Source organism: Loxodonta africana, chromosome 6 (assembly GCF_030014295.1).
Source record: "Loxodonta africana isolate mLoxAfr1 chromosome 6, mLoxAfr1.hap2, whole genome shotgun sequence".
Taxonomy (NCBI): Eukaryota; Metazoa; Chordata; class Mammalia; order Proboscidea; family Elephantidae; genus Loxodonta; species Loxodonta africana.
In genome coordinates this window covers 22,478,661-22,767,018 of record NC_087347.1, presented here as the reverse complement: position 1 = coordinate 22,767,018, position 288,358 = coordinate 22,478,661, and the positions used below count along the sequence as shown (strand labels likewise).

General features: G+C 39.6%; 1 protein-coding gene across 1 annotated transcript; it reads right to left on the bottom strand.

The window, feature by feature from the left end:
• Positions 1-250,516: 250,516 nt before the first annotated feature.
• Positions 250,517-252,495, bottom strand: SCG2 (secretogranin II). Its single transcript, XM_003406039.3, has one exon. The coding sequence runs from the start codon at positions 252,493-252,495 to the stop codon at positions 250,636-250,638; it is 1,860 nt and encodes a 619-aa protein (XP_003406087.2). The 3' UTR covers positions 250,517-250,635.
• Between the last annotated feature and the right edge of the window lie 35,863 nt (positions 252,496-288,358).

The window sequence follows — 288,358 nt, the reverse complement described above, 5'->3', positions numbered from 1 at the left end:
TTGAAACACACCGACTGGGATGGTTAATTTTATGTGTCAACTTGGCTAGGCCGTGGTTTCCAGTGGTTTGGCCATACACTAATCTAGTTGCCGTTATGGATTTAATCAGCCAACCTAAGGAAGAGCAGATTACCTTCCATAATGTAATCTAATGTGATGTAATGTATTCACTGTTCATAATGCAATCTAATGTTATGAAATCAATAGATCAGTCAAGGTCTTACCAGTGTAGGGTGGATCCTAAACCTAATTGCTTTTGAATGTAAAAGACCAGGATAGACCCAGAGAGACACACAGGGGGAAGATAGACACTAAAGAACTTCAAGGAACACAAAAAATTGCCAGCAGACACCAGAAACTAGAAGAGAGGCTCTCAGAAGGACTCAACACGGCCAAGACCCCAATTTGGACTTGGAACCTCCAGAATTATGAGAAAATGAATTTCTGTTCTTTAAAACCACCCATCTGTGGTATTTCTGTAACAGCAGCTCTAAGTAACTTAAAAAAACCAAAACCAAACCCGTTGCTTTCAAGTCAATTCCGACTCGTAGCAACCCTATAGGAGAGAGTAGAACTGCCCATAGAGTTTCCAAGGCGTGCCTGGAGGATTTGAACTGCTGATCTTTAGGCTACCAGCCATAGTACTTAACCACTGCACCACCAGGGTTTCCAGGTAACTTAAACACCATCTTATAATGCATTGCCTTATATCGCCAGTTATGACTATGTGTACGTTTTAATCTCCCCCTACCAGTTAATAAACTCTTTGATGGTAAGATTGATTCTAAAGATCTTGGTTTCCCTGAGAACTTGTAAATGTCTTGATCCTAAGTGTTAGTTATTAAGTATGTGAACTGATTAGAAAGATAAACTGGATAAAAATACCCTGGTTTTCTTACAGTGATACCATCACAGTCAGCCAACGCTTATTGATCATCCATTTGTGCTAAGGCGCTGGTTGGGTATTGGGATGCAGGTGCTGGGTGTACAATGGTGAATAAACAGAAAAGGAGAAAAAAATTAATATCCTCCCAAGATTTCTGATAATCTCTCACAGCAGCCATAGAAAACTAATATACTTACTCATAGGATTGTTAAGAGGATTCAATTCACTAACATATATTTAAAATACTTGAAAATGCATCCATTGTTTGTCATTAGGTGTCATCGAGTTGGTTTCGACTCATAGCAATCCTATGTACAACAGAACGAAAGGCTGCCTGGTCCTGCACCATCCTCACAATAGTTGCTGTAATTTCAGCCCATTATTGCAGTCATTGTGTCAATCCATCTTGTTAAGGGTCTTCTTCTTTTTTGCTGACCCTCTATGGGGTCACCCAAGGACACCCAAGCATGATGTCCTTCTCCAGGGACTAGTACCTCCTGGTAACATGTCGAAAGTATGCGAGATGAAGTCTCTCCGTTCTCACGTCTAAGGAGCGTTCTGGCTGTACTTCTTCCAAAAGAGATTTGTTCGTTCTTCTGACAGTCCGTGGTATATTAAATATTCTTCACCAAACCATAATTCAAAGGCATCGATTCTTCTTCAGTCTTCTTTAATTCATAGTCCAGCTTTTGCATGCTTATGAGATGATGGAAAATACCATGGCTTGGTTCAGGCACATACCAGTCCTGAGTCTTTTCTACCCGATTTGCCTAATGCAATGTGTCATTTGATTTCTTGGCTGCTGCTTCCATGGGCATTGATTGTGGAGTCAATTAAAATGAAATCCTTGACAACTTCAATCTTTTCTTCACTTATCATGATTTTTATCATGATGTTGTTTATTGGTCCAGTTGTGAGGATTTTTGTTTTCTTTATGTTGAGCTTATGTACTCAAGGCTGTAGTCTTTGATCTTCGTCAGTAAGTGCTCCAAGTCCTCTTTGTTTTCAGCAAGCAAGGTTGTGTAATCTGCATGTCGCAGGTTGTTAACGAGTTTTCCTCCAATCCCGTTGCCACATTCTTCTTCATATAGTCCAGCTTCTCGGATTACTTGCAGAGCATACAGATTGAATAAGTATGGTGAAAGGATACAACACTTACACACACCTTTCCTGATATTAAACCATGCAGTATCCTCTTGTTCTGCGTTTACTTTGTGCATTTGACACATAGCTATAACCCTACAACCCAGGAGTTCTTGGTTTTAAATAAGTATATATGAAATAGATTTGTTCAGGGGGTTGACATATGGTCCAAATCTTATTTCAGTGCTAAAGGCATTAGACTAAATCCAGAAGGAAATTACTTTACCAGAATGAAAAAGTAGGATGTCAGATCTTAAAAGGTCAGTGAACGCTTTATTCAGTTTACTGAATAGTGCTAAAAATATTGTCCATTGGTTACCTTCCATTGGGGTTCTGGCATCAGGGACCTGCAGCTTATTACGTGACAACATGCAATCATTAAAAAGGACTTATTTGGAAATACACAGTATGTGGAGACATTCCTCAAGCCACTTTTCAGCTGGGCAGTGTTGCTCTGTCTATAAACTAAGAACTCCTGGGTTGCAGGGTCACAATAATAGCAAACACATGTGCAGTGCTTACTGTGTGCCAGATGCATTTCCAAGTACTTTAAATATATTCCTATTGCTGTGGAATCACTTCTGACTCAGGGTGACCTTGTGTGTTGCTGAGTAGAACTGCTCCATAGGGTTTTCTTGGCCATAATCTTTACAGGGAAACCCTGGTGGCATAGCGGTTAAGTGCTATGGCTGTTAACCAAAAGGTCGGCAGTTTGAATCTGCCAGGCACTCCTTGGAAACTGTATGGGGCAGTTCTACTCTGTCTTATAGGGTCGCTACGAGTTGGAATCAACTCAACGGCCCTGGGTTTGGTTTTTTAATCTTTACAGAAGCAACTTGTCAGGTCTTCTGAGGAGAAGCTGGGTAGGTTTGAACCACTAGTCTTTAGGTTAGCAAACCTCTTGCACCACTTGGGCTCATTTAAAAATACATATTAATGAATTCAATCTTTATAACAACTCCATGAGTAAGTAAATTGGTTTCCATGACTGTTGGGACAAGTTACCAAGTTTACAACAAAACAAATGTATTGTCTTATAGTTCTGTAGGCCAGAAGTCCAACACAGGTCTCACTGGGCTGAAATCAGTGTTGGCAGGGCTGAGTTCCCAGCTGGAGGTGCTAAGGGAGCATCCACTTCCTTGCTTGTTCAGGTTTTGGCAGAATTCGGATTCTTGTAGTTGAAGTTTCCATACTTGCTGGCTGTCAGCTGAGGGCCATTCCAGCCTTCTAGAGCCCACCCATATCCCTTGGCTCTTGGCCTTCTCCATCTTCATGCTTCATGAGTCAAACCTCTCCCACCTCTTTTTCTGTCCTTGCATCTCTCTGACCTACTCTTATGCCTTCCTCTTCCACTTTTAAGGACTCATGTGATTAGATTGGACCTACCCAGGTAACCCAAGATAATGTTTGAGTCCACCAGTCTCTCTGAGGGGGAAAAGACCTGGTGATCTGCTCCCGTAAAGATTATAGCCTAGGAAGCCCTAGGGGCAGTTCTCTGTTCTATAGGGTCGCTATGAGTCAGAATTGACTTGATGACAATGTTTTTTTTTTTGTCTCAAGGCCCTTAACTTTAATCACATCTATGGAGTCTCATTTGCCACGGTAGGTAACAATTTCACTGGTTCTGTGGATAAGGGTGTGGGTATCTTTGGGGGGACATTATCCTACTGACCACAGTAAAGTACTATTATACTTTTAGTATAATAATAGTATAAAGTCCTATTATACTCCTCTTTTGTGAGCAGGAGCTACTTTCTGAAATAACGAAGAAATGTTAACGCTTCGATTTACCCTAGTTCTTTTTCCCCACCCACGGCAGCATGCTCCCCTGTCAAATTTGTTTTCATGAAGAATCTTACGTACAGGTTTTTTCACCTTCCATTGCCTTCGATTCTGACTCAAGATCCCTGGATGATGCAAACAGTTTGCATTTGACTACTAACCTAGATGTTGGTGGTTTGAACTCATCCAGTGACTCCACAGGAAGAAAGACTTGGCTCTGGCTATCTGCTTCCATAAAGATTACAGCCAAGAAAACCCTATGGAGAAGTTCTACTCTCTAACACATAGGATCAGCATAATGACTTTTGCACCTTAGTGTGGACATAAAACAGGATATGACCTGTTCCCGATGAATTGGCATTAATATGTATCTGTAATTAACAAATTAAAGGTATTCTTCCCTTGTAAAGAGATTTGAGGTATTGGTTTTATTGGGAGAGTTATTTTTGCTTTTTAATTACTTAGCCACATACTCCCTCTAAATTGGGAGTTGCTCTACTGAATACTAGAGGACTTTTCATCTCTCCTTCTCTCGTTCATCCAAATTGAGAGAGACTCAATACTTACTTGAGGAATGACTGAATAAAAAAGACTAAGTAGGAGTATTTACTTATTTGTCGTTCATTTGTCTGGCTGCCATCAAGTCAATTCCAACTCAAAGTGATCCTATACAACAGAGTGGAATTGCCCCATAGGTTTTCCAAGGAGCTGCTGGTGGATTTGAACTGCTGACATTTTGGTTGGCAGCTGAGCCCTTAACCACTTCACCACCATAAGGTTCATAATGGCCATGACAAGTCTGGATTTCAAGAGGTTGAATAACACTGCAGTTGACTATAGCCAACCTACTGGTACAATTCAAATTTACAGCGTGCTTTTATTGCATACCTTGGGAAAATTCTAGCAAGGAAGCCTAGAAGATGCTCTACAGCTTAAATCCTCTCTCCAGTGCTTAAAGTAGAGCATTCGCCATAGAAGGGCTTGAAATCAGATCCAGTTTTTCACAGCCAGCTGCTGCCACATCCTCTGGCTGTCCTCAGATATATATTTTTTGGGAAAGGCTGTGCGCGCAGGAGAACTGCTATTCCATCTTCTTGACCATGGTCAGAGTTGCCTGCTTGGTTGTTTGGTGTCTTTATTTCCCCTGCCATGAATCTGTTCATTACCCCCCCTTTCCTCATGTGATTAGCCAGATGATGTTAGCAAAGACTAATAGATGGAGAGATATGACTCTTTTTTTTTAAACAATATGTATAATGGCTGTCCTTAAGAGAAGGTTGGTGCATTGAAAACATCATTCCCAACAGGAGCACTGACTTGAAGCCAGGTCTGCGGGACATAGCTAAGAAGGAGAAATATCAGCTCTAGTACTTATCAAGACAGTTCTTGAAATAGAGCGTGTAGTGTATGAGGGGTCCAGTTGGATTTTAACTGAGGATTTCTTTCCCATTTGGTTTAGTTCCAAATGGTCAAACAATTTGACACAATAAAGCAGTTGAAGGACTAGTTGGAGAAGTGGATGGGTGTCCATGCCCCATGTGAAGATCTAAGGACACATATGCAAAATTTACAAAAACCAACCAAGTGGTTTTGCAGGCTGCAAATGCTCCAGTGGAAGCATGCATCTAATGGAGATGTGCTCATTAGACAATTCCTCCAACAATATGACACGTTACACAGTTTGTTCCAAGACCCTTGACCCTCTTGCAAGCTTTCCCCATCAGTCCAAAACTCATCAACTTTCCCTTCAGCATCCATTCCAGGTCATGGATGTGGAGAGAAGAAACAGGGTACTGAAATTTGGAGGGGGACACTTATCAAAATCTCTAAAAATACTGGACACTCTCAAATGAGAAGTGTTGTTGTAATGGATTGAATTGTGTGCCCCCAAAATGTGTGTCAACTTGGTTAGGCCATGGGTAGTTGTCCTCCATTTTGTGATTTTCCTATGTGTTATAAATCATAGTCTCTGCCCGTGGTTAAAAGGATTACTCAGGTCACCTCCTTGATCCAAAAGGGAGTTTTCCTGGGGTGTTGGACCTGCACCACCTTTTATCTCTCAAGAGGTAAAAGGAAAGGGAAGCAAGCAGAGAGTGGGGGACCTTATACCACCAAGAAAGAAGCACCAGGAGTAGAGCCCATCCTTTAGACTTGGGGTCCCTGCATGAAGAAGCTCCTCATCTGGTGGAACATTGATGAGAAGGCCAACAGAGAGAGAAAGCCTTCCCCTGGAGCTGACACCTCAAATTTGGACTTGTAACCTACTAGGCTGTGAGAAAATAAATTTCTCTTTGTTAAAGCCATCCACTTGTGGTATTTCTGTTATGGCAGCACTAGATGACTAAGACAGTTGTTGTCTGAATTTTTAAAATAACTGTTTTTCACATGAGTCATCTCACAGTAATCAGGAAACAATAAGAGGATGAAAGACATTGTTTTTCCTTTAAGAACATTTTTATCCGTGTTTAATTTTTTCATCCTTATGCCTCATCTTTCTTGCAGTTTACCTAGGAAAGCAGATATGAGAGCCTGTGTAAAGTCCCTTTAGTAAAGGTGGAAAGACAGCTGTGCCTCCAGGTTCCTGAGATGTGAGTTGAAATGGGTAAGAAGAAGACATCTGGTGGCTGGCCCTTCAGTCATAGTCCAGCAATACCGGGACTGAGTGAGGGTCGTGACTTAGATCTTTGTTAATATTTTTATTTGGTGCAGTCTACCTCCTTTCAATGCTGAGGCCACAGCCACATGCCTGGAGAACATACTAGAACTGTAAGGAACTGAGAGACGGAATATGTAACTGGTAGAGCAGGACTCCCTTGGCAGGTATCTCTGCCTTCACCAGGGCAGTGGGTGTTGCAACAGATTTCTCCTTCCAAGCCCTTTGCACCTGGGGGGCTGATTTCTTTCTTCCAAGGTGCTTCTGGGTGGACTTGAGCCTCCAACCTTTGGGTTTAGCAGCTGAGTGCATTAACCATTTGCAGAACCCTGGGGCTGGTTTCATTCCATCATAGTATTTCTTTTCCCTCTGGTTAGCCAGTTGTATAATAGAGATATTGCTAATTTTCCCTGCAAATTCGTGAGGAATTTATGGGAAGTAATTTTGGCCAAGTCTAGTTACTCATCACAATTTCTGTATTACAGGCTCTAACGGTCACTTCACTCCCACCTGCATTGTCATACCCCAAAGCACTTCGAACCCGTTAGCTCCTTTGATCACAAACGTCCTCTGTAGTGAAGAGGGGATTTTATGCTTATTATATAGATAAGAAAACAAGGCAAGTAGTTTGCACAAGTACACATAGCTATACTGGAGAATTAGAATGAAACCCAGGCCATCCAACAACCCTGAGCGAGGTTCAGGGCTAGGGCTAGGGCTAGGGTGAGGCGAGTGAGGCATTAACCTAGCTAAATCCATTGCTCTCGAGTTGATTCTGAAACAACTACCTTGTAGGATAAATTCGAACTGCACCATAGGGCTTTCAAAGCTGTGACCTTTCAGAAGCAGATTGCCAATCCTGTCTTCCTAGACACCTCTGGGTGGGTTTGACCCACTAACCTTTTGGTTAGTAGTCAGGCACTTAACTGTTTGTGCCACCCAGGGACTCCATCTATATCCTCACCTACCTAGAGAAGCTGATATGAAGAATACTACATGTGACGTGTTTAGGACCATGCCTGGCATATAGCATTCAATAAATTTTTAACACTTATCATCATCATTATTTAATTTTATACTCATGATGAGTCAATGAGTTGGATGTATTATTTTCATTTTACAGATGTAGTAAATTGAAGTAACCCATTAAAGGTAGGTAATTCTATAATGGAAGGAGACAACATTTGAATACTCCTTTTCACAGAAACACAGAAAGCATTTGTTTCTTGGAAGGGAAAACGTGCTTTTAACGCAGCTCGGTTTCAGTTTTCTGTGTTATTGGAAATTAAGACAGGAGCCAGAGCTTGAGGTAAGGCCAAGACATTCTTATTTTTGTTTTGTTTTTTATTTGAAGACTGTGTTCAGGCTTTTTAAATATTGTGTTCATTCACTCATTGATTTTTAATTATCCTTACCTAATAATCCAGAACAAAAGGTTATTTTATCTTCAACAATCTGAATTGCTTCTGGTTCTAACCTGTCTGTTGGAGAGTATTGTTTTTAGTCTTCTCCAGGTTGTGTGCTTTTAGGATTGCCAGTGCTTAAGGCAGTGCCCTTTCTTTCCTTGCCTTTCACTGGAACCCTGGGCTGATTTTGCATAATGTACACACACCTCTCACCTGCTCCACAAATCATCGGAAAGAGCTGTTGAGTATCTCAGCATACAGCCTAGAGGCCGTGCGTGGCAACAGACAAGCATTTCTTCTGTTTTCTGTTTCCCTTGATAGACTCTACACTGCCTAAAAGTCACGTAAATTAAAAGCATGCATTAAAGAACTCAAGGAAGAATTACAAAAATAAAAAGAATTGCTTAAATAAAACCCAAGGAAAGATTACATTAGAAGTCTATGGTCTAGGAGCTGGAGGGAGGAGAGGTGCTTCACAGAAAGGACAAGCAAATCTGCTTCTAACAGGGAAGCGTCAATATAAATTACCTTCACCTCAAAGGGGAGAAAGATTGATTTGATATGCCCTCTGGTAACAGGCAGTTAAACGTCCATTTATCTTCCTGTGACATTCTGTTATTCCCTGTAGCGATAAAATTTGGATAATTCAAGTCTCACTCTTTGTTTGTTTCCTTGTTAAAGGCAATGCTGCTTTTAACACGAGTGCCATTTTAAAAGTACCACAGAGTATAATGTGCTCTTCTGATACCTGAGTGGGAAGAGAAAGGGTTGAGATGTCTAGCAAGTTTTCTTGTTGAGTTCTTAAAAACTGTGGTGAAACACACACCACATAAAATTTATCAGTTTAATAATTTTTAAAGTGTACAAGTCAATGACACTTAGTACCTTCACAGTGTTGGGCAACCGTCACGACTTTCTAATTCCAGGTCATTTTCATCACCCCAAAGGAAACCTCATATGTATCAAGCAGTCATTCTCCATTTTTCTTTCCTTGCAACCCCTAGGAATCACTAAACTGATATCTGTCTCTACTGACTTGGCTCTTCTGGCTATTGCATATAAATGGAGTCATATAATATGTGGCTTTTTGTGTCTGGCTTTTTTCACTTAGCACAGTGTGTTTCTGGCTCATCCATGTTGTAGCATGTATCGGTACTAAGGTTCACCGAGATCGTAGGCCAGGAATAGAATAGCCCAAAACTGGCTGCCATTAAATTATCTCCAACTCATGGCAACCTCATGTGTGTCAGAGTAGAACCGTGCTCCGTAAGGTTTTCAACAGCTGATTTTTCCAAAGATGATCCCCAGGCCTTTCTTTTGAGGTAGATACTAGATGGACCTGAACCTCCAACCTTTCAGTAATCGGCCAAACACTTAAACCATTTGCACCACCCAAGGGGTCTGGAATAGCCTTATACTGACCTGATCTATCATATGGATTATTCGCAAAGATTTGTTACCCACCTCTCACCCCTTCACACACACATTCTCTTTCTTCCCTATCCTCAGCCACCCCCCATATTTGTCACCTGGCTAATTAATTTAATCATCTTTTAAGACTCTCCTTCCCTGTTGTTTTCTAACTGAGCCAAGTGCACAACCTATAGATCCCACAGCATCCCATACATGTTTCTGTCTGATCCAAAATAAAAGGAGGCCCATATTATTATCAGTAGTAGTATTTTTCTTGTGCTTTAAGTGAAAGTTCACAATTTATGTCAGTTTCTCATACAAAAGCTTATACACATATTGTTATGTGACCCTAACTGCTCTCCCTACAATATGATGGCACGCTCCTTCTCTCTACCCTGTATTTCCTGTGTCCTTCCAACCAGCTTCTGTCCTTTTCTGCCTTCTTATCTCGCCTCCGGACAGGAGCTGCCCACATAGTCTCATGTGTCTACTTGAGCTAAGAAGGACACTCTTCACCAGTATCATTTTATTTCTTATAGTTCAGTCTCATCTTTGTCAGAAGAACTGGCTTTGGGAATGGTTTTAGTTTTGAGCTAACAGAGAGTCTGGAAGCCATGACCTCTGGGTCCTGCCACTCTCAGTCAGACCATTAAGTCTGGTCTATTTACTAGAATTTGAAGTCTGCAACCCACTTTTCTCCTGCTCTATCAGGAATTCTCTGTTGTGTTCCCTGTCAGGGCAGTCATCAGTGGTAGCCGGGTACCATCTAGGTCTTCCGGTCTCAAGATGGTGGAGTCTCTGGCTTCTGCGGAGGAGGCCCATATTATTACTAGAGTTTCCATAGAGTTTTCTTCTATTGCATACCTAAAGTCTACCTCTCCACTCTGCCAGCACCCTCCCTGAAAACAATTCACAGCACCAGCCAACTGACTGTAGGTCGTCAGTAGAAATCTGTATGAGCAGAGTAGGGCTACTTTGGCTTTCACAGCCTTTGACAGAATTTATTAACTCCAATTTTCAAGGTATGATTAGACCATCTAAAATGACCTAGATCTTGGCAGAAGCATGACTCAAAAGAGGAAAAGTCTAAAAAAAACTTCTAGTTTAGCAGCCTCCAAACCTGGGCCCATGTAAGTCTAGAGGTATATGCATACTTCAGAAGGGGTACCTGAGCATAAATGGTTTTGCTGGAATTAATTTCCAGATCCTTAACTTGACTGTATATTCCTTTTCTCAAATAGGCCTGCCTGAGAACAAGTTAGCAGTCAAAACATCTAATAAAAAAAAAAAAAATAGTTTATCCTTTTTCACCTTCCTTTTCATAGTCCTGCTTCCTGCCACTTGGCGTAAGGAAGATATACTCCCTGTGCATCCAGCACTTTTCTATGATGCATTGTTCTATTGGGTGTACAAATCTCCAGGGCAAAAACAAGTGGACAACTTGAAATATTGGAACCCAGCTTTGTGTTTTTCCTTGTCTTGTATTTCATTCTTTTAAGGACAAAGCGTGGAGTTAGAAATGGGGCATTTTGGTTCACGCTGGAATGTAAAGAATTCAGATACACTGAAAAAGGAGATGGTAGGAGTGCTGATTATTTTCTTTAATAACCTCTCCTTTCCCTTCCCCTGGCTGTTGTTTCAGAATGTGTCCCTCCAGGGATGGGCTCCCTTGAGAGTGAAGCAACAACAATGCTATTGGTGAGAAGTACTGAAGGCCACTGTTACTTAATTCACCATGGCTGCATGCCTTGTTTTATCCATCTACCCTAGATTGGCATTAAGAAGTGAGATGGTTGTCATGGGGATGCATCTCAGCACAGTTAATTTAAATTGAAAAGAGAAGGTTAGACTTCCTCACATAAATCTAGTCTGAATTTGATACTGGTTTGATAATGAGGACTGGCTTTTTCAATTAGGTTAAATGGTGGATGTTTCCTCTAAATTGAATGAGCTAAATCAGCAGGTTCAAAGTTATATGAAAATACATTTAAAGTACCAACTAAGATAAAAAGCATTTTTATAAAAAATATTGCATTGGCCAAGGTGAATTGAAGCATTTCAATTTCTCTTACTCTCTCCGAGTATATTGTAATAAACAATTTGCCTCTGGGTGAAACAAGTAGTTACTTCTTTGTTAAAAATATTAATATACTTTTGTTCTGGCTGATAAATATTAATCTTTCTAAACTAGAGTGGCTCTCCCTCTGTCCTGGCCCCTGCCCTGGGACCTCAGACCTGTCAAACTTCACAATCCAGCAACTCTATGGTTAATACCTTTTAGAACAGAGGTCTGCAGGGCCCTACCCATTGCCTCCAACTCATAGCGACCTAAGAGGACGGGGTAGAACTGGCCCACAGGATTTCCAAGTCTGTAATCTTTACAGAAACAGACTGCCATGTCTTTCTCCCATGGAGCACCTGGTAAGTTCGAACCATGGACCTTTTGGAAAGCAGCCAAGCACTTAACCACTGTGCAACCAGGGCTCCTTTGCAGGGCCCTGCTCCAGCAAAAAGAACAACTTCCATTCTGATTGGATTGGTTGAGTCTTTGTCTGACCACAGGCTGTCATTCCTTGACTCCTGTACAATGGGCATTTTATAAGTCTTAGTAAAACTTCAACGGTAAACAGACGAAATAACTCTAAAGATGGGTAACAAATCATTTTGCAAGTCAGCTTGTTCCTTTTTTTTTTTTCCAACAAATTGAAGGACAGCCTGAGATGCCAGTTGATTGAGCATGAAGTTTTTGATGAGATATCACTGTGTGATTTTAGCTTTTAGCTTAGAATTATGACAAGGTTTAAAGAATTGAGTGAAATTGCTCAAGTAATACTTCCATTCCTGCTACATATTTATAAGAAAAACATTTCTCAGGGATTGTATTAAAAAAAAGATGAAAGAAATAATATTGAAATTGAACCGCAATTCATTCTATGATTAAGCAATTCTTGTCCACAAATATATGAACTAATTAAAAAATTAAAAACATGTCCATCTATACCATTAGGAAATGTTTTTAGAGTACAATTTTACTTTATATGTTTAAAAATGAACACATTTTATAATGTGATTATGTTATTTTGGTCAGTAGTGTATTTCTAATAGTTGAAATGACAACTCAATCCAAAAGGAAAAAAAAAATAATGCAGAAAGCCTTATGTCAAATTGGAAAAATAATTTTCAATTTATATACATACTTTCATCACAGAGCAAAATTATACAATGATTGATGAAAGGCTAATGAGTATAAAAATATATTTCTTTGTGATAAAATTATAGGAAGTAGATTGGAAATAAGTTCAAAGAGAAAAATGAATCACATAATATTTCTGATTTTTTAAAAAGAGCTTCTTTATGTATTTAAAAATAGACAATGAAGAGTACTAAATTAATATGAAATTTATATTCTATTGGATACATTTAGAAGACTGGTATAATAAATTTATATTTGTCCATCTACCATTGCACTGGCCTTTCTGATGTTATGATGAGTATTGGATTTCCTAAAAGTCATTTCTTGGCTTCTTGAGGCACTGAAGTAGCTTCTACTGTAGATACAGAAATATATCAGGGTCACCTAGCTTTTGGAAGGTCTCTTGGCATTGTCCATTTCCTCATTTTGAAAACCCTAAACTAACATTTCACAAAAACCCGTCCCCATCGAGTCAATTCAGACTCATAACAACCCTAAAGGACAGAGTAGAACTGCCCCATAGGGTTCCCAAGGAGCACCTAGTGGATTTGAACTGCCGACCTTTTGGTTAGCAGCCGTAGGTCTTAATGACTATGCCACTGGGGTTTCCAGACTAAGGTTTGGGGAAGCTAATTGCTCATCTAGTGTTGCACAGGTTGCATGTGGTAGACTGGGCTCTAGAATGCAGGTCTTCAATTCTCTATCCAGTGCCCTTTCTCTTAAACTACCATCAACACACTGAACCATTAATGAGGCTGAGCATTACTTTGTAAAAGAACGAATTATGAAGCAAACCTAGCTGAGGTTTTCAAGAATCTAATTCAGAATAAAATCAAGCATTTTTATTTTCAGTTAACTATTAGAAAATTTTTTTTTTTTTTTAATTTATTGAACCAGATAATAATATTCTCTGATATGAAACCAGTATTTGATTTGTTTGGAGTCTCTAGAAATAATAGCAATGCCTGTGGGAAGTCACAGGGTATCGTGGGAAGAATAGAGGCTTTAGGATATAGGCCAGGGTTCAATTTCTAGTTCCTTACTTACCAGTTGTGGGTTTTGGGCTTTGGACTCAACTCCTCTGCGATTGTTCCCTCGTCTGGAAAATGGAGATAAAATTCTCAGCCTGATGGGATTAATGTTAAGATTAAATGAGATCATGGGTATAAGATGTGTAGCAGAATGCCTGGCCTATGTTAGTAATGCAAAAACTCTAGCTTTCTTTTGAATATTTCTATTTTCTATCTCTACTTCCTAATGCATTTGTCTCTTGTACATAGCTTTTAGTCCTTGATATCCTCTTGGATAATATGTGTAGCCAGGGGTTTAAAGGCTTAATGAAGTGATTTTCAAACTGTGAGCCATAGGGGCTATGGGTCAAAAGGGTATGGGTATGGGTCAAAAGGTGGGGGCTTGGAAGGAAAAGAGGTCAAGGGAATCCAGTCCCTTTATTAGCATGTGAAGGTTTGTTTATTAACGGTTTGTTTGGGGGGGAATGTTTCTCATGTTTTTGTGGGGCATTTGAATCAGGAATCTTTGGGTGGTGCAAACAGTTTACACTTACAACTAAACAAAAAAGTTCGAACCCACCCAATGGCTCTGTGGAAGAAAGGCCTGGCCATCTGCTTTTGTAAAGATTACAGTCAAGAAAACCCTATGGAACAGTTCTATTCTGTAACATATTGGAGTTGCCATGAGTTAGAATCGACTCGACAGCAATGGGTTTGGTTTTTTTTTTTTTGGTTTTATTTGGAGATAGAGTACTTAATCCAAGCCCATCAGTGTTTGAAGGTGAAAATAGCCTTCAGCTTCAGGCAAATAGCTTTTGTATTTGGGGACATATTTTGAGTTGGGTTTGGGAGTGAGGATCTTAGGCTGAATTCAATAATAAGCAATGTCCTGAGAGTAAGCCTTAATGAAAGTACAATGCACAGTGCAGTGATCCATGTAATATGAAACAACCTGGGATGCCTACGAGCAGGAACAACTCAAGTGTTTTGAAAACATTCATAATGAGTTTCACAATTAGCTTTAAATTTTGATTATGTAAAGGTCTCATTCTCAATCACCCTGCCATTTTATATGAGGTCTGTTTGGTTGTTGGGCTTTTTCCTGTTTCGGTAGTTGCAACATCATTTCAGTCATCATCCCTATTTACTAGTTGAAAGCGGAGAGATTGAAGGTAATCAGTCTTGTATTCTTATGTTAACTGAGAAAATGATGTCCTGGAGTTGTTTTTTTTTTTTTGTCCTGGAGTTTTAATAGAACAATTTAAACTCCTTGTTAACTTATTTTCTCTCTGCCTTTAAAAATATTTCAGTCTTGTCCTTTTCATAATCTTGTTAGACATTCTGCATACCCTTGGCCTTTTAAAAAAGATGAACTTTTTGCTCTTTGAAAATATAATGAAAACATAAAATAGCAATAGGCTCAACATTAAATCAGCCATGAAAATAAGTCTGACCAAAGTACCCTAAAAGAAATTCATTAGTGGGCTTTGGAGAAAACACACGCCCTTCCCTCCTTCACCAAAACATAACTCTGAAAAAGTCCTTGGCCTATTTCAGTACCTGTCAAGGAACAATTTTCCCTGCCTCTTTTATAAAGGCTCTTTAGTACCAAAGGGGTCATGAATATTCTGTTCTTCTCTCTTGCCCTCATCATTTTTCCTCTACCATTTCAAAGTTACGTAACTCATGTTTTCCCAGTTCTTTGGAAAGATATTTTTATAGCTTTTCTCTTGTCCAGAAAACACTTCCACTTTGGCAGAAAATCCAGATCCCTAAAAAACAAAATATCTCTAGTTATTTCTGAGAATTTCTAGGTGGTGTTTCAAGTATAGCCACAAATATGTGGAACCCAGCACTTTCCTTCTGTCTAAACCTCCGTATACTCTAGGCCGTGTATTTGCACACCAGGCAGGAGGACCTCATCTCCTTCTTCCTTGAGCACTCGGAAGGACTGACTGGGAAGCAGTCATGTTTATTTCTTGCAAACCAAGATTCCAGCTTAGTGAGGCCACCATCCTGGGCCTGTAACCTACTTTGAACCAGGTGTGTATGTGTGTGTACTAGTGATAATAGAAATCGGAACACAATGGGAGGGGAATTGTTATCTGTCTTTTGGGAGACACTTTTAATTATTAACATTTGTGTAATATTTCATATTTGGGGCACTTTCTTCATAGCTTTTCCCTTATATACTGCTGTGTAATAAGGAAGAAAAGTGTAAGCTTCCTCATCACAAAATGAGTAGAAAATTGTCTTCTTTAGAAACCTTAATAACAAAAACTAGAACACTCTCTGGAAAGCAATGTAAACTCTGATTAAAGGAAGTAATGATGAAAGATGAAGGGAGCAAAAACAGGTGGAGACATAAATGTGTTGAGGGATGAGACCTGGACCAGACAGGGTTTGGGTAGGAAAACAGATGGCACATTCAAATGGAGTAACTTGAAGAGAGTTTAGTGAAGGCACTATTTCCAAACGTACGGGCAAGCTTTAAGGAAACAAGATACCGTGCAGTGCCTCAGAGCTGGTAAGGCTGAGGAGCAGGGATCACTAGTAGGCCTGATAAGTACATAGAGGGAGCAGTGACTGGAAGCTGGAAGGAATAGATCTAGAGCAGCGAAAAGTACCCATCTGTCAGTTTGTCATACTGTGGTGGCGTGGGTGTTGCTATGATACTGCAAGCTATGCCACCAGTATTTCAAGTATCAACAGGGTCACCTATGGTGGACAGGTTTCAGCAGAGCTTCCCGACTAAGGCAAACTAGGAAGAAAGACCTGGCAATCTATTTCCAAAAGTAAGCCAATGAATACTCCACGGATCACAACAGAATATTGTCCGATACAGTGCTGGGAGACGAGCCCCTCAGGTTGGAAGGCACTCAAAATACACAGTGGCCACAACAATGGACTCGAGCACATTAACAATCCTGAAGATGGTGTAGGACTGAGCAATGTTTCATTCTGTTACACATGGGATCGTCATGAGCAGAAGCCAACTTGACAGCAGTTAATAACAACAATAACAGCTGAAAGATCGACGGAAAGAGCCCTCAGACAGAAGCTGTCCTCTGATGAAGAGGCACAGCCAGCCCACATGACCAGGCCGGGAGGAAACCAGGAAATAAACACCATCACTTCACTTTCCTCCCACCCTCTGATCTTCTGCCAGGGCCTCCAGAGAATCAGAGAAATTAAAGAGAAGCCTAACAATTCAGTCTAAATGGGTCAACCTGCCTGGGCATGAAGCAGAGTGGAGAAGGTTGAGTGTGGATTGGGGTGGGAGTGGCGGAGGCTGCTGGGGGTGTGCAACAAAGTATTTAGCCAAGATTTTTTATTTCTCATTTCTGGTCCAGTTTATAAGAGTGGCGGACCTTAACTATCAGAGAAGGAAAGAAATCCCAATTGGGAAATGCTAACAGAAAGTCTTCATTGTAAACAATTACAAACATTCATACTAAAGTGGCATTCAATAGTCTATAAAGCAATTAAAAATGTTTTCTCATTGAACACTCACCAAAGAAGCCAGGTAACGCAAGGCTCCAAGATTATTTTTCCCATGGTACAGATGATGAACCAGAAGCCAAAAGAGTTTAAGTGATAGGCCCAAATAAAGACACTGGCTTTTTAATTTTCCAACTTCTCATTCAGTGCTTTTTACTTTTGATTTGTATTTATACTTTGCTGCACCATGCCCAGAGGACAGAATTACACATTTACTGAAAATCTCAGTTCTCTGAATTCCAGTAAGTGCGTGGAAGTGAAGAACACATGCCCTTGCATCACGGTTAGACTCAGTGCATTGATGCGTCCGTAAGAACAGTCTGAATCCGAACCGTTTGAAGAGTTATGTAGATCTTTACAGAAGGTCTGCTTGATGTGGGTGGCGAAGTGAAAGGCAATACACAACAAAGCCTCACTGAAATCCTCGTTGCCAAACGCCCCTGAAAACTCAACCCCAGTCTCTCCATTACCCTTGTAGCCAAATAAAACCCCAGAACTCATTGCCATCGAGTCAATTCTGACTCATAGCTATCATAAGACAGAGTAGAACTGCCCCATAGAGTTTCCAAGGAGCGCCTGGTGGATTTGAACTGTCGACCTTTTGGTTAGCAGCTGTAGCACTTAACCACTATGCCAACATGGCTTCCACTGTAGCCAAACAGGCAAGCAATAATCCTCCCCAGAAGTAGCAGGAAGAGGTGAAGGCTGTGAAGTAAACTTCCAATAATTGGAAGTAAAACTTCCAATAATTTATCTGTGTCACATATAAAATGATCGTTAATGTCAGGCTTTAGTGAACACCTCTAGGCAGAAAAAATCACATTGGTCTTTATTCCTTAAAGGTCTCCCTGAGTTAATTCTTGTTGTCTATGACATATAAAAAAATGTATTTATATGTATACACACACACGTACATATATTTCTCCTATTCTCAGGATCATAAATTATTTTCCTTTTTTTCTTTTCCTCTCTTATACAAGTATTTGCAGGCAGCTAAAGCTCGATATGAAATGGTAGAAATTCCCGGCATTTTTAGCCTAACTCAGATCTCTGTCTAAAGCCCATTTAAAAATGTCGGCCCACCATCCAATAGCAGCTGTGTAAAGACATTGCAAGAAGCTTACTTTCTTTCTACTTTTGTATTTGTTTCTTAGAGCCAGAGCTGGCAAAACCTTCTGTATAAACTTTATCAGCAGAAAAGACATTTAGTCACTAGGCAGTATAGGCAGATTTTAAGATGCCGCTATATTGGTTTCCATATATATTCAGGTCCTGTTTTAAGGATGATGCTGATTTATCAATATTCACACTGCCAGCAAGAATATGCTGAAGAAGAACATGGAGCCATTTCTTTGCTCAAGAGAACGAATGTGAAAACAGCTTGAAAATTAGTATGTAATTTCTAGGAAGGAATACTATGCAGCCATTAAATATCACATATTTTCTATATAATCCAAATTTAAAATATGAAGTGCACACACACACACACACACAGGAAAAACATTAGAAGGAAATAAGAAAGATATATAAATAGTGTTTAATACTGGCTGTTGATCTTTTATTACTGTACTTTCTAAATTTCCTATAATGTGCATGTGTTCGATAATTACAAAAATGGGCATTATTTATTCTTTAAACAAAAAGTATAAAGCACTATTCTGAAAATGAACTCCAAACCCAGTAAATGATCCCTGGGCTCACAGAAGCTGACAAGTCTACACTAAGGGACAGTGTCTAAAATAAGCCCCGCCCAAAGGAAAGGAGTGAACAATTCCTGATTCTGGAAGGAACGTAACAATTGAAATGGTTTGAAAAGGAAAGGTGAGTGAACACAAAATAAGAACATTAAAATGCTACGTTTTATGGGTTGCTTGATGTAGAACAGATGGCTTTATGTAGATCAAAATATTCTGATGGTTTTAACTTCAAACATCAAACCTGTACCCTTGAGCACGTAAATGCTATTTTTAGATATCATATAATTAAGGCTGCATTGTCTATCTAGGGCTATATTCTCTTAGAAACCTTTTGGGTTTAATGACTTCTGTGTCAATCACAGCTTTTATCTACAAAGGCAAATAATTCCTTATTTTATGGGGAAAAAACACTAATTTTATAGAGTTTTAATCAATAGTATGAATAGCAGTGCTTAAAATCTGGGATCAAGGCAACTAATGACTTAGGATATAAAATGTTTACTCTAAACTACACTATAGGAAGCCAAGCACTTATGGTTAAGGATATATAGATATGATATGGAATAATAGATAGCAATAATTTTCACATCAATCTATTTAGTATATTCATACTGTAGATGAACACGTAGAAACTCTTAAGGGTCGTACTCATGATCACATAACTAGTTAGTAATAAACTAATCACTATATGACACATGTGATGTTTTCATTCCTTTCAAATTTGGATATTTCTTCCAATTGCCATTGATTAACACATTTTCTGGAGCCTTGGTGGTGCAGTGGTTAAGAGCTTGGTTGCTAACCAAAAGGTTGTTAGCTTGAATCCACAAGCTGCTCCTTAGAAACCCTATGTGGCAGTTATACTCTGTCCTATAGGGTCATTATGAGTCAGAATAGGCTCAACAGCAACAGGTTTTTTTTAAATTTTTTAATGCACCTTCTAAAAATATGTCTTAGGTATATAGGATTTTGGGGACTTAATGGAAAAAAAATCAAGGAATATGAGAGCTTTAAGGGATCTGAGAGTTCTTCTAGTGCAGATTCCTTGTTTTAGATGAGGAAACTGAGGTTCAGCATGGTTTTGGGGAGTCTACTGTCCCCTTCACCCTTTTTTGGAAACTAGAAGATGTAGAGGGATGTCAGTCAGAAGTCCTACATGCTCAACCCTAGGCCTAAGTGAGATTAAAGAGACTCTCTCTTCCAGGGTGAGAGGAAGGTGAAGTTGGTTATGACCAAGCCCTTCCACCATCAGGTTCTAGAGAGACTTTTCTTAAATTCCTCTCCTTGACCCTGGCAGCTGCCACTGGGTCCTCTTCCTCCTAAGTTCTGCCTGCTCAATCTTTTCCTGAATTCTAGATGTTGATTACCCTCCCATTAAATTTCTTTTTTTCCTTAAGTGACTCCAGAGTTGCCTTATATGGCTCACAGCACAGAACCTGACTACCACCCAGAACAATATACCCAGAACAAGTAATTGGAGTTTGTCCAGTGTTCCACAGGAAGTCAGTAGATGGAACCAGCCAGTCTCTTGATTCTCAAGGAACAACAATAAACACTTCTTGAAAAAAGCTTTGCATATTTTTCACAATAGCAAAAGACAACCTAGATGTCCATCAACAGATGAATGGCTAAACTATGGTACATACACACAATGGAGTACTACACAACAATAAAGAACAATGATGAATCTGTGAAGCATCTCACGACACGGGTGAATATGGAAGGCATTATGCTGGGTGAAATAAGTCAATCACAAAAGGACAAATATTGTATGAGACCGCTACTATAAAAAACCATGAAAAGATTTATACACAAAAGAGAAAATCCTCGATGGTTACAAGGGGAGAGGAAGGGTGAGGATGGAAAAACACTAAACACACAATACATAAGTGGTAACTTCCGTGAAGATAGTACACGATACTGGGGAAGACAGCACAACTTGTCCAAGACAAGGTTATGGAAGCTCCACAGACACATCCAAACTCCCTGAGGGACCAAATTACCCGGTTGAGGGCTGTGGGGACCATGGTCTCAGGGAACATCTAGTTCAATTGGCATAAAATAGTTTATAAAGAAAATGTTCTACATTCTACTTTGGTGAGTAGAGTCTGAGGTCTTAAAAGCTTGTGATCGGCCATCTTAGATACTCCACTGATCTCACCCAGTCTGGAGCAAAGGAGAATGAGGAAAACCAAAGATACAAGGGAAAGATTAGTCCAAAGGACTAATGGGCCACAACTACCACAGCCTCCACCAGACTGAGTCCAGCACAACTAGATGGTGCCCAGCTACCTCCACCAACTGCTCTGACAGGGATCACAATATAGGGTTCCAGGTAGAGCTGGAGAAAAATGTAGAACAAAATTCTGACTCACAAAAAAAGGCCAGACTTACTGGTCTGACAGAGACTGGAGAAACCCTGACAGTATGGTCCCCAGACACACTTTTAGCTCAGTAATGAAGTCACTCCTGAGGTTCACCCTTTAGCCAATAAAACAAAATGAGACTAAAGGGGTACGCCAACCCAGGGGCAAGGACTAAAAGGCAGGAGGGGACAGGAAAGTGGGTAAGAAAAGAGGGAACCTAAATTTGAGAAAGGAGAGTGTTGACATGTCTTGGGATAGATAACCCATGTCACAAAAGAATATGTGTACTAATAGTTTAATGAGAAGCTAGTTTGTTTTATAAACCTTCATCTAAAGTACAATTAAAAAAAAACTTAAAAACGAAAATAAAAGTTTGCAGACATACTTCATAATCAATCCTTTAAAGGTCTTGCCTTATGCTAATATCTTAAATTTGCTGACTCATCCCTGGGATAACAGGTCAAATTGACACTTCAGTATGAAGAGCTCTATCCTTAACAGAGAATGTGACCCAATTAACTTCTATGGACCTTGTGTTCTCATCTCTCCCAGCGGAAATTTCTCATCACCTCAAAAATTGTTTATCAGGTTATTTTATGTGCTTTTCTTCAAGGGCTGGTTATTCTCCAATGCTTTTTAATTGTCTGCAGTCAATGTTCTTGCACAGACTTAACACAGCAAGTGCTCTATAAATATTTGTTGGTTGATTGATCTTTTATTACAGCTAAATAAATTCTGGGCCATTCAAAATAGATGAATGTTTACAGCTATAGCACTGGATGACTGAATTGGCATGTCACAAATTCTATTATATTCTGCCCTGAATCACGCCCAGCACTCCTTAACTCTGGGAATAAGGCAGAAATGAATGCAGTCAATCTCACTCGGGCCATTTAAGAGGCCATCACATATACAGTTTACTTACATAGGGATCTCAATCAAGCTGGAGAGTGATTTGATTGCTTTCACCATCTCTTGGTCATTGTCTAATTCTACCCTTTGCTATCTAATTATGTACATGGCCCTTAAGTGATAATCATAATGAGGATTGTTAGTCAAATCCTAAAGAAAGATTTTTGAAATGTAGAGTTGCATGAGTTTGGTATTATGCAAAATTTATAATGTCGAATATTTTTATATCTAAAATTGTGATAGTTATGTAATTCCCTTGGTTTTGTTGACTATAAATGGCGGCCTAGAAAAGAAATAAACCCCAAACCAAACTCACTGACATCAAGTCAATTCTGAGTCATAGCGAGCTCACAGGGTTTCCGAGGCTGTAAATTTCTATGGAAGCAGACTACCACATCTTTCTCCCGAGGAGCTGTTGGTGGTTTCGAACTGCCCACCTTTCAGTTAGTAGTCCACAGCTTTAACCAGTGAGCAACTGGGGCTCCTATAAAAGAAATATATGTTTTTTTAATTTGCTGAGATTATAACAGCTTTGTCTGAATAAAATATGTGTTCTCCTTCCCTTTCTCCCAAATATATTGTTTACAATTGGAGAAATATTTATTAAGTGTCTACTACTCATGCACTATTGATACAGTAGACACTAAATCACTGACGTGTAGCTTAGTGTCCCCCAAGTGATAGGCATTCAATAAAAAGTAATAAAGAGGGAGTCCCTTGATCAATAGGGGCTTATTAGTACAGAGGATTAGACAACTAAATAAGCATTATACAAGGAATAAAGCATGTCATAAGAAAATTCTAAACAAATTTCTGGTTCTAAAGGAGAGAGAAATTACATTTGGGAAAACTCATTGCTTTTGAGTCAATTCTGACTCACAGAGACTCTACAGGATAGAGTAGAACTGCCCACATAGGGTTTCTAAGGAGCATCTGGTAGATTTGAACTGCCCATCTTTTGATTAGCAGCTGTAGCTCTTCACCACTGCACCACCAGGGCACCTTGAGTAGGTTACGGAACATTTAATATGTTTCTTGAAAAAAGAATGTGTATTTGGATATTCAGGCAAGGAACAGAGAGGGGACTGGAGTGTATATACTCTGGAAATTATAGTCAACCTTCATTATAATATGGGATAAGTAGGTACAGGGTAATGCCAGTGATCAGAATGGACGTGTAGGCTCAGAAGTATTGCGGAGGACTCGGTATCTAGAGTGACACATGTGTACCAGGTTTAGTTGGCCATGGTAGTAACTGGACCCACGTGTCAGCAAGGATTCTTTAGCACCAGTATGTAGGATAAACTGGAATAAGGAGAGATAAGAAATAACGAAAGCATTTGGAAGATATTAACCCAATATTACCCAATATTAGAGCAGTTAAATAGCAAGTCCCTAAGAATCTGAAAAGGAATGGAAAAGAAAGGAAAAATTGTAGAGATATGGTGGTAGAAATAGCATTTATATGACTTAGCACGTGCCTGAATCTAGAGCAGGTGAGGAGAAAGAGTCAAAGATAACTTCAGGGTTGGAACTCCAGGAGCCTGGAATTGGTGATACCAGTAATAGAAACAGGTCAATTATGGGCGTGTGTTAAGGTATATGTAACATATGTAGGAGAAAGACAATATCACATGGTGGTTAAGAGGGAGGATGCTGGTGTCAAACATCTTGAATTTAAGATTCCAACTCTGCCATTTTCTGGTTATATACATGACTTAGCCTCTAAACTTCAGTGTCTTCATCTGAAAAATAAGGATAATAATACCAACTTCTCTATAGCATTGTTGTAAGGAGGAAATCAGTTACTCTGTAAAATTCTTGGCATACAGGAGGTGCACAATAATTGCCAGCTAAAAAAATAGAAAGGCTAAAACTAAAGTTTATCTTACTGGAGGAAGTTGTGATGATTATATTATGTCTGGCCCATAATGGATTCTCTTTAAATGCCTATGGTGGGATGAGAAGTCATCAAGAAAGTACAGCATACTTTGTTGAGATCTCAGTTTGTGAATGCTCTGCCTGTATTTCCTGCCCCACCTCCTGTTTCAGCAAATTGACATACTATAACGCCTCTTTGCCTCTGAGATTTTTTGAAGGACTGAACTAAGATATTGCTTGAATATTACTACTTGTTCTTTATAAAAAAGCCCAAGTTTACTGAAGAGATAATATTGATTATCCTAGAAGAAGAACAAATGGAAGGGTTAAGTGTCTTTGAAGTCAAGGAGAGAATAAGATGAATGATTTTGTTCCCAAGATATGGAAGTTAAAGATTTATGGGCCCTGCAGAAGCTGGGGATCCAGAGTTTCTACCTGTCATCACTTTGGGGTGAAAGGAAGGACTTTGCAGGATTTGTCTGAAGAAGTAGGACCTAGACTTGAGGTATGGAAACTTATTAAATATTACTTTTCCCCAAGTGTGATCTAGAAACTGCAGTGGGGACCAGCTTGATGAGACCTCTGAACTGAGACAGGACATGCTAATGGTGTCTACCACTGACTGAAGACAGATGACTGGCGAGGCTTCCCAGATGATTTTGAATTTTGTCATCTCCTCATGAAGCAAGAAATGACAGTAATGACAGATTGATTTCTCACAAGCCTGGGTGCCCAGAGTAAGCTGTAGGTTGCTTTTAAAAAAAAAAAAAATCTAGAAATGTGATCATTTCCTCCATACACGGTTTTTTAATGTAAAGTCTATACCCCCAACACAGCCAAATGGGGATAGTGAACTTAAAGCTCAAGAAGAAGATTGGACCTATGTGTAAAATTGAACATTAGTTGCATAAAGGTAGAGTGGAAGGCATAAGGATGTGTAAGTTCTTTGAGGAGAAGTCCATAGGAAGAAGAATTCCAAGGAGAAAACTATGGGCTGAGAAATCATGAAGTAGAGAGAAATGTCAGTTTAGAGATGATAGATAGCATTGTGTTTGAAAACCATGATGGTGGTGAGTGTCCAAGGAAACGATGCTTCCATGTGCCAAATGCTGCAGAGTTTGATGCGGGCAGAGAAAAGGCCATTAGAACTGGAATTTAAGAGACTGTGTCTCCCCTTATGCCAGGACATGCATACTGACTGTGCAGGCCCGAGGAAGTTGCATTTTCTAATTTATAAAGAACATCCAAATGGAATGGAGTGTCTCATAAGAAAATAAAGGATTAAAGAGCATGGGCTCACTGATTGGCTGGAGAAGTGTCCAAACAAGCAAAATAGGAGTAACCAGAGAGTAAATTTAAACTGTACAAATAAAAGTGGGAAAAATGTATATGAATGGTGGCTAAAAACTCTGGTCAAGGTACATGCATTTTAATTTCATTGTGATGAATTAGAGAATAATCGCTACATGATTTCAATATCTTTAAATGTGATGATACTTATATACGGTCCAGCAGATGGTATGTTGTTTTTACGTGCCATCCAGTCAGTTCCGATTCATAGCAACCCTATGTACAACAGAATGAAACACTGCCTGGTCTTGTGCCATCCTCATAATCATTGTTATGCTTGAGCCCATTGTTGCAGCCACTATGTCAGTCCATCTCATTGAGGGTCTTCCTCTTTTTCATTGACCCTCTACTTTACCAAGCATGGTGTCCTTCTCCAGGGACTGATCCCTCCCGATAACATGTCCAAAGTGTATGAGACATAGTCTCCCCATCCTCACTCCTAAGGAGCATTCTGTTTGTACTTCTTCCAAGACAGATTTTCTGCTCTTTTGGCAGTCCATGGTATATTCAATGTTCTTCACCAACACCATAATTCAAAGGCATCAATTCTTCTTTGGTATCCTATATTCATTGTCCAGCTTTTACATGCATATGAGGCAATCAAAAACACCATGGTTTGGGTCAGACACAGCTTAGTCTTCAAGGTGATAGCTTTGCTTTTTAATACTTTAAAGAGGTCTTTTGTAGCAGATTTGTTCAATGCAATAAGTAGTTTGATTTCTTTTTTTTCAAGATAAAATTTTTATATGAAGCTTCCAAATTTTAAACATTGGCAACTAACAATAAATAAAACCATTGTAGTAGATTGCAAAAAAAAAAAAAAAATTCACAATTTCCTCCCATTCTTTTATGCATGAGCCTTTACAATACGACTTTGCTGCTCCTTCCAACAAAAGATGGTGTCTACTTCTCACTTCCTAGAATTTTACTTTGGCTAATGGGACATTAGCAAGCATGACACAAGTAGAGGCTTGAAAAGTGCTTGTGCCTTAGAACTTATCCATTTCTTGCTGCGTGAGACCATCATCTGAAGAAGCTGGGCTAGCCTTTGGGAATGAGAGACCACGTGGATGGAAAGGCCTAGTCAGCAGCCAGTGCTAGCTGTCAGACACGTGACTGAGGCAATCTGGAACCATTCAGCACCATTTGAGCTGCCAGACCACAGAAATATAAGTGATCTCTGGTGAGACCAGCAGAATATCAGTTAAACTCAACCCAAATTGATGACCAGTTGAATTGTAAGCAAATAAAATGACTGTGTTTTATATTGCTAAATTTTGGGGTGATTGGGTAAGTAGTGATAGAACAAACCCACCCATTGCCATCGAGTCGATTCCAACTCACAGCAACCCCATAGGACAGAGTAGAACTGCCCCACAGAGTTTCCAAGGAGCACCTGGTGGATTCGGACTGCCAACTTTTTGGTTAGCAGCCGTAGCTCTTAACCACTATGCCACCAGGGTTTCCAGTGATAGAATACTGATAGAACTTTGAAGCCCAAAAAACCTGTAGGCACAGTTCTGCTCTGCTTCACAGGGGGTTGCCATTAGTTGAAGTCAACTTGGTGGTAATTTTTTTTTTTAATTTTTATTGTGCTTTAAGTGAAAGTTTACAAATCAAGTCAGTCTCTCATACAAAAATTTATATACACCTTGCTATATATACTCCTAGCTGCTCTCCCCCTACTGAGACAGCACACTCTTTCCCTCCACTCTTTATTTCTGTGTCCATTCGGCCAGCTTCTGGTCCCTTCTGCCTTCTCATCTCCCCTCCAGACAGGAGCTGCCCACAAAGTCTCATGTGTCGGCTTGATCCAAGAAGCTCACTCTTCACAGTATCATTTTCTATCCCATAATCCTCTCCAATCCCTGTCTGAAGAGTTGGCTTTGGGAATGGTTCCTGTCTTGGGCTGACAGAAGGACTGGGGACCATGACCTCTGGGGTCCTTCTAGTCTCAGTCAGAACATTAAGTCTGGTCTTTTTACGAGAATTTGGGGTCTGCATCCCACTGCTCTCCTGCTCCCTCATGGATTCTGTGCTGTGTTCTCTGTCAGGGGAGTCATTGGTTGTAGCCGGGCACCATCTAGTTCTTCTGGTCTCAGGCTGAGGTAGTCTCTGGTTTACGTGGCCCTTTCTGTCTCTTGGGCTCATAATTACATTGTGTCTTTGGTGTTCTTCATTCTCCTTTGCTCCAGATGGGTTGAGACAAGTTGATGCATCTTAGATGGCTGCTTGCTAACATTTAAGTAGTTTGGTTTCTTAATTGCTGCTTCCATGAGTGTTGATTGTGGATTCAAGTAAAATGAAATTTTTGACAACTTCAACTTGCTTAGTGGTCCAGGTGTGAGGGTTTTTGTTTTCTTAATATTGAGGTGTAATCTATACTGAAGGCTGGAGTCCTTAATCTTCATCAGTAAGTGCTTCAAGTCTTCTTTCAGCAAACGAGGTCGCGTCATCTGCATATTGCTCGTTGTTAACGAGTCTTTCTCCAATCCTGATGCCCCGTTCTTCTTCATATAGTCCAGCTTCTCGGATTATTTGCTCAGCATACAGATTGAATAAGTATGGTGAAAGAATACAACCCTGGTATACACCTTTTCTGACTTGAAACCATGCAGTATCCCCTTGTTCTATCCGAATGACTGCTTCTTGATGTATGTACAGATTCCTCATGAGCACAATTAAGTGTTCTGGAATTCCCATTCTTTGCAATGCTGTCTATAATTCATTATGATCCACACAGTTGAATGCCTTCGTATAGTCAGTAAAACATAGGTAAACATTTTTCTGGTATTCTCTGCTTTCAGCCAGGATCCATCAGGCCTCAGCAGTGATATCCCTGGTTCCACATCCTCTTCTGAATCTGGCTTGAATTTCTGGAAGTTCCCTGTCAATGTACCGCTGCAGCCACTTTTGAATGATCTTCAGCAAAATTTTACTTGCAAGTGATATTAACGATGTTATTCGATAATTTGTGCATTGTGTTGTATAATATATGGCATATATTAGTGAAAATACAAAGAATGTGCACTCTGCTTTTGTTGGTTATAGTGTTCTATAAATGTCAATTTTGTCTACATCTACATTTTTTTTTTGACTAGTAATTTTATCAGTTACTGGGAGATTAAAGTCTGCTATAATTAATTGCAGAATTGATTCTTCTGCCCTTTAATTTGTTCATTTTTGATGCATATATTTTAAGACTTTGCTTTTAGGTGCATACACATTTAAGATTTTTAAATTAATTAGAGAATTAATGCTTTTATTATGAAATATTCCTCTTTATCACTGATATTACTGTTTGTCTTAAAGACTTTTTTCTGATACTAATATAGCTTCTCTGACTTCCTATGCTTACTGTTTGCATGGTATACAACCCTCCATCCATTTATTTAACCTACCTGTGTCTTTATATTTAAAGGTCAACTCTATTGTAAAAAAATAGACAACATATATTCAGGTCTTACATTTTTTAAATTCATTCTGAGAATTTGTACCTTTTAATTAGAGATTTTAGCCATTAACATGTAATGTAGTTATTAATATGGTTGGATTCAGGTCTCCTAATTTCATTTTATGATTTTCAGGTGTTTTACTACTTGTTTTTTTGTTCTGCTCTTTCCCTATTCCTGAAATTTTTTGGATTATTTAAATATATGTTAGGATTTTACTTTATCTATTAAAATTTAGCTGTATTGGCCACTGCATTTTAATATATCTTATGTACTCAGAATAATATATTTGATGATAAACATTATATAATCAAAGCAATATTTATGATTATATTTACTATTTAGGTCTTATTAGAATATTAAATTTCATTTCACTCCATCGTTTTAGAAATGTGGAAAATATGTAAGATGCCAGAAAAGAATTACAAAAATTATGTAAGGATTGGAACTAGAACCAAAGAATAACCATAAACAGACATAATTTAGCCTGAAAAAAGAAAAGATCAGAGATAACATTTGTCTTTAAATAGATGAAGTATTTTCATGTGGTGACCAGCTGATTTCGTCTCTACCCCAAAAAGAAGAAAATCACATTAATTATAACAATGTAAAATTTTATGCTTGCCATGGAGAAAAAAAAAAAAAAATTAATGTCTACTAATTCTGTAAATGTGCCATGATGCTAAAGCTACTGAGAAATGCCGAATAATATATTTATCTAAATATCTTTAGGAGAGAGTTATGTATGTCCTTGATATCTATCTGCCTGCTCTCATTGCTATAGAAAGTCCATAATCAATGTGCCCTTGATTGTTTTTAATTAGATACGGATTACCTAGATACAGGGGGAAGGATTAAATGAGGTGATTTAGTAAAATAACCATTACCAGATGCAAAAGTTATTCTCTATTTGCTTGCATGTCAAAGCCTAAAATAAAATCACAGTATTATTCAAGAATAGGGCTGTAGATTTAGTAAATTAAAATACAGGGTTTCCAGTTAAATTTGAATTTAAAATAAACAGTAAATTATTTTTAGTATAAGCATGTTCCATGCAATAATTGGGACTTATACTAAAATATTTTCTATTGCTTATTTGAAATTCAGCTTAAAGTTGGCATCTTGAATTTTAGCTGGTGCCCTACTCAGGGATAAATAAATTATGACAACACCCAATGTTTAAGGTATTTTTCTATGTAGGGGCAAGTAATGAACTATGTTTGCCACATATTTGGCTGTTTTTCTTTGAAATAGTAAGAAGTGTTTCTAACTCTGGTCAGAGGTGTGGGAGATAAGCTCCTAATGTAGTGAGCAGCTTTATTAGTATTTGCACCTTTGTTTAACTCTCAATGGAAGATCCACAATCATTTACCAAAAGGAATATGGTTTTAGAATACTTTCCATCACGTTGTATGGATATAAACAATCAAGGGCACATTGATTATGGACTTTCTATAGCAATGAGAGCAGGCAGATAGATATCAAGGACATACATAACTCTCTCCTAAAGATATTTAGATAAACTGCTCAAACTTTCTCTCCCTTCGGTTTATGGAGCTGCCAGATATTTATGTTTTAAAAGTCAATGGATATTGTACAACTTAAAGCATGGGTGTTATGATAGTCTCCAGAGAATGACTGCCATCAACTCCTTCCCTTTGCACCTCATATGAAGAGATACAGTCTATAGGGTCGCTATGAGTTGGAATTGACTCAACAGCAATGGATTTCAGTCTAGGCTGGTCTTACTTACCTGTTGACCATAAAATGCAGTGGAAGTGACATTCTAAGACCTCTGAGGCCAGGCCATAAGACTCCTTACAGTTTTCAGCCAAGTATCTTGGAATTCTCACTCTTGGGATGCATGCACCCTTTCCAAACCAGCTACCACATCCCGAGAAGCTCAAACCACAGGGAGGGGCCACATTTGGTGATCTAACTGCCCTCATGGACCCACAGCTCACAGCCACCACCAACTAACAGTCTCTCAAGTGGTCCTCCCTGGACATCCAACCCTGTCAAGCCTTTAGATGACTTAGCGCCAACTGACTACAGCAGCATGAGATACCCAAAGTGGAAACCTCCCAACTGAGATAGTCAATCTACAGAACTGTGAAAATAAAGTGCTGTTTTAAGACACTAAGTTTTAGGTTTCTTTTTTTCTTTTTGTAATGCATAGCTGAGATATTTGTTGATTGAAAATTTTCATGTAGGTGACAGATTTTCTTTAACAATGTACATTACTGGATAAGTAAAGAGATAGTATGTACTTTTCTGACCAATGTTAAATACAATTTTTAAAATATAAAAATTATTTTCTAATTGGTCAATAAATAATATATGATAACGGGCAACACTTATAATCAGGTTAAAATTAATAGAAACAATACTATTGTATCTTTATTCTTCAACTCAAAAAAAGAAGACAGAAAAGTAGCATCATTACTATCAATAGCAGATTCTATTTGTTTAACATTTTTTCTCCCTTGTTTTTCCTATTAGTACTTTCACCATGTTGCCTAGTTTAATCCTTTTAATAAATATATGGTGCTGGTGTTATTATTCCTATTTTACTAAAGAGGAAACTGAGGTCTAAAGTAGTTAAGTAATTTAATCAGTATTTCACAGTCTGAATTTAAATCAGTGTCTCCTCATTTTAAATTCCTAACTGTTCATCAGGAAACTCAGGCCAGACTCAAATAATAAACCAAAATCTAAAGTGGAAAGTGTCATCCCCAGTTTCTGAATTTTGAGGCCATTACCATCCTGAGGAGTGAGTACTGGTTTATGTTTGCAGAATTCAGGTGAAAACTTGGTGTTTTCAGAGGTAATCACACAAATGAAGAGCTCACTTAGATTGAGTTTCAATCTAGAGATTACAGTTTCGGTTTTTTTCAAGCTTCTGTTTTGAATTTTATTTTGATGACAATAAAATGCGCCTTGAAAGAAGGAAATAAGAGGCTCAGAGAGGAAAGTGACTGGATCTAAGTCTTAGGATAGACAAGGGCAGGGAAGCTTCTAGAACCCTCATCTTCTGACTCCCGCTCCAGAGGCCTTCCTACTCTAATAGTCTCAGTCCAGGGACTGTAACTTGTGCACATGAAGAATTATTTTTGCAAAATTTGAGTCTCTTCAATGATTACTTCCTTCTCTGATTTTAATTCACACTAGGTAATGTGTTAATGGTTGGCAGTTTGAATCCACCAGCTGCTCTTTGGAAACTCTATGGGCAGTTCTGCTCTGTCCTATAGGGTCACTATGAGCCAGAATCCACTCGATGGCAATGGGTTTGGTTTCGGTTTTAATGTGTTAATATATATGCAAGTTCTTAAGGAAAGCTCAGTTAAAATGCTCCTAATGTGTGTTGTTAAATAAATCAAGACAGCGCTTTGTAACTAGGGGAGATAAAGGCAAATCCCAAGAAGAGGTACCAGGTGCAGCTCAATGGCAATGTCCCCTCCTTGGGAAATCCCAGTAACTCAGTGTTTAACACCCAATTTAGCACTTCTGTCCTCATAATCAGGTGTTCGTAAGATAGATGATCTAGAGCAATGCCATCCAATAGGATGTTATTCATTAGTGGAAATATTTTATAACATGCACTATCTAATATGGTACCATTAGCCACATGTGGCTTAAAATATGGTAAGTGCAATTAAGGAACTAAATGTTTAATTTTTTTTTTTCATAAATTTAAATTTAAATGGTCACGTGTGGTAAATGGCTACCATATTGGACAGTGTATGCATAGGTCACAAGGGGATCTTACCCATCTATGAAAAGGGGGAAAAAGGAGAAAGAGTACTCTTCCCTTTCTGAGCTAGGGGTTTCTTCTGCTTTGGTCTTGATAGTGGATGGATGTTCCATTGGATTTGATTTTCAAAACCCAATTCAAGTGTTGATAAAGAATATTGAATATACTATGGACTGCCAGAAAAACAAAAAAATCAGGCTTGGAGGAAGTACAGCCAGAATGCTCCTTAGAAGCTAGGATAGTGAGACTTCATCTCACTTTGGACACATCATCAGGAAGGACTAATCACTGAAGAAGAACATCCTGCTTGATAAAGTAGAGGGAAAATGAGGGAGAACCTCAATGAGATGTATTGACATAGTGGCTCCAACAATGGGCTCATACATATAGCATTGATTGTGAGGATGGTGCAGGACTGGACAGTGCTTCATTCTGTTATACATAAAATCACTATGAGTTGGAGCTGACCTGAGAGCAAACACATTCTTTTAAACTAATGTTTAAGCCAATAGAATGGAAAGCTGAAAAAAAAAAAAAAAAAGTGATAGTAGTTTCTGATTCCTGTAGCAACTAGTCTATTTCTCCTCCCTCTTTGCCCCAGCTCTCCCAATCCAAAGAATTAAAGGGCATGCAGTGGGAGTAGGAATGTCAGATAAAACACAGGATGCCCAATTAAATTTGATTTCAGATAAACACCAAATAATTTTTTAATATAATAGTGTCCCTCATAAAAGTTTGAGATGCATTATGCTAAAATGTTTTTGTCATTTATTTGAAAAGCAAAGCTGATTGCGAATGTCGCATTTTTATTTGCTAAATTTGGCAGCCATAGCTTGGAGTGGGGCACAAGACCAGCTTTTTGGAGATGGTTTTTACTCTCTAAGTAATGGCAAAAGGAGTAGTGCCTGTGAGTAGCAGGGAAAATCTGAGAGGCTCTGAGCTCGGGGCAAGCACACAGGCCATTCACTTAAGACAGCAAGGTGGAAGCTTTGCACCCAGCCCCTTTAAGTAGGAGTGGTTTGCTGGAAGCTTCTTCTACTCAACTGGATGGACTCTTGGTGGTAAGAGTGAAACCTGGATTCTCAGTCTCATGTAACCACTACCTGGTCCAAGAAATAGAAAATCATCAGCTTCACGGAAACACCTTCCATTACCTCTCCCAATCATTACCCCTTGCCCCTCCCCAAAGGTAATTGCTGTGCTGACTTCCTACGTCATAGATGAGTTTTGCTTGTTTTTGAACTTCCTAAAACAGAATCCCACACTGTGTCTTCTGTGGTGTAAGTTGGTTTCTAGAAGGAACAGAGAGGCATTGGCAAATCCCTAATCACCTTGATCCAATTAGGGATGGAAATCATTCCAATCTGGTTTTCAATCTCTGTGGACTATTCTGCTTATGATTCTCCCTTATTCCTGGGGAATAGCCTTTTGTGGTCCTACCTCCAACCTGGGCATTCCTTCCAGGCCTCCACTCCTTGGTGGAAACTGAACTTCAATTTTTGATCCACCAGCCCTGTGTTTCTAAGGCTCTGATCATCATCTCAGTCTCCAAGATATCAGCAGATACCTCTAAGTGAAAGCTGCCCTGTCTCTGACTCTCCTTTCTGGGTTTCCTTCTTCTGCAGGCTCTTGGAGTTATAATTCTTCCCTGGTTTAGTAGCTCTTGGATGCCTTCAAGTGGATTTTTTGCTGCTGTTTGTTCAGCTTTGCTAGTTGTTTTCAGCAGGAGAGGCAGTCCAGATTACATAGTCTGCCTTTTTTGGAAATAGATTGCTAAAACTGTTATTCTAGATCTTGATGCACTGCACTCATTACAGAGAGAACTTGAGAGCCAACCCACTTCAGATCTAGCTGTACTTTTGTCAGAAACCAGTTGCTGTCAAGTTGACTCAAACCAATTGCTGTGAAGTTGATTCCAATTCATGGCAACCTCACGTATGTCAGAGTAGAATTGCACTCCATAGAGTTTTCAGTGGCTGATTTTTCACAAGTAGATCATGAGGCCACCACTCAGTCTGCCATGCTGTGGTGGCTTGCATATTGCTGTGATGCTGAAAGTTATGGGCACTACTCCTTTCATCATTGCTTAGAGAGTAGAAACCATCTGTCTTGGAAGAAGTACAGCCAGAATGCTTCTTAGAAGGGAGGATGGCAAAACTTCATCTTACATACTTTGGATATGTTATCAGGAGGGATCAGTCCTTGAAGAAGGATATCATGCTTGGTAAAGTAGAGAGAGTCAGCAAAAAAGAGGAAGGCCCTCAACGAGATGGATTGGCACAGTGGCTGCAACAATGGACTCAACATAGCAATGATTGTGAGGATGGCGAAGGACTGGGCAGTGTCTTGTCCTGTTGGACATATGGTCACTATGAGTCTAAACTGACTCAAAGGCACCTAACAATAACAACAGGTCATGAGGCCTTTCTTCTTAGATGTTTCCAGGTGGACTCAAACCTCCAAACCTTTCAGATAGCAGCCACGCATATTAGCCATTTGTACCACGTTTTTGCCAAAGAAGGGTTAATTTCTGAGCAGGAGGAAAGTTATTTAGGACTCAGGGGATGAGATGAGTTTTCATTGGGACATGTAACAAGGAAATGGAAGCAGTTTTTGTGTTGGTACTCATGCTCTCCTCTGCTGCAATTAGGGGGAAGAAAACAAATAATACCTTGAAATCACCGTAACAATCTTCCTAGGTCTGATTTGTGAGTTGAGGTTCTGAGTTTTTATCTTTTCTCTAAAAAAGGAGTTAACTTTTATTTTGTGGTTGTTGTTGTTAGGTGGCATCTTGTTGGTTATGACTCATAGCCACCCTATGTACAACACTATGAGACACTGCCCAGTCCTTTGCCATCTTCACAGTCAACTTTTATACTGAATCACACTTAAAAACCATCATGTCAAAAACCTCAGTTGTAATTTAACATTCATCTAGATTGAATGGTTAAATATTTGTAATACACAAAGACCCCTTCCCTCAAAATATTCTCTTGGCTTTTCCTAATGTTGTAATCAGCTAGCTTGCACAAGTAGGGTCGGCAATAGAATTCAAAACGGATATGCAGCAGTTGGAGCCCTGGTGGGGCAGTGGTTAAAAGCTTGGCTGCTAACCAAAAGATCAGCAGTTTGAATCCACCAGCTGTTCCTTGGAAATCCTATAAGAAAATCCAAACAAAACCCATTGCAGTCAAGTCGATTCCAACTCATAGCGATCCTATAGTACATGACAGAGCTGCCTTATAGGGTTTCCAAGGAGTGCCTGGTGGATTTGAACTGCTAAACTTTTGATTACCAGCTGTAGCTCTTAACCACTATGCTACCAGGGTTTCCAATGGGGGCAGTTCTATTTTGTTCCATAGGGTCGTTATGAGTCAGAATTGATTTGACGGCAACAGGTTTGCTTGTTTGTTTTTATGCAACACTTAAAGTGACAGTCTCATGGTAAGTTTTCTACTTACCTTCCCTACCCCATTACAACAACAGAAATGAAAAATGTAATATTGAGGTAAATATGAGACGAGCTGAAATACTCTTTATTTGTTGCCATATCTGGTGTTATGATCTTGGTTTTAATAACTTTCTCGCTGAATCACTGAGAAGAGTATTGATGTGTTTTCAGTCCAAATTTCCGAAAGTTTACTTTATTTTCTCCCTCTGGCCCTTAATTTTCTTCCTGGCCTTCATCAGTAAGGGAAGATTGTCAATAATTTTATTAGCTCTCATAAACAAAAGAGAGAAAGAATATCTTACTGGCCGTATAGCATGTGGAAGGTATGATATGGCCTAATAAACTATTTGTCAGGTTACTTTTAGGATATGGTATATTTACCTGGCATTCTCAATATGATGTTCCTCTGCTTTGAAGCAGTATCATGGAATGTTAAAGTTACTTGACAATGAAAAAAGCATCTCTTAGGCTGGTTAAATTCATACTTCATTGCTTTTTCTTATAATGAAGAGAACTTTAAACCCACTAGCTGTTAATTCCACAAAGGTGAGGAGTATTGACCGTTTTCTTTACTGATGTATCCCATATGCTTGGAGGAGCAGCTGGCACACAATAGCATTCAGCACATATATGTAAATGAATGAGTGCATAAAGTCTATAGAATTGTAAGATATTAGAGATTGAATGGTACCCCTTGAAATGGTTGAACATCGACTAATTCTTTTTGGTATAATAACTCCATATTCCTTCCATCTTATTTTGATGCTTCCGGCATCATTCAATATTTCCTCCATAGAATCCTTCACTATTGCAACTCAAGGCTTGAATTTTTTCTTCAGTTCTTTCAACTTCAGAAATGCCAAGCATATTCTTCCCTTTTGGTTTTCCATCTCCAGCTCTTTGCACATGTCATTATAATACTTTTCTTTGTCTTCTCGAGCCACCCTTTGAAATCTTCTGTTCAGTTCTTTTAGTTCATCAATTCTTCCTCTTGCTTTAGCTGCTCGACGCTCAGGAGCAAGTTTCAGAGTCTCCTCTGACATCCATCTTGGTCTTTTCTTTCCTTCCTGTCTTTTCAGTGACCTCTTGCTTTCTTCATATATGATGTCATTCCACAACTCATCTGGTCTTTGGTCACTAGTGTTCAATGAGTCAAATCTATTCTTGAGATAGTCTCTAAATTCAGGTGGGATATACTTAAGGTCATATTTTGGCTCTTGTGGACTTACTCTGATTTTCTTCAGTTTCAGCTTGAACTTGCATATGAGCAATTGATGGTCTGTTCCATGCTCAGTCCCTGGCCTTGTTCTGACTGAGGATATTGAGCTTTTCCATCGTCTCTTTCCACAGATGTAGTCAATTTGATTTCTGTGTGTTCCATCTGGTGATGTCCATGTGAATAGTCACCGTTTAAGTTGGTGAAAGAAGGTATTTGCAATGAAGTTGTTGGTCTTGCAAAATTCTATCATTCGATCTCCGGCATTGTTTCTGTCACCAAGGCCAGGTTTTCCAACTACTGATCCTTCTTCTTTGTTTCCAACTTTCACATTCCAATCGCCACTAATTATCAATGCATCTTGATTGCATGTTCGATCAATTTCAGAATGCAGCAGCTGATACAAATCTTCTATTTCTTCATCTTTGGCCCTAATGGTTGGTGCATAAATTTGAATAATAGTCGTATTAACTGGTCTTCCTTGTAGGTGTATGGATATTATCCTATCACTGACAGCGTTGTACTTCAGGATAGATCTTGAAATGTTCTTTTTGATGATGAATGCAACACTGTTCCTCTTCAAGTTGTCATTCCCAGCATGGTAGACTACAGATTGTCTGATTCAAAATGGCAATACCAGTCCATTTCAGCTCACTAATGCCTAGGATACTGATGTTTATGCATTCCATTTCATTTTGGATGATTTCCAATTTTCCTAGATTCATACTTCATACATTCCAGGTTCCGATTATTAATGGATGTTTGCAGCTGTTTCTTCTCATTTTGAGTCGTGCCACATCAGCAAATGAAGGTCCCAAAAGCTTTACTCCATCCACATCATTAAGGTTGACTCCACTTTGAGGAGGCAGGTCTTCCTCAGTCAACTTTTGAGTGCCTTCCAACCTGGGGGATCATCTTCCAGCACTATATCACACTAATGTTCTGCTGCTATTCATAAGGTTTTCACTGGTTAACGCTTTTCATAAGTAGACTGCTGGCCCATCTTCCTAGTCTGTCTTAGTCTGGAAGCTCAGCTGAAACCCCTCCTCCATGGGTGACTCTGCTAGTGTCTGAGTACTAGTGGCATAGCTTCCAGCATCACGGCAACACGCAAGCCCCCACAATATGACAAACTTACACATAGCACATGATCAGGAACTGAAGGTAGTGAAGGAAGAAGTCCAAGCTTCTCTGAAGGCATTGGCAAAAAACAAGGCTCCAGGAATTGATGGAATATCAATTGAGATGTTTCAACAAACAGATGCATTGCTGGAGGTGCTCACTCATCTATGCCAAGAAAAATGGAAGACAGCTTCCTGGCCAACTGACTGGAAGAGATCCATATTTATGCCTATTCCCAAGAAAGGTGATCCAACTGAATGTGGAAATTATAGAACAATATCATTCATATCACACACAAGCAAAATTTCCTGAAGATCATTCAAAAACGGCTGCAGCAGTATATCGACAGGGAACTGCCAGAAATTCAGGCCGGTTTCCGAAGAGGACGTGGAACCAGGGATATCATTGCTGATGTCAGATGGATCCTGGCTGAAAGCAGAGAATACCAGAAGGACATTTACTTGTGTTTTATTGACTATGCAAAGGCATTCGACTGTGTGGATCATAACAAATTATGGATAACATTACAAAGAACGGGAATTCCAGAACACATAATTGTGTTCATGAGGAAGCTTTACATAGATCAAAAGGCAGTTGTTTGGACAGAACAAGGGGATACTGACTGGTTTAAAGTCAGGAAAGGTGTGCGTCAGGGTTGTATTTTTTCACCATACCTATTCAAGCTGTATGCTGAGCAAATAATACAAGAAGCTGGACTATATGAAGAAGAACAGGGCATCAGGATTGGAGGAAAACACATTAACAACCTGTGTTATGCAAATGGCACAACCTTGCTTGCTGAAAGTGAAGAGGACTTGAAGCACTTACTAATGAAGATCAAAGACCACAGCCTTCAGTGTGGATTACACCTCAACATAAAGAAAACAAAAATCCTCACAAGTGGACCAATGACCGACATCATGATAAGTGGAGAAAAGATTGAAGTTGTCAAGGATTTCCTTTTACTCGGATCCACCATCAACACCCATGGAAGCAGCAGTCAAGAAACCAAAAGACGTATTGCATTGGGTAAATCTGCTGCAAAGGATCTCTTTAAAGTGTTGAAGATCAAAGCTGTCACCTTGAAGACTAAGGTGTGCCTGACCCAAGCCATGGTATTTTCAATCACATCATTTGCATGTGAAAGCTGGGCAATGAATAAGGAAGACCGAAGAAGAATTGATGCCTTTGAATCGTGGTGTTGGCAAAAAAAAAAAAAGAATATTGAATATACCATGGACTGCCAAAAGAACAAACAAATCTTTCTTGGAAGAAGTAAAACCAGAATGCTCTTTAGAAGCAAGGATGGAGAGACTGCGTTTACATACTTTGGACTTGTCAGGAGGGATCAGTCCTTGGAGAAGGACATCATGCTTAGCAGAGTACAGGGTCAGCGGAAAAGAGGAAGACCCTCAACGAAGTGGATTGACACAGTGGCTGGAACGATGAGCTCAAGCACAGCAACGATTGTAAAGATGGCGCAGGACTGGGTAGTGTTTTGTTCTGTTGTGCATAGGGTCGGTTTGAGTTGGAACCGACTTGACGGCACCTAACAACAACAACAATTGAATGGATTTCAGAGATCATGGAAGCCAAATCCCTGTACCATAGTTAGGGAAACTGTCAAGGTACAGATTGTCAAGTGATGCATTCAAGGTCAGAGATGGCATAATGATAGAGTGGTCTAGAACTCAGATCTCATCTCATGATCCTAGCTCAGTGCTCTTCACCTCCTGATTTCATAAGTCCTAAATCCAATATGGTCCTGGGGTTGACACTGATTTACACCACCCAGATCCCACTCCAAGCAGGATTTGCTGCAATTAGCAGGCAGCCATTAGCAATCAGCTTTTTCAAGGTTGGTAGAGAACCACATCAACCAAGGTACTACACTTCCTAGAATTGCTTTCATGTGGTGACTGAGTGTGGGTAGGGGTATAAAGACCTGGTCACTTCTGCTCAATATGGGACAATCTGACAAACTGTAATTGTTGGCTTGGCCAAGGCTTTGGATCCTGTTGAACCCACTTCAAGGTTCAAATTCTCTCTCGACTCAATCTTGCGTCTCTCCCCTGTCTTTCACTAGCATTGATTCCTAATAAATAGTTTGCACCCCAAACTCTGCTTGCTTCTGGAGAACCTAAACTTCACTAGATCCCTAAGTCTGTCTCCTCTAAAGAATATTATAAGGTCAGTATTTACTTACAGTCTTTCAAAACCAATGCCTTCCCAGGCCACAGGGTCACCATCACCTTTATGCTGCCCCCAGGTACTTCCACACTATGTACTTTATACTGCAGTTCATATCCTGAGTTCGCATACTGGCTCCCCCACTCATTAATTCCCAAAGCTATTCTCTTTCCATTATACCACATTGGCCCAATAAAATTCATCTATCCCAAGTCCCATTCCTTAGACCTCATTTAAATCATAAGGAAAGTTGACAATTTAATCCAATAAATAAATTTCTGCTATGTTGGCTTTCCTAATTAGTCATTTTAACTGGATTACAAACTCTGTAAATGTTGGCTCTATGTCTACCCCTCTCTTTTCCCCTTGAAGTGATGAGTACACAACTCAAGCAATATTTATAGAGCACCTCCTATGTTCCAGGTCTTTAACAGTAATTTATCCTCTTTAATTCTATCAACAACCCTATAAAGTATAAACTAGTGTAATCTTTCTTAGCTAATCCTCACTATACAGATGATGACACTGAGGCTCAGTCTCACAGATCTGGTAAGTGGCAAATCAAGTCAAGATTCTTAACTGTATCTTCTTACTCCAATCCCAGTGCTGCTTTAAGGCCCTTAAAGAGAAACGGCAAATACCCAGAAAATCAGGTAGCTGGGGGACTCTCACAGGACCTGTGAGTAAAGCAGAGAAGTATCCTGAAAAGAATTTTGCCTTTGGAGACCTGTGCATTTGAGGTTGATCCTAACATTGGACAGGCTACATAACTTTTCTGACTTCAGTTTCTTCGACTGTAAAATGGGCATTACTATGCCTTTGTCATATGTTTGCTTCCAGCACTAAAAAGAATGGATTCACCTACCTTGCACAATATCCAGCACATCAAAATCATGGTCAGTGAAAGATGGTACTGTGGATTGAATTGTGTCCCTTCAAAATATGTGTTAGAATCTTAATCCCAGCATCTGTGGACAGAGCCCTGGTGGCGTAGTAGTTTGAGCTCAGCTGCTAACGAAAAGGTTGGCAGTTCGAATCCACCAGGCGCTGCTGCTTGGAAACACTATGGGGCAGTTCTACTCTGTCCTATAGGGTTACCATGAGTCAGAACTGACTCAATGGCACTTAACAACAAACACGTATCTGTGGATGTGATCACCTTTTGGAATAGAATTTTCTTTGCTATGTTAATGGGATGATATTGGTGGAAATGTGGGTCCTAAATCTAATCACTTCTGAGTCATAAAAAGAGCAGATTAGACACAGACATAAGCACATACAGGGAAAGACAGATGCCATGTGAAGATCACAAGGAACTGACAAACACCACAGATACAGAAGTTGAAAGAGACAAAGATTTTCCCTGAGAGTTGAGAGAGAGCCCTCCCTAGAGATGGTGCCCTGAATTCAGACTTCTCACATCCTAAACTGTGAGAAAATAAATCTGTTCTTTAAAGACATCCCTTTGTGAAATTTCTGTTACAGCAGATGAGGAAACTAAGACAGATGGTTATAATCATTATTAACAGTAGTGTCAGTCTTTACCTGAGTGCACTACTTTTAAATTGGATGTAGATCATAATAAGGGAGTTGTTCACTTGAAGGAACAAGGGGTCCAGATACCATAAGTACTCCATTACCCTCTTCTTCTACTGTGCTTTTATCCCTACTGAAACATGACAGGTGCATTTTAACAACGGGTCACACATACCAAGTACCCTTATAATTAAAGCGGCTCTATTCAAGGCCCCCTAGTTAGGTGTTGAAATGGCACAAACTCATGGACTGCAGCTTTTAGCGAATTCACTTGTCTTTCACAGAAGGGCAGGGAACATTCTTGTTTTAGAGAGTATATTTGAAGGAAGTGGAACTAACTTAGCCACAAAGAAATAGTGTCCCTGGAATAGCACTTCTGTTCAATAAAATAATAAACATAATCAATAATAGACTAATAAAATGCTTTTATTGTCCCATCAAATATATAATTTAAAATAATTTACATGCTTAATTATAATTTTTGTTTAGCTTAGTGATCCGTTGCGTTCCTTAAAGAATACAACTATAAATGTAAAAAAAAAAAAATTAATAAATTAGTAGTGAAAAATAATTTAGTTACTTTAAGTCTGTTTTCAGGTTATAATGTTAAGTGGCTATCTTATTTCTAGAAACCACTATTTTAGTCATTTATAGATTCATGCAAATTCCTTTAGTTTACCTGGAGTTACCTGCAGTTCTTTATGGTAGGATTATAGTTACATCTCATTGACGTTGTGTACGTAGATTTCAATAAGGCATTTGACAAATAGAGATTTCATGTGGAGGAACTAGCACAACTAGGGGCTAGGCATGGTCACCTTTTTAGGGGAGAATGTCAGGTTAAGGTGGCTAGTTGCTTACCCAATGTCTAATTTTCCCTTCTTTCTAATTACATTATTAATTATTGGGAGAAGAGTGGTTACAATGTGTCCAGCTTAAAAAATACATTCTCCTCAGTGAGCTGTTAACTGGAGAATTTTTGGTTAAAAGGGTGCTGACTCGGTTGGCATTCTCCTTTTGTCCCTTGCTCTCTTCTTTCTTCCTACCTAGGTTAAGAGCCTAGATCAGCCCCTGATAACCAGGAGAAGGCATGTACAGACAAAGTTTGCTGAGTTGAAAGAGAGAAAGAGCCTAGGGCTCTGATTATATCATGGAACTGTTATAAAGGCCCTGCATTGCCTCTTCCAGACTTCTGGTTACATGAGAAAAATAAAATGTTTCACTACTTTTAAGTCAATGTTTTTCTGGTTTCTGTAACCTTCAGCTGGATGTAATTTCTAAGTGGTTAAGGGAGGTATCCTTTCAAAAAAGAAAATGCTGAACATATCTATTTTTTTCCTAATATAAACTACAGAAAGTAAACCTTAATCAGTCTTCTTGGTTGTCAGGGAAAAGTTGAACATAAAAGGAAATCTGAAGTTAAGACTATTTGAGAGGCTCTAGGCTGTAAGATCCTTGAGAGACCATGCCTTATTTTCAGTTGTTTCTTTCATGCCCAAGACAAAGAAAGGCATATTGGCAGTCAGGGTGGCCAATGTACCCAGTTTGCCCTGGACTGTCCCAGTATTATTACTGAGAGTTCCACATCTCAAGAAATCCCTTAGCCTCAGGTAAACCAGATGGTTGGCCACCCTACTGGAGGTACTCTCTGAATTTTGTGGAATGGGTGAATGGAGTTAGAGGGGAGTCTCCAGGGCGTGCCACAGTACTGTGCCCTCATGCTTGCCCTCTTCCAGGTCTTTATTAACTACCTGAGGATATTGATGTATCAAAAGTCAAATTTATAGGAAACATAAAGTTGGAAGAGAAAGCTAATACTTTTTGAATCCAAATCTTAAAATATCTTTACACGCTAGAATAATGGACAAAATATCACAAGAGAATTGGATATGATATTTTGCAGCAGTACTTGTGGAAACTAAAATGTGTATGTGTATGGGTGAGAAAGGGGTTGCTTAGCTGTGAGCTCTGTTCAATTATGGGATGTGGCCCCCAAAAGCTAAAACATTCTCAGTCTTCATAGATGGAAATAATGTAAGATCCAGGCAAGAGAAGATACACCGCTCAGTTCTCACAGATGGACCTTTGTGTCCCATGCTAGGTGGCATGCCTTAAGTGTCATAAGAAAGCTATAAACAAGAGGTATAAGTACAAATTAGACCTGTATGGTTTATAGGTTATATGGACACAAGCTAACATTTATGTTACTATGAACTAGAGACCATATCAGATTCTCTCCTCTTGATTCTCAAAACCACTCCATGAGGTGGGTACCATGACTATCCAAGTTATGTATGTATGGACACAAAGAGATTTAGAAGCATGAATGTACTCACTCAAGGAAGAATATCTGCTTCAGTTACTATTGCTGTGTAGCAGTTACCCCAAAACATAAAACAACCAATTTATTTTGATCATGATTTTGTGTGTCAGGAATCTAAGAAGGATGCAGCTTAGTAATTCTTGCTTGAGGTTTCTCATGTCTTTGCAGGTAGATATTGGATGGAATTGGAGTCATCTCAAGGCTTCATTAAGTTGGATGCTCAAGGTGGTGTCCAAGATGGTGGTTGGAAGCAGAAGCTGGCTGGAAGTTGAAGCTGGCTGTAGGCTGGGAGCTTAGCTGGAGCCGTAGGCTGGAGAACCTGTGAATGATCTTTCCAGCATTTAGTTTCAGGGTGTGAGATTTCTTACATGGTAGCTAATTTTCCTCCAAGCAAGTTTCCCAAGAAAACCAGGTGGAGGCTGTGCCTAGCCTCGGAAGTTATAATAACTACAAGTTACTACCACCGACAGTATTTTTCACAAATGAGTCATTAAGGTTAGTCAAAATTCACAGGGAAGGGACCTAGACTTTGTCTCTTAATGAGAAAGATGTCAAATAAATTACAGACATGTTTTAAAACTACCATGACATTTAATAAGTGGAATTTGAACCCAGGCATTCTAACTCCTATGCCAACACTCTTAAGACTGTACATGGTAAATTTTACATAGCTTTTTTTTAGAGAAAGCAAAGTTATCCCTCTGCATTTTCTCTAGATATTTTAAAGAAAATGAGAAAAACCAATCAGACTTTTTAATTCCATACAACAATATTAGTTAGGAAGTTCTTACAAAAATTTATAGTAATCACCATAGTCAGTCCTATGGAAGACATGAAGAACATATGGTGTTTCTGGCTGCTGCTTCTTAGTTGTGACTGTGCCACATTCAGACTTCCATCTGTTTCTCTTCTCTTTTTGGTGTCTTCTTCCATTTTTGCACTTGTCTTTGCCCCAAATTGTTGGTGGCTTATTCCACAAATCCTATTCTCTTTCCTGAATGTTTCATTAAATACTCACCTCCGAATTATAAAAATTGCAGATGTGATCCCACCTAAGTAAGCACACCTGTATTCTAATGAGGACCAAAAGAAAGAATGTAGAGGTGAATGGCCAGATGCTGGTGGCTTGATAGGGAAAATATTTTCGCGTTAATTTTGTATCCTTGAGCAACTTTCTTAACTTCTTATTTCTCTCATCTACAAAACGAGAAAATTGGAAAAGAATGTTTTTCTTGACTCAAATATTACAATTCCAGACTAGAATACTTTGTATAAGTAGAGATATCATATTCTCTAAAGAAGTCCAAAGAGGTTCTAAACTCCCCTAGTCCCTATCATTGCATCATGAAAAGCCACAGCAGAGATAAAAATTATTCAAATGCAAGGAGCCAAATGGGTACTTTCCTCATGATTCACTTTTGATAACCAAGCTCTTAGTGACTGTTCAGCCCAGGAGTCTCTTCTCTGCCTAATGAACAGCTACATTACGGTCCTAATAGCTACTGCTATTTAGAATAAAATAAGAGAAAAAATCCATCATCCGACTGGATACCCATCTTTCTAATGTTCTTTCAACTTCAGATGAAAGGCACCTTCTCTTTCATTATTTTAATGTTGGAGTGCAGAGAGTTAAGGTCTGATTAAATGTGGTTCTTCATTTAATGGCAGAAAAAGCACATTTCATTTTCATAAAACGAGTTTTGAGTCTCATTTCCAAAAGATGTTCATGCTACAGAACTTAGCTTTCTCTGTGGTATATGTTATGTATACAGGACCAAAACCCACTGCGTCGAGTTGATTCTGACTCATAGTGACCCTACAGGACAGAGTAGAACTGCCCCATAGAGTTTCCAGGGAGTGCCTGGGGGATTCAAACTGCTGGCCTCTTGGGTAGCAGCCATAGCACTTAACCACTATGCCACCAGGGTTTCCATATGCAGGACACATACATGTTAATATTAAAGGTGGCCATGGTTATCATTTATTAAGCACCTGTCAGGACCTAGATACTGACGTATATACTTCTTGTACAAGCCTCTGAAAAGCAAATAGTAAGCTGTGAGATCAGGATTTGCTCTCAGGTGGGTCTGACCCTACATCCCATGGTTGCACAGAGAACATACCCTTTTCAAGTTGACAGTGGAAATAAAACAACAGATTACGAGTTGTGAGTTATTTACACTATTTTAGAGGCACTGGTGACATGGCCATTCATCAAAGCATCAAATTGCTTTTGCATCAAGGGCAATGGAATGCTTTTTCTTTGGTCTGCCTTTTGATCATTATTTTTAAACATGTACCCAAAGTGTCTTGGTACTGGTGAATTCTAATGAAAGAATCCAGATCCTCTGAGGGTAGAAGGTATAAGAACTGATAACCTGATCCTGACACTGGTTAATGAATTCATTTCCTCTGTAAATAAACTGATATTCTTCAGATATTCTGCAGATAGGAAACAGTATTTTAGAGAGAAGGCTAGAAATGAATGAAAGTTTGAAAATGGAAGGGAATAGGAGACAGCAAGGAGACAGACCTCATTCCTAAAGCCTTTTGGGTAGAAAAAGTGACTGCTATAAGGTCTACATGGCAACCAGAAGAACCAAACCTAGGCACTTGCTTAGAACAATAGCTGAAAATGAAAGTATAAGCACCACCATAAAAACAAACAAAATGAACTTGCCATTCAGTCAACTCTGACTCATGGCAACCCCATGTGTTGCAGAGTAAAACTCCATAGTATTTTCAAGGTTGTGACCTTTCAGAAGCAGATTACCAGGCCTTTCTTCCAAGGTGCCTTTGAACCACTAATCTTTCAGTTAGTAGTTGAAGGCTTAACCATTTTGTGCCACCTAGGGACTCAGCAAAACCATAAGATACGACTGAAGCAGCAAACTGGTAGAAGCCAACTTTCAATTTCTTTACTATCAAAGAAGAAAATACATGCATTAATTTTCAGCCTAAGACACAACAGGCATCTCCAAGTTAGCATGTAACTTCTCAGAGTCTGAGCCCTAACCCGTGTAAGTAGTAAATCAAGTAAAGGTAAAATCTCCAGGAAAATTAATCTTTAACAAGTTTATTATTCAATGGTTTGGTGCAATATTGAGAAGACATGGGATCATCCTTATGCCAGGTTTTGGATAAATTTTCTTAACAATACGAAATAAAACAATTGAGAGGAAAATAGAAAGTTTGAAATAATGCTAAAAATTAATATGAAAATTAAAAGATTGATAATAACTTCAAAATATTAGTTATTCGAAACCAGCATGAAAGATAAACCCCACGAAGCTCTAATCAAGGGGAGAAACTATAGGAACTGAAAAGATAAACAGTGACTATGAAAAAAATGCAGAAGTATGAAATGTAAGCATCAGATTGAATACTAATTAATCCAAAACTTCAATAAAACAATGCTTTTCTGCAAATCTATGAAAAACCTAAACTGACAAATTTGAGATCTCAAATATCTGAGTGCCTAATAATTAAAGAATGTAAAGATTACATAAGAAATAATACCTAGCCTGAGGTTTTTGAACTTAATCTTAAACATGATGCTTCTGTTCTCATAGCTGGGAAACGTCACAGAGTTAAAACAGCATGCTGTCCTACAAAACAAATGGCTTTTGGTAGGTGGCTTTTCCATATAATTATGTGTATTTTTCATATAAAGGAATACTATATAGCCATTATAATTCATGTTGTAGAAGAATATTGAATGATATGGATCATATGTAAAGTGGATTTCATTTTGTGGAAAAATATATATTATATGCAATGAAAAAGACTAGATAAGCATCCATTAACAAACTTTCAGTGATTATCTCTGGACAGTGAAATTACGCATGGTTTTAATTTTTTTCTTGTTTTCATTTTTAGTGTTTTCAAAATGTTCTAATGACTATGCATTACCTTTATAATAAAAAAAATAGAAAATAACATTACGTTAGTGAGAGCATTATCTGACCCCAAGGGGCATATGATTAGGAAGCATTTTTCTCTGGGACTCAGTTGGAAAGGGACTTCACCCTGGGGCTGATTCAGCAGCTACTGGGCCTCCTTCAGGCTCAAAGCTGAGTAAATTTGGAGTTATTCCTGACTAGATTATTCCCTGAACAGTGGGGGTGGGAGATTTGGGAGTTCTGAACAGGCAAGAAACCCTCAAAGCAATATTGTGAGTGCTAAGTAAACAGTGGGACAACTATTGCATGCATAACATAAGATTTTATAATGCCATCTGTAAGGATTTTCCAAATGTAACAAAAATGAAAGCTTTGAAAATCGGAGACTAGAAGTTTTGCAAAAGAAAACACCAAAGATAAATGAAAAGTGTGGGGAATAATATGATTCCAAATGACTTCAGTAGGCTCTAGAACATAGACCAGAAACAGTAGCAAATATTTGGAATCTGCCAATCTAGTATAACGGCTACCCTACACTGGTGTTGCCTTAATGAACAAACATAAATAGACATCTAGCAGAGAGGGTTCCTCTTATTTTTTGCCCTTCCTTCACAAGCTCTTTCTCACACTGCCACTCCTTGTCCTTTCTGTTGATAATTAAACTTATGCCTGAAATTTATCTAAGATGACATTGAAGTGTTTTCTGACTTCATCTAGAAGGAAGTTCTGAAGGTCATTTATACGATCCTTTCTAAGAACATCAGCAAATGTCATCCTATTATGGATCAATGGTTACATGTCTTTCTCAGTAGCAGCTTCCCTCTGGTACATCAACTACAAAAGCATAAAAAATATACCATTAAGATTTCTAAATTTCCTTAAGAATCCATTTTGGACATATCTTTCAGAAAATTATTCGTACAGTGTTTGCACATAATTATGTTGCTAGGGTGAGCCATTGTTTGGTATAATGAGTTTCTGAAAGTAGTCAATGCCGTAGAATGAATTACACGCTGAATTACTTAAACCAAGTGTCTTAGTTATCTAGTGCTGCTATAACAGAAATACACAGGTGGATAAAGAGAACTTTATTTCTTCACAGTAAAGTAGACTAAAAGTCCAAATTCAGGGCATCAGCTCAAGGGAAAAGCTTTCATTCTCTCTGTCAGCCTTCTCTTCAATGTTCCCCATACTAGGAGCTTCTCCATGCAGGGACCCCCAGTCCAAAGGATGCACTCTGCTCCTGGCACTGCTTTCTTGGTGATATGAATCTCCCTGTCTCTCTGCTCTCTTATCTCTTTTATATCTCAAGAGATTGCCTCAAGGCACAATCCAATCTCATAGATTGAGTCTTGCTTCACTAACACAACTGCCACCCATCCTCCCTCAATAACATCATAGTGGAAGGATTTATAACCTATAGGAAAAACCACACAATACTGAGAATCATGGCCCAGCCAAATTGATACACACATTTTTTGGGGGAAATGATCCAATCCATGACACAAAGTTTTAAACTTTTTCTACTCCACTATGTCCTAGTGAAAGTACTAGACCAATATTTTGATAGAAATTAAAAGAAAAATTTCATTGAAGGAATAATTTCATTTTGTGGAATGGAGAATATGAGGCTTGAGCACATGTTCTGCTTTGCAGGTAAATCCAAACTGTTTCACATCAAAGTGAGTTCAGAGGAAGGAAGGGAAATTTACAAGGGGTGGTTAAACTACACACTTTCTTAACATCAATTTCAAGTCTAACACATATCTTTTATTCTTGATACAATTTGATTAAAGCAATATTTCTAAAGTGAAATGTATAAACATTCATGGTGTGAGAATTTAGTGATGGTAAAAAAAAAATCTTTTTTTTTTTTTATAGTTTGAGTCAAACTTAATTGGAGTTCTTGAAATGTAAAGAGTGAAGATTAATTAAACCTAAAGTCTTTCAAAAGGTAAATATTGCCCATCCAGCTAAGGGGGAGTGAGATAGGGCCCAGGAATTCACTGGGTGAGTTCCCTGAAAACAGTTAAGACAGCAAGCTTATTCGCATAAGTTAAAGCCCAAATCTCTGTACTGTTTGTGCTACAGTCAAGACTTTTACAGCCGCCATATGCTTCCTTATTTTAACAAACTTAGTTTCTACCTAGTGACCAATTTACAAAGACTTCACAGATTGCAGTCAAAAAATCCCAATGAGTGAAAATTAATTTGGGAGTCAGAATGGGGATTATATATATATATATATACACACACACATACCCATCTTGGCTTGAAGTTATTTGCAGTTTCTAACTTCATTTAACATTTACAATAAGACACCTTCTCTGGGGCCATCTGTGTAAACATTCTTAACAGACACTGGGCTTTTGCTTTTCAAGCAATAAAACTTTGACAAAATGCTGAATGGCTTATTAAAAGAATAGAAATGAAAATCTTAGTTTAATTCAGAATGGAATTTTTTAAATTTAGGTCTGAAGTACCTAAATCAGATATGCCAGCACCTCAGATTCCAAAATTCACATACACAACAATTAGGTTAGCCAAGTCTTTTAACCTCTCTAAATCTCTATTATCTCCTTCCTAAATGGGAAGAAATAATAACTAACAACTCTTAGGGATGTTGCATAATTAAATGAGAAATTACATGACACATTTAAAAGATATCAAACCTCTCTCTCCATTTATTACCCACTTTTTTTTTTTGTATTTTTTCTGAGACTATTTTTTCAAACTTAATGGAAGTACATCATCAAGTTCCGTTCCTCAGAGAATTGGTGAAGAAGTTACCTTGTCCATTAACTTTTATAATTTTAAGTATTTTGACAATATCCTGTATTATCTTTAACTTCTCAGGTCATCATTCTATTATAATAGTTGATATTCATGTAGAGATTCTTCTATTCCTTACTATAAATTCAGAAGCATTTGGGGAAGCAAATGGGGAGGATTTTCCAACTATAACAATACCTATAGGTTCACAATAAAATTTCCAAAATTTTAACTTCAGTATATGAAAAACTTAAAATGAGGACTCAGAGATAAGGCTTAATTTTTTTTTTTGTTAAAAAATGTATCGTGTCATACTTGACTGCCTGTAATCATGTCTTGGGTATCTACAATGTTACCTATACTGCTCAGGATAAGACGTTACTAAATAACACAGATAGTGTCCCTATCCTTAAAGCTTATAATTTGGATGGGAATATCTATTATACATAAGAGACATAAAAGGAATATTTTAAAATCCTGAAAAGTTTTGTCAATCAAGGGATAGCCATCATTCCCACCTTTCTACTGGCATAGCATAGTGATCTTCTAGTGTTGACAAGATTAAGTTGGTGAAGAATACAAAGTCCCTGCAGACTTATACCAGTGCCAGTGGCCACTGAGTCAACTCCAAATCATGGTGACCGCATGTGTGTTGGAGTAGAGCTTTCCTCCATAGGATTTTCAATGACTGATTTTTCATAACTAGATTGCTAGGCCTTTCTTCTGAGGTGCCTCTGTGTAGACTCGAACTTCCAACCTTTCAGTTAGCATGTTAACTGTTACTGAACACATTAACTGTTTATACAACCTAGGGACTCCCTACAGACTTATAAACTTTAGAATTTTTATATTAGAGAAGATTTCCTCTTCATTATAACCCTCTCCCCTTTATATAATGACCCATATTTTATAATTTTTTTTTAATAGAGTTCATTTCCAGGAGAAAGAGAAAAGGGAGCTTTGGTGTTTTCTTTGTTGACCTTATCTGGGCGCCTCAAGGACCCCTGATAAGTGAAGATCTGTATGTTGGCTAATCAGATTTGAGAAACCCTCACCTGAAGCAGGGTACTGCTAACACCTTCGTGCCAGGGATACTGCTTGAAGACATAGCTCCCTTCCCCACAGCCAGCATCAGGACACAAGACAAACACTTTAGATAGGTGTGACCAAGCAAATAAGAAGATCAGAAATTTCATCTCTGGCTATATGCTTAGCATGCATAAGACTATTTTCCAATTTTAAATAGGATACAGAATTTCACCAAGAATATAGGATGTTAGTGTTTTAAGCTTCCTAAAAATATTTCTCGAGAGAACTAAAGGGGAAAGGAATGCAATCCCAGCTGAGAGTGGGAAAGGGGTAGGATTGAGGAAGGTTTGAAATATTCTGAGTTCTTTTACTCCCATATGTTGAGTGCCCTCATACTGTATCTTTAGCCCTCCCAACTCAAAGTGTGGTGTAATGAATGCTGCCTCAGGTTGTGTAAACAGGTTGTGTAGTCTGTGTATATTGCTGGTGTGTAGAGAGAAAAGGCCACAGGTGGGATGGTGAATTGGGAAAAGTTTCATGGAATATGTGGGATTACAGCCTGCTGGCTATAGTAAAAGATTTCAAAAGGCATGGAGAAGTGAGGAAAATGTTCTTCCGTATAGAAGATGTAAAGTTAATTCACATTAAAGGAAATTAGTGTTCACTATTTATCCTTCATTCTAATCTTTCCATAAGATTTGTTGCCCCTGTACTCCCTAATCCGGAAGGAGAGCCTAAATACAGAAATGATTAACTTAGTAAACTGAGTTCTTAACTCCTAACTGCAGGCTCTTTGTTCAGCTGAGAAAATAAGTTTCAAGTTGTTAATTTACATGTCTCTTCTATAAACCACACAGTTTGTAAAGTCTTTGTGGGGGGGAAAAATCCATGTAATAGGTACTTTACCTGGCAACTTTTAAAATGAATCACTATATTCAAAGAAAAGAGACAAAACCAGAATCTCATGTCAAGATTGTAACATATTATTCCCTCTCCTGCAATCAGCTGCTGTGGGTTTACCTTTTTTCAGAATTTATTTTTTTATATTTCAGTGTTGCTATGGTTTTCCCAGTTTCTTTCTTTGATCTGTTAATGATGAGTATTTTAGATATCTTGTACTTTATACTTTTACTGATTTTTTTTTACTTCATGATATGAAGGTAGAATCAATATCTTTTTCTTTCCACTTCAGTTATTTATGAGAATATAAGCTCACTGACGCAAAGCCTGAAAGAAATCATTTTGTGGATAAATCGGGATTTTAATGCAGATGGGAGTGGGGGTCTTCAGAAACGAGTCCCACTGGTGTGGTAGATGATGTTGGTCTTTGGTGCCCCCCAACTGCCCTTAGATGACGATCTGGCCTTTAGCTCTTCCCAGTTTGAACCTCTCACCCTTCTCTTCTTTCATTTCTCTCTGCCCGGGAACAATGACTCTCATTTCTCCAGGGTGACATTGTAAATGGAAGGAAAAAAAAAAACTCACGATTTTTTTGTCTGACAGTGGGGGGACTCAAGGGGACCGTGCTCAACCCATGTGAATGAATCAAAAGCTATAAATTGTCAGGCACCCAGAGGCACCTCAGAAGAAAGGCCTGGTGATTTACCTCCAAAAAATCAGCCATTGAAAACCCTACAGAGCATAGTTCTACTCTGACATACGTGGGGTCAACAAGAGTTGGAACTGATTCAATAGCAAATCGTTTAAGAAGTCCCTCTACCAACCAAAAGGTTGATAGTTGGAAAACAGTGGCACCTCAGAAAAAAGGTCTAGCAGTCTACTTCTGAAAGATCACAGTCATTGAAAACCCTATGGAACACAGTTCTACTCTGACACACACGGGGTTGCCATGAATTGGAATCAACTCAATGGCAACCGTTTTTTGGTGTTACTGTTGTTTTTGTAGAGAGATAAGGAAGAAGGTATACAGAGGCCTTCCTCCTACTTGTTGAATCACTATTGGCTTCTTAAATTGAATCCAAGTAAGACAATGCTCTGAGCTATTGTTATAGCAATCAATGCTCAGACCAAAGTGGGTGGTATAAAGAAATAAACACTGGAAGTTGTGGTAAATGTTGTGAGCCTATGCTCCCTTTCATGATTTTGCAGGTTCAGTTTGCAAGACTGCATTTCAAACTATTTCTTCCTAGGTTCTCTGGTGCCCGGGTATGTATGACCTTTGTGGTTTGAAGAGAAAGTTTTCTCAAGGACAGAGAGAGCTGAGTTCAGAAGGCTACAACTCTTGTTTGCCTACATATGTTTGGCTTAAAAAATAGACAAATAAGTGTATATTCTTTCTCTAACTAACCATTTCAAAATGTACTAACAAATCTAGGTTTCTAAAAAATGTTTAAACATTTACTTTTTTTCATGAGTGATAAAATGCTTTTAAACTTTCTTGACCTAACTTTACCATTTAGCAAGGACTTTCCACTCATTATATCACCCGTCCTTGCTAACAACCAAGCTGAGATGTGGTCTGGAGGGCATGTCTTCTCCTCCATAGTATGTGATTTCATTTAAGGCTGGAGCAACATCTCAGATCAGTAACGCCAGCACCAGTACCTGGACCAGTGCCTGGCAAAATCCAAGTGCTCAATAAATGCGCTTGAATTGAAAATGACCATGTCACCCTCTTGGATGGCTTGAAAGACAAGGCAGAGATGTCATCTGATTACAGACCCTTAGTGAGGTCCCTGTGGCCCAAGGTCTGTTGTGCAGCTTTGAAGATACAAACATGAAGACCAGTGTGAAGTCGTTTGCCTGTACCTTAATTCCCAAGACAAGGATTGTCTATTGATTCATTTATAAATTAGAAGCATTATTTTCTCCAGTCAATATTCATGGCCATTATCAGCAGTCCATTCCTCCTGTCAATGTTCCTAAAAAGCATGATTAGTAAATTAGACCATTGATGTTAATTGTTTATGACCCATCTTGTTCCCAAGAGGACATGAAGTGACTTACAGAAATATTTACACTACCACAGTCTATGTTCAAGAAAGAATCATGAAAGGAAAAATGGGGAACAACTGGAGGGAAGGACTCCTGGGCAGAGGAGGAGGATGGGCAAAGACAAGAGGCTTGGAATGGCCTGGCCTATTATGGTAGTTTTTAGTGGTTCAGCATAGTCCCGGGATTGACACAGTGGCTGCAACAATGAGCTCAAACACACCTACTATTGTGAGGATGCCACAGGACCAAGAACATCTCATTCTGTTATACATAAGGTCGCCATGAGTAGGAACCCACTAGACACCATCTAACAACAGCATAGTCTCTGAGTGGTGCAAGGGTTAATGTGCTCTGCTAGTAACCGAAAGGTTGGAGATTCGAATCCACCCACAGGCTCCTCGTAAGAAACAATCTACTTCTGAAAAATCAGATAATTGAAAATCACTCAGAAGGGATTAGAATTAGGACCCACCGTATTCTAGTCTGGCTTCATTAACCTATCTGATAACATCTGCAAAGAAAACACCTACTTGCCCAAACAAGGTCACATTCACTAGTGCAGGCGTTAGGACTTCAACCTATCATTTTGAGGGGACACTATTCAATCGATAACAACCACTATGCCCCCCAAAAATGTTCTCAGGTTTTACTGTGCAAAAGAATCATCTGGGAAGCTTGCTAATCATGTGGATTGTCAAACTCCACTCCCAGAGAATCTGACTGAGGAGATGCACGGGAACATTCAGGAATCTATGTTTTAAACAGGAGACTCAGATGACCCCAAAGTGGGAGAGGAATAAACCCTAAAAGAACAAACCAAAACTCAAACCAAACCTGCTGATGTGGAGTCGAGCCGATTCTAAATCATGGAGATTCCCTGTGTGTCAGAATAGAACTGTGCACCATAGGATTTTCTTTTATTTATTTTGTTGTTGTTGAGAATATACATGGAAAAACATACATCAACAGTTTCTACCTGTACAATTCAGTGTCATTTATTACATTCTTCGAGTTGTGCAATCATTCTCACCCTCTTTTCGAGTTGTTCCTCCCTGCTACTAACATGAACTCACTGCCCCCTAAGTTTTCTGTCCAATCTTTCAAGGTCCTGTTGTCCATTTGATCCCGTATGTATAGATCCTGAAAGAGCACGATGCTCAAGGCACGCGTTCTTTACTAGTTAAGCTTAACTATTGTTTGGTTTTAAGGAGATTTCAGGGGCTATTTTTGGTTTAAGGTTTAAAGATTATCTCAGGGCAATAGTTTCAGGGGTTCATGCAGCCTCCATGGCTCCAAGAAGTCTGCATTTTATAAAAATTTGCAATTCTGTTCTGCATTTTCTCCCTTTTGATCAGGAGTCTTCTACAGAATCTAGGGGTTTCAATGGCTGGGTTTTCAGAAGTAGGTTACCAAGACTTTCTTCCAAGGTGCCTCTGGGTGGGTTCAAACCGGCAACCTTTCAGTTAGCAGTCTAGCCGTTAACTGTTTGGGAAACTCAGAACTCCCCCTAAAGGATTGGCCCCCCAAAATCAGACATTCCATTGTGTAACTCCTTCAAATTAGACCTCAAAACATCTACCAGATCCTGGGATTCTGGGCTCTAGAGAGTTATTTTCAGCATATGAGTCTTTTCCAGGGAAAATTTGATCAAATTTCCAGTCACAGGCATGAAACCCCCTTGTCATATATTTAATGATTTTTACACAGTCCCTTGTAGGGGAAAAAAAAAAAGATGGATACAATGAATTGTTACAGTTAGGTATTGTTCTTAATTTAGTCACGCCAAGAACTCTTCAGCTCTTATTTCCATGGGTGGAATCTTCAGTATTTTAAAGCTCTTGTATTTTTGCCCCCAAATTATGTCAGCTCACTTTTTAGATGTTGTTATTGAGTAACCGGAGAGGGATCTACTTAAAGAACCCTTCTCAAAAATGCCAGTAAAGCTGTGATTGAGCGTCATCAATGCCAGTCATTTAGGTGGAGGTTGGAAGAAACTCATTAAAGGGGAGATCAGAACGTGACCCTTCTTTGAAGCAAATGCCTAGCTGAGGATAAGTCTTCATTTTAACTCCTTTAAAAGATAAGGCATGTGTGTTGGTGTTTGGCTCTTCGTGTTGCAGGGCAAGGCTTCCCAGCTTGGGACTAAGGCCTGCCTAGGTTCTTACTTTCTACTCACCAAGAACGATCAGGAGAGGCTTAGAGGCTCCACATGAACAAAGGTTTATTAGCGACAGAAAGGCTCGCAAGCCGGGAACAGAGAGGGACTAACAAACGCAAGCCTTCATTCCCCTGAACAGAGATTTTTCTGGGGCTTATATGGGTTTGGCAAGGATAACAGAGTAATGAATATTTAGTAGGTTTCTTTCAAAAGGGGGGTACTTCTCAGAATGGCGGTGCATACTAAATTAGGCTGCGCATGCATCTGGAATCCAAGATGGAACCCGTAGCAAAGGCTCCTGGGACTAGGTGTCAGGACTTATTATGGGGTGTTGCACCTGCACAGTTCCCCTGTGATGCTGGTTCAATTCCTGTCTCAGGTACTTGCATCAGGCGGCAGTCATCCATCAGCCACCTTGCTGATGTCTGCTCATGCTCCAGGGACAAGATCGGGCTGGTCCTTCAGAAAAACATCTTACAAGTGAGTACATTGTTCTTTCCTCATCACACATTCCAGGATGGGGGTTTTATGTCATTAGCCAAGCTTGCAGGTATTTCAGAATTCCTTGCCTAGGGGCTCGGTCCCCTTTTCTTCCCTATCTCATTTGCTAACAAGAAAAAAAAAAAATGCTTTTTACAAGCAAGCCAACAGCTAAAGTCTATATGGTAGTAATTAAGATATAATGCTTTTTTTAATAGAGAATAAAGGGACAGCAGATCTCTTGATCTCTACGTCTCTTGGGGCCTTGAAACTTCTGCCTCATTGGCTTCCTTGAGACAACTGAAATTAAGTGCAATCTGGAGAATAAAAGTCACTGAAATGTTACTGGATACCCAAGAAGATAGAAAGTGCTTTTGGAGGACTGAGGAAAGTAGCATCCAATTTAGAAAATAAACCAGGCTGGAAGGAACGGATTCTAGTTTATAGGCCTGAGGCAACCTCCTGGGCTATCAGAGATCAGAGTTGTCAACCTGTCCTGTATAGGTTGTTGTTAAGAGTGTCGGCTATGAGACACACTGCTGATGTTTTCATTTCCCCTCTGCTACTTATGACTTTAACCTTAGGCAAGTTATTCCATTTCTGTAAGCCTGTGTTTTTATCTGTTAATGGAGATAACAATAACACATGTAGTACCACCTCGATGGTTGACATAATCCATCGCGATACTCCATGTGAAGCCCTTATCAATGGCTGTGTCTCATATGAGAAAAGCCAACTCAGTGTTAGAACCCAATCAACGACATTGTAGGGGAGAGGTCTTAGTCATTGCAAAGGATGCCCCAGAGAATCTACCAGACCAAAAATATTACAATCATGAATTTCTCATGATTAAATAAATTCTAGTTAATATAACATACATATTCTTCTGTAGCTTAACACCAGCTAAACCCATACTTGCCTTTTGAGCGGCCAAATTAACCCAAGCAAAAGTGGAGCATGTCTACCAGCTTCTCAAAAGCTAGACTGACTAGATCAGGCACACACAAAGGATAAGGTTCTTTGGTTAGTCAGCCAGGCGAAGAAAGTCCTCACAGATCACTCTTGGGAAATGAAAGGGTCAGGCAAAGGTTTCAGTCAGGAAGGGCCTGAGGCAGGGCCACTTAGTGAGTAGGGGTGGGAAATCTCATCTCTCACGCTGTGAAGTTGAGAAGATAAAGTCATCGAAGGGGAAAGAAACAGAAGACACTTTCCCCAAATTAAAAAGACATAAAAACAGCTGTGACAGGGTAAAAATGACTCACTTCCGAGTGTTCACAGCCTCCCACCTCTGCTCTCCCTTCAGCTAGCCAAAAGAGAGTCATAATTGCCAGCCCACGTCTACCACCTCCTTAAAAGTGACATATACCTTTCCATATCAAAAAGGAATGAAGGTGTGTGAATGCAAGTGGGGTGTGTAGCAAGGAGATATTGAGCAACCATGAGGAAAAGTTGCTTCAAGTAGCCACAGGGTAGATAGGGATGGAAAAGAGGAGAAAATCAAAAGTACAGCTGTGTTGCTGTTAATCATGTATTTGATTTTCCTTGTATCTTATATAAAATGTAAGTGAATGATTTTAAGGAGAGCTGGTTGCTCAATGTTTAAGCATCCAGCTGCTAACCAAAAGGTCTGGGTTAGAACCCACAAGCAGTTCCACCAGAGAAAAGATCTGGAGGTCTGGTCCCATAAAGATTAGAGTTTAGGAAACCCTATGGGGCAGTTCTACTTTATAGGGTCACTGTGAGTTGGAATTGACTCAGTGGCACACAATGACAACAAAGATTTTAGCTACTTTAAAAAATAACCTTGGTTGTGGATGTGTTTTCTTGACTATAACATAACTCTTGAACTAAAACCATGTGTCATTAATTATGAAGGTTACACCACTATAATGCCCTAAATCCTGAAGACTAAGTTTACCTTCATAGATTTTAATCATCCCCAAATGCCACATTTTTCCCCATTATGAAGAAAGACAACGTATAGAGAAGCCCATCTCAGCCACTGTGCTGAGTTCTGAGATATTTTCCAGGGGTGGCAAACACTACGAAGATCATTCTCTTCTCCTTGGACTCCAACTATATAACCAGGCCTAGAATTTCCACTAAGGGATTTTTCTGGAATGATGAGAATCACATTCTAGCAGAAGTACAGCTGGATCCACATAAAACCATACTTTATTGGTGGCAACCTCAGCTCTAACTAGATTTCTAGATATATCAATATTAAAAAACAAAAACCCAAACCCACTGCCATCAAATTGATTCCGACTCATAGCAACCCTATAGGACAGAGTAGAGCTGCCCCATAGAGTTCCCAAGGAGCACCTGGTGGATTCACACTGCTGACTTTTTGGTTAGCAGCTGTAGCACTTCACCACTATGGGTTTCCATATCAATATTAGGGGATGGAAATGAGAAAACCCACACACCAGAACACTTCTCTTATAATTGCATAAATAAAGAATAATAACCAACCCAGATACATATTAAAGGCAGGTGAATACAGAGGAGGGGCTAGAAACCTGATACTATTCTTCTCTGGTGAAATTTTCCAGTAGAAAGGCTCTGTGAAAGCTGGGCCATACTTTGCCTAGGGGTTCTTACTGGCATGCAATCAAACTGCTGCCTCTCCCCCCTTCTGTTACGTAGCATGCCTTCTCCCAAGTTCAGTAGTCTTATGTATTGAGACTATACATCCCGAAAAGACTGGTTAATATATGATGTCATATAAAGCATCATTTTAATACTTTGTGGACTCATCAAACCCCCTTATATATTTAATTGTAATTTCCATGAGTAACTGTATCCCCATGACTGTCCTGAGTAACTAAGTGTAGGATATTTTCTAGAACTAACATTGAACCAGGTGGGAAATCTATAAAGGGGAGATGAAATAACATCCACAGTAAAGATTTTCGCTGTTGTCTGTGGTCTTAAAACTTGTGAGCGGCCATCTAAGATACTCCACAGGGAGAGTGAAGAAAATCAAAGACACAAGGGAAAGATTAGTCCAAAGGACTAATGGACCACAACTATATCAGCCTCCACCAGACTGAGTCCAGCACAACTAGATGGTGCCTGGCAACCACCACTGACTGCTCTGACAGGGATCACAATAGAGGCTCCCTGACAGACCTGGAGAAAAATGTAGAACAAAACTCTAACTCACAAGAAAGACCAGACTTACTGGCCTGACAGAGACTGGAGAAACCCTGAGAGTATAGCCCCCGGACATCCTTTTAGCTGAGTAATGAAGTAACTCCTGAAGTTCACCCTTCAGCCAAAGATTAGACAGGCCCATAAGACAAAATGAGACTAAAGGGGCACACCAGTCCAGGGACAAGGACTAGAAGGCAGGAAGGGACAGGAAATCTGGAAACGGAACCCAAGATGGAGAAGGGGAGAGTGTTGACATGACATGGGGTTGGTAACCAATGTCACAAAACAATATGTGTAGCTATTTTGTTCTGTAAACCTTCATTGAAAGTACAATAATAAAATAAAATAAAAAGATTTTTGCTGTTTTCATGGATATGGGCTGGGTGTGTATCACTATTCTTTTTTCTATGGCTGGTTATCACCTACAATTATACAGACAAATCATAAATAAAAAAATTAAAACAGAAAACTCAATTTAAAAAGAAAATAATTAAAAATAAAATGATAAAAATTAAAATAGAGTTGCAAAATAAAGAATAGAAATCCATGCAATAAAGGATTAAGGAACTAAGAGCTTAATTCCTTAAAAAAAAAAAAAAAAAAGCAAGTATTGAAATTTAAAATGATAGAGAGGAAACAAAACTTTAATGAAAAGGGAGACAGAGAGCTAAACGCAGAGATGCTAAAATTTGAGGGGCCCAAGACAAACAATGAATGTATAAAATTTTAAAGTATGCAAAGAAAATAAGAAAACTAGAATATTAGAAAGTAGAAGGTTGTAAAGGAATTTAAAACAAGATATAATAAATATTAAATGTCCTAAGAAATGAATAAATAATAAAAATGAGACATTTCAAATCAAGTAACTTGGGAAATGAAAAAGGGAGTAGATGATAAAATACAGGAGAAATGATTAAAGAAAAATCAAAGCAAAATAAAGCTGAACACCAAAATGTGCTGAAATAATGCAGAGATCCCTTAATACTATCACTTTTATGGTTTTAGTTTAGTTTTAAATGAATAAAGAAACTCTTCATAAAACTAAGGAATAAAAACATTTGCACCTGAAACACTGCTGAGTGCAGACAAGTGGCATAAAACCAAAAACCAAACCCAGTGCCGTCAAGTCAATTCCGACTCATAGCTACCCTATAGGACAGAGTAGAACTACCCCATAGAGTTTCCAAAGAGTGCCTGGTGGATTCGAACTGCCAACCCTTTGGGTAGCAGCTGTAGCACTTAACCACTACGCCACCAGGGTTTCCTGACAAGTAGCATAAGACCTCATTAATAAGAGATTCTCACCAAGTCCTCAAAGCATAAGCGCTTTTAGGGGAGCAGAGGCAAAAATAAGGACAAGACTGAGAACCACAAGGTCTCAACACAGGTTGTATATTGGACTTACCATGGTACTTTAAAAAAACTGTCATATGAAGCCTCAGCCAACACCAAATTATTCAGAATCTCTAGCAATGGGGCCCCAGGTGCAGCCAGGACTGCGAACTAGTGCCTTAAACTCTTCCCCTTTCACAGGTGCCCAAGTACCCAAGCTCCCAGCATAGACATGTTTTTTCAAACTCTGTATGTAATGAAAAAAGGTCAACAATACCTTGAGCAGATAAAAGAGTGTTTCAAGTTCAATGACATGCTTGCTGGCCATGCAAATTCCATGTCGTTGTTGTTGTTAGGTGCCACTGAGTTGCTTCTGACTCAGAGTGACCCTATGCACAACAGAACAAAACACTGCCTGGTCCTGTACCATCGTCACAATCATTGTTATACTTAAGCCTGTTGTTTTGGACACTGTGTCAACCCACCTTGTTGAGGATCTTCCTCTTTTTTGCTGACCCTCTGCCTTACCAAGCATGATGTCCTTCTCCAGGGACTGATCCCTCCCAGTAATGTGTCCAAAGTATATTAAGACAAAGTCTCACCATCCTTGCTTCTAAGGAGTATTCTGGCTGTATTCCTTCCAACACAGATTTGTTCATTCTTTTGGCAGTTTATGGTATATTCAACATTCTTTGTCAACACCATAATTCAAAGGTGACCATTCTTCTTCAGCCTTGCTTATGCATTGCCTAGCTTTTGCATGCATATGACATGATTGAAAACACCATGGATTGGTTCAGGAACACCTTAGTCTTCAAGGTGACATCTTTGCTTTTTAACACTTTAAAGAGCTCTCTTGCAGCAGATTTGCACAATGCAACATGTTGTTTGATTTCCTGACCGCTGTTTCCCATGCATCTGTAAGTTTGTTGTACTGTGGGGGCTTTGTGTGTTGCTGTGATGCTGGAAGCTATACCACCCGTATGCAAATACCAGCTGGGTCACCCATGGCAGACAGGTTTCAGCTGAGCTTCCAGACTAAGGCAGACTAGGAAGGAAGACCTGGTGGTCTACTACTGAAAAAAGTTAGCCAGCAAAAACCTTATGAATAGCAGCGGAACACTATCTGATACAGTGCCAGAAAATGAGCCCCTCAGGTTGGAAGGCACTCAAAAGATAACTGGGAAAGAGCTGCCTCCTCATAGTAGAGTCGACCTTAATGATGTGGATGGAGTCAAGCTTTCGGGACCTTCATTTCCTGATGCAGCATGACTCAAAAGGAGAAGAAACATGGGAGCAAGGGAAAAATGAAGAAAACCAAAGACACAAGGGAAAAGTTAGTTCAATGGACCACGACTACCACAGCCTCTACCAGACTGAGTCCAGCACAGCTAGACAGTGCCTGGCTACCACAGCCAACTGCTCCGACAGGGATCACAATAGAGGATCCCTGACAGACCTGGAGAAAATGTAGAACAAAATTCTAACTTACAAAAAAAAGATCAGACTTACTGGCCTGACAGAGACTGGAGAAACCCTGAGAATATGGCCCAGGACACCATTTTAGCTGAGTAATGAAGTCACTCCTGAGGTTCATCCTTCATCTAAAGATTACACAGGCCCATAAAACAAAATGAGACTAAAGGGGCACATCAGCCCGGTGGCAAGGACCAGAGGCAGGAAGGAACAGGAAAACTGGTACTAGGAAACCCAAGATCAAGAAGGCGAGAGTGTTGGCATGTCGTGGGGTTGGTAATCAATGTCAAAAAACAATATGTGTACTAATTGTTTAATGAGAAGCTAGTTTGTTCTATAAACCTTCATGTAAAGTATAATAAAATAAATGAGAAGAAACAGCTGCAAACATCCATTAATAATTGAAACATAAAATGTATGAAGTATGAATCAGAAATCATCAAAAATGAAATGGAAAGCATAAATGTCGATATCCTAGGCATTAGTGAGCTGAAATGGACTGGCATTGTTCTTTTTGAGTCAGACAATCATATGGTCTATTAGGCCAGGAATGACAACTTCAAGAGGGATGGGGTTGCATTCATCACCAAAAGAACGTTTCAAGATCTATCCTGAAGTACAACACTGTCAGGGATAGGACAATATCCATATACCTACAAGGAAGACCAGGTAATGTGACTATTATTTAAATTTACGTACCAATCACTGAGGCCAAAGATGAAGAAAAATTTTTACCAACTTCTGCAGTATGAATTTGATTGAACATGCAATCAGGATGCATTGATACTTACTGGTGATTGGAATGCAAAAGTTGGAAACGAAGAAGGATCGGTAGTTGGAAAATAAGCCCTTGATAGAAATGATGTCAGAGATCACATGGTGGAGTTCTGTAAGACCAATGACTCCTTCATAGAAAATACCTTTTTTCAACAACATAAATGGTGACTATACATATGGACATTGCCAGATGGAACACACAGGAATCAAATTGACTACATCTGTGAAAAGAGATGATGGAAAAGCTCAATATTATCACTCAGAACAAGGCCAAGGGTTGACTGTGGAATAGATCATCAAATGCTCATATGCAAGTTCAAGTTGAAGCTGAAGAAAATTAGAACAAGCCCATAAGAGCCAAAGTACCACTTTGAGCACGTCCCACCTGAACTGAGAGACCATCTCAAGAATAGGTTTGACACATTGAACACTAATGAGCAGACAAGTTGTGGAACGACATCAAGGACATCATACATGAAGAAAGCAAGAGGAAAAAGACAAGAAAGAAAGAAAAGACCAAAATGGACATCAGAAGAAACTCTGAAACTTGCTCTTGAACCTCGAGTTGTTAAAGCAAACTGAAGAAATCATGAAGTAAAAGAGCTGAAGAGAAGATTTCAAAGGGAATCTTGAGAAGACAAACTAAAGCATTATAATGATATGTGCAAAGACCTGGAGGTAGAAAATCAAAAGAGAAGAACATGCTCAGCATTTCTCAAGCTGAAAGAACTGAAGAAAAAAGTCAAGCCTCGAGTTGCAATATAGAAGGATTCTATGGCCAAAACACTGTACAACACAGGAAGCATCAAAAGAAGAAGGAAGAAATCCACAGAGCCACAATACCAAAAAGAATTGGTCAATATTCAACCATTTCAGGAGGCAGCATATGATCAAGAACCAATGGTACTGAAGGAAGAAGTCCAGTGAAGACATTGGCAAAAAAACAAGGCTCCAGGAATTGACAGACACCAATTGAGATGTTTCAACAGAGACAGAGCTAGAATTGCTCACTCATCTATGCCAACAAATTTGGAAGACAGCAACCTGGCCAACTGACTGGAACAGATCCATATTTACATCTATTCCAAAGAAAAGTGATCCAACTGAATGCAGAAATTATAGAACAATATTTTTAATATCACATGCAAGTAAAATTTTGCTGAAAATAATTCAAAAGTGGCTCTAGCAGTATATGGCCAGGTGACTGCCAGAAATTCAAGCTGGATTCAGAAGGGGACATGGAACAAGGGATATCATTGCTGATGTTAGATGCACTCTGGCCGAAAGCAGAGAATACCAGAAAGATGTTTACCTGTGTTTTATTGACCATGATAAGGCATTTGACTGTGTGGACTCTAACAAAGTATGGATAACATTGTGAAGAATGGGAATTCCAGAACACTTAACTGTACATAGATCAAGAGGCAGTCATTTGAACAGAACAAAGGGATGCTGCATGATTTAAAGTCAGGAAAGCTATGCATCAGGGTTGTATCTATTTACCATACTTAATCTGTATGCTGAGCACATAATCTGAGAAGCTGGAAAATATGAAGTAGAATGTGGCATCAGGATCGGAGGACAACTTATTAACAACCTGCTATATGCAGACGACACAACCTTGCTTGCTGAAAATGAAGAGGACTTGAAGCAGTTCCTGATGAATATCAAAGACTACAGCTTCCAGTATGGATTACACCTCAACATAGAGAAAACAAGAATGCTCACAACTGGACCAATAAGCAACATCATGATAACCTACTGGAGAAAATATTGAAGTTGTCAAGGACTTCATTTTACTTGGATCCACAAATTCCATGAGACCCTCCTTTTTCAGTGTCCACAAGTGTTTTTCAAATTTTAGTTGCAATTTGAAAATGGAGATCTTTGGAACAGTTTGCATTACTCCAAACTGCCTTCACACGGCTCTTAATCACAGACAATGTGTAAGCATGGAATGAGTTCAAAATCTTTTAATAGAGCATACCACCCTGGTGATTATGTTGGAGGTCACCAAATCCATAGCTCTCATTTCTTAATAACATCATTAAGGGTCTCAACAATGGCTACATATCAGAGCCACCTGTTAGGTGCCGTCAAGTCTATACACAACAGAACAAAACACTGCTGAGTTCTGCGCCATCCTCACAATGGTTGCTATGCTTGAGCCCATTGCAGCAGCCACTGTGTCAATCCATCTTGTTGAGGGTCTCCTTCTTTTTCGCTGACCTTCTGCCTTACCAAGCATGATGTCCTTCTCCACGGACAGCTTCCTCCTGATAACATGTCCAAATTATGTGAGATGTAGTCTCCCCATCCTTGTTTCTAAGGAGCATTATGGTTGTACTTCTTCCAAGGCAGATTTGTTTGTTCTTCTGGTAGTTCATGGTATATCAATATTCTTTGCCAACACCACAATTCAAATGACACCTTTGAATTGTGTCATTGACACCTTCAGAATCAGTTAAGGAACTTTGAAACTATCAATGCCCACTCACCTTGACTCACTCCCAGAGATACTGATTTAATTGATCTGGGGTAGAACATCAATGTCAATATTTCCCTACCCAACCCCGTGCTGTCAAGTCGATTCCGACTCATAGCAACCCTATAGGACAGGGTAGAACTGCCCCGTAGAGTTTCCAAGGAGTGCCTGGCAGATTTGAACTGCCAACCTTTTGGTTAGCAGTTCAAATCCACCAGTTGTAATTTGCAGCTATGGTTGGGGAAGTCTGCACTATGAAAATACCAACAAATTCTACCTGGAGGCTGTTTTTATCCTGTCTTTCAAAATGACCACCCTTTTTCATACCCTTTCCCTGTACCTGAGTACAGAAGCAGGAAATCAGTGACTCACTATGAAAATGATTGTCTCTTGAGAAACGGGGTTGTAGAGAAGCTATTTTCTCCTCGTTAAAAGCATTTCTCAAACAGTGGGATGCAGACCCCAAATTCTCATAAAAAAAGACTAGACTTAATGGTCTGACTGAGACTAGAAGAATCCCAGCAGTCATGGTCCCCAAACCTTCTGTCGGCCCAGGACAGGAAACATTCCCGAAGACAACTCAGCAGACATGGATTGGACTGGACAATGGGTTGGAGAGAGATGCTGATGAAGAGTGCGCTACTTGTATCAGGTGGACACTTGAGACTGGGTTGGCATCTCCTGTCTGGAGAGGAGATGGGAGGGTAGAGAGGGTTAGAAACTGGCAAAACGGTCACAAAAGGAGAGTTTGGAAGGAGGGAGCGGGCTGACTCATTAGGGGGAGAGTAAATGGGAGTATGTAGTAAGGTGTATATAAGCTTATATGTGACAGACTGACTTGATTTGTAAAGTTTCGCTTAAAGCACAATAAAAATTATAAAAAAAAAATGCCAGAAGGAGTTGCTAAGACTTGGCTTGGAAGAAATGTCCTAAACTGTTTGTAACATCTATTAAGTTTATTCTTCTTCCTGTAATGTGAATTGTGGAAAGAAAAAAGTGTTGCAAATATAGGGATCCTTCCCTATGATCTAAATGTACATGTTTTAGCTGCATATTTGCTTCCCATAGAGTTTCTCCAGTCTTCAGTCAGTCAATGATCATTAACAGTGCGTTCGGTATGTTTCTACAGGTTGACTTCACATAATTTTTACTTTCAGAATTCCTTTTTTCTTTTGAGAGTGGAATTACCTCTCCTACTTGCTGTGTAACTCTCCCTAGTGTTCTGCACAAGGTCTTTACTGATAAATCAGATACAGTACTTTATACAACCTTTCCTGCTAACTCACACTTTAAAAAAAATCAGCACTGCTGCTTATTTCATTTATGGGAAACTATGTAATTTGAAGACAGCATGGTTTAGTTGAAATAAAAAATGATCGTATTTGCAGAACAGAAAAAAAAAAACCTTTTTCAATATTGAGTTCGTGATACTATATCTGAGTCAATTTAATTGGAGTTGTGGATTTTCTCAAAATTCTTTGGTCTCAAATTTAATGACAATCATTTGAGTTTCTTCTGCATGTGGCTACTCCCATTTATTAATTCATTTCACAAGCATTTACTGGGCAAGTACAATTTGCCAGGCATTGTGCTCAGGTGCTGACAATAAGGAGAGAAGATAGAAAATGACATAAACAGTAATTATAAGCATCTGGGTTAAGTTATAATAAAGGAAGTTCAAGATGCCATAAAGGTGCCCAGAAATGGAAGGCAATGAAGGTCTTTTACTATGATTGAAAGTTTTCTAAACAAAGAAGGGGGCAGGGACATTCCAGATACAAGGAATAGCATATTTGAAGACTTAGAAGAGAATGGTACCTTTGGAGTAGTTCTATACAGTCGAAATGAAGGCTGAGGAGCATAGGGAACGTGGAGGGATGAAATTGGAGAAAGAGGCTACAGCCAGATCATGGATGACCTTGGTTTTGGATTTTACATTCACGATAATGAGGACTGTGCAGAAATTCAACATGTGTTTTGTTTTAGAACAGTGACTTTAGGAACAATATAAAGAGTAGATTAGAGGAAGTATAAGAGCTTGAGTCAAGTAGGTGACAGTGGGAATGGAGATGAATGCCACATAAGATCAATTAAAGAGATACAACTTACAGGACTTTTCATTCCTAAGGGGTATATGGAAAGTAGAAACAGTGAAGAGCTGAGAATAACCTCAGCCTAGGGTCACTATGTGAACTAGTTTTGAAATGTGGATTCATGGATAACCAATGGTAGTGAATGTGGGCATTCAGGCCACATGGAAGAAATGGAATCCTTGGGAGCATTAATATACAAAGACAGGGCAAAAGAAGAGCTTGCAGTGGAAAATCAGAACATATTTCATAATACATATATTTTACTAGTTTGACTCTGGATTCCTCAGGAGGCATGAAATTTTTAAAAAAATTAAAGTGTAGAAGGTAGAAAATAAAAAAAGGAGACTAAAATTTTAAAGGAGATGATAAAGTAAAAGATAAAGTCACAAAGATAAGTCATCTCATGGTTAAAACAATAGCATTAGAAAGAAAAAGAGAATGAAAATAGTTTAAATAATAAAAACAAAATAAGGGAATGAGTCATATAGAAATGCTAACAGTACTTAAAGGCAAAATGTTTCCCCACTACTGGCACATTGTTTTCTATCACTTATTGGCAATCTTTTAAATCTCAGCTTGACTAATTTTCTTTCCAGTCTCATTTCTCGAATTATATTCTAAGGTTGCTACAAGCCAGAATTGACTCGACAGCAATGGGAGAGACAGCGGAGAGCCTTCATCTATTAGGCACACATAGTGTAGTTTCTTTAGCTTTCAGCTTTGGACCCTGTGATGTTAGGATGAAGGCTTGGCTAATCTCTTGTCGACTGTCATATTTCAATCATAGGATCAAAGTATTTTAGAACTGAAAGAGAGTCTCAGAATCCATTTGGTCAAACTCCTTGAGTTTACAATTGAGAAGATGGGCCAGAGAAGCTGGAAAGCATGGCCAGGCAGTTGGCATGAGAGTCATCAACTCTGGAACCTGGGCCCATGCTTCTTGGGTTGGTGATGTTCTCACTGTGTTACACTTCACCTTCATGCAGCGACTGCCAGTCAAGCTGTGTGCTTCCTTTAAGGTAAAACCCAGTGCCATCGAGTCGATTACGACTCATAGCGACCCTATAGGACAGAGTAGAACTGCCCCATAGAGTTTCCAAGGAGCACCTTGGTGGATTTGAACTGCAGACCCTCTACCATCTACCTCCTTTAAGGTAGATGACCAGTAATTTGGAAATGCACCCAAAATTCAATTAGAGCAGAGTTCCCAAATGTATTTGGGTATAGAGCACATTTAAAATTGTAATTGTTGCAGTAGTAACCAGAACTCACAGAGTAAAAAAAGCACTTGGATTAAGGGAAGCAGAATAAATGCTCTCACAGGCTAAACAAATAGCAGGGGAAATCACCAAATGTAATTCATACGCTTATGACAGAAGTAACCAACAATATAATCAAGTAAATACTTTTAAAAAATAAAAAGGGCTAAATATCACAAACGTTTAACTTTACATCAAAAGATAAGATGTACAGTCGTAGACTGTTGTTGTTAGGTGCTGTCGAGTCACTTCCGACTCATAGCAACCTTATGCACAACAGAATGAAACACTGCCCAGTCCTGTGCCACCCACTCAATTGTTGTCATGCTTGAGCCCATTGTTGCAGCCATTGTATCATTCCACCTTGTTGAGGGTCTTGCTCTTTTTGCTGACCCTCTACTTACTAAGCATGATGTCCTTCTCCAGGGACCAATCCCTCCTGATAACATGTCCAAAGTATGTGAGACATAGTCTCTCCATCCTTACTTCTAAGGAGCATTCTGGTTGCACTTCTTCCAAGACGTATTTGTTCTTCTCTTGGCAGTCCATGGTATACTCAATATTCTTTGCCAATACCATAATTCAAAGGCATCAATTCTTCTTTTGTCTTCCTCATTCGTTGTCCAGCTTTTGCATGCATATGAGATGATTGAAAATATCATGACTTGGGTTAGGATAACCGTAGTCCTTAAAATGACATCTTTGCTTTTCAACATTTTGAAGGGGTATTTTGCAGCACATTTGCCCAATGCAATGCGTCTTTTGATTTCTTGGACTGCTGCTTCCATGGGTGTTGATTGTGGATTCAAGTAAAATGAAACCCTTTACAACTTCAATCTTTTCTCCATTTATCATGATGCTGCTTATTGAATATACTGTGTACTGCCAGAAGAACAAACAAATCTGTTTTGGAAGACGTACAGCCAGAATGCTCCTTAGAAGCAGGAATGGCAAGACTTGGTCTCACATACTTTGTACATGTTATCAGGAGGGATCAGTCCCTGGAGAAGGATGTCATGCTTGGTAAAGTAGAGGGTGAGTGAAAAAGAGGAAGACCCTCAATAAGATGGATTGACACAGTGGCTGCAACAATGGGCTCAAGCATAATAACAATTGTGAAGATGGTGCAGGACCAGGCAGTGTTTATTTCTGTTGTATATAGGGTTACTCTGAGTTGGAACTGATTCGATGGCACCTAACAACAACAATAATCAGAAGCTTCTATGACTTTGCCTTGGTCAAGTTTTGCTGCCTTCCCCTATATTGTGTGTTGTCTTTTCCATCAGCAAAGTTAATTTGTCTACTATCTAGTTTGGAATTAGCAATTTTGATACCAGCTATTAGGACATGTTACAAAGCTAAAAAGTAAAGCCAGCAAGCAAACAAACATTATGGTACTTAATGTCAGAACAGACAATCAGACCATTAGATCAGACTAGATAGTTAAGAATCATATACAAGCAAAATTGACACCAAAATCTGTTTGGAAAGTATGTATTATTAGAAATTAAAGTAGGAAAAATTGGCTTAATACATGAAAAAAAATTAAATTGGATCCCCAATTTATTCTGTTTACAAATGTGGACTCCAGAGAGATTATAAATCTAAATGTGAAAGAAAAACTATAAAGCTAATATGTATCATTGTTAACTAAAGATACAGATTTTTAAAAAATTTTTTGTTCTCCAGACACTTGAATTTTTCATCTTACTTCAGCTAGTCTAGGGGCAGATCATCTTAAATTAATCAAGGATTGAGGTGATTCAAAGCTGGACTTCAGTGTATGTGACTGCTATTTTCTGCTCATCTGTTTTCTTCTTGGAAAACCTGGTGGTATAGTGGTTAAGAGCTACGGCTGCTAACCAAAAGGTCGGCAGTTCGAATCCACCAGGCAGTCCTTGGAAACCGTATGGGGCAGTTCTACTCTGTCCTGTAGGGCTGCTACGAGTCGGCATTGACTCGACAGCAACAGGTTTGGTTGGTTTTTTTTGGTCCTTCTGTGGTGTAGCCCTTTGTGTTCCCAGAGAATAGTCTGGGATGTTTATCCAGGCCCCATCTCTTTGGTTTACATCAATTTTCAATTCCTGCCCCTTGCTCCTTTTTAGATGTCAGAAAACTCAGTTTAGCTTCTCACTCTCCCAACTTCAGCTTCTCATGGAGAAGAGTAATATCAATTGCCAGGCCCACCTCTTTGGATTTTCTCTCCTATGGGTCTAAAAATTCTTCATGTATTGGTAGCTTTCACTCTCTCTCATTTTCCATGTATATTCCCAAATATCTAGCTTGTTTGGTCCAAAACAACCTAGTTCATTGAATTTTTGAGCATGTAATCTTTTGAAGCCTTTCTCTCTTTATCTATCTGCCTATCTCTCTCTCTGTGTATATGTGTGTGTGTATATATATGTACACACACACACACACACACACACTATATCCATCACCAGTTGCCACTGAGTCAGCTCCAATTCATGGTGACCCCATCTGTGTCAAAGTAGAATTGTGCTCCACAGAGTTTTCAATGGCTGATTTTCAGAAGTATATTGCCAAGTCACCTCTGGGTAGACCCTGACCATCAACCTTTTATTGGCAGCCAAACACATTAACTGTTTGCACCACCCAGGGACTTCATATATATATAATTTATAAATCATATTTATATGACAATATCAAAATGCATGTTATATTCATTATACATCATATACAAAAATATATTTAGTAAAGAGTACATAAAGTTTAAATGAAAGATATTTATATTAAATTATATTATAAAATAGTTTTACTCTAACTAAAATAACATTATTAAGTATATTTAAGTGAAAGCAACAAGATCGAATGTGTCTTTTTTTAAATCTTGGATTTACATTTTGTGATACAACAATTTGAAATTCTGGCAGTTTATCTGATAATTATTTTAATGAGTGGTATAGGTGAAAAGTAATTTCATGAAGAAATTTAAATACAGATGGAAAAAATGACATTACTGGCTGTGCTTCCTGAATAATGATGTTGTTGTTAGGTGCCATCGAGTCAGTTCCAACTCACAGTGGCCCTGTGTACCACAGAAGGAAACACTGTGTCATCCTCATGATCATCGTTATGCTTGACCCCATTGTTGCAGCCACTGTGTCAATCCATCTCATCAAGGCCCTTGCTCTTTCTCTGACCCTCTCCCAACATGATGTCCTTCTCCAGGGACTGGTCCCTCCTGATACCACGTCCGAAGTATGTGAGACACAAGCAGTGTCACCATCCTTGTCCCTAAGGAGCATCCTGGCTGATCTTCTTCCAAAATAAATTTTTTTCGTTCCCCTGGCAGTCCATGGTATATTCCATATTCTTCGCCAACAGCATAATTCAAAGGTGTCAATTTTTTGGTCTATCTTATTCATTGTCCAGGTTTCCTATGCTTTTGAGGTGATTGAAAACTGAATAATGATACTCATTTCAATTCTCACATTCAATTATGTAAAGTGTGTTTGTTTTTAATTCTGGAATAAATTTTCTTCTTCCATGATTGCAAGCAATTATTGTTGAAAGCTAATCAGAAGTAATTACATTCTTGTATTTTAAAAATTGAATTAAGAAGCCCCTGAATCTCCTTGAAAAATTGTTAAATAGAAAATTCTATTCCAAACTGGTAAGAATTCAGATGTGAATTTTTCATTGAGTGACACTTTGTATTACTTTCAATATAATGATAAAGGTATTTCAAGTATCCTTTTTCAAAATGATGTTTTTGTCACATGAATTTTTCCTTTTTTGTTAAAATATCATCTTTACCTTGAAGGGGCAGATTAAATACGTTTATATTTTTCAGAACTATCTACAAGGTAACATACTGCTGGAAGCCATTTGTTATCACAGGAAAGGTCAGCAAATTTGAAATACTAATCATGTCTAGCAAAAGAAATTCATGGCTCATATTTAAGCTCAATAACTTTTAAGTGCTTTGTGATAAAATAAGTAGTTAACATTTTGTGAGTGCTAGCTTTGTGCCAGATAGTGCACTATATGCCTTACATATTTTATCTCATATTATTCCTCATAGCAATCCCATCATCACCTCTACTTTACAAGTGAGGAAACTGGGTTTAACAGAGTAGTTAAGTTGCTTGCCCAAGGTCACGCAGATAGTGTTTTAGGTCAGATTTCTCTGAAGAAGATCCCAAGATGAGTATTTTGTGTGTGTGTGTGTGTGTGTGTGAGTGATTTATTAAGAAAACTCTCCCAGGAATAATGGATAGGAGAGTAGGGCAAGCAAGAAAGAGAAAACTGAGGCATGAAGAAGTAAAGTAACTTATCCAAGGACACACAGCTTGTAAAAAAGTAAATCTGGAATGTGACTGTGATTGTTCACCATTTTGTCATCTGATGTGATTTTCCCATGTGTTATAAATCCTACCCCTATGATGTTGATGAGGTGGGATTATCAGCAGTTATGTTAATAAGGCAGGACTCAATCTACAAGACTAGGTTGTGTCATAAGTCAATCTCTTTTGAGATATAAAAGAGAGAAGGGAGCAGAGAGATGGGGGACCTCATACCACGGAGAAAGTAGTGCCAAGAGAAGAGTACCACCTTTGGTCCCTGTACTGAGAAGCTCCTAGTCCAGGGAAAGGTTGATGAAAAGGACCTTCCTCTAGAGCCGACAAAGAGAAAGCAAGCCTTCCCCTGGCACCGATGCCCTGAATCTGGACGTCTAGCCTACTAGACTGTGAAAGGATAAACTTCTGTTTGTTAAAGCCATCCACTCATGGTATTTCTGTTATAGCAGCACTAGATAACTAAGACAGACCTTAACAATTCTACATCCTTAACTACCAAGGTATATGGTGCCTAAGGTGGGAGAAGGGAAGCAGAAAATTAGATTGGGAAGAGGTAAAATAGAAAAAATAGAGGGCAGCTTTATCTACACTTGTAATGTTTTATTTCTTCGTAATAAAATTCACTGCCATCAAGTTGGTTCTGACTCACAGCATCCCATAGGACAGGTAGAACTGCCCTATCGGGTTTCTAAGGCTGTAATCTTTAGGGAAGCTGACTGCCACATTATTCTCCCTTGAAGCTGCTGGTAGATTCCAACAACAAAGCTTTAGTTAGCAGCCGAGTGCTTACCCACTGTGCCACCAGGGCTCCTTGAGTGTTAAATGAGCTGATAATACTCTTCATATTTTTTGCTTATCTGTCTTAGTTATCTAGTGCTGCTATAACAGAAATACCACAAGCGAATGACTTTCACAAAGAGAAACTTATTCTCTCACAGTCTAGTAGGCTACAAGTCTGAATTCAGGGTCCCAGCTCCAGGGGAAGGTTTTCTATCTCTGTGCGCTCTGGGGGAAAGTCTTTGTCATCAATCTTCCCCTGGTCTAGGAGCTTCTCCACACAGGGATTCTGGGTCCAAAGGACGTACTCTGTTCCCAAAACTACTTTCTTGGTGATATGAGGTCTCCTGTCTCTCTAATCCTGCCTCATTAACATCATAGAGGTTAGAATTTACAATACATAGGAAAATCACATCAGATGACAAAATGGTGGACAATCACACAACACTGGGAATCATGGCCTAGCCAAGTTGACATACATTTTTGAGGGACACAATTCAGTCCATAACATTATCTAAAATAATTCATAGTTTATAGAAGATTGAAATTATGCTTTCTTTTACTCTGTATGAATATAAATTATAAATAATGCTACGCTTAAAAAAAAAGCTTGAAAATCTAATAAAGTCTTTCCCCTGTGATGACTTAACACATTTTATTTAAAATGTAAAAATTTTAAACTACTTTTCTTTCTCTCTCTCTCTCTCTTTTTTTTTTTTTTTTTCTTTTGGCACCACCCACTTGGACTGACAAGGACAAACAGAGGTGAAAATGAAAAATGTCTTCAGGTCCTCAAACTTTTTATGGGCAGGAAGAAGGCTGAGAAAACTATTCAACTGAAAATAGACTTTTCTTATCAAAATGGGAGGACAGCTCAAAAAGCTAGAGCCAAGAGACCAGAGACCAAAGCCAAGAGATACAAAGAATACCTCCCAGATAGAAGAACTGAGCCTTAATCAAAGGCATGGCATACGGACCTAGCTAGATTTTAGAATTACTGTGGGCCAGTGGAAGGTCCCAGGGTAGCACAAACAGTTTGTACTCAACTGCTAAAAGAAAGGTTGGTGGTTCGAACCCATCCCATGGCTCCAAGGAAGAAAGGCTTAGAGATCTTCTTCCATAGAGATTACAACCTAGAAAACCCTATGGAACTCAGTTCTACTCTGTAACACACGGGCTCACCGTGAGTCACAATCGACTCAGTGGCAACAGGCTTGCTTTTTTATTTTTTGGTTTATGAGCCATCGAGCTATGTGCCTTTGGTCTTCCTCTTCTCTTCTGAATAGAAGTGTCCATTGAAGTTTCAGTGTGTTTCAGCACTTATGTGTTGAAGGTATGGAGAGCAACTAACATCTCTTTACTTCTCAGATCTGCAGATCGGTGGAAAGGAACTGTACTGAAGAGCTGTGCTCGAAGAACTACATCTGAAGAGTCTCATCTACAGCTGAACTGATTTAAATAAGATTCTGAGCTTCAAGCATCGGTCTGATACTGTAATGAGATTGGAGGGCCTTGGGAGGGGAGTGAGAGTATTTTGCATGTGGGAGAGATAATGAATCATTGTGGCCAGAGAGTAGACTCTGACTGTCAGTTGAGACACTTGAATATTCTTTATTGAGCTCTTTTAATCTTTATACACACTGACCAGAGGAAAAATTACCCCTATGATAAGAAATACCAGCTGACAAGGCTGAAAATGTAATTAAGGTTTCATCATGGACTCTAACAACTGTATGCATCCACTTGTCTGGGTGCACATGTTGCCAGTTTTGAACTGAAAGCTTCCCGAAGTCAGACTGAATTAGAAATGGGTATCCAATTCCCATCAATATGATGATTATGCAGCTATCTTCTAATGACATAGAAAGAAAGTTTTTCTTGGAAAATCCAGGTAAGATGTACTGAAGGTAGGTAACTGTTCACAAGATTTATGTTTTCAAAAAATTAGTCACTGTGTGTATTCAACCCATAAGGAGAGGAAACTCGTACAGATTTCTTTCTTAAATATGTGTCTATTAAATTAATTGCTACATTTCTCTTCAATAAAATGCTAAATTACAAATAATAAACTTACCAGTTTCTTTAGAACATACATCCCTCAGGAAGAGAATTACAAGAGCAAGATGTTTTTGACAATGTTGTTTTCTCTTTGTTCTGCCAACGATGTGGACAATTAATATCCAGCACATTAAATGATAAGCAGTCTATGGAAGGATTGGATCAGTAACAGACACATTTTGAAGCATACTATTGAGGGATATTTTTTTTTTTTTTTATTGAGGGATATTTATGTAAAAAGTCCTTAGTGGAGAATCCTGAAAAAGTAGTAGGGAGGTGGATTAAGGAAGACAGTGAAAATGCGGTTCGATCTTCTGCAATGCACTCAGCAGTCAGCGAACAGAGAAGAAAAATAACATGTAGTCCTTGTCTCCAGTGACAGAGTTCCTGGCACTGTTTGGCTTACGTAGGTGAAGAAACTCAGTGAATCCTTTAAGTTACAATGCTAGGCAGTAGATGATCAAAGGAAAGAATAATTTGTTCCTTCAATAAGTGCTGTAGTAGTTCTGGGGAGGACATAGGGCTGCATGCTCTAGAAAAGCTGTGTGAGGGTGAAGAACACTTTTATCACTTCCTTGCATGTAAGTCTTGCATTAAAGTAAGCAAAGAGCTTGATGACTTTCAAGGTCAAAAATGTCAAAAGAGGTAACATTTGTGAAAATATAAATTACCAGATCCCATATAAAAGTTTAGTGTTGCTCCATTATTAACAGTGGTCCTTATAATTAAATGAGTATTTAGTAGTACCATCAGAATTACAGTAGAGAACTGCAGAGTCTATTTGAGCTGGTGAAACAAATTCAAAAGTTGAAAAGATTGTAGAGTTTTTAAATGGGCAAAGGCTCTGATCTTAAAGATCCTTTGTTTTCATGATAAATTTGTTAACGAAATGGACAGGTCATGGCTTGAAGACCATTTTTTCCTGGTTAGAGATTTTTTTTTTTTTTAGATGTTCTTATGTCTATTGTGATGATTCTTGGCTTGTATTATTTGATGATAGGCCAGACTGTTTAGCTTTAACATAATCACTTCCATATTCATCACGGTGAACCAGAAAAGACACATGAGACTCCTAGCAGAAATAATACATTGCTTTGGAGTGCTATTTGGAAAGAGGTCTTTACAAAAATATGTGCATTGTAACTAAAAAACGTTCATATTTTCCTTTGAAGTGCTGGCATTTTAGATGTTTGACTGAAACATCATATGTTGATGATCGTGACAGATCTGTGTTTCTAATCATCATTAAAAAGATACAGCCATGGTGTGAATAATAGTTTGTTTCACATCACACTGTACAGTAATAACGAGTGTCAGTTGTACTATCCCATATGCTTTACCTTTTCCAGGGTTCTTACACAGAAAAATTAGAATTGACTTACTAGACAGATACCATACCATCAAATATGTGTAGGCTGACATACAGAAAGTGCTATGGGGCATACTAAACTGCCTCTTTTTCGTGGAATTTCATTTAACGTACCTGGTATTAGAAATTACAAGTGTTATCTGTGTGTGCTGCGTTGGCCAGGTGGTTTAGAGAATTCATGCATGTTGCAGTTGGGTTTAATGGAAGCAGATGCTGAGATGGAGTTTGGAGTTAAAAATACTAATTAGGGATCAAAACTTGAGAAAGGGAAGAAGAAGTAGGATTGGGCAGACAATGAAGCTGAAGAGTGGTGCAGGCCTGACAAAGTCAGAGCCAACCTAACAGGGAGCTCTGGAGTGAATATTGACCATCAGAGTGTCCTGCATTGGGCCATGTGCAGATTGCTCTGGGAGGGAACATGGTCTTATGCAAAGAGGCTCACAGAAGTGAGGCAGAGCCCAAAGGAGCTGATTGCTAGAAACTGTCTACTAGCTGCAAGCCTCTTAGCTGGGCAGTGAGTCCATTCTTGGAGGAGGATCTGAGACTGAGGAGCATATCTCCACGCCAACCACAAGCTTGGATGACTAAATGGGGATGCAGAATATATGGGTTCCCCCCAACTTCCTACACCTAATGTTGTACTATATGTGTGTGGTGTATTAACTTGTTTACAATGGGCAGAGGGATACCGTTGACAAGTTGATTCGTTGAGGGGACTGGACGGAACTTTCTATTTCTTGGATATAGAGAACAATGAAATCAAGGATGAATCAGGAACCTGGGCTAACAGGCAGAAAGAAAATTTGGAAAAGGTTTGCAAGTAGAATATCTGCGAACAAGTAGATATTTGAGGGGACTCAACAAAGGTTAAGTCCAATGTGGAACTCGGAATATATAAGTAAATTAGATTCTGAAAATAAATCCAAAATGATGTTAGATAGGAAGAGTAGCTGCCCAGGTTGGGGGTCTAGGTATAATCCTATGTAACTAAGTCTTGGAAGACACTACCGTCATGGATTGAATTGTGTCCCCCGAAATATGTGTCAACTCGGTTATGCCATGCTTCCCAGTATTGTGTGGTTGTCCTCCATGTTGTGATTGTAATTTTATGTTAAAGGGGATTACAGTGGGATTGTTACACCACCCTAACCCAGGTCACATCCCTGATCCAATGCAAAGGGAATTTCCCAGGCATGTGGGCTGTACCACCTTTTATCTCTCAACAGATAAGAAAGGGAAGCGAGCAGAGAGGGGGACTTCATACCACCAAGAAAGGAGCACTGGGAGCAGAGTGCATCGTTTAGACCTGGGGTACCTGTACAGAGAGGCTCCTAGTCTGGGGGAAGATTGATTAGAAGGCCAAAAGAGTGAGAAAGCCTTCCCTGGGAGCTGACACCCTGAATTTGGACTTTTAGCATATTTACTGTGGAGAAATAAATTTCTCTTTGTTAAAGTCCTCCACTTGTGGTATTTCTGTTATAGCAGCACCAGATGACTAAGACAACTACCAAAAGAAAGAAGACTAAAAATGTAAAAAGAAAGTGTTATTAGTTCTGATGATTTACCACTAGGGGAGGATGCACAGTGCAGCCTCAATATAAGAATTAGTAGTGAGCACTATCTATGTTCCTGAGACCATCCCTGTCAGAAAGAGACCCCACGGGCACAGGTGGTGGTAGCAAAGCCACAATTTATAGCCAGCTCTGCCCGTGATGTCATAAAGGCTAATCCCTCACTGAGAGCATATTATGAAAACTCTAGCTTCGTGGAAGAAGGAACTAAGACTTATTGAGTCCTTACTTAGCTTTTTATAAATTATCACAGCTCATCTCAGACTTCTTTAGCCCTAGTTTTCTCCTGCTGTGGAAGATGGCCAGAGTGACATCATTATGTTATGTTCATTATGGAAGGTGCTTGCATTAGAGAAGAAAGTTGTTAAAGGAACTTGCTGTAGCCTGACTCATTAATGTTCATCAGGGCTGGACTCTGCTCAGGACCTGGTTCATACCTCAAATGAGAGATGGGACTTCAGGAATAAAAGCACTGCATCAGGAAAAGGAGGAAGGCCATGCTCTCCCTCCAAAACCACACCAAACCCATTGCCATGGAGTTGATTCTGACTCATAGTGACCCTGTGGGAAAGAGTAGAGCTGCCCCCCAGAGTTTCCAGGGAGCAGCTGGTGGATTTGAACTGCTGATCTTTTTTTTTTTTTTTTAATTTTTATTGTGCTTTAAGTGAAAGTTTACAAATCAAGCCAGTCTCTCACACAAAAACTTATATACACCTTGCTACATACTCCCAATTGCCCCCTAATGAGACACCCCACTCCCTCCCTCCACTCTCTTTTTGTGTCCATTTCGCCAGCTTCTAACCCCCTCTACCCTCTCATCTCCCCTCCAGGCAGGAGATGCCAACAGTCTCAAGTGTCCACCTGATCCAAGAAGCTCCCTCCTCACCAACATCCCTCTCCAACCCATCGTCCAGTCCAATCCATGTCTGAAGAGTTGGCTTTGGGAATGGTTCCAGTCCTGGGCCAACAGAAGGTCTGGGGGCCATTACCACCGGGGCCCTTCTAGTCTCAGTCAGACCACTAAGTCTGGTCTTTTTAGGAGAATCTGGGGACTGCATCCCACTGCTCTCCTGCTCCCCCAGGGGTTCTCTGTTGTGTTCCCTGTCGGGGCAGTCATCGATTATAGCCAGGCACCATTTAATTCTTCTGGTCTCAGGCCGATGTAGTCTCTGGTTTATGTGGCCCTTTCTGTCTCTTGGGCTCGTAATTATCTTGTGTACTTAGTTGAACCGCATCTTTTGGTTAGCAGCCATACTTCTTAACCAGTATGCCACCAGGGCTCCATGCTCTTCCTACCAAGTTCAAAACATCCTTCTTCTACTGGAGTCTGGCTTTACGGAAACTGCAGTGTGCTTTTGGGCTCTGGAAACTTCACAGTGAAATAATTTACTTATTCAAATATTTATTGACTATCTCATGGGTACAGCCCTGGTGATGCAGGGTTAATCACTTGGCTGATAACTGAAGGGTCAGCAGTTCAAACCCACCAGCTCTTTCTGGGGAGAAAGATGTGGCAGTCTGCTTCCGTAAAGGTTAGAGCCTTGGAAACCCTGTGGGGCAGTTTTACTCTGTCATGGGTCAGAATCAACTCGATGGGTTTGGCTTTGGATTTATATCATGGGTAAATAATAATAAAAAAAAGATATAATAATACATATTCCTTTTCCCTGAAACTAACCCCAATTCCAAAAGATCAGATGTATATGGAATCCCTTGAAGTGATCATTGACTATTCCTACTTGGCCAGCATCCTTTTCCCATTCTTCTGATACTTGAATCGTTCCCCCTCCCCCTTTCTTTTTCTTTGTGGCATCCATTCTATGTGATTTTGGTGAGGACACCACTACCATTTTTTACTACTACCATTAGAAACTTATTTGTTGATAAAAATCATTTACCACGGGTGGATGAAGTGCAAAGGGGTGGCTACTGATCAGCATCTTCTCCAAGGTCTGGAAATGCAGATATTGAAGGGGCCCCAATTACAATCTTGGCTTTTCTGCTGGAGCAATCATAAAAGAATCCTCATGTGGAATGAGCGTATTTGAGAGATGGACAGCAGAAGAGCCTTGAACCCCTCGACTGGGCTATGCTCAAAGGAAAGTATTCTCTTCTGATTTTTCAGTTACATGAACCAATGAAGTTTTCATTTCGCTTGATCTAGTTTGAGTTATCTGTTCTTTTTTTTTTAACCAAATGAGTCCTAACTATTGCATACACTTTCCCCCAAAAGGGACATAAAAGAAGAAAAAAGAAGTAATATTGCTCTGGTACCTCTTGCATGTGCTGGACATAAAACTAAAAAAAAATTTTTTTTTTTTTTTTTTTTTTAGTTTAGGTACTATCATTTCATTAATTAATATATGCTCTTTATTTCTGAGGGGAGAGGAGACAGAGACAAAAGGAGGTTATGTGATTTGCCTAATAGCCCACTGTCAGGCTCAAATCCAAGTGTAACTCCATATCCATGATCTTTCCATTACATCAGTGATCTCCCCCATGTATACCTATATATATATACCTATATGTATCTATCTATCATCATCTATCTACCTATCTATATCTACACAAATAATACATACTTTGGACATATTGTCCAAATACATACATACAATAGATACATACTTAGATACTTTGGACATGTTGTCAGGAGGAATCAGTCCCTAGAGAAGGACATTATGCTTGGTAAAGAAGAGGATCAGCGAAAAAGAGGAAGACACTCAAGGAGATGGATTGACACGGTGACTGCAACGACGGGCTCAAGCATAACAACAATAAGAGCAACACATATAATATGAGAAGAATACAAGCAATATAGAGAGCTGTTGCTATAAAAGTAACAGAATAGAATGAGCCAGAGAGAACATGGTGTCAGAAAGAAACTTCAAATCAGTCCAGAGCTGTCCAGAGCCCTGACCTCTGCTCAGCCATCTCTGATCCTCAGGCCTTGACTAGATTCATTCTTCCCACATGTAGCCTTCTTCACTTTCACCCATATAATATTTACTTCTGTACCTCTTCCAATGAAAGTTGTGAACTCTGGTAGGCTGGCTTTTACAAAATGCTTTGGAGTCCTCTAGACCTGTGTTCAATTTTCAGGGCTTCTGCTGAGGAGTCATATGACCTTGAACAAGTCACATAACTAACCTGAGACTCAACTTTCTTATTTGTCTAGGAGTTGCTGTGCTTGAAATATAGAAGAAGTTCAAAAAATATTATTCCTTTATCATCTTCCTCTCTTACGAAACTCTAGGCCAATGGAACATGGGACATTTTCAACCCCATAATAGAATTTTCCATTTTCATTTTTAAAAACTTCATCTTCATGGAGTGAACACATGGGCAGCCTCCTATGTAGAGTGAGCTGTCGACTTCCATTGAATTATAGAAGGAAATAAGTTAGCTAGTATTTCTGTAACACAAATACTACAAGTGTGTGGCTTTAAAGAACAGAAATTTATTTGCTCAGAGTTCTGGAGGCTGAAAGCTCGAATCTGAATCTCAGCCTTGTGAATTCCTTCCTTGTCAGTAGCTCTGGGTGTTCCTTGGTTCCTTGGCCTGTAGGTGATCTTCACCTAGTATCTGCCTCCTCCAGTTTTGTGTGCTGTCTGTGTCTAATCTGCTCTTTTTATAATTCAGAAGTGATTAGATTTAGGACATGCCCTGTATTGGTATGGCCTATTAACATAAAAAAAAAACCCTGTTTCCAAACATAATAACATCCACAGGCATGTTGTTGTTAGGTACCATGGAGTTGGTTCTGACTCATAGCAACCCCAGGTACAACAGAACAAAACACTGCCCAGTCCTGTGTCATTCTCACAATCATTGCTATATTTGCACCCATTGCTATAGCCACTGTGTCAATCCATTTCATTGAAGGTCCTCCTCTTTTGCTGTCTACCAAGTGTGATGTCCTTCTCCAGGGACTGGTCCCTCCTGATAATATGTCCACAGGTATAGGGGTTTGGATTCCAGCACATGTTTTGGGGGGTAAGGAGGACACGATCCAATCCATAATGATTAAAAAAAAAAAAAAAATTTTTTTTTTTTTTATAGCATATGGCAAATCTTCCTTCTTATTGTGTCTTGTCCTTGGTAGTTTTTACATATGCAAAAACAGGAGCAAAGCAAAATGGATTATTCCTGATGATATATCTTTTCTTCCACCGAGGATGGCAGCACTTGGCAGCTGGGATAAATGGACGGATAATTCCCCCTAATTTAAACCATAGATATAGTCAGGTAGAGAATGCAGACAATAATTTTAGCTTTCAAAATATATGTTCACATCAGACATCAGCTTGACAATGTGATTTGCACTTTTCAGATTTTACATAAAGTAGCTAAATATAAAACCCAATTTCTATATGCTTGAGAAGAAAATCAGACTCAGAAAGGACACAGAGACATGTGAAATAAATATGTACTTGAGCTCCAACTTACTAGTTTACTTGTCCTTTTAAATCCTCCATTTTTTAAAATCAGGGAGACAATTTAGTCTCTTCACAGTGTTGTTCATCAATACTTACAGCTGCCCTTTTATTTTTTTTTCCAGCTCTCCTTCTTACATTGGTTCATTGACAATATTTCTGACCCCTAAGATTTCATTATGGAATAAAATTGGTACAACATAAGCCACTAAAGTTACCTTGCTAAGCTCATCAAGGGCTGTATTTTTTTTTAAGGAGCCCCAGTAGTAAAATGGTTTAAGCACGCCACTGCTAACCGAAAGGTTCAAACCCATCTAGCAGCTTTGTGAGAGAAACACCTGGAGATCTGCTCCTGTAAAGATTACACCCAAGAAAACCCTATCGAGCAGTTCTACTTTGTCACATGGGGTCATCATGAGTAGGAATTGATTTGGCAACACCTAAGAACAACAACACAACTAGTACAGGGGAAGCTAGAATTCGAGTCAGGAAGTTTGGTTCCAGATCCTGTTCTTTTAACCACTATCTAAGGCTGAATTAAAGAATGAAACTTGCCACCTACCAGGCAATGATAATCACGTCAATTCCACATCTCTAAATGTCAATGAAAAATAAATAGGAGTGCCAAACTTTCAGCCAGGAGTCGACTGGTAAACTGTTTTGCACAACCCAGGGGCTTCCTGGCCATTTTTAATAGTTTCCTATTATTTGCGATGCCATCATTTTATTTTTATAAATTATTTCATACTTTTTTTGTGTGTGTTAACTAAGCTTTCCATTTCATTTTGAGATAATTTTAAATTCTCAAGCAGTTGTAAGAAATAATCCGAAGATCTCATTTACTCTTTACCCAGTTTCCTCCAATGATAACATCTTGCAGGACTGTAATACGTCACAACAAGAGCATGAACGTTGATACGGTCAAGACACAGAACATGATTACAAAGACCTTTCTTGCTGTCTTTTTATAGCCACACATATAGTCATACGTGACCTTTTCTGTCTGGGTTCTTTCACTTCATGTAATGTTTTTGAGATTCACCCAATTATAATATATATCTGTGCTTCATTCCTTTTTTATGGTTGAATGGTGTTCCATTGCATAATTGGTTTATCCATCCATCCATTGGTGGACGTTTGGGCTGTTTCCACCTTTTGGCTATTGTTAATATGGCTGCTATGAATATATGTGTACATATGTTTGTATGAGTACAGTTCTTTGGGGTATATACCTAGGAATGTCCAGTTGCTGTTCTAGCATTATTTGTTGAAAAAGCTACTTTTTCTCTATCAAATCACTTCTTAACCTTTGTCAGTAAATAGGAGCTACAACTACTGTTCTCCACTCATCCAGAATTAAGAGATAGAAAGAAGCCCAAGCCACAAAGAAGAAAATAGTCTATAGGACTAACTGCCTACACAAACATGGCCTCACCTACCCTGAGACCAGAAGAACTAGGATGGTGCCCATCTATAATTACCGACTGTTCTGATCAGGGCCACAATAGATAGATCCTGATAGAATGGGAGCAAAATGTGGAACAGAACCTCAAATTCTTAAAAAATCCAGAATTACGGGACCAGTTGAGACTAGAGGACACCCAGAGACTATTGTACTGAGATGCTTTAAATCTTGTGTGGAAACTGTCCCTTGAGGTCACCTTTCAGCTATATAACAGATCAGCTCACAAAATAAAGACTATAACCTATGAGTACTGTACTCCTCTAAAAAATCATCTATATGAGACTATCCAGACCCAGTGCCCTCAAGTCGATTCCGACTCACCTATGAGTGATATGAGACTAAAGGTCAATAATTACTTTAAAAAAAAAGTTTGAGAAGGTAAGGGGATAGGGAAACTAGACTACTGGAAACAGAACATCCAGAATGGAAATAATCAGAATGTTCACGCATTGTGAAGAATGTCACCAACGTCACTGAATAATTTGTGTAGAAATTGTTGAAAGGAAAGCTAATCTGTTGTGTAAAGCTTCACCAAAAACACAATAACATATTACCTAAAAAATGGAAATAAGTAGGAGATGCTTGATGCATACTATTGTGCTGGGGTTCAGTGGCTAAGATGGAGTCTAAAGGCACCCAACCTATGCTTTAAAGGCCCCTCGGAAACTCTGTGGGGCACTTCTACTCTGTCCTTTAGGGTTGCTATGAGTTGGAATCAACTTGATGGCAACGAGTTTTTTTTGGGGGGGTGGTTTTATATAGACAAACACTGATTGATCTGTGAAAATAAAGCATATTTATCTTATATAGTTATATTTTTCTTAAAAACAAAATGCCAATACGTTACATAATGACTGACTTTCCGCCTCAATTTGCTTGACTCTTATCACATCATGTGAGAAAACCCATGAATCTTACCAGATGCCTCCTTGTCATGCCATGGTGGGTAATTTTTTTTTTTTCACTCCAAACTCAGAATTGTTTTGAAAGAGTGAGAAAACACCATCTGTAACAACTGAAATCATATGAACATTTCTTTTCTGTTCTCAAAGCATATCAGTGTTATGTAAAGAAGGGAAAAATGATTAGTCCCAGGCTGAGCATGACCATGCCAAATAAGTATGCTAATTCTGTTGGCTTGGTTTAAAAAAAAAAAAAAAAAACTCCTGAAACCAGAGACTTCTGCAGGGATTAGTAAATGGCAGGCTATTTGTGTATATCCATAGACTTCAATCACCAGTGTTTTTAAGATGGGAAAACTGTTGTATTCTAGAGAAGAAATGAGAATGAAGAAAGAGTCGGTAGAGAGATAAAGTGAGACTTGAGGGCAAATATTGAGTCTATATTTGAATTAAGTTTAGCTGGATTTTTACATGAGCCTATAAAATTATTATTGTTATAGTCATAATTGAAAGCTATCCTGCATCAAATGTGGGCCAAAGATGTGTGATTTTTTCCCCCACCAGATGTAAAGTCCCAGAATAGGGCTGGCCTGGGGACATCCTAAAATGGGCCTCTCCTAAGAAGAGGGCCTGAAAGGATGTGACCCCAACAGAGGAGTGTGGAATGAGAGGGGAGCATTGCCTGCATTAAGGGAACAGTAATCAGAGGTCTCCTGGCTCAAGTGCCCACCCTGCTAGTGAAGGTGGAAAAAGAAAGAGCAGAAAGCAATGAGAAAAGGGGCCAATGATGCCTTCCCCCCGAAAATTCCTTTTTCATTTTAGGAAATTTTTGTTCAGTTTTATCCTTGACCAATACAATGTGACCTGCAACTTACTGCTGATTGATGTCATTAATCGATTGTGGCCATTGTAATCCCCAACCCCTCTTTGAATTACACCAGTTTTGCTTACTAGAATTAATTAATATCTTCCAAAGAGAAAAACAGGGTAGTCTAATGCAAACCAAAAACTAAAGCACACCAGTTGTCAACGAGTTGACTCCATGGAAAACTAGGTGCTACAGAGCAGAACTGCTCCCTGTAGGGTTTTCCATGGCTACAATCTTTCAGAAGTAAATAGCCAGGACTTTCTTCCAAAGAACCTCTGGGTAGATTCAAACAGCCAACCTTTTAGTTAGCAGCTGAGTGCTCTACCATTCGTGCCACTCAGGAACTATCTAATGAAACCAAACCAAAATCTGTTGCTGTCCAGTCAATTCTGACTCATAGGACAGCGTAGAACTGCCCATACTGTTTACAAGGAGCAGCTGGTGGATTCGAACTGCCGACCCTTTGGTTAGCAGCCAAACTCTTAACCACTATGCCACCAGGGTGCCATCTAATGAAAAGTAGGCTCAAATTCTGTGGTAGTGACCCTACCACTAATTGTTAAAAAGTTGAAGGCAGTTGGGGTTATGGTTTTAAGTTTCTTTATTTATGAAATGAGGATTTTGAGGGTAAATGGTCTCTAAGATCTCTTCCAGCTCTAACTACAGGATTTGGAGAGAAACCTCAAGAATTAGCATGCCATGTACATAGTTCGTGAAAATTTACCCAAGCTACTGCCTGATAATTTTTCTGCTGCTTCAATGATGGAAAAAAAAAAAAAGAAAGGAATTTACTAAGTAAAGCTCTCATGTAAACAAGAATTTAAAGAAAATAAAGTGAGTTTAAATATTTTAAAAGTACTAGCATATGTACAAAATGGTTATGTTAATTGAATATTCTATTCAAAGCCTAGTTAGAGTGAAATATAAAATAAATAAACCAATTTTCTCTCTGAGATTCTGTAATGTAGACTATGTGTCAGTTCTGGTTAGTAGCTTTCTTGAAGTCCAAGTAAAATTTCAATGTATTTTTTTTTCCCAGTTCTTATACATATCAAAGTAAAACAAGTTTAAGCCCTGTCTTCGTTATCTAGTGCTGCTATAACAGAAATACCATGAGTGGATGGTTTTAACAAACAAATTTGTCTTCTCACAGTTTAGGAGGCTGGAAGTTCAAATTCAGGGCACTGGCTCTAGGGGAAGGCTTTTTCTGTCAGCTCTGGAGGAAGGTTCTTGTCTCTTTTCTGCTCCTGTTCCTTGGCTCCTTCGTGATCTTCATGTGGTGTGGCTTCTATCTTCCTCCATCTCTGCTTGCTTGCTTTTTAAATCTGCTTTTATACCTCAAAAGAGATTTTTTTAAGACACATATATACAAATACTGTCTCATTGACATAACAAAGAAAACTCATTCCCAAATGGGATTATAGCCACAGGTATAGGGATTAGAATTTACAACACATATTTTGGCAGGATGCAATTAAATCTATAACAAGCCATTTCCAAAATGAAAGGAAAATATTTCTTCTTATTTGAAGGAGAACATCAGAAAGGGGAAAGTCATAGGTACTGAAGCAGTATATATTTCTAAGAAATTGATAGAAACTTTAAACATCCTTAGGGAATAAGGACTGGTATTTTTCCACTTCTTTGTAGGAAAACACATGCTCATAGAGTTTGACTTTCTCAAGATCAAACAATAACTTTACCTCAAAGCACCGGCTGGAACCCAGATCTTGGCTTCCCCACAATAGTTCACTTTCTTTGCCACTTGCTCCTTTGGCAGATGGTGATACATCTTGTTTTCAGCTGAATTCCTTGCTTCTAGAAAGCACAGTAGGAAGCACTCTGTCAAATAGCACCAGGTTTCCTTGAATTCAGTTGAGGCTCTGGGCTCCCAGTTAAAACAGCAGTCCTGTGTCAAACTACATGAAATAAGCCCCTTTCTTAAATAAAGGTGAACTCTACATTTTGTTACAGGGAGAACTATTCAAGATACCAAATGAAAATAGCAAATTCTCTTGGGAAGAAGGAGGAAGTTGGTATTCTCTTCAAAAGCAAAATTGGGCCATTTCACTGAGCAGAACATCAGACGTGAGAAGGCAATTAGGTCTGCATTGAGCAACATCATTGCATGGGTCACTGTCTTCTAACAGCCCTTGTCTCTACGGGTTTGGAGGTATGTTTCTAATGCAGAAGTAGGAGCGAGGATGGAAGAACATAAATGGCTGCACTCTTTACTCCCCATCTACCTGAATATCCTTCTAGCTCTCCATCCTCCTCCCCCTGCCTTTCCATTTTAGTGCCTGCCTGCCTGCCTGCCTGCGTCCCTGCCTTCCTGCCTGCCTGCCTGCCTGCCTCCCTGCCTGCCTGCCTGCTGCCTCCCTGCCTCCCTGCCTGCCTGCCTGCTGCCTCCCTGCCTCCCTGCCTGCCTGCCTGCTGCCTCCCTGCCTGCCTGCCTCCCTGCCTCCCTGCCTGCCTGCCTGCCTCCCTGCCTCCCTGCCTGCCTGCCTCCCTCCCTGCCTGCCTGCCTGCCTGCCTGCCTCCCTGCCTGCCTGCCTGCCTGCCTCCCTGCCTGCCTGCCTGCCTGCTTGCTGCCTCCCTGCCTGCCTGCCTCCCTGCCTCCCTGCATGCCTGCCTGCCTGCCTGTCTGCCTCCCTGCCTGCCTGCCTGCCTGCCTTTTTTAATGGCAATTATGCATTCCTGAGCAAGGAAAACATCTCTAGGATGCTTTGACTACTCTTTCCTTCTCTTTCTATCCCTCTTTCATCTCCTATCATTCTCCTCTACTAATGCTCACCTCTTTCCCCAAAGATCGATTCCCTGGCTTTTTCTCTGCCATCAGAGATAAAGCTTTTTAACAGGATAAAAACACAAAGAGTTGTGCTAGTGATGCGCTGTTTACCGAATACTCTGAGGAGAAAACAAGCAGACGTGGATAACAGATTTAGCCCGTCAACAAGAAACACTCCTGGCTCCAAGACCTGGGGCATCCTACAGCAATGGTAACTGCAAAATCCTGAAATCTTAGAACCTGAGAATTGGTGGGATCTTGGAGATTGACTTGTCAAACCCTCACCTTTGAGAGATGGGAATTGAGACCCAGAGAAGTTTAATGTCAAGTGAAGAGCCATGAGCAACCTGGAGTTTCCTGAGTCCCAGACCAAGGCTCTTTGCACATCAGACTGGCCATTTTAGTTGTATTTTAAGGATATAAGAGGAGAAATGTGGAACGGACTGACACAAAAAGAGGGAGATAGACTGTAGGGCTTTGTTCATTTGTCTCTGGACCTGTCATCCACAGCAATTTATTGCTATGAGTAACTTTCAGGTGTTCTTTTGTATTAGGTTCACCCAAATGCAATCTTATCCTTGGGGCAATTTCACCTCCAAGAAATGTTTTGTGGTTTTCATTTTGTTCAGGTTCATACCATCCACCAGGAAACAGCATTTATTTCCTTTTCCTAAGGAACTGTGCCTCCTGGAGGCCTCTCTCTGATGACGTCAAGATCCCTTCTCACTTTGCGTGGCTATCTCAGAGGCTGATATTTTGCCTCTTAATCTTTGTATCCAATTTTTGTTTGTTGGTTTGTTTCCTTGTGTAATGACATGGACAGGTATTTCAGTCCTTTGGCTAGATTTTAACTTTTGAAACTCTGTGTCTATCTACTTTTGGCTTTCTTGTGCCTCTGCGGGTGCTCCGGGGCGGGGGGTGGTGGGGGGAGGAGAGGACCATTCCAAACAGGCAGCATTGTACAGCATTGTGGGATCTGGACTGCACCCCGCTGCTGGCCCCCAGAGCAACCCCTCAGGAATGTGCACAGCCAGAACCAAGACAGATGGAGCAGATAATGGAATTATTGGTTAAGGTTAAAGGCATTTTTGTAGCATAGGAAAATGTTGAGACAAATAACATATACACAAATCATTTTTTCCAAACCGTGGACCAGAACACATGGCCTGACACACTGATAGTCTGATGAAAGGAAGAAAAATTTGAAATTAGGACTGTCCCAGAGACTCCCCCTTGGATAGTCATAGTACGTACAGGTTACAGGAAAGGGGGAGTGGAACTGGCAGGCAGTGAATTGGGTGTGGACTGTGCAGTGCTTCTTAAATTTTAATGTGTGCAGGAATCACTGAGGATGGTGTTAAAATGCAGATTCTGATTCTGTAGGCCTGGGATGATGCCCAAGCTTGTGCATTTATTTTTAATAAGCTTCCAAGTAATGCTAGGGCTGCAGCTTTGAAGACCACACTTGGGAACCAAGGCCCTAGGGGGCGTGTCTTACTTGCCTTTGTATCCCCAGCATCTAGCAGGGGATACTTGTTGTACACAAATGTTTGGTTAACTAAACTCCAGGCACTTGCTCTACAAACTAAGGTTTAACCTTCCCAGAAACATCACAACATAGGTGTTATTATCCTATTCTACCAATGGGTAAACATGTACCCAAGCGTTTAGTTATCCAGATATGTATGAGTGATTCTAAAGATAATTAGGTATCTTTGGCTTTCAGGACTCAAAACTCTTCAGAGCAGTTTTCTTCCCAGCCTGAATTTCACAAACTGTCAGCATGACATTGGGGAGGTTTAGGCTTAAACACATGGACTCTGGTGCCAGCTGGGCTGAGTCTGAATCCTAATTCCAATTCTCAGTTGCTATGCAACCTTAAGCAAGTTCACTACCCACAACAAGGCTCAGTTTACTCTGCAAAGTGGAAATAATGGTCCTCACCTCATTGGGCTGTTATCAAAATGAAATGAATTCCTATGTGTTAAGTACTTAAAACAGTGTCTGGTATACCGTCTTATAGTTTCCTATGGCAAAGTATGAATTACATGATTGGCTCAAAAAGAACTAGCTACCTAGTGCCCAGAGCCTGACTCTTACGATCTTTTACAGATGATACTTTTTCTCTGAAATGTGTCCTAGCAGTTCTTGTGACTTGCAGTTACCAGATGAATTTGTTCTAGAAGAATGTTCCTCTTTTCCAGTGGCCCAAATCAAACTGAATACATCTCTGAAAAATAAACTAGCTTTCTTTCGCTGGGTATTTATAAATGCACTTGGGATATGGTTAGAGAGGTATTGTCAAAAATGAGATTAAAATTCTCATAAACAAACAAAAAAAAAAAACCCAAACCCATTGCCGTCGAGTGGATTCCGACTCATAGTGACTCTATAGGACAGAGTAGAACTGCCCCATAGGGTTTCCGAGGAGCAGCTGGTAGATTTGAATTGCCAACCTTTTAGTTAACAGCTGAGCTCTTAACCACTGCACCACCAACTCCCATGGAAACCCTTTATGAGAACATAGCACATACTTGCTAAATGATACCTGAAACACATTCTTTCCTTTTCTTCTTAGGATAAGTAGAACATACTAAGAAAGTTCTCTCTTCTAAGTCTTTTGTCTCTGGCAACACGTGCATTGTATATTCATTCCCACCCACTGGCTTTTAATGACAAGCAGAAAACAATGATTCTCCCCAGTCAACATTTTAATATTATTAAAATATCCCCGTTAATCCTTGACACAATTTTTCAAAACATGTGAGTCCATGAGAACAAAGGGCATCAAACTGTCTTTGCTAAATCATTTGCTCTGCTCTGTCTTTCTGCCCAAATTCCTCTGATCTGTAGCATACCAGCCAGCAAGAAGACAAATGATATTCCTAGTGATTTAATTAAACTCAACCCATTGCCATTTATTAATATCCTCCATTGGTTACAGGGTGACCACGTTTGAGCCTATTTAGTTGATCTTTTCTGGATTCAATTGTCATTTAGCTATATGCAAAGAGTGGCATTAAGTCTCTTTCAACCAAGATTTTCACTTAAATCTAATGAAGCTTGGCCTCATTTATGTTATGAGATATGGTTATGTTATTCTCAAGGCACGGTAAGTATGTATGAGAAGGAGTTGGATGATCCAAAATGGTGCTGACCAGTGGTCTCTGATACTTTCATGTCCAGCCTTTGAAAATGAAAACAGATCAGAAAGAGGGTTTCAAAAGGAGTGCAGCAAACTCAGTTTCCTTAATTTAGCCACTCAGTACCAGGGGGAAATTGTCTTTCTGACTCCTGCTGCTGATCAGCTTGTGCCCCAGGCTTAAGGGGTTTTAAATATTTTAACGTTTCTCTTTTGGCTTCCAGCCTTGCAGACTTTTAATAGAAGGCTAAAGTTAACAATTAATTAGTACAGGCACACAGGCCTGAAAGGGATTTGTACTAGTCTGAAAGAAAGGAGGCTGGATGCAAGTAAAATATTTGAAAATTAAACTCTGTTGTGGCCACTGCATTCCCTGGGCCTTTGATTCTGTCTTTGTGATAAGCTTTTGGCAAGCCAAAGATGGGGTTTCTTTCTTCCTTCCTTCCTTCTTCTCTCTCTTTCTTTTCCTCCCTTCCTCCTCTCTCCCTCCTATTTCTCTCCCTTTGTTCCTTTTTTTCCTTTCCCTCTTTCTAAATGATGGTAAAGGATTTTTTTTTTCTTTTTCTTAATTAGTGGGAATTTAAGGCCAGTAAAAAAACCAAACTAAAAAAGGTTTTATGAATTGAATTGTGTTCCCCAAAAATATATGTTGTAAATTCTAATCTCTATGCCTGTTGTTCCACTGCTATCCATAAGATTTTCACTGTCCAATTTTTTCAGAAGTAGATCGCCAGGGCTTGAAGCACTTACTGATGAAGATCAAAGACTACAGACTTTAGTATCACTTATACCTCAACATAAAAAAGAAAATAAAAATCCTCACAACTGGACCAAAAAGCAACATCATGATAAATGGAGAAAATATTGAAGTTGTCAATGATTTCATTTTACTTGGATCTGCAATCAATGCCCATAAAAGCAGCAGTCAAGAAATCAAATGATGTATTGCTTTAGGCAAATCTGTGGCAAAAGACCTCTTTAAAGTGTTAAAAAGTAAAGTTACCACCTTGAGGACTAAGTTGTGCCTGACCCAAGCCATGGTATTTTCAATCGCCTCATGTGAAAGCTGGGCAATGAATAAGGAAGATCAAAGAAGAATTGATACCTTAGTCCCCAAGGGACCAAATTGCTGGGCTGAGGGCGGTGGGGACCATGGTCTCAGGGAACATCTAGCTCAACTGGCATAACAGAGTTTATAAAGAAAATGTTCTACAATCTACTTTGGTGAGTAGCACCTGGGCTCTTAATGCCTGTGAGAGGCCATCTAAGATATTCCACTGGTCTCACCCCTTCAGGAGCAAGGAAGAATGAAGAAAACTAAAGACACAAGGGAAAGATTAGTCCAAAGGACTACTGGACCACAACTACCACAGCCTCCACCAGTCTGAGTCCAATACAGCTGGGTGGTACCTGGCTACCACCACTGACTGCTCTGACAGGGATCATAATAGAGGGTCCCGGACAGAGCTGGAGGAAAGCGTAGAACAAAATTTTAACTCACAAAAAAAGGCCAGACTTACTGGCCTGACAGAGACTGGAAAAACTCAGAGAGTATGTCCTGGACACACTTTTAGCTCAGTAATGAAGTCACCCTTCAGCCAAAGATTAGACAGGCCCATGAAATAAAACGAGACTAAAGAGGCATACCAGCCCAGGGGCAAGGACTAGAAGGCAGGATGGGACAGGAAAGCTGGTAATACAGAACCCAAGTTGGAGAATGGAGAGTGTTGACATGTCGTGGGGTTGTTAACCGATGTCATAAAACAATATGTGTCTCTCATACTTTGGCCATGTTATCAGGAGGGACCAGTCCTTGGAGAAGGACATCATGCATGGTAAAGTAGACAGTCAATAAAAAAGAAGAAGACCCTCAACGAGATGGATTGACGCAATGGCTGCAACAATGGGCTCAAACATAGCAATGACTGTGAGGGTGGTGCAGGACCCAGCAGTGTTTCGTTCTGTTGTACATAGGGTATCTATGAGTTGGAACCAACTCATCAGCACCTAACAACAACATGCCAGTGGTTATAATCCCATTTGGGAATGGGTTGACTTTGTTATGTTAATGAGGCAGGATTAGAGTAGTTTGTATCTTGAGTCTATCTCTTTTGAGATATAAAAGAGACTAAATGCAAGTTAGCAAGCAGAGATGGAGGAAGAGAGATTCCAAGTCACATGAAGTTTGCCCAGGAGCAGAAGAAACAAGGATCTTCCTCCAGAGCCAACACGGAGAGAAACACTTGCCCTAGAACTGGCACCCTGATTTCAGACTTCTAGCCTCCTAAACTATGAAAAAATAAATTTCTGTTTGTTAAAGCCAACCACTTACAGTATTTCTGTTATAGCAGCACTAGAAAACTAAGACACGAGGCATTAACAAAATTGAATTTTCTATCAACATTCTGTGTGATACCAAACAACTCACTTTTGGGGGCCAAATTTTTTAATCTGAAAATGAGAGAATTGAATTAATCTCTGAGGCCTGTTCTAACTCTGAGAGGTTATTATTCAGAGCAAGCTGGGCACAAGGACACATGTGATATATGAATACTCTGAGACCAGATTAAATGGGCTGTGACAGTCCACCACAGGAAAAGTAGGTTTCATTGCCCTTGCTTATATGTTGCCATAGATAAGTGAACAGTGAAGAATTTAGCCAAATTGATTAAAGCCTGGACACATGCTTCAGCAGGATTTTGGCACTGAGCCGAACTACTATGGCTTTGCTTTACTAGGCCCAACATTGATACTAGCTCTGTGGATTGTCATTCACTCATGCACTTATTCATTAATTCACCAGAATTGATTGAGCTCCATTATGTGCTGTATTCTCTGATCTGTGTTAGGGATACAGAGGTGAGCAAGACATTATCAATGCATTCAGTAGTATTTCTCAGGGGTCAAGTTGTTCTGGCAACTCTCCTGACTTCCCTCTCTTCTCCTTGGTCTATATCACTCTGTACATTGTGAGAGTAACACAATGTTGTGTGTGTGACTATGCCTTGTACCCAAGAGTTTTAGAATTGAACAGACAAGAGAGACAGAGCAGGGGATGTGGTTTTCAATCTTTGTATCTCACTTGCACCTATCAAAGGCTAAGACATTCTTTCAGTTAATAAATATCTATTAACGCTATGTGCCAGCTGTATACTTGAACGGGTGTTAACGTTTGTCAAATGATTTTCTGCATCTATTGTGGGCAATTATCCTATAATGTTGAATCAATCTTGGATTCCTGAACAAATCACACTTGTTCATCATATAAATCTTTCTAAGTATTTCCAGATTCAACCTACTGATATTTTTTTGAGAATGTTTTTCATCTGTGTTCATAAGGGATATTGGTCTGTAGATTTCTTGTCTTATAATGTCTTTGTCAGGAATCCTTGGGTGGTTTAAATGATTAAGTGTTCTACCATTAGCTGAAAGTTTTGTGGTTCACGTGCACCCAGAGGTATCTTAGAAGACAGGCCTGCTGGTTTGCCTCTGAAAAGTCACATCCTCGAAAACCCTGTGGCATAGTTTACTCTGCACACATATGGGGCCACTATGAGTTGGAATTGACACAATGGCAACTAGCAACAACATGCTAAGGTAAAGAAGTATGGAGAGTCAGAAATATGTCTATTGTAACATAATGGCACATATTAAATCAATAACTCCTTTACATTCTGAGAAGGAAGTCGATAATGTAGATATTCCGAAAAAATATCAACATGCTGGTGACTACCGGGTTATAAAGCAACATTTTCCAGAAGAAGAAGATGTGGGGGCAGGGAGGGCAGGGGAGAGAACAAAATCACAAGACACGTTGAATAGCCCTAGAAGGTCTGATACTCAGGTCATTTGTGGAAGGACTTTGCTTTCGCACCACTGCAGAATCTCAGAGAATTTGGCACGAGAGGTTTTGATTTAACATATATCTTTTTTTCCTTCCAGAAATCTAATACAAATGATGTGAAACGTTTTTTAAGTTCTTTCTCAAGTCTGATAGCTATTATCACACCTGGATCTTTGAATTCAGAGCCAATGTAATGTGCTGGAAACTTGAGAGCTAAACATCCTTTCCTTTTATGGTCCCTTGGGTGACTTTTGCCTGGCTGTATAGAGCACTAACCTCAAAACCAAGCTGTGGTGAGCTTAGGCAAGGTTAAGTCTTTTTAAGACCTTCTTCCTGTATTGATTAACTGTGGATACTTGATATGAATGTCATTTGTAATGGTCCCCACAAAGTTTCTCTTTAAAAATCAACTTCAGCTCTAGCATGATTTTTATAGCAACTTGGGTCTGTTTAAGAATCCAAGGACACTTTACTCGATAAATGTGCTTAAATATTTCCCCAATATTTTCTTCTCCAGGCAAAGTTATGGCTGTAGCTTTTCAAGTAAATAGATTTATTGACTGTATCCAGGTGGTTCTCCTACTTAGATCTGTGTCGCTTTGACAGGTTCTTTGGGACATGAATGGATAGCCTCCTAAAATGGTATGAATATGTCTTGAGACAGGTAGAACTTTGTCGACAGTCTTTTTTTTTTTTTTACTCTCTTATGCTAACTAGTGGAAAATTTCTATGAAAAAGTCAAACTGAGCATTCACAAAATAGCTTCTACCACCAGTAGCCATGTGATCAGGATTATCTAGACGGCTGCATGGAGATCTTAACAACTTCAGCAACGGTTATCTTGAGAAAATATTTTAGAAGGTATCTTTACTCATTAGAGATATGACTTCTATCTTGTACTTGTGGCAATTTATCAATGGTGACTAAATCTTGAAGAATTTTGAGGTCTCTCACTCTTGAAAATGATACAAATTTGGATTTTACAACCACACAAATAACCAAGATCTGTTAATGCTAGTCTAATGAATGGCTACGCAAAACTTTGGCTTTCATTTGAATGAATTTGAAAGGCATACTTGCTCAAGGTTTAGTAGAGTTCGGAAACCCATACACAGCACCATTGAATCTGTAACCCAAGCAGAGGCTGATAGTCTGAACTGGTTTGCAGATTGTGATCGTAAATATTGTGTGTCAGCCTGGGTAGGCTATGATTTTCAGTTGTTTGGCAGTTATAATGTAGTTTGGCAGTTGTATAATGATGTGATCACCTCCGTGATGAGATTTGATATAATATGATATACTTTGATATAAATCTCTCTTGCTTCTCTAGAGAACCCAGCCTAAGACACGGATATTCTGGAAAACGCCATTCCAAGATAAGAAACTTGCCGTGTTGACAAGAACTTTATGATCATGCATTGTGGCTGAGTTTTATTAAAAGATGATCTGTTATTTCTGAGAGATGTAGCCATGCATAACTTCAGGCTTTTCTTGAAGTATTACATAAGACAAATATGCTGCTATCAACATTTACCATTGGGGATGTTCATTAATGAACTTTGAAAAAACAACTTTTGTTTTAAAATATTTAAAAATACACAAGGAGTTTCAAAAATGATACAGAGGATTCTTATGTACCTTGCACTCAGCTTCTCCTAATAATAATATTTGACCTAACAATAGTATACTATGAAAACCAGTTAATTGATGTTAGTATAATACTAAATTTTATTAATTCAGGTGCAGCCGTTATTTGAATTTCACAAGTTTTTTGCTTGTGCTCTTTTCATTTTTTATGTTACTGTATAAGCTTTATGAAATTTTACTGCATGCATAGACTCAAGTAACCATCAGCACAATCAAGATACAGAACCGTTTCATCATCAGAAAGACACTCCATTATACTATTCCTTAATAATTACACTGTGTCCCACAACCCTAAACCCTGGCAACCACTGATCTCTTCTCCATCACTATAATTTTGTCTGTTTCAGAATGTTTTATGAACAGATAACATAGGATGTAACCTTTTGAGATTGGCTGTTTGCACTCAGTATAATGACCTGGAGATTTATCCAATTTGTGCTGTTTATCAATAGTTCATCTGTTTTTTATTACAGAGCAGGATTTTACTGCGTGGATGTACCACAACTTTGTTCATCCATTCATCAGTTGAAGGACATTTGTCTTGTTTCTGGTTTTGTGTAGTGGTATCTAATCATGGTTTTAATTTGCATTTCCCTGATGACTAAGAATGTTGACTGTAATTTCATGCACTTATTTTGATATCCTTATTTCTTCCTGGGTGAAATGTCTGTTAAGGCTGTTCAAGTTTTTTGCCCATTTTCTAATGAGATTTTTTGTTTTCTGACTGTTGAGCTTAGACAGTTTAGATATTAAGAATATGACTGCTTTGTTGAACACGTGATCTGTACGTTTTTGCTTCTACTGTGTGGCTTGTCTTCTCATTCTCTTAATAGGGTCTCTTACAAAGCAGGAGTTTTTAATTTTGATGAAATCTAACTTACCAAATTTTCTTTTATTGCTTGTATCTTTGGTGTCACAGCTAAGAATTTTTTGCCTAACTTTCAGTCATAAAGATTTTCTTAAAAGTTTCGTAGTTTTATGTTTTACATTTAGATCTATAATCCAATTTGCGTTAATTTTTGTATAAGGTGTGAGTTTCGGTCAAGTTTCATTATTTTGCTTCTGAATGTCCAATGGTTCCAACAACCTTTGTTGAAAAGACTATCCTTCTTCCATTGAATTGTTTTTGCATCTTTGTCAAATATCAGGTGACTATACTAGAGTGGGTCTATTCCGTATCCTTTATCCTGTTCTATTGATTTACGTATTTATATCTCCACCACTATCACAGTGTCTTATTGTGTAGCTATACAGTAAGTTTTAAAATCAAGCAGTATGATCCCTTTATTCTTCTTTTCTCAAAACTGTTTTGGATATTGCTTTTCCTTTGCTTTTCTGTACAAATTTTAGCATCACCTTATCTATATCTAAGAAGAATCCTGCTGAAATTTTGATAAGAATTGCATTAAACCTATAGATCGGGTTGAAGAGAATTAACATCTTTACCATGTTGTCTCTTCCAATCCACGAACCCAATATGTCTCTCCATTTATTTGGTCTTCTTTGATTTCTTTCATTAGCATTTTGTAATTTGCAGCATACAGATCCAGTACGTGTTTTGACAGATTTATACCTGAATATTTTATGTTGTAAAGTGATTATAAATGGCATCTTATTTTTAATTCCATTTCTAATTGTTCATTTCTTGCATATAGAAGTAGGTTTTTTTTTTTTTTTTTTCTATTGACCTTGTATCCTGAGAACTCACTAAACTCATTTATTAGTTCTAGGAGTTTTTTTTTTTTTTTTTTTGGTAGATTCTTTGAGATTTTGTATGAAGACAATCGTGTCCTCTGCAAATAGGGATAGTTTTATTTCTTCCTTTCCAAACTGGGTGCATTTTATTTCCTCTCCTGCCTTCATAAACTTTTAATTAAATGAACAACAAACATGCTTATTGAGCCTTGTAATGAACAAGACACTAGCTTAAGTAATGAGGTTACAAAGATGAAGAATACTTGGTTGCTGCTCTGAGGTAACTAACAATATTTGTAGGGGTCATAAACACGTACAGAACTTAATGTAAGATGCCATCTATAAGAGTGATAAAGTAGAAGCACAAATAAAAATGCTTGAAGACAATTATTTTGAGGGAATTGAAAAGGCTTTACTGAAGAGGTAACATTTGAAGTATAAAGTTGGGTGGAAAGGAGAGAAATGGGGAAAGGAAATGCCGAGAAATAGACCTAGAGAAATAGATTTAAACAAATTTTTGAAAGGCCTTGAATATCACGTTACATGAAAGATGAATACATTTTAGTACATAACATCAGAGTGCAAACATGCTACATTCTTTTGTTTCTGTAAAAAGTAAAATCTGTTCTGTGCTGCCACCCCTAACTGCTCATGAGAAATTGAATCTCAGGCATTTTTTATAAGCTTCTGTATATAGCTAGGGTAGATACAAACTAAAAAGCCCAATGCAAGTTAGAGTATGTGGAAATGGGCTCTCTGAGCTTCTAGCTTTGCTCAGCCTAATGGGCTCTGAGCTCATGTCCAAGTCTACTTGAAAGTGGTGGCTATGCTGCTTCTGTGCCAGCTTCAGGCTCAGGTATGTTTTCTTCTGGCTTTTTTTTTTATTAGTGTGCATGACTCCATCAGCCCCAGGCTATCCTTTGGAGGTATAGTCACCTCTCTGGGGGGTTCTATAATGACGAAGACAAAATGAGAAGAAATCTCATTCTTGGAGAAACGTTCTGTTATCCCTTTCAAGACCCAATTATTTTCTGCTTTGAAGTTTTTGTTGATACCAGGTGTTTTCATTAATGAGAGCATGCAGAATCTTTGAGTGTTGTTGAATTTTTGGTAGGTAGCACGCATTTTTTTTTTGTCCCCCCACCAACAACTCTACCCTCCAAGTTTAGAGGGACATATATTATCCCACTTATTCTACGTCTGGACACTCCTAGAGTTCAGAGAGACATATGGTGTCCCAAAGAAAAATTTTCAAGATTTCTGTTTCCTATGAAAAATGCACACACCACGTACAACACACTGTTGAACAATAATTTGGAGCACATGCATGTTTTTCAGTTTCAAAGAGTCATAAAGGCCCCTGCCTTGCAGCAATATGCATTGTTAATGGGAAATCAGCTTCCCAATGAAACTGAGAGGTGGAAAAAAGTGGTGGGCAACCCATCCCAACAGTCATGAAAGGGTTATGGATTGAATTGTATCCCCCAAAAAGATATGTTGTAGTCCTAACCATAGGTACTTGTGAATGTGATATTTGGAAATAGGGTTTTTGAAGATGTTATTAGTTAACAAGAGGTCATACTGGAGTAGGGTGTGTCCATCCAATCGAGTGGTGCCCGCGTAAAATAGGAGAAGAGACATAGATGGACATACAGAGGGAAGGAAGCCACGTGACAATGAAAGCAGAGATTGGAGTTATACTACAGCTAGCTTTAAACCAAGGAATGGCTGGGGCTACCAGAAGAAACCCTGGTGGCATAGTGGTTAAAAGCTACAGCTGCTAACCAAGAGGTCGGCAGTTCAGAACCTTCAGGCGCTCCTTGGAAACTCTATGGGGCAGTTCTACTCTGTCTTACAGGGTCGCTATGAGTCGGAATCAACTCTACGGTAGTGGGTTGGGGTTTTACTAGAAGGGAGGATCTCACCCTAGAGCACTCAGAAAGAATAGGGCCTAGCAACACCCTGCGTTCAGAGTTGTAGCATCCAGGCCTGAGACAATAAGTTTTGGTCATTTTTAGCCACCCATTCTGTTGTAATTTGTTAGTGCAGCCCTAAGAAACTAATATACTTTCTAAACATCACTTAGATTAAGCCACTCCTGAATCCAAACGCTTTGCTATATTCTCTCTCACTTTGCCATGATCCTGTAGGCATAGCCCTTCATGAAACCCTTACAACATTTATTGGCCTCTCTTTCCTGGAAATTTGGGGTGAGAAAAGAAGCTATCAATAACACTGGGTAATTTTTTCTTCCAACTTGTCTTGTTATAAAAAGAAATCTTGAGTATGCCCTCTAAGATATAACGGGAAAATGGGAAGATATCCCCACAACCAGTCCGGATAGCAGGACTCTATGACTAAAGATGCCTTCACCAGGAATGTAGATTCTAAACACCACTTCACACTTCTTTTGAGATTACTCCTTTGGTAATTTCACAAATTCATCAGTACCTGATTTTAAATACAGCAGTGGTGACATCACTTCCTATGCCTGATGAATAGCAGGCTTTTGTGTGGGTCTTTTTTTTTTTTTTTGCTCTGCTCCAAGATTAAAAACTATAAATCAGAATATGAATTCTAGGAAGAAGGCTGACTTCCCTAAACTCTTTATTATTCTGAAATAGCCAACTTAAGCAAACTCCAAGTTCATAGTGACAGTGCTCCTAATCGCTTACCAGTAAAGTTTGAGCATGAATCTAATTCCTGCTGTTGTACAGCTGTTAACGGAATAAGGTTCTTGCCTCTCACTGGTCAAGAATGAGCAGGTGAGGCACGCAGTTTTCCATATGAGCAAAGCTTTATTGAAGAGGCTTGCAAGCAGAGTCGAGGAGGGCCTAGAGCAATGCTTACCCTCATCTCACAGAACAAAAGATAGGCCTGAGTTTTTTAAAAGTTTTTAAAAGTTCTTGGGAGGGAAAAGATTCATGTTTATTCACAGGCACAGGCAGGGATATGTTAACTAAGCTGCATGCGCAGCAGCTTTCCAAGATGGTTCCTGTCCTCGAGGCCTCTGGGATTCGTAGCAGGACTTATTATGGGGTGTCACGCCTATGCAGTCTCCTGCTCCCTGGGTTCGATTCCCTGGCTGGGGCTGCAGCCCCTCACTGCCCCAGTGGAAGGTCACACAGCGGTCACAGGTGGACGTTCTGCACATGTCCCTGGGCCTGGTTTTCTCCAGCTGCTTCTGAAACGCAACTTTAAAGAAGTTTGTGGGCTATTGCCCGATTGTTCTGGGGAATGGCTTTGTTTCAGCACCCTGGCCCATTTCTTGTTACTTTGCAGATTTGGGGGCCCCTCTGTTCCTTGTTTTACTGAGTCTCTAGGTTCCACACTCAACCCCCTATTACCTCTCTTATAATATAGTCTATTTCTCTTTTACTTGTTTCTCTAACCACAGCAGTGTCTTTGCTATTTCTCAAACAGGCATCCTCCGATCTCAGGGCCTTTGCTCCCTGTCTCACAGCTTTCTTTTAACAGGTTTTCATTTTCCTCATCTGAAGGTATCAGTGGGGTTGGAAAGGTGGTAATTAATGGTCATCAAGTTAATAAGCCCCTTTGAATTGTTTATTAATTGGGAAAAATGATTCTGAATTACAAGAGACTAAAAGCAACCAAACACAGTTTAAATTCTAATTATAAAAAAAACCCCGAACCTATTGCTGTGGAGTTGATTCCAACTCATAGCAACTCTATTTACTAAAAAAATCACTGATAAGACATCAATATTCCAATGACTCCCAAATTCCTATCTGTAGCCCAGACCTCTATGCCCAATTTTAGACTAATATACATTTTCCAAACTTTGTCTTCACTTATGTGCCCTGGAAACATCTCAATTCAACATGGCTGCAAGGTGTGGAATCTTCTTGCAGAAAGCCATTTGGCTTTTGTTCTAGGTTCTTTAGAGCCTCACCAGCACCTGAGGCTAATGAGTGGGGGCGACCAGATCAAGAGGGACCACTTGTGGGCTAATACTAACTAAACCTCACTAGGCATGATGTAATCTGTCATGGCCATGTGGTGAGGCTGATAAGTGTGCCTAAGGACATATCACCCTCCTGGTATTGACATATGACAATACATACAGTATTGCCAACCAGGGAAGATCACCTGAGCCTCAATGTCCAGAGTTTTTACTGAAGCTTCATTTCATAGAAGCAACTGGTTGAGTTATTATCTGCCTGGTTAAACTCAATCTCTAGTCCTATCCCCTCCCCAGAGGTCAGGCAGATATCATGTGGATCAAAGCCTCAACCCCCTAATCATATGGTTGGTTTTTCTGGCATGGTCAACCCCTACCCTAAGACATCTCATTAGCGTAAATTATCAGGTGTGGTCTGAAAGGCTCACCATGAATAACAAAGAAGTCTCCAAGGGTTTATAAGTTACCTCGCAGGAGCTGGGACAAAGACCAGACCTCTTCTTTGGAGACTAAATTCCTTACTGTACAGCCTGTTACTCTTTTGACATGATCCCTACCATTCCTCCACACTGCTCATAATCACTGTCAGCCAAAGCCTTGTTTTGACACATTCCAGTCTTGGGGCCTTTGCTGCGGCTATTCCCTCAGCCTAGAATTCTTATCTTCCATAACTTCATATGACAAACTCCTGCAGCACTTTCAAGGATGCACAAATGTCAGTTTTGTTTCTGGCTCGTCAGAAATATTACACTGAACATTACGACCTACCTTGACACACCTGACCCCACTTATCTCACTCTTCTTTTCCTTTATCCATATTACTTCCTACCTTTTAGTATACCACATGTTTTCCTTGCCTATTACATTCTTAGGAGCCCTGGTGGCACAGTGGTTAAGTGTGTGGCTGCCATACATATAACCCTGGTCAAGTCACCAAGCTCCCTAAAGCTCAGTTTATCAACTTTGAGCAGATTAAAGAAGGAAAAGTGTAGTCATCATCATCATTTTGTTGTTATTGTTACTACAAAAAAAATCACCACCGAGGTGATTCAGATTCATAGCAACCTCATAGGGCAAGGTAGAAATGCCCCATAGGGACTTCCAAGGAGCAGCTGGTGGATTCGAACCACTGACCTTTTGGCTTGCAGCTGAATGCTTAACCACTGCGTCATGAGGGCTCCTATTACTAAAAAAAAAAACCCTCTCTAAATTAACTAATTGCATTTAATCACTGAAACAGCTCTGGTGCATAATTTGAAACTTAATAGAATTTCTCACAAATCAAGGATAAATAAATAAGCTCTGAGGGACTTTCCTTAAAATAAAATGAATAAATTTTATTGAGAGAGTTTTGTGACTTTTTAAAATTTTAATTTCATGTCGTAAGGATTTTTTAAATGCGTTTTTTAATTCATGGCTATGTCTAAATAATTGACATTGTTAGATAAGTGATGCATGGAGAGATGTTATTGTACCCACTTTCAGATCCTCCCTGATCTTAGCTGTGCCCAATAGATTAAATAAATCTTGATTGATAAGACCATTCCTACCTCCTCTGCGTAGAGATAGAAAGTGGTTTTAATAAGATACTTTCAATTGAAACTTCCATTTACAGTTTATGAATTATTCCTTTCCTAGATTTCTTACACAAAGAGGGTTGAAAGCTCGTTTACCACAATGAACTACTGTGTTTCTGCATAATTTAGCCATATACTCATTTAGCCATAGCTAGAAATGTTTTTTAAGTTCGTATAAATCCTTCAGGCTGAAAAAAAAAAAAAAAAAGGCTAATATTTAGAATCTAAAAACAAAAAAATTTCTTAAAAACCTAACTGGCTATTTGAGTTATCTATACTTTTTCATACTTTAGTTTCTTAAATAAGTGTGTGTGCATATGTGTCGTGTGCATGTTCCTCAAATCTACTTTGTCATTGACCTCACGTCCCAAGAATATTTATAAATACTATTGGGACTATTTGGACAGTCCTAAGTCAATTTTCCTTTTGTATTTGGATGCAAGCTCTACCATAGTATAAAAGTCAATAGCAAAAGATTTAAATGGAAAAAAAAAAAAATTCTTTTTGTACCAAAGTTACTTTCTTTTTCAGAAACCACAGTCAACGCTTAACATGTATTTTTTGATGACTGAAAACCATGGTTATTTTCGACTTATATGCAGCTCCTTCTCTTGTTGCCATGCCTACCAATGAAATAGATATTTTGCTATTCAGATATAGTAAAACATCAATTAACTAAAAAACAATCAATCAGAACTTTCAGTCCATTAAATTTATTTTTACTTCATTACAAGAAAAACCACGGGATGTCAACAATTTTTTTTTTTTAATTCCATTACTTTTAGATTATTTTCTGACATGGGTGCACATTTATCCCTATCTTTCATAGCTGCCACCTGAATAGATAGTACAGATTTAGGTTTACCACAGAATTGGTTTAGAATGCCGGCCTCGGCCCTTGGAGATCCACAATTATACAAAATTCAATTTCATTCTCCACTTAATTAAGTCCGTACTACTAAGACATTAACGTAGATCTTTTAGAAAAATCTTCATGGGTAAACACTAATTCTTAGGCCACCAGTTAAATTATATATCCAGAACACAGCATTTCTCAACTTTCTTTTTTAATGAAATTCAAAAGTTGCATTTTGAAAAAGGCCAACTGTGTTGTTGTTGTTGTTGTTGTTAGTTGTCTCATCAGTTGATTCTGATGCGTGGCCATCCCGTGTGTGTGGGGTAGAACTGCTCCACAGGGTTTTCAAGGATGTGAGCTTTAGGAAGTAGATCCCTAGGCCTGTTTTCTGAGGTGCCCCTGGGTAGGTTCGAACCACCAGCCTTTCCGTTAGTAATCGAGGGCTTAACTGTTCTAAATACCTAAGAAGTGTCAGTTATTGTCCTACGTGCATTAAATACACCTTGAACTTCATGTTCCAACTAATGTTTACGTAAATGTTTGAAAGGAGAAAATTTATCTGGCAGGAGAAACTTGTGTCTGAGCAAACTGATTATGAGAAAAGGTGATTTCTCTGCAAACCTCATTTCAAGCTTCATAACGTCACACTTTTGTTTCCTCTACTTAAAAAAAAAAAATCCTCTGGGCAGAGACAAAAAGACATACATAGTCTATTTTATCTTTGCCACAATAAGATGAAAATTTGATATTTTGAATCATTTCCTGTGTTTCCTGAGTAACAATTGAGTCTGTGCTCTTTTGATAGAAATGAGACATCTTTTTATTTAGTAGTTTTGCTCATAGAACCTTCAGACATCAACTGGATGTGCTCAAAGTAAAGTCTAAGCATGTTGAAGTGTTTTGCTAACATAATTGTATTTTTGAGCCTTGCTATAGTTGTGCCCTCGATATCACTATAGCAACATCAAGCCTTCTGCTCCGAACTGCGTATGTGTGTAATTTTGTTATTCATTTCATGGCCATCAGCAATGAACATACATAACCACCTACAGAACCCAGTCTTGCAGATTGCAAGAGTTAAAAGTAGGGAATCATAAAGCTAAACACCTCAACTTAAAGAAATGGACAATCATAAAAGAAAATTATTTGACTAAAGTTATTTTCAAGCCTAAGACTTAATGGACATTCTAAATCTCGGGGCGGAGAGGCAAACGTGCATTGTAAAAATATTATGAACTTAGAAGAGTCACATTTCCAAAAAATGGATTTTATGGACAGAATTAGTATGTAAACCTATATCATGTGTATAATGGTGCGTGTTGTAAAATGTACTTATTTTCAAGCAGTGTTAGGGAATGTGCTAATATAGAAATGGAAGGTAGGGTGCAGCTTCCAGGCTGCCAGTGTACTATTTAGTGCCTTGGAAGTGGTAGTTTACCTGAAATGAGATAAATACTTCCTTCCTGAGCATGCCTTATTCACTCATGAGCTATTCCTATGAGTTGATCCTAATTCAGAATGACTTCGCTGTATAGCCCACGTGTTCCCCTGAAGGAAACTTGGAAGAGAGAAACACTGAGAAATGTCACATTTTCTGATTGTTATAGACCAGGGACAACAAGTCCTAGAGGCAGTATTTCACAGTCAACAGCTTGTCCCTTTCACAGTCATCCGGGACAAGGAGCCAAGTGCCTAATTCATTTGATTCTGTGTTGCCCATAGCACAAGACTTGAGTTTGTATAACCTTTGATGCTAAAATTCTCTCCCTTCTTGTCTTTCCTTTACAGTCAGAGTGATTTGCTTTCAACACATTCCCAAATGCATTCTAATTCATTCCTAAGTTACTGCTTCATCCCGCATCCCTCTCTGCCTTTTGCCTGGCTATCAAGTCCTAGGACAACCCTGGGTTTCTTTAGAGGACTAGAAGCTCCTACTAGCTGAAAATGCCTTATAGTAGTTTTCCATTCCTTTCTTCAAAACATGTCTTCAATCCCAGTTTCCCCAGGAAACTAGTAAACTAATACGGTAATTTTTTTTTTTTTCATAGCTTAGTGTGTTTTCCCATTTACTGGTCTAAAACTATCATTTCTTGGGGACCTACTTTTTGTTTTAATTATGTTATTTTACTTATTCCACTTGACATTCATACAAGGTAGCTGTTATTAGTACAGATGAAAAAATTGAAGCACAGAGATTAAGTTTCTTTCGAAAGGTTACACAATTAATGAGTAACGAGTCAAGATTCAAACTTGGGGCTGACCGACTCCAAAGTCTAGGCTACTGTCTTTTTCACTATGCATTCTGCCTTTTATTTGATTTAAAAGACACTGCAGATGGTTGTTGTTTAAGGAATAATGAGTATGAGAATTCCAGGAATAGGAGAAAGGCCATAAAGAAGACATTTTGATTCCAGGGACCAATTATACACATTGAAAGTAAACTACCTATATCACTCATGTGTAAAACTATCTCATCCTGTCAGTGGGAATCTGGATTCCAACCAGAGTTGTATGTGACATTTTTTTCAAGCTCTTGTGCAAAGCCAATGGGAGTTTTGACAAGTTTACATGAGTGATGGGTAACCTTTTTGACACTAGCATCAAGATTACAAGTCTAATTCTTTGGCATTAAATGCTCATGCCCACTAACGAATAAAGTTCATTTTCTCCGTGGTCTCTACTCAGCATTTTACCAGCAGACACATGACATTTTGATGTTCTGTGTTTTGATACAACAGCTTTAATGTCAAGGACATTGTAATGAGACTGCTTTGACTCAGCCGTGAGGACATTAGATCTGGCTTTAAAACTTTTTTTTTCTTTTTTTATTGATAGTGATGTACACCCTCCCCTAACTCATATTCTATTCTATTTTCTTAGTTACTCCAAAGATGTAATTTTCTGTACCATCTACACATGCCAAGTTACTAAAGTATAGTTGTGAGGTCTAGAAAATGCCTTACAGTCGTAGGTTACTAAATCAATGGTGAGGTGTCTCGGTCTTCAGTGGTGGTATAAAGACATCTCTTTCCACCTCTTCTTTCTGAATCCAACCAAACTCAGCTAAGAGAATAGAAAATGAAGAAAATTTTTATTCATTGAAAATATAAAACACCTATAACCTCAAACAACACAAATGAAGATGGGCAGGGTCTTAGCTTCCCAGTGCTGCCATAACAAAAATACCACAAGTGGGTGACTTTCACCAACAGAAGATTATTTTCTCACAGTTCCGGAGGCTAGAAGTCAAATTCAGAGCATCTGTAGGGGTAGCCTCTCCCTCTCTGCGCTCTAGGGGAAGACCTTTGTCTCTTTCCACTTTGTAGCTTCAGGTATTCCTTGGCATTCCTTGACAACTTATAGATGTATCTTCACATGGTGTCTGTCTTTCCCGGCACCTGTCTGTGTCTTCTGTGATTTTTATAAGACGCCATTCAGAAAGGATTAAATCTTTTTTTGTGAGACGCATTTCATTCTGTAACAGGCAGCTAAGTGCACCAAAAACTGAACCATCTGCCACTGCAGATTTAAACAGAGGCTCTGACTTCCTCAGGGGCCATGGGCAGGTGGTGAGAAACTCCCTGAACCCTGCTTGACATCTTAGGGATGCAGGAAAGGTGAAGCTTTAAGAAGAGTTAAGAAGACATGGCATCTTTGCAAGAAGCAAGAAAGTGGAGAAACTGTGGGTACTGACTAGCGCTCCAACAGCTGCTCTAGGTTGGTCACTTAGGACTCCAATCTGAGCTAGGAAGACTGCATGCCCTGAGTAGAATTAAACTCCCTAGTGTAGAATGTTGATGGAAAAATGTTCAGAGGCAACAGACCAAGACCAAAGTCTAAGCTGCTGGCAACTCTAGAGCAATCCCCAGTCCCTCCCCAACTCAACCCTCCTAGAAACAGCTAATCCAGGAAGAGCACCCTCATTTAAACATGAAAATAAACCAAAAAAAAAAAAAAAAAAGGAACTAGCTTCAAGAAAAAAGGCTGAAAGGAACATGAGAAACAAAGACAAACTTAGGATATGTACTAACGTGATCCGAAGCAATTAAAATTTTTCAACAAACAATTCTCCAAGAAACAAGAGAAATTAAATAAAATATGACTTCTCTGGAATAAGGCTTAAAGAAGAAATGATATCAGAAGATTAAGCAACGCTTGGGACCCTGGTGGCACATTGGTTAAGAACTCGGCTGCTAACCAAATGGCTGGCAATTTGAATCTACCAGCTGCTCCTTGGAAACCCTACAGGGCAGTTCTACTCTGTCCTATAGGGTTGCTGTGAGTCGGAATCAACTTGACAGCAACGAGTTTGGGTTTGGTTTGGTGCAGAGCTCAGAAACAATTGGTATAAAATAAGGATTAAATAGTTCTGGAAGTTTGGAAAAATTCCTAAATACTTGAGGCTAAAATTCCTGGTGAGCAGTTTTTACCACTACCTGAAATGTTCCAATTTGCTGGATTTTATTGGGCTAATTATAGTAACTACTTTGGCTACATCAGCTGTGTTTTGATACATGCTGATTTTGTTTTGATTCATTTAATGGTATGTATTTCATAGCAATTTCCTTTTTAACTCATAAATTATTTAAGCTCGTGGGTTTTTCTTAGTATAGAAATGTATGGGGACTTTATTTTTTTTTTCCAGTTTCTTCTTATTTCTGATTGCTATATTTTATTGTGGTCAGAGAATGGAGTCCATGTGTTATTGTTTCTTTAGTTGCTTTAAAGAATTTTTTTTATGGCCCAATATATTGATTTTTTTTTTTTTTAACACATGTTGTGTGTTTTTATGGGAGGGGGTAACACATGCATATCTCCCTCTCTCTCTCTTTCTCCTTGTCTTTCTCTCCCCACCCTTCCGCTTTTTCTTTCCCAAGCCTTCAAGAAGTCTTATTAACAGTTATGCCTGGTTTTAGTTGTGATGTGAATATCAGGCAGTCCAGCCCATGCTTTGGAAGCAGGAGTGGTGGCATCAGTACAATTATCTCCAGAGGCAGTTGTCCCAGGCAAGGCTTGCAGGAGAGTCATATGCTGTTGGAGCAGCTGTGTAGTAGGTGACATGATAAGAAGACTGGAGCTGAGGAAGATGAAACAATCATCCCTGAGTCCTGGGACAGCCTTTGGCAGGTCACCTCACCAAAGAAACTAGGAGCCACATTTGAAAGGGACTACTTTTCTGGGCTAGTTGGCATACTGTTGTGGCTTATATGTTACTATAATACTGGAAGTTATGCCAGGGGTATTTCGCATACCAGCAAGATCATCCATGATGGACAGGTTTCAGTAGAGCTTTCAGACTAAGACGTACTAAGAAGAAAGGTCTACTTCTGAAAATCAGTCATTGAAAACTATACAGATCACAACAGAATATTGTCCAATATAGTGATAGAAGACGAGTCCTCTAGTTTGGAAGACACTCAGAATATGCAGTGACCACAACGGTGGACTCCAACACACCAATAATCATGAAGGTGGCACAGGAAGGGCAGCATTTTTTTCTGTTGTACATGAGGTCACCAGGAGTCGGAGCCAACTAGACGACAACTATCAACAACAACATCTAGACAGTTAAGTCAAGAAGGGTTTAAAACCCAAACCAAACCAAATCAAATCTGTCTCCATCGCGTCCATTTTGACTCATAACGACTCTACAGAACAGAGTAGAAGAACTGTGCCATAGCATTTCCAGGGAGCTGCTGATAAATTTGAATTGCTGACCTTTTGGTTAACAGCCGAGCTCTTAACCACTGTGCTACCAGGGCTCCCAAGAAAGGCTTAGGCCATAACAATTCAAGAATCAAATCAGGGTGGGACCTGATTGTGCAGTAACAGGATGAGGTCCTCTTTCTTTTGGCAACCAACAAGGGCTCTGAATGTGGCCATGCAGGTTGTGAACTGCACCATTCGCTCAACTCCCATGAAGTGTCATGAGCAAGGCTGTGTTATTGTGTTCCTGCTTGTGTTTTCTCAGCTTTCCATAATAAGCAAATGTTCTGAGGTGTATTTCAATTTTGAAAGACTTTGTGGATGAACTTTGCCATAAAAGTTGCTCCAGAATCAACAGATTTTAAAAATGGGCTATTAAGTGGTGTTGACTTAGCGTGCCTTTGTTAATTTCATGTCTAAAATTTCCTGTTTAAACACCAAAAATAAAAACACAATATTGACATGGGAAGGGCTACCAGCACCTCATACCAGAGACTTGCAGTTTTCCAGTATACGTTGCTTCTCAGCTCTGTCTGCCTCAAAACCCATAATGAGAAGGAAGATAGAACAGGAATAGAGACAAGAGGGTCTATATACACAGGCCAAAGTATCCAGTGATAAGCCCATTTGGCAGAAATCTTGCATTAGGACTACTGCAGTGCTACAATTCCAGAAAATGCCATTCTATGTGTATACAATATACATTGTATTCTGTGCTTTTTCTTAAAAACTCTTAGGCGTGATATAATTCTCCTACCAATCAATCCCTCAATAAATTCTGTCCATCAATCTTCTGTCCAGTTGCTAATTAAGATCATTTTTGGAATTTGTGTTTTTTCATACTATTTTTGAAGGCAGAACAGTGGTTTAATGATTTTACTAGTGCCAATTTGTAATTGGCAATTTGCTATGAAAGGTACCTACCTGCCTTTGGTTTTGATTTATGACTGGATCCAGAATTAATCTTTGGTTCAGAGCTTTGCTGCATTTGAACTGAGCTGCAGCTCACTTTACTGCAGCTTCCTGGAAATATCTTGTTTAGAAGACTTTGCAGGAGATTGGTGGGAACCACCCTACTCATCTAAAGAAGCCCTGGTGGTACAACAGTTAAGCGCTTAGCTAAAGGTTTGCGGTTCAAACTCACCCAGTGGCTCTGCGGGAGAAAGCCTGGCTTTCTGTGCCAGTAAATATTACAGCCTAGAAAAGCCTATGGGGCAGTTCTACTCTGTCACATGGGGTCACTATGAGCCAAAATCGACTTGAAGGCACCTAACAACAACAACCCTACTCAACAACAACCCAAGTATACTGTGAGGAAATGTAGTGAAAAGTGGACCAAGAATCAGCAACGCTTCCTTGTATTTCTATTACCATGTGTCATGGATTGAGTTATGTCCCCCCAAAAATGTGTGTTATCAATTTGGCTGGGCCATGATTGTCCTGTATGCTGTAAATCCTACCTATGATGTTAATGAGGAAGGATGGGTGGCAGTTGTGTTAATGAGGCAGGACTCAACCTACAAGACTGGATTGTGTCTTGAGGCAATCTCTTGAGATGATACAAGAGAGAGAAGAGCAGAGAGACAGGGGGACCTAATAACACAAAGAGCATGTTCTTTGGACCCAGGGTTCCTGTGCAGAGAAGCTCTGAGTCTGGGGGAAGTTTGATGAGATGGCCAACAGAGAGAGAAGGCATTCCCCTGGAGCTGCCACCCAGAATTTGGACTTTTAGCCTACTTTACTATGAGGAAAGAAACTTCTCTTTGTTAAAGCCATCTATTCGTGTTATTTCTGTTAGAGCAGCACTACGTGACTAAGACATCATGACAAAAAGCACTTCTTATGCATTAAATTAAGAAGAATGAAATACACCCTGCATTGGAATGCACATCAAGGATAGGTCAGAAAGGGCGGGGTGGGGGGGGGATATGGTGAGGAGGAGAGGGTGGAGGCTAAACTGGCAGTATTTGATAATAAGACAGGACTTTTACATTTTGAAGCAGCTGTTTTGTGCAGTTAGGACGAAATGATCACATCAAAATGTCATTGCTGCCAGAATGGTCATGTCAAAATGACCTAGTCAAAACATCCTGCCGCACATCAGGCTTCTCTGGTTTCAAGATTTTCCTCTTTCACTCCTGAAATATCACCACGTTCTTAACAAAAGCACAAAATTGTCTTATACTTTGTGTCCCTGCTCATCATGTTCAGCTTAATTCACTCTTTCTTCTCTAGAAAATTTCCAAGTATCCAATATAAAATAACTTCTTCTTAACAACAGCAACAAGAGCAGCAAAGATGTGTGGTCTGTACAATATGCCACGCTATTTTAAACACTGTACGTGTTTGGGCTCGTTTAACCCAATTTAATCCCTCTTAATCCCTGTGAAGGAGGCACTATTTTTACTCCCATTTTAAAGGTGAGGAAACTGAGGCAGACAGTGATTTGCTGTTTTTGCCAAAAGTCACGGCTAATAAATGATGAAACTGAGACTGGCACCCATAAAGTCTTGGTCCAGAGCCTGGGTTTTCAACCACTTTCCTATACTATACTGTACCATGTTATAATACACTATAGGAAGCTCTGGTGGTGAAGTGGTTAAGAGTTCAGCTGCCATCCAAAAAGTTGGCAGTTCAAATCTACCAGCCACTCCTTGGAAACGCTATGGGACGGTTCCACTCTATCCGTTAGGGTCACTATGAGTTGGAACTGACTCGGCGACAATTTTTTTTTTTTAATACACTATAGAACAAGTATAAACGATTCTCATCTTATCCTATTCTATCTTGTCCTGTCCTATACTACTCTATCCTACCCTATCCACACACTATTTAGCTCATTCTTGCTCATGAACATTAGCTAAATCTCTGGAGTAGGCAAATTTCTTTCTTCAGATTTTTAGTAATACTGTAGATTATTTTGAGGTAGACTGGTAAACCTGTTTGTGAATAGGTATACTTATAAAGTAATTTTTCTTCCTATTTCAGAGATAGAGCCTTTAAAAGTGAGATTCTCAGCCCGCAGGTAAATAAGATTGGTTCTATTGTCTGACAATTTTGACTGACTAGTGTATAGGACTACCACATGTCTGTCAGTTTGTCATACTGTGGGGACTTGCGTGTTTCTGTGATCCTGGAAGCTTTGCCACCAGTATGTTAAATAAAGTAGGGTTACCCTCGGTGGATAGGTTTCAGTGGAGCTTGCAGACTAAAACAGACTAGGAAGAAGGACTTGACGTCTACTTCTGAAAAAAATCGGTCAGTGAAAACCTTATGAATAGCAGTGGAGCACTGTCTTGTATAGTGCCGGAAGATGAGCCCCTTAGGTTGGAAGGCACTCAAAAGACGACTGGGAAGAGCTGAAAAAAGAGGAAGACTCTCAACAAGATGGATTGACACAGTGGTTTCAAAAATGGGCTTAAGCATAACAATAATTGTGAGGATGGCACAGGACCAGGCAGTGTTTTGTTCTGTTGCACATAGGGTCTCTATGAGTTGGAGCCAACTTCATGGCACCTAACAACAATAACAACAGTGTATAGGACTATGAACATGTGTGTATTGTATATACAAAGCTCTAACAACAGTCATTATTCTGCTTTCAGAGACTGGCTTCCAATATGTGCAGTAAACAATTATATTAGGTGAGCTATCAATGACATTAAAACAAACAAACAAACTCATTGCTTTCTAGTCGGCTCCAATTCACAGCGACCCTGTAGGATAGAGTAGAACTGCTGCATAGGGTTTCCAAGGCTGAAATCTTTAGAGAAGCAGACTGCCGTATCTTTCTCCTGTGGAACAGCTGGTGGGTTCCAACAATCAGCCTTCAGATTAGCAGCCAAGTGCTTAACCACTGCACTACCAGGGGTCCTTATCAATGACATTAAAAAAAACCATTGGCGAATAAAAATTATATATAACTGCCTGAAATAAAACTTCTTTCCGTTTCACTTCTGAGTCTTGATTGTTTCATCTGTTAATGCAGCAACTAAGCAGTTAATTTCAGTGTTTGACTTTTATGAAAATAAACAAAATAAAAAAAATTTTTTAAACAAAATACAGACAGTAAATATGTGTTTTGTTTTTTCAGAGATGTGTCAAATGTATATATATTTAAATAGGTGTGTGCAATGAAAATTTATTTGGAGGTGATTAAGTAAATTATATTTTATATTAAACCAAGATTTGCCAAAGTACATATAACATGATGTAGTTAAAAATCCGCAGTGAATACTTTTTCAGTTTGAATAGGAATATTTTGATGTCTAATGCGAATTGCAGAAGAGAAAAAATTATTGTGTCTAGAAATTGTGTTTCTTATCACTACTTTAATGCAGCTTTAGTGACATTAATGTCAACAGTCTTTACTGAAAAATTAAAAACAAGTCCTTTTCATATTTAAAAAGTCTGTACCTTTGAATAATAAAGATAATTATATACCTTAACATACCTAACCCAAGGGGTCACTTAATCAGCTATCGATACCTAAATTCTGAATAAATTCTCTACAGTGAAACTGCTCTTATTAAAACTTCGGGTGAAACCTGTTATAAACAAAAAATTTGGAATTTATGAATCTAGATCAGCTAGGTATTTCTTTACTTCTCCATTGCCATTAATTTTATGCCAAGATACCAAAATCAGTTAAAAAAAAAAAGTCAGTACCACAAAAATAAATTGGTAGAGCTACTTTGGAAGGCAATTTGATAATATTTTAGTACAATTTCTTGTACTCTGACCCAGGAATTCCTATTTATCCTCGGATAACCCTCCAAAAACGGCCAAGAAATGTATGCACAAGAATGTTCAGTGTAGCATTTTTTCCAATGGTAAAAAGTCCATCAGTATGGGACTAACAAATTAGAATGCAACCAAAGGGAGGAATATCATGTAACGGTCAAAACCAAGGCATATTTGTAGGTTGTGATATGGAAATATTTTCAAGACCAAGTGAAAAGAGAAAGGTACAAAACACTCTGAATAGTTCGATCCTTCTTGTGTAAATGTTTTAAAGGCAACATTATATATAGATATATACGTGCTAGAAGACCCATCATTTGGTTTGTCTGCTTTTCTGAAATTAATCGTTAGAGACTACAGTAAGAGTTACTTTATGGGACTGAAACTGGAGGCGGAGAGAAAGGAGGCTTTCTCTCTCTGTTTTGTGCCTTTCCATATACTGCTTGAATTTATAACCACGGGCATACATTGTATATATATATTTTTTCCTCTTAGTATCAAAGGAGGTTATCTCTGTAGTAAGCTAATGGGCCATTTTTATTTTCTTTTAAATACACTTTTGTGTTTGGGGAAAAAAAACTTAGAAATATTTTTAACACATAATTTGTAATTGAAAGATTCTTTCTGATCTTCTCAAAATCATACTCCAAATGTTTCATTCGCTGATTTCAAATTGACTGTTGTAGGATTCCCTACCAATATCGATGGACCGTATACTTTTGAGACACTAGAGGGAGCTTAGAAATGAGATGAGATGCATTGAAGAACCAAGATGGCTCCTGAAATTCTATGACTGGATTGTCTTGCATTGAGAGAACCTATACAGAACAAAAGCATTACTACAGCCGTGGTTGGCGTTGGAGATATATTTCTAAGAGCGTGTGTGTAAATTGAATCATATTTTAAGTTCTCCTGGGGAGATTGCTATTGAGAGGAGTCATACTATGAATTTTCCTGGAAAAAAAAAAAGAAGGCTTTCATAAAACAGATAATCACTTTCAGTTTATCATTAGATGTCAAGGTTCTAGTATTCCATAATATTCTTTACTGGCAGATACTGTAAACCTGAGGTGCAATTATATTGGTATAATCTGGGTTTGTTTTTTTAATCAGTTTTATGAGTATTGGAAAATACAGGTACTCAATAAATATTTAATCATCTAAGTTTCCCATGTGAGGGAAGAAACAGTTGTGGTATGTGGTTTATTGTCAAATGAGTGTGTGCTCTGCTGTGTATATTCTCAATAACAAAATTTTTTTAATTATTAAAAAAAAGAAATAGCTGCTGGCTCACATGAGGAATTTATGATAATACTCAAATATGGGATAAACATTATAACTCCTTCATTTAATCAACATCTTCAAACCCAACAAAATCATTCATAACATACTATTTCAGAACACAGGAACCGAATTGCTTTTGGTGGAGATGAATGGGTAGTCTTGTCTGGATCACCAGCACCCGTCTGCCAACTTTGGTTCCAGTTAACTTTCACTCATTCTGAACTGATGAGCTTTTGCACTGCAGGTGTACTACTTTAATGTTATTACTGCATTTTTCGAAAGTCCTATGTGCTTTTAAGTGCTTTAAGTAGGGTAGAACCAAAAATACAGAGGGATCGTATCAAAATTATAAGTATTCACCATTCCCCTTGGAGGAGAGTGAAAAGTTATACAGAAAAAGAAAATTCTGAGTATGTTGAACAGTCTTCAAAGAGAAAGGATTTGGATGACTACAAAAATGGACTAGTTTTCAGTTGTCTTAAATGCAACATTCACTTGGGATTGACCCTTCACAAAACTCAGTAAGTATGCTTCTCCAAAGGATCAGATTTAGCCTGATTGCTAGTCAAGATTTGGCTTTCTGATTTCTCTCTCAGGATTTCCCTAAACTCTGCATTTTTTACATACACACACACATGCGCGCACTTACACACACACATACAGCTGTTTGTTGAGGATGTGGAATGCGTTCTAGAAAACGAGAACAAAGACTAGAGGGGAGAGACTTAAACGTGGGTGATTTCTCTGGAGCCTTCAGCTATCAATTGAAAACACTCTACTGTACCTCCAGGTGAGCCTAGAAATTGTGAGCTTAGCAAAATTTGCCTCTTGGTCCTCATCTCAGACACCTAGGATAGAGTGTAGCAGTCATCAGGAATGAAACAATTTGGAAAGAATGATTTTATGTCATTGTGGTTAGGCACCTTCAAGAAGGTTCTGACTCAAAGCAAACCTATATACAACAGAAGGGAACACTGCCTGGCCCTGTGCCATCTTCACAATCGTTGCTATGTTTGAGCCCATTGTTGCAGCCACAATGTCAATCCATCTCATTGAGAGTCTTCCTCTTTTTCTCTGACCCTTTACCTTACCAAGTATGATACCCTTCTCCAGGAACTGGTCCCTCCTGATAACATGTCCAAAGTATGTGAGAAGTCTTGCTATCCTCGTTTCTAAGGAACATTCTGGCTGTACTTCTTCTAAGACAGATTTGTTCATTCTTCTGGGAGTCCACAGTATATTCAGTATTCTTTGCTAACACCATAATTCAAAGACATCAATTCTTCTTTGGTCTTCTTTATTCATTGTCCAGTTTTCACACGCGTATAAGGCGATTAAAAATACTATGGCTTGGATCAGGCGCATCTTAGTCCTCAAAGTGATGTCTCTACTTTTCAACACTTTAAAGAGGTTTTTGCAGGAGATTTGCCCAAAGCAATACATTGATTTCTTGACTGCTGCTTCCATGGGTGTTGATTGTGGATCCAAGTAAATGAAATCCTAGACAACTTCAATCTTTTCTCCATTTATCATGATGTTGCTCATTTGTCTAGTTGGGAGAATTTTTGTTTTCTTTATGTTGAGGTGTAATCCATACTAAAGGCTGTATTCTTTGATCTTTATCAGTTAGTGTTTCAAGTCTTCTTCACTTTCAGCAAGCAAGGTTGTATCATCTGCTAACACAAGTTGTTAATGGGTCTTCCTCCAATCCTGATGCTGTGTCCTTCTTCATATAGTCCAGCTTTTCAGATTATTTGTTTCCAATTCCAAGGCAAGTGGAAAAAATCAATGATATTCTTTCACATTGGCATAACTGAGTGCTGGTCCACATTAAATTTTAACTGTATACCATGTACGTATTCTACACAGGTTTCCTAGGCTAGAATCTTTACAGGAGCAGCTCACCGGGTCTTTTCTCCCAAGGAGTGGCTGGTAGTTTGAACCACCAGCCTTTCAGTTAGCAGCCAAGCTCTTAACCATTGTGCCACCAGGGCTCCTTCCAAATGACTTAATCCCTAACAAATCAGAAGAAATGAAGTCAGTCTTTTTGTGGGAAAGTGAATGATCTCTGAAAGTACACTTAAATACTGAAAGATTGTATTTCAATAAGATGAGTTTACTGGAAGTAAACTAAAATACTGAAAGATTCAGTTTAGTTTTTAGTTTTTAAGTATCTGCTTGTCGAAAGCAAGACTGTGATTTAAGTCCCTTGAACTGCCAGTAGCTAAAGTGTGCCCTTTAGGAAACATGTAACCCATTTTCATATTTTTGAAAACTCAGTACATTTGCTGTACATGTAAATATTTGAATACTATAAATGTGTAGTGCTGAGAAGAAAGACACTACATTTCATTATTTATTTACTCCATTTTTATAGTTCCTGTGACCATGGAAACCAGCTATAAACTGACCTCAAGTGGAGACCATGCTTGCTACTTTATCTAAATTGCTTCTGGGAGCACACAAGCTTTATAGATTTACTAAATTGCATTAGATTATGGGCACTTTTAAGGGGTTCAAAATGGGAGAAGTGGCTTGTTTTTTACTCAGAGTAGAATTGTGATGTTTGCACTGTTGCCTGCAGGTAATATTCATGCATGATTAAACAATTTTAAGAAACAAAGGGAAGAGGATTTGTGGACGAACAAGGCCCACTGATCACATATGGTTACCTCCGCCCATCCCAGAATCCCCTTCAATAATGGTAAAAAGATATCGGGTATACAATCTTATGCCTTTATACACAGATTAGAGAACAGGAGAGGAGATGAGAGCAGACCAGATTGTCAACAGAGTTTTGAAGGTTGGAAAATAGATGGGTGAGTCATAACTGATTTAGCAGAGCAGAGATGCTGAGACCGAGCTCGTCTGTTGGGGGTGGAGGTGATGATAATAATAGGCAAGCTGATTCATACCATGGAACCTCAAAGACACAGGGATGAGAGGGACTAGGACCCTCCAAACGAAGTCCAGATATGGAGTGGTTTTGAAAACAGATTGACTGAGCCTTCACACCCCCAGGTTCACACCCACACCACACTCTGCCAGGTAATCTCCCTGAAGAGGCAAGCCTGAGGAAGTGATGAGTCACTGTGCTGAAAACAAGGTACTGAATAATGAAGGTCCAGTCACCCAATCCCTGGCTCTGCCCGGTACCAAAACCCAGAAACCAAACCCATTGCCATTCCATTGAATCCAACTCACAGTGACCCTACAGTGCTGCCCCATAGAGTTTCCAAGGCTGTGATTTTTATGGAAACAGACTGCCATATCTTTCTCCCACAGAGCAGCTGTGGGTTTGAACTACCAATCTTATGGTTAGCAGCTGAGCACTTAACCACTGTGCTACCAGGGCTTCTTCCAGTACCAGAACCAGGCTGCAAATGGAATATCTCTTAGGAAAGAGGCAAGGCACTGATGTTTTCAACTATCAGCCTAATATTAGTACTAGACTTTGATACTATGCACACATATTCATCACTAAAAAATAAAAATTAGTAATGGCAGGAAAGAGCTCCTTTGAATCTGTGCTTCATGCCATGTAGAATATGTACATGGTATACAGTTAAAATTTTTAATGTAGACCAGCACTCAGTTATGCCAATGTGAAAGAATATCGTTGATATTTTCCTCTTGCCTTGGAATTGGAAACAGGGGCCCAGAGCAAGGCTTGAAAAGCTGTAAGTACCTCTGTGCTCTAGAAAGAGCTGCAGGTTAGAGAGCCAGGCACCCACCCTTTCCAGAATTTACCAAGATGTAGCAAAGCAGGGACTGCTGCCCCCAGCCACTGTCTCAATATTTATCCTCTCCATCTCTATCCTCTCCAGAAGATAAAAGGAGAACTTGAAATGGGGAGAGAGAGAGAGAAAAAAAAAAAACATTGTTAGTGCCCTGAGTCTTGACCTCACCTAGAGGGAAGTGCTCAGCTTTGGGCAGAAGATGGTCTCCATCCTCCCTCCAAGTTACGAGAGAGTGTGTGTTAGTTTCCTATTGCTGCTGTGACAAATTACCACAAATTTAGTGGCTTAAACCAATACCAATTTATTATTCTGGAGGTCAGAAGTTTGACATGGGTCTCACTGAGCCAAAATAAGGTGTCTTCAGGGCTGCCTTCCTTTCTAGAGGCTCTAAGGGAAAATCTGTTTTCTTGCCTTTTCTAGCTTCTGGAGGCTACTCACTTTCCTTGTCTCATGGTCGCCTTCATCCATTATCAAAGAACACAATGGCCAGTGAAGTCTCTCTTGCATCACTTCACTCTGACACTAACTCTTCTGCCTCCCACTTTCCTCAGGACTAGTTTTATTACATTGGGCCTGCCTGAATAATACAAACTAATCAATTTATCTTAAAGTCAGATGATGAGGGACCCCTCGTGTGTCAGAGTCGAACTGCGCTCCATAGGGTTTTTAGGGGCTGATATTGTGGAAGTAGAGTGACAGACATTTCTTCTGAGTTTCCTCTGGGTGGACTCAAATTGCCAACTTTGCATTAGCAGTGAAGAGCATTAGCCATTTGCACTACTCAAGGACTCCTTTTAGGTGTTGCTGTTAGGTGCCATCTTGTCAGTTCCAACTCATAGCGACCCTAGGTGCAACAGAACAAAACATTGTCCGGTCTTGTGCCATCCTAACAATCACTGCTACGTTTGAGCTAATTGTTGCAGCCACTGTGTCAATCCACCACCTTGAGGATTTTCCTCTTTTTCACTGACCCTCTACTTTACCAAGCCTTAAGTCTATCTTAGTTATCTAGTGCTGCTGTAACAGAAATACCGCAAGCAGATGGCTTTTTAACAAACAGACATTTATTCTCTCACAGTTTAGGAGGCAAGAAGTCTGAATTCAGGGTGCCAGCTCCAGGGGAAGGCTTTCTTTCTCTGTCACCTGTGGGGGAAAGTCCTTGTTATCAATCTTCCCAGCGCATGGATCCCAGGTCCAAAGGACGTGCTACTCTCCTTGCTCTTGATTCTTGGTGGTATGAGGTCCCCCTGTCTCTCTGCTCGCTTCTCTCTTTTATATCTCAAAAGAGATTGGCTTAAGACAAAACATAATCTTGTAGATTGAGTCCTGCCACATTAGCATAGCTGCTTCTAATCCTGCTTCATTAACAACATAGAGGTAGGATTTACAACACGTAGGAAAATTGCATCAGATGTCAAAACGGTGGACAACCACACAACACTGGGAATCATGGCTTAGCCAAGTTGACACATATTTTGAGGGGACACAATTCAGTCCATGGCAATGTCCTTTTCAAGGGGCTGGTCTCTTCTGATACTATGTCCAAAGTACTTGAGATGAAGTCTCACTACCCTCACTTCCAAGGAGCATTTTGGCTGTGCTTCATCCAAGACAAAAAAAAAAAAAAAGCTTTTTTTTTTCTTCCAAGACAGATTTTGGGTTTTTTTTTTTCTTGCAAGACAGATTTATTTCATTCTTCTGGAACTTCACAGTATATTCAATATTCTTTACCAACACCATAACTCCAAAACATCAATTCTGCTTTGGTCTTTCTTATTTATTGTCCAGCTTTCACATGCATATGAGGCAATTGGAAATACCGTGGCTTGGGTCAGGAACACCTTAGTCCTCAAAGCGATATTTTTACTTTTTAACACTTTAAAAAGGTCTTTAGCAGGAGATTTGCCCAACATGATATGTCACTTTAATTCTTGACTTCTGTTTCCATGGGTGTTGATTGTGGATCCAAGCAAAATGAAATCCTCGACAACTTCGATCTCTTCTCCATTTATCACAATTTTGCTTATTGGCCCAGTTGTGAGGATTTTTGTTTGCTTTATGTTGAGGTATAATCCATACTGAAGCCTGTGGTCTTTGATTTTCATCAGTATGTGCTACAAGTCCTCTTCACTTTTAGCAATCAAGGTCGTGTCATGCAAAATGCAGGTTGTTAATGAGTCTTCCTCCAATCCTGATGCCCTGGTCTTCTTCAGATAGTCCAGCTTCTTGAATTATTTGTTCAGCATACAGACTGAATGAGTATGGCGAAAGGCTACAACTCTGATGCACACCTTTTCTGATTTTAAACTATCTAGCATCCCCTTGTTCTGCTCAAACGACTGCATCTTGGTCTGTGTACAGGTTCCACATGAGCACAATTGTTGTTGTTGTTGTAGGTGCTGCTGAGTTGGTTCTGGCTCATAGTGACCCTATGCTCAGCAGAACGAAACACTCCCCAGTCCTGCGCCATCCTTACAATCGTTGTTACGCTTGAGCTCATTGTTACAGCCACTGTGTCAATTCACCTCACTGAGCGTCTTCCTCTTTTCCACTGACCCTGTACTCTGCCAAGCATGATGTCCTTCTCCAGGGACTGATCCCTCCTGACAACATGTCCAAAGTATGTAAGATGCAGTCTTGCCATCCTTGCTTCTAAGGAGCATTCTAGTTGTACTTCTTCCAAGACAGATTTGTTCGTTCTTTTGGAAGTCCGTGGTAAATTCAGTATTCTTTGCCAACACCACAATTCAAAGGCGTCAATTCTTCTTTGGTCTTCTTTATTCATGGTCCAGCTTTCACATGCATATGACGCAGTTGAAAATACCATGGCTTAGGTCAGGCACACCTTTGAGTATTACGGAATTCCCATTCTTTGCAGCGTTATCCATTATTTGCTATGATCCACACAGTCGAATGCCTTTGTCTAGTCAGTAAAACACAGGTAAACATCTTCCTGGTATTCTCTGCTTTCAGTCAAGATCCATCCGACATTAGCAATTATCTTGCTTATTCCAAGTCCTTCTCTGAATTCGGCTTGTTTTTGGCAGTTCTCTGTCAATGGGCTGCTGAAGCAAAATTTTACTTGCATGTAATATTAATCATATCCTTTGATAATTTCTGCATTTCGTTGGATCACTTTTCTTTGGAATGAGCATGAATATGGATTTCTTTCAGTCAGTTGGCCAGGCAGCTGTCTTCCAAATTTTTTGACATAAACGAGTGAGCACTTCCAGCTTTGCATCTGTTTGTTGAAGCATCTCGATTGGTATTTTGTCAATTCCTGGATCCTGGTTTTTCACTAATGCCTTCAGTGCATCTTGGACATCTTCCTTCAGTACCTCTACTTTAAAGTTATTATTATTTTTTTTTTACTTTAAGGGACTCCTTAAAGACAGTAAATGGTTTGTTATGAAGCAAAAGCTGATGGACTGATTCAGCCCTCCCATCTGGCCACTTCTCTACCTTTTTCTCTAGATGTCTCCATTTTTCTCCCACACTTTGGTTGTACAGAAAGGGCAGGTTTTCATCTTCCTCTCTGGGATGGACTGTATTTAAGCATATCGCTGATCACTACTCATCTTCCTAGGCACTGCCTCTTAGTGCAGCCTTAATGACAGATCAATCTTGTCTCTACATGAAGGAAGAAACTCTGGATCTCATCACCCAGCCCTAGCTCATGATATGTTCGTGATCACTAAAGGAATTTTAAAAATTATTTTCTCTTTTTTTGAAGCATGTCTTCTAAGACAATTGTATTGTTGAAGACTCAAAAAATTCTAATTTGTATGCAGAAGCTGAATAAGGACTCTCCTTCTCTTTGTATTCCTGACTCTCTTCCCTGATTCATTCCTATTTGTCTATTTTTATGCCAATATTACATTGTGTTAACTACTGTAGCTTTAAGCGAGCCTTGAAATCAAATAGTGTAAGCCTCCCAACTGTGTTCTTTGTCAAATTTGTTCTGGCTACTCTAGGTTTTTTACAGTCCCATAGAAACTTTAGAATCAACTTGTTAATATCTAAAAATAAGTCTCCTGTTATTCTGATTGGAATTGTTGACTCTATAAATCAATTTAGGGAAACATGACAACAATACTGAGTCTTCTGATCCAGAAACTTGCAATATTTCTCCATTTGTTTAGGTCATTATTAGTTTATCTCCACAATTTTTAAATAATTATCAGTGTAAAGGTCTTGCATACCTTTTAAAAATAATATTTGTCTTTTCTTTACTCAGTGCCACTGCTAACTTAGTTGTTTCTTAAACTTCATTCTTAATTGTCTACCACTTTAATTCATTTTTATATTGACTTTGTATCTTTAAAAAATTGTATCTTAAGACCCTCCTAAATTCATCTTCAGTTCTAGTAGATTTTCTGTAGATTCCTTATGTCTTTCTACATACACAATTATTCCTCTGTGAATAAAGACAGTTTTACTTCTTCCTTTTAAGTATGTATGTCCTTCACCTCTTTTTTCTTGCTTTATTTTACATGCTAGAATGTTAAATGCAATATTGAATGGAAATGGTGACCATGAGCAGCCTTGCCTTTTTTCTAATCTTTTGGGGAAAACATTCAGTCTTTCAACTTCAAAGCATGATATTAGCTATAATTTTTTTTTTTATAGTGGCCTATAACATTTTGGGAGACCTGGTGGCACAGTGGTTAACAGCTATAGCTGCTAAGTAAAAAGCAGTTCCAATCCACCAGGTGTTCCCTGGAAACCATACAGGGCAGTTCTACTTTGTCCTATAGTGTCACTATTGTGAAATTGACTGGGCAGCACTGGGATTTTTTGTTTTTTTGTTTGTTTTGTTTTTGCTTTTTTAAATAACAGGTTGAGGAACCAAAACCAAACCAAACCCGCTGCCGTCGAGTTGATTCTGACTCATAGCGACCCTATAGAGTAACCTCTTATTCCCAGTTTTCTGAGAAGATTGTATCATGAATACCAAACCAAAACAACCAAACCCGTTGCCTTCGACTTGATTCCAATTCATAGGAACCCTATAGGGCAGAGTAGAACTGCCCCATAGGGTTTCCAAGGAGTGGCTGGTGAATTTGAACTGCAAGCCTTTTGGTTAGCAGCTGAGCTCTTAATCACTGTGCCACCAGGGCCCCTGATCATGAATAGGTGTTGAATTTTGTCAAATGCTTTTAATACGGTAGATTTTATTTCTGGTACTGTATTTTTCCTTTGCAGTGAGTTTTTCATTTCAGATACTGTATTTTTCATCTCTACAATTTCTATTTGCTTATTTTTTTATCCTGCAATTCTCTTCTCACAATCTTCACATTTTTCTTTAAATCTTTTAGCACACTTAACATGGGTTTTAATATCTTTGTCTTCTAATTCCATTATTTATGCTCTTTCTGGGTCTGTAAATATTGACAGGATTTTCTCCTGGTTATAGGTCGTAATGACAGTTCTAACCCACCCAGTGGTTTCCTGAGAGAAAGATCTGGGAGTCTGCCAATCTGCCATCATAAAGGCTACAGCCTCAAAACCCCTACGGGGCAGTTCTACTCTGTCACATGGGGTCACTCTGAGTCAAATTTGACCCAATGGCACCTGACAACAACAACAACAACATAGGTCAGAATGACCTGCTTCTTGGCATTGCTAGATTTTTTATAGGATACTTGACATTGTGATTTTTACATTGTTGAGTGTCTGAATTATGCTCTTGTCCTTCAAAGAGTTTTGAACTTTGTCCTGGGTGGCAATTAAATTTCTTGCAGATTAGCCTGATTGTTTCAAGCCTTGTTTTTAGGCTTTGTTGGAGTGGGTTCTAGATCAGCCCTTAGTTTAGCTCTAGCACTAAGGCATGGCCCTCCTGGTGTTGTCTCTCCTGAGTGCCCTGCATGATCAACGAGTACTCCTCACTCTGGCTAGTCATGACTCCAACATCTCCCAGATTAGAGTGAGCTCTAGGAATTGTTCCATTTGTAGCTCCCTAGTTGTTTTTTGCCTGTCCTCAGGGTATTTCACCCTATGCATGTGTATTATTCAGCAACAGACTCAAGGGAAACCCTATGCAGGTTTCTGAAGCCCTTTCTCTGTGTGGCTTCCTTCTCTTCAAGGCTCTTGTTCCACAAATTGCAACCACTGGTTAAACTCTGGGCTGCTAACTGAAAGGTTGGAGCTTCCAACTCACCCAGCCACTCCAAGAGAGAAGACCTGGCAACCTGCTTCCATAAAGAGTACAGGAAAGAAAACCCTATGGGGCAGACCTGGGGTCCTTATGAGTCTGAATCCACTCGGCACCTAAGAACAACGGGCTCCTTGAACTCTAAGTCTCCTCTACTTAGTGAAAACCGAAAACCAAACCCTTTGCTGTCAAGTTAATTCCAACTCTTAGAGACCCTAAAGGACAGAGTAGAACTGCCCCATAGAGTTTCCAAGAAGTGCCTGCTAGATTTGAAGTGCCAATCTTCTGGTTAGCAGCCGTAGCTCTTAACCACTACGCCACCAGGGTTTCAACCCTTGTAATCTGTAGGGTCACAAAGAGTCGGAATCAACTCGAAGGCAATGGTTTGTTTTTTAATCTGCTTGGGTTACCCCACTTTGCACCACAGTTTAAAAAATGCTGCCAGGCAGAATGCTACGTTATCATAAGGATCACCTCCTTTCACTCCTTTCTCAGGTTTCACAATTCTGGGCTGGCTGTTGTCAATGTCTGAAAATGCTTGATAGATTTCGTACAGTTTTTGAGTTGTATAAGGCAGATTGCAAGTTCAGCTCCAGTTAAACCCAGAGCAAAAGTTCTCTTTCCATATTCTTATATTTTTCTACTTTGTCATTTCTAGAAAGAGGAATATTAAAGGTCTCTAACTATTATGCATTTCTCGTTTCTCATTTTACTTCTGTCATATTTTTCCTTTTGTATTTTGAAGCTCTGTTAGTAGGGCATACACATTTAGGATTGTTATGCTTTCTTGAAGAAGCCCTGGTGGCACAGTGATTAAGCGCTCAACTGCTAAGCAAAAGGCCAGCAGTTTGAACCCACCAGACTTTCTGAGGGAGAAAAGACCTGATGATTTTCTCCTGTAAAGATTTACAGCCTTAGAAACCCTATGGGACAGTTCTGCTCTGTCCTGTATGGTTGCTACGAATCAACTTGACTGCAATGGGTTGTTTTTTGTTTTGTTTTTTTAAAGCCTTCTTGATAAATTAAGCCTTTTGTCATTATGAGATGTTCTTTATCTCGGGTAATATTCTTTGCTCTAAAGTCCACTTTGGCTGATATTAATGTAGCCATTTGAACTTTTTTATTAGTGTTTGCTCAGAATATCAATTTTCACTCTTAATTTTAGCCTATCTGTGTTTTTATATTGAAAGGGCATTTTTAAAGATAGCATATAGTAGGTCTTGCTCTTTTAGTCTTTTAATCTCTGCCTTTTATGTGAAATTTTTAGATCATATCTGCTTAATGACATTATTGATATTGTTGGATTTAATCTAACATCCAGCTTTTTGTATTCGATTAGGCTGATTTTTTTTTTCCTTCTAGTACTCTTTTCTTACCATCTTCTGAGTTAATAAAATATTTTTTAGTATTCCATTTTAATTCTTCTAATGGTTCTTTAACAATAATTTTGTGTTATTTATTTAACAGTTGCTCCAGGTATTAAAATATGTACCCTTAATTTATCACATGTACTTTTACTTAATACCATACCATCTTAACATAAAATGTAAAAACTTTACAGCAGTATAATTAATTCCATTTCTCCCACCATGATTTAAGCTATTGTTGTCATATATTTCACATCTACATTTTATAAACTTCACAACATAATGTATGGCTTTTACAATAAACAGTCAGTTTTCTTCTGGAAAAGTTTTTAAAAGAAAAATAGTCTTTGATTTTTTGACACGTATTTATGACGTTTTGTGTTCTTCATTCCTTTCTACATAACTCTTTCTATCTGATGTCATTTTTAGTCAAACTAAAGAACTTTCTTTAGCCTTTGTTGTAGTGCAAATCTGTGTGTTGGCAATGAATTTTCCCAGCTTCTGTGTATCTGAGGATTTGTTTATTATACGTTTATTTTCAGAGTATATCTTCTCTGAATATTAAATTCTAGGTTGTCTTTTTTTTTTTTCTTTTTAAACCTATCATTCCATCATCTTATGGCCATCATTGGTGCTGGTGAGTTCTTAGCCATCATTCTTGTGCTATATCTTTTTCTCTGGATGTTTTTAAGATTTTCTCTTTATCTCTGGTTTTCAGCAGTTTGACTATGATTTGCTAAGGGTGGTTTTCATTATATCTACCCTGCTTGGGATTGCCTGAGGTTCTTAAAGATTTTAGTTTATGTATATTACAAAATTGGGAAAATTTTCAGCCAATACTGTTTCAATTTCTTTTGTGCATACCCTGAGGAGCTCCACGATTTTTATCTAAGGAGCCATCCTGAGCCTCCAGGACCAGAGGAGCAACCTAGCGCTTAGACTGCTTCTGCTAGCCTGAGCAGTATTTCCTTTATGGGATAGACCAAATTTAGGCCACCAGAATGGTGTCGACATGCTTACTTTGGGTGACTCTCACTCTTATCCAACAAAGGATGGGTTCAACATTTTGGACTATGGATGGTCCACCATCAATCCTTGGTTTTAAGTTATGTGTGCAGGCTCATGCATTAGCTCTCGCCCATTGTGTTCCAGTTATGTTGCTGCCTTTGGTCTACACAATCTGAGGGGCGGCAGAATTGGTGTAGGCACTTCTTTTCTGTGTGTCCCCACTGATGGATGACACACAGTCAGGGCTGTTCCCCAATCCTGTCTGCAGGCCTTGTACCAGGTTTCAAGCAGTCCTCTTGGCATGACTATGACTATCTCATCTGAGGGCTTTCAAGACCATTGGCCCCCAATGCCAGCTGATCCTTGCTATCAATGTCCTCTCTTGCCTCTGATCAATGAGGTGATAATATGTTCTTAGTTCATTCCAGGTAAGTATTGAATATTCCTTGTATAAATGGGATTGACTTTGTCACTGTGACCATGGGTCCTTCTTCTATCCTACCCATAGTGTGTAGAAGACAAGGACTTAGTCAACATTTAAAGAGATCACATTTTAGGAATGCAGTGATTACAAACTGAAGAGTTCAAGAGAAGACTTAGTTGGAGATGTGTTTTCTGCCCTACAAAATTCTGAATGGTAAGTAGAATATAAACAGAAAATTAATTATTGTTATGGATTGAGCTGTGTTCCCCCCCCCCCAAATGTGTGTTAACTTGACTAGGCCATAGTTCCCAGTGTTGTGTGATTGTCCACCATTTTGTCATCTGGTATGATTTTCTTATGTGTTCTAAATACTACCTCTGTGATGTTACTGAGGCAGAATTAGAGGCATTTATGTTAATGAGGTGGGACTCAATCTACAAAATTAGGTTGTATCTTGAGTCAATCACTTTTGAGATATAAAAGAGAGAAGTGAACAGAGAGATGGGGGACCTTATACCACCAAGAAAGTAGTGCCAAGAGCAGAGCATGTCCTTTGGGCCCAGGGTCCCTGCACTGAGAAGCTCCTAGACCAGGGGAAGACTGATGACAAGGACCTTCCTCTAGAGCCGACGGAGAAAGGAAAACTTCTCCTGGAGCTAGTGCCCTGAATTCAGACTTCTAGCCTATTAGACTGTGAGAGAATAAACTTCTGTTCGTTAAAGCCGTCCACTGGTGGCATTTCTGTTACAGTAGCACTAGATAACTAAGGCAATTATCATTCATATTTTCCTGCATATTCTGAGGAAGTTTCGTATTTGTGGTCATCAGCAACAAAGCACAATAAGAACCTTTGAGAGAACAACCAAAAGCCACTATGTCAGGGTGACACAACGGATGATGCAAGGTCTTGGATAATATGTGTTGTTGTTATGTGCCATTGATTCTGAATCCTAATAACCCTATAAGACAGAGTAGAACTGTCCCACAGGGTTTCCTAGGTTGTAATCTTTACAAGAGCAGTTTGCCAGGTTTTTTCTCCTGTGGAGCCACTAGTGGGATCAAACCATCAACCTTTCAGTTAGCAGCAGAACACTTATCCATTGTACCAGGGCTAATGATATAATCAGCACTAAGTAAGTGTTATTAGGAAGCTGCAGAGGCAAAAATATCTATATTTTAATACAAACAGGTTCCAAGGAGCCATGATATGGAGTCAGAATCCTGAGATGGCTCCCAAGGTTCCTGCTCCCTTGCGTGCATGCTCTGTATAATCCTCAGAACTAAAAATGTGATGGATTTGACTCCTGGGATTAGGTTACACTATATGACATAGTCGATTTTAAGAAAGAGAGTTCATAATTAGTGGGCCTGACCTAATCAGGTGAGTTCTTCAAAATGACCAGGCTCTATCCAGTATGAAATATTTGAAGTGTGAGAGGGCTTATAGTAGGGGCCATGTGGCAGGAATCTGGGTTCCCTGTAGAAGCTAAGAGCAAACCTTGGCTAGCAACAAGCATGGAAATGGGGGCCTGAGCCCAACAGCTGCAAGGAACTAAATTCAGCCAAAAGCCTGAATGAGCTTAGAAATTGATTCCTCCCCAGGACCTGCAAAAGGAAATATGGCATGGTCAATAGCCCGATTGCACTTCCTGAGACCTGAGCAGAGAGCCCAGTTATGGCATTTCTAGACTTCTCACCTGAGGACTGTGAACTAGTAAATGGATATTTTAAGCTGCTAAGTTTGTGACAATTTGTTGTGCAATATAGAAAATTAACACACATGGCATTTTGAGTAATAGCAGTACTGCTACTTTTTCCTGTGGTACATGGTAAGAGATATTAACTTAGCTTGGAATGACATATTTAACAATAAAGGACATAAAGGGGTAATTCCTGGACCTGAACAGGAAGTGACACTGTCTGGACATTGCAAAAAATCTTCACTTGCTCTGATTGGGTAATGAACAAATATGAAAGTTCCTATTCCCTAAACCTTATTCTAAATCTTCATCTGTGTACCTCATGTGGGCCCATTAATTTTGTAAAAAGACAGGGGTACCACAAAAAAATTAGTCTGGAGCCCTGCACGCCCTCAGAGAGGCCCTGATAATAGTAGTATCATTGGATTGTTGTGAGGATTAAATGAGTTAATACATGTAAAGGGCTTATTATAGTTCCCGACACACACTAATTACACAATTAATATTACTATCATTTGATCTTAAAAACTATCCCCAGATGTAGGAAGATAGAGATTATTCTACAAATTTTAAAACTGAGTCTCAGCAAGGTTAAAGGACTCATTCAGGGTCACAGAGTTTATTAGCATAAAATTAGCATAGTTAATGACCCTAGAACTTGGAGCCCACTCCAGACTTATGATGCCAAGACCCTTGCACTTTCTGCTATTGATTTTTTTTTCAGAGATTCCTAATAGCCCAATGATGTCAGTCAAGGTTCTTTATCTTTCACAGACCAATCTGCACAAGGTCATATTCTCAAAGTGGCACAGCAGCTGGAGGCACACGGTGGAGAGGCATAAACCAGCTCTCACCTTCAACATTTGCTACTTAACCTGTAGCCCCCAATTAGTAGCATCAGCCTTACCTGGAACTTGTTAAAATATTCTCTTGTGCCCCACTCAAGATCTACAGAACCACAACCTGTATTGAATAAGATCCTCATGTGGTTCACATGCATACTAAAAGTTTGAGAAACACATCTTTAAATTGTTGCTCCTCTAATAAAATTGAGATTTTTGGCCTCCTCCATTCACTAAGGAGCACTGGTAGCTCAGTGCTTAAAGTGCTTGGTTTGAACCCACAAGCCACTCCATGGGAGAAAGGTGGGCAGTCTGCTTCCATAAAGATTTACAGCCTTGGAAACCCTATGGGGCAGTTCTACCCTGTTCTGTGGGGTCATTATGAGTTGGAATCAATTTGATGGCAACGTGTTTGGTGGTTTGGTTTCTCCATCCACTTGGGCTTTCCAAGTGAGTTCAGCTGAGTTTGGATTTTTCTCTAAGCTTACTTGTTGTTGTAGTTGTTAGGTGCCGTCGATTTGGTCCCGACTCATAGCGACCCTGTGCACAACAGAATGAAACACTGCCCAGTCCTGAGCCATCCTCACAATCATTATGCTTGAGCTCATTGTTGCAGCCACTGTGTCAATCCACCTCGTTGAGGGACTTCCTCTTTTCTACTGACCCTGTACTCTGCCAAGCGTGATGTCCTTCTCCAGGGACTGATCCCTCCTGACAACATGTCCAACGTATGTAAGACCCAGTCTCGCCATCCTTGCTTCTAAGGAGCATTCTGGTTGTACTTTTTCTAAGACAGATTTGTTTGTTCTTTTGGCAGTCCACGGTATATTCAATATTCTTCACCAACACCACAATTCAAAGGCATCAATTCTTCTTTGATCTTCCTTATTCATTGTCCAGCTTTCACATGCATATGATGCGATCGAAAACACCATGGGTTGAGTCAGGTGCACCTTAGTCTTCAGGGTGACATCTTTGCTCTTCAACACTTTGAAGAGGTCATTTGCAGCAGATTTACCCAACACAATGCATCTTTTGATTTCTTGACTGCTGCTTCCATGGCTGTTGATTGTGGATCTAAGTAAATGAAATCCTTGACAACTTCAATCATTTCTCCGTTTATCGTGATGTTGCTCATTGGTCCAGCTGTGAGAATTTTTGTTTTCTTTATGTTGAGGTGCAATTCATACTGAAGGCTGTGGTCTTTGATCTTCATTAGTAAGTGCTTCAAGTCCTCTTCACTTTCGGCAAGCAAGGTTGTGTCATCTGCATAATGCAGGCTGTTAATCAGTCTTCCCCCAATCCTGATGCCCCGTTTTTCTTCATATAGTCCAGATTCTCAGACTATTTGCTCAGCATACAGCTTGAATAGGTATGGTGAAAGAATACAACCCTGACGCACACCTTTCCTGACTTTAAACCAATCAGTATCCCCTTGTTCTGTCTGAACAACCACCTCTTGATCTATGTAAAGGTTCCTCATGAGCACAATTAAGTGTTCTGGAATCCCCATTCTTCACAATGTTATCCATAGTTTGTTATGATCCACACAGTCAAATGCCTTTACATAGTCAATAAAACACAGGGAAACATCCTTCTGGTATTCTCTGCTTTCAGCCAGGATCCATCTGACATCAGCAATGATATCCCTGGTTCCACGTCCTCTTCTGGAACCGGCCTGAATTTCTGGCAGCTCCCTGTCGTTATACTGTTGCAGCCATTTTTGAATGATCTTCAGCAAAATTTTGCTTGTGTGTGGTATTAATAATATTGTTCTATAATTTCCACATTCGGTTGGATCACCTTTCTTGGGAATAGGCATAAATATGGATCTCTCCCAGTCAGTTGGCCAGGAAGCTGTCTTCCATATTTCTTGGCATAGACAAGTGAGCACCTCCAGCAATGCATCTGTTTGTTGAAACATCTCAATTGATATTCCTTCAATTCCTGGAGCCTTGTTTTTTGCCAATGCCTTCAGAGCAGCTTGGACTTCTTCCTTCAGTACCATCTGTTCCTGATCATATGTCACGTCTTGAAATGGTTGAACATCGACGAAGTCTTTTCGGTATAATGAGTCTGTGTATTCCTTCCATCTTCTTTTGATGCTTCCTGCATCATTTAACATTTTCCTCATGGAATCCTTCACTATTGCAACTCAAGGCTTGAATTTTTTCTTCAGTTCTTTCAGCTTGAGAAACGCTGAGCGTGTTCTTCCTTTTTGGTTTTCCATCTCCAGCTCTTTGTACATGTCATTATAACACTTTGTCTCCTTGAGAGCCCCTTTGAAATCTTCTGTTCAGTTCTTTTACTTCATCAATTCTTCCCTTTGCTGCTCAGCATTCAAGAGCAAGTTTCAGAGCCTCCCCTGACATCCATCTTGGGCTTTCCTTTCTTTCCTTTCTTTTCAATGACCTCTTGCTTTCTTCATGAATGATGTCTTTGATGTCATTCCACAACTCGTCTGGTCTTCGGTCACTAGTGTTCAATGGGTCAAATCTATTCTTCAGATGGTCTCTAAATTCAGGTGGGATATACTCAAGGTCATATTTTGGCTGTTGTGGACTTGCTGTGATTTTCTTCAGTTTCAGCTTGAACTTGCATATGAGCAATTGATGGTCTGTTCCACAGTCTTCCCCTGGCCTTGTTCTGACTGATGATATTGAGCTTTTCCATCGTCTCTTTACAGCTGCAGTCAATTTGATTTCTGTGTGTTCCATCTGGCAAGGTCCATGTGTATAATAGTCACCATTTATGTTTGTGAAAGAAGGTATTTGCAATGAAGAAGCTGTTGGTCTTCCAAAATTCTATCATTTGATCTCCAACATTGTTTCTATCCGCAAAGCAATGTTTTCCAACTACTGTTCCTCCTTCTTTGTTTCTAGCTTTTGCATTCCAATAACCAGTAATTATCAATGCATCTTGATTGCATGTTTGATCAATTTCAGACTGTAGCAGCTGGTAAAAAATCTTCTATTTCTTCATCTTTGACCTTAGTGGTTGGTGCATAAATTTGAATAATAGTCGTGTTAACTCATCTTCTTGTAGGTGTATGGATATTATCCTATCACTGACAGCGTTTTACCTCAGGATACATCTTGAAATGTTCTTTTTGACAACGATTGCAACACCATTACTCTTCGAGTTGTCATTCCCAGCATAGTAGACTATATGATTGTCTGATTTAAAATGGCCAATACCAGTCCATTTCAGCTCACTAGTGCCTAGGATATTGATGTTTATGTGTTCCATTTCATTTTTGACGATTTCCAATTTTCCTAGATTCATACTTTGTATATTCCAGGTTCCTATTATTAATGGATGTTTGCAGCTGTTTTTTTCTCCTTTTAAGTCATGTCACATCAGCAAATGAAGGTCCCAGAAGCTTTACTCCATCCACGTCATTAAGATTGACTCTACTTTGAGGAGGCAGCTCTCCCCCAGTCATCTTTTGAGTGCCTTCCAACCCAGGGGGCTCATCTTCCAGCACTATATCAGACAATGTTCTGCTGCTATTCATAAGGTTTTCACTGGCTAATGCTTTTCAGAAGTAGACTGCCATGTCCTTCTTCCTAGTCTGTCTTAGTCTAGAAGCTCAGCTGAAACCTGTCCTCCATGGGTGACCCTGCTGGTATCTGAATAGCTTCCAGCATCACAGCAACACACAAGCCTCCACAGTACGACAAACTGACAGACACATGGGGGTAAGCTTACTTAGTGTCCCTTTTTATATATTCCATTGTTTAAATAATAGAATCCTTTATTCTAGCCTCTAACGGTACATTCCAATTTTTTTTTTTTTTGAACATTTCCCAGGAAAGGAGAGAGTTGGTTCACTTATTGATTTTCTTTTCATATTTGATCTGTCTTAACAAATGTTAAACAGTGGAATATTTACAAGCATTGTTTTATCCAAATTCATATTTTGGACATCCCTGACCAAAGTATGTAATAATAAATTATAGCCAAAATATAGGTTTAAGTTGAGTTGTGGAAAAAAACATCATTAATAGAGAAGAAACAACAAATTAGTTTTATTCTTATTCTTAAGTTAGCATTGTTAGCCCTCTCCCTGTTCTAACCTCATCTCAGTTCTTCCTGATGTTCAGCATTGTTCCTCAACTGTTCTGACTCTCAAGGCCAGTGAGAGATGGTGGGAGGGCGTTTCACACCCCCACCCCAGAATCCCAGGAGAATTTAGTTATAATTGTGCCTGCACCATGTCCGTGAGCCAGAATGTGCCCAAGCTAAAGCCAAGCTGTTTTTCGGGCCCCTTCTGGGCTGCATGTTCTCTGCTTCATGATCAAGGGAGTGAGTCCCGATACTTCAGCCAGCTCTGGAATACACCCCCAACATCCATTGGATGATGCAATTTGTAAAAATGGGTGCCAATTTGACTCTTCTTCTATGTACAACCAAAAGAGCTTCCCCCATATCTTTCTGATTAGGCAAAGTGTGTTTAACTAAGCAAGGATAAGGTTTTCATTCTTGAACTTTCCTTTGTAGAGAAGGAAAGTTTTTCAGTGGAAGAGAGATTGATAGAACATCTCTCTCTCTCTGCCTCTTTCTCTCTATGGAAACCCTGGAGGAGTAGTGGTTAAGTGGTAAGGCTACTAACCAAAGGGTCGGCACTTCTAATCCACCAGAAGCTCCTTGGAAACTCCATGGGGCAGTTCTACTCTGTCCTATAGAGTCGCTATGAGTTGGAATCAACTTGACGGCACTGAGTTTGGTTTTGGTTTTGGTCTCTCTCTCTCTCTCACACACACACACACACACATGCTAAGCTTATTCAAGATAGAGAGGGCTGTTACTCTCAAGCAGGCTCTTTTCATCCTGAATCCATGTCCTTGGGTCACAGAAGGGTGCAATGCCAGTGTTTCCAAAGCTTCAATGCTTGTACAGATAAAATAAATATGGAAAAAAAAAATCAATAATGAGTGAAGCCAACTCCTTCTTTCCCAGGAAAATGTTCAATTAAAATTTTGAAATAGAGGCGGAGCCAAGATGGCGGACTAGGCAGACGTTACCTCGGATCCCTCTTACAACAAAGACACGGAAAAACAAGTGAATCGATCACATACATAACAATCTACGAACCCTGAACAACAAACACGGATTTAGAGACGGAGAACGAACTAATACGGGGAAGCAGCGATAGTTTCCAGAGCCTGGAGCCAGCGTACCAGTCAGGTACGGCACAAGCACAGAGACCTGCTCCACCCCCCTGAACTAACCCCGGGAGGGGGACCAGCCGGTTCCACGGGCGGAGTGGGACGCAGCCGGTAGGAGAAGTCCCCGGGAGGCAGTGACTGATCTTGGAGCAGAAAGAGCAGCATCCGAGCCGGGGAACCGTCCCGCAGGGATTTGGACTGCTCGCAGGTACGCCATAAACACGGAGAGTTGCTCCACCCCCTGAACTAACCCCGGGAAGGGGACCAGCCGGGTCGCGCGGGCGGCGTGGGACGCAGCCGGTAGGAGAAGTCCCCGGGAGGCAGCGACTGGTATTGGAGTGGGGAGAACAGCGTTCCAGCTGGGACACTTGGTCGCAGCACAAGCACGGGGAGCTACTCCACCCATCTGAACTAACCCCGGGAGGGGGCCCACCTGGTTCACGGAGGCGGCACGGCCACGCGGCTGGAGGGACGAGAAGTCCCCGGGAGGCAGAGACTGATTTTGGAGTTGAGAGTGCACCGTCCCAGTAGGGGAGCCTTGACGCTGGGCGTGGGGCTGGAAGCGGAGGATCTGACCGTGACTCCAGCGGGCCAGACCCCCTGGGGGCAATCTCCACACAGCCAGCACACATAGGCGACGCGCCCGCGGGAATCTCAGATATAACAGTCATTCCAAGCAAGACAAGCAACTCTGGCTATATTCTGAGGTGCTACTCTCCTATCTCTCTGTTCCCTCCCCCACCCTCCCCAGGCGGCTTCATTAACATCGGAATAGCCTGAGCCAGAGGGAGAACTCTGATAGGGATCTGACTGCAGTTTTTTTTTAGCGGATTTTCTGGAAAAACTAGTTTCCCAGTGATGGCTCGGAGACAACAATCCATATCAAACCACTTAAAGAAGCAGACCGTGACAGCTTCTCCAACCCCCCAAACAAAAGAATCAAAATCTTTCCCAAATGAAGATACAATTTTGGAATTATCAGATACAGAATATAAAAAACTAATTTACAGAATGCTTAATGATATCACAAATGAAATTAGGATATCTGCAGAAAAAGCCAAGGAACACACTGATAAAACTGTTGAAGAACTCAAAAAGATTATTCAAGAACATACTGGAAAAATTAATAAGTTGCAAGAATCCATAGAGAGACAACATGTAGAAATCCAAAAGATTAACAATAAAATAACAGAATTAGACAACACACTAGGAAGTCAGAGGAGCAGACTCGAGCAATTAGAATGCAGACTGGGACATCTGGAGGACCAGGGAATCAACACCAACATAGCTGAAAAAAAATCAGATAAAAGAATTAAAAAAAATGAAGAAACCCTAAGAATTATGTGGGACTCTATCAAGAAGGATAACCTGCGGGTGATTGGAGTCCCAGAACAGGGAGGGGGGACAGAAAACACAGAGAAAATAGTTGAAGAACTTCTGACAGAAAACTTCCCTGACATCATGAAAGACGAAAGGATATCTATCCAAGATGCTCATCGAACCCCATTTAAGATTGATACAAAAAGAAAAACACCAAGACATATTATCATCAAACTCACCAAAACCAAAGATAAACAGAAAATTTTAAAAGCAGCCAGGGAGAAAAGAAAGGTTTCCTTCAAGGGAGAATCAATAAGAATATGTTCTGACTACTCAGCAGAAACCATGCAGGCAAGAAGGGAATGGGACGACATATACAGAACACTGAAGGAGAAAAACTGCCAACCAAGGATCATATATCCAGCAAAACTCTCTCTGAAATATGAAGGCGAAATTAAGATATTTACAGACAAACACAAGTTTAGAGAATTTGCAAAAACCAAACCAAAGCTACAAGAAATACTAAAGGATATTGTTTGGTCAGAGAACCAATAATATCAGATATCAGCACAACACAAGGTCACAAAACAGAACGTCCTGATATCAACTCAAATAGGGAAATCACAAAAACAAACAAATTAAGATTAATTAAAAAAAAAATACACATAACAGGGAATTATGGAAGTCAATAGGTAAAAGATCACAATAATCAAAAAGAGGGACTAAATACAGGAGGCATTGAACTGCCATACGGAGAGTGATACAAGGCGATATAGAACAATACAAGTTAGGTTTTTACTTAGAAAAATAGGGGTATATAATGAGGTAACCACAAAAAGGCATAACAACTCTATAACTCAAGACAAAAACCAAGAAAAACGTAACGACTCAACTAACATAAAGTCAAACACTATGAAAATGAGGATCTCACAATTTACTAAGAAAAACGCCTCAGCACAAAAAAGTGTGTGGAAAAATGAAATTGTCAACAACACACATAAAAAGGCATCAAAATGACAGCACTAAAAACTTATTTATCTATAATTACCCTGAATGTAAATGGACTAAATGCACCAATAAAGAGACAGAGAGTCACAGACTGGATAAAGAAACACGATCCATCTATATGCTGCCTACAAGAGACACACCTTAGACTTAGAGACACAAACAAACTAAAACTCAAAGGATGGAAAAAAGTATATCAAGCAAACAATAAGCAAAAAAGAAGAGGAGTAGCAATATTAATTTCTGACAAAATAGACTTTAGACTTAAATCCACCACAAAGGATAAAGAAGGACACTATATAATGATAAAAGGGACAATTGATCAGGAAGACATAACCATATTAAATATTTACGCACCCAATGACAGGGCTGCAAGATACATAAATCAAATTTTAACAGAACTGAAAAGCGAGATAGATACCTCCACAATTATAGTAGGAGACTTCAACACACCACTTTCGGAGAAGGACAGGACATCCAGTAAGAAGCTAAACAGAGACACGGAAGATCTAATTACAACAATCAACCAACTTGACCTCATTGACTTATACAGAACTCTCCACCCAACTGCTGCAAAATATACTTTTTTTTCCAGTGCACATGGAACATTCTCTAGAATAGACCACATATTAGGTCATAAAACAAACCTTTGCAGAGTCCAAAACATCGAAATATTACAAAGCATCTTCTCAGACCACAAGGCAATAAAACTAGAGATCAATAACAGAAAAACGAGGGAAAAGAAATCAAATACTTGGAAAATGAACAATACCCTCCTGAAAAAAGTCTGGGTTATAGAAGACATCAAGGAGGGAATAAGGAAATTCATAGAAAGCAACGAGAATGAAAATACTTCCTATCAAAACCTCTGGGACACAGCAAAAGCAGTGCTCAGAGGCCAATTTATATCAATAAATGCACACATACAAAAAGAAGAAAGAGCCAAAATCAGAGAACTGTCCCTACAACTTGAACAAATAGAAAGTGAGCAACAAAAGAATCCATCAGGCTCCAGAAGAAAACAAATAATAAAAATTAGAGCTGAACTAAATGAATTAGAGAACAGAAAAACAATCGAAAGAATTAACAAAGCCAAAAGCTGGTTCTTTGAAAAAATTAACAAAATTGATAAACCATTGGCTAGACTGACTAAAGAAATACAGGAAAGGAAACAAATAACCCGAATAAGAAATGAGAAGGACCACATCACAACAGAACCAAATGAAATTAAAAGAATCATTTCAGATTATTATGAAAAATTGTACTCTAACAAATTTGAAAACCTAGAAGAAATGGATGAATTCCTGGAAAAACACTACCTACCTAAACTAACACATTCAGAAGTAGAACAACTAAATAGACCCATAACAAAAAAAGAGATTGAAACGGTAATCAAAAAACTCCCAACAAAAAAAAGCCCTGGCCCGGACGGCTTCACTGCAGAGTTCTACCAAATTTTCAGAGAAGAGTTAACACCACTACTACTAAAGGTATTCCAAAGCATAGAAAATGACGGAATACTACCCAACTCATTCTATGAAGCCACCATCTCCCTGATACCAAAACCAGGTAAAGACATTACAAAAAAAGAAAATTATAGACCTATATCCCTCATGAACATTGATGCAAAAATCCTCAACAAAATTCTAGCCAATAGAATCCAACGACACATCAAAAAAATAATTCACCCTGATCAAGTGGGATTTATACCAGGTATGCAAGGCTGGTTTAATATCAGAAAAACCATTAATGTAATCCATCACATAAATAAAACAAAAGACAAAAACCACATGATCTTATCAATTGATGCAGAAAAGGCATTTGACAAAGTCCAACACCCATTCATGATAAAAACTCTTACCAAAATAGGAATTGAAGGAAAATTGCTCAACATAATAAAGGGCATCTATGCAAAGCCAACAGCCAATATCACTCTAAATGGAGAGAACCTGAAAGCATTTCCCTTGAGAACGGGAACCAGACAAGGATGCCCTTTGTCACCACTCTTATTCAACATCGTGTTGGAAGTCTTAGCCAGGGCAATCAGGCTAGACAAAGAAATAAAAGGTATCCGGATTGGCAAGGAAGAAGTAAAGTTATCACTATTTGCAGATGACATGATTATATACACAGAAAACCCTAAGGAATCCTCCAGAAAACTACTGAAACTAATAGAAGAGTTTGGCAGAGTCTCAGGTTATAAAATAAACATACAAAAATCACTTGGATTCCTCTACATCAACAAAAAGAACACCGAAGAGGAAATAACCAAATCAATACCATTCACAGTAGCCCCCAAGAAGATAAGATACTTAGGAATAAATCTTACCAAGGATGTAAAAGACCTATACAAAGAAAACTACAAAGCTCTACTACAAGAAATTCAAAAGGACATACTTAAGTGGAAAAACATACCTTGCTCATGGATAGGAAGACTTAACATAGTAAAAATGTCTATTCTACCAAAAGCCATCTATACATTTAACGCACTTCCGATCCAAATTCCAATGTCATATTTTAAGGGGATAGAGAAAAAAATCACCAGTTTCATATGGAAGGGAAAGAAGCCCCGGATAAGCAAAGCACTACTGAAAAAGAAGAAGAAAGTGGGAGGCCTCACCTTACCTGACGTCAGAACCTATTATACAGCCACAGTAGTCAAAACAGCCTGGTATTGGTACAACAACAGACACATAGACCAATGGAACAGAATTGAGAACCCAGACATAGATCCACCCACGTATGAGCAGCTGATATTTGACAAAGGACCAGTGTCAATTAACTGGGGAAAAGACAGCCTTTTTAACAAATGGTGCTGGCATAACTGGATATCCATTTGCAAAAAAATGAAACAGGACCCATACCTCACACCATGCACAAAAACTAACTCCAAGTGGATCAAAGACCTAAACATAAAGACTAAAACGATAAAGATCATGGAAGAAAAAATTGGGACAACCCTAGGAGCCCTAATACAAGGTATAAACAGAATACAAAACATTACCAAAAATGATGAAGAGAAACCCGATAACTGGGAGCTCCTAAAAATCAAACACCTATGCTCATCTAAAGACTTCACCAAAAGAGTAAAAAGACCACCTACAGATTGGGAAAGAATTTTCAGCTATGACATCTCCGACCAGCGCCTGATCTCTAAAATCTACATGATTCTGTCAAAACTCAACCACAAAAAGACAAACAACCCAATCAAGAAGTGGGCAAAGGATATGAACACACATTTCTCTAAAGAAGATATTCAGGCAGCCAACAGATACATGAGAAAATGCTCTCGATCATTAGCCATTAGAGAAATGCAAATTAAAACTACGATGAGATTCCATCTCACACCAGCAAGGCTGGCATTAATCCAAAAAACACAAAATAATAAATATTGGAGAGGCTGCGGAGAGATTGGAACTCTCATACACTGCTGGTGGGAATGTAAAATGGTACAACCACTTTGGAAATCTATCTGGCGTTATCTTAAACAGTTAGAAATAGAACTACCATACAACCCAGAAATCCCACTCCTAGGAATATACCCTAGAGATACAAGAGCCTTCATACAAACAGATATATGCACACCCATGTTTATTGCAGCTCTGTTTACAATAGCAAAAAGTTGGAAGCAACCAAGGTGTCCATCAACGGATGAATGGTTAAATAAATTGTGGTATATTCACACAATGGAATACTACGCATCGATAAAGAACAGTGACGAATCTCTGAAACATTTCATAACATGGAGGAACCTGGAAGGCATTATGCTGAGCGAAATTAGTCAGAGGCAAAAGGACAAATATTGTATAAGACCACTATTATAAGATCTTGAGAAACAGTAAACCTGAGAAGAACACATACTTTTGTGGTTACGAGGGGGGGAGGGAGGGAGGGTGGGAGAGGGTTTTTTTATTGATTAATCAGTAGATAAGAACTGCTTTAGGTGAAGGGAAAGACAACACTCAATACATGGAAGGTCAGCTCAATTGGACTGGACCAAAAGCAAAGAAGTTTCCGGGATAAAATGAATGCTTCAAAGGTCAGCGGAGCAAGCGCGGGGGTCTGGGGAGCATGGTTTGCGGGGACTTCTAAGTCGATTGGCAAAATAATTCTATTATGAAATCATTCTGCATCCCACTTTGAAATGTGGCGTCTGGGGTCTTAAATGCTAACAAGCAGCCATCTAAGATGCAGCAATTGGTCTCAACCCACCTGGAGCAAAGAAAAATGAAGAACACCAAGCCCACATGACAACTAAGAGCCCAAGAGACAGAAAGGGCCGCATGAACCAGAGACCTACATCATCCTGAGACCAGAAGAACTAGTTGGTGCCCGGCCACAATTGATGACTGCCCTGACAGGGAGCTCAGCAGAGGACCCCTGAGGGAGCAGGAGATCAGTGGGATGCAGACCCCAAATTCTCATAAGAAGACCAAACTTAATGGTCTGACTGAGACTGGAGGAATCCCGGCGGCCATGCTCCCCAGACCTTCAGTTGACACAGGACAGGAACCATCCCCGAAGACAACTCATCAGAAATGAAAGGGACTGGTCAGCGGGTGGGAGAGAGATGCTGATGAAGAGTGAGCTAATTATATCAGGTGGACACTTGAGATTGTGTTGGCAACTCTTGTCTGGAGAGGGGATGGGAGGATAGAGAGAGAGGGAAGCCGGCAAAATTGTCAAGAAAGGAGAGACTGAAAGGGCTGACTCAAGACGGGGAGAGTAAGTGGGAGTAGGGAGAGTGATGTATGTAAACTTATATGTGACAGACTGATTGGATTTGTAAACGTTCACTTGAAGCTTAATAAAAGTTATTATAAAAAAAAAAAAAAATTTTGAAATATACTACTAAAGGCTAGAATAGAGGAATTCTATTATTAAAATGGAGTTCCTGGATGGTGCAAATGGTTACTGCCCTGGGCTGCTAACCAAAGGGGTGGGAGTTGAAGTTCCCCAGTGGTGCCTTGGAAGAAAAAACCCTGGCAATCTGCTTCTGAAAAATCAGCCATTGAAAACTCTACAGAGTGCAGGTCTATTCTAACACACATGGTATTTTCATGAGTGGAAAACCACTCAGCAGCAACTGGTTGGTTTGTTAGGATTATTAGAACAATGGACTCATTTTGAGTCCACGGTATGTTGGTTTATTTAGCTTTGCTTACCACTGTGCTGGTGCCCCAATACCAAGAGGATTATATGTTCTTCTTTTTCTCTCTTTCCCGATGTGGATGAAATATTTGGTATAGCAGCTTACATTTGATACCCTCTGTTTTTCCAAAATGATCCATCCACCCTGCTTCCTCAGACTAAATATTCATGCTGAATCTTCTTCTCAACTCCAATAAGCCATTTGCTACACACAGGGTATTTTCCCCACCCTCCCATGGCCCTAGTTAACTGTCCTTCCTCTGTTATCCCAAAGCACCCTCTTTTCAGCTTCATTGTGGCACTTGTTACAGAGGGTTAACATTGGCTACCTGCACACCTGTCTTCTCTACTAAAATATGAGCTCCTTAAAAGCAGGACAATGTCTTCTTCATTTTTGTGCAGTCAATGAATGAATTGGACTGGTGAGTTCCCCTCACATTCCCGTCCTCACTCCCTGGGACCTGCACCTCTTCCCTCAAATGTGACTCACCTCTTCTCATGTCCTGTTACCTATTTCTCAATCCTCCACACTGGTCTTCCTTTTACCATCCAGTTTGCTAGAAGGCTAGTATAGTGGGCATTCCATTTGAACTGCCTGCTGAGAAATTACATTCAACATTTACCCTGTGACACAGCACAGAGTTCGTCAAACGTCCAGAACCATGCTTTTCATCATGTTCACCTGCTTGATTCCAAATATGTAGACCGTTGCATTACTTGGAAAGTGAACTTGCTGCTTGGTGGTTGTGCTAATCCAAGAGGTTCTGTTCTGGGTTCTTCTAGGTTCTTGAATTCCATCTGCCTTTGGAGTCTTAAGTTGTTAAGCTTCTTTCTCCTTCTCGTCTACCATCTCTCTGCAGAAGTTTCTGTAAATCATGCCCTGGACTTCTACTTTCCAGACATGTCCTTGGCTGGAGCTCACAGTAGGGGAGGGGAAGGCAAGCAGCAAGGCTTTATTTGTGTAATTGCTTGCTCTGAACAGCTAGAATAATTTGTTAAATGGCCCCTCTATGTGTCTATGTCTTCTGTAAATTCAAAGATGTGATGTGATTTCTGCTGAGTCTGTGCAAGTCACGCACTGCACTTTCATATATCTGAGCTACTAAAATTAAGGAAATGTATTGCCAATCAGTGACCCTTTCTTTGCAGAGTAAACCTGGCATTTTACTATTGCATCAAGAAGCTGTCACGTCCCCTCAGCTCACCCCAGAGGTCACTAGCCTGGTCCCTGTGCCTGACAGCCTTTCTGGGTATGGAATCTTGCCCAGCCAGAGTGAGCATGGGGACAGCCAGAGTGGTGGAGAATTATGTTCCAGAAATGACCCTCAACCAGGAACAATAAATTTCCCAGCTTCCTCAGCTCCTAGAAAGAAATTTCTGAGCTATTTTCTACAGAGCCTCAGGGGGACCCTAGCAGGATTGAGGCCCAGTTGTTCAAAGCAGTAATCTATTTGTTAATTCACACTTTATGGACTTTTTGCAAATTGATGTAAAGATACATGTAGCACAACATTTACCATTCCAAGATTTTCCACGTGTACAATTGAGTGGTGCTAATTACATTAATCATGTAGTGCAACCATCACCGATATCCCTTACCAAATTTTCCATCACTATAAACAGAAATTCAATGCTTCCTAAACAAGACTTCTCTTTTTGCCCCTTCTTCCTGCCCCTGGTAATAACTAATATACTTTAGTCTCTATACATTTGCCTAGTCTAGATATTTCATATAAGTGAGATCATATAATATTTGTCCTTTTGTGATGGACTTACTTCGGCTAACATAATGTTTTCAAGGTTCATCCGTGTTGTAGCATGTATCAGGAATTTCTCTTTATGGCTGAGTAATACTCTGTTGTATGTATACACCACATTTTGTTCATCCATTCCTCCTTTGATGGGCATTTAGGTTGTTTCTACCTTTTGGCTATTGTGAATCATGCTGCAATGAACATTGGTGTGTACACGTGTCTGTGTGTGTCGCCTTTATTGACTTTTCTCCTTTCCTCATCTCACTTCTTCACTCCTAAATATACTAAAAAACTCTAATTGCACCTAAATCCTTGTCTCAGGATCTGCCTTTAGGAAAACAAAATTATGACAAGATACCATTTGTCTAAATGGATAGAAAAGAGCAAAAGCTATGGGCTCTAACAAACTACCTACTATTCTATTTTTATTAGGTTGTGGACCAGAGTGGTGGATCTTATTGTTAGGGAAAGGAAACATATGCATTGAGCACCTCTATATGTGCTATGCACTATGCCAGCTGCTTTATATACATGGCTTTATTTATTCCTAATTGTACTTTCCTCGTGGAGTCGATGTAAGAATGATCTGAGTTAGTGCATATAAAGTGTTTGGCACAGTGCCTGACCGTTGTGCTTAATACATGGTAGTAGTTATTGCTATTATTTACATTTTATAGATAAACAAATTGAACCTGAAAGAGATCAAGTATGTTTCTCAAGGCAGTGGATAAGGGATTCAAACTCCCTTCTAACCTCCAACTCCAGCCCCTTTCCACCACATTCTGCAGACTGCCTCCAGTTTCAGTGATGGCCCAACTCATCCATGAATATTGCAAAGAGCAATTTAATTTACAAATGTGAATACTTTTCCTCCTGAAGTAGCTGATACATTTCTAGGTTCCTTTCAACATTAAAATAATACCCTTTCTTCATTTAAATAGGCTGGCACCCTCATAGGAATCACCACCCAACATGGTTTTCTTTAAGATTTCCACTATAAAAGAGCAGCCTTCACCAGATTCTATACTGGCAGGGATATCTTTTTAAATGTCAGATCTCTAAGGGAAGAAAATAAATCCATCTCTATTTCTGTCTCCTATCCTAACAAAATCCAATTATGGTAGCAATAACAGCTCATCTGCTTACTATCAAGATTAGCTGGCATTGGGTTTACAAGATGACAGATGATTCAAATGGCCCCACATTACCCTCAGAATGGGGTCTATCTTTCTGGCTAACTTTCAGGCAAACTTGGAGTAAATATTAAAAAGACACTAATCATATATCGTTAACCTAATGGTGACTTCCCCTCTCTGGGATCATTGTCTTTGATTAAACTCAAGACTTTAGAAAGAAAAGGATACCTACCTAGCTAGCTTTAAGATACAGCTTTGTGATCATAGTGATCTTAATAGTCAACAAATAATTTCCATTGCAAAAATAATACTGGCACATTAAACAGGATTTGGAAAATACAAATTGTCAAAAGAAATAATGGAAGAGAGATAATTGCCTAAAACTTCCACCCCCAAAACATAGTGACTTAGAATAGTCTGCTATGCCCCAGTCAATATGGCACTGTGTTTTTATACACCACTCTGTGTATTTGATTTCGTATTCTGTTTACTTAAGCCAATCTTAGATCATAAACCTTTTTGTTATGTAGTCTTTGAAACATCATTTCAAAGTATTTGTAGGCTTTAATTGAATAGGTAGACATGGTTTACTCAATGATTAACCTATGGCTGGACATTTTGGGAGTTGCCAAGTTTTTGATATTATAAATAATGATGTGCATTTTCTTTATTTAGAATTATTTTCTTAGAAACAAATCCTCAAAATAGCATTACTAAATCATAGGCATAAACAGTATTAAGCCTCTTGATAAGTGTTGCCAACTTGACAACCATGTTTGTACATATCCACGGTCAACTCTTGGCAAAATTTTGAAGTTGCTTTTTGTCTAATGTCTCCTCCAAAACTCCCATCCTCAGCCTATCTCTCTCTCTCTCTGTTGCCTCTTCTCTCTTCACTTCCCACCCCCATCCAGTTCCTTACTTTGCTCTTGGGTTGCCCAATGATCTCAGGCCAATCTCTGGCTGCTCCTCCATATCCAGGCTTCTGTGTGATCAACCAGTTGTTGCGGTGCCGATTCCAGCTCTTGGTAACCCCATGTGTGTCATAGTAGAATTGTGCTCTGTAGGGTTTACAGTGGCGATATTTTGGAAGTAAATTACCAGGCCTTTCTTCTAAGGTAGCTCTGCGTAGATTTGAACCTCCAACCTTTTGATTAGCAGCTAAGCATGTTAACCATTTACATCACACAGGGCTCCTTTCTATGTGATACCTCTTCTGGTTCTCTTACTGCATTATCTTAAAGTCGTAGATCCCCTTCCTTTCACTTGTTCTCCCCAGGTCTTTGTGGTTACATCACCTCAGGCATTACCCCAATCATACATTTCCATTTTAACAAACACAGTCTATATCTTTACTCAAAAAAGAGAAAGAAACGTGGGCATTGCACCCTTTGCAATCAAAACTGTGTATAAGAAATTAGGACAAGAACCACTCTGATGTTGTCATTTATACATTTATAGTATACTACTTATGAAGTTTCCCAATCTACCTATTGGTTATGAGACATAACCTACTTTTCAAAAGGCTTGTTTTTGATGTACATTGACATTTCCTTAGATTTCCTCTTCCATGAGTACACATTAATGGCATTCTATGTGGAAATTTATGTGGCATTCTATGTGGCAAGCTAAAGGAAATTCTGATTCTCCAGGTGGGAGATTGGGTGATATACTATAGAATGGTATCAGTCTTATTTCTCTTTGTAGTTTGTCAGAATAGTCAATGATTGATGGAGCGATGAAATGATCTGTACTGGCTTTGATTCACAATGTACTACTGATAGACCTCTAAGCTTACTCAAATGTCAGGAAACCAGTTGGCGGCTATTAGTGTTTTCCTGGCAACAACTCCTTTCTTATTTTCCTCAATATGAAGAAGAAAACAAGAACAGGGAAATGTTCAGTTAACCTTTGAAATCTATTATCATGCAACTAAAGTTACTTCTAGTGCTAGAGAGAAAACACACACACACACTAAAATGTTAGGGTAAATTTCAGACAACAATATTTGTCAGTTAGACTATGATTAGAAATGATTCCTCTGTCTATTCCCCGATCTAAACTGGTTTTAGGTCAGTTTACAGTCTAAAATGTTAACAAATGATATGGAAGGCCACATTGAACGGTAAATCATGTCATTAAAGATGGAACATCCTGTGCTTATCTGATCTGGTTGCTAAGTACCCACTCTCCGTGACTCAGGGGCCCACAGAGAACTGAGGCGCCAGCTGCAGAATGAGAGCAGATTGGAGAAACAGTGATAGCAACTTGTTGAAAATGGATGAGGGGAAAACTGTCCCCGGATTTTAAGGTGGTTCAGACAAATGGGGTGAGGAAGGTTCATTCAATATTGAAAAATTATGAGGGAATAGCCAAGTCAGGAACCATCTGGAACTTTTTTTTGAGCTGCCAAAGGATATTTCAGGCAGTAAACATTCATGCCCTCCTAAGGCTGTACAACCACATATTTGTCCTCCAGACTCCCACTCCAACAGGTAAATAGAACTCAAAATGGCTTGGTTATCTTAGTGCCAGATTTTTCTCTATGCAAAAATATATACACATCTATCTATTTACTTAACTCAGGAAATCATAGTGGTCTCAGTATGGGTCTGGAGCCTTGGTTCACATCCTCTTGTAAAATAGGTGCCCTCATGAGTGAGGGTTATATAAGATAATGTATGGAAAGCACTTGGCCTAGTATTTGGGCTATAGTATGTATTCAATCAATATTAGCTATTACTACCACTCGTTTCTGGAGGTGCATAAGCAATTGATCTCAACTTAGAGAGTGCATTTTCTGTTCTATTCAGTTTTTGCCTTCCTAAACTCAGCCAGGAAGTTTGTAGGGAAGATACTATACCTATTTATTATACTAAGAAACTCTTTGTGCTTTACAAGTGGTATGCGACTCTCCAGGTATATCAGAGAGCTTTGAATATAGGCAGTTAATTTTCAGATACTTTAAAAAGAAGGACAATACGATGGTTAATGGCTAGGTTTCCAGGATCATGCAGATTTGAGTTTAAATTCCTACTTTACTACTCACCAAATGGTCAAATTAGTTGACTTTCTTGTGCCTCAATTTCCTCATCTGAATAATAGAGATAATAATGGTACCTACCTTATAGTGTCTTTGTAAAAATATATAAAATAATTTATTCAAGTTGTGTAAAGCACAGGACCTGGAATACAATAAGTCCTCCATAGGCATAAGCAGTGTTTATATTAGGAATCCAAGGGGTAGTGGGTAGAAGTTCAAACAAGTAGAATTATTTGAAAAACTTATTGTCTATTGTTCTTTTACACCAAGACTGTCTCTCTATAGACTGAAGGATTCAGTAATATAAAGTCATCACATTTTTATCTACACATAGTGTGTCACTTTGGATTCTTGCATTACCAGGATTGCTATAGAAGAGTCCCATCCTGGGATCATCTGTTCTAACATGAAAAGTTCTAAATATTTGTGAAATGAAGTTTTCATGGAAACCCTGGTGGCGTAGTGTTCAAGAGCTACAGCTGCTAACCAACAGGTTGGCAGTTCAAATATTCTACGCATGCCTTGGAAACCCTATGGGACAGTTCTACTCTGTCGTGTACAGTCACTAGGAGTAGAAATCAACTCGATGGTAACGGGTTTGGTTTTTGATTTTGAAGTTTTCACACACATCCCATCGCAGGAAGAGTTACATAATTGCTATTATTTTTTCAAACAGCATCAATATAAAATCTTCCAAACATTTATAAACACACTTACTTTTCCATTTTTGTCTTCACAACTGTCTCTCATATTCGTATGAGGGGAAGTGAACTCTTATCACTTCCTAGTTGCTTCTGCTTCTGAGAGTCTTTGATTCTGACTTTCAATTCTTTCAGGAAGAAATAAACTTTAACTTTCCCAGGTCAATTCTACTTTTAAACTAGCATCTATACCAATTGTTACAGATTGAATTGTGTCCCCCAAAAAATGTGTGTCAACTTGGCTAGGCCGCGATTCCCAGTACTGTATGATTGTCCACCATTTTGTCATCTGATATGATTTTCCTCTGTGTTGTAAATACTACCTCTATGATGTCAATGAGGCAGAATTAGAGGCTGTTATGTTAATGAGGCAGGACTCAACCTATAAGATTAGGTTGTGTTTTGAGTCAATCTCTATTGAGATATAAAAAAGTGAGCAGAGAGGCAGGGGACCTCATACCACCAAGAAAGTAGTGCCAGGAACAGTGCCTTTGGACCCAGTGTCCCTGTGGTGAGAAGCTCCTAGACGAGGGGAAGATTGATAACAAAGACCTTCCTCCAGAGCCAACAGAGACAAAAAGCCTTTCTCTGGAGCTAGTGCCCTGAATTTGGACTTCTAGCCTCCTAAAGTGTGAGAGAATAAACTTCTGTTTGGTAAAGTCATCCACTTGTGCTAGTTCTGTTGTAGTAGCACTAGATGATCAAGACACCAATGTTTCTAGTTTATTTATTGTTCAAGCAACTCAATTGTCTTTTCATGCTTTCTCTACAATCCACTTAACTTTCTCAGTTTCTCTGTCTCTTTTGGTCCAGCTGGCAGTGTTTCTGCTGATATAAAATTTTCAAGAATCTTGTCAGTGTTTTGTGTATGTCATGGGGATTTATTCCATTAGACAGGAGGCTCCTCCATAAATCTTTCCTCGATAGTCTCATCTCAATTTCTGGCTTCTGATGAGATGGCTAAGGGGATCTATGAGTCATACACTTAATTACTTCAAATAGCCTTTTGTGTAATTGAATACTCTGACCTTTCACAACCTGGATAGGTTGAGAATTTCCCAAATCATCAAGTTCTGGTTACTTTTTATTTAGTACTTCTTTTCCCAATTTATCTCTTTCCTCTAGCATTTTACTAAAGCAGTGAGAAAACACCAGAACATTCCTTCAACACATTGTTTGGAAATATTCTTAGCTAACTGTTCAATTTCATCATTTACAAGTTCTGTTTTCCACACAATGATAGGACACAGTTCCGCTTACTTTTTTTGCCACTAATACAAGGATCCCTCTTTCTCCAGTTTCCAGTAACATGTTCCTCATTTCCTTCTGAGTCCTCCCAAAGAGAATCAGTAATATCCATATTTCCACTTACAGTCTGTTCAAGACAATCTAGGCTTTTTCTATCATGCTCCTTATAATTCCTCCAAACTCCGCCCACTGCCCATTTCCAAAGCCACTTCCACATTTTTAAAATATTTATTAAAGCAACACTTCACATTCACTACCACAATCCAAGTTAGTTTCCTGTTCCTGCTGCAACAGACTATCACAAATTTAGTGACTTAAACAATAAAAATTTATTATCTTACAGTTATGTGGGTCAGAAGCCCGACACAGGTCTCACTGCACAAAAATCAAGATGTTGGCGGGGCTGCATTCTTTTCTGGAGGCTTTCGTATAGGGGAGAATCTGTTCTCATGCATTTTCTAGCTTCTGGAGGCTGCTGGTAGTGCTCGATTCATGTTCCCCTTCCTCTATCTTCAAATCAAGCAATGTGGGTTGAGTCCTTCTCACATCTTATTACTCAGTCTTACTTCTGCCATCACATCTCTGACTCTTCTGCCTCCCTCTTCTACCTTTATGGACCCTTGTGATTACACAGGGCTCACCCGTATAATCTAGGATAATCTGGCTGTCTAAGGGCAGTTTATTAGCAACCTTCATTCAACGTGCAACCTTAATTTCCTTTTGCCATATAATTTACCATTCACAGGATTCAGGGATTAGGATATGGGCATCTTTGGGGGGCCATTATTCTGCCTACCACAGTCTTAGTCTATCAAATTCCAAGTCACTAATGCCTTTTTTTTTTTTTTAATGCCTTAGAATTAATCTTTCCAAATTGTTCCATTCCTGATGGCTGCTACACTCTATTCTAGGTATCTGAGATGAAGACCAAGGGGCAAATTTTGCTAAACTCCTAATTTCTAGGCCTGGAGGTAGAATGCTTTCAATTGACAACTGAAAGCTTCAGAGAAATCACCCACATTTAAGTCTCTCCTCCCCAATCTTTGTTCTGGTTTCCTAGAACACATTCCACATCCTCAACAACAGCTGTGTGTGTGTGTGTGTGTGTGTGTGTTTACAAAGCAGAGTTCAGGGAAATTTTGAGGGAGAAATCACAAAGCTAAATCTTGACTAGCAATCAGAGTAAATCTTTTGATCCTTTGGAGAAGCATACTTACCGAGTTTCCAGAAAGGTCAATCCCAGGTGAATGTTGCATTTAAGATAACTGAAAACTAAACTATTTTTATAGTCATCTAAATCTTTTCTCTCTAAAGATAGTTTGATACACCAGAATTTTTTTTCTCTATGTAATTTTTCCCTCTACTCCAAGGGGAATGGTGAATACTTATTGTAACTACTTTTGTTGAGAGAAGAGAGGATTTCCCTAAAATATCCCTCTGTGTTTTTGGTTCTACCCTACTTAAAGCACTTAAGAACACATGGGACTTTAAAAAAAATGTAGTAATAATATTAAAGAATCACCTGTAGTGCAAAGGCTCATCAATTCAGAATGAGTGGTGGTGAACTGCAACCAAATCTGGCAGGCAGGTGCTGGTGATCTAGCCATGATTATCCATTCATCTCCACTGAAAGCAATTTTGTTCACGTGTTCTGAAATAGTACTTTATGAATGATTTGGTCAGGTTTTAGGATGTTGATTAAATGAAGAAATTATAATGTTTTTCCCACATATTTGAGGATTATCATAAATTCTTCACATGAGCCAGCATTATTTCTTATTTTTAATAACTTTACTGTTGTTCAGAATATACACAGCAGAACATACATTCATTCAACTATTTCTACATGCACAATTTAGTGATATTGGTTACATTCTTCAAGTTGTACAACCATTCTCATCCTCCTTTTCTGAATTGTTCCTTCCCTGTTAACATAAACCCACTATCCCTAAGTTTCGTATCTACTCGTTTGAGTTGCTGTTGTCAACTTGATCTTATATACATAATTCTTTAAAAGAGCACAATGCTCTTATTCACAATAGCAAAATGAATGGAAACAACCTAAATGCCCATCAACAGATGAATGGATAAACAAACTATGGTACATATGTACAACACAGTACTACACAATGATAAAGAACAATGATGAATCTATGAAACATCTCACGACATGGATGAATCTGGAGGGCATTGTGCCGAGTGAAATAGGTCAACCACAAAAGGACAAATATTGTATGAGACCACTACTATAAAAACTCATGAAAAGAAAGAAACAATCTTTGATGGTTACAAGGGAGGGCAGGGATGGGAAGGGAAAAACACTAAACAGACAATAGATAGGTGTTAACTTTGGTGAAGGGTGAGACAGTACACAATACTGGGGAAGTCAGCACAGCTTGACCCAGCCAAAGTTGTAGAACTTCATAGACACATTCAAACTCCCTGGGGGACCGAATTACTGGGGTGAGGGCTAGGGACCATGATCTTGGAGCATATCTAGCTCAATTGGCATAGCATATTTTATAAGTTTATGAAGAAAATGTTCTACATTCCTACTTTGGTGAGTGGTATCTGGGGTCTTAAAAGCTTGTGAGTGGCCATCTCAGATCCTCCACTGGTCTCACCCTGTCTGGAGCAAGGGAGAATGAAGAAAACTAAAGACACAAGGGAAGAATTAGTCCAAAGGACTAATGGACTAATGGACCACAATGACCACAGCCTCCACCAGACTGAGTCCAGCACAACTAGATGGTGCCTGGCTACCGCCATGGACTGCACTGAAGGAATTACAATAGAGAGTCCCAGACAGAGCTGGAGAAAAATGTAGAACAAAATTTAAACTCACAAAAAAGGACCAGACTTACTGGTCTGACAGAGACTGGAAAAACCCCTAGAGTATGGCCCCCAGACACTCTTTTAACTCATTACTGAGGCCATTCCTGAGGTTCAGCCTTCATCCAAAGACTACACAGGTCCATGGAACAAACAGTAATACATGTAGCTCAACCATGTATACAAGACTAACTGGGCACACCAGCCCAGGTGCAAGATGAGAAACAGGAGAGGACAGGAAAACTGGATAAATGGAAACGGGGAACCCAAGGTCAAGAAGGGTAGAGTGTTGACACATTGTGGGGTTGTCAGCCAATGTCACAAAACAATATGTGTATTAATTGTTTAATAAGAAACTAATTTGCTGTGTAAACCTTCATCTAAAGCACAATGAAAAAAAAAAGAGCGCAATACTCAAAGTGGACACTCTTTAGTAATTAAGCTGAACTATTATTTTTTATTATTTGGTTTAAGGAAGACTTCAGGGGATATTTTTAGTTTAAGGTTTAAAGATTATCACTGGACAATAGTTTCAGGGGTTCATCCAGCCTCCATGGCTCTAGAATTTGAAGTTCTCGTTCATATTTCCCTTTTTGATCAAGATCCTGCTATAGAATCTTTGATTAAAACATTCAGTAATGATAGCTGAGTAACATCCAGTCCTTCTGGTCTCATGACAGGAGTTCATGGAGTCAATTAACCAAGCATCCATTTCCTCCTCCTATTCCTGACATCAGTTATTTCTTAATTGCCAAAGCTTTAAGGAGTAACTCAACCTCTTAATACCCTATTTCACTTCACAGAACACTATACTGGTTTCTGTTGGATCCCGTATGAGTTTTACCTACTTGTCTAACCCCAAGAGCAAGTCAACTTACATTCTATAAACATATTACATTCCTGTTTTTAGCCTTTTTTAAAATCCTGCCATGTGAGGGAATACGTTGTTGTTGTTGTAGGGTACCACCAAGTCAGCTCTGACTCATGACAACATTTTGTGTAACAGAATGAAAGGTCTTCTGGTCCTGTGCCATCTTTATGGTCACTGGCATGTTTGAGTCTGTTATTGCGGCTATTGTGTCAATCCATTTCATTGAAAATTTACTTCATTTTCACTGACGCTCTACTTTGTTGTTTACTGTTGGTGCCAGAGAATTGTTTCCACTCAGCAACCTCATGTGACAGAATATAACTGCCCCGTAGGATTTTCTTGACTGTAGTCTTTACAGAAGCAAATTGCAAGGTTTTTGTCCCGGGGAGCCAATGTGTGGTTTCAAATGACTGACCTTTTGGTTAACAGCCAAGCACTTAATCATTGTGCTTGGCTCATTGACCTTCTTCTCTACCAAACATGAACATATGAGCATACATAATACAATCTTGAATTTACCTTACACCTCTCTTTGAAAGAGTTTGAAGCATTAAGGCTTATCATGCTTGCTTATCTTACTAAATTGCAGGTGACTGCTATAGATTTTTACTAATGGGCCTAGATTTATACAGTACAGCAGTATTTTGATTTTATGATCTCAGCTATTTATATTTCTGGGACCAGTGATGCTGTCTATGTTTTCTACCTTTATTCTCATCAAAATTTTTATTCGTTTTGATTACTGAAACCAATTCATTCCTCTCTTTCCTCTCTTTCTATTTGCATGGAAATCAAGACAGAGAGCCTTGAGGGGTTGGCAGCAGAGGCATTTAATCTTGGTGCTTGCAGAATCATGGAAGTCACTTTGAGAAAATGATTATAATTCTTATCCTTGAGTTTCTTCACTTTCCCATTATTTTTAAACTCCTGCTCATCTTAAATTTATCACAAAATAACCCAAGGCAGTTTTACATTCCTCATGGACTGGAGGGAATAGAAAATTTGTACTCTATAAATTCATTTTACTGCCTTATAACCAGTAACTTGTAAATAAAAATACCCCAAATTCAACACTGGTGTTTAAAAATGAATGTCTAACTCCTAACACTAGGAGTTTTTGAGTGTTGGATGAGAAAATTGGTCTGCTTACCCACTGAAATACTAGAGCCCGTAAGTTAATTGTTTTATTCCGAAGGGTATTGTGCAAGAGTTTTAGAATTACTTCATTGATTTTAGTTAATATGTATTTTTTTATGAAGAACTCAATAAGTGTCTAGAAACTGGAGATCTGAGTCAGGGTGGGAAATTGTGATTTTTATGTCCTTTAAAACAGAGCAGATTTGGGGATTTTCCCCTTGAATGAGAAAGGCATATGGCGACAATCTGGTATTAACTACTTAAATAATTGTTCCATGTAGTCTGAAGAATACAGCCACCACAATTTAGTTAATTCATTAATCTTATTCAGGTGCATAAACTGGCAAACCTGAGTTGCTCAAAATGGATTTTACTTAATTGCCAAACAAATATCACTAGATATTTTCTCACCTATGTTCCAATGGCGACAGGTATGGGGTATGTTAAAAATGTATTAATTACTATTAATATATAAGAAGTCCTTGGGTGGTACAAATGGTTATTGTGCTCAACGACTAACTGAAAGGTTGTGGTTCAAGTCCATCAAGGGGTGTCTCAGAAAAAAGTTCTGGAGATCTGCTTCTGAAAAATCAGCTTTGAAAACCCTATGGAGCACAGTTTTTACCCTGACACACATGGGGTTGCCATGAATCAAAGCGACAGTGGTGGATTAAAACGTGTCAAGACCATAGTTCTCATATATTTATGAAAATAAATGTCTTAAATAAATAAATAAATATCATATTATTTTTTGGCTTTTGCTTTGAACAAGCGCTGACATTCCCTTCAAGCACCACTATTAAAAGCAGACAGGTCATCTGTCTGTCAAACTGGCAAGAAACTGGTAAGGATAAACAAAGGGCAATGAACACATATTTTCTTTCTACCTGATTTTGGCAGACTCAGGATTGCTATGAGTTAGAATCAGCTCGACAGAAAAGGGTTTTGATTTTGCTAATGTCTAGCTCTGGGTGTTGTTGCTGGATGCCATCGAGTCAATTCCGACTCATAGCGACCCCATGAGTTACAGAGTAGAACTGTTCCATGGTGTTTTCTTAGCTATATTCTTTATGGAAGCAGATCACCAAGACTTTCTTCTGTGACATCACTGGGGTGGGTTCAAATTGTCAACCCTCAGGTTAGCAGCTACTTGCAAAGTGCTCGCACCACTCAGGGACCTCTGCTAGAGAAGAGACACTGTACTGCTTCTCAACATGAGCTATTGAAGCATTTTGTTATTTAAGTGAGAAATAATGAAAAATTATGATTTAGCAATAAGAGTGAGAGCCAACTATAAAAAAAAAAAAATGGCTGTTAATTCATCTTCAGTTTCCTGAGGGATAAAATATAGTTAATAACAGTGGCCTGGTTGGAGAGAGTAGGAATGGCAGCGAATGAGGTCAGGCAAGGTAAGCCGTATTTAGAAGGGCAGATTAAAATCTCCAGGCTGGGGTGATGGATCTGTTATCCCCCTCACTGCAGGAAATCTCCAGCAACCTCAGCTTTGAGTATTTCTAAAAAATAGTAACAACCAAAGATGGAAAAGACCACATATCAGAAAATTATCGTTGGAGCCTCTCTCACACTCATCTTTTTATTAGCCTTCTTAAGAGCAAATGTTCCATGTATGGGCAGATTTCTGTTGGTCTCATCTCCTGCTGAAAGGAGGAAACCCCTCAGCCCCAGAGTGGCTGATATGGTTTGTTCTCCTCTGTCTTAGTGTCTTAGTGTTGATGTAACAGAAATACCACAGGTGGGTGAATTTAAAGAACAGAAATTTATTTCCTCACAGTTTAGGGGGCTGGAAGCCTGAATTCAGGACTCAAGCTATAGGGAAAGTTTCTCTCTCTCTCAGCTCTGGAAGAAGATCTTTTTCTCAGCTTCTGTACCCCCAGTGTTCCTCAGTTCCTTGGTCATCTTCATGTGATGTCTATCCACCCCCTCTTCCTCCATTTGTGCTTCATTCTGTGTCTAATCTGCTCTTTTTATAACTCAGAAGTAATTAGGTTTAGGACACACCTTATACTGGTGTGACCTCATAATGTAACAAAAAAAGTCTTATGCTGAAATGGGATTACATCCACAGCTATGTTGTTTTTGTTGAGCGCCCTCTAGTCAATTATGACACATAGCGACCCCATGTGACAGAGTAGAATTGCCCATAGGGTTTACTAGGCTGTAATTTTTACTTCGGAGCCCTGGTGGCACCGTGGTTAAGAGGTTGGCTGCTAACCAAAAAGGTCAGCAGTTGGAATCCACCAGACGATCCCCAGAAACCCTATGGGGCAGTTCTACTCTGTCCCATAGGGTCATTACGAGTCGAAATCGACTTCACAGCAATGGTTTTGTTTTTTTTTTTTTAACCTTTACTTCAATAAGCAAATGATACAACCTTGCTTGTTGAAAGTGAAGAGGACCAGAAGCACTTATTGATGAAGATCAAAGACTCCAGCCTTCAGTATAGATTACACCTCAACATAAAGAAAACAAAAATCCTCACAACTGGACCAATAAGCAACACCATGATAAATGGAGAAAAGATTGAAGTTGTCAAGGTTTTTATTTTACTTGGATCCACAGTGGACAACCATGGAAGCAGCGGTCAAGAAATCAAATGTACTGAATTGGGCAAATCTGCCACAAAAGACTCATGTTGAAAAGCAAAGATGTCACCTTGAGGACTAAAGTGCTCCTGACCCAAGCCATGGTATTTTTCAATTGCCTCATTTACATGCAAAAGCTGGGCAATGAGTAAGGAAGACTGAAGAAGAATTGCCACCTTTGAATTATGGTGTTGGAGAAAAATATTGAATATAGCGTGAACTGCCAGAAGAACAAACACATCTGTCTTGGAAAAAGTACAGCCAGAATGCTCTTTAGAAGTGAGGATGGTGAGATTTTGCCTCACATAGTTTGGGCATGTTATCAGGCAAGACCAGTCCCTGGAGATGGACATCATGCTTGGTAAAGTATAAGGTTAGCAAAAAAGAGGAAGACCCTCATCAAGATGGATTGACACAGTGACTGCAACAATGGGCTCAAGCATAGCAACGATTATGAGGGTGGGGCAGGACCCTGCAGTATTTTGTTCTGTTGTACAAAAAGTCGTTATGAGTCGGAACTCACATGACAGCACCTTACAATAACAACAAATCTTTACAGAAGTAGATTGCCAGGTCTTTGCTCTGGAAGGTGGCTGGGCGGGTTCAGACCATCAGCCTTTCCTTTGGCAGCTGAGCATTCAACCGTTTGCGCCACCAGGATCCTTTCTACAATTACAGGGGTTAGGAGTCCAACACATATTTTGGGGAATACAATTCAATCCATAACACCATTCTATCCCAGAAGAGGGGGTACACATCTTATAGCAGCTGTGGCCAAATACTGAGGGTGAAGAGTTACCTACACCGTAGTGGGAGATGGCCTTCCTGACCTCATGCTATTCTGTCACTTAATAGGATGGAGTGCTTCCAAAGCCGTATTTCTTTTTTTATAATTCCAGCAGCCACACTTACTCAGGTTAACCTTGAATTACCATTCTTCCTGGTTTCCACTTTTATTTCTCATTTAGGTGGAGCTTTGAGCACTTCCCTTCTTTAGAAGAATGTTATGCTGCATTGTGACATATGGAGTAACCTTTTCCAAAATGTCACATAAAAGAGAAGGAGAAAATTTCAATATTCTCAAGCTCTCTTTTTGTGCTAAATGGTGACTAAGGGACCTCTTACCAGGAACAAAGTATCAATCTGATAGTTCTGATTCTCATCACAAGCTGACATAGAGCTAGAGGAATCAGAGGACTGAAAAGTCATCTGCAAGATCCCAAATAATCTTGTAAAGTCTTGTCAAGTATAACTTGTTTAGGGAGATTTGGCACTAGACACAGCTGGGTACAGTATTCTTATTTGATTTCTGACATAGTTTGCCCATGATATTTTAAACATTTTTATGTTCTCAAAGAAGCTAATGCAGCCTGGGGCCAAAACAATTTCCAAGAAGCAATTTCAGTGGAAGAACAATCTAATTCTGGGCAAACCTAAATGTCATAGGCTGGGATTAAAAGACTCTAAAAATACACAATCAAAAGTTAAGTCACAATTGGTTGTTTGCAGTTTTTCAGTTAAAGGCCTTGAAAAGTGAAATTTTGAGTGAAGTTGACTTAGTTTAGTATTTAGTAGACAAAACTCAAAAAATACAGAAACCTCCAGTACATGGCAGATCCAAAGAGTGCACTTCGGTGAATGGCACATGTAGATCTAATACTGAAGAGTGCTGGAAGCCAAGTAAATATAGTGTTCATGAATCAGGCCATTAAAGTTGTTCTTTTATGAGTCCAGCTCCAGGAAAGTATTTTTAATTCATATTATATTACAGGGGGGTCAGAGGTTTCAGCTCTACAGAGGCTAAGGATAGGGATAACAACTTGCATTTTTATGGTATTTTATAGCTTTCCAACTGCTTTTTGGAGAAAGAGGGGACATAAAGACAGTGGATATATTGGTTAATTGCTTATGGTCAGACATCCCTGGCTGTGTCTTCCATCTCTGCCACTGTGGCAGAGACTGTTGGCTTTTTACCAAACCCTATGCTTCCTTGGCACACATCTAGGCTACATTTCTTGGCCTTCCTTGCACTTAAATGTGACCGTAACTAAATCCTAGCTGGTGAAATATGAACACAAGTGCTATGTGCCCTGACCTGGCCCATAAAGCTCTCACTTGTATAATTCTTCCTGTTCTCTCCCCTTTTCCCTTCTTAAGGCAGATAAGCATGGCTACCTTGGAGGCCACATGTCAAAGATTCTGGAACCACTAGACAGAAAAGGCCTGGTTCACTGCTTAGAGGAGGGCTTCCCATCAATCAGGGCCACCCATTTTGATTTTCCATGAGAAATAATACTCTAGTGTGTTAAGTCAATAAGATCTATGGGTTTATTCTTTAGATCAACTCATATTATATTAATGTGGCTAGTTTTTCTCTGACTTTGGTCAAATTACTTAACTTCTGTATGCCTCTTTATTTCCTTAGTAAAATAGGAGTATCACCAGTATTTATCTCAAAGGGTTGTTGTGAGAATGTGTATAAAGTACCTTCACAGGGCCTGGCTGAGTAAGCTCACAAAAATCACAGCTATTATTAGTCACTCTTGTTGGGTGCCTAGATTATAACAGGCATTGTGCTAGATATTGGACATACATTATCTCATTTAATCCTCCAAGCAACCTTGCAATGCAGGGATTATCACTTCTACTTTGTCCATAATAATAACTACAATAATAAAAAAAAAAAATCAGGTACATTCTACATGCTGAGTACTGTTCCAAGCAGTGTACAAACACCCTATGAGGTATGTACTAATATTATCCCCATTAAAGGTAAGGAAAAGAGAACTGTGCTTACTTTTCTTCCCCAAGGTCACACACCTAGTAAGTGGCAATGCTGGGATTCAACTAGGGAAATCTGACTCCAGAACCCACTCTCTTAATCACCACTGGTCACTGAGGTATCTGAAGCTTGTCAAGGTCAAATGAAATACTCACAATCCCAGGGACTGGAACACATGGCCTTGAGAAGTCAAATGAAAAGTGACTGTAATTGCATTGGTCCATTCTAATCAACAGATCAGTGAGAGTTTAAATCTCTCAGGCAGAACTAGACCATTGCAAACTAGTGCAAGTTGTGCTATTTGGGGTGGTATGGTGGCTTATAAAGTTGGTGGTATTTATGCAACAACTATTTAATGCAGCCAGTTCTAAACACTGCTATTACTTTGAGTCTTGTTTTGATCTTAGAACATGTTCCAAACGCCCAAAACTCTTGCTGGCCAGGATACATAGATGACATTTTCCAAGGCCTTCCGTTGCTGTGAATCTTTGTGCTGTGAAGCTTTTAACCCAAACATTGCTAACAGACAGATCACTCCAACAGCAGGACCTGGGGCAGATACAGGGAGACCAGATTCATGCTTTCTGTGTCTGTCATTAGGTTTGAGATGAGTCATCATTGAGAGTCTGCAAAGTAGCCTGGTTCCTGGCTTTCTGGGGATATTCTAGAACATTAGTGATGCTTAATAATTTAAATGCAGATGTTGCGTGGGCTGTAAATGTGACCAATTAGCTGAATTTAATTTTTCTCTTGAGGTGTGATATGATGCTGCAACGGTAGTGAATCTGTTTGCCTTAGAGCTTCTGGATCAAAGATTTATTTTACTGGTAAATGTTTTTGCTTTCATAAAGACAGAGAAGGTTTCCTCCTGCAGCAAACTCTGTATTTAAATTGCCCATTGAACATTACAGAATGACGGATTCATTGTCTAAAATACGTGATTGAGTTTTATCATTTTAAGGGTGCGTTCATTATATGCCTGCTTCTCAGTGATAAAAATAGTACAAAGAATAAGATGTGTTGAAATATAAGGATATATTTCTCAGCTCTTGAAAAGCACTCTGTACAAAATCTCCCCATCAGTTCTCCAAGATTTACACAGCAAAGAGACATTACTCTATTCTCAATCAAAGACATACTCAGGCTCTAAATTAGGTAGAAAATGGCTACAGGAAAAATCTAGGTCACACAAAACTATTTATTAAAAGATACATAAAAATTAGGCAAGAAGTATTAAGGATCAAGGTTTTATAAGCGTTTTTTTTTTCATAAAATAAGGTTATGTACCAAGTATTTCAATATAATTATTATGCTTACATAAAACTGGGATTACTGTATAAAAAATTGAACGCACATAAAGTAAGCAAAATGTTCACTGTTAAGAGCAGCAGGGTTTGCTTGATAGGATACTGGGTATATCCTGAGTCCACAGAAGACCACTGGGGTTGAAGCTTGGGCTCTGGAGCTGATGTAGCCATGGGCAAGTCACCTAACTTCTCTGTGCCTCAGTTTCCTCATATGCAAAACAGGGGATGGTTCCCTTCATAATGTTGCTGTAAGAATGAACCTAGTCAATGTACATAAGACTTAAGAACAGAGCCTAACTTAAAATAAATGCTTGATGAATGCTTGCAAGATGGATAAATGTAAGCTAGCTTTTCTTGGAGGAATAGGCATTACTGTTTTATAATGAAAAGATTAAAACTTATTTTATCAAAAACTAATTCACTCATCATAGAGGATACTTGAGCTTCACAATGTATGAAACAAGTAATAGGATTTTAAAGATAAATATTTTCTACCTTCCCTACTCCCCGTTGCCTGTTGGCGTCAAGTCGATTCCGACTCATAGTGATCTTATAGGATGGAGTAAAACTTCCTCATAGGGTCCCCAAGGAGTGCCTGGTGGATTCGAACTGTGGACTTTTTTGTTGTCAGCCATAGCTCTTAACCACTGCGCCACCAGGGTTTCGCCTTCCCAGAGACTATATATTAAGGGAAATGAAAACCACAACGGTAGAAAGGCCAATATCTTCCCAATCCCCGTTTGTCACTGTCTGACCAGTGTCTTCAGGAGAGAGGAACAATGTAGATATTCCTATATGCTAGCAATTAAGAGTAATTTGGGTGATGTCTTAGGCTGGGTTCTCTAGAGAAGTAAAACAAGTAAAGCATATAAGTATATATAGAGAGAGATTTATATCAAGAAAATGGCTCATGCGGTTTTAGAGGCTGAAATATCCCAAGTCTGAGGGTCAGAATAGAGGCTTCTCCTGTTCACGTAGTCACAGGGGCTGGTGAACACAAGACTGGCAGATCAGAGAGCAAGGATCCTGCTCACAGTCTGGGAAGATAGATCCCAAGATCAGCAGGCAAGAGCATAGTAAGCTGGTAGCTCAAGTCCCAAGAACTGGAGGTCAGATGAACAGGAGCCAGCTGCAGGATCCAGAGCAAGCAAGAGTCCACGAGCCTTGCCAGAATGTCCACTTATTCTAGATGCAGGCCACATGCCCAATGAAACTCCCTTTCAACTGATTGGCTACTCACAGCAGATCCCATCATGGAGGTAATCACATTATATTGAATCTCATCAAGGAAGTGATCATAACATCATATGACTGCCAAACCAATGAGAATCATGGCCCAGCCAAGTTGACACAGAAGGTGAGTTCCATTTTTAAATGCAACTTGTCTCTGGGAGAATCATTCACATCTCACAGAAACTTACTTTAGTGAAAATAAACTATTGGAGGAACATTTCATTGTGGCCCCTTGGGCAGTTTGTCAGTTTCTATTGCTGCTTAACAAACTTCTCCCAAACTTGTAGGCATGAAGCAACAACAATTAATTTATCTGATGCTTCTGTGGACCACATAGTAGGCTGAGTTCAGTTGCTGATTCATCTGGTCTGGGATAGATTTGAGCATTCTTGGCTGATTTAGGTCACATTTCTGGGCCTTGGCTTGAACAACTGAGCTGATTTCTCTCTATGGAATCCCATTCTCCAATAGACTGGTCTGAGTTTGTTCACATGATGCTCACAGGGTTCTAGGAGTAAGTGGAAGCATGCAAAATCATTTCAATTTTAGGTGAGGAACTGGAATAACATTTCTACAACATTTCTCTGGTTAGAACAAGTCATAAGAACAGCCCAAATTCAAGAGTTGGAGACATAGTTTCTATTGCTAGATGAAAGGAACTGGAAGGGTAGAGGTAATGAAAGAATTTGGGGTCATTTTTGCAGTCTACCATAGGCCGCCAATGTCATTCTTTACATTAAGGAAAAGAACGTTGACTATGAAAAGAGGACAGTTTTCCAAGAAAGGAGAGCATCAAAGACCATTTTGCAAATTGGCTGGGACCCCCACAGCCTTAAAATACCCTTTTTGTGTTTCTGGCACCAGGTTGTATTTTGGTGTCCAATTTGAAGCTAGATATAGTATAAGTGGAATTACTCCTCAGAGTAAAACAAGCATGTGTATGCTTTAACTTTCTCTTTAACTCAAACCCATGTAACCAGAGAGTCTGAGGGATCTTTGACTGTGCTACCATTAAATGAAAATTTGCATTTCTGCGATAAAAAAATTGATAGTAATTTGCATATCATTGCTATTGCTTCAGTTTTATCATATGTAACAATGTTTCATCAACTACTTCCCCATCTCACAAAAGATTAACATAACAGGAGAGCAGCTTCAGTAATTTAGTATATTAATACATGAATATAGTGTAATTAACTGAAGTTACACCTCTGCAATGGATATCTTTGGAACTCTTACTCTCTGGGTTAGTTATATAATTGTATAGTTGATCTTACTAAGATGTATTTTTAGTATGTCTGCATTTTAGCCAACACACCTATCAGTCTACCAACTAAACAGTCCAGACCTTTGTAAAAGGCCTCATGAACATATAATGTTAAGGCAGTTGCTAATGCCTTCAACTAAGCAGCATGAATATCACAGGAAATTTGAAACAATTCTTCGAGATACACAAAGATAGAAAACCTAACTTTCTAAGGCTTAGAAAATGACAAATGCTTTAAAATGAAATTGTCCTGGAAATATAAGAAGATAGAGGTTGTCCAGAAAAATAGCAGGAGAATTTAATAATATTTGTTAAAGTAATTAGAGATGATAATATTAATCTTATAATTACCTCTGGGTCTTCTGACATAATACATGTAGCTTCTATTCTGTTTCTTCAGATCAAATCTATACAGGAGGAAGTAGGAAAGTTTTAGTAGTTTATCACAGATAACATGAAAATGAGACATGAAAACAACCCAGGTAACTTTAAATCATAAAATACGATAGCTGAAAGATTAGTAGAGATCAGGTTATATAATCTCTCATTTTAAAAGTTGAAAAGCTGAGCATCAGAGAAGTTACTTGCCCAAGTTTGCTCAGCTGAAGGATGACTAACCTGCTCCCTAATAACCGATTTTGCAGCACTTGCCTTGGGGCCTGATCATAATGGCATCGCAAGTTCCCAGTCATGCTCATCCAGCTTTTATGACCTTATTTCAACACATGAGAATGTTGTTAAATGGATTTCTGAATATTTTAACAGACTGGAAGACTATGAGCTCATAACTAGGGTAAAAGGCTTTTTTGAGCTTCTGGTTTAAGTCTCAATTTACCTCATGATCAAGTTTTTGCTGGTGAGATTCGGCTAACTTGGGTTACTAGGAAATGTAGGAAAGGCTTAAGTTTCTGTGAAAAAATTTTTTATTCAGCTACATCTCTCTTCCAATTCAAGGTTCCACACTGCTTCAAACTGGAGAAACAAGGCCATGGAATCAGATAATCACATAAACTTAGGGGGCTTGAACTTTTTCTTTGTTTACAGCATAAGTGGGCATCAAATGAAGTTCTGTTGGACACACTTGGCCTGTAGAAGGAAATGCCACTGTGAAAAGTAGACTTATCATGACATCAGACGTCTCATGCCTTGGCAGCTCTCTTGGCATGAGAACTTCATTCCTATGTCCCTAGAAGAACAGTTATTCTCTGAAGCAGACAGGTGCCTTTGATCTGACAGAGCGATTTGAAAAGTGAGAAGGAAGAGGAGGGAAAAAAAGGGCAAGTGACAAGCTTCTGGGTGGTGACTTAGCTACTAATTGAAAGGTTGGAGGTTTGAGTTCACCCAGAGGTGCCACTGAAGAAAAGCCAGGTGATCTCCTTCCAGAAAAGACAGCCGTTTCTCCTCTGAAGCACATGGCGTCACCATGAGTCAGAGTAAATTAAATAACTATTGATTTGGTTATTTGACAAAAATTTTGAGTATTGGGAGAGCGAAGAGTTGAGAGTTAACAGAGGGAGAAAGAGAAGTGTGGGTACAACTGAAGGGTTTGAAAATATTCATGAATGAGAATTGTGGGAAAGAGGACATTATGGAATACGGTTATGGGTTACAAATTAGTCCTCTTTGTCACTATTTTCCAAAAAAGGTAAACAAAGAATATAATTATTTTTATTACTGCTGCTTGCTTCATGGTACTTCTTTATGTGTAATACCTTGCAGAGATTGGGCCTCATGGGGCCCTGGCTTTTATTGGGTTACATCAGTTGGTTGTTTTCCTCAGTCTTACATTCACATTTCCAGAGCTGCACTCCCCTACACAACCTCATGTTCCCAGTAGTGGCCACTCATTCTGCCCCGGCCCCAGCCTTAACTCTGTAGGACTGTTGTGTCATATGCCTCCCTGTTGATATACAGAAATAAAAAGCAACCCCATGATGCGGTTATTAGCAACTTTACGTACAACAGAATGAAACATTGCCTGGCTCTGCATCATCCTCACAGTCACCAGCATGTTGTAATCCATTGCAACTATTGTGCCAATCCATCTTACCAAGGGTCTCCTACACCACCACTGACACTCCACCAAACATACCTTCCTCCAGCAATGGATCCTTCCTGATGACGCATTCAAAGCAAGCAAGTCGGACACTGTTCTGTTGGGATCCACAAGGTTTTCACTGGCTAAATTTTAGAAGTAGATCTCCAGGCCATTGTTCCTAGTCTGTGAGTCTGGAAGTTTTGCTGAAATCTGTCCACCATGGGTGACCCTGCTGATATTTGAAATTTCAGTGGCATAGCTTCTAGCATCCCAGCAACATGCAAGTGGTCACAGTATGAGAAATTGACAGACAGGTGGTGAACTGTATGTTAGTACAGCTTAAAATAAGTACTACAATAGAGAAAAATAGAAAGAAAAAAAGGATTTGGGGAAAATACATCTGTGCGAGACAAACAAATGTGAAGACTGAAGTGTTGCTACAATTAAAATGCTGATTCTAAATGTGTTTGGACTTAAAAAATCCTCTTCCCATTCGTCTGAGTAATCATATGGCTCAAACTCTGAATGCGTTCGCTTAGGCATTCAGCTTAAAATACTCTTTGATTAATTCTGAATTACTCAGAGCTAATCAGGTATTGCATCAAGCTGTCTTCTTTGTGTTTCATGTCTCCAAAGTCACAAAGTTGAGTTCAAATGCCTCTGAATAAAATAACCCCTTAAACAAAATGTGAACTTGGCTCTACCAGCATCTTACCAAACAGGGAGGGTATTAGATATGTGAGGCTGGGTTGCTGAAGGGCAGTTTGGAAAGAAAGGGACGTTATTTCTCAAAAGGTGGCTGGAATGTATCTCAGGATGAACTTCTCTTTAAAAACGGTTTAAATGCTACAGTGCTTAAAGGCAGGAGTCTCTGAAGGGTTATGAGACAATACTATGGTTCTGGGAGGACAGAGCTCTATGGGTCTCTCTTGAGATAAAGCTCTGGCAAAATCGTACTGGAGAAACTGAGCTGTTCGTTATTACTATTGGTGTAAAAACAGAGAAAATTTAGCATAGCGCACCTAAGAAAACACCTGTGGGGGGACATCACTGTCGGCAAACAAATATAGAAGGCACCCGTTTTTGCATAAAAATAAGGTAAATGGCGGTATAAAAAACCCAAAACGCCAAAAGGGACTGCTTGCTTGTTTCAGAGACAGAAGGGGAGACAAGAAGCAAGAAAACCTTACAGGTGTCACAGTGGTCAGGGGGTCGATGTGGAGAAGTGGGTGGTGGCAGTGAGGGAGCAGCTGGACTAATTTCCCTGGTCTGTGGGCAAGAAGAGAAAGGGCAGGGGAGACTGGGACTGGCCAGGGGGAGGTATGAGCACAGGAGTTTGTATGTTCTCTAGCAGGTATTTTGACTGATTTTCAGGAGAATTCCAGTTCACTAAGTATCCTACTTCCCCTCCTGAAATAGAAGCTGTTTTCTGCCCTGAAGAATTTAATAATTGAAACAATTTAATAGTTGTCAGAGGGTTTCAATGACCAATTTGTACTCAACCAGAATATTCCAGTAAAAGACAGTTGTGTCTACCAGCAGCCAAACAATTGGTTTTGTCTCTGCTTGTAAAAGTGTACATTTTTGAAACATAAATGATACATGTACATGATTTCTAAAGTCAGAATACTACTAGGTTGATAACTAAAAAAAAAGCACTTCTTCATCTCTTCCTCCCCGCTCCTCTTCATCAGCACTCTGTATCACCTCTTTCAGCTTTCTTCTATTCTCTACTTCCATAAAAAAAATAATAATAATTTTTTTTTTTTTTTAGTTACAAATAAAAGAATTACACAGCTATTTGGGTTTTTGTTTTGTTTTCCATCCTTATATGCTATCTATTAAATTACCTCTTGCTTGGTAAAGTACGGGGTCAGCAGAAAAGAGCAAGACCCTCAATGAGATGGACTGACACAGAGATTGCAACAATGGGTTCAAGCATAACAACGATTGTGAGGCTAGCCCAGGATGGGGCAGTGTTTCATTCTGTTGTACATAGGGTTCTTAGGAGTCAGAACCGACTCGATGGCACCTAATAACAACGACAACATTAAATTGCCTCTTAGAAAAATGAGACCTAAGTTCTCTTACTAGTTCTCCTACTGTTCCAAAATAGTTATATCGCCCTTTTATGTTAAATCAACACTCAGTGATTGCATAATTATAACTATTCAAGTTTTATTCCCAGTTAAAACATATAGAATACTATCATCATTTTCTCTCTTGTGCTCCCCGGATGTAGTCATTCCCTTTTTTTTTTCTTTTTTGCTAAGCTTTCTAAGTAATTTTTTGCTAATGTATTTCAACTCTTTATCAGACTGAGAATCAATTTTCAATATGTTCAAACCCATCAAATATTCTGTCAATTTTCTTTATTTTTTTCCTTAGAAGCATCATTCTTGGAGGCCCACCCTTGAGCTCCAATTTCTCTCCTGGCTTTTGCTTCTGCATAAGCATTATCTCACTCTTAGCTTTCCCTTGGGCTTTTCAGATCTCTTCTCTACAATTTCTGTCCTCTTCCTGGTTGACTTCTCGAGAAGCCTTTTCCACGTGACCATTACATCAAACATCAAACCCATCTCACATATTTTGGACATGTTATCAGGAGGCACCAGTCCCCTGGAGCAGGACAACGTGCTTGGTGAAGTAGAGGATCATTGAAAAAGAGGAAGACCCTGAAGGAGATGGATTGACACGGTAGCTGCAACAATCATAAGAATGGTGCAGAACCAGACATTGTTTCCTTCTGATGTACTGTGAGTTGGAATTGACTCGTTGGCACCCAACAACAACAACTACATCAAACAGTTGACTTTCTAATAAAGACATGGTTTTGAGCATATCTTCTCCGTTTTAGCACATCATTTGAACAAATGGCCAACAGATTTCAGGTAACAATATGTATTTTTAAGCGTTAGATAAGGTAGTAGGGGAAGGAGGAAGACAAGAAACAATGTAATTTTTACATTAACCAAATCTTCTCCGAACTAGAAGGAATACCTTTTTTCTAACTGGAACAGCAATAGAAGCTGTTTTAGGGTTTTCAGTCTCAGTGGTTTTCATTATTATGTAAAGGAAGAGTCTATAAACTGCTTTACTTTAATCCTAAAAGCACCCATTAAGATGATTAAAATTTACCTTCATCACTATTAAAAAAAAAAAAAAAAAAAAAACACAGCATTTTCTAACCTAAAAGCACCGGGTTTACAAATGACCTGTGCTGTTGCAGCCTACTTTTATTAACCAAGCTTCTACTGGTGTGGCCTTAAGGAGCTAAGGCATTTCTATACTTCAGAATGCAAGGGGATTTCTAAGATCCACGACCTTGCCAAGCTCCAGTTTCTAGTTGATGAAAAAAATTGAGGTGGATGACGAGTTGCTCTTGGGCACAGAAGACTCTGGGGACTTGTTTATCTTTGTATGGAGGGAGAGGCCCTGAACTCATGCTTTCAAGATTTCAAACTGCTCTGGAAAGAGTAGGAGTCCAGGGTTGGCACAACCTCAGAATCTCATTGGTGCATCTTCTTCTAAGTGGATGTATAGGAGAACCTCCTTCCAGGGAGTCTCCATGCAATTCTCCCCTCTCCCACATGGCCCTTCATATTTCCAAAGCACACTCTGGGTAGCAAAGAACCCTTTATTTGTTAATCCAATCCACTTCTCTTGCGTAAAGGGTAAGCAGGAAAATGTAGGTAAAATTCAAAGGTGGGGAGGGTTTTATACTCACATCAGTTGATTTTTACTAATTAAATCACAATCTCTACTTTTTCCTCTCTTCACTAAAGTAGTATCCCGGGCCCAAATCCTATTTTATTCCTTCACGCATTCACTCACTTATTCAACAAAAGATGCTTTTTCTGTCTATGCATGGTGTAGGTGCTGTGGAAATACAGTTTCAACAGATATTTGAATGAGAAATTGAAAGTTTTTTCCACAAAGCCCTGTATATATATATGTATGTGTGTATGTATATATGTGTGTATATACACGTATATATGTATATATATACATATATATATATGCCTTGGTGGCACCATGGTTAAAGCACTCAGCTGCTAACTAAACTGCTAACTAAAAGGTCAGCTGTTGGAAACCAGCAGCTATTCCATGGGAGAAAAGACCTGGTGATCTGCTCCTGTAAAAACTACAGCCTAGGAAATCCTATGGGCAGTACTACTCTGTCCTACAGGGTCACTATAAGTCAGAATCAACTGAATGACACACCTTATGTATATATATACACACATACATATATGCATGTGGGTGTGTGCCTATGTATGTATGTATATGGACCAGCCACATTATGGATTAGATAGGTGTCTGTGACTTGGCTTAGGTACAGAATTACCTTTTAAGATGGTGGTGGTCCCCAGTCTCTGCTCCCACAAAACTCTGATGATTCACAAATTAATCCTCTCTCAATCATAGGAGTACGGAGAGATGGAAGAGAGTAGAATAAACTCAGAAAATATTCTCAATTAAATTTTTTTCTCATTAATGTTTCTTCAATCTTTGCCAACTATTGCTCCTTATCAGCAAGGAAGCCCTAGCACATGACAAAGCATTAATGATGAATAAAAGGAACCCATGATATAAATGGAAAAACTGTTTTTGAAGACACATGTGCTCTTAGTTGTGATCTGACATTACATACATATACTTAAATCATATCTTCCATTAGTAAAATGTTACTAGTTCCTACAATGGAATTAAATATATCGGTATTTCAAGGTGCTCTGTAAAGGGCAACATACCTTCCAAGTGCTGTACTGCCTGAATGCATTTGAGAATCTCTTCTGTGTAGTGTATTTTCTAAGAAATAATGTCTTTCGTTGTTCCAAACAACTAACTGAAAAATGAACCTTTGGAAGGTAACTTGTTCTTAATGACAAAGCCACATAATGTTTGTACATTTTAGTTTTGTCAAAGAAGAAAATCTCTTACTGTGTTAGCAGTGAAAGAAAAGTTTTATTGAGGAATAATACAGTTCAAGCTGGGCATTGCTAAGTAAAACTACAAAGCATTCTATTGTTCAAGCTGAGAGAGGGGTATATAGACATGGAGAACAAAGGAAAGATAGGTGGTTAATGATTGATTACAGATAAGATTGGCTTCAGCTTGAAGTCCTTTGAAATGTAAAAGTCGACCACTGGGCTAGGAGGGAGTAAGTTACCATCTAGGTGAGTGGCACCAGCCACTTTACTTACACACGATTATACCCAAGAGCACATTTCTCCTGGGAACAAATTGTTTACATCTTGACACATTCTTCCCATGAACAAAAATGGTTTATATCCTGACCTTTTGTTTCTTGGGGATGCATATTGGCTCCATCATTCTTACATCTGATACGAGTGCCTCCAGTTTGAAACTTTTCTGTTTATAGTTCCCAGACTTTACACTTTCATTATCTTGAGTTCTATTATACAGAACCAATGGTCTCTCTAAAGATTACCATCTAGAAAACCCTATAGAGCAGTTCTGCTCTGTCCTATTGGGTGGCTATGAGTCAACTCAATGGCACACAACAGCATGGTCTTTCTCCATTTTCCAGGTGAGGAAATTAAAACACTGAGAATTTAAGTGGATTTTGCAAGTTTACACAATGAAAAGTGCCAGAGGTAGGATTCAAATTCTGTTCTTCTGACACCAAACGCAGTGTTCCTTTCCACAGCTTAAATAATTATTTCATTTGCTTTGAAAGAAAACCATGAATAATGTCCACGATGCTGCAGAATAACCAACCCAGGGAAAAGAACAGTAATGCACAAAAATTGAGTTCTAAAATCATCAGATCCCTTTTAAACCTTGGAAGCCATAGAGAAGCTTAAAGTAATTTGACCTCTTGTTACTATTTTCTTTAGGAAGAAAGAGTTGTATTAATTTCATCAAACAAGAAACTGAAACATAGAATCTTGGAGTGCTAGTACAGTCAAATACAAAGAAGCATCCATACTGCAAAACAATTTTCACATCTAAGGGGATAAAGCAAGTAACACTGTTTTGTTGAATTTTTTAACAGAAAATTTTACTCAACAAATAACTCTGGTCAACGGGAGCTTTCATTGGTCCCCTATGAGTCAGAATTGACCCGACGGCACTGGGTTGGTTTTTTTTTTTTTTTTTTGTATTCTATGAACAGTCATTCTACGAGAAGGAAAACAAACAAAAAACTTGATTGTTTGGGGGAGAAAGTCTAGGTTGACTAGCAGCTTTGTTCTTTATACTGTCTTCATTTTACGATCAAAAAGAAATCATTCTAATTCTTCTCATCTCTTTCCTCCAAACACAAACAGACTTTATTCTCATTCACCCATAATTATTTTTAAATTGAAAAAGAAAAAAAGCCTTGAATATCGTAGAAGAGAAAGATGGGTTCAGAATTGAATCTCTTCACTAGTGGGTTGTTTAGATGGGCATCACTTGAATTGTTTTCTTCTTTGTTTCCAACTTTTGAACTCCAATCACCAATAATTACTAATGCACCTTGATTGCATATTTGATTAATTTCAGACTGCAGAAGTTGGTAAAAATCTTCAATTTCTTCATTTTTGGCATTAGTGATTGGTACATAAATTTGAATAATAGTCATATTAACTAGTCTTCCTTACGTTGTTGTTGTTAGGTGCCGTTGAATCAGTTCCGACTCATAGCGACCATATAGGACAGAGTAGAACTGCCCCACAAGGTTTCCAAGGAGCTCCTGGTGGATTTGAACTGCCAACTTTTTGGTTAGCAGCCACAGCTCTTAACCACTACACCAAAAGGGTTTCCAAGTGAGACACTGTTCCTCATCAATTTGTCATTCCCAGCATAGTCAGAACTGACTAGACAGCACCTAAAAACAACATTACAATTAAAGATTTTTTTTAAGCAGCTATGTAATTTTTTTCCAGTTTTTTAAGAAATTGTTTTATATGTCTTATTTATAAAAGTTTCTTATATCTTATTTCAGGTCCCTTTAAATTTATATGTACAGTAATGTACAACACAGCAAGACTACAAAAATTTATCTGTAAAGTCAACACAATCTCGGTAGTAGAAAATGAAACCAGTGCATTTGTTTTAATATCATATCCACTCTGATTAAATAACAAATGAACACTAAAGGGTGTATATACCAGTGTGCAGAATAACCTGGGTGAACAGTAGCTCCAGAGGGCATGTTCCATCATTGTCGCTGTTGTTGTTAAGACTCTGACTCATAGTGACCCAGTGTATAACAGAAGAAAACATTGTCTGGATCTGCTCCAATCTCACAATAGTAGGTATGCGTGAACCTGCTATTGTAGCCACTGTGTCAATCCATCTCTTTGAGGGTCTTGCTCTCGTTCATTGACCCTCTACTTTACCAAGCATGATGTCTTTTTCCAGGGATTGGTCCCTCCTGATAACATGTCCAAAGTAAGCAAGACAAAGTCTCACCATCCTCACTTCTAAGGAGCATTCTGATTGTACTTCCTCCAAGACAGATCTGTTGATTCTTCTGGCAGTCCATGGTATATTCAGTACTCTTCGCCAACACCCTAATTCAAAGGCATCAATTCTTCAGCCTTCCTTGTTCCTTATCATAAGAAAACATCTTTCTGGTATTCTCTGCTTTCTGCCAAGATTCATCTGACATCAGCAATGATATCCCTTGTTTCATGTCCTCTTCTGAATCTGCCTTAATTTCAGTTCCATTGTTACACAAAAGCAATTTGTACTTTTTCTTTTTTTTGTATTTTTTTAAAAAATAATGCAATGATATTAATATCCCATATTGGCTATACATTTTATGTGAAAACCAAAGGTAAGCTTTAAATAGTCCTTGAAACTTTTTAAAACAGACAATACCAGAAATGACAGAACATAGCTTTTGAGGGGGTTATAGCATCTAGGGAGTTCCTAAGTAGCACAAACGGTTATGTGTTCATCTACTAACTGAAAGGTTGGTGGTTCAAATCTACTCAGAAGCAACTTGGAAGAAAGACCTGGTGATCTGCTTCCAAAAATCCAGCTATTAAAAAATCTATGGAGCACAGTTCTGTTCTGAAACACATGGGGTTGTCATGACTCATAATCGACTTGACAGCAACTTTTTTTAAAAAATAGCATCAGAAAATGGAATGGACCATATACCTCGAGTCCCTTGTAATTTTGATTGTTTGCCACTAATAAAGTAGTTCATTCTGCTCTGCTCTGATTACTTATTATATGTAGATACTTAAATAAAGAGGTGTGGAAAACAATCAGTAAGAGCTCCCGTTTAATCATCAAAGCAAGGGCACAACGCTGTCCTGTATACAGTTGTGTGCTTACTTCTCTGGGTGCAAAGGTAGGTTTCTAGTCTCAGCTCTGTAGTGACTAGGCAGTGTAGTACTGTGGGAGGTGTCAAATTTTCCGGGAGCATTTCGGCCCTGGTAAGAACCACTATCAGGCATCAAAGGTACATGAATACTCATATGCGTCTCCTTTCGAAGTTCTTTCACTCACAACCTATCTCCATGAGCTTCCAAAAGGCAGTAATCTCTACCCTAAAAAAAAAATCTCTACCCTAGAGATGGAAAATTTGGGGCTCATTGCACCGAGGCTTAACCTGGCAATTTTGCTGTGATTTAATTTGCACAGTGGAACAGTTATGATTCCACAGTGCAAGTCACACAAATGAGCTGAATGTAAACAAAAGGGAATTTATTGCAAAGATTTCAGAATCTCACAGAATTTGTGAATATAGGAGAACCACAACCTTGAAAACTGTAAATGGAAAAGTTTCAAATTAGATGCACTCATATCAGGCGTGAGAGTAATTGGGCCATCGTGCGTTCCCAGGAAACCAAAGGTCAGGATGAAAACTATTTGGGAAGAATGTGTCCAGATGTAAATAACAGGTTCCCAGGGGAAAAAAAAAAAAAAAAAACAGAAAACAATGTGTTCATGACTACAATCACACATAACCAATGACACATTTTAACTGAACCAGCTACCACCACTCACCTAGATGGTAACTCACTCTTTCCTAGCCAACTGGCCTACCTGTACATTTAACAGGACTTCAAGCTAAAGCTGATTTTATCTACAACCAGTCACTAACCCCTTACCTTTCCTTTGTTCTCTGTGTATGTAGAACCCTGTCTCCACTTGATCGAAGGAGCTCTGATGGTACAGTGGTTAAGAACCATAGCTGCTAACCAAAAGGTTGGCATTTTGAATCTACCAGCCACTCCTTGGAAACCCTATGGGGCAATTCTACCCTGCCCTATAGGGTGGCTATGACTTGAAATCGACTCAACAGCAATGGGTTTTGGGGGTTTTTTTCCACTTGAAAGATGGAATGCTTCATATTTTTACTTAGTGCTGCCCAGCTCAAGCTGTATTATTCCTCAATAAAATTCCTTTTCTTTCACTCTTAACAGAGTATAAGATTTTCTACTTTGACAAAACCTATGAGGCAGTTCTACTCTGCACATGTGGGGTTGCCGTGAGTAGGGATAGTCTCATCGGCAACTAACAACAACAAAGAAGAACTAGGGCCCCAGTAAAGGAATACCAAAAGACTAGGATCTGGAAATACACAATAGTCTCATAGCAAAAGCAATATGGTTATTTCTTGGTAGCAGCCACCACTAAGAAGTCTGATTATTTCTTCTGTCCTTGCTTCACACTCTGAAGATTCAAAGTCCTGAGAGAAAGTACCCAACCAGTCAACGTAAGGTCATAGCCTACTCCATGAAACACCAGGAGAAGGACAGGAACTTTCTAAGCCCTTTAGTTCTACAAATTGAGGGATGTAGGAACAATTATTCTCCCATCAAGAGACACGAGTGAGGGAGAGGTGACTCCCAAGAAAGAAATTGGAGTAGTTTTGGAATTAGATAACAGGCAGTCACAGGATACCAAACATTCTCTCTACACATTTGTGAAACTTATTTAAGGCCTACTATATTTTATATATTTTTTATATAGGAGTCCTGGTGGCACAATGGTTAATCGCTCAGCTGCTAAAGTTTGACATGTCAAACCCGCCAGCCACTCAGCTGGAGAAAGATGTAGCAGTCTGCTCCTGTAAAGATTATATAGCCTTGGGAACCCTATGGGACAGTTCTACTGTGTCCTTTGGGGTCTTTATGAGTCAGAATTGACTCAACAGCTACGGGTTTGGTTTTGGGTAATTTTTATCCTGCAACTTCAGGGATCATATTTTTCTCTATGTATCTTCTCCACAGGAGTCCTGGTGGTACAGTGGTTAAGAGCTTGGCTACTAACCAAAAAGTCAGCAGTTCGAACTCACCACCAACTCTGTGGGAAAAAGATGTGGCAGTCTGCTTTTGTAAAGATTCACAGCCTTGAAAACCTTATGGAGCACTATAGGGTCCTATAGGGTCACTATGGATCAGAATCAACTCAACGGCAACAGGTTTGGTTTAGCTTATCTTCTCATAGTTGAGATGAGCAGTGGTAATGTTCCACCCTTTTTTTGTTTGCAATACAAGGAACTAGAATTACAAAATGTTTTGCTGAGTATTTTTTTTTTTGACCTGAAAATGTTCCTCTTATGAAAGGACCTTGTTTCCATAACTCTCACCCCAGTGTGAATCAAGTGGCCTAGCATCTGTTTTAGACGATTATTTAAAAGCCTGACTGTTTCAGGGTACTAATGAGGCACCATTATTATCTGAGTGCTGTTTTTCAACTGCCCTGGTTTCTCCTTTGTATTACTACTGTCATCTCTTGGCCTAAGTTTTTTTTTTTTTTACCCCTAATTTTGCTTTAATGCTTATATCCTAGGCTTTTTAGCAAAGGCGGTTATTTTAAAAATCAGATAAACAAGTCTTTCTGAACTCCTAATTTCTAGCTCAGGGCCTGAGCTACTAGAAAATTGTTTCCCTTAGACTGAAAGAGAATAGGATATCAAATTAATCATTCATTCAGTATAATTTAGAATATAAAGAACCAATATAATATGAAGGCACTTTTTGTTCCATAGGATTACAAATAAGAATCAAAGTTTCTTTCCATTTAATTTTTGAATAAGAAGAAAGGCTTCAATTCCCAGAGCTAAAGCCGTCATGAATTGTGACTCAAAGCCAGTTTGCTCACCACCACTCAGGATTATGACTCATCGCCTCTGTGTTTCATTCTGTGATTCCTTTAGGAAGGTATAGGATGGACAATAGAGTTCATCTGGGTAAAGGATTTGAGCGCCAATCTAATCTAAACAGCATGATCATTGATTCTGTCAGTCTTTTGTTACCTTAGCATTTATTAATCAGAAGATGGCTATTTACTTCAGCTGGCTCAATCTCTGCTTAACTTTCTAAGAAGTTACTTTTGGGGGACAAATTTGATTCGCTGCTTAAGGTTATCAATAGATTCCATAATGCTACTTTATAATTTGGCTTGCCATTCTGAACTGACATGGAATTCAATGAATGCTTTCACACCGGAGCGCATCTGTAATTACAGCAAAAGTGGCTTGGAGGAAGGAAAGCCAATATCAGAGCAAGTGTAAGCATCAACAAAGCTATATTATATACCCTTTGGTGTGTTGGTTTGTTTATATCCATCCTCATTTCAGAAAGCATTCATGATGCCTCCGTGGTTACAATTAATCATCAGCATTCTGATACAGAGAACATGAGTGGAGCCATCAATACCGGTTTGGGTAACAGGGATTAAAAATGTCTATCATAGCCAATATATTTTTGAAAGAAATCACCACCCCAAAGACTGTTGCTTCAGACTTGGCCAATTTCCCGAAGCTATGCTACTGTCAGGCTACTTCCCATAAGCCTCCCTAAGGTTTGGAATAGCAAGAAACCAGCAAAAGCAAACCATGTCCTACTTTCTTAATGCACAGTCTCCAAACAGTAACTTAAATAGATATTATCTCAGTGTTGTTAACTTAGAGGTATAAAAAGAACATACCATAGTACATTTTGGATTTCATGGTATGTAAATTAGCAATCAAACATTCTAGTTCTACTTACATGGGGAATAATTTTATTTTAAAATAAAGAATTTTAGAATAATTTATATCTCAACTTTATTTCTGTCTTCCTCATCTTATTTTAACATTGAGGCATTTGGCACTATTCCTAAGAACATTTTCATGGTGACCCGTAGTTGTCAGAGTTTATGCTGTGACAGCCAATGAAGAATAAGAGATAGCAAAACACTCTAGTAGGGTTGCTTGGGGAAAATGTTAGCTACGAATGGCTTCACACTGGTATTGTTTTGTCCCAAATACACTGTTCAATATCTCTTTCCCCGTTCAGTAGGGGTGTATTTTCAGGTTCATTATTTCTCTGACTAATCTAGTTCTTTGTATTCCAAACAAATTCAGACAAGTCATGTTTTCTCGAAGGCATTTGAATTTACATTGAGACAGGAACTTAGAGATAATAATAACCACCAGTATTTGAATATCAGTTTATAATTTATATGGCTTTCATACATATTTTGCCATTGTATACTCTCAAATCCCATGACATTATTAAAAATTGGCTGTCTTTACAGACAAAGAACTTGAGGTTCACCTATTCACAGCCAGGCATGCACATAATTACGCACATAGGCACAACAATTTATGCGGAACACTCAATAGTTATGTTGGAATATTTGTAAAAAAATGCCACTCATGTGAAAGTGCTGGGTCAGATAGAACATATCATCATCAAACCCCTCGATAAGATGGGTCATTATTTTCTCTGTTTCGTAGCTGAGGAAACTGGGATGTGGATCTTGAGTCTTGCACCAATTTACCTTGTATACTTGGACAAATCACAGGTCTGTCTGGGACTTTGCATGAGGAAGTTAGACCAGATTATGTCTAAGTTTCTCCCTGGGCTAAAATTCTGATTCTGTGCTCTCTTGGAACATCCAGGACCCCCCTAGATTGTGCACTGGTCTCATTTTCTTCAGCCATGTTGGTCAGGTATACCTAGTTTATTGCCTCAGAGTAAGATAGATACCCAGATGATGGACATGAAGAGATATTCTTCCCAGATCCAACAGGGGGTGTTATAATCAGAAATGAGAGGTGGTCTTCAAATTCATTTGCCAGTACCTGGCTGGATTTTTCTCACTTTAGTTCTAGTACAGGAAGAAAGGATAACTGAAAGAACGCAAATCTCTTGATCAAAGGAAGGAGCTCTCACATTACATGTAAGAGCTTATCTGCTCAAGGGTGAGTGTCCTGGGATGAAGGAACCACAAGTCCATGTCAGCTGAAGACATCTATTTGTATGTTCAGTTGAATACAGGAAGGCTACCCCAGACATCTAACATATCATCAGTGTTGTATAACACAACACGACTCATCACTCTGAAGTATCCTATCTGTAGGGGTCACTGGAAATCTGAATATTGAAGCAGAAACTTGTTAATTAATAGTAAGAAACATCATTAAAAATAAAATAAGAGAAAGTTTACAAAAATGTTAAATTTCAAGCCACAATGCTTGAAAACTTGTAGGTAATTAGGAATCTGCTCTCAACTGCAACCTAGCCAGTCACAAGAGGATATTGTCAATGGAGCTAGTCTTTTATATGTAACTTTTGGATTTTGGAATTGTTCACTGGGTATACTTACATAAAAGAGCAATTCCAGAATCTAATACACAATTGTATCAGGTATGGCCAGTATTCTGAAATGCTACAGGTAAAGTTGAATCTGCTGAAGCCTAGCAAGTACCTATAAAAAACCTGTGATACATTGCATTTAGTTCATAAGGCTAGTGTATAATAGGGATACCATTATGTGTTTAAAAAATTAAGATTTTGGGCAAGTAGATTCACACACTTGGGATCTGTTGATCCACTTCAACATTTGTCGGAAGCACTGTTTTTTGTTTTATGAATATATAGGCATCAGGAAAGAGATTCTCATTGTTCTAACTTTTTTTTTTTAAATATACATGGAACATTTAAGCCAAAAAAACTCTATGGGGGTAGTTATACTCTATGACATGGGGCCACTATGAATGGGAATCAGCTCGACAGCACCTAACGACAATAGTACATTAAGTTAGATTTAATTAATATCTTCCAGGGCATACATATGTTACGAATAGGGAAATTTTAAAATAAAATGATGATGAATTCCATGCCACCAGATAACAGCTGATTCCATTTACTACATGCTTACTTCTTGTCAGGATAGATAATTAAAGAAGTATAAATAGCTCACCTTGTTTATCCTAAAAATCCGATAGCGAATGTTGTTGTTAGGTGCCATAGAGTAAGTTCCAACTCATACTGACCCCGTGTACAACAGAACAAACCCCTGCCCAGTGCAGCACCATCCTCACAACCATTTCTATGTTTGAGCCCATTGTTGCAGCCACTATGTCAGTCCATCTCCTTGAGGGTTTTCCTTGTTTTTGCTGACCCTCTACTTTAACAAGTATGATGTCCCTCTCCAGAAACTGGTCCCTCCTGATAGTATATGCAAAGTACATGAGGACAAAGTCTCACCACCCTCACTTCTAAGGAGCATTTTGGCTCACTTCTAAGGATCAATTGCCTCATATGCATGCAAAAACACCCTGGCTTGGGTCAGGCGCACCTTAGTCCTCAAAGTGACATCTTTGATTTCAACACTTTCAAGAGGTCTTTTGCAGCAGATTTGCCCAATGCAATACATCGTTTGATTTCTTGACTGCTGCTTCCATGGGCATTTCTTGTGGATCCAAGTAAAATGATATCCTTGACAACTTCAATATTTTCTCCATTTATCATGATGTTGCTTATTGGTTCAGTTGTGAGGATTTTTGTTTTCTTTATATTGAGGTGTAATCCACACTGAAGGCTGTAGTCTTTGATCTTCATCAGTAACTGTTTCAAGTCCTCTTCACTTTCAGCTAGCAAGGTTGTGTCATCTGCATATCGCAGGTTGTTAATGAGTCTTCCTCCAATCCTGATGCCACGTTCTTCTTCCTATAGTCTAGCTTCTGGGATTATTTGCTGAGCGTACAGATTGACTAAGTATGGTGAAAGAATACAACCTTGATGCATACCTTTCTTGATTTTAAATCTCGCAGCATCCCCTTGTTCTGCTGGAATGATTGCCTCTTGGCCTATGTACAGGTTCCTCATGAGCACAATTAAGTGTTCTGGAATTCCCATTCTTCACAATGTTATTCATAATTGGTTATGATCCATACAGTCGAATGCCTTTGCGTAGTCACACAGGTAAACATCTTTCTGGTATTCTCTGCTTTCAGCCAGGATCCATCTGACATCAGTAACGATATCCCTGGTTCCATATCCCCTTCTGAATCTGGCATGAATTTCTGGTAGTTCCCTGTGGATATACTGCTGCAGCCACTCTTGAATGATCTTCAGCAAAATTTTGCTTTCGTGTGCGTTCTGTTTCATCACCTTTCTTTGGAATGGGCACAAATGTGGATTTCTTCCAATCAGTTGGCCAGGTACCTGTCTTCCAAATTTCTTGGTATAGTCAAGTGAGTGCTTCCAGCATTGCATCCATTTGTTGAAACATCTCAGTTGGTATTCTGTCAATTCCTGGAGCTTTGTTTTTTCCTATCAGTTGATAGGGACTTGCTAAGGAAGTCCAACAGCCAACACAGTCCAACAGTGGTAATTGGTGGTAGTGTCAATAGCAACAGCCCAGTTTAAAGTGCTAGAACATCCTTGGATCAAGGAAGGAGGTAGTAGAGACAGTGTACTCAGTTGGCCCATCCATCTGACCTGAGAGGGTCATATCTGGCCTTGCCCACCAATGACAATTCTGCTGAATCTCAAAGTCTTGGGCTATGAGGTTTCCTACCCACTGACTTGCCGTATCTGTCATAAGGTAGCGGTTTGAAGACATGCTTTCTCCACCTACAGTACAGGTGTTCCCTTCCCCTGGTTTTCCTGACAAGAGTCTCAATTTTACTAACGAAGAAGTGAGGCTCATGTTGCATGGATTATTTGTAATGGGGAGTGTTCATCAGAGAGAAGCTTGTAGTTATTGCTGTTAAAAGATGGGAAGTTGCAAAGCCAGAGTCTCAGAAATCATGAGAGGCAAGGCCTGAGATATAAACCAGGGCCCTTGTCTTCCATATCAGTGTTCGATTTTCCCATAAGATTTCAACAGCTGTCCTTACCTGACATTGACCACTTACAGAGCAGTGAATCAGACAGGCTGGACCAAGACATCCAGTCCCTGTGCTTCCTTTGTTAACTGCCTGGTAGCCACTCAAGATGCCTCTACCACCACTGGAGAAAGACAATCCCTAATGGTAGAAGAACTGGGAGAGAAAGTTTTGGTAGGTAGGGAGTAGTAGATTGAAAATACCAGCCTTCCATCTCCAAGTAAACAATAACAATCTTTATTTATTCTATTTTATTTATTAAATTTTAGATAAAGGTTTGCAGAACAAACTAGTTTCTCATCCAACAGTTAGTACACACATTGTTCCATGACATTGGTTAACAACCCCAAGACATGTCAACGCTCTTCCTTCTCAACACTGGGTTCCCTATTATCAGCTTTCCTGTCCCCTCCTGCCTTCCAGTCCCTGCCCCAGGGCTGGTGCACCCCTTTAGTCTTGTTTTGTTCCATGGGCCTGTTCAATCTTTCGCTGAAGGGTGGACCTCGAGTGGCCTCATTACTGAGCTGAAAGGGTATCAGGAGCCATACCCTCAGGGTTTCTCCAGTCTCTGTCAGGCCAGCAAGTCTGTCCTTTTTGAGTTAGAATTTTGTTCTACATTTTTCTCCAGCTCTGTCCAGAGGACCCTCTATTGTAATCCCTGTCAGAGCAGTCCATGGTGGTAGCTAGGCACCATCTAATTGTACTGGACTCAATCTGGTGGAGGCCATGGTAGATGTGGGCCATTAGTCCTTTGGACTAATCTTTCCCTTATGTCTTTAGTTTTCTTCATTCTTCTTTGCTCCCGAAGGGGTGAGACCAGTGGAGTAATCTAGATGGCCGCTCCCAGGCTTTTAAGACCCCAGATGCTACTCACCAAAGTAGAATATAGAACACTTTCTTTATAAACTCTGTTATGCCAATTGAGCTAGATGTTCCTGAGACCATGGTCTCCAAAGCCCTCAGCCCAGCGATTTGTTCCCTCAGGGAGTTTGTTTGTGTCTATGGAACTACCATGGCCTTGTCTTAAACAACAACAGCCTTTAAATAAAAATCTTGAGACTGGGGCGTTAATAATTTCCAAGTGTTAGAAAAATATTCTAAATCTGAGAAATTTCTAAGTCACCTCTGTTTAGCAGCTTAGTCACCTCTGTTTAGATTTAGCTTTTGAGTACTGAAAGCTTGGAGATAGTGCATTTTGTTTAAGCAACAATGGTAGATTAGATGTCACTTGTCAAAGAGAGAGAGATAATTGATAGAAAAGTAATTGTCACATTTATATTTCCTATCATTACCCTGGTGGCGTAGTGGTTAAGCGCTATGGCTGCTAACCAAAGGGTCAGCAGTTTGAATCTGCCAGGCACTCCTTGGAAACTCTATGGGGCAGTTCTACTCTGTCCTGTAGGGTCGCTATGAGTCGGAATCGACTCGACGGTACTGGATTTGGTTTGGTTTGATTATCATTAATTGTAGTTGCTGTGGCTCGGGAAGGCACCATAGAAGGTACCAAAAAATGAGACACGTATTGGTGTCAAGTATCATGTAATGTCTAAGTTTAAGTACAACACTATTTCTGAGCATATTGTATTTCAATTAACCAATTAACATCTTCTTCAAAATATTATGCAAATGATCATCAGCAAAGCCCAATAAGATCACCATATCCTTCACTTTATTTGGCTTCTTGTTGTTTTTATTATTATTATTACTATTATCATGTATTACATGACTACAACATGTCTAGTATTGTGGTAAGAGCTTACTTATGTAATCACATCTAATCTTCACAACAGTCCTGTAAGATAAATATTATTATCCTATTTTAAAGGAGAAAAAGTGAAATAACATTCTGATCTCACACAATAATTAAGAAATTAAATTCAAATGTGTCTGATGCCAGAAGCTACACTTTAAACCAGTACTCTATATGTCTACCCAAAAACAGATCCGATACCAATATAATCTCAGTTACTGCATTCAGGCATAGTTGATTAGCTTTACCAACACTCCCATTATTCTCATTGTTTTCCCACAGTTCTTAAGGAAAATCTTGGTGCCGATTAAGAACATTGCATTCTAGTCTGTCATTGAATTAATATCCTGACTAGGTAGGAGAAGGCAGCATTATTTTCAGGACAAAGAACAGCTTCATTGTCGCCAAAAGCTTGGTGTTACACCGTGATGTTCAGGATGTGTCATTTTTTAAAAATGAGTCACAGACATAATTCAATTCCACTTGTGGCACTGGAAAAGGAAATACAGCTGTGTGTAACTCTTAGCTGGTTCTCTTGTACATGAACACCATCTGTTTTCTGTTGCTTTAGATGAAGTTTTTCATTTCAGGCTTTAAAAATACTTTAAATTCAATAATTATCTGGCCAGTGAATCATTAGGAAAAACAAGAAGGGAAAACCATAACGTTTTGTCCTCTATTCTCGCCCAGGCTAATGGCATCTCAGTAATGAAGTCCAGATACATAGCAAGCTGATAGATGCCTTCTTAAATTATCAGCCAGCTTCTAGAGTTGGTTACTCTGATAATGCCTTATGCTTTGTGGGGGAAAAACCTTAACTCTTCCAGTACAGTTTAGTTACCTCCTTGGGACATCTCCAGTAGCATTCGTGCGAATGCTTTGATGCCCTGGGCAGGGAGACAGTTGGGTCATGAGGCCTTTGCCACGGCCACTTTGCCATGATGGTTGCAGACCAGAAGAAGCTATGGCTCAGAGCTTAAAGTGAATGTAGAAGACTCTCCCAGGCCAAGGTTAGTTTGACACCATCAATAAGAGCCTCCAAGGAATGGCTCCGCTCCCCAGCAGGGTAAATCCCAGGTCATTCAGATCAGTCCAGAAACTTCCTGAGCCAAAATATTCAGACTGGCTTCAATTCCTAAGAGGTCTGAAGGGATAGCAAGGCATTCCATCTCTCTGGGCCCAATTCCTCATCTGTGAAATGGAGAAAATACCTTCTTAACCTCCCTATGGAACAATGATTGAGCACTTGGCTGCTAACAGAAAGGTCGGCAGTTCAAACTCAGCCAGCTACTCCATGAAAGAAAAGATCTAGCGATCTGCTCCCATAAAGATTTCTGCCTAGGAAACCCCATAGGGCCGTTCTACTCTGTCCTATAGAGTCAGCATGAGTCGGGATTGACTTGACGACACACAGCAACAGGAACAACCATCTACTTACAGATTTGTGAGGCTCAGGTGAAGTAATGAGCAAGAAACTACTTTGAAAAGTGTTTTATTTCAGGTGGTGGTAATATCCTTAGTATTGTCTATTTGGTGCTGCTGACCAATTACTCTGTCTTCTCAGAAGTGATCCCTGCACGATTAGCAATGGCATTCTGAAAGCACATGCTATTCTCCCAGGATCTCGAATCAATCCAAAGCACCAATACGCATTAAATGATAATGGGAAGAGAATGTCCACCATGTAGAGTAGCAGCTTTCAATCTTTCTACCACCCTGACATGTGTATCATATGACTTTTACATGTATTCCAGACTTGTCTAGATGAATAACAGCAACCTGGTTGTATATGCATGCAAGAAAGTGGGTGAAAGTAAATCAATTTTATCTGTACTTTTAAAAAGGAAATAATTCAACAACTTTAACAGTATTAACAGCAAATTACTTGTGGCACTATTGTGCTATTAACCCTTGGATAAGATCATTGCTTTAGAGAATAAATTGAACTTTCCCAACCTGAAAGGTCAATTGTTTCTTTCTAATATGGAAGCTTAAAGACTATTTTAATTCTGTTGCCATTGTTCTTAAGTGCAGTCGAATTGCAACTGACTCGTATCAACCCCATGCACAACACAACACTGCCCAGTCCTGTGCCATCCTCACAACCATTGCTACGTTTGAGCCCATCGTTGCAGCCCATCTTGTTGAGCGTCTTCCTCCTTTTTGCCAACCCTCTACCTTACCAAGCATGATGTCCTTCTCCAGGGACTGGTCCCTCCTCATAACATGTCCAAAGTAGGTAAGAAAAAGTCTCAATGTCCTTGCTTCCCCTGGTGGTGCAGTAGTTAAGAGCAGTTTGAATCCACCAGCTGCTCCTTGGAAACCCTATGTCCTATAGGGTCGCTATGAGTGGGAATCGGCTCACGGCAATGTTTTGTTTTGTTTTAATTCTAAATGACTGTAATTCCTTTGGCTTAATTTTGTTTTCTAATTTTTACTTTTCCCTCCTTCTCATGCTTCTGTAATTATTTCAAAGGACTTACTCTATGTCCTTTTCGTTTTAAATGAATTGTTCTTTTTGAAAAAATTGGGATTTAAATCACATGTGACAAATACATATATTCTCTCATCCTCTAATTTAATAGTCCAAGCAGTTCATTTACTGTAAATGACATACAATACAAATCAAGTTATCAAGCAGAAGAAATTACTACATTTGAAATTTTCCACTCAGTATGTTTACTTTAGGAAACGTGAAATTGGCTATTTTCAATTACTTTGAAAACAACAAAATGGAAATAATAATGGTTTTCCCAAGAAGAAAAAGAGTAAAGTGTACCCTTTTGGCTGTGTTTATATTACAACTGTGAACTATGTCCCATGTGGCTCCTAATGGGAATTTAGAAATTCCCCTGGTCATCTCAAACTTCATGATTTTTTTTTTTAAATGCTACATCTTTTCAATTAGAAGTGACAGAAAGCACTACATTGTAATTCCACAGAGTAAGAAGCTTTTTTGCTTAGTTTCCAAATCTAAAAAAGACAAGAAACTGGAATCAAACCATGGGAAATATTTTTACAATGTTCACAGGGATCCTAAGAAAGATAAGGGTCATAAGTCATTTGCAAAATGGGTCTTACTATTCAGTTATGCTCTGTGGTAGTTTGCACAGTAGGCTCCAATTCTCACCCTTCCTTGTATCCGAGCCCTTTTCCAGGTGACTCTGCTGATCCTCAAATTAAGAGGTGGAGTCTATCTCCCTGTTCCGTGAATCTCGGCTGACTTATGACTTGCTTTGACTAATAGAATACGGAGGAAGTTATGGAGCACCATTTTGAGCCAAGGCCTCAAAAGACCTGGCACACTCTGCTCTTCCTCTTGCTTCTCTGCTTTTTCCTGAGAAGGCTAAGCTGTTGGAGAAGGTGATATCACATGGAACAGAGCTAAGTTGTCCCAGCTGAGGTCATTCTAGATCTGTGACAGCTGACCACAGGCACATAAGCAAGCCTAGACAAGATCAGCTGCCAGCCAACTCATAAAATCATTTAAAAATTCCCAAATTATGTCACTTTATTATTTCCACCATCCCGAGAAGCGGGAATGGCAGAAATTATTACACTAATTTCTGATTTCAGGAATTAGAACTCAAAAATGTTTGAATTAATTACTTAAGGTCATAAGAGCTTGAGGCCCTAAGTTTAATTTCCAATCTTCTAGCTTCTAGAACCCATACTGAAACATGAATAAACAACATTCATTTTCTGTATCCCAAATGCCATTCAAATAGCACTATACAATGAAAATATGGAAACCCTTTTCTCAAGTTTCCTCAGGCTTAAAATTCTCTGTGAGACTCAAATAGTTAAGAGAATTTTAGATTGGAGACCTACAATGATTTTTCATGGAAACATGGTTTTTAAGGCAACATATTCTGCCTTCTTTTGACACGGCTATCAGAAACCAAACAGCATTTTGAATGGACCATGGCTTTCATCAGGTAGAAAAAGAGCCATGCATTTTTATGCACTCACCTTCAAGCATCAGGCAAATGATATGGTAATATATTCCCCAAAGAGCAAATGAAATGCTATTTCAAAGCAGCAAAACCTCACTGAGGACAAAATGTTGCCCTGAGGCAAACCAGGATTTTCCTCATCAAAAACACACCATCTGCTTTTAGGTTGGAATCACAAAACTCCACGTAAACTAGAAGTTAGAGTGAAGCACATCTTGGCAGAAGGATGTGAATACTCATGTAATTGTAAAGATCGGTTTTTAGTTCTTCTATTTGTAATGTCCTCTATGAGTTCCACCTTACCTATGGATCCAGCAAAACACAGAAGGAGCTTTGCAGAGATGGAGGCTGAGCAGTCAACAGCGTGACGGGCAGAAGCAGGATCAAGTGGGGAATGGGAGACTCTGGCTTCCTGGGTTTGGAAGACATGAGATTGTTGATTCAGCCACACTTTCATGCCTCAAATACTTGTGGCATTTTGAGACTTTTTTTTTTTTTCTTCAGTGTCCAAAAAGAAATAAAGATAAATTGCTAAGAGAGGTTAGAAGAGGAAGGGGTTGACATTTTTCCTATGCCTGAAAAATCAAAGCCAGAAAGAATTTTAGAAAAAACTCATCAGGTTTCTGGAGTCGTTCAAGTATTTCACCCATGAGTTTTGTTCCTAAGAGCTAACATGGAGCATTTACCATTTTCATCTGCAGAGCTGGTATCTTCAGCATTTGTATTTTAAGATAATCCAGAGCCTGGCATATACAGAGTTTAGAAATTGTGCATTGTAGTTCAGGAATTCAGTAAAGAGATAAATGTGGTAGAAACAGAGAGGTGTGGATGCTAGAGACGGAAAGAGGGTCTTGAAAGTGGTCTCACTTACTTGACCCCTTATTTTTAGAAGTGTAAACTGCAGCCCAGAGACCTTTATTGACTTGTCAAAGGCCATTCAATGAGTCTAGCCATGCAGGACCAGAACTGGACAACTCAGGTTTCTGGAAAAGCAGGGCTTGGAAACACATGTCCTATAGGATAAAAACAGGACACAATATTTCTACTCACTTCAACAATATAACTGGAAGCTCAACATCTTTTTTCTCCCAACTGAGATAAAATACATATTAGTTTCCTAATATAGTTTGCATTTTCATTTGTACAGCAATTAAGGGTAGACTACTTAGTCGTATATCTATAAAGCTACTGCAATGCCTTTTACTGTTAAAATCTTATTCTCAGACCTCAAACTGAATTCTTCTTGCCTTGATGCAGCACCATGATTACTAAGCTTTTTCCTTTCTGACAGTGCTGGGGTAGACCACTAAGTCAGGCATAATTGTTGACTATATAACTCAAAACCTTGGTACAAAACAGAATGCTTTTGTGTATCTCCACTCCCTGAAGGTAACCTTCAACCCCAAGAGAAGCAATGCAGTATAATGCTCAGGAGCATAAGCCCTGCCATTTGCCAGCTCCGTAGCCTTGGGCCCACTACTTAAAGTGGGAACTATGATAATAATCAAACCTTCCCCGTGGCATTGTTGTGAGGACCCTGCTTTCTTCTTCATTCCTCCTGAACCTCATTACCTTCCCTTCTTAGACTCCATGGAGGGATGCTTCTCATTTCCATGGCCTGTAGGCTTTGGAGTATCATCAGTCCAGTCCTTGAAATTCTTATGTTTAAGATATCTTCTCTCAATCTGGAATGAACAAATAAATCCTCCCATTCCTGATGAGGGAGCCCTGGTGGCACAGTGGTTAAGAGCTTGGCTATTAATCAAAAGGTCAGTGGTTTGAATCCACCGGCTGCTCCTTGGAAACCTTATGGAGCAATTCTACTCTGTCCTGTAGGGTCGCTATGAGTCGGAATCAACTCCAAGGCAACTGGTTTGGTTTTGGGGTTTATTCCTGATCAGAGACTTTCAGTGACTCTTTACTGACTGTAGAATGACATCCAAACTGCTCACTTCAGCTTCCAAGCCTTTCCATATGTCACTATTCCAATTTCTTCTCCTCACTGCATTCTTTTCCCTAGAGATCATTACAGTTATACCAAACTTCTCAGCCTGATCATTCTCTGAAATCTAAGCTGCTTCTCCTTCCCCCTACCTGGAACAACTTTCCTCGCCATCACCTCTTGCTCCCAAGCTACCTCCTCATCAAAAAAAAAAAAAAAACCCAGTGCCGTTGAGTCGATTCCGACTCATAGCGACCCTACAGGACAGGGTAGAACTGCCCTATAGAGCTTCCAAGGAGCAGCTAGCTGATTTGAACTGCCGACCCTTTGGTTAGTAGCTGAGGAACTTAACCACTACGCCACCAGGGTTTCCCCTCCTCATCAAAGCATCACTCAAATGCTGCTTACAAACCTTCCCTGATTTTCACAGCCCAGGCTCTGGTATAGAGGTTCACATACATATCCCTTTTCCCCTTCTAAACAGGTACTCCCCTTAGTGATTCAGATTATACATGCTTATCTTTAGGGGCCTACTCAATACGTAAACGTATTAAATGAATTATAGCCAAAATTTACTTTATCCAAAAACCTGACAACCATATGAGGAGCACTGCAGTTTCCAGAATTTTTATCATTTCAGTTTTGCAATGAGGATTTGAAACGTAATTTTCTGAAGATACATTTTTTGCTTATTCTATGTACAAAATGTGGCTCCCCATACTGTAGGCTGAGAGAGTTAGTTGAATTAAAATAAGAGTGTAGGGTCCATTTAAAATGACTGGGAAGACAAATATTATGATTAGATATCTTTAGTGAAGGACTGAAAGTCAAAATGCAATTATCCAGATGTTTCTAAACATCCATTAAGCAGGCAAGACTTGGTCTCCTAGTCATCTACCTAAGTCTTCTACAGCTGGTCATTTTAGCCCCACCAGGTACCCATGTATCTTCAGCCCTTGCCTGCTGCTCTCTTTCTTCCTTCTCTTAAGGAACCTAAGCCAGGTACCCAGGTCATGTCTAGTTGCCCGAGGTACTCCATTTAATTCCAAACAGCAACACTTTGAGCCCCACAATTCCGGCAAGGGTAGGCTGAGTGGCTTGCTCAGTGAGATTGATAGTCTGCACCGTCCCCACGGACAGGATACAAACCAGGCCATGTCCCAGGTGACAAGCCAATTTCCAAATGAGGCCAAGAATATTTAGAAATGGTTACAATGCTGACATGGAACTTATCTCCCAGAGATGCTACAGTGCCTTTTTAATTTCCTGACATTTTCAGTCTCAGGGAAAGAATCTGGCTGATGAGTCACCAATATTAATGGGGTTTTGAATCCTACTTGCTGCAGCAGCTGCCTTTCCATTAGTCATTCATGGAAAAAAAAAAAAAGAATTCTCAGGAAAGCACAGGGGAAGAAGCACTGTTGACAGGCATTCAGTTGCCAATTTTATTATCAGTCCTTGGCTGCAGTTTCATGGGGAGGGAAGTTGTTTGTTTCCTGGCCTTGTGTGTGTTTGTTTCAGAAGCTAAGAGAAATTGTTGTTTAGATGCTACCTTGATGGAGAGGGCTTCATTTGTCTGATGGACAGAAAACACCTCCAGAGCTTGAATCATGTGAATCTGCTTAATCTTAAGAGGATAGAGAGTTACATTACATTACAATGCCTTTTTTTTTTTTTCTGGTTCCTGGATTTTTCTTCCATTTGTATGTCCCGAGTGAAAAGGAGAAAAAATTAAAGTGAATTATTTGTGTTTAGGATAACTAATTTTGGCTCACATATTGTCCATACACAAATCCAAGGTTTGAAGTGGGAATAGTCATATCCTTGCTACCTGTAAGGTTCTCCAGCTGTCAACTTCCTAGGTGCATTTTAAGAGCTGTAGCAGCTGGCTCCTAGCAATGACTGCGAGCTTGCTGTATAGTCAAATTCCTTCATTCTGTCTGAAAAATATAAGCACTGCCTATCCCTCTGCAGGAGTCTGGGGGGCACTTCTCAATTTCCTACTCTTCCTGTGCTTTTAAACTAAAGAAAATGCAGAGCTAGAGAGCCCCCTTTGTGAGTGAACAGGGGAAGTTTTCAGAGAGCAACATCTCTTGAATTCTCCATCCTGAATCATAATCCCACAGTAGGATCCAAACCGATGGTTCTTAAGTATTGATGTACAAGAGAGAATCACCTGGAGAGCTTGTGTACAGCACGTATTCCTGAGATACACTCCCAGTAGTTTTAGGGTAAAGCCCAGGAATCTGTGGTTTAGTAAGGGGACCCTGGTAATTCTAATAAAGATGGTCCATCATTAACATTTTGAAAAGCAATGGTTAACACCAATGTGATCTCTGGAAACTGATCTGACAAATAAGATAGTCCATTTTTTGGTTAAATTTTCACTCTTCTTTAGTAAAGCTGCCATCATCAGTCTACCTTAGGAAAGGTGATGTTCTACTGGAGAACCCTAGTGGAGTTTAATAGTGTTCTATTCTACGCTGGCTGAGAACTGCCTACCTCTACCCAGAATCCAAAGCATTTCACAGAACCCCTAAAAAGGAAAATTCAGAAACCAGATAAGACAAGAACCCCCTCTGACTGTACAAGAGGTGACTGCCCTCAGCTGTTTGTTGTTAGGTGCCGTTGAGTCGGTTCCGACTCATAGCAACCCTATGCACAACAGAACGAAACATTGCCCGGTCCTGCACCATCCTTAAAATCGTTGTTATGCTTGAGCTCATTGTTGCAGCCACTGTGTCAATCCACCTCCTTCAGGGTCTTCCTCTTTTCCGCTGACCCTGTACTCTGCCAGGCGTGATGTCCTTCTCCAGGGACTGATCCCTCCTGACAACATGTCCAAAGTATGTAAGACGCAGTCTTGCCATCTTTGCCTCTAAGGAGCATTCTGGCCGCACTTCGTCCAAGACAGATTTGTTCGTTCTTTTGGCAGTCCATGGTATATTCAATATTCTTCACCAACACCACAATTCAAAGGCGTCTACTCTTCCTCGTTCGTTGTCCAGCTTTCATATGCATATGATGTGATTGAAGATACCATGACTTGGGTCAGGCACACCTTAGTCTTCAGGGTGACATCTTTGCTCTTCAACACTTTGAAGAGGTCATTTGCAGCAGATTTACCCAATGCAATGCGTCTTTTGATTTCTTGATTGCTGCTTCCATGGCTGTTGATTGTGGATCCAAGAAAAAGAAATCCTTGACAACTTCAATCTTTTCTCCATTTATCATAATGTTGCTCATTGGACCAGTTGTGAGGATTTTTGTTTTCTTTTTGTTGAGGTGTAATCCATACTGAAGACTGTGGTCTTTGATCTTCATTAGTAAGTACTTCAAGTCCTCTTCACTTTCAGCAAGCAAGGTTGTGTCATCTGCATAACACAGGTTGTTAATGAGTCTTCCTCCAATCCTGATGCCCCGTTCTTCATATAGTTCTTCTCATATTATTTGTTCAGCATACAGATTAAATAGGTATGGTGAAAGAATACAACCCTGACGCACACCTTTCCTGACTTTAAACCAATCAGTATCCCCTTGTTCTGTCCGATCAACTGCCTCTTGATCTATGTAAAGGTTCCTCATGAGCACAATTAAGTGTTCTGGAATTCCCATTCTTCCCAGTGTTATCCATAGTTTGTTATGATCCACACAGTCAAATGCCTTTACATAGTCAATAAAACACAGGGTATTCTCTGCTTTCAGCCAGGATCCATCTGACATCAGCAATGATATCCCTGGTTCCACATCCTCTTCTGAAACCAGCCTGAATTTCTGGCTGTTCCCTGTCGTTATACTGTTGCAGCCATTTTTGAAGGATCTTCAGCAGAATTTTGCTTGCATGTGATATTAATGATATTGTTCTATAATTTCTGCATTCAGTTGGATCACCTTTCTTGGGAACAGGCATAAATATGGATCTCTCTCAGTCAGTTGGCCAGGAAGCTGTCTTCCATATTTCTTGGCATAGACAAGTGAGCACCTCCAGCAAAGCATCTGTTTGTTGAAACATCTCAATTGATATTCCATCAGTTCCTGGAGACTTGTTTTTCGCCAATGCCTTCAGAGCAGCTTGGACTTCTTCCTTCAGTACCATCGCTTCCTAATCATATGCCACCTCTTGAAATGGTTGAATATTGACTAATTCTTTTTGGTATAATGACTCTTTGTATTCCTTCCATCTTCTTTTGATGCCTCCTGTGTCGTTTAATATTTTCCCCATGGAATACTTCACTATTGCAACTCGAGGCTTGAATTTTTTCTTCAGTTCTTTCAGCTTAAGAAATGTCAAGCATGTTCTTCCCTTTTAGTTTTCCATCTCCAGCTCTTGGCACATGTCATTATAATACTTTACTTTGTCTTCTTGAGCCACCCTTTGAAATCTTCAGTTCTTTTACTTCATCAATTCTTCCTTTTGATTTAGCTGCTCGATGCTCAAGAGCAAGTTTCAGAGTCTCCTCTGACATCCATCTTGGTCTTTTTTTCTTTCCTTTCTTTTCAGTGACCTCTTGCTTTCTTCATGGATGATGTCCTTGATGTCATTCCACAACTCGTCCAGTCTTCGGTCACTAGTGTTCGATGCATCAAATCTATTCTTCAGATGGTCTCTAAATTCAGGTGGGATATACTCAAGGTCATATTTTGGCTGTTGTGGACTTGCTGTGATTTTCTTCAGTTTCAGCTTGAACTTGCATATGAGCAATTGATGGTCTGTTCCACAGTCGGCCCCTGGCCTTGTTCTGACTGATGATATCAAGCTTTTCCAACGTCTCTTTCCACAGATGTAGATGAAAGAAAAGCTTATCACTACCTTGTTCTGGGATTTCCTGACATCCATATAGTCTTGTTGGAAGTATGCAATGCCTCCTAGCTTCCAGGTTAATTTCAAGGGCAAAAAGATGTTTCTTTAAGTTCCTTTGAGTTTCTATAAGCTTCTGCCATGAACCTCTCCAAAGCCAGTAAGAAAAAAGGAAATTTTACTTCTTTCAACTTGTTTTGGAAGAAGGCAAACCTGGTAGCTCCACTTTGGATTCACTTATGGAGTGAAAACAACATATGCATCTAAGTATCACTCAGAGAATATAGTGCCATTTCTGCTATAGAAGCTGCGACCATCAGCATCCATTGTTGTTATCGTTGTAGTTAGGTGTTGTGGAGTCAGCTTCAACTTGTGATGACCCCACGTACAACAGATAAAATTGTTGCCTTGTCCTGCACCATCTTCAAGATCATTCATATGCTTAACTACATTGTAGAGGCCACTGTGTATTTTGAAAGCCTTCCAATCTAGGAGGCTCATCTTCCAGCACTATATCAGACAATCTTCTATTGTGACCCATAGGGTTTTCACTGGCTAATTTTCCAAAGTAGATCTTCAGGCCTTTCTTCTTTGTCTTAGTCTGGAAGCTTCGCTGAACCCTGTTTACCATGGATGATCCTGCTGGCGTTTGAAATACCAGTGGCATAGCTTCCAGTGTCATTGCAACATGCAAGCCACTACAGCACAACAAATTGACAGACAGGTAGTGAACTATCAGTATTAAGAGTCACATTTAAGGTAGGAAAGGACTGTGTGTTTTTCCTAACTGCTTCCCACAGCAATGACATCCTCTCCCTCCCTGATGACTCATGACTGGAAGGGAGCTTGCAGTGGGGGGCTAAAGTGAGGATAAACAGAATAAGAGTGATTGAGGCACATCAAGCCCCTCACATCTATATCCTCAGTCAAAGCGACTGCCATGCTACCTCTCATACCCTACACTTCAACACTCCCTAAATAGGCCACGCCACTTGTACCTCCAGGGCTCACATACCTGGTGTTCTTCCCAACTGAAAAGACATTCATAACAGTCAAGACTTCCAGGTTACAAGAAACAGAAACTCAACCCAAGTAACTAAGTGAAAAAAAAAAAAATGTATGTGATGGGGGAGATGCCTACTCCTCATGTAACTGAGAAGTCCAAGGGAAGATTTCATTTAAGGCTGGCTGTGCACAGGTTTGAATTATGTCACCAGGTCTCTCTCTGTCTCTCTGTCACGCTATCACGAGCCTCTGCTTCTCTGTCCATAAGCAGTATTCCAGAGGCAGGCTCCCTTCATGCAGAGTAAAATGTGGCTGATTCCACGCCCAAAACAACATAATTATATATTCTGACACTAAAGGAGAAAGAGTCTCCCTTTTTTCTCAGAATCCCTTATATAAAATTCAGCAAGAACTCTGATGGGCCCAATACCTATCCCCGAGTCAACTTCTGGGTCAGAGGAAGAGGCATGAGATTCTCTGATTATAGACCTTGGATTATGAACCAACCTTGATGGGGAATGGTGAGGGCTGGGGGAAGCCCAGGAAGTGAAAGGAATGGGAAGGTGGTATACAAAAACAAAAACACTGATCCACTATATTGTTCTCCTTCTGCCTCACCCACCTGGCAGTTTCTTGCTCCTTCATTCACACTTAGCTCAAGTACGAGCTCCTCTGAGAAGCCTTTCTGGATTCCCGCCAACCAAGCAGCTATCCCCGAGTGCTTGGTATTCTTCTGCACAGAATCTGCACATATCTGACCTCCAATCTGACAGACTTCCTCGAGGACAAGAATATATCAAACATATTAATTTATCTTTATATCTTGAGCATTGCCCTATCTTAGTTTTCTAGTGTTGGGTGAAGCCAATCAGAGAAAGAAAAGTCATTCATCAAGAACTGTCAAGAAACACAGAAACCTGGAGTTTCCCCTCCCTACCCCAGAGCAGAGTTGGTTAGGACAGCCCATCCTCTGATTTCTCTTGTGGAGCTCCCCCCCGCCAAAGAAGAATGGCTCCAGGTCTTATTTTTTCCATTTGAAATTTATTTATTTATTGAGAAGTAATTAACATATCATAAAATTCATTCACTCTCTGTGTAAAACTCAATGATTTTTAGTAAATTCCTAGACTTCAGCAACCGTCATTATAATCCAATTTTAGAACATTTTCATCACCCTGAAAGATCCTTTCAGCCTGGCAAGTACCAGTCTGCCTCTTACCTCTATAGATGTGTCTTTTCTGGACATGTCATAGACATGGAATCATATAATACGCAGTCTTTTGTGTCTAACTCTTTCACATAGCATGTTGGTTCATCCATTGTAACATGTGTCAGTCATGGTCATTCTTTCTAATTTCTGAATAATATTCCATCGTATGGATGTACCACACTTTGTTTATCCAGATCCTGGTCTTCTTAGGACATAAGCCTTGTGGGAAAGACAGCATCACAGAGAAATGAGGAGACAGCTGAAGCACAGCCTTGCAGGCCCTGGTTTACTACCAACCTGCTTTTGGTGGTAAACTCTCCACCCCCAACTGCTATGACCCAGCAAAATTCCCCTACTCTTGACAAATGCTTATCCTGGAGGAGGGACGGAGGCAGGTGAACAAACAAAGCAAAACCAATTGCCATGCAGTCAGTTCTGACTCATGGCAACCCCAGGAGTGCAGAGTAGAACTGTTCCATAGGGTTTTCAAGGCTGTGACCTTTTGGAAGCAGATGACCAGGCCTTTCTTCTGAGGCACATCTGGGTGGGTTCCAATCACCAAGCTTCCAGTTGGTAATGGAGTGCTTAACCATCTGTGCCACCAGAAGACTCCTGGAGGCAGGTGAAGAAGTAATAAAAACAATAACAGAGAAGATTGGAGCCCTTTTTAAGGTGAGGGTTTTGGACGTAGAGATTTTCAAATGCTAGTGCAAAGCAGGATACAGTTTATACAGTTTACAGTTTTTGGTATGATTGTGAGGTTTTTGTGTATGTAACCAGGGAAGAGTATGCCCAATTCAATTTAATTAGTAGTTGATCTAGAGAAAGTGTTTATAATCTATATATTTATATTTTTAAAAATTCTGCAAGAGTCTTAAGAGTGTCTTTTGGGTAAAGATTATAGAGTAGGAGCAATTTTCTTCCATTTTTAAACTAAAGGAGAAAGAAGGGAATCTCTCTTTACAAGATAAAAATACATAGCTTCTTTTCAGAACCTATTTTTCAAGAACGTTCTTTCCTGGCACACCTCCCCCTCTGCCTCCATACACATACATACCTTTTTCATTTTTTTAACCATGCCAACATTTTTTACTTTCCATTCTTGACCAGTTAGGGCCTTGAAGCCGAGCTTCGATAATTTAATAAACAATTAGAGCTGAGGTCCCATTGTGGGAATAAAGGGGCCGGGGAGGGAAGAGAGTATGAGAAAATTAGTTCACACATTAGCTTCGATTTTATTTCTACAGTGCAGCATACAAAGGAGCCGAGCATCCAGGGCACCAGAGATTACTCAATAAAGGCATTTACAGCAAGAGCCGTTCAATCTGTGGCTGCTCCTAAAGGTCCCTGAACAGTCAAAACACAGGCCTTGCTGAGTGGAAGCAAGGTGACATTTAGAGTACATTGGTTGCCGGAAAAGCAAATGTATGCAAACCCAGGAGTAGCATCTTGTGGAAAAATAAACCTCACTGCTGCTAACACCAATGTTATAGCCATTAAGTTTTTCCCCAGACATACAGAGTTCTGTTACAATCTGGGACTACTGCAGAACATTAGAATAATTTCTGGTATTTTCTACAACCGCAGACCCAGCTGAGAATGCTTCTGACATTCTCTCTGAAAAAAATTTTCAGGAAGTGCTCCAGAGGTGTTTCTTTGTCTTATTCATTTCACACTCTATTTTTTTTCTACCTAAGTTTCAGTATGAAAGAACTCTGAGTATTCTCTGAATTTAAAATGTCAACTTCAGGAAAAAAAAAAAAGGAAGGGTAATTACTGAAGAAACAGCATGTATCTTCATTTTATGAAAGAAAATCAGGTTTTGAAATGTCTATCTATTTCCTCTAGGAGAAAGGTCTAGAGGAAGGCTCATATATGTATGTGAGAAGATTCACTGTGACCCTGGATCTCTCTCAGCATCTCCCCACACCTTCAGACTGCTTTCCTGTTTATACCTCCATTACACCAGAACACAAGTTCACTGTTGAAACGTCTTAGAAAACAAAATCAAGAAAGCTTTAATCTTTTGTAATGCTGTCAATATCCTCGGCATTAGTGAGCTGAAATGGACAGGTATTAGCCATTTTCAGTCAGACAATCATATGGTCTACTATGTCAGGAATGACAACTTGAAGAGGAATGGCATTGCATTCATTTCATAGTCAAAAAGAACATTTCAAGATCTATCCTGAAGTACAACACTGTCAGTGATAAGATAAATATTCATACACCTACAAGGAAGACCAGTTAACGTGATTGTTATTCAGATTTATGCACCAAGCACTAAGGCCAAAGATGAAGAAACTGAACCAACTTCTACAGTGTGAAATTAATTAAAATATGTACATATAGACATGTGCATGCACCTGTCTATTTATATATTCTTTTTACGAATGGAATCACACTGAAATACATTTTGTAATTTACTTTTTTCACTCAACAATAAAGCACATACATATTTTTATGTCATTAAATACATGTTTGCATCTTCGTTCTAAATAACTGTGTTGTATTTTGTTGTATGAATCTCTTGTAATTCATTTAACCCCAGGATTAAATGGAAAGTCAGAAACATGACTGAGAAAAAATATGCTTCCCAATTTCCCTGAAGACTACTCAAAATACAGTTTGACACCTTTCATGCACACATAGCCATGCATTTCGGGTCATAATGTAATACTAGGGAAAGTTTCAATGAAACTGGGAAGTTGTGGAAATGCTGGAAGGATTAAAAAGTGACTGGAGACAATGCTGGGAGCCCTAATACATGGCACAAACAATATACAAAACATTAGCAACAATGCAGAAGAGAAACCAGATGACTGGGAGCTCCTAAAAATCAAACACCTATGCTCATCCAAAGACTTCACCAAAAGAGTAAAAAGATTACCTACAGACTGGGAAAAAGTTTTTAGCTATGACATTTCCGATCAGTGTCTGATCTCTAAAATCTACATGATACTGCAAAAACTCAACTACAAAAAGACAGCCCATTTAAAAAATGGTCAAATGATAAGAACAGACACTTCATTGAAGAGAACATTCAGGTAGCTAACAGATAGATGAGGAAATGCTCACGATCATTAGCCATTAGAGAAATGCAAATCAAAACTACAATGAGAGTCCATCTCACTCCAACAAGGCTGGCATTAATCCAAAAAGCACAAAATGATAAATGTTGGAGAGGCTGTGGAGAGACTGGAACACTTCTACACTGCTGGTGGGAATGTAAAATGGTACAACCACTTTGGAAATAGATTTGGCGCTTCCTTAAAAAATTAGAAAGAGAACTACCATACGATCCAGCCATCCCACTCCTTGGAATATATCCTAGAGAATTAAGAGCCTCTTTTTTTTTTTTACACGAACAGGTATATGCACACCCATGTTCACTGCCACACTGTTTACAATAGCAAAAAGCTGGAAGCAACCAAGACACCCATTAATGGATGAATGGATAAATTATGGTACATTCACACAATGGAATACTACACATCGATAAAGAACAGTGATGAATCTGTGAAACATTTCATAACATGGAGGAATCTGGAAAGCATTATGCTGAGTGAAATTAGTCAGTTGCAAAAGGACAAATATTGTACAAGACCACTATTATAATAACTGGAGAAATAGTTTAAACATAGAAGAAAATATTCTTTGATGGTTTCAAGAAGGGGGAGGGAGGGAGGGAGAGGGGTTTTCACTAAATTAAATAGTAGATAATTATTTTAGGTGAAGAGAATGACAACACAGTACAGGTGAGGTCAGCACAATTGGAATAAACTAAAAGCAAAGAAGTTTCCTGAATAAACTGAACGCTTCATAGGCCAGTGTAGGGGGGGCAGGGCTTTGGGGACCATGGTCTCAGGGAACATCTAAGTCAATTGGCATAATAAAATCTATTCAGAAAACATTCTGCATCCCACTTTGGAGAGTGCTTCTGGGGTCTTAAACGTTAGCAAGTGGCCATCTAAGAGGCATCAATTGGTCTCAACCCACCTGGAGCAAAGGAGAATGAAGAACACCAAAGACACAAGGTAATTATGAGCCCAAGAGACAGAAAGGACCACATAAACCAGAAACTACAGCAGCCTGAGACAAGAAGAGCTAGATGGTGCCTGGCTACAACCGATGGCTGTCCTGACAGGGAACACAACAGAGAACCCCTAAGGGAGCACGAGAGCAGTGGGACGCAGCCCCAAATTCTCAGAAAAAGACCAGACTTAATGGTCTGACTGAGACTAGAAGGACCCCGGAGGTCATGGTCCCCAGACCTTCTGTTGGCCCAGGACAGGAACCATTCCCAAAGCCAACTCTTTAGACAGGGATTGGACTGGACTATGGGATAGAAAATGATACTGGTGAAGAGTGAGCTTCTTGGATCAAGTAGACACAAGAGACTACGTTGGCATCTCATGTCTGGAAGGGAGATGAGAGGGTAGAGGGGGTCAGAAGCTGCCTGAATGGACATGAAAATAGAAAGTGGAGGGAAGGAGTGTGCTGTCTCTTTAGGGGAAGAGCAACTGGGAGTATATAGCAAGGTGTATATAAATTTTTGTATGAGAGACTGATTCGACTTGTAAACTTTCACTTAAAGCACAATAAAAATTTTTTTTAAAAAATGACTGGATTCTGGCAGTAACTTTCCCAAAACTCAGTGGTACCTGTGAGTGTAAGTTCATTGTAAGCCATCTCAGATGTCCTTATTCACTGCACCACCTATGACAGTCTTTTTGCACATAATAAAAATCAGGTTAAAGAGTTCCTGGGTGGTGTAGACAGTCAACAAGCTTGGTTTCTAAAAGAAAGGTTGGAGGTTCAAGTTCACCCAGGGACACCTTGGAAGTAAGTCCTGACAATCCAGTTCTGAAAATCCTATGGAGCATAGTCCTACTCTGACACGTGTGGGGTCACCATGAGTCGGAATTGACTTGATGGCAACTGGAAAATAAATTAGGTTTATTAAGGTGTATTGTATATATGTCCCTACATACATGAGTTGAAAGGAATAAAGGAGAGGTGGACACATGATCTTCGCCATGGGCTGGGGAAGCATTTACTCTTTACATCCTTATACAGCTGGGATTATAGTTCTTTGGAAAGAGGGCATAAGCGAGTGAAAAGAGGGCCCAGCAGTTACTTTAAAAAAAAAAAATCCCCAAAGAGACTGTAAAACACAACGGAAGCAATTCCTATCTCAATATTGTAAAGAAAAAAACTGGAGAGAAGATGAGAGCAGCCTTAGTATGAGGAGCCCTGGTGGCATAGTGGTTAAGAGCTCAGCTGCTAACCAAAAGGTCAGCAGTTCAAATCCACCAGCCACTCCTTGGAAGCCCTATGGGGCAGTTCTACTCTGTCCTATAGGGTCACTGTAAGTCGGAACTGACTTGACGGCACCTAACAACAACAGCGTTAGTAGAATGAGCTAGTTAAAGCTATCATAAGGTCTGAGTACTTGAACATTACCCAGTTCCATTGTTTCAAATATTTAAGTTAAGCTTCATTTTCTGTACAAGAAAAGATTATCTGGCCAATGCATAAATGGCTATTTTGTTATTGTTAGTTGCCGTCGAGTCAATTCCAACTCATGGAGACTTCATATGCTACAGAGTAGACCAGTTCCATAGAGTTTTCTGGGCTGTAAACTTGACAGAAGCAGATTGTCAAGACTTTTCTTCCGAGGTACTGCTGAGTGGGTCAAACCACCAACCTTTAGGTTACTAGTTGAGCACAAACCACTTGTACCACCTAGAGTATATAAATTTGGCAGGTGACAATTACAGTTTCATCTTAAAGAGAAAAAGTGGTAGACACTTGTGTGGCTCAGGAAAATGAATGACGGCCATTATCACCAATGAAGTTGGTTGAAAACTCTTCAAAGTTCCTGTTCCTTTGGCCTGGGCGATAAACCACCAAGCCAGGCCTTTCCACATTTTCTCCCTGAGCACTGGTTTTGGGTTTTTGTGTATGATGTTTTTGTTGTTCTTTTTCACCTCTGAAGTCTTACGGAAACCTCACTTTTCAAGTAATCAGTAGCAGGGCTCCAGTAGCTGATTTGGAAATCATTTCTTTACCATAAAATATCTGCCAACTTGGCATTTTATAAAACAGTTTCTTTGTTATTTTCAGCACAATTATGGATTGAATTGTAATCTCTTAAAAGACATGTTGAAGTCCAAACCCCTGGTACCTGTGAACATGACCTTGTTTGGAAACAGGATCTTTGAAGATGTTACCAGTAAACCTGAGATGATACTGGAGCAGGGTGGTTCCTAATCCAATCTAAGTAGTGTATTTATAAAAGACAAGAAACAGAGAAAGAGAGAGAGGAAGGACAGCCATGTGAAGATGCATCTACAAGCCTACGAATGCCTGGGGCTTCCAGAAGCTGGGAGAGACAAGGAAGAATCCGACAGAAATTTTGGAGGGAGCATGGCCTAACATGTTGATTTGGACTTCCCGTTCTTCTAAGCCACTCAGCTTGTGGTATCCTGTTATGGCAGCCCTAAGAAAAGAATACTAGTGTATTAGAATATTCTTAAATACATACACACTAAGGGCAGACTTCAAATATTTTTCACCAGAAATGTCAACAGCAAAAAAACTCAAATGTAACCATTGTATCACAATAACAAAATTTTAAAACACTGCTAAAGTACTCATCTGATCCCTGGTACCTCTTGCCTTCTGCTTGTTGAACAGCAGCTGCTCCTGTGTCAAGTTCATCTGTTTGAAATATTTACTATCTGCAGTTATCACTTAGCAATGGACTTTTGCCATAGAAACTGCCTTAGCAACCGAGATGAACACCAGCAGGAAGACTAGCAAACGGATTTGAAAGGGCAGAAGCACCTCTGCAAGGCACCCCTAGTCCTGAGAGAAACAACATTTAGGTGTGAAACATTTGGGAAAGGAGCACCAGTCACACGGACAGGAGAGCAATGGACTCAAACCCTAGTCCACCCTTTTGCCATAGTGTTGGTGTCATCCAATATGATAAACCAGAGTGTCGTTCTCTCCCTCCACAGAGTTCCTCCCATACCAGACCACACAGAATCCTGGTAACATCTATTATCAATTTTAATCATAGAAAAATATGTGCTAAATATACTTATAAATTGCTTAAATGTAATATTTCTTAGATTACATGAATGCTAACAACAAAATTGTTTTGTAAAATCTTTCTACATTGAATTACAACACTACTAGTTACATTATTAGTAACTCAGAGGAAGCCTTTTTAAAATTTTTCTCTTCCTCTTCCTTTAATTACTACTTCATTCTCAAAAAAGTTATTGATGTAGGTTCACAAATAATACTAAAATAACCACAACATTGTAGCTAAAACACCAGAAAATTTGACAAAACGAGTGACCATAAAAACACCATTAGCAATAAAAACAACAGTGCACGCTGGTAGTGCGTGTAGATGAAACCACGTGATTCGAAGCATCATTGTAATTGGGTAATAATAACAGCTCTGACCGGAGCACTTTTCTTGTTAGGTGCCATCGAGTCGGTTCCAACTCAAAGAGACCCTACATACAACAGAACGAAACACTGCCCGGTCCTGCACCATTTTCACAATCATTGTGCTTGAGTCCATTATTGCAGCCACTGTGTCAATCCGTCTCATTAGAAGGTTCAAAAAGTAAATTAACATAGAGTTTTAGCTTTGTAGGTATGTTGGTACGCGTAAGCTGGGCTTACAAAAAGTGTTTTTGTTGTTATAACTAACTACAGGGATACAGTTACAAAAAATAATAAAATTTTGCTGAAATACTGCACAAAAAATTTATAGATAGTCATTTTGGTGTCACCCCCTCTGACAGTGTTACCTCGTGCATTTTGCATCCCCTCTAATGATACCACTGCCGACATGCTTGGTTTTCATCATTGGAAACCAGACTGAAGATGCCAGTCCACAGATGCTCACCTCAATCTGTAATTATGCACCAGCTGGGATTACAGGCAATGAATCTTGTCAGTCTTTTCCTACCCAGCCCTGCCAACTTTAGACCTAAGAACCTGCCACAAGCTAACTCAGCCCCACCCAATTTCAGAGCTATTCCATTCACAATTTAACCAATTACTTATTGAGTAGCAACCAACATTAGGTACAGGCATACCTGTGAAGAATAAAGCTAAGTAATGTCAGTTCTGCTCTGTCATGTAGGGTCGTTATGAGTCTGAATCAACTCCATGGCACACAACAACAACAATGTGAAAGGAGAGTCCCATACCCGTTGCTCACCCAACTCACAGCCACCCTTTATATAGGACAGAGTAGAGCTGCCCTATAGGGTTTCCTAAGCTGTGATCTTTACGCAAGCAGATCAATAGTTTTTCTCCCATGGAGTGGCCAGTGCATTCAAAACACCAGCCTTTTGATTAGCACCTGAGCTCTTAACTACTGTGCCATCAGGGCTCCATGAAAGGAAAGTAGGTGGGGCTAACTTAGATAACTTTCTTTAGGGAAGTTGCAGGTTCATGTATGATCTAAGTAGAAGGAAGTGTATTCTAGTCAAAGGGAAAAACCAGTGCAAAGAGACTAAGTAGAGACAAGCTTGACATACAGCTAGAACAGAAAGATGTCCAGAGTCTAAAGTGTGTGAGCAAGGTGTGTGCAATAGAAGGAGGTTGAATAGGTAGGAAGAACCTAGATTGTGAAGTGCCTTTAGGCACGCTTATTTCCAATGACACTGGAGAGTGTTAAGCAAGGGTGTAATATGACGTGTATTTTAAGAAAATCACTCTGTTTGCATTATGTAGCATTGACTCTCAGGGTGGGGGAGGAGATATGGAAGCAGGGAGCAGGTAGGACACTGTGGTATAGGAGATGACAGTGGCCTGGTGACTAGTCAGGCAGCCCGAGTGAGGGTGGGAAATGCACTGAGTATGTATCAGAAGCAGAGGCAACAGAACTTGCGTGCTGGGAAGTGGTGAAGGAATGCAAGGTCTAAGAGTAACTCCTAGGTTTTGGATCACCTGTGTGCCATCACTGCCCTGAAGGTCCCACTGCTGGACCCACAACCCATGAGATCTAGAGTTCTTGGAAATCTAGCTACACCTCCTTAGCTATTGCATTTTAGATTGTTGCCCAGATGTCTCAGACCGGTCACTCAGATCTCCACTATGTCTGATCAAATCTTACTCTCCTTTTCCCATCAGCTTAGGATTGGGTCCTAACATACTTCAAAAACAAAAGTTAGGTTTATTGAGATATATTTTATCTACAGTAAAATTCACCCATTGTACCGTCCATTGCTCTGAGTTTTAACAAATGCATGCGGTCACATAGCCATATAACCATAACAGACATCTAGCACATTTCCATTAGCCCAAGACTTTTCCTCAGGCCCCTTTTTTTGTCTGCCCACCTCTCTACTCCTCAACTCTGGGAACCACTGGTGTGTTCTATTTCCCTACAGTTTTAAAGTCAACTCCATGGAAAATGGCTACAGGAGTTGTGGGATCAGGGTGAAGAGAATAGGGATAAAGATAAGGATTCTATGAGCACGCCTTTTTAAATGCCCTTTGAATCACATGTTTTACAAAAAAAATTCATGGTAGGCAAACATGAGATATGGCCTACCTTTCCTGCCGCCACTGACCTATGCGAATTACCTACAGACTAAAGGATTTTGTTGACTTTCTAAGGTGCATTCTGAGGCTGCGAATAGAAAATATGTGCCTGGGGAAGGAAAACAGATTTAAAAATAGGTTAAGCTGATTGCATTCACCTTCATAAAGATTAATAGCCAGTTAGGTTAAAACTAGCTGTTCTTTTCTGTTACCTATCCACAGTGCTGGGATATTAGGCCTAAAGATTTCGTTCTGGCTTTTCTTTTTCCCCAAAAGTGATTTTGATCACAGACCAAGTTCAAAAGTATATCACTCAGTTTCTAAGATTTCAGAAAACAGGGCCAACTTTATCTGTATTCCATCACCTGACTCGCGCCAAGCCCCAGAGGCAGCAGCAGTGAACATATTGGTGTTAGCAGTCACGGCACGACTCATCTGAGAATGTGCACAGTAAACCTATTGAACACCTCTCCTCCAGTCACTTCATCCTCAGTAGGACCATCTGCACCGCTTCCACCCTGGTTAGGAGCCCCGCCAACACGCTGTGCATTCCCCAGCATTGCTGCTCCGTCTCCCTTCCAGAAGCAGTTCATAACCCCCAGGATGGTACTGCATCAGTCATGGAGCTCATACTCAAAACATTCCCTCTAAAGAGAACAGATCATTTCTGGGTTTCTTCAGCTCCCACCATCCTGGCCGTTAAAGAGCCCAAACCCTACCAGCACTTGTGCTCTGCACATGCCGGGTCACCATTGAGTCGGAACGGACTCACCAGTCAACGAACAACTGTTGGAATACTTAATATAATAGTTAACAAAATACTATAGGGATTGAGAGTCTAAACTCCAATTTTAGTTTGGGTATAGATTTAGTCACTTGGTTTACCTAAGTGGACATAGGAAAATCACTTAATCTAAGTCTCATACACTTATTTGTGAAACGGTCACCTAAGGGACTTTCTGTAAGGTAAATGAAGTACTCTATGTGTGCCAGGGTTGGAAATAAGCTTACAGGCTCTATTGTTCAATGCGCTGAGAACAGTTTGTTCTTATTTCTATAACCAGTGAAATCATCTTCCTTCAGAACCTCCACGGCCACCACCCCCTCCTCTTCCCCTCTCTGCCATTCTTTTCCCTTTCTCTCCGATCCCCTTGAGTAACTGGAGGAAAGAAACAACTAAACAGCTATTTAAGAGATCTCAATTTCTTCCAGTTTAAGAGTCTCTTTTGGGTAACACAGCAGATTTCATGTAAACACTCAGTGTGTCAAATCCTCCCACCTACTACTCTGCAAGATGGAATTCTAGGGAGGCTCAGGAAAGCAGGGATCAGCTCAATCCCGGGTGCTCTACTCTGGAATTCACTGGTCTCTGCTGCAGAGTGGTTGGTCTGGTCTTGCCCAGGCCTGGGGTTTTGGAAGTTACAGTTGATCGGAACCCTGGAAACCACAGGTGGGAGGCTGGGGAGAGATTCTGCTGCTGCCCACTGTTCAAGTCTGCAACTGACACGTTTGTCATCTATTTCTTTGACTCAGTGAAGACTTCCTTGCTTCTTGGGCCCCAGTTCAATAAGCAAGTTTGTGTCTGACACCTGGCTGTGACTCCCATTCTTCTGACACAGGCCGGGCCGTGACTCAGCCCCAGAAAATTCCTTGCTGCTTTCCTTATCACTCACTACCAATAAAGGTTTGTAGGAACTTCTGGGTTGCCTTCATTCCACACTGTAGCTAAGTGCAGCTCAAGAGAGTTGATTGGGCTGTTTGACCGCCACCTTAATCCGTTATCCATTGATCATATGGGGCCACAGCATATAGCAATCTCCTTCCAGGGTTTCAAACAAAGAATGAGATCAAAGTCTTTGTTTCAAATCTCTCTCACCCCATATAACATTGTCCTTATGCTGGCCTTCCTTGGACCTTTGGTCTGCAGAGACCTACCAAAACATTTGTCTTCTTCCAACAGTATTCTCTTCACACACACTCTATTTCTTTTCTAGTATGGAAGGGACTGCCCCTATATCATATTCTCCTTCTGGAAGAGGCATTCAACTTGCCCATTTCTCTGGGGCCATAAAGGCGAATGAAGAACAGGAAAAGAAAGAAGTTCATTGATAAGAGAAGCTACAAAGTAGATTTTCTTTGTTACATAAGTAAAGCATTTAGTACTGTGCCTGGCACACAACACACATTCAGTAAGTGCTACACCACCACCACCACAGGTAGCCAACAAGTTGATTCAAAACCATGGCAACCCCGTGTGTGTTAGGGTAGAACTGTGCTCCCTAAATGTGCTCCAAAATCAATAGCTGATTTTTTTCAGAAGATCACCAGGCCTTTCTTCTGAGACATCTCTGGGTAGACTCAAATTTCCAGCCTTTCAGTTAGCTACTGAGCACCTTAACCATTTGCCTTACCCAGGGACACCCCAGTAAGTGCTAGCTATTACTAATAAAAGTCTACATTTCTTCAGGGAAGAAGTCTCCAAGCTTTTTCAAAAGTGGGTCATGTGATCAAAAATCTATATACTCATAGGTCAATTGAACTTTTTAAATTGATAATAAAGGTAAGCAGAGGGCCTACACTTGTCTTATGACTGTTGGAAATGATTATTGATTTAAATGTGCACACAAGTGTTATCTCTGCATTTATTTTCATATTGCCAGTAGGCCTACTGCTCTGGCTTCCTGATGCAACTGAAGAATTATACATGAAAATCTCCCTGTGAAAAATATTTGCACTACGCATTCACTCATTCATCTAACAAATATTTATGTGTCACCTATTATGGGAGCATGAATAAAATATCACATGCAAGTAAAATTTTGCTGAAGACAATTCAAGAACATCGTAGTAATATATCAACAGGGAACTGCCAGAAATTCAAACCAGATTCAGAAGAGGACGTAGAATGAGGGATATCATTGACGATGTCAGATAGATCCCGGATGAAAGCAGAGAATACCAGAAAGATGTTTAGGTGCGTTTTATTGATTATGGAAAGGCTACTCAACTGTATGGATCATAACAAATTATGAATAACATTGGGAAGAATGGGAATTCCAGAACATTTGATTGTGCTTATGTGGAGCCTGTGCATAGACTAAGAGGCAGTCATTTGAACAGAACAAGGGGATACTGCATGGTTTAAAATCAGTAAAGATGTCTGTCAGGGTTGTATCCTTTCACCGTACTTATTCAATCTGGATGCTGAGTAAATAATCAGAGAAGCTGGACTATGTGAAGAAGAATGGGACTTCAGGATTGGAGGAAGACTCATTAACAACCCGTGTTATGCAGATGAAAGTGTAGAAGACTTGAAGTACTTACTGATAAAGATCAAAGACCACAGCCTTCTGTATGGATTACGCTTCAACATAAAGAAAACAAAAATCCTCACACTGAACCAATAAGCAACATCATGATAAACGGAGAAAAAATTGAAGTTGTCAAGGATTTCATTTTACTTGGATCCACAATCAATACCCATGGAAGCAGCAGTCAAGAAATCAAATAACATATTGCATTGGGCAAATCTGCTGCAAAAGACTTCTTAAAAGTGTCAAAAAGCAAAGATGACACTGTGAGGACTAAGATGCACCTGACCCAAGCCATGATATTTTCAATTGCTTCATATGCATTCAAAAGCTGGACAAGGAGTAAGGCAGACCAAAGAATTGATGCCTTTTGAAGTAATAGTATTGGTGAAGAATATTGAATATACCATGTACTGACAGAAGAACAAACAAGTCTATCTTGGCAGAAGTACAGCCAGTGTGCTCCTTGGAAGTGAGGATGGTGAGACTTCATCTCAAGTACTTTGGACATGTTATCAGGAGGGACCAGTCCCTGGAGAAGGACATCATGCTTAATAATGTAGAGGGACAGTGAAAAAGAAAAAGACTTTCAATGAGATGGATTGACCAGTGGCTGCAATAATGTGCTCAAACATAGCAACGATTGTGAAGATGGCAAAGGACCAGGCAGAGCTCCAGTCTGTTGTACATAAGGTCGCTATGAGATGGAACTAACTCGATGGCACCCAACAACAACAACTCTTGGAAGGAGCTGTCACACAGGACAAAGAGCTCATTCTTGAATATACAAAGGATTTTACAAGTCAATAAGTGAACATCGAACAACACAAAACACAAAATTTGACTGAGAATATGAAAAGGTAATTTTCACACATGCACATGTGGCACACACAGCCCATCAACGTAAAATGTTTAATCTATCATAACTAGAGAAACGCAAATAAAAATTCTAAGCTACTACGCAATAGGGTGTTACTAGGGTGTTAAGTGAGATTATTTCTATCTCACTTTCAGCCGAGGCATGAAAACACTAGATTCAAAGGGGGCCATGATGTTAAAATTTCTAATTACATGATCAAGATAAGCCAACCCTTAAACCTCTCATTCCATAGTAAAGAGAAAAAAGAGGTTGGAACGGTGGGGATTGAGGGAGGATTTGTGAAGAGTGTTATTCAAGAGCAGTTGATGTGGGGAGACCCACTCCTGAGGGGGAGCGGTGTGCAGAGTCTCTATCTTTCACCTAAGTCCAGAGAAAAGAGCTTCAGAGAGACCACTCAAAGCATTTGGCAGAGGCCTCCTGCAGTTGGGGGACACAGAAAACTAGTGTCTAACTCCAGCCTGGAACACCTCCTTAGGTATTTACTCACACAAAGGGTCTACTTTGTTGAAGTCATGACTGTACTCAGGGTTGTAGACACAGCTATGAACAAGGCAAATAGTCCACACCCTTACAGAGCTTACAACTTCATGAGAACAGAATGCCTTCCTCTGTCCAGCTCTTCAATTCAATTTTATATGTTGATCATTCACGGAGATTCAATTTTAGGGATGTTCCAAGTGAGTTGTTGCAGATGAGGCATATCTGTTCATCCCCTGGAGCAACCAGCTTCCAAAACTCCTGTAAAGAAAAAAAGCTTCTAACTGCTTGCTTTTTTGTTTTCTTTTGCTCTTTCTGTAAGTGATATGTCCTCAGCTGATCTTTTTCTTCTTCAAGTCCTGCTTATCAGATTGCTTTCACCATTACAAAAGAAAGCTCTTCCTGTTTCTGATGGATAGTCTTCCTAAAAGGTCAAGATAAAACTCTCAACAGAACGTCAGCATTTCTTCTGGCTTCAAAGAATTTTTTTTTTTCCCATAAAACTTTCTATTTGGGGCCTGATTTCCTCCAGAAAGCCATCTTCTAAATGCTACTCAACCTGTGACTTACCAGTAGTAACTGGAAAACTTTGAGGGGAGAATTCAATGTAATTTGCTATGTAGGTGGCATGCTCAGAGCTGGATGTGGCTGTGCGTCCATGGCTTTCCCCAGGCCACTCCCTCGTTTCAGGATGTGACAGAGGGGGCCTGGGAGGATGGGCTCAGCCTCAGGGAAGAGCTGCACGTGATTTCATCCCAGGATCCTGCCAATTTCTACTTCATCTGCACCTTTGTAGGACTCTTCAGCGCCTCACCTGTCCTCTTTCTTTTTGCATTACTTCTCAGCCATCACACTGACTCTAATCTGCCTCCCCCATCCTCACCCCAGTAGTGTGCTGATAAAAGTGTAACAACCTATTCTGGAGAGAACCATTTACTGATTTCATTGATGTAAATACTCCCACCATGGTTGTTCAAGCAACTGATCTGACATCACTGAACCAAGGTTGGGAAGACATTCGGCTCTCCAGCTAACCACTGCCCCCAACCCATGTGTACACTTCTCTCTTTCCTCCTTTGTAGAGCTCAACCAAGGTCACTTCTAAACCATGTCACCTCTGTTTCCTTTTCTCAGAAGAAAGTGTCTCTCCCTGTTGTTTTGGGTTGTGCTTCACTGTCCTAGTTCCTGTTACAACTAGAATGCTCCTGAAAAGCGAAGATGGTGAGGCTTTGACTCACTTACTTCAAACACGTCATCAGGAAAGACCAATTTCTAGTGAAGGACATCACGTTTGGTAAAGTACAGGATTCATGAAAATGAGAGAAACTCTTAATGAAATGGACTGACACAATAGCGAAAACGATGGATTCAGACATACTAATGATAATGAAGATGGCACAGCACCGGGCAATGTTTCATTCTATTATACATAAACCACCATGAATCCGAGCTGACACGACGGCAACTAACAACAACAAGAAGCCACAGAACATCCACTCACATGAACAATGGAATCTACTTGGAGATATGAGAGAGGGCAGTTAAAGAAAAACAAAAAGGTAAGCGAAATCAACGTGGTGTCTAAAAGAAACCAAGGTAGAGAAAATAGATGGGTTCCAGGTGGTGTATAGAGCTACCATTTACTTTTTGTACCTCTAGAGTTCATTGGGAAGCTACTGTCCCATGGACAGAATGTGCTGCCAGTAGGCAGGGCCCTATATAACAATTTGACACATAAAAAAACAGGCATGTGCTGCAAATTACTGTTTTTATAGGGTATTGTAGGAGGTGGTACTGAATCATTGAATTTTTAGTAGGAAAAATACGAATTAAAAAAAATATATTATTTGGTACACATATGTACCTCTGGACTCCAAGGGTACAATTTGTGCATTAAGGCATAGAACAAAAAACATATTACCTACTAAAAATTCAGACACACTCAATAATTCAGCATGCCCTCCATTACTGAAAACTCATAGTAGTAACAAAAAATTAAAAGGAAAAAATAATTGGGTCATGAAAGGATTAAGGAGCTGGAATTCAAAATCTAGTCTACTGTTCTAGTCTGTTTCCACTTCATCAGGTTGCCTCCCACTCAGCCCCTTATTCAAAGCTTCTAAACACCAGTGAAGCCCAGCAGCTCTCCATTTAATTATTCTCCATTATTATTTATTTGCTGAGTGTTTATACAACAGCCACCAGAGAGCCTCATCCCCAGGGAACATGTCACACTAGACTGCCCTGGTGGGCTGTTTGATTTAAAGTTGGTCCCAAGTTGCAAAGGAAGAATGTCAGTTGTTCCATTAATTGAAGTGGCATGACATAAAATGCCAATGATGCATGGCCAACAGACTCACAGAAAACAAGGAAACATTAACGAGATAGAGGTGAGGGATTTTAAAGTTTCAAGAAGAAATACCATCCATTGGGGCTCTGCAAAACAGCCCATGCTTGGTCACCAAGGGCAGTAACAACAATTCCAGAGCACAAACACACTGATCATTTTCTTAGTGGATACAAACGCAGTGGCAATACTAATGACACACAGGGAAAAGGAAAGTTCTAATAACAGAGAAGCAAAAACACAAGCCCTGAAAACGAAATTTCACAACAAAATGTGAAAACACTATGGAGCAGTTCTACTCTGCACACATGGGGTCGCCATGAGTCAGAACTGACTTTACAGCAACTAATAATAATAACGTCATTATAGTATAAGTTTAATAAAGGTTTTAGTGAATAAAAGAAAAAAGTAACTCCACACCAACGTGACAAAAATAATTTATAACGTTGTTTTAGGGTAATGATTCTACTAGAGTATAAGCATATTTCATCTTTATGCATGAAGAGAGAGGAAATAAATTCTAAAACTCCTCTGACTAGCAAACAAAAATGGCTGTTCCAAAATTACAGACATTAATTTGGATATTGTTATCTATGACAACCAATTAACAGAGCGCAATTGACAAGCTTCATCTAATGGACATGCATGGAACCTTGAACCAAACATAAATTAATCACCAAGTAAATGTTGTTCTTTTTGTTGGAAGAATATTAGTGAGCAGATGGGGTGGTATTTAGGGAACAGGAAGCCCTTTGCAAAAACCCTGAAATCAGGCAGCCCCTTCCTCTGCCTATGGTTTGGTCTAAATCTATAGTTTAGCTCAATCACAATTAGAGAATAAAAGTGACAACATATTATGACACAAAACAAGTCCCAACTAATGTCCGAGAATTACATTTGGGACTGGGTAGGGTATTTAAAGTCTCTGTGCCTTAGTTCCCCCATCTGTAAAATGGGGATGATAACAACATCTAACTTCATAGGGTTGTCGGAAAGAAAAAAAGTTAATACAGCTGGAGAGTTTTTATAGTATCTGACATGTAAAAGGAATCCCTGGGTGCCACAAATGGTTAAGCTCTCACCAAAAGGTTGGTGGTTCGAGTTCACCCAAAAGCACTTCAAAAGGTCAGTCAGGTGGCCTACTTCTGAGAAGTCAGCCATTGAAAGCCCTGTGGAACACAGTTCTGCCCTGACACACTTGAGACCTCCAAGAATCAGCATCCACTCAACGGCAACTGGTTTGTTTTTGGTTTTGACATATGAAAAGTACCATATGGATATGTATTTTCACCAAAGGCAATAAAGTTTGAAACTAGTTTTAAAGAACTTTTTAAAACAAATATTTGGAAATTATAAACCACATTTCTAAATAATTTACAATCCAAAGAAGAAATCGTAATAGAAATGAGAAAATACCAAGAACTGAACTGTTAGAATCTCAGGGCCCTAGTTTCCCCACCTCCATACCTTCTGTCTGGGAGAAGTTGATATTAGTCGTTTACCCTTCAGTGTGAATCTTAGGCAATGAGCCTCCTGCCCTGGGGAAATTTCCATTTAAAGTACAAGGTGGCAAGAGCCTGGAGCCAATCTTCCGGTTTCAAATTTTGGTTCTGCCCCATCCAGCTGTGTGAGCTTGGATAAGTGACTTGTCGTCTTTTATTTTTGGATAAAATGGGAAGAACAATATCAAAGATTATGTGATAACTGAATTAAAAAAACAGTTGCCATCTAGTCGATTCCAATTCATGGCAACTCCATGTGTTGCAGAGTAGAGCTGTGCTCCACAGAGTTTTCAAGACTGTGACCTTTTGGAAGCAGATTTCCAGGCCTGTCTTTCAAGGTGCCTCTGGATAAGTTCAAATCACCAATCTTTTGGTCAGTAGTCAAGTGCTTAATATCAATGTTGGTAGTTTGAACCCACCCAGCAGCACTGAGAAAGAAAGGCCTGGCGACCTACTTCAGTAAAGAGCCAAGAAAACCCTATGGGGGCAGTTCTATTCTGTAACACATGGAGTTGCTATGAGTTGAAATTGCTTCAATGGCACCTAACAACAACAAATATATAAGGAAAGCTGGTAATAGGGAAGCCAAGGTTGAGAAGGGAGAGTGTTGACATGTGGGATTAACCAACTTCATAAACCAATATGTGTACTAACTGTTTAATGAGGAACTAGTTTGTTCTGTAAACGTTGATCTAAAGCACAATTTTAAAGAATGAATAATTATATATGAAATACATATCTACATATATGCATATACATATATGTATATCTATACATATATATGTATACATGCACATATACATACAGCAAGTGCTACGTAAGTGTTGCTCTTGTTGGCAGTATACTATCAACAAGGTATCAGATGTGGTAGTATTTAGGGAATACAGAGGCCTTTGGAAAAGCCCTAAAACATGTTTGCAGGTAGCTGTCTCTTCTGTCGGTGTTTTAGTTCAAACCTGTATTTCACTTCAACCACAATTAACAACCAGCATCTTTCTCTCCACCTTTCTGCTATGATAGCCTTTGCCTAGGCCTTGGTCATGTTTCCCTTGAATTATTGCTACCTCTTCCATTCTGGAATACTCACCTGCCAGCCCAACTCCAGTCAGAGCTGGGGGAGACAGATTTGGGGGATTCCAGAATTATCTCATTCCATAATCTTCCTCAGCAATTTATCAATGCTGCCTGAAAGATGATTGCCATTAGAGAATAAAAAATTATGCTTTATTCAAATAAAAACAGAGTTTGACAAAACCATCTTGGTAATACATATTGTGTTATTTTTGTAATAGGTATCTTTTTGGCTAAGTGTAATAAATTTCCTGTTGAAGTCAAGAGGGTTTGGGCTGCTCCTGTTGCTTTTCCCAAGACTGCAAGAAGAAGAAAACTCTGCAGGACTCAGAAGAGTGAAATTGATTCTTTTATTCTGTCTAACATGGACCATGAAGGGCTAGATCTCCTCATTTTATAGATGGCAGAACTTACTTTCTCCTTTCCTCAGGTCACATGTTGGCCTAGACTCTTTCATCACCTGTGCTAATTGCTTACTTACGGCTTCCTGTGTAACTCATCTGTTTAGAGAGAGTCCAGGACAGAGAGCCAGGTTGTGTGTCTTTCCGCCTGCCCTCTAGAAGCAGCCTGCTATTCTCCTTCCCTTTCTTTTCTTTCTCCCATTGGGGGTGTGTGTGTGTGTGTGTGTGTGTGTGTGTGTGTGTGTGTGCTCTAGCTTCTCTGCCTTTAAACAGGTGAGTAACTCAGGCTGTTCCTGTCTCATTTATCTGTCTGACTTCACTTTGGGATGGAACCCAGAAGGAGCCTCTCCGACTTTTCTAGTACAGCCAAAAACTCTGCATTTTGGTGTTTAAAAAGGCCTTGTTGGCCATTTATAAAGGTTCCTACTGGGCTTTCAGTTCTTTGTGAGCACAAATTACTAACAACTGGGAAGGAAAAGAGATGAGTCTAAGGTCTCTACACCTTTAATACATATACACACCCATCTTTAATTATGATGAGGAATATTGAACGACTTATACAAATTTGAGTTTTGTTGGCTTATTTATTTTTTAATATAGGTATTTAATAATTATTTGACTTATAATGTTGAGCAAATGAATTGGTAGGCAGTCTAACCATAATAACTATTTCTGAGAAGGTCTCTTTATGAACTGGAGATATTATTAGAGTTATGTTTAATAATTCCAGTAATTTCAGATCACTTACTAACACAAGTGAAAGAAAACTTAATGGATCAAGCAGGATTCGATATTGACATTTCTTAGGGGAACAACAAGAAATTGCACGTGAAGAAAAAAATTAGATGAAACAGTGGGTTCATAATCAGACTGATGATAGGAAGGTGAAGTGCCCGATGAAGATAGATAGACACACACCATGGAGGGTCTTTTATATGTGATTACTTATGCCTGAGGTTCTCCTCCAAAATAACAGATGCAAAAGAAACAGTGCCATTGAATCAGGGCTTATGGAAACGTCCTCTAGTGGAACTTTTTTTTTTTTTTCTGTGTAATTGCGAAGAAAGCAATTTGGTGGTTTTTACTGAACGGCTCAAAATAATTTAAGGAGGTAAGAGTGCACACCCTCCATAACAGATAACCCTCTTACTGGAAGGGTTTCCTCTGCATTGCAACGGCCATGGCTGGGTGGTGGTGGGGGGGGAGAGATTCTGGGCACCCACTACTGCTTTGATTAATTACTTTCTTTGTATTTGATTTTATTAGGTACTCATGCAGTCAGGAACGCAGACTAATTTGATCAGAAAATAGCTTCTGTTGAAGCAAAGGCTTAAAAATAGTATTAAAATGTGTTGAGTAAGGAGAAAAGAGAACAGATGGGCATAATGAGGCTTTCACCAGCTGCTTTCATACCACGAGGGCACCTAAACTCCATGTCCTTCACCCCGACTCTTACGGTAAGAATTCAACCCAGAGTAAATTCTTCTTCAAGTGTATGCTATGTACTTGCCTCAATGCAGAGGAAATAAGAACGTTAAAAAAAAAAAAGAACTGAATAAGGTATGCCCATAAAACAAAACCAGACTAAAGGGGCACACCAGCCCAGGGGCAACGACAAGAAGGCAGGAGGGGACAGGAAAGTTCGTAATGGGGAACCCAAGGTCAGGAGGGGGAGAGTGTTGACTTGTCATGGGGTTGTCAACCTATGTCACAAAGCAATATCTGTACTAACTGTTTAATGAGAAACTAATTTGCTCTGTAAATCTTCCTCTAAAGTACGATGAAAAAAAAAACAAAACCTCTTTTTATAAGAATGTTAGAATCAGAATGACTTTCCTACTTCTTTATAAGGAAGGATCTTGGAAGTATACCCATTTTTTTAATGAATTTTATTTTTGTTAAATGAGAACCAAATATAAAGTTTCTCTTACCGTAACATAGGAAAATTAAATGGAAACTTCTATGAAAAAGATGGCATCCCAGTCACATGTCTGAAGCCTTCCAGTTCCCCAGTTCAGAAAGAAATCATTTAAGACATTGAAGAAGGACATAGAAAGGTAATTTGTATATCCTCATCAGAAACTTTTCACCCATATCCACAAGACAGAGGAATGCTACCAGGAGATGGTAGAGGTGGGACACTGATGAACCACTATTTACCACATGTGCTCATTTTGGCTATTCATCCTGGAAAAAAATAATTCTTCCTCTGTAAGGGTAAGAGAAAAGTCACCAAATAAATGAAGAAATTTAGTGGTTCAAATGAGAGGGATCGAATGTGATCATTCAGATTACATAACCTCCAGTGAAACAGAGTTCCCATAGAAAAAAGAAATTTTCTGAGTCAGATTCGAAAGGATGTTATATTAATTAAAAAAAAAAAAAGTTCAGACTGCCGAAAAAAGTTCAAAAAAAGAAAAACAGGTCTTGGAAACAAATAGGAGAGTAATTCATTCTACTGTGGTGAGTAGCATCTGGCGTCTTAAAAGCCTCTGAGTGGCCATCTAGGATAGTCCATTGGTCTCACCCTTTCTGGAACAAGGAAGAATGAAGAAAATTAAAGATACAAGGGAAAGATTAGTCCAAAGGATTAATGACCACAACTACCTCGGCCTCCACCAGACTGAGTCCAGTACAACTAGATGGTGCCTGGCTACCACCACTGGCTGCTCTGACAGGGATCACAACAGAGGGTTCTGGACAGAGCTGGAGAAAAATGTAGAACAAAATTCTAACTCAAAAAGAAAGACCAGACCTGCTGGCCTGGCAGAGACTGGAGAAGCCCTGAGAATATGTCCCCCAGATACTTTTTCAGCTCAATAATGAAGTCACTCCTGAAGTTTACCCTTCAGCCAAAGATTGGACAGGCCCATAAAACAAAACGAGACTAAAGGGGCACACAAGCCCAGGGGCGAGGGCTAGAAGGCAGGAGGGAACAGGAAAGCTGGTAATAGGGAACCCGAGGTTGAGAAGGGAGAGTGTTAACATGCCCTGGGGTTGTTAACCAGTGTCATAAAATAACATGTATATTAACTGTTTAATGAGAAACTAGTTTGTTCTATAAACCTTCATCTAAAATACAATTAAAAAAAAAAGAGTAATCCTGGGACATTCTTAGAGAACTGAGCATAAATCCCAAGAGCTGCAAAAAGTCAACGGGCAGAAAATATTGCAGCAGGAAAAGCGATCTTGTTACAATGGGAGTTCCAGAAGAAGAAAACAGTATGGACGAATGAGAATAAATAATCAAATAAATAAAAGAAGACAATTTCCCTGGGTTGAAGGATTCAGTCTTCACATGGAGAAGGCTTACCAAAGACTGGGCAGGTATAAGTCATACCCAGATGGTTCGCTGTATCCTGGATAAAACAGCAAATGCTTCGAGCAGCCAACTGGGGAGAAAAATGTCACCAAAGAAAAAGTCTGAACGACATCAGACTTCTTAGCTGAAACAATAATGTCAGAAAACCACGTGGGGAGGGAGGGGATTAGACTTCTGATGAAAAAGCATTATGCTCCAATAATTGTGTACCAAATCAAACTATTATCTAAATGCAAATAAGACTAATTCAGATTTGTAAGAATTCGGAAATTATATGACTCTAAAAAAAAAAAATTTTTTTTTTAATAGAGTATCTCACAAATGCTATCTCGACATAGTTTCGGTTCCCCTTCTTAAGCAGTTGATTAAGCTCACTCTCCAACCACTTCCCTTACTAGGCTTTCACATTCCTGGGCCACTAGGCACCTGCCCTAATCACCCCAGGTACGTGACAACTAGGGACAGCCCCTATGCTCTGGAGCCTGCAGAATTATCCAAAATACACAATGCCCAGGAAGCTCAGCAAACTTAGCTAACCCCATCCTGCTTACCTTACATAAGCCCTCTCCTACAATTCCAGCTTGTTGTTACCCTGTCCCCAAGTACAACCCCCTGAGTGGCCCTTTATAGTGGTGTTTTGTGTACTTCTCAGGGCATTGTGAGTATAATAAAATCTTTAAAACGTCAAAAAAAAATCGATAAATAAATAACTGAGCAGATGTGTTATAACTTGGTGTAGCTAAGCTGAGATGTAGTTTTAGGCAGTTTTGTGTGGAAGATAGTTTTAGGTAAGCAACCATTACCTCTGGAAGGTTACAGTGTGACTTGTATGATGTTTTATGTAGACTGGAAATTTTGGAGGGTGCTAAGTTCTCAGACTAGTTTAGAGAACAGTAAACAGTAGGAACCCACATGGCAATTAATTAGGGTGCAGCTCTCTAAAAACAGATACCCCACCCTGTCTGTCAGCCCCCACTCACCGACCCCTCCTCCACTTCCACCCACAATGCAACCCTCTCAGTTGATTCTACATTTGATTAATACCAGAGAAGGTTCACTAATTGTTTTGTTTGTCTTTCCTATCATCCCAGCTGGCTGACAGTTTCCATGTGACTACAGAAGAGATCTTCCACTTGATTGTAATTTCCTGAAGGATGTGGGCAGTGCTGGGCAGAACAGACATGCTCAGCACCATCTTTCAGAGGGCTGCTCCCCGTTGTCCTCAGGATAAGAGTCAAATACCTTAGCCTGGCTCAAAAGAGGCCCTTCATCCTATCCTGCCTACTCTTCAACTTCATTTCTCACCACTCCTAATGCCCTCCTCACCGGTACTGTGTTCCAAGCACACCAGATCTCTTGCAAAGCCTGAATATTGATCGTTCTCTTTCTTGCAAAGGAGCTTTGCATGTGAGCTTGCAGCAACACTCTCTCCTCGCTTCCCCATCGCCTGAATTACACTGCTGTTGACTTGACCTAGATGTTCCTTCTGGGAAGCTTTCTCCAAGACCCAAGACAGAGGTCACTGGGCACATCTAAAATACCATGCAGCCTTATAACCACAGGCATTGCACTACTTACCACACTGCATTATAAATGCCCATTTACCTGGACTTCCTCAAGACAAGGGCTTTGGCTTGCCCACCGTTGCACCACTTGGGAACAACATGGTGGCTGGCACATATGTATTGTATATTTGCTAAGTAAATGAATGAATGAATGGCTTCCCTGGCTTTGATGGGTGACTCTCAGGGATCTCTCTCAACAGAAATTTTCAAGCTTGAAGATTTTAAATATTTAATTTCTCGTCCAACATAGTGTGCTGTAAAGGTAGGTCGTTCATTCTGACATATTGGGGAACCACCTGGAGATTGTCCTGGCAAATGTGGAGAAAAGTCTTTAAACAATTGCAAGATGGTTGGTGTTCATAAAATAATGTGTCTGCTATAGAAACCGTTCTTAAAGAGCCCCCATACACCTTCCCATGGAAATCACCATAAAGCTTTTAGCATAGTACATTACACACAGCAGGTACTCAATAAATGCTGGCAGACTGAATGGATGCACAAGATAAATCTTGTGCACAAAATCACTTTGCTAATAAAATTACCATATGCCTATGGAGAATATTCAAGTCCTCATTCACAGATCACCCAAGAAAGACGAGCAAGTTGAGAGAAACTTGCAAACGTACCTTGAAAAATGTAAACCAAATAGAAACCCAAAGTCTTGATTTACATGACAAAGGAACAAGTAGATCTGACTTTTTCAGCTTAACAACCAATTTAACTTAATAGTAGTTTTTTTTAATTACTTTTTTATGTTTTTGAGTGTGTTTTATAGTAAACAGTACAGTTCCTTAGAGTTTTCAGTAGACCTTTAATTTTTTTCTACTAGACAGGTAGAGCACTAGGTGGCTGGCCTTGAATTGCACACTTCTTTATTTCCTTCATCATGTCAAAGGGTGGAGGGAAATATGAAGCACTGAATATCATTTTGTTCTTCTTGCTTCTAAGATCCTTCTATAAACATCTGAGTATATGTGCTATGCAAATAATATTTCCAACCTGTCCTTGATTTTCTGAAATCCTCAGGAAAAATCAGCGTAATTAAAGATTATCAAACTCTGTTGACACTCTGGCAATCACTAGAATCATGAGTCCAGAATTCAAATGATATCAAAGGGAAGCCATAATCCAAGCAAATTCATCCTTTTAGGGATAAGAATCAAGTTTTCAAAATTTGAGAGAAAGAGTAATGGAAGGGAAAACCCTTCACCCTAAAGGATGCCGGTGAACGCTGACATCATTATTAACATAAAACCCACGACTCTCAAGTCGATTCCGACTCATAGCGACCCTATAGGACAGAGTAGAACTGCACCATAGAGTTTCCAAGGAGCGCCTGGTGGATTTGAACTGCCGACCTCTTGGTTAGCAGCCACAGCACTTAACCACTACGTAGGGGCTTTGTAAATAGATTGCCTTTCTTACCCAGAAGACACGCATCCCCCGGAGCCCTCAGTCCAAGCTGTCTTTATTTCTCCATTACCTTGTGTCACAGACTTGAACTGAACAGCAAAAATCTGTCAAATTGAGGACAATGTAGCAGGCAGTAACTGTGTGATGTGCTGCTAAAACTGAAGGAAGAAAACCGTAAAGTCTGTTATAGATGAGTTTTGAGCACTAAGAAAAATCTTTTCGATCTCTTGTAAAACTCAAGAAGAAAAACCTCTTCATACCTTGTGAGACAGAAGTTAAAAACGATCTCAAACAGTGGACACAGAGGACGGCTGAATTTACAATATTTTTGCATATACCATGTCTTTGCAAGTGAGTTCAGTCTCTTTAGGTCCTGCCTCTGCTGGAACACTGAGATGCAAATCTTATGATGATTCTTCTCATTTTGTGCTGAAGTAATTTACTCTAATTATAACTTTATTAAGTAACATGGTTGTATTTGCTCTTTGTTTCATGGTAATGACTGATAACTAAAATGCTAATTGGCATTAAAAATTATCTGAATCAGTGCTTTATAGAACTGATTTACGCTTCAAACGCGACTGCTTTGTGAAAGACTTGGGAATATGCATTCTCGTCACGTAAATAATAAATCCATTAACCCAGACTGCTATAAAGTCGATTCCAACTTATAGTGACCCTATAGGACAGAGTAGAACTGCCCCATAGGGCTTCCAAGGGTGTAATCTTTATGGAAGCGGACTGCCACGTCTTTCTCCTGTAGAGCAGTAGGTAGGTTCCAGCCGCCGAACTTTCAGTTAACAACCAAGCACTTAACCTCTGTGCCACTAGGGCCTCTTTCATAAGTAATAATAATAAACTACAATTGTATGAGCTTGTTTTTTTTTTACAAGACACTTTCGTATCTATTAGCTTGGTTTACTCCTACAATAAATCCGTGGGATGGTCAGGGTATTTTTCTTATTTCACAGATAAACTGAGGATTAGGCAGGAAGGTTAAAAGAGTGGGCCAGAGTCGTAAAAGTGTTTTGCTTCTTTTCACTAAGTTCAAGAAATCGAATTTTCTTCTTGTTGACAGTCTGGTGCAGAGTAAAAAATGTCATTTTTTTTTTCTGCCAATGTCATTTTAATTCAGTTTGATGATAAGTTAAAATCATTTTGCACTAGGGAACTGAGTTTCTGTGAAGAGAAAAATAACTTGTTTGTCTGGCTCATAGATGGGATAGCAAGGAGAATGAAAGGGTGGATTTTTTCACCTCCTTGGAGAGGAGCTCCATAAAGTGAGTCAGCCGGCCCCTCTGAATCCAATCCTGAGTCCAGAGAGCACCTACTGCTTCACCCTAGGAATTCAGCGCGTCCTGCATCGGTGCCACTGAAACTTTCGATTAATCGTTCTTACGTGAGACTTCGTGACTTTTGAAGTAAACATTTCCCAAATAGCGTTCTCTGTCTCACTGGATCAGCAACAGGCAGCAAGTGTTTCGGATGTTCTAGTTCAAAGAGAAAAGTTATCTATTATTATTTTTAAGGATCCAACCCTGACGCACAGCTTTCCTGACTCAGTAGTAGCCCCTTGTTCTGTCCAAACAGTTGCCTCTTGATCTATGTACAGGTTCGTCATGAGCACAATTAAGTGTTCTGGAATTCCCATTCTTCACAATGTTATCCATAATTTGTCACGATGCACACAGTCGAATGTCTTTGCATAGACTATAAAAGACAGGTAAACACCCTTCCGGTATTCTCTGCTTTCAGCCAGGATCCATCTGACATCAGCAATGATATTCTTACCTCCACATCCTCTTCTGAATCTAACTTGAATGCCCGGAGAAGGACATCATGCTTGGTAAAGTTTTTAGTTTTATTGACTATGCAAAGGCATTCAACTGTGTGGGTCATAACAAATTATGGATAACATTGCAAAGAATGGGAATTCCAGAACACTTAATTGTGCTCACGAGGAACTTGTACATAGATAAAGAGGCAGTTGTTCTGACAGAACAAGGGGATACTGATTGGTTTAAAGTCAGGAAAGGTGTGTGTCAGGGCTGTATCCTTTCACCATACCTATTTAAACTGTATGTTGAGCAAATAATCTGGGAAGTTAAACTATATGAAGAAGAATGGGGCTTCAGGATTGGAGGAAGACTTATTAACAAACTGCGTTATGCAGATGACACAACTTTGCTTGCTGAAAGTGAAGAGGACTTGAAGCACTTACTGATGAAGGTCAAAGACCACAGCTTTCAGTATGCATTGCACCTCAACATAAAGCTTTCAGTATGGACTGCACCTCAACATAAAGAAAACAAAAATCCTCATAACTGAACCAAGAAGCAACATCCTGATAAATGGAGAAAAGAAGCTGTCAAGGATTTCATTTTACTTGGATCCGCAATCAACACCCATGGAAGCAGAAGTCAAGAAGTCAAAAGACGCATTGCATTGGGCAAATCTGCTGCAAAGGACCTCTTTAAAGTGTTGAAAAGCAAACGTTACCTTGAAGACTAAGGTGCACCTGACCCAAGCCATGGTGTTTTCAATAGCGTCATATGCATGTGAAATCTGGACAATGAATAAGAAAGACCAAAGAAAAATTGACATCCTTGAATTGGGGCATTGGCAAAGAATATTCAGTATACCACGGACTGCCAAAAGAACAAATCTGTCTTGGAAGAAGTGAAACCAGAATACTCCTTAGAAGCAAGGATGGCAAGACTGCGACTTACATACTTTGGACATGTTGCCAGTAGGGATCAGTCCCTGCAGAAGGACATCATCCTTGGTGAAGTACAAGGTCAGCAGAAAAGAGAAAGACCCTCAATGAGATGGATTGCCACAGTGGCTGCAACAATGGGCTCAAGCATAACGACTGTAAGGATGGCACAGAACCGGGCAGTGTTTCATTCTGTAGTATATAGGGTCGCTATGAGTTGGAAAAGACTCGACAGCACCTATCAAAACATTATTTTTAAACTATTCAACTGGGAAAGCCTGACCCTTAGAGATGGACTTAAAGCAAAATTAAAATATTAGAGAACAAATTGATACACATCAATTTGGTGGGAGTATCTTAACAATCAAAAACTAGACTTAAATTTCATGAGGGCAGGAACTTATTTACAGCTATTTCAAGTATCTAGAAAAGTGCCTCACAACAGTAGATGATCACTAATTATCCCTGAATAAACAAATGAGTGGATGAATTGTTAACCTCTAGAGAGGGAATATAGGGAATAGAATGAGAGGAGGGCTTTTAGGTGAATTTGTAATGTTTTATTTTTTATAAAGTAGTTATGAGGTACATATAAGAAAATTATATCATCAAGTTTGGGTAACTTTTTTTTTTTTGAAATATGACATGATCTAAAATCAACGTATTTAAAACATGTCTGCAGCACTTTTTCTTTTTTTCTTATATTGGATGTAAAAGGATTACCATGCCTCTTCTACTGCCATCAAAAAACAAATCCGTAGAGAGCCCACTTTTTATTCCATAGGAGAAATCTTGTAGTGAACAAATCAAAGAACTGGTCTGAATTTTAAATGTAGAATAAAACTTGAGTTAACAGTTAGTTTAGTTACTGCTTTATTTATAAACATAGGAAATAATCTCCTTTATTGAGAAATTGCATTATCTTCTTGTTTGATGAATTTCTAGAAGCAATAATTAATTAAAGGAGAGAGATTAGGTATACTTTGAAGCAGAGCTAATTTAAATTGCCTTTGTGTAATTATATTTTATTGTAATTGCATTTATACATGGAGGAAAACACAACAAAAACATACTACAGGACAAACATTATAGAAGTGCAAGACATGGTTTCTGATTTCCTCGAATTCAGAGTCCAGCAGGAAAGTTAGAGAAGTAAATCATTAATTGTGATACAATATGATAACTGTTATCATAGAAGTTTCAGGGGTATATATGAGCACATAGGAAAAGATCCTAAAAATCTAGGGGTTCAGAGAAAGCTTCCTGGAGAAGACGACTCATGAGCTAGACCTTGAAGGATGAGTGGTTGCCAGGTAGAAAAGTTACGGGATAAAGAGAGGTGGTGGGGACCAATTTTTCTTTTCCAGGCAAAAGGGATGGTATTTGTAAAGTCCCAGCAGAATAAGAATTGATAGCATATTTCGAGAGTTACAAGTAGGTCAGTAAGCTGTAGCCTAAGGAGAATGGACGTTTTGGAGAATGGACGGAGAGAAGTTTGGAAACACAGACGGGCATAAGATCATGAAGCACCCTACAGTGCCAATATGATGATCCTGGACTCTGTCTCATAGGTCATGAGGAATTATTTAAAAACTTTTAAGCAGTAAAATGACTCAAATTAGGTGTCATATAAAAGGATGGTCTGTAGACAGGTTAAATTGAATTCAAGGAGAAGAGTTAAGAGTGAGAGATGATGAAGGCTGTCTTAGGGTTCTCTAGAGAAACAGGACCAGTAAGATATATATATGTCTGTGTGTGTACACACACAGAGATGTATACACAGATATATATATATACACACAGATATATGGAAACGCTGGTGGCATAGTGGTTAAGTACTATGGCTGCCAACCAAGAGGTTGGGAGTTCGAATCCCCCAGGCACTCCTTGGAAACTCTGTGTGCAGTTCTACTCTGTCCTATAGGCTTGCTATGAGTCAGAATCAGAGCGACAGAGAGATTTATTTTGAGGAATTGGCTCATGCTAGCTGGCAAGTCCAAAATCTGTAGGTCAGGCAACAGGCAATCTGCTTTACTTAAGGTTAACTGATTTAAATTCTAATCACATATAAATAGTTCATAGCAACGTCTAGACTATTTTTTGACCAAACAATTGAGCACCGTAGCCTAGCCAAGTTGGTACATAAAATTAACCAACAAAGGGGCTTTTCTGATCTATGGCAGTGCCATGGGAATGGAAAACAGATATTAATTAAGGAAACATTTAGCGATAAAATCTATCAAATTTGTGAGTATAGATTTCAAGAGGAAATATTTGTGGTAAATGGTGAAAATGGCCACAGTTATCTCTCTCCCTATCTGGTCCCCTATGCAATGTGACTTTGCAGTTCCTTCTACGAAAATATGGAGCTTCTTTCTCTACCCCTTGGATCTGGGCTGGCTTTGTGACTTACTATGATCAAGAGAATGAGGTCGATGTGACACTATGCCGCTTTCAAATCTAGGCCTCCTCTATCTGGGAACTGATGTATTCAACTTTGTTCCTTCCTGAAAACTCACTAAAATAACAGTGAGGGAACTGTTTTTAAATGGGTTTAAATGCACATGGGCATGAGCACCAGGGAAAAAAAAAGCATCAGAAACAAAAATGTTGAAATTAACTGATTTTCTATGAAAAGATCTATTAACACTGGTATTAAACTAGCATTATTTGATCCCAAAGTTCTCCTGCTAATGAAGCCAACACATTAACAGCTATAACTTGGAATCGAGAATGAGTTCCATTAATTAGAAATACAGTAATTTGATCTAAATGAAAAGTCATGATATTATAACTAAACCTTCCATGGCTATACATATTGAATCCTTGCCTCTGGGCACAGTTTGCATAAAATAATTACTAGCTTTTGAAATAGTTGCTGATGTTTCTTCAGCAGATTTGTATCTTCTGGTTTTCTTACAGTAAGTTTTATCCCTATGGTTTCCCTGGTGAATGACAAATGTGAGAAATATTTGAGGAAATTACAAGTTCATCTTCAACTTTTTTTTTTTACAATTTTTATTGTGCTTTAAGTGAAAGTTTACAAATCAAGTCAGTCTTTCACACAAAAACACATATACACCTTGCTACACACTGCTGATTACCCCTAATGAGACAGCCCGCTCTCTCTCTCTACTCTCTCTTTTCATGTCCATTCTGCCAGCTTCTAACCCCCTCCACCCTCTCATCTCCCCTCCAGGTAGGAGATGCCAACATAGTCTCAAGTGTCCACCTGATCCAAGAAGCTCACTCCTCACCAGCATCCCTCCCCAACCCATTGTCCAGTTCAATCCATGTCTGAAGAGTTGGCTTCGGGAATTGTTCCTGTCCTGGGCCAACAGAAGGCCTGGGGGCCGTGACCACTGGGGTCCTTCCAGTCTCAGTCAGACCATTAAGTCTGGTCTTATGAGAATTTGGGGTCTGCATCCCACTACTCTTCTGCTCCCTCAGAGGTGCTCTGTTGTGTTCCCTGTCAGGGCAGTCATCGGTGGTAGCCAGGCACCATCTAGTTCTCCTGGTCTCAGGATGATATAGTCTCTGGTTCATGTGGCCCTTTCTGTCTCTTGGGCTCGTAATCGCCTTGTGTCTTTGGCGTTCTCCATTCTTCTTTGATCCAGGTGGGTTGAGACCAATTGATGCATCTTGGACGCTGCTTTCTAGCATTTAAGACCCCAGAAGCACTCTTCAAAGTGGGACATCATCAACTTTTTTGATAAGTAGTATTTTGGCACTTTTTTTTCTAGTAAACAAGCCCCCTTATCATTATTTAGCTCATTTCTGTTTTAAGGTTTATTGTGAAATTAAAAAGCTTTACCAGACGATAAAATAAACAAGCTGCTGTTGACCTACATCATACAGTAAGTTATAAAACCACCATAGAAGTTTGCTCAGACAACTTTCTAAGCATTTTGTGGAAGAAAAGCTTAGCTTTCTTATTCCCATGCAGATTTCATATTCACCTAACCTATAACTTTTTAAGTTTCCCACTGATCTCACCCCCCACCAACTGGCAATCTGGCAGCTTTATGACTCTCACAGGTTGGCAAAGTCCATGTCATAACTGAGAAGCACACCAAAAGCTTGCAATGCAGCTTCAAATACTTTACCCACCACTATCAGAAACTGGAAGGAGTTAGCTGCCCCTAACCTCTTGTATCTGCGTATACTTGGTTTAATAACCAAGTATCCTGCAGGCTGTCATTGACAGAAAAGTGTTAGCTCTTTGCATATGGAAAGGGTTAGGAAAAGAGAAAGAAGTTCTTGCTTATTATTTTCAGAGTTAACCATATGCGAAAGAAAGAACTTTGTTGTCTGCATAGGAATCTCAAAATTATATGACCATGGAAAAGGCTGTACACAGGTGATGTCTAGGAAACTCATCTCAACTTATTTAAATGTAACTCCTAATTATAACATTTCATTTAAAAGTGAAAAATTAAAGAAAAATCTAAACAAATGGGACACCAGGGGAGTAGGCCTAAACCTGAAATTATCTCAATAAATTGGGACATAAGCCAGTTGCCATGGAGTCGATTCTGACTCATGGCGAAGACTTGTGTATGAGTAGAACTGTGTTCCATAGGGTTTTCAATGGCTCATTTTTCTGAAGTAGATTACCGGGTCTTTTTTGTGGGTGCCTCTGGGTAGGCTCAAACCTCCAAACTTTTCAGTTAGCAGCCAGGTGTGGTTATGAAGGCTTTAATTTCCCCCTCCTCTACAGCCCAGCTGCAAGTCTCAAGGCAGTAGCAGAGACCAGGGACGCCAACCCCAGTGGTGGGAGCAGAAGTAAGTAGGGAAGAGAATCACTTGTCATTTTCATATGTAGCCTTCAGATCCCAGCAGTGACAGTCACCTTCTCTTGAAGACTAGCACTTTGATTACACAGGTGATAAGCTCTCCAGTCAATCCTTCATTCCACATAAAATTTTTGAGGACCTAATATGTGCTAAGACACATTTAAGGCACATTCATTGTCTGGAGGCAATCCCCTCTCTTGTGGGAGTGATTTTTATGCAGGAGGTTGGAAAGGAATGGAACTATTTCCTCTTGTTTATTTCCCTTCTAAATTTGCATTTTTTCCAACGGGCTGTCTTTTTGCTCTCCTCACCTTGCTCATCTCAGGGAGAACTTCTTGTCCCCGGTGATCCCAGGAAGTTGCTTCTCAGAATGAGGTAAGGACAGAGAGTATATTTAACCTGCTGAGTGTGTGATTGGATTAATCAGTTCTGTTAACTTTATAGCAGAAGATGTTGTGCTTCCTGATGCCCAATGACTCACTGAAGATTTCATGAGTCACCCATGTGTTCCTTGTATAATGAGTAGATGTGATCCCCACACTTCCACATGTCACTCCAGACCATGAATGTGTCCTCAAGATCTTTGCACCTTCACGCCCATGACCTTCCTACTATTCTCAAGGGAAAGAAGCCTGTATGATGCTATTCCTCAATAAACAGAAGAATTATGCCCTCTTTTCTTATTCCCATCTACAACCACCAGTTGTATCTTTTGGAGGAATAGACAGCTGCCATACTGAAAAGTCAGGGACATTAGAACATCCATCTCCCCTCACTATCTGTTTTCTGTTTAAGGCAGCCCTTGATCAAGGATCTAAACCTTTCATTCCACCACTAAAGATACAAGTAAATCTACCTGGAGAGAAAATGTGTTTGCTTTGATCAATACCACAGTACGATACAAAATGGCAATGGTGTTTTTGTAGATAAGACCTTCACGGAGCCCTAAAAATTAGTGCTGAAGTGAGTGGACCCTATAAATCATCTGGTCACCAGTTGTTTTTACAAACAAGGAAACAGACGGAAGTGATATGAAATTGTCCAAAGTACACAGTTAATGGGCCCAGGTCTTCGGATTCCTCACTCATTGTTCTTACAGAAAGCAGACAAAGACAAGTATAGAAGAACGCTGGGTACCAAGGGAAGTCAGAGGGTATTCCCACGAAGAGAAAAGGACAGAAAATAGGAAGTCCAGTGATACAAAGGAACACTTTTTATGTCCCAATCACCCCAGATTAATTATGGAATCAGCAGGAGCAATGGAGGAGCAGGAATATGTCTCTGCTTACATTGCCTGACCCAGAAACAATATGTCCCTGGGTGCTTGCTACTCAAAGTGTAGAACTCAGACCAGCCGTGTTGGCCTCCCCTGAGAGGTTGTTAGAAATGTGCAATCCCAGACCCCAAACTTAGCGAAGCAGAATCTGCATTTTAACAGGTGATTGGAGTGTACATGGAAATCTGAGAAGCACTGGGCTAGGGCCCAGAGAGAGTTAAAGTCCATGGACAGTAACTCAGGTGCCCTTCCCCACCCCTACCATCGTCCTCCCAAAGTGGCTGTGGAAACCAAGACCAGCTTCTGGACTACCACAACACCTCAATATTTCAAGACTCCCAAATTTTTACATAGCCCCGGAATCCTTAAAGAGAATAAAGGGGGTGCCATGATGTCTGAGGGTGGGAGAGGTCACTGTGACGGTTAATTTCACGTGTCTGTTTGGGTAACTACGAATCGACCAGGTGCTTCTTGGAAACCCTATAGGGCAATTCTACTCTATCCTATAGGGTAGCTATAAGTCAGAATCAACTAGCAACTGGTTTGGGTTTTTTGTTTTTTTTTTTAATGTTTTAGTTATTTGGTCAAACACTATTCTAGATGTTGCTGTGAAGGTATTTTGTTGATGTAATTAACATTTACAGTCAGTTAACTCTAAGCAAAGATTACCCTCAATTATGTGTTGGGCCTGATTCAATCAGTTGAAGGCTTGAGGAGCAAAATCTGAGGTTTCTAAGAGAGAGGAGAAGGAACTCTGCCTCAAGACCGTAACATAGAAATTCTGCTGGAGTTCCCAGCCCACCATCTGGCCTACCAATTTTAGACACAGAACTACCAGAGTTCCAATCCTGTCCCCTGACCTACAGATGTTGGATTTATGGCCCCCCAGAATCTCATGAGCCAATTCCTAAAAATAAATCTCTCTCTCTATGTATATGTATGTGTGTGTGTATCTATCTATAAATCTATATCTATATTTATCTGTCTATCTATCTCCTATTCATTCTGTTTCTCTGGAGAGTCCCAAATAATGCAGACACAAAGATGTACCTGGACAATTTGAATAAAAGCTGCTAGGATTTAGAGTTCTGCCTACAGCCTAGTTCTGCTTAGAATGTTTTCATTTTGGTTTTTGTTTGTCCATATCAGATTTCTGTATCTATGGTCAAAGCAGGAAAATTGAAGCTGTTCCATAGACTATTTGCCTGATTTCATGGCAGCTTAGACACAGCTCTATTATATCTTTTTTTCCCCAAGATAAGCACTTTTGTAAAGCAGTCACCCTAACTAGACTGTGAGTGTCTCAAGGGAAAAAATGTATGCTTTATTTATCTTTACAATCCTATCAATTACTATCTAACATTTAGTAAACAACCAGCAATGAATGATTTAAATAGCAAAATGGAAATGGAAGGAAGGAAGGAAGGAAGGAAGGAAGGAAGGAAGGAAGGAAGGAAGGAAGGAAGGAAGGAAGGAAGGAAGGAAAGGAGGGAGGGAGGGAGGGAGGGAGGGAGGGAGGGAGGGAGGGAGGGAGGGAGGGAGGGAGGGAGGGAGGGAGGGAGGGAGGGAGGATGGATGATTGAAGTAGAAATCAAAGTTTTCATTCTCCTGGCTTTGGCTCCAATATTCTGCTGTTAATTCTCTTATACCCTGCCCTAGTCATATGGCCCTCAGGCATTGAATTGTTGCAGCCATTACACAGAAATCATCCAGACTGTCTGAGTCTTTCTGTGTCTGGAGATGCAGTAAGAGTACCTGACTACAATCTGTACTATGCAATCAATAAACCGCTTTACTACTTGGAAGTTATCAGGTGAAAGTTGCCACCCAGCAGGCTTCCCTGCAAGGACTCAATCATTTTTCTTCTCTTGATTCACAATGCCCATGCAAGGGAAGAAACAGAGGAAAGGAAAAAGAAGAAGCCATTATTTTTCTCTTTCCCATAACACTCCCCTGCACCAAAATAAAGGAATTTAACAGTAATAATCATACCCATAACAGGGTCATAAAATTTAACTACAAGTTGTATATGAAGAGAAAAGAACATCTTATTTTCCAATCTTTCTCTTGAACCTTCATTGCTTGATTAGCAGAAAAACAAATTAACCTAATGTCTGAAACAATAATCTAACAGTCTCTTGAGGAAATAACCTTCTATCTCTTAAAATATGAGGGCTCTTAGATAATCTCCTGATACGTGCTGCAACATGAGTGAACTTTGAAAACGTTATGCTGAGGGAAATAAGGCAGTCACAAAAGGAAAAATATTGTATGATCTGACTTACATGAAATATCTAGAACAGGCAAAGGTATAGAACCAAAATCTATTAGTGGTTACCAGAGATGAGAGGGAGGGAGAAAGGGCCAGTCATTTCTAAAGGGCATTGAGCTTCCGTTAAGTGTGTTGGGAAAATTTGGAAATGGCTAGTAGAGATGGTTGCACAACATGATGAAAGTAATTAATGTCACTGTTTTTTTTATTGTACACGTAAAAAAAGTTAAAATTTTTTCTTATGTATCTATATTTATGTATGTATATATATATTCCTGGTGGCACAGTAGTGAGCTACAATGAGCTACAGCTGCTAACCAAAAGGTTGGCAGTTCAAATCTGCCAGCTGCTCCTTGGAAATCCTATGGACCAGTTCCTCTCTGTCCTATAGGGTCTCTATGAGTCAGAATCGACTCAATGGCAATGAGTTCATGTATATACAAAGTGCACAATAAAGAAAAATTGTACTCTACTTATAAGGTGAAGGGATGGGGGAAGACCTATGTGTTCTAGGGCCCCAGTAAAGAGCCCGAGTTCTCTGATATGATGTCATCATCCTTCCTGATCTCTGGGTGTGGCAAACATGGAGGGACAACTCTTAGACTCTTCTTCAAGAAACTACTCATTGCCCAGCTGTGAGGGGTTAGCTGAGAACCTCCAGCTGTTAGCTCCTCAACTTGCAAGCTGGGTTCATGCTTTTCTTAGGTGGTTTGGCCAATGTCTGAACAAAGGGGTGGTAAATGAGGTCACGTTTTTCCTAGGGTGGCCCACTGCCAAAGCCTGAGCAAGGTGGTACAAGGGCCTGGTTGTTTCTACCCAGGCAGGATGACTCCAACAGACAGGCATTGCTCTGGAGCGTCCTATGGGGCTGCCAGCAATGTAGTCAGGTCTGTATCTCAGTCTCACAGCTTCTCCTGCCTGGTTTTGTGTCCTCCCACTTTCTTTCACAGGTGTTACTCCCCAATAAACATATTGCACTCCTACTTCCACCTTTGTGTGTGCATCCTAGAGAACTCTACTGGCACCCTGGGGCAGCATCTTTTATCCAAGGGTTGATTCCCCTGATGTCTTTTCAGGTTAAAGTCTGTGCCTGATACAACCCATGCTCTCATCTCTATCAGATTCAACCTCACCTCACTTGCCGCTGGCTGCATTCCTCTAAGTGCCTACTATGTCTTTCATAGGCTGCAGCCCTGGCTGTCCCGCAAGGCAATAGACATACCCAGACATGAATAGATAGATGATAGGTAGATAGATAGATGGTCGGATGGTTGAATGGACGGATGGATGGATGAGGGATGGAGGGATGGAGGGATGGAGGGATGGAGGGATGATGGAGGGATGGAAGGAGGGAGGGAGGGAGGGGTGGATAGGTGGGTGGGTAGAAGTGTGGGTGGATGTGTGGATGGTTGGATGGATAGATACGTGATAGACAGACAGATAGACAGATAGATAGATAGACAGATAGGAAGGAAGAAAGGAAGCAAGTAAAGAAGGTAGGAAGAAATTCCTAGGAAAGAATTCTCATTACCCCGGCTTGGCCCACATGCTCATCTCTGAACCATCACTGTGGACAAGAGCACGGGGTACTATGATTTATCAAACTTAGAACTGCAGGTCTATAGCTACAGATGGGGAGGTGCCAAGATTACCAACCCCAGCATACATACATGGGCTGGGGAGAGACAGGTCCCCAAAGCAAGATGTGGTGGTGTTACCAGAAGAAAGAGAAAATGGAAAGTTGCACATACAAAAAAAAAGAAAGGAAAAAATACAGTTCCTTGCTATACATTCCCTATCTTCTAGAAGCTCAATGTTTTATAACAGATTTACATATAAACAGATATTTGTAATAGAACGTGGAAAGCATTGTCGAAGGAATAATTACTACAAAGAAGAAAAAATGTTAAACCTGAGAGAACGGTGAGTGTAGTGTGTACAGGGCTGGAAGCGAGAGAGAGCCATGTCATAAAAGGCTTCACAAAGTTCGGTCTTAAGGGATGAATAAAAACTTGATGGGAATATAAGAGCCGAGGACCATCGAGCAGAAGGGATGGAATATGCAAAGTTACTGAGACAAAACATCATGGCCTAACATCCCTCCTCTGAACCCCCTCATTGGAGCATCTCCATGGAGCTATGCTAAATTGCACTATCAACTAGATCTTACTTGTCCCTAGCCCTAACTCACTCCAAGTCCTAAAATGTTTCCAATTCAGAGCAAGTCTATGCATTTAGGAAGTCAAGTTAATGTGTTAGCTTGCCCATTTTTTGTAGCTATTTTACTTTAGTTTTATGGTCACAGTTGGGTCCACAGAGGAGGTAAGGCTTCAGCTGGGTAAAGAATAAACAGTAATTCTATATGCAGGGCAAATGGGGCGGGCATATTAGATGATATTAGTCATTATTAAATACACTAAGATTTTAAATATGTAAACTATATGATAATGTGTGCATATTTATACTTACATTGTATACTTGTAAGATTAATAAGTAGAGTACATCGCATGAGTATTATGCGAAAGATGCCTTTCTAATGTACATATATTATGCACATGTGCATTATATATATTTCTGTATGTCATATATACACATTGCTCTCAAGTCAACTTCAACTCATAGCAGCCCTATAGGACAGAGTAGAACTGGTCCATAGAGTTTCCAAGGAGCAGCTGGTAGATTTGAACTGCCGACCTTTTGGTTAGCAGCCGAGCTCTTAACCACTGTACCACCAGGGCTCCATATGTGTGTGTGTGTGTGTGTGTGTGTGCGCGTATGTACCAGCTGCTCCATGGGAGTAAGACATGGCAGTCTGCTTCAGTAAAGATTATAGCCTTGGAAACCCTATGAGGCTGTTCTACTCTGTCCTATAGGATTGGAATCAACTCAGCAGTAATGGGTTTGGGTTTCGGTACATGTAAATCATATTACATATATTACCTTATATTAGGAAGAAATTTCTCACCTAACAGACTCAAAGCGAACTTACTATACTGAATTCTGAGTTCCATGGGTTCCGGTTATAACACAGTTTCAGTGTATCTGAACACACACATATTTGTTAATTAAACCTTTAGTTTGGCTCTGACTGAAAATAAATAGAAATATAATACACAAAATTAGAAACTTTTCTCATTCATTTTTTTGTTGCATGAGACTTTCCTTGGATGATATGAGTCTTATCAGGGTCAAACTTCAAGCTCGATAAATACAAAGCGCAGATCATGGCTTACTCCATCCAGCACCCTGGAAAGGATGCTAAACCACTAAACAGGCTCGGGTTGGCATTGCCTTCTTAATTTCATTTCTTAAAAGTGCAACAAGCCTGGAGGTTAAAGCAGAAAATCGCTTCCACCAGTCTCAGGAATTTTGAAGTGCCACCTGCGTTGCGCTGATTTCACATTGCCATTACCCTGACTGTCCTGCTACCATAGCAACCTGTTGGTTTAGAAAGAACTGAATTGTGGGATTATCACTAAGAGTGGAAGGGGTTTCTGTTTAATTTTGTGTGTGTGTGTGTGAGTTCATAGTGTAATAATGCCCATAAATGAGAAGACCAAGAAGCATTGGTTTTGTTGTTTCTGTTAAAATCTAAATTGCATTTTAAAAGCTCCATGGTTATTAAACATTCATGTTAAGTCTACAGGGGTTAGTTTATCATTACATCAACTTTGGGAAGTAGTGGACAAATAAAATCAGAAGAAAAGTCTTCACTGTCTTATTGCAAATTCATTTTTTAAAAAAACGGGATTTGGAGAATGTGTAGAAATGACAGTCATATTAAACTAGGACTTCATCTCATCGGTTTTCCCTGCTTACACGGCAATAGCTTTAGCACAGGATTTTAAATTAAAAATAAATTTGAAGTGTTGGTTCATACCACCCACAGACCTCTGAATATTCCAGTTCCCATGAAGTGGCCCCAGTTAAACTGGACCCCATGACAGATGAAACCAGAACTTACAGCTACATCACCAACCACTTTCTTGAAAAGGCTGCAACATGAGGAAATAGCCCTGTTTGTACTGGAGCAGAAGTGCTTTCATAATGTGCTCTATTTGTGCTCCTAATACAAGGATTTATACATTGTAGAAGGTCAGTAATAGTTATTGCTTAATTGATAAGTCAATTCTACCTCATATTCAGCACCTACTTTGTTCCAGGCACTATAAAGCCACTTCACGCACATTCTCAGTAAATTCTTGTGACAGTTGTGGAAGGCAGATATAATCCCTATCTAGATCCAGCTCGATTAAGTGTATGTCCAAGTAAGTAGCAAAGCCAAGATTTTTCTCTTGGTCTTTTTTATTAGCATCAACGCCTCTTTTTCAAATCAATTGTTCCAAAGCATCAGGTCAGAGAACTTTCTGGAACTGAAATCTGAATGCTCTTTGAACTGGATGTGATACAGCAATTGACATACCAGCCAACATTAGAAAGGCTATATGGTTACATGGTGGTCTGAACTCATTTAGTAAGGCATCTATAAAGACTAAGTTTTTCAAAACAGCAAACTTTTGAGTGTTTCTATATTTCAGGATTAGAACATTACCACTTATGCCAGTGTGGGGAATCTAGAAGAGAACTCACACCCAAACCAAGCGAATTATGAAATTGGATATTCTTTAAAGCATAAACCATGACACTATTCTGAAAGTTGACATATTTTGAAAACGTGAAGGTTAAAGCGCCCTTCAGACAACTGTGTGTAGCACATAGTAGGTACTCCATTCATACGTATTAAAATGAGCTAAGGTTACAGAAGGCACATGCATGGCCTCTACAAAACCCAAAACAGCAGCCGAGAGGGAGGTATGAGTAATGACGTCTGCTCATTTTTTCAATACGCATACATTGAGAAGCTCACATGAAAGAGGCATAGTTTTGGGCATTGTTGAGGATACCAAGAAGATATTCAGGGCTAGTCCCTGACTTCAGAGAGCTTATAACTTAACAGGTGAGAGAGACAGGTCAACATGGGTAGCTATAACTATAAAGAAGACAGAGAGAAATAAACATTGTAATGAAGGTAAAAGAAAACCACTGTGAAAGCAGAGGAGAAGGGGCAATTGATACAGTGTTAAAGGAGGTGGTAGCATGTGCACTAAGCCTTAAAGGATGACTAGGATTTTGACAGCAGGAAAAGGAAGGAAGAGTCCAGCTGGCTAAGGAAGCAAAAGCATCAAGATATAAAAATGTGCTGGAGAAACAGGAAGTATCAGTAAGGCTATTCCATCATATGTCTTGTTGTTAGGTGCCATCGAGTTGGTACCCTATGTACAACAGAATGAAACACTGTCCTGTCCCGTGCCATCCCCACAATCATTGTTATGCTTGAGCCCATGCCAATACATCTCATTGAGGGTCTTCCTCTTTTTCGTTGACCCTCTACCAAGCATGATGTCCTTTTCCGGGGACTAGTCCCTCCCGATGACATGTTTAAAGTACGTGAGACATAGTCTCACCATCCTTGCTTCTAATGAGCATTCTGGCTGTATTACATATGTCTTAGCATAGACTTTATGGTCTAATTTCTTTTCTCAATGCTTCAACTTCACCATCTGCTGCTCCAATACAATGACCAGAAGTCACGTCAACAATAATGTTTTAATCAAAGGACATCAAGTTAAAAAAAAGTCTGATGAAATAAATCTCAAGTTACCAACTATATGTTTTTACTTGAAAATATTCTCAGAATAGAAAATAGAGCGGATGTAGGCATATGTAAAAGATATGGAAATCAACTCTAAGTACACATGTGGCTTGAGCCCTCCAGAAAAAACTTGCTGTTGATTGCTATAATAAGCCCTCCAGAAGGTAGATACTGCCAAACACTTGCAGACAAATTGTCATCTTTGTTCCAAATCAAAAGACTTAAACTCACCAGGAAAGCTCCACTGGCTTTTCAGTCCCTGGTTCTCTTCACCCTTCAGAAGTTGCCAGATCAAAGCCCATGGAGCTTCCCAGCCTTTCCAACTGTCAGGAATAATGGTCACAGCATAAATAGCATTAGCTGTAGTAGCTACATAACTGGATTGGCATAGCTTATAACAGCATGTGACTAATCTCCATAGCATTTATGATAACAGTAATCTTTTTCTTCTATGGGACAAAATAGCTATAATTCTCATCTATATTGATAAAAATTCCAAAATAATCATCATTTTGTAATTCCAGAAAGCAATGGCACCTTAGAGGATCATCTAATCATGGCCTGGGCCTGTCTAAGGGCACTAAGTTATATTAAAAAAATAGTTGGCCCGTTGGTCATAAGCTGACAGCTCCGACCTCTTCCCTTCCTGCTTGGGTACAGAGGTAATTGAGTTTGAAGCCTGCTGCCACATTTCCATTAGGTAAAGATGGAAGACTTAGTAAACAAGAATATTGAAATCTGGATCAATAGTTTTATTTCCCTCCATTTCATATTCTGTGAATGTTTTAAATGAGTCTTATCAAATCCGTATTGAGGTAATAACATTGATGCCCATCAAGTTTCTTCACTCATTCAACATGGGTTTACCTGGTTTTACTTTGCTAGTTGCAAGGTCATTTTCCATTTTTCCTATTTTCTCTCCTTTTTTTCTCCCTCATTCTCAACACATTCATTTACTCAATAACCCTTTTTTGAGCACTTTTATGTTCCAGTTACTGATCTAGGGGCTTGGAGACACCTGCAGTGACTAAACAATAACTAACCTCAGGGAGGTTACATTCTATTGGGGAGGAGAAGGGGATAAATAAGATGAAATAGTAAATTTCATATGTGAGATATAATGAGTGCTAATAAGAAAAATAAAGCACAAAATGAGGACAGAAAATGTATGCAGGAAAAGTTTAGGAGTGGCAAAGGAAGGCCACTTTGAGAAGTCGATATTTGAACAAAGACTTGAAGAAGGTGAGGGGGCAAACCATGTAGGTATTTGGAAAAAGAGCATTCCCAAAAGGGGAAAGAGCAAATGAAAACATCTTGAGGTGGGAGCATGATTGGCATCTTAGAGGAACAGTGAGGAGGTCAATGCAGCTGGAAAGAAGGGAGCAATGGGGAGAGTACTCAGAAATGAGTTCAGAGAAATAATGAGGAGCTAGATGAGGGAAGGCCATTGCAGATCATAACAATAACTTTGGCTTTCACTAACTAATCTAGATTATAATTGTATTGTGCTGACTTTGTGTTTAGAATATAGTGGAGGGAAAAGTGGAAGCAAGGAAAACAAAGAGGAGGGTATTCCAATAACCCAACTGAGAGATGATGATGGTTTGAAGCACGTTGGTAACAGTGGAGGTGGTTAGAAGATGGATAGTGGGTATATTTTGCGGTTAAAGTCCAACAGGATTTTATGACAGACTGAGAGGATAAGAGATGTGTTAGGATTTTAGGGCAGCATTGTGGGACACTGAAGGTCAGTGAGTATAAAATTGAAGTGAAACCAGACAGTATGGTTGTGTATCTTGCTCCTGCTGTGTTCAGCCGTAGGTGAGTGGAGAAGTGGACTTATTTAGTGTTGTTGTTTAGAAAAGAGTTTACAATGAAACAAATGAGAGGATAGAGAGTTGAGAACATTAACAAGAAAGTGATTATGATGACTAACCATGGAATTTAAGTTTGACAAGGTGGGCGGTGAGAAATAAAGGGGATAAAAGAGAGTGGAAAGATGGTAGGAGTCATGGATTACATTTTTTGGAGAGGTGGAGGGATTGTTGGAACTGGAGTACTAGAGGAAGTACTCTGGAAATATAGAAGGTGGTTGTTAGAGTAAGATGTTTGGAGTTGAGATTTAGTATAGATTGCAGTTATTAGTAAGGAAGGGATCAAGGACATGACAATACAAGTGAATGGCCAGTGAAGGAAGGAGTCTGGGGTATTGGAAACATCATTTTCCTGGATATAGAAATCAACAAGTATTAAGACAGGAGCAGTGTTGGAAAAAGTGAGAGTGAACAGGAGATAACATCTTTAATGAATGGGGAGAAGTAACTCAAGGCAGTAAATGATCATAACAGTGAGGGGTAGTAGGTAAATTGTGGGTGATGGCATGAGATTCAAAGTTGGATTTTGGGGGGGAAACAGAAGAAAAATTGAACAGAATCATCAAAAAAGAGCAAAAGAGGAGGCTTCAGGGGAAGCAGCAACCTCAGGGGAGAGGTAGGTTTCCCTTAGAGCAAGAAGATGAAGAGAAAGCTCACAGAAGAGGTTAAAGATACAAAGGGTTTTGATGATGAGTGACCTTGAGTATCAAAAGCATAGTGGAAAAGGTTATAGAATATGGGCAAGAGCAGGAGTTGGGATCAAGGATGGTGACATACAAAGTGCAAGGGAATTTGAGTGTGGGACATGAGGGATGACTTGGAAGTCTTGGTACAAAGGGCACAATTAGATTACTCCTAATGTTCCCAAGGCAGATGGAGTAGAGAGGATGTGAGTGTTGAAGGGAAGGTAGGTTGGTAGTGGGAATCTTGCCAACAGAATAGAGTACTGGGCCCTTACTAACTCCTTCTGATGTGCCCTCCTGCAAAGGGTGAAGTCTTGGTGCACAGGTGGTTTCTTGTCCCTACCAGTGGTAGCCTGCAGAGAGTGTCTGTATGGGGGGTTCAAGATATTCCCTAACTTTTACTAAAGGAGACTTCTGGGCAGGAAAAGGAGCAATGTTGCCCTAATACCAACTTATTTGACATTCACATGCTTGAATGGTCCTTAGGGTTTTATTTCTTGTGCTAGAGAACAATATACTGACACACTTTTGAGAAAAAAAAATTTTGGATCAGAAATAAGTCTGATAACTCAATAGCTGGGAGTATGGTGGTTCTGCAAAGAGACAAAGATACTTGCTGACTGATGCCTGAGGGAGGTCAGGCAGACAATATAATATCCCAAATTAAAATTTCTCTCCAGCTGCTGATCCTAATGTCTGAAATCTCAATTTAGAGAGTTACAGAGTTCCAAGTCCAACTAAGACTTTAAGAAAAAAGCAGTGTGGTGTAGTAGAAAGAGTACAGTGTTTGGCATTCCACTGACCTGGGTATAAATTCTGCCCCGGCTCCTCATCAGGTATGTTGAGTTAGCTAACTTGCTCTCATTTCCTAAGCTCGGTGGAATGTTCAGACATCTCACTGACAGCAAGTTTTCATTGGGTGGAGAAGCACATACTTCGTTCTAATTTCTGCTTAGGGCTAGCATGGAAATAGTCACACAGTTGACTTAGGGTCCTAGGAGTGACTCACCATGTGATACAGAAAATTGAAGGCAATATAGAGTGGGTGGAAGGTATATGTGGATGCCTGCAAAGCATGGCTTTTATAAACCTACCCAAGACTTTCAGCTGCACAGATATCCTAGATCTCTTCATCTGAGGCAGCTCCAATTTGTTTCTGGGCCTCTCCTCACACTGGGCTCCACGCATGTTAACATCAGCCCCACATGGAAGGATACATATCTGATAGTTATGGTTGGGTGTGGGTTAAAGTCCCACTCCACCACTAACCAGATGTATGTCTGTGGGAAACTTAGGTCACCTCTCTGAGTTTCCAAAGGTGCTTCAACCCCAAAGGGGTATAGGGAGAGTTCACTGTGGTAACATGTGGGGAAGCTCCTGCTGGACAGCAGGAAATCCATGATGTTAAATTAAGAGTGCTTCCTTGTGAGGTAGTAACTCCCAGTCTTGGAAGTATTCAAGTAAGGATCCCTTGTTAGAAGCACTGTAGAGGTTATCCCCTCTAAGGTCCCTTCCACCTCCAAATTCTAGAATTCCAAGAACTTGTATATTCAGACAGAATAAAGTCTGGCCAAAATATAAAGTAGGAAAATATATTTTCAGTGTTTTCCCCAAGATATTCATGTTCTCGCATTGCCTTCTGACAGCTCAGGGATTCTCCCCCTCACCCGGACATGTGCACGCGTACACACACACACACACACACACACACACTAGTAGACACTTTGTTTCTCTCTCTTGGAAGTGAATCATGCCAAGATCTAGCAAGCCTCCCACCATTCCATGCCCTGAGTCTCATCCCTCAGGTGAAAGGGCACTTCCCAGGTAGGCTGTACAGTGAAGGGGTTATGAACAGAGGATTTGGCAAATCATAACACTATGTGATCTTGGGAAAGTTATTTAACCTTTTGAGTTTTGTTTTGCCAAATATAAAAGGGGATAAGAAGGGCTTCTTGACAGCAATATTAAAAAAAAAATCCAGTTGCCATTTAGTCTATGCTGACTCATGGCAACCCCATGTATGCCAGAGTAGAACTGTGCTTCTTAGAATTTTCATGGTGGTGAACTTTTGGAAGCAGATCAACAGGCCGTTCTTCTGGGTGGGTTCAAACCGTCAACATTTTGTTTAGTAGCCCAGTGCTTACCATTTGCACCACTCATGGGCTTTTTGACAGTAATATAAACCTGTTAACTCGTTGTTATTGAGTTGATTCTGACTTGTAGTGACCCTATAGGACAGAGTAGAACTGTTCCATAGGGTTCCCAAGGTTGTAATATTTAGGGAAGCAAACTGCCACGTCTTTGGCCTGTGGAGTGACTGGTGGGTTCAAACTATTGACCTTTCAGTTAGCAGGTGAGCACTTAACCATTGTGCCATCAGGGCTTCTTGACAGTAATATACAAAAAAAAAAGTATGGACTAAATGAGGTAAAGTATGCAGCGTTTAGCATAGTGTAGTTATTATTTATTCCTCATTTGTTAATAACATTATTGTTTGCTGTTGAATACGGTATCCTGTGGCTCCTGCTGCTGTTGATTCCCTGTTGACATGTTAGGGTGCTGCTTCCATCCACCCCTGATGTGATGCACAAGGTAACGCTTACACACTGCCTAGCCCACCCAGGATTTTCTCCATCACTGGTCTGTTCCCACTGTGGCTGCACCCATTTGCTTCTTGCCAGTTTGGGCTGTCCCCTCTCAAATTACACAAAAGAGGCAGCAGACTTGTCTTTTGGAAACCAGGGTGTCTTGGGAATAGGTGGGTTCTTCCAAGTCTAGAGTCATTTCTGATTGCCCTGTAAATAATTTTTTTTATGTTAGTTATAGGTGTGAGAGGCTTAAATATCTTTTCTGCATAAATCAAGGAGTTGCTGTTGTTAGCTGCTGCCAAGTCTGTTCCAACTCATGGCAACCCCATGTGTGCAGAGTAGCACTGCGCGCCATAGGGTTTTCAAGGCTGTGGCCTTTTGGAAGCAGATCACCAGGCCTGTCTTCAAAGACACCACTGGATGGGTTCGAACAGCCAACCTTTTGGCTAGAAGTCAAGCACTTAACCATTTGCGCCATGTAGAGGCTCTGAATCAAGGGGTAAAGGGTATAAAGATGACATGAAAAATCTTATTTCATAAGTCATGTTTATAAGGAAGAGCCCAGCAGGCATTAAATAGTGAGCTGTTAGAGTACGCTGCATTCTATAAGCACATATTGTGTTCACATATTTAAAATTTATTATTCCTTACCTGGATTGGCTGTGGAAGGTAACAATTTTCTCTATTGAGTCCATTCTGCTTTCTCCATAGTCACTGCCTCTGGTTTTCCATAATGAAGAGTCCAAAGTTGCCCATAAATAACATTTATTAATCAACAATAAAACACACAATAGAAAAGGCCTTGTAAATAAAACTATATATTTATAATGCTTTATTTATTTATTTTGCTGCAGTACTCCACAAAACGCTACAGACAGTAACAAAATAATTCAATAAATATTAAAAACTTCTGAGAGTTATCAGACACTCTTTATCATATGTGTGCATCAACAATGCCACAGCCATTAGGTACACTATTAAACACTATCATAGATTTCTTTCTGGGAATAGAGGACACAATTAACTTTTTTATCCAGAAGTCATAACATTTACACATATCCATACACAAGAGAACAGCTCAGAGTAAGTGAAGCAGACTCCCCAGTGGCCTGGATCCATCTGCCTGTACATCATTTAAAGATATTACGATGTAAACAGGATAGAAGTCAACACACTAAAGAGAGATGTTGGGGTTTGCTTGGAATGGGAGGAGTGAAAGTCGGGCAATTAATAACAGCTGCTTACATATTTTCCATTGCTCTCTTAGCAATGTGCTCCTTTCCCTTTTCTGCTTTTTCTTGGTTGAGATATTCCAGCACTTTCATTAACAGATCTTCATCCAAGTACTGCCTGTTTGGGGTGTCGTCATTCTTCGGGACCCCCACAGGGAGCCTTTTGCTTACCGAGGCCACTTTGTCAGTCTCCTGAGAGCCTCCTTGATTCAAATGCTCTTTGATAGCCTGCTCAATTTGCTCCTCTTCCTGGAGGTCATCTTCCGATGAGCCTTGACTTGGGACTCGCTTCATCTGGTTTGAGTTAATGATTTCAGGGTACTTAACTAGCATCCTGGCCAAGTACTCTCCTAATTCTTGATCCTTGTCATTCAGGTTTTCATATGCCATTTGTCTGTCGTCAACATCTGGCAGCCAGTCAGCTTTGGGAAGCTGATTTGCTTTAGCCCTTTCAGGACTAAAAGGAAGCCTTGGCAGAACCTTCTCTCGGGTATATTGATTGGGAAAATATGGAGGTTTCAGATTTGCTATACTTTCCGTGCCTAGAAGACTTAAAATGTCCTCCACGGTGAGTCCCTCTGGAAGGGCTTCTGTCACAGCATGGCCAGGTGTTCTGGGGTAAGCACTCTTGGAGAGCATCTTATTTTGGGACAGGTCTGGGCGGTCTAAGTCAGCCTCAGAGACGTCATCTAGGCCAGCTGGAAGTTCGAACTCCTGCTCGGGTTCCACTGATTCACTTGGCTTCTCCCCGGTTTTGAGCATCTCAACTAAGTCTTCAGGGGGTATCTGTAAATTCCTGGAAATTTCAATCAGCCAATAGATAGACTGGGAATCGAGAGGTTTCTCCAAAAGCCTGACTGCCCTTTCTCCAGTTTGCCCGTTCGGTGACCTCCCACTTCCGGCAGCATTCACTAACTTTTTCAAGTAGTCAATTATTTTGGAGACATCATCTGAAAGTTGGCCTTTACTCTCTTTCCGGAGATCTTCATCCTGGAGGCCCGGCTGCCCCGAACGCTTCATGTCATCATGGATTTGTTCATTTTTTTCTACGTTCTCTTTGCTGTCTCTCACTTCTTCCTGGGTTTGACTCTCTATTTTCTCCTCCACTGGGTTCCAGTCTTCTCCTCCTACCACATCCTCGTAGGCAATGTTATTGGCCTTGTAGATATCATCTTCATCATCTGTATAAAGCTTTTGCTCCTCATCAACCCTTTCACGCTTCTGGTTGTTCGGGCCTGTCAGTTTCCCCAGTTCTTGAAAGACAGATTCCAGGGTAGCAAGACTTTGAGGAGTATATTGTTCCTCCACTATTTCATTCGTGCGTTTAAAGGGATTGTCCCTAGAATTCTCTTCATACATAGGGGGGAAGCGCATGTGTTTCAGCTTTCTCTCTGGCCACTGTAGAGCCTCATAATCATCAGTCATGTCCATTGGAAAGTTCTTTTCTGAATTCAATGAATAGGGCTTGTTTTCTTTTGGTGCAGACTGAGGCTCACTTTCAGCCTGTCTCAGTGCTTCGAGAATTATCCTCATCCACTCATCTTTACTCAGGGAATCCCTTGAACTTTCTGGCAAGTGACTTTCATCACCGTTATCTTTTTGCTGAAAGGGAACAGAGACACCTTGGTAGGGATTATAATCTGGGCTACTTTCCTCTTTGTGAGCTTGTTGCCGGAGCTTTTCGATGTACTCCAAAGCCCTGATCATTTCAGGACTAGGGAACCTTTGGGCATTTTCCAATCTGAGGTCTGGTTCCTTCTGAAGCAGCTGGTTACGCTGAAATGAAGCTGCTTTGGCACAGGAGATGAGGAAAATCAAAGGGATGAGAGACAGGGCTGCTCCAAGCTGGTGGGTCTTAGCTTCTGCCATGTTTGAAAGATTTCCTTAAAGTATAGAAAAGATGAGTCAACACAAATGAAGCAGCCAAAAGCAAATCATATGCCATTGAGGGAGAAAACATAGCAGAGATTATTGCACATTAAACTTGGGATAAGTCTTTCTAACATTTGGAAGTATTTCTACAGAATCCCTGGAAGTTAACCACAGAATCTTTTGCAAAATTGTTACACACCTGCAAAAAACATTCTCATACATCTTACTTAGATTTCAATTGGCTGAAACAATAGCAAAATCACTACTATGAGGTTTCTCAAATTTTATTTTCATTTAAAAAAAATAAAAATGTTTTTTTTCTGTTTAAAAAGAAAAAAGATGAAAGACTTTACAAAATGAGTTTTAGTTGTCTTGTGTAACATTCCTATTGAATTCACTTGCAAAATAATTAGTTGACATAATGTTTAAAATGCACATACACACACACGTGGGAACACATGAACAATCATTTACTTAATGTTGTATTAAACAATACGTGGTTTATTTCCTGAACTGCCCATCTGATTTTGCTGTAGAAACACAATGGCAGTGACGTTATTCTATACGATTAAGTGATAGAGCACGTTAGAGTCAATCATACTGAATTACCTTTTGGATTAGTCTCATTCACATACATTTTTCAGAAATAACTTGTGCTCATCCTGGCACCAAACCCAACTATCAACTTTGGATGGTCTATACCTTAATGCCCTCCAAAACAATGGGTCTTCCTCTCAGGTCCCAGCTAGTAAACTAAATCAATGATCTTTCCTTCCGTGTAAATATATTAAAATAATGAATTAAATTGTGTTTAAAATCTCTGTGCTCCATATTACTTCTTACAATTTTATTGTGACTGTCTTGCAAAATGCAGTTGTGGTTAAATTTTTCATCAGCCCTTAAGAGTGCATAGTAAATAATAACAGATGCTACTGAAAGAACATAAGTTTTCTTAACTAGTCTATTTCTAGACTCATCAATGCTCGCTTCAGCTTGTCTTATGTCTGTGTCTATTTTGGTGTGGACCTGTGAAATCTGAAATGACTCATACTTAGAAAATCTTAAAATAACTACTATGTAATTCCCATTTAGATAAACAATGTGTTGAATTCTTCCTATTTAAAAATCTTCATTCATTTTTTTTTTCCTCCAATGCCTTATAATCTCACATACGAATTAGCAAGGGGATTAGATTTTACATTTGGCATTGCTAATGCTAAAAAACTTTTTTAATATTTGCAATTTTACTGCAAATGAAATGCATATAAAAGAAATTTGTAAGTTTGTTCCTGATATTTTTACCGGATCATGGTTTTGGGATAGGTAAATAAGGTATATGGGTATAATTTTCTGTTAGCCAAAATACCGGTTGTAGAAAATATCATTGCTCACTAGACCATGCTGGTGATTAAGCAATATTTTCAGTTTTTAGAGCCTAACATTCATTGATTGTAGTTATAGACACTTCCTAAACACAGTTACATATACTTGTAAAAACAAGCCCCATTGACTAGACTCCTTGATTTACTGAAAGAAAAAACTCCAGAAGCATTTGAGAAAATACTTCTAAAATATTTATTGTAAGTAAATATTTATTATAATTAATTTTATTTATGAAATCCTTTAGTTTAAATTAAACACATTACACATTCTTCTTCATATTATTTCAGGACTGTTTTAATTTTCAGAATCAATTTTCAACAGTTGACATTTGAAAAAAATAATTTTAAAAAACTTATTGAACTTGTTTTCTTTGAAATCATTATCCTGCAGTAGTTTTGACACATGGGTTACGTGCATCCTTTAAAATCTTTACATTAGAGTTGAGTCTTGCTGGAGAGGTGGAGTAGAATGAGCATTTCAGTTGTTTAAATCACAGTCTAACGAGAGCTACCCCTTGGTCATTTATTCAGGCGTATTTTGGATGACACAGTTATTTCCTTTGAGGAAAACAAAAGGGATTTGTCCCCCCCAGATAGCAGATCTTTTAAGTGGTAAAGATGGTTTTGATGCTTTCAACAGCTCCATTATCTTACATAGGGTTTTATTTCAAATTTAATTTTCTCAGACCCAAGTAATTAGAACGTAGTTCCTTCTTAGCTATTTCTTAAAAACCGTTTAAGTTAAAATATCTTTTCTGTTGACGTTAGACTGGAACATTGACATATGGATGAATCTAATTTGAACAATCATACTAGTTAGGATATAAAGAAAAGAAATGCTTGTCCCATTAAAAATTTTGAGCAAATGATTGTGCAGCCTATTTCAATCAAAGCATAATAATAACAGTAACTGTTTATACCATTATGAAGATTTTCACCAATGTGTTACAATTGTCATTTCTCTTTGATTCATGGTCAGTACAAACCATAGTCCAAGATAACAATATTTCACCCCCCCAAAAACAGAAAGAAGCTTGTGTTTAGAATCATTCTAAGCTTACTTTCTTAGAAATAAAATTAGAAAATAATAATGTAAACGTTTTCAGAATGTACCAATGTAAAAAATAATTTTACATGGTTATTTAATTTGAGCTTTTGTAAGGTAAATTTCAAAGAAAAAAAAAAAACTAGCTCCAAGACTGGTTGCCTTTGTAACTAATATGTTTAACAGCTCTGCATCAATGGAAACCTACTGTTAACAATATTAAGTATATAAATTATATGACTTGCTTTCTATCTGGTTCTTAGGAGAAGAAACAATAAATTAAGGAAAGAAAGGAAATATCGGGCTTGGTTAGCTTCAAACTAATACATGCATTGACATTAAAATTCTTAACTTTTCACTCTTCTTCCAATATGATTATATAAATAATATTCGGGTTAATAAACATCCAACAGCAAGAGGCATTAATCATATGTAAATAAATACATATATGAATACATGTATCATGTGCTTACATTGACTGATGAGCAGCAGGTTGCTATTCAGTTATTCTATAGATAAAAGCTTTCCAGACAATCTTCTTCTTCTCAGATAGGAATTAAGGGAAGAATATGCAACTTAGAACTTTAAGTAAATGGAAGAGAAAGGCAGTCTTACCTCTTTTTCAGATGATGGAGAAGGTTCGCAGCATGGTAGTCCTGGTCCGCCGGGTGAGCTGCTCGGCCCGTTTCAGCACCCGGACAGCTCCTCGGCTTATAGGGAGTCGCGGCGCCTGACTCCGCACTGCCACACTGACGTCACCGGACTCAGCCACAAACCCCACAAACCCAAGCACAAGCGAGCTTTTTCAAAGACCCTGAGAGAAAATAACCACTTTACATATTTTTTTATATAAAAAATATATGTATATATGTTGTATGCTTACGCCACCTGTCTGTTTGTAGCGAAAATTGCAATTTTCTTCTCTCAAAATCTTTGAGGCTTGAAATAAAATGCTCTGCACAATTCCCCTTAGCAAGGAAGAAATTTGTCAGACATGGCTAACTGCAAGACAGTCTCATCTTTGTCTTAGTATCTTGTTATAAGAGTTACTTGTTGTTGCTCTTATTGTGATGAGAAAGTTTTATAGGTGAGGCTTTTTTTTTCTTCATTACCTACAAAGAAATTAATTGCCATTCCCCAGTATACTTCAAGATGAATGAAAGACACATTTATGGATTTGAAAAGCCATGTTTCATATCATGCCCACAATCAAAATTCAGAAAAAATCATGTTTTAGTAAAAAGGAGAACTGCCTCTTTTTATACGCAAGTCAAACGTAAGGCTCTAATGACTTAGAATTGTGCCTCAGAGCTTTAACATAACTTTTTGAAATTTGCATTCATGAGATTTGGAGGTTAGTAGTTCAAAATCCTGTATGAATCTGTTGGTATCTTTTATGATATCTGATCTCAAAAAGGAAAGCTCAGAATTTGAGTGCTAATGAAAATACTCCATGTATTAAAACCTTTCCATTGAGAAAAACAACTCATATGTAACTGGAATTCACTTACAGTTGAGAGGAAGTTGTAAGATATGTTCTCTTCCTCCCTTCGAATCAGGTGAATTGAATATCTTCCATGAGTGTGAAAAACCTAGAGAATAATATAGTAGTTAACTCTCAAACTCTCAGATTTGTAATTCATCATCATTGGCTGTGCATTGCCAAGTAACCTGATTATATATTTTACTAATTTGTATAGGTCTAAGTTGGGTTTTTTAAGGTGCCCTAGTGGTGCAGTGGTTAAGCGCTTGGCTGCTATAACCAAAGAGGTTGGCTGTTTGAACCCTCCAGCCACACCAGAGGAGATGTGGCAGTCTGCTGTGGTAAAGATTGACAGATTTGGAAACCCTATAGGGACAGTTTTACTTTGTCCTATAGGGTCCCTGTGAGTCATGATCGACTTGACAGCAGTTGAGTTTTACAGTTCTAAAATTTTAACTTTATTTTTTAATGAGATGAGTTCCTTAAAAGCTTTTTAAGTGAAAGCATATTTTAAGTATGCAAAAGAAGCTTACTATATAAGAGATTTCTTGTGTCTCTGTTAAATGAATGAACACCTACTTATTCATCCATTTTGTAAATATAGACTCCATTCGATATGTTGTAATGCCTACCAAGTGCCAGGCACATTGCTAAATGCTCGTGATACAAAGATAAATGGTATTCAGTCTTTGCCCTTAAAGAGCCTTTAGTCTACTGGGGTTGACAGACAAATAAAGAGATTAAATTGATATAAATTGGCAAGCACTAAATAAGAGGTAAATCAACAATGTTTTGCGAGCATTGTAGAGAGCCACTTAACTCAACCTGGAAATTTAGAAAAACGCCATATGAAAAAGAAACCTGAGCTAAGACTTTTCATTATTGGATTTTTCTTAAAATGATTTCTAACTGTGCTAGGTAAATTACAGTACTCTTGAAATCCTCAAGGAAATAGGGAACAGGTAAAATCTAATGGAAAAAAAATCTTGGGAAAAGTAGTCCTTAATTCTCCTTATTTGTGTTCTTGATGAAGATACTTCGTTTTCCTAGAAAAGTGAGAGACCATCATCATTGGATTGACATGGAGCTTATACCAGACTCAGGTTGGAGTCACGTAGCCAACTCATCCAATATGTTTAGGCCTCATCATGGGTTTTTAGGGCATGATCAAGTGCTGGGTTGAAGAGACCTGAGAAAACATGCCCCATTTCTCAAGTACCATCTTAAGGACACCAGCTAATTTGCTGATATTCTTATCAGCTTTTCACACATAATATGATTTTTTTTTAGATCTTAGCAAAGGCCTGGCTAGCAGCTCCAAGTTTGACCTGATTGACTGCCCAGCAATTCTGGACGTCCAGTTGATCTAACCAGTATCAACACAAACCCAGAAAACTCCTCAAAGTCATTCTTAAAGGACTGAGTTAGTTAAGCAAAAACTCTCAAAGAAGTCAGACCAGGCTAGTTCACTCACCTAAATCTGAACTTCTTTGGTAAGGACTAGTAGCTATTGGAGCCATGGTGGCAGAGTGGTTAAAAGCTAGAGCTTATAACCAAAGGTCAGCAGTTTGAATCCACCACCTGCTCCTTGGAAATCTTATGGAGCAGTTCTACTCTGTCCTATAGGGACACTATGAGTCAGAATCGATTTGACGACAACGGGTTTTGTTTGTTTGTTTTAGTAATCTTCCAAGATTCCAAGTCAAACTTATTTCCCAGAAATGTCTTTAATCACCAGAAGACATGCAAAAACTCCAAGTAGAAGTGATATCACAGGAGGGAGCCTCTGGGATATACTAGCTCCACTGGGCTCACAGTGTGGGTAGTTATGAACCACATGTGAGTAACTGAATTACTGCCTATAATATGATAATATAATGCATATCTATCTCATTGAGTGCCATTATGTTCCAAGCACTGTTCTTGGAACCGCAACAACCTAATTAAATCCTCATGACAACTATTTACCCATTGCAGTTGAGTTGATTCCTACTCATGGTGACCTCATGTGTTACAAAGTAGAATTGCTCCATAGAGTTTCTTTAGCTGTAATCTTTACAGAAGCAGATCACAAGGGCTTTCTTCCAAGGTGCCACTAGATAGGTTCAAACTGCCAACCTTTAGGTTAGTAACGAACATAAGTCATTTTCACCACCCAGGGACCTCATGACAGCTTTAACAAATGGCTATTTTTATGTCCATTTTACAGACAAAGAAACTGGAGCTCGGAAATTAAGTAAGTTGACCACTATCTCCTGACTAGTATTTGGTAGAGAGCTAGGATTTGAACCTAGGTCTTTCCAAAGGTATTTCCACAGTAAAGATGATGGTTCAGGTGCTCCGATAGGGGATATGAATACAGGAATGAATATGGCATTGATACAATTGTCAAGGAGCTGAGTCTAGAATGTAGCCATTTTGACAAAAACACTCAACGGTTGTCCTGTTGCTTTTAATACCCAGATGGAGTAGGTCCAGATTACTATCTGGGGCAGCAGAGTTGAACGTTAGATAGGATCACTTCCTTGAGCTATGAGACATATTAAAATGGCTTCCAAACAAGAAAGGGCTTGTTGCATCTGGAAAATTCTATTCACTTGCTGCCTGTGTTTTATAGGTTTCTGAATGAGTTGTATTCAACATATCTCTAGAAATCATTAATTTTTTGCTGGTAGTTATTTTTTCTAAATGGAACTATTTTCCCTATTAGAAATCTATTTTGAGATGTGAAAATGCAATGGACACACACACCCCATATAGACATCAATCATTGTGTTGATGTGAAATATTTTAGGGCATGTATAATACATTAAAGATAACCTATAAATCTCTTTATTACTGAGCCTGAGATAAGACCATTTAAACATTCTTTACAAAATTTTAATCTCCGTTAATTCTAAATTGCTAGCCATCATAAAGCCTCCAAGTAACAAAGCTCCGTATCTTTAACATTTTCAAAATAATTACGTACTGTGTATGATAATGGTTTTTTGCTAAATTAGCTTGCTTCCTCACCATGGTAGTGTTAAATTCAAGCTAATCATTTACAATTTAAACCTAAGTAATTAGGATGGGCTAATTTGTTTTTATGATTGGATTTTCTTCAGCTTTGGTCATTTTGTTCTTTGTTATTCAATTTCATATTTGATGTAGATCAGATTTTGATTTCTCTGTCGTTTGTACAAGCAACCTTCTACCGTAGTAATCTTTCAATTTTAAACTTCTCTCTCTCACAGTCCATTGCACTTCTCATTTTATTTCTATTTATATGAAAGCAGTTAAGATTCAGAAGGCCAAAGTACCTTATTTCTCTTCTTTTGCCCATCTCTTTCTTCCCTGCCTCTAGCTCTCTCCCTCATCCTTCTCTCTTTTAAAAGACCTGTCTCTCAGGGAGGAATCCAGTCTGCAGCATTCTTAAGATGAGATCCTCCGGCATTTGCCTGATCAAAGCCAGTGAGGGGATCACTGTGGCTTCCTGTGGTCACTAGAGGTCTTGACTACTTTTTATTGCTCATGTCTGCCTACCTTCTCTCTTTCTCTTCCTTCTTGATACTTCTTGTTTACTCCTTGCCTCCCTTATTCTCGGAAATCCTAGTGGCATGGTGGTTAAGAGTTGAGCTGCTATCCAAAAGATCGGCAGTCCATAATGCATCAGGTACTCCTTGGAAACCCTACAAGGCAGTTCTACTCTGTCCTATAGGGTCAACTATGAGTTGAAATTGATGGCAATGGGTTTGGGTTTGTTTTTTCCTTTATTCTTTGCTTTCAAATTTTACTTAAACTTCCATTTTTTAGTTACAGCACACTTTCTTTACTAACAAGTATTCCTAATGTAAGATGACCTTTTATTTTTAATTTAGGCAGAGGTGGTTCAGTGAGAATTCTCACCTTCCACGTGAGAAAACCTGGAGGCATAGTGGTTAAGAGCTATGGCTGCTAACCAAAAAGTCCACAGTTCAAACCCACCAGGTGCTCCTTATAAACCCTATGGTGCAGTTCCACTCTGTCCTGTAGGGTCTCTATGGGTGGGGATTGACTCGACAGTAACAAGTTTTGTTTTGTTTTTTTTTAATGCAGGAAACTTGAGTTCAATTCCCAGCCAATGCAGCCACTATCTGTCTGTCAGTGGAGGCTCACATGTTGCTATGATGCTGAACAGGTTTCAGCGGACCTTCCAGACTAAGACTGAGTAGTAAGAAAGGTCTGGTAATTTACTCCCTGAAATCAGCCAATGAAACCCTAAGCATCACAACAGTCTAAACTGTAATCGATCACGGGAACAGCCCAGGACTGGGCAATGTTTGGTTCTGTTGTGCATGGGATTGCCATGAGGCAGGGGCCTACTTTACAGCAGCTAACAACAACTACATCAAAGAAGAGTGAAATGTTTTCCCACTTCTCTTGGGAAGGCAGGGCCTGCTCATATGCTGCTTGGAGAAAACACAAATCAAAAACAGGGTAAAAAACCTTTACTTAATACTGCCCAGTTTTCCAGACAAAATCCACTAGCTTCTAGGAGGCAGGAATGCTGTTTTCTACCATTGTACCCTTGTGCCTGGCCCACTGCTTTGGATATAGTAGCCAAAAATATATTACAGTAAACTGAATTGACTTAAAGTTGTCTCATACCTACTCACAATGCTTCACACACTCCATCTTGGAATCCCTTTTAATCCTCTCAAGGTTTTCTTATGTAAATATACTGCTTTTATTCACTGCGACTGCAGGCACTGCTAACAAACCACATTTAGATTTTCCTTTTAAGGAAAACATTCTTCCACTATAGGAAAAAAAAAAATATAGGAACCACCTATATATTTTTTTACTCTTTCCCCTATTTTGTGAAATATTTTCCTCTTCTTTGTGATAAAATTCAAAATTGCACATAAAAAGAAAAGTGAAGTTTTTAATTCCAGAATTTGTTTCTACTGCATACATTTTTGCTCTCCATGTCGAAGTACTACATTAAGGGTGGCCCTAGATGGACTAGATAACACTTAAATCTTCTAACTCTTGGACGCTGTGACTGTTTGTGAAATGGGAGTTGGCTGTGAAATGATTTTGCATTTGACTATTGTTGGGTGCCATCAAGTTGATTCTGACTCAAAGCAACGGCATGTGACAGAGTAGAACTGCCCCATAGGGTTTTCCAAGCTGTAATTTTTATGGGAGCAGACCGCCAGGTCTTTCCCACGGAGAGGCTGAGTGGGTTCAAACTGCCAATGTTTCAGTGAGCAGCCAAGCTTCTAACCGTTGTGCCACCAGGGCTCCTTTTGCATTCAACTACTAGACATAGGGTTGCTATGAGTTGGAATGGACTCAACGGCCATGGGTTTGGGTTTTCATTAGATATTAAAATATCTTTCTCACAAACCCTCAGTAAGAACTGCTCAAACTGAATAAATTTAGGTTTTCCTCTCCATTTCTTTTGGATTCTGGGACCATCTGGTTTTTGGAGGAAAAACAAAAACCATCCTCTTAATTTAATACCATGCATGTTTGGGCATCTGCTCCCTCAACGGTTTTTGGGAGAAGGAAATTCATGCACTAGAAGTTAATGACTTTATTTACATCAACACTGAAATGTCTCAATCTTTCAGGTTCTCCTGGCATAGTTGCGTTATGAATTATTATTTTCAGCATTTACATAAAAATATTTTAATAAGGTATGTTCGGGTTGGAAGTTATCCACCTCCATTCTTCTGCCCCTTCTGATTGAAATCAGAAGCCCAGAGGAATGTGAGTCTTCATGGTTAAAGCTCAGCATTTTGGGTCCACAGCTCCCACTGACTTTCCACATGACTTTTCACAGCTCATTTAAACTTTGTAGAGATATTACAGCCCTTGTGGCACAGTGGTTAAAGTGTTCCGTTGTGTTAACCCACCAGCCACTCTGAGGGAGAAAGATGTGGCAGTTTGCTTCCATAAAGATTTACAGCCTTGGAAACCCTACGGGGCAGTTCTATGTTGTTCTATACGATCACTATGAGTCGTAATAAACTCAAAGCAGTGGGTTTGGTTTTGGGTTTTTTATTTGGCAAGATGAATATATCACTTCTGGAGGCAGGCCATATGCATATGTGATATGAGTGGGGAAGCTAATGAAAGGTTCTGCAATCTAAAACCCTCTCCCCCAAATCCAGCCACTGTGCCTATATTGCATGCCACAGGCATTTTTTTTCCCCCTTGGGATTTTCGGTAGCAGGTCTCCGGTAGCCCCACGTGAGGGGGAGGTTATTAATCAGCCATGAATACCTGAGCAGCAATTAGCTCACAAATCAAATCACCTGACTACTTTGATGTTAAAGAAATAAGGACACAGGGCACGTACGCTACAGGTGGGGCGATTCAAAGCCCACATTACAGCACTGATTCTCCAGGTGTGGTTAGCCATCTGCACCATTAGCATCACCTGGGAACTTGTTAGAAACTGAAATTCTCAGGATCCACCTTAAATCTACTGAATCAAAGACTCTGGTAATAAGGCCTAGCAATTTGTGTTTTAATCCTTCCAGGTGATTCTAGTGGATGCTGAAGTTTGAGAACCACCGAATTACAGCCAGGGCTCCACCCCAGATATGCTGAATCAGAATCTACATTTTAACAAGATCCCTGGGTGATTCTTAAGTAAAATAAATTTTGAGAACCACTGCTCTACTAGTACAGAGCTGTGGTGGCACAGTGGTTTAAAAGCGCTCGGCTGCTAACCTAAAGCTTGGCAGTTCGAACCCACCTGCCACTTGGTGGGAGAAAGATATGGCAGTCTGCTTCTGTAAAGATTTACAGCCTTGGAAACGCTATGGGGAAGTTCTGCTGTGGGGAAGTTCTTACTCTGTCCTGTAGGGTCCCTATGAGTCAGAATCAACTGGATGGCAACAGGTTTGGTTTGGTTTGGCTAGTGGTTCTCAGAATTGGTCTCTAACCAGCAGTATTAGCATCCATCTGGGAACTTGTTAGAAATGCAGATTCTCAGCAGGGGTTCAAACCTGACCAAACAGGTTCAAAGCCCCAGTGTGAGGACAGCAGAGCCTTCAAGGGCCTCTGGAGAGCAGTCTTCTTAGAAAAATGAGAATATGTGCAGCTGTAAGGGGCCATGCACAGGGATGCCTTCTGCAACATAGTGTGTGGCGATGGAGAGCTGCAAGTGATCAGGATCTCCACCAATGGGCCAGTGGACGGTAAGGTGTGGGGCTTGGGTATCATGTGGATTAGATGCTCACCTAGCAACTTGGATAAACCATAGAGGCAGAGTGATAAGTGAAGAAAGTGCAAAACAACAGAAGGGGACATCCAACACAATACAATTTACGTAGATTAGAAATACATGCATATAGAACAACAAAGCCTATTTTACAAGAATACAAACAAGCAAAGAGATACACATGAAACACATTGGTATGCCTGGCTATGGGGGGCGAGTAGGAGCTGGAGAATGGGAATGGAGAACGGGGATGAAAAGGAATTTGTCAAGCCTAGCCTTCCGGGAGAGTCAAGCTACTTAATTGGGTTTGGAGAGAGCAACGTTTGATACGAAACGCTCAGGCTGTCAATTAAAGAAACACCAGGGGAAGTGTTTGGATGCGTCACCTCCCGGGGCTCATCATCTCCCAGGCTGGAAATAGAATCCGGAGCTAGCTCGGAACCCTGCCTCCCACAGATGGGGTCAGGGGTGCTGGATGCTGGGCTCCTAATTAGACACATGCTGGTATCAGAGAGCAGAGCGAGGCTGCCAGCACAAGACGCAGGATGTATGTTTAGTCTCTGTGACGCATTTTAAAGACAAAGCAAGAAGGAACAGTGGCACTCGAGCATCCTGTGATTAAGCCCTGGGGGCTGGCTATCAGTGCTGTTATTTACGGTTACAGCTATGTCAACCATCTCTCAGGATATGCCCCTAATTGCCCTTAGGCTTCCGTGGACATAGTTCCAGAAGCACCCTGCAATGCCCCAAGGATGTGCTGAGAACACAGATGCCTTCTCTCAGACAAATATTAAAAGTAACCTTCAGTGGCAAGGTGGGGTCCCTCACTCACCTATTGTTTAGCCATCTTCACGTTGCCTAGGTGGTAGAGGTCATCATGTAAATTATGTGGCCCATAAAGGCTCACCAGGTTCTCTGGGCGGGACAAACAGTTAAGCCCTCTGTTAGTAACCGAAAGTTTGGCAGTTCAAATCTACCCAGAGACACCTCAGAAGAAAGGCCTAGTGATCTACTTCTGAAAGATCACAGCCACTGAAAACCTTATGGAGCACAGCTCTACTCTGAGACACGGGGGGGTCACCATAAGTAGGAAATGACTTGAAAGCAACTGGTTGAGGCTCACTCAGGATGGGGCATACTAAATGCTGACATTCACCAGTCTATCCATGTATCTCCAAGCCCCCAGGCCCTCTCATCAATTCATTATTGCTTTTAACCTTCATACGAGTAAGCCAGACCTCACTAGAATTGGGTTTATCTCTTCAGCAGATGGAAACCCTGGTGACATAGTGGTTAAGAGCTACAGTAGTTCGGATCTGCCAGGGGTTCCCTGGAAACTCTATGGGGCAGTTCTACTCTGTCCTATAGGGTCATTGTGAATCAGAATCAACTCAATGGTAGTGGGTTTGGGTTTTTTTTGTTGTTGTCGTTGGTCTTCAGCTGATGGTATCTGGAGCTGGTCTTATTGCCACATACCTGTCAACCTCCTTGTGGTAAAGGAGCTCTGGGTATCCACATACCAATATGTCAAGTCCATTCCCATGTTTGATCTGTGTTGTCCTGATCTGTTACGGTAGGGTTCTGCCTCACTCTTCCTGTGTAATACTGCTAGTCCTCCTTTTTGGATGGGATTCCTTTTTTTGAAGATCTCCCCAGTGCTAGGTGCTACAGATACAAAGATAAGCACAGAGAGATTCAGAACTTGCTCACCAGGAACTTACAATCTAGTGGAAGAGGCAGAAAACAAATAATCACAGAAATAACTAAGGATAGTCTTATGAGACAAAGAAGGTAGGTTCTTTAAGAGGCTGTAAAAAAGGAACGTTCTTTCACCTGGGGTGTTATGGATGGCTTCCCTCAGGAAATGTTGACTAAATTGAGGTCTGCAGAATGAGTGGAAGTTAATCAGGAAGGTGTAGGAGCCACACTCCATGCAGAAGAAATGGTATGTGCAAAGGTCCTGGGGTGGTAGAAAGCCCTGCGCAATTGAAGAACAGAAGGCTAAGGCAAGAGTAGAAAAGAGGTGGGGCTGGGAGGGGTGGGGAAGCAGGGACTGGCCTCGCAGGAAGTGATGGGCTGTGTAAAGGACTGCAATGTTAATCTGGAAATAGTTGCTAGCCAGTCAAGGGTTTTAAGCAGGGGGTGGCTCAAAGCCCCGGGTGGTACAAATGGTAAGGGCTCGATTACTAACTGAAAGGCTGACCATTTGAATCCACCCAGAGAAACCTCAGAAGAAAGCCTGGTGACCTACTTCTGAAAAATCATAAAACCAAACCAAAACCACTGCTGTCGAGTCGATTCTGACTCATAGCGACCCCATAGGGTTTCCAGGGTTGTAAATCTCTACAGAAGCAGACTGCCACATCTTTCTCCCAAAAAGCCTTTGGTGGTTTCGAACTGTCGACCCTTTGGTTAGCAGTTGATTGCTGTAACCACTGTGCCACCAGGGCTCCTCCCTAAAAGGTTATAGCCATTGAAAACCCTATGGAGCAGTTCTACTCTGATACACATGGGGTCACCATGAGTCAGAATTGACTCAATGACAGCTGGTTTGTATGAGCCCAGAATCCACCCCTTCCCTTCTTGCTTGATTGGGATCCCACAACTGACTTAGATCTCAGCAGCCCCCTTCCCTGGGAGAGTAGGTCCTCTTACTATCCCTTCAGCTCCTAGGGTCCCCATAGGTGCTGCCACATTCCTGATGTGGAGTGTCACTGCTCTCCCTGTGCCTCACCCAGCAGATGAAACTTCCTCATCTAGGCACCCTCTACACCTGTGTTTGCCTTTCTGGTTGCCTTTATGAAGTAGCATGCAGCCAGGGGAGCCCTGATGGCTCAATGGTTAAGCACTCTGCTGTTAACTGAAAGGTTGGTGGTTCAAACCCGCCAGCTGCTCTATGGGAGAAAGATGTGGCAGTCTGCTTCTGTAAAGATTTACAGCCTTGAAAATCCTATGAGGGCAATTCTACTCTGTCCTGTAGGGTCGCCAAGAGTCAGAATTGACTCGACAGCAACAGGATTGGTTTTTTGGTATGCAGCCAGAATGAACCCTCAGCTCCTGTCCACAGCTCTGGTCTTTCTCCCTTAGCCCATGTATTGGAAGTTTCAGTAAAGAGAAGGCATTCGAATGGGGTTTTACTTTAGTCAAATTTGCAGAAAACTGAATGATCTGATGAAAAGTAGCTGCGGTGCCAGGAAACACAGTCCCATCCCGAGACACCCCAGCTAATGAGTGAGAGATTGGTATGCAGAGGAGCACACAGAGCTGAAACGGGGGCAGGGTTTTCTCCATTAAAAATGCACGAATAACAATTCAGCGAGGTTTTAATGCAATTAGATACAAACCTGAATTTGGAGCAATTAGGTGTAAGGCAGGAGCCCAGGTAGCACAGTGGCTAAGCACTTGGCTACTTAACAAAAAGTCAGCAGTTCGAACCCACCAGCCGCTTCATGAGAAAAAGATGGGGCAGTCTGCTTCCATAAAGATTTATAGCCCTTGGAAACCATAAGGGGCAGTTCTACTCTCTCCTACATGGTCACTATGAGTTAGAATCATCTCAACGGCAAGAGGTTTAGTTTGGGTTTAGATTGAAGGCAGAGAGTTCCTTGTGTCTAATTGTGAAGTTGAGGAGGACAAGTCCCACAGCAGTCTTGAGATCCACTCTTCATTTTCACAGTCCCATGTTTAAAATAATGAGCGTTGGTGGCGTAGTGGTTCATAGCCGGGTTGCTAACCAAAAGGCCAGTGGTTCAAACCCTCCAGCTGCTTCATGGGAAAAGATTACAGCCTGGAAAACCCTTATGTGGCATATCTACTCTGTCCTATAGGATCACTATGAGTCAAAATCCACTCAACGGCACAGGGTTAGGTTTTTTGGTGTTTCAAATGTAGAAGGGAACTTGATCTTCATTTGGCTTTAGTTACCTTCCCAACCTGATTTATTTCGCTCTTGTCCGTGTACTTCTGGATTACTTGCTTTGGTCTAAGCTTTGAAGGAAAAGATGGGCGGGAGGGAATGTTTCATGGTTGGGAGTAGAGGAATGCACTTTGAGGTATATTGGGAGGAGAAGGCAGCAGACAGCTCTTTGGCAAAATTAGCAGCTCAAGCTACAGCAGTGGTTGAAATCCCTGGGAGGGCAGAGACCTGGAGAGGTTGTAAGTGCAGCTGTTGGCACCCTGCTAGAGTGTTCCTGTTAGTTTAAATGTTGGGAGTTTAAACCAGCACCAGCAGGGAAAGGAACACAGAACTTGGAGGCAGAAGACCTACGTTTTGAATTTCTGTCAGCCACGTTCCAGCTGTGTGACTTTCATTTTCCTACTTTGCCTCTTCTCTTTCAAGAATTCCTGAAAATGGGGAAGCTCAAGGTCCTATTGTGGCTGCTTGAAAAAAGCTATAAGATCCTAATTTCCAGGCCCCAAGACCAGGATACCCTTATAAAATTGAATATCTTGGCCTCTGACAAGAGTGCGGTTTCTCTCTTGTTCTTAACATAGACCCATTCTTTTACTGGTGTTATCATCTTCGGGTTCAGTAGACACATCTAACCCCTGGAACATGCAGTTTCCCCTGGAGAAGCACAGGTGTGGGAGGAGGCACTTTGGACTCCAAAAGAAGGCTCCAGAGCAGCCACGTATCCTGTTAGTCTTGGATAGGGTCCGAGACCAGCCTTCTCTTTGGACTATTGAAGAAAGCTCTACACGAAGACCCAGGCTGGCCGGGAGGCTGAGATAAAGCAAACCCACCAATTCTCCTGGCAGCTTCCATCCATCTTAGAAGCCAAGTTCAAAGGTTCCGTGCTGTGTGCAATCCTCTAGTTCCCTTATGCAGAATTAATCATGGTCTCTCCCCACCCACCGCTCCTGTTTACACATTTATCCCATATTGTATGATGGTGTTTGTAAATGTTTTCCCCCAAAGGCATTTCCCCCATTAGACTCCATGTGGGTAGCACCTGAATCTTATTCATTTTGTATCCTCCATGCCTAATGCGGAAACCCTGGTGGCGTAGTGCTTAAGTGCTACGGTGGCTAACCAAAGGGTCGGCAGTTCAAATCCACCAGGCGCTCCTTGGAAACTCTATGGGGCAGTTCTACTCTGTCCTATAGGGTCGCTATGAGTCGGAATCGACTTGATGGCACTAGGTTTTTGGTTTGTATGCCTAATGCAATCCTTGGCACAAAGCACATATCCAATAAATCACAGCAACAGTAATACTAGCTATGTTTATCGAATGCTTACTGTTCTCATTGAAATCACACACTATGAGTTACCCACTATTCTGATTTTTATTTAGTAGCTGCACAAACAGAGGCACCAGGAGAACAAGTAACCTGCTTGCAGCTCTACTGCTAGTAAGTAGCAGAGGCAGCTTTTAAACCCAGGCAGCCTGGTGCAGAAGCCCAGACATTAGCTGTCTCTCCTGTTTAATAGATGGACGCTGCCTGACTTCTGGCTAAGATGAAGAGTAATGAAGCCTGGTTCAGAAGCAAGAAATTCTCCATTGTGGGAGAAACACAGAATTTTGTCTCTCTGGCCTTTGATGGTTATTAAAAAAAAAAAAAATACTACTTCAGCTGGGGGAGACAGGCTAGTGAGTCAGACACAGGCAATTTAGAGATTTCAGAGTCAAGGTCAGGAAATAAATACCCCAAAGGGGCTCTGAAGTGTCTCCTTCCTCCGAACACTCTAATTGGCTCTGCAGCAAAGATGGCCAGGACCTTGACCATCACAGTCATTTCAGGGATTTGGTTGCTGGCGGGTCCCTGGTTCCTTTGCAAAATGGAGGGTGCTGCGTCATCTGCATGGTGTGGTTCTCCCATCCGGAAAAGATGCAGAGGAGCCCTGACATTTCAGCCTTGTTCCTGAGGCTTATTAGGAACGAGCCGAGGATGAATACAATGAATGGCTGCGCCTCTATGAATACATAATGCGCAAATTGCTTTCACTGTGCCCTGGGTGCAGGGCTGTGTGGGGATACTGATGATGAAAACTGTGAAGCTGGCCTTGAGCAGAGGAGGCGGCGGGGCCTGGAATGAGGTGTTTGCTTCATTCATCTCTGCTACCGATTCATCGAACCTCCCAGCCCCAGCGACCATGACTCACAGCTTATTCCCTACAGCCCTGTGTGTTTCAGATTTAAATTCATCCATCTGACGCCAAACAGCGCTACAGTCAGGGCAGCTTGCACGGCGGCAGCCACCCAGGAGAGACTCTCCCTTCCAGCATTATGCAAACACTTGTGTTTCTTGTCTTCTTCATTCTCCTGGAGGGGAGATGGGAAATGACTTGGCTTGCAGAGGCGTCCAGACATCAATTCTAATCGCATCAGTATCAAGGAAATTATTTTTAAAATTCGAGTGAACTGGGACAATAACCGGAATGGAAAAATTACAGGGTCAAAGCCTTGTGAGAAACCTTTTTTTTTTTTTTTTTAACATTTTATTGTTGTTTAGGTGAAAGTTCACAGAGCAAATTAGTTTCGCATTCAACAATTTATGCACAGCTTGTTTCCTGACGTTGGTTGCAAACCCCTGAATGTGTCAGCACTCTTCCCCACCCCCACCCCCACCCCAGGTTCCCCCTGTCCATTCACCAAGCTTTCCTGCCCCTACTTTCCTTCTGAACTTTGCTTTTGGGCAAATACTGCCCTTTAGGGCTCGTACAGTTGATTGTTCTGAGGCGTACATTCCTCACTGGGATTATTGTTCATTTTACAGGCCTATTTTTATTTTATGGCTATGATGTGATCCCTGGGAGTGTTTTCAATTCCAAGTTTGAAAGGTACCTAAGGGCCATAGCCTAGGTGTTCCACCCATCTCAGACAAGTAAGTCTGGTCTTATTTATGAGTTTGAATTTTGTTCTACCTTTCCCTCCCACCCTGCTCATGGCCTACTATTGTGGTCCCAGTCAGGGGAGTTGGTAGTAGTAGCTGGGCACTATCTACTTCTTCTGGTCTCAGGGTAGTAGAGGTCACAGTTCACTTGGTCCTTTAGTTCTTTGGGCTATTTCCTCGAATCTTCTTTCAGTTTTATTCACTCTTCTTTGCTCTGGACAAGAAGAGACCAACTGTTATATCTTAGATGGCTGATTTAAAGCTTTTAAACCCCCAGTCACTACTCACCAAGGTATAATGTAGAACATTATATATATGGATTATGATATGCCAATTGACCTAGATGTCCCCCCAAGACTATGATCCCTAGCCCTCAAGCGCAGTATCTCGGTCCCAAGAGGTATATCATTACGGCTAAGAACTTTTCATGACTGTGTCCCCTGTGTATACTATTGCATACATGGTATATTGGCATGATCATGTCATATGTATGTATATTCATATACTTCCATATGCCCTTCCATCCCTGTTCAGCTTACAAATCTACCTATGTACATTATTGTTTGTTATCACTGTTGTTGTAGGATCGTATATGTATTAGTATTTACTGCTGTTGTCTTTTTCTATTGTGTACCTTTCTTTTCTTTACCTTTCAGTATCTTCCTTTACCTTGATTATGTTGTGCTGACTTTCCCCACATTGTATATTATCTTTCCCTTCACCAAAGTTAGCATGTGTCTACTATCTAGTTAATGGTTTTTTTCTCCCCCACCATCCCTGGTAACTATCAAAGACCGTTTCTCTGTATGTAAAAACCTATTCTTGACTCTTTATAATGGTGGTCTCATACAATATTTGTCCTTTTGTGGTTGACTTATTTCACTCAGCATACTGTACTCTAGGTTCATCAATGTCGTGAGATGTTTTGCAGATTCGTCATTATTCTTTAACATTGCATAGTATTCCATTGTGTGTATGCACCACAGTTTGTTTATCCATTCATCCATTGATGGGCACTTAGGTCGTTTCCAACTTTTTGCCATTGTAAATAATGCTGCAGTGAACATGGATGGTGTATATGTTTGTTTGTGTCACGGCTCTTATTTCTCCAGGATTTTTCCCTAGGGTGGGATGGCTGAATCATACGGTATTTCTATTTCTAGCTTTTTGAGGAAACATCGTATCATTTTCCATAGCAGTTGTACAATTTTACATTCCCACCAGCAGTGTATGAGAATTCTAATCTCCTCACAGTCTTACCAGCCTTTGTTGTTCTCTGTTTTTTGATCAGTGTCATTATTACTGGTATAAGATGGTGTCTTAGTTATCTAGTGCTGCTATGACAGAAATACCACAAGTGGAGGGCTTTAACAAACAGGAGTTTATTCTCTCATGGTCTAGTAGGCTAGAAGTCTGAATTTAGGGTGCCAGCTCCAAGGAAAGGCTTTCTGTCTCTGTCAGCACTGGGGGAAGGTCCTTGTCATCAATCTTCCCATGATCTAGGAAATTTTGTGCTCAGGAACCCTGGGTCCAATGGACATGCTCTGCTCCCAGTGCTGCTTTCTTGGTGGTATGAGGTCCCCCCATTCCTCTGCTTGCTTCCCTCTTTTGTATCTCAAAAGAGATTGGATTAAGACACATGCTAATCTTGTAGATTGAGTCCTGCCTCATTAACGTAACTGTCAATAATCCCACCTCGTTAACATCATAGAGGTAGGATTTACAACACATAGGAAAATCATGTCAGACAACAAAATGGTGAACAATCACATAGTACTAGGAATCATGGACTAGACAAGTTGACACATTTTTCGGGGGACACAGTTCAATCCATAACAGGTGGTATCTCATTGTAGTTTTGATTTGCATCTCTCTAATGGCGCAGTGGTTAAGAAATGGCGCAGTGGTTAAGAAATATGGCTGCTAACCAAAAGGTTGGCAGTTCAGATCCACCAGCCACTCATTAGAAACTATACGGGGTAGTTCTACTCTGTCCTTCAGGGTCACTGTGAGTCGGAATCGACTCGACAGCAACAGGTTTGGGTTTTTTAGTAATGGCTAATGATCGTAAGCACCTCTTCATGTATTCGTTGGCTGTCTGAGTGTCTTCCTTGGTGAAGTGCCTGTTCATGTCCTTTGGGTTGTTTGTCTTTTTCTTGTTGAGTTGTTGGAGTTTTCTACAAATTTTAGAGATTAGACCTTTGTCAGATATGTCATTGCCAAAAAAAAACCTTTTTTCCCAGTCTGTGGGTTCTTGTTTCATTCTTTTGGAAAAGCCTTTTGATGAGCATAAGTATTTGGTTTTCAGGAGGTCCCAATTGACTAGTTTATCTTCTGCCGTTTGTGCTTTTTTAGCTATGTTAGATAGTCTATTTATGCTATAAATTAAGGCTCCTAGGTTTGTCCCTATTTTTCTCCTATGATCTTTATGGTTTTAGGTTGTACAATTAGGTCTTTGATCCATCTTCAGTTAGTTTTTGTGTATGGTGTGAGGTATGGATCCTGTTTCATTTTTCTGCAAATGGATGTCCAGTTTTACCAGCACCATCTGTTCGAGAAACTACCTTTTCCCCATTTAATGGATTTCAACTCTGCTGAAGATTAACTGACCATAAGTGTATTTATTTCTGGGTTCTCAATTCTGTTCCATTGGTCTCTGTGTCTGTTGTACCAGTACCAAGCTGTTTTGATTATCGTGGCTATATGGTAAAAAAATGGTAGGTTCTGAAAATGGGGAGTGTGAGGCCTCCTACTTTGTTCTTCTTCGGCCAGCAATGCTTTATTTATCTGGGGCTTTTTTCTTTTCCACATAAAATTGGTGATTCGTTTTTCCATCTGATCAAAAAATTCTGTTGGAATTTGGATTGTGACTGCATTATATCTGTTGGTCATTTTGAGTGGTATTGTCATTTTCACAATGTTAAGTCTTCCTATCCATGAGCATGGTATGTTTTTCCATTTATGCAGGTCTCTTTTGGTTTCTTGCAGTAGTGTTTTGTAGTTTTCTTTGTATAATTGTTTGAAGTCCCTAGTTAGTTTTATTCTCAAGTATTTTATGGGGAGGGGGTATTATAAATGGTATTGTTTTCCTTTTTGTAGTTCTCTTGGTTAGTGTAAAGGAATTTGACTGATTTTTGTATGTTAATCTTGTACTCCACCACTTTGCTAAATTTTTTGTCTGTTAGTTCCAGTTGTTTTCTTGTAGAGTTTCCAGGATTTTCTCTATATAGGATCATGTCATCTGCAAATAGGGATAGTTTTACTTCCTCCTTACCAAGTTGGATGCCTTTTAGTTCCCTATCTTGCTTTATTGCTGTAGCTAGGACTTCCAGTACAATATTGAGTAAAAGTGGTGACAAAGGGCATCCTTGTCTAGTTCCCATTCTCAAAGGGAATGCTTTCAGCCTCTCTCCATTGAGAATAATGTTGGCTGTTGGTTTATATATATGCCCTTAATTATGTTGAGGTATTTCTCTTCTATTCCTATTTTGCCGAGTGTTTTTATCAAGAATGGGTGCTGGACTTTATCAAATGCCTTTTCTCCAACAATTGAGATGATCATGTGATTCTTTTCCTTTGTTTTATTTATGTGGTAAGTTACATTGATTGGTTTTCTAATGTTAAACCATCCTTGCATACCTGGTATGAATCCCAGTTGGTCATGGTGTATTTTTTTTTTTTTAATATGCTGTTGAATTCTATTGGCTAAGATTTTGTTGAGAATTTTTGCATCTATATTCATGAGGGATATTGATCTATAATTTTCTTTCTTAGTGGTGTCTTTGCCTGGGTTTGGTATCAGGGTTATTCTGGCTTCATAGAATGGTTCGGGAGTATTTCTTCCTTTTCTACATCCTGGAATAGTTTGAATAGGATTTGTGTCAACTCTTCTAGAATGTCTGGTAGAATTCTCCAGTGAAACCATCTGGGCCAGGGCTTTATTTGGGGGGAAGGTTTTTTTTTTTTTTTTTTTAATGATTTCTTCAATTTCTTCTTTTGTTATGGTTCTGTTCAGATTTTCTACTTCAGTTTATGTTTGTTTAGGTAGGTAGGGTGTTTCTAGAAATTTGTCAATTTCTTCTAGGTTTTCAAATTTGTTGGAGTAAAGTTTGTCATAGTATTCTGTTATGATCCTTTTTATCTCAGTTGTTTCTGCTGTTAGGTTGCCTATCTCATTTGTTATTTTGGTTATTTGCATCTTCTCATTCTTTTCCTTTGTCAATTTGGCCAGTGGTTTGTCGATTTTATTGATCCCTTCATAGAACCAACTTCTAGTCTTATTAATTCTTTCTATTATTTTTCTGTTTCATTTATTTCTTCTCTAACCTTTATTTCCTTTTTCTGGTGACTGTGGGCTTCTTTTGCTGCTCTTTTTCTATTTGTTTGCATTGTAGGGTTAAGCTATTGATATTGGCCCTCTCTTCTTTTTGGGTGTGTGTGTTTATTGCTGGGAATCCTCCTCTGAACACTGCTTTTGCTGTGTCCCACAGGTTTTAATATGTTGTGTTTTCATTCTCATTTGATTCTAGGAATTTGTTATTTCATTTTTAGTTTCTTCTCTTACCCAGTGGTTTTTCAGCAAAGTGTTATTCAGTTTCCAGGTATTTAGTTTTTTTCCCTGTTCTTCCTGTTGTTCATTTCTAGTTTTATAGTGTTGTGGTCAGAGAAGATGCTTAATATTATCTTTTTTTTTTAAATTTCTTGAGGCTTGCTTTGTGCCCTAAAATATGATCTATTCTTGAGAATGATCCATGTACATTGGAGAAGAATGTATACTGTGCTGCTGCTGGGTGGAATGTTCTGTATCTATTTATGAGGTCATATTGGTTGATTGTGTTATTTAGATCTTCTGTATCTTTGTTTAGTTTCTTTCTATTTGTTCTGTCCTCCATTAAAAGTGATGTGTTAAAATCTCCTACTATTATTGTGGAACTGTCAATTTCTCTCTTCAGTGCTGTCCGTTTCACATATTTTGGAGCTCTGTCAATGGCTGCATAGATATTTATCATGGTTATGTCTTCTTGGTGGATTGTCTCTTTAATCATTATATGATGCCCCTCCTTGTCTCTTATGATGGATTCTGATTTAACGTCTATTTTATCAGAGATTAATATTGCCACTCCTGCTCTTTTTTGGTAACTGTATGATATATATTTTTCCATCCTTTGATTTTTAACCTGTTTATGTCTTTGTGTCAAAGTCCTGATAGAAACTTAATCTCTCTATTAGAAAGCAAGGGCAGAATATTCATTGCATAGCAACCAAATCTCTTTGAGCCACACCAGGCTCAAAGATGGTGGCCAGCTGCACTGTTTTGAGTTCGTGTCACTTTTCACTCTCACACATCAGGCTCCTGAAACGGCTTATTAAGCCTCTTCCCAGTCTCCCATTCCAGGGCTTCAGTCTGTAATTTTCCCATTCCAGTTATTGTTGTGGTTCATGCAAATTTCAAAACTTTGTATCTGTTTTAGTTTAACTTCATCAGCCACGACTAAACTGGTTTGAACCAGTTTGAAGCCCTACCTCACTTTTACCAGAGCATTCCTACAACTAGCATAGAGTTGGATCTTTGCAGCCACTCTCTGAGGGACTCAGACTAGGCAACATTACCCTCATTTGGCAAAGGAACAAACCCAGAACCAGAGAGGCTCAGTAATTTGCCTTAGGTCACACAGCTAGACAGAAGCCCAGTATTCTACCTTCTGCCATACATACCTGCTGTTTCTGAGTTTACCTGAGGAACTAAAAATTTTTTTGAAGGGGACTTCATCGACTATAGTAACCTTGGGGATAGGAATAAGAGGAGGGAGCTAGGAAGGATAGTCAACAAATAGTTCTAGACTCAAAACTGGGGATTATTATACATGCCATGGAATATTACTCAGCCATAAAGAGAAATGAGGTTCTGATACATGCTACTACATGAATAAACCTTGAAAATATTATGCTGAGTGAAGTAAGTCAATCACAAAAAGGACAAATATTGTATGATTCCACTTATATGAACTGTCTAGAATAGGCAAATGCATAGACACCAAAGTTTATTAGTAGTTACCAGGGGTGGGAGGGAGGGGAAAAAAGGGCAGTCATTGTTTACAAAGCAGTATCCGTTTATGGTAATGGAAAATTTGGCAGTGGATACTAGTGATGGTTGTACAACACGATTAACGTAATCAGTGTCAACACGATTAACGTAATCAGTGTACATGTAAAAAATGTTGAATTGAAAAATGTTGCATTGTATATATTTTTACCAAAATAAAAAAAAAAAACTTTAAAAGAAAAAAATGGGAATTAAGTCCCACCCAAGGTTGAATTACAGTGTATCTCAGGATTCCAAAAACACTTAACCAATTGCAGTTATATTTCTGCTATCTTTAATCATGATCTATAATATTATTTACTTAATATTTTTCTATATTGAGCCTCTTATTAGATCTAAATAAAAGAAGGTTTATATCACTGCCTGTCTTAGGCTGTGTTCTCTAGAGAAGCAAAATCAGTAAACTGTAAAAATATATATAGAGAGAGGGAGATTTATGTCAAGGACATGGCTCACATGGTTTTTACAGCCTATAACATCCCAAGTCCATGGGACAGGATAAGTTTCCTCCTGACTCACATAGCTGCAGGGGCTGGCGAACCCAAGATCAGCAAGCCAGAGAGCACGGCTGTTGCTTACAGGCTGTGAAGATCAAGGAATCTCAAGATAGACAGGCAAGACTGCAGGCAAGCTGCCAGCTCAAGTTCCAAGAACTGGAAGTCAGACCAACAGGAGCCAGCTGCGGGATCCAGAACAAGCAAAAGCCCTGGCACGGCAATCAGGAAGGGCCAGGTAGCAGAGGGTGGAGATGATGAAGGTGAGAGGGGCAGTGAGCCGCCACAGGCTTTGCCTCTGCTAGTACTACAGCAGATCCTATCATGGGGATGATCACGTATCAAATCTCAACAAGGAAGTGATCGCAACATTATGCAACTGCCAAAACACTGAGAATCAAGGCCCAGCCAAGTTGATACACAGTCTAAACCATCACACTGCCTTAACCTGAAAATTTTATCATCTACATAAACATTAGGCAACTCAAACTATTAATTAAGCAAAAATATGATGATATTAATAACTTCCTGGTTAGATCCTGCAGCTTACAGAAAGCTCTGAGCCTAAGGCCTCCTCCCTTGTTAAAAAAGGGGCCTTTCAAAGGTTGTTGTTGCTGTTGTTAGTTGTCATTGAGTTAGCTCCAGCTCATGGTGGCCTTATATACAACAGAATGAAATTTTCCCTGGTCCTGTGTCATTTTCATGAACATTGATATGTTTGTGTCCATCGTTTCAGCTATTGTGTCAATCCATCTCATTGAGGGTTTGCCTCATTTTCACTGACCCTCTACTTTACCAAACATGATGTCATTTTGCAGCAATTAGTCTTTCCTGATGACATGTCCAAAGTAAGTGAGCAAAGTCTTGCCATCCTTGTTTGTAAGGAGCATTCTGGGAGTATTTTTTCTAAAACTGATTTTAAGTCCCTTACAACCTGAGGGCCTCATCTTCCAGCACAATATTGTACAATTTTTTTCTTTTTTTGGCTACCCATCAGGTTTTCACTGGCTAATTTTCAGAAGTAGATTGCCAAGCCTTTCTTTTCCTAATCTGTCTTTGTCTGGGAGCTCTGCTGAAACCTGTCCACCATGGGTGACCCATGCTCTAAAATTTCCTGCTCTAATAAATGGGGGTAACTTCATATGAGGGGTGGGGATTAGTGAAAGCAGGCTTTATTAAGGCAATAAATCAATGAAAAAAAATTTTTGTTAAAGAATCAAAATGATGGAGAAGAAGAGAAAGCAAAATTCTGGGCAAGGAGAATGACCTGGATGAAAACGGGACTGAGGAGATTAGTACATCTGTGCGAGGAGGCTTATCCACCTGGAAATTAAAACCCAAATGGGATAGGACAGGAGAGGTATGAGGAGGCATAAAAAAGTCACACCTTGAACCATGGAAAGTTAATCTAGTTGGAATCAGTTGATTAAGGGAGATTCATGATAGAAAAATGTTAAAACATAATTTGCTATAGTATTTTGAAGGACTGAGTCTATGGCATGTACTTAGTAGGGAATTAATATAAATTGGCTGCTTGATTTTTTTATTGAACATGACAATCATTTAGTAAATAGTATTTTCTGAGTACTGGCTCAGATTAGAAATGGAAGAAGAGGAGCTAGTGAAGTGGAAGTTACTTCCCTTAAGGTACCAAACAAGGTGATGTGAAGATGCTGTGAAAGCAATAAATCAGAAAAGAGGAACTAGGAAGAGTTGATGAGGGGCTGAGGAGGGAAAGGGGCAAGGGAGTGGAAAGAGAAAGAGTGCAGAGATGAGCTGAGATTCCATGGTTGAACTCGAGGGCCAGAGAGTGCGATAGATGATGTGAGGACACTGGGAAGGCAGTAAGGGATTGGTAGGAAACACGGTCAGCTTTGGTTTTGATATGCTTATTTGTAGAATTTACTCTTTTTAAGCATAGGTTTGTGTGGCTTTTGGGTATAATGGACAGAAACAACAACAAATGTCCCTGACCTCATGTCCTCAAAGATTATAGTCAACCAGGAAGATAGTAATCTCAGAATCATACAAATAAGTATTACAGCTATAATAAGGAGAAATACGTAGTCTCATGAGGAATATTCTGGAGAGAATTGACTGAGCTGAGAAGTCAGAGAAGGTTTCCCTGAGAATATGGTGACCAAGTTTCCTTTGAAGTAAGAGGAAATTTGACTGGGCAAAAGCAGGCCGTGTGGTAATGGTGGTGGTAGTGGTGGAGGCTTTTTAGGCAGGTGCACTGAGATGAAGGATACTCACACTGAGTAAGGTGGTACTGGGAAATATTATACTGAAATTAACCAAAGAGGGTGCTTTGGGGCCTGGGACTCAGAACCGTGATTCATGAAGACAATGCAATAGAACTGTTCCACTTAGGAAAAGCAGACTGAGTGAAGAGCCTTGATCCTGGCTGTAGAGAAGAGGACTGAGGCTTGCTCTACGTAGCCTTGGAGTGCAGAACTAGGATCCATGGGTGAAGGTACCAAACGAGTTGCTCTGGAGTCAACTCCGGCTCATGGCAACCGCATGGGTATCATAATAGAACTGTGCTCCATATGGTTTTCAATGGCTAATTTTTCAGAAGTAGATCACCAGGGTTTTCTTCTAAGATGTCTCTGGGTATACTTGAACCTCCAAACATTAATTTAACAGCTGTGCACATTAACTATTTGTACTATCCAGGGACTCCATGGGTGAAGCTACCGGGTCAGATTCCAGCCCAATACATGGGGAAAAAACCAAAACTTGAGAACAAAGTTGTCAAAAGATGGAACAAGTAGCATTGGAAGGTAATGACTTGCTCTTCATTGGAGTTATTTAAGTATACATTAGAAGGCCACTTGTCAAGGACATGGTAAACAAAATGCAAGCAATGGACTGGGCTTGAGTAAATGGCGTTTTGTATATATTTCCAGTCAAAACAATCTCTGAGCTAATTTGTACTCAGGTAAACCTATCTGTATTTATGCAAAACCAACTTTAAATGAAATCTTTATGAGCTGAAGGAGAAATGTTTACATATATCAATAGCATTTCAATATCAAGAATAAGTAATGGGCTAGTAAGCAAGTCTCTGGGAAAGCTGTTTGAAAAGGTCGAATGTATTTACATTTAAATTTGATTTTACACTAAATGGAAAATCCAAACATGGGCAAAATCAGAAGATGTAAGAAAAGAAGTTAGTGTTTGATCATGCCATCTAAGAAAAGGACTTTTTGAATCATGGGGATACTGTGTCTTTTGATCAGGGCTTCCAACCAATTTGCTCCAGTTCAAACCCTGCTAAGAATTTACATCTCTGCCCAATATACTGATTCAGCATTTTCATTTTAAAAAGACCTCCAGAAGATTCTTATGTATAACAAATTTTGAGAACCACTGCTCTATTAGTGGTTCTCAGAATTGGTCCCTAACCAGCAGCATTAGCATTGCCAAGAAATGTAAATGTAAATGAGAATGTAAATTCTCAGCTGATATTCATACGAGAATGAACCAGTTCAAAGCCCTGCCTCACATCCCTATCCCTGCCAAACCATGGCATTTTCCACCTTCCTATTTTGCCAAGCTAGTATGTATAAAGTGATATCTCATTTTTTTTTTAATTTATATTTGTCTGACTGCTAATGAATTTAAGGAACCTTCCATATGTTTGATGGCCTTTTGGGTGCCCTCTTCTGGTTAACTGATCAAACGTGCAATCAAGATGCATTGATAATTACTGGTGATTGGAATACAAAAGTTGGAGACCAAGAAGGATCAGTAGTTGGAAAATATGGTCTTGATGATAGAAAAGACGCCAGAGATCACATGATAGAATTTTGCAAACCCACCGACTTATTCATTGCAAATATCTTTTTTCAACAACATAAATAGGGACTATACACATGGACCTCCTGAGATGGAATACACAGGAATCAAATTGACTACATTTGTGGAAAAAGATGATGGAGAAGCTCAAAATCATCCATCAGAACAAGGCCAAAGTCCTACTGTGAAATAGACCATTAATTTCTCGTATGAAAGTTCATGCTGAAGGTAAAGAAAATTAAAACAAGTCCATGAGATCCAAAGTACAGACTTGAGTATATTTCACCTGAATTTGGAGACCATCTCAAGAATAGATTTGACTCATTGAACATCAATCCCTGGAAACTAGAGGAGCTGTGGAATGGTATCAAGGACATCATACATGAAGAAAGCAAAAGGTCATTAAAAAGATAGGAAAGAAAGAAAAGACCAATGTGGATGTCAGAAGAGACTCTGAAACTCGCTCTTGAATATAGAGTAGCTAAAACGAATATAAGAAATTATGGAGTAAAAGAGCTGAACAGATTTTAAACGGCAGCTCAAGAAGACAAAGTATTATAATGACATGTGCAAAGAGCTGGAGATAGAAAACCAAAAGGGAAGAATATGCCTGGCATTTCTCAAGCTGAAAGAATTGAAGAAAAAATTCAAGCCTCAAGTTGCAATAGTGAAGGATGTTATAGGCAAAAAAATTGAACAATGCAGGAAGCATCAAAGGAAGATGGAAGGAGTATACAAAGTCACTGTATCAAAAAGAATTGGTTAATGTTCAACCATATCAGGAGGTAGCATATGACCAAGAACTGACGGTACTGAAGGAAGAAGTCCAAGCTGCACTGAAAGCATTGGCAAGAAACAAGGCTACAGGAACTGACAAAATATCAGTTGAGATATTTCAACAAACGGATGCAATGCTGGAAGTGCTCACTTGTCTATGCCAAGAATTTTGGGAGACATCTACCTGGCCAAAAAAAAAAACCTGGCCAACTGACTGGAAAAAATCTACATTTGTGCCCATTCCAAAGACAGGTGATCCAGCAGAATGAGGAAATTATCAAATAATATCACATGCAAGTAAAATTTTGCCGAAGATAATTCAAAAGTGGTCGCAGCAGTGCATCAACAATAACTGCCAGCAATTCAAGTCAGATTCAGAAGAGGACATGGAGCAAGGGATATCATTGCTGATGTCAGATGGATCTTGGCTGAAAGCAGAGAATACCAGAAAGATGTTTACCTGTGTTTTATTGACTATACTAAGGCATTTGGCTGTGTGGATCATAACAAATTATGGGTAACATAGTGAGGAATGGGAATTCCAGAACACTTAATTGTGCTAATGAAGAACCTGTACGCAGACCAAGAGGCAGTTGTTTGAACAGAACAAGGGGATACTGCATAGTTTAAAGTCAGGAAAGGTGTGCGTCATAGCTGTATTCTTTCACCATACCTATTCAATCTGTATGCTGAGCAAATAATTCAAGAAGCTGGACTATATGAAGAAGAACACGGCATCAGTATTAAAGAAAGACTCATTAAAAATATGTGATATTTAGATGATAGTCACTTGCTGGAAGAGGACTTGATGTACTTACTGGTGAAGATCAAAAACCATGGCCTTCAGTATGAATTACACCTCAACATAAAGAAAACAAAAATCCTCATAACTGGACCAATAAACAACATCAGGATAAATGGAGAAAAAGATTCAAGTTGTCAAAGATTTCATTTTACTGGGATCCACAATTAACACCCATGGAAGGAGCAATCAAGAAATGAAGTATTACATTTGGTGCTGCAAAAGACCTCTTTAAAGTGTTAAAAAGCAAAGATGTCACCTTGAGGACCAAGGTGCACCTGACCCAAACCATGGTATTTTCAATCACCTCATATGCATGGGAAAGCTGGACGACGAATAAGGAATACCAAAGAAGAACTGCTGCCTTTGAATTATGGTGTTGGCAAAGAATATTGAATATACCATGGGCTGCCAGAACTAACAAATCTGTCTCAGAAGAAGTATAGCCAGAATGCTCCTTTGTAATCAAGGATGGCGAGACTTCATCTCACATAGTTTGGACATGTCATCAGGAGGGACCAGTCCCTGGAGTAGGACATCATTCTTAGTAGAGTAGTAGGTCGTCAAAAAAGAGGAAGACCCTCAATGAGATGGATTGATACAGTGGCTGCAACAAAGAGTTCAAACACAGCAACAATTGTGAGGATGGAGTAGGAGGGCAGTGTTTTGTTCTGTTGTACATATGGTTGCTATGAGTCGGTAGTGACTCGATGACCCCCAAAAACAACTTCTGGTTGAATTGCCCAATCATATTTTTGCCTATTTTTCCTTTTGGTTACTATCTTGTATAATCTAGGTATTAATCCATTGTCAATTTTAGATGTTGCAATTACCTAATCTCATTATGCCATCTATTAACTTTGCTTATGGTATTGTTTGGTGAACAGACAGAAATTGTTAATTTGGCTGTTATCAAATTTACTATATTTCTTAATTCTAAGGTATTGATTCAGGTTTTGTTTTAAAAGCATATTTTTACCTGTGTCACAAAGATATTCTACATTTTTTACTGTTAAATTTATAGTTTTACCATTTACGTTTAGGGTTTTAACCCTTCAAGATCTACAGGTTTTTCTTTTTTTTAATCTGTCAATTCTCCATTGATTTTTACATGCTGTATACATTTATTGTATGCAAAGGCCTATATAGTCATGGGATCTCTCAGCTCTCCATTTTATTCTACAGGTCTATATATCTCTTCTTGAACATATGTCATACTTTTTATTGTAATGGCTTTGTATGATATTTTAATTTTTGTAAAGGCTAGTGTGTACTCTTAGTTTTTTTAATGGTTAACTTACATATTTTTGGATCTCCTTCTTGCAAATGAACTTTAGAGTTTTATCAAGTTACTTTTAAAATCCTACTAGAATGTTGAATGGTATTCCACTGAATTTAAAGATTAATTATATGAGAATGGGCAAAAGACATGAACAGACACTTCATCAAAGAGGATAGCCAAGTGGCAAGAAACACATGAACAGATGCTCATCTTCATTAGCCATTAAAGCCAAAAACCCATTGCCTTTGAGTCAATTCCAACTTATAGAGATCTTATAGCCATTAGAGACAAGTAAATCAAAACTCCAATGAGATATCACCTCACCACTGTCAAAATGGCAATGATTTAAAAAAAAAAAAAAAAAAACAGAAAATAACAAATGCTGGCTAGGATGTGAAGAGATTGGATCTCTTCTCCATTGGTGCTGGGAATGTAAAATGGTACAACTGTTGTGCCAAACAGTATGGCCATTCTTCAAAAGATTAAAAATAGAACTACCTTATGACCCTGTCTTAGTTATCTAATGCTGCTATAACAGAAATACCACAAGTGGATGGCTTTAACAAAATTTACTTTCTCACAGTTTAGGAGGCTAGAAGTTCAAATTCAGGGTTCCAGCTCCAGAGGAAGCCTTCCTTCTCTGTCGGTTCTGGGGGAAGGTCCTTGTCACCAATCTTTCCCTGGTCTAGGAGTTTCTCCACATAGGAACCCTGGGTCCAAAGGACACACTGCTCCAGGTGCTGCTTTCTTGGTGGTATGAGGTCCCCCATGTATCTCTGCTCGCTTCTGTCTTTCATATCTCAAAAGAGACTGACTTAAAACACAACCTAATCTTATAGATTGAGTCCTGCCTCATTAACATAACTGCTGCTAATCCTGCCTCATTAACATCATAGAGGTAGGATTTACAACACATAGGAAACTCACATCTGATGGCAAAATGGTGGACAATCACACAATACTGGGTATCATGGAGTAGCCAAGTTGATACACATTTTTGGAGGACACAACTCAATTCATAACATTCCACTCTTTGGCCCCCCCAAATTCATGTCCTTGCCACATGTAGAACACATTTACCCCATCATACCATAACAAAAGTCTTAAATCAACTCCAAATCCAAAATCCAAAAATTCTTCTTCATTTGTGAAATCTAGAATACAAGTTATCTGCTTCCAAAGTACAATGGCAGGGCAAGCATAAGCTAGACATTTCCATTAAAAATCAGAGAAATTGGAGGGGACAAAAGGATAATAAACAACAAGCAAGTCGAGGCTTGAAAATAATCCTCTCTTCTCTGAGACTGAAAACCCTGGTGGCATAATGGTTAAGTGCTACAGCTGCTAAACAGAGGGTCGGCAGTTCGAGTCTACCAGGCGCTCCTTGGAAACTCTATGGGGCAGTTCTACTCTGCCCTATAGGGTCACTATGAGTCAGAATCGACTCGACGGTGCTGGGTTTGGTTTGGTTTGTTTTTTTCTCTGAGACCATTCACACAATGACCCTGCCCTCCAGACTCTCCGGATTTTGAGTGAAGGCCCCTTGACCGTGGGCTTCGGCTCTGCCTTGCAGACCTACTAGAATGGCAACACTGCTCCCTTGCATTTGGGCAGCCCCATTCTCCTAGCCCATCTGAGTGGTGACTCCACCCTTTGAGACCCCAGAGGCCATAGCCCTTACCGTTTGAGAATGAGGCAGCTCTGTTTCCTGTGTTGCTTGTCTCTTCAGCTTCTGGTTCCTTGGCCTCTCGGTCCCTTGGGCTTCACTCCCTGCATCTGCCATGCTGAGGCAAATATTCCAAAGTTCTTTAGCTCCACCAATAAGTGTCTGGAGGTACCCCACTCCACCAGGAAGCCTCCTGCCAAAGGCATTCAGCTCTCTTGTTCCATGAGTTGGGTCCAGCCTTCTCTCACACTTGTCTTCTGGTTCTGCTGCTGCTGTTTCTCTGCTGCTGCTTCTTGTCATCTGCGCTGCCTCCAGGGTAACAGATTTCCTCACTTGATGGACCCACCAATTTTTCTCCTAGGTATATGTATTAGGGATCTAAAAGTAGCAACATGAAGACATATGCACGCCTATGTTCATTGCAGAACTATTCAAAATAGCAAAAAGATGGAAACATCCTAAGTGTGGTACGTACATACAAAGGAATACTATTGTTGTTGTTAGGTGCCTTTGAGCCACTTCCAACTCATAGCGACCCTATGTACAACAGAACAAAACACTGCCCAGACCTGCACCATCCTCATGATCATTGCTATGTTTGAGGCCGTTGTTGCGGACACTGTGTCAACCCATCTCACTGAGGATCTGCCTCTGATAACCTGTCCAAAGTACATGAGACGGAGTCTCATCGCCCCTCTTCTAAGGAGCATTCTGGCTATACTTCTTTCAAGGCAGGCCTGTTTGTTCTTCTGGCAGTCTGTGATGTATTCAATATTTTTCACCAAAACCATAAGTCAAAGGCATCAATTCTTTTTCAATCTTCTTTATTTATCATTTTTTAGTTTTAGCATGCATATGACACTATTGAAAATACCATAGCTTGGGTCAGGCACACCTTAGTCCTCAAAGTGACATCTTTGCTTTTTAACACTTTAAAGAGGTCTTTGCAGCAGATTTGCCCAACGCAATACATTGTTTGATTTCTTTCCTGCACCTTCCATGGATGTTGATTGTGGATCTAAGTAAAATGAAATCCTTCAGTAGTCAATGGAACACTACTCAGTCATAAAAAAAAATGAGGTCCTAGTATATGCTGCAACACAGATAAACCTGGAGGACATTATACTGAATGCAATAAGTCAGTCACAGCAGGACAAATATTGTATGATCTCACTTTTATGAGAAGACAAGAAGATATACTACCTACCTATTAACCACTGCCATCGAGTCAATTCTGACTCGTAGTAACCCTATAGGTCAGAGTAGAGCTGCCCCACAGAGTTTCCAAGGAGTGCCTGGCAGACTTGGACTACCGACCTTTTTGGTTAGCAGCCATAGCACTTAACCACTACGCCACAAGTGAAGATATACAGAAGGACTATTATTAATGGTTCCCAGAGGTGGGCCGGGGAGGAGAAATCATTCTCCAGGTAGCAGTGAATTTTTCCTTAAAGTGATAGGAAATGTGAACCCAATGTGGGTAAAAATTAACAGTTTAACTCAAAAACTAAAGAATTTCATTCTTAAGTATTGTGCTTTAAAAAATATATATATATATGAGAATAAAAGGACAACAGTAACTCTAAAACATAGATGAGAAGTTTAGGGTGCAGTGAGTCTAAATTAATGGGCGTTAAACAGCTAGAGCAGAAATAATGAGAATGTTGACACAATGTGGAGAATGTAAACAGTATCACTGAACAATATGTGTAGAAGTTGTTAAATTGTAGTATGTTTTGATGTGTATATTTTCACCAAGTTAAAAAAAAAACTCACTCTGGAATTTTGGTTGGGATATTCAAAATGTCTGGGTGTGACAGTGTATCATGGCAGCTGTGTTGCCTCTCACCTCCTCTAGATAGTAATGGGAGCTTGCTCAGGAGATAAGCAAGGTATCTCTCGGGAAGCAGAGTGCACATAAATGCCCCATTGCCCATGCAAAGCAAAACCAAACCTGTTGCTGTCAAGTAGATTCAGACTCATAGCAACCCTATAGGACAGAGTAGAACTGCCCAATAGAGTTTCTGAGGATGGCATGGTGGATTTGAACTGCTGACCGTTTTTTTTTTTTTTTTGGTTAGCAGACGTAGCTCTTAACCACTACGCCACCAGTCAGCCTCTAATACTCCACAGCTGAAGGGCAGAGCATCTGGTTAGAGAAGGGATACTAGTGACAACATCAGCCACCAAACATCCTTCTTATTTAGGAAATCCCCCAATATGCCTGATGACACAATAGTTAAGTGCTCAGCTGCTAACTGAAAGGTTGGTGGTTCAAACCTACCCAGTGGCTTCGTGGGAGAAAGACCTGGTGATTCAAAAATTGACTAGAGGGCACACAACCACAACAACGAATAGGTGGGGAGCTTGGGAGGGAGTCCCACTTTGCAAAACTAAGGAGATGGACATCTTCAAGTTTCCCTCTGGCATCTGGGTTTGGGCATACGATGGAGACATGGTCCTATCAGCACTTCAAATCTTGGTGAGTGTTTCAGTGAAGTGGGAACAGTTAAAGGCATTCATGGATGTGGAGTTGAGCCCAGTGGCATGGTGACAGTGTCTGTCAGGGAAGGTGGCGATGATAGACAACCACATTAACTAGTATGGTGAGATGATTCTGCTTTTGAACTTATCTTCCATTTGGCCGCTTGGCAAGTCTGCCTATCTAGGCTTCCACTGTTTGAAGGAGCTGCCTTCCAATAACAAAAAAGTGTTCTATTAATTGCTGCTTAAATTCACCAGCATTAGTATATATTATTGAAAACAAGAATATTGACTAGCACAGTGACTTATCCTTTCCATCATGTGGGCCCCCCAATCCCAGTAACCTTAATTGTCTTTAGACTCTGGGCCTCCACACATGTAGGCCCTAAGAGAGCAAAGTCCCTGTTATGGATTGAATTGTTTCCCCAAAATTACGTGTTGTAAATCCTTACCCCTATGCTTGTAGTTTGGAAACACCGGTGGCATAGTGGTTAAGAGCTATG

What these genes read in the sequence shown, in the direction of transcription:
- SCG2 (XM_003406039.3), bottom strand. Translation starts at nt 252,495, where the DNA reads ATGGCAGAAGCTAAGACCCACCAGCTTGGAGCAGCCCTGTCTCTCATC.